This window comes from Peromyscus leucopus, chromosome 1, assembly GCF_004664715.2.
Source record: "Peromyscus leucopus breed LL Stock chromosome 1, UCI_PerLeu_2.1, whole genome shotgun sequence".
Classification (NCBI taxonomy): Eukaryota; Metazoa; Chordata; class Mammalia; order Rodentia; family Cricetidae; genus Peromyscus; species Peromyscus leucopus.
In genome coordinates this window covers 122,745,816-122,987,796 of record NC_051063.1, presented here as the reverse complement: position 1 = coordinate 122,987,796, position 241,981 = coordinate 122,745,816, and the positions used below count along the sequence as shown (strand labels likewise).

General features: G+C 47.1%; 3 protein-coding genes, 1 long non-coding RNA gene and 2 other non-coding genes across 11 annotated transcripts; 4 read left to right on the top strand and 2 right to left on the bottom strand.

The window, feature by feature from the left end:
* Positions 1 to 21,896: 21,896 nt before the first annotated feature.
* LOC119086415 lies at positions 21,897 to 28,394 on the top strand. 4 transcript variants are annotated; one of them, XR_005089695.1, is made up of 5 exons: positions 21,897 to 22,101; positions 22,970 to 23,039; positions 25,219 to 25,370; positions 26,116 to 26,251; positions 28,098 to 28,394. It is a non-coding gene; the product is annotated as an uncharacterized LOC119086415 (long non-coding RNA). The 4 variants fall into 4 exon arrangements; XR_005089692.1 differs by having other exon boundaries at positions 21,898 to 22,101; positions 26,116 to 26,242; XR_005089698.1 differs by lacking the exon at positions 26,116 to 26,251 and having other exon boundaries at positions 21,900 to 22,101.
* On the top strand, positions 26,682 to 26,809 carry LOC114696246. The gene has a single exon (XR_003734972.1).
* A 3,284-nt stretch (positions 28,395 to 31,678) lies between the features above and the next one.
* On the bottom strand, positions 31,679 to 66,511 carry Fsd2 (fibronectin type III and SPRY domain containing 2). 2 transcript variants are annotated; one of them, XM_028873795.2, is made up of 13 exons: positions 66,321 to 66,511; positions 60,188 to 60,859; positions 59,698 to 59,793; positions 54,874 to 55,104; positions 53,753 to 53,775; positions 51,749 to 51,870; positions 50,137 to 50,292; positions 46,004 to 46,138; positions 45,176 to 45,326; positions 40,941 to 41,074; positions 38,925 to 39,057; positions 34,338 to 34,514; positions 31,679 to 32,346 (listed from the first exon to the last, which is right to left on the bottom strand). In XM_028873795.2, the coding sequence occupies exons 2-13, from the start codon at positions 60,815 to 60,817 to the stop codon at positions 32,094 to 32,096; spliced, it is 2,241 nt and encodes a 746-aa protein (XP_028729628.1). In that variant the 5' UTR covers positions 60,818 to 60,859; positions 66,321 to 66,511; the 3' UTR covers positions 31,679 to 32,093. The 2 variants fall into 2 exon arrangements, with proteins under 2 accessions (XP_028729628.1, XP_028729627.1); XM_028873794.2 differs by lacking the exon at positions 66,321 to 66,511 and adding an exon at positions 66,081 to 66,257.
* A 4,610-nt stretch (positions 66,512 to 71,121) lies between these two features.
* Positions 71,122 to 93,710, top strand: Whamm (WASP homolog associated with actin, golgi membranes and microtubules). The gene is made up of 10 exons (XM_028873796.2): positions 71,122 to 71,789; positions 74,567 to 74,740; positions 78,050 to 78,200; positions 81,410 to 81,579; positions 82,613 to 82,778; positions 84,984 to 85,171; positions 88,392 to 88,478; positions 88,631 to 88,726; positions 90,767 to 91,241; positions 93,019 to 93,710. Exons 1-10 carry the CDS (start codon positions 71,178 to 71,180, stop codon positions 93,306 to 93,308), a joined length of 2,409 nt encoding a protein of 802 aa, XP_028729629.1. The 5' UTR covers positions 71,122 to 71,177; the 3' UTR covers positions 93,309 to 93,710.
* Positions 93,711 to 105,885: 12,175 nt separating this feature from the next.
* On the bottom strand, positions 105,886 to 203,854 carry Homer2 (homer scaffold protein 2). 2 transcript variants are annotated; one of them, XM_028873797.2, is made up of 9 exons: positions 203,661 to 203,854; positions 149,724 to 149,880; positions 134,591 to 134,722; positions 124,556 to 124,648; positions 117,931 to 118,070; positions 113,249 to 113,405; positions 111,257 to 111,367; positions 110,343 to 110,423; positions 105,886 to 109,424 (listed from the first exon to the last, which is right to left on the bottom strand). In XM_028873797.2, exons 1-9 carry the CDS (start codon positions 203,663 to 203,665, stop codon positions 109,236 to 109,238), a joined length of 1,065 nt encoding a protein of 354 aa, XP_028729630.1. In that variant the 5' UTR covers positions 203,666 to 203,854; the 3' UTR covers positions 105,886 to 109,235. The 2 variants fall into 2 exon arrangements, with proteins under 2 accessions (XP_028729630.1, XP_028729632.1); XM_028873799.2 differs by having other exon boundaries at positions 117,931 to 118,037.
* On the top strand, positions 166,250 to 166,356 carry LOC114696244. The gene has a single exon (XR_003734970.1). It is a non-coding gene; the product is annotated as a U6 spliceosomal RNA (small nuclear RNA).
* Positions 203,855 to 241,981: the final 38,127 nt, after the last annotated feature.

Here is a 241,981-nt window from a genome sequence, read left to right as displayed (position 1 = left end):
TGGCTCATGGTGCCACTGCCTCCATCATCCTGACAGGAAACGTCTTTCATTATTATTTCCTACTGGCTACCTTATACTGTAAACTCTTATCTTCAGATTTTTAAGTTGGTCAGGTGACAGTTTCCCAGGAAAAGCTTCTTCCATTTTTCTGTTAAAAAGTCTGTTTCAAGCCGGGCGGTGATGGCGCACGCCTTTAATCCCAGCACTCAGGAGGCAGAGGCAGGCAGATCTTTGTGAGTTCGAGGCCAGCCTGGGCTACCAAGTGAGTTCCAGGAAAGGTGCAAAGCTACACAGAGAAACCCTGTCTCGAAAAACCAAAAAAAAAAAAAAAAAAGTCTGTTTCAGATGTGCAGATGGAAAAGTGTGAATGATGTGGCCACATGATCGGGTTTCTGACCAATTTCTGAATGTCTGAGATTATGTGTTCTGTGTGCTTGAAAACAACAACAACAACAACAACAACAACCATGTGACCTCATGGCAGGTGCCAACTTGACAAAGCTCAAAGACAAACAGGTCATATGACTTCATAGTCATCTTTCTTAAGGGTGATCAAAAGGGCAGTCACCATCTTGCCTAAGGTTTACTAAAGGTAAAGACCTCTCTGTTTATTTTATTGGATAGATTCCTGTCCTGTCCTAAAAACTAGGTTTATAAAAGATAGGATTTAAAACAGTACTGGTTTTGATAATTGGTTTTAGAAGTACTAAATTGTTTATAATGTTAAAACTTGGTTTTGCCTTATTATAACTTAGAGACTGAGATATTCCTGTTTTATGTTTCCTAAAAAGTTTTATAAAGGGTCTCTCCTTATCTAAGGTCTATTCAGGGTAACAATGACCAAATTTAAGAATATATGCCTAATTTTCTCACTTTTACTAACAATAGTAAGCTGTAACTAATTTGGAAAACTGTATGTCCAGATTTAACATATATGCTTTCAAAGTTAAGCCTAAATACGATTTGATGTTGTTTCCCGACCTCATTGTGATGCAGACTGCCACGTGACTGGCAGCCATCTTTTACTAAGGTTTATTAAGGTTAAAGTCCTCTCTGTTTATTTTATCTCCTTCTATATTTGATTCAACTCTGGTTTATAATATACTCTATATGACAATAAAAATTAGAAAGATCTGTTCAGATTAACAAAACCTAACAGGTATTTATACCTATGTCTTTGCCAAGTGTTCACCACCAAGCTTCTAGAGAATTTAAATAAATGGTGGTATACTTTTTGTTTGTTTGTTTTGTTTGTTTGGTCTTTTGAGACAGGGTTTCTCTGTGTAGCTTTGGAGCCTGTCCTAGATCTCACTCTGTAGACCAGGCTGACCTCGAACTGACAGATCTACCTGCCTCTACCTCCCAAGTGCTGACATTAAAGGCCTGTGCCACCGCCTGGCTTGACAGATGGCATAAGTTTGATAAATAAGATATTAGATAAACAAGATATACATTCTATAATAAAATTTCTGGTCCCCCGAGAGGGTCCTTTTCTCAGAGTTGGGCCACAACCCAACTCACAAGTCCCCTTTTCTCCTGGTCCCACTTGGCCCTGGGATCCTTCCCCGTCACTGTTCCTTGCCTTCTCAGGGGACAGCCTTACCAGTTTGATACAAACTTGTCCTGTTTTTAACCATGTAATGGTTATTTTGGTTTCTTTATTCAAAATCCTGTTTTTAAGGCTAAACCTGACAGAAATGGAATGCAAGTCCTAGTCTAATGAAAGCTGCTAACATTGAAGACTGTAAGGGAACGTAAGTTGATAGTGACTCATTCATATCTAATAGACAGTCCTCAGATGCTCAGAAATCTGCAGACTATGGCATTTAAAATTTTGAATTAAAAAGCTTTTCATAGCCGGGCGGTGGTGGCACACACCTTTAATCCCAGCACTCGGGAGGCAGAGCCAGGTGGATCTCTGTGAGTTCGAGGCCAGCCTGGGCTACCAAGTGAGTTCCAGGAAAGGCGCAAAGCTACACAGAGAAACCCTGTCTCGAAAAACCAAAAAAAAGCTTTTCAGCTTTTCATGATAGAGAGACATGCCAGATTCTGGCAGCACCCCTATCTCCTCCAAAGAAGATGGATGAGCACCGAAGAGCTTCCATCCGAACTTGCTCCAAGAGTGGCAATGCTAGCCACTGAACAAAACTGCCTTTTGCCTCGACTGCTGCCAGAGCCTTCTTCAAACCATGGACAACAGCACTCTGGGGAATCCATTGCCTCACTTTTACCTACACAAGGTAGGCTGGTCCTCCCCACAAATTCCTACCACACAGCTGTTGGATCTTCTGAGGCCTGGCAGGCCTAGACCTGGCAGCCGAATTCTGATGTTTTTTCCCTGAGACCTCTGAACTCAACAACCATAGAGGACCCTGGGGTGGCTGTCTAGGTAGCCAGCAAGTAAGTCTCTGTCACTTTCAATCTCTAACTCAGGTACAATTTATCCTTCTCAGATCTCTGATGCTGTTTGATGACCAGGCTTTGTCAGTTCAACGGCAGCAACCAAGGCTTCAGCTGCCTTCTCAGTTCTCTGTGTAAAACCCACAGGCCTCACTCTCTTAGAGCTGATACTAAGTCTAGACACAGTGCACCTTGCTACCAGACTCAAAAGAGAGATGAACTCACCTGTATCTCCTCTTAAATTGAATAAAAAGATGGTCCTCTAAGGTTTGTTTATGTAAATATAGGAAAGCTGTCTCTCTCCTGCTCATTTACTTGTCCTTCTCAGATCTGATGATATTTGATGGCCAGGGTATTGGTAGATTTGCCAGTTAGTGGCTCTCCCCCACACATTAGAGAGGGTATGGAAGCCTCCCAGCCCTTTGCGATGACACCAAGATAGAAACCTGTTCCAGCTGTTTTACAGACACCTGCAGGTTCCTGCACAGGTCCACCCCTTGTGCCAGCTTCGTGCCAAGGCTGATCCACAGGGCATCCTCCAGATATGCCAGCCCCTGTACCATCTTTGAGGATGCAAATATTGGCAGGTTAACTCCACCCACATGCCCACTCATAAAAACTCCATTATCTCTTAACTTGTTGACATTGTTACAGGATGGATGGGGCATTTCCCACTTCCAGAGAAACAGTAGATGTGATGGCTCAGGTACTCCTGGAACACACCATCCCTCATTTGGCATGCCATTCCCCCAAGCTCCTGGGATTTCACTGCTAGTACCACCTCTCCAGGTTCAAGTGGGCACCTACCAGCATCTGGAGCCTGGTTTTCCAAGATGTCCTAATGAAGAGAATATCTGCTCTTGTGTCTCACTCACTCACCCTTGCCTCTTCTGTACAACCAGAGCACTTCTCCATCCCATTCTTTCTGACGGTTATCACTCTTCCTGTGGCTATCTCTGCTCATGGGACCCATGATAACAATCTATTTTTTTTTTCTCCTAGCAACCTGCCTTCTCAGCTCCCTCAAGGAACAGATGCCTGAGGTCTCCAAGATGACAGCTAACTGAATGGTCCTTTTGTGCCCAGGTCGCAATATCCCCAAGCAAGACCATCACAGAGCCAATATTCGATGCACACAGAGGTTTGTTAATAACAAAGCAAGCCATCTTCCCATGAGTTCAACTTCGGGTCAGTTCTAAAACTGATGGTCAGCAAATACCTTTGGGGGGAGCATCTCTCAAGATGGCTACTGATTTTTCCCTTCCAGTCCTTCACTCACACCTCTTGCTGTGCACGACCCTGACTTCCAACATCCCCCAAAGATGACCCCAAAGAGGAAAAGTCAGGAGCCATGTCCACGACTACCAGAGTTACAAAGAGCTTTATTAGAAGGAAGGAGGGGATAGGAGGGAGGAGAGCCAGGCCTTGGGGGAGGGAGAGATGGCGGGAGCAGAGTGGAGCAGGGTACAGAGAGAGCAGGGAGGGAACAGAGAGAAAGAGTGGGGTCCACGTCCAGCTTTTTTAAGGCGCAGATTGCATGACCACACGTTGCGTATATAGTCACCAGCGCCTGCTGATGACGTAAGACGCAAGACCCTGAGGAGTGAGGGCAGGATCCTAACACTCATTGCTGCACCATCTCTGCGAATCCCCTCATAAAAAGAGGAGCCTCACCCACCTCTCTTCCTCTTCTCTTTCCATGAGGTCAAGTTCATGTCTGTGCCTCTGCTCCCTCTCTGTCTCTCTTTCTCTCCCTCTATCTCTCCTTCCCTCTTACCTTTTCCCTTCCCCCTAATAAAACTCTCCACATGAGCACTGTCTGCATGGCATCTCAGTCTCTTACCCACCATGGGGCACCTTGGCTCCAACCCACCAAGGTCTCTCGCCCACTGTTTTTAAAATACAACACACTTCCTAGCCTGGCTGTTGTAATTTCTAAAGCTGCCCAGGGATCTTGCATGTCCGCCTCATTCTTTCTTGGAATTTGGTTTTATTTTCTGTCTAAACATAATTGTTTTGAGAGAAACAATTTGAAGCTCCAATATTATTTCTTCACTCGTTTGTTGTTGAGGTTTTCAGCTGATTTTTTAACTTATTTTATTTAATTATTCTTATTTTATATACTATTTATTTAATTTTTTTTCTAAGATTTATTTATTTATTATGTATACAGAAGAGGGCACCAGATCTCATTACAGAAGGTTGTGAGCCACCATGTGGGTGCTGGGAATTGAACTCAGGACCTCTGGAAGAGCAGTGGGTGCTCTTAACCTCTGAGCCATCTCTCCAGCCCCTAATTTTTGTTTTTTGAGACAGCTTTTCTCTTTATAGTCCTGGCACTCTTGGAACTCATACTGTAGACCAGGCTGGCCTCAAACTCAGAGATCCACCTACTTCTGCCTTCCAAGTATGAGGATTCAAGGTGTGCACTACCATCGTCCAGCTTCAGCTGATTTTTAAAAATCTGACTAAGCTGCCGGGCAGTGGTGGCGCACGCCTTTAATCCCAGCACTCGGGAGGCAGAGCCAGGCGGATCTCTGTGAGTTCGAGGCCAGCCTGGGCTACCAAGTGAGTTCCAGGAAAGGCGCAAAGCTACACAGAGAAACCCTGTCTCGAAAAACCAAAAAAAAAAAAAAAAAAAAAAAAAAAAAAAAAATCTGACTAAGCTTTTCATTCCAAGACTTCTGTTTTTTGTTTGTTTGTTTTCAAAAATCTCTCCTTTACTAAATCTCTCATGCATAGTTTGAATTGTTTGCCTTAATCAATTCAACTGTTTATATGTAATTTCATAGGCACTAATTGAGCCTTTTTAAAAATGTATTTGAATTCTTTATCATTCACTTTGGTATCTCTGGAATCTGTTATTATAGGGTTATGAACTTTATGAGGTGTCGTATTACTTATTCTTTCATATTCGTTGTGTTTTTTTTTATTTTGAGGTATACATCTGTTGAAAGGATTGTCTTTTCCAAGCCCACAGGAAGGTCTTCTTAGTAAGTGGCCTCTCAATGATGTGTCTTGTGTCTAATAACTCTGTGACTTCTTTAGTTGTATGTGTATTATATTACAATCCACTGTCTCTGTGTGCCTTGCAAGACTAATGTCTTTCTGGCAGCATAAGTGGGTGTGGGGAGGCAGCAGAGCGTGAGTGCTGTTCCCTTAGTGGTCACAACAGAGTGGAGTTGGGGATTTCCACTGACACTGGATCCTGCCTCTAGGACTCAAAAGCAGTTCCGATACTGGCTGCTCAGAAGGGAGTGAATGGCTCAATGCCTTAAGTCTCTGATACTGGTGCAGTCTGCCAAGTGTCACGGAAACTGGTGAAGACCAGGATCTCAGATCCCCGTCTTGGGACTCACTCCTGTCCAGTCTTCTCATCAATGTGTGATCTGACAAGGCGTGGGTAGACTGCTGCTGAAGACCCTGGTAGCTGTGGTGTCTGTAGCAGGTGTGTTATCTTTCTCTGCTGTTACTCTAGGGGCAATGGATTGTCTAGGAGTAGGATGCCAGATGAGTATCATCCCAACCCCCCAACCCCTCCCTGTGCAGACTTGAAGCTAGACCATGCTGGGGGATTCATCTCAGGCACATGCTGTTTGGCATTCTGGTCAACAGTGGATCACATGTGCAAATGTAGCTGCATAGGCTTACAGGTCACAAAGTGACACCATAGTTACAATAGGTAACTTAAACTCACAGTGACAGAGTACCATGATGTCGCAATTCTCAGAAAATATCAGTCAGTAAGGTATGCATGACTGTAGTTAGTAAGATCAAGGTCATAAAACCCAAGTCTGCTTGATTTCAAAGTGTCTGCTTGTTAATGACTATCCTGCCACAGTTGGTTCAATGCACTGTACACAGGACACAGACTAAGTCTGTGACTCTTCTGTTCTCTCCTGCAGGAATCCTTACCTTGAATGCAAAGGAGGAACCAATTCACAGCCAGGATTTCAGAGAGGTAAGAAAAGTACTAGTCCTGGATGCATGATCTAAGAGGGCCAAACATCCCAGTAATCAAGATAAACATGCAGGCATGGCAGCTCGTATCTATAATCCCATCACTCAGGAAGCAGAAGCAGGATAATCACTACAAGTTTGAGGCCAGCCTCTCTACATCATGAATTTCAGGGTAGCCAGATTTACATTCTTGACTCAGTCTCAAAAATCAAAAAGAGAAACAGTATTTTCATACATTATTTAAAAAATTAAAATGATATAAAACAACCCATTATGTACAAAGTAATATAATTTTAAGTAAATGTCAGTGTTCTTCAGAGCTATACTGAGCAGAGCAAAAAAATATATGCCCCTGTCTTTTTTTTTTTTTTTTGGAGACAGAGTCTCATTATGTAGCTCTGGCCATCCTGGAATTAACTCTGTAGACCAAGCTGGCTTCAAACTCTCAGAGATTTGCCTGCCTCTGCCTCCCAGGTGCTGGGATTAAAGATGTTTTTGTCCCTGTCTTTTATGGAAGTAAACTTATCAGTATTTGCAAGATGTGTGTGTGTGTGTGTGTGTGTGTGTGTGTGTGTGTGTGTGTGTTCCCGTGTTTATGATGTGTGCATGTGCTCATGCCTGGGTGCTCATTTGGGAAGGTCAGAGGTTGTGGTCGGGTGTCTTCCGACATAACACTGTACAAGATCCACTTCTTATTTCATTTTCTGAGGAGATAATTTTGGTGTGTGATCATTTTGTTTCTGATCATGTGATGCCCCTCAACAGTTTCTATTTCAAATTGTAAATAAATGTCTATGTAAATAACACAGGCAAAATAGTGTGATCTGAGAAGAATCCTCGAGTGGTGGTCGTTCTTCCTTAAGACATGCATGTAAAAAACAGCAAAGAAGAACAACAATTGTCATAAGAATGAACACAAGAGCAAACACAAGCGGATTAATCCCAGCAATCAGCATACCTGGAGAACTTACCGACGTCACTGCTCCGTGTGTTGAATTCTGAATCCTCTTCGACCCCTCACCTGGTGTCCGAAGTGTCCTGGGTTTTGGCACCAGCTGCGGCGAGCTCCTCGGCCAGCGAGGAAGAACGACCACCACTCGAGGATTCTTCTCAGATCACACTTTATTGGAGCGCCTCTCGATTAAGGGAGAGCGGGAGGTGAGGGGCCCCGAGGACCAAAATGCAGCTGCTTATATAGGGAATCAGGCAAACGTGCCGTACTGTGATTGGGTCCCGCTGGAATGCAAGCATGGGGAGCCACGGGATAGGCTGAGGACATAAGGTCAATTACCATACTCGCGCATGCGCAGACCTTAGGACACGTAGTCCTAGGAGCATAGCCAAATATGGAGTTGTTTACAGCTGGGCTACCAGGAAGTCAGCGCCATCTTAGAATGGCGGCTCCCTACACTCCTTAGCTTATTCTTTGAGATAGGGTCATTTACTAAATTTGGAACTCACTGTTTTAGCTAGGCTGACTGGCTGGCAAGCCCCCCTCAGGACTCACCTCCTTTGCTGGGGTTACAGATATATGTCACCATGCTTGGCTTTTTACAAGGGTGTTGGGGATCTGGACTCAGGTCCTCATGTGAACACTGTATGTAACAAGCCATTTCCCTAGCCTTCACTTTGATTTTTTTAAAAATTTAACTTACTATGATTTGGGGTAGGGGAGGAGTTGGGGTTTTTGTTGTTGTTGTTGTTGTTGTTGTTGTTGTTGTTGTTTTGAAGGACTCATTTTGGCTTGTGGCTTAAGAAGGGATATGTCCATCATGGTGGTGAAGGCATGCTTGGTCACACTGGTCCATAGTCAGGAATCAGAGAAATGTATGCTAGTACTCAACTGGGCTGATGGCAGTCTTGGTTGTCAACTTGACTACATCTGCAATTAACTAAAATCCAAGTGTCTAGGTAGGACTGTGAGGAATTTTGTTTGTTTGTTTTTCCGAGACAGTTTCTGTGTAGTTTTGGAGCCTGTCCTGGATCTTGTTCTGTAGACCAGGCTGGCCTTGAACTCACAGAGATCTATCTGCCTGGCTCTACCTCCCGAGTGCTGGAATTAAAGGTGTGTGCTACCACTGCCCGGCTCAAAGGAACTTTTTTCTTAATTAAATCATGTGAAGTGGGAAGACCCACCTTTAATTTGGATCTTTTGAGGTGGGAAGATCCATCTTTAATCCGGGCCACACCTTCTGTGGCGGCCTATATAAAGGACAAGAGAGAAGGAAGCTTTGCTCTTTGCCTGACTGCTCTTGCTCTCCCTGGCAAGATTGCACCTTCACTACATTACAGCCTACTTCTTTGGGATTCCAGTGTCAACTGAAGACCAGCTGAGACAATCCCAGTGTAGACTGAAGACCAGCTGAGACAGTCCCAGTGTAGACTGAAGACCAGCTGAGACAATCCCAGTGTAGACTAAAGACCAGCTGAGACAATTCCAGTATAGACTGAAGACCAGCTGAGACAATCCCAGTGTAGACTAAAGACCAGCTGAGACAATCCCAGTGTAGACTGAAGACCAGCTGAGACATCCAACCTCACGGACTGGATTCTTGGACTTTCTATTGGTAGACAGAATGTATATGTTCATTCTATCACTTCTGCTCTGTGGCAGTTTGAATGTTATTGGCCTCCATAAGCTCATAGGGAGTGGTACTATTAGAGGTGTGGCTTCATTGGAGTGGGCGTGGCCTTGATGGAGGAAGTGTGTCACTGTGGGGGTGGGCTTTGAGGTCTCCTATGTTCAAGCCACACTCAGTGACACAGTTCACTTCCTGCTGCCTGTGGATTAAGATGTAGAACTCTCGGCTCCTTCTCCAGCACCATGTCTGCCTGCATGCCACCATGTTCCACCATGATAATGGACTAAACCTCTAAAACTGTGGCCCCCTCAATTACATGTTTTTCTTTATAAGAGTTGCCGTGGACAAGGTGTCTTGTCACAGCAACAGAAACCCTAAGACACGTCCCTCTAATACAGCTGGCTTATCCTTGTTCCCTTTTCCTCAGCCCTACACAAGGAATGATGCCATCCACATGCATGGTTTGTCTTCCCTATTCAGTTGACTATCTCTGGAAACACCCTCACAAACATCTACACATGTATCTTCTTTGCAGAATGTCCCAGTCCTAGCATCTCCAACATCCTGGGGTCTCCATTGCCACTTAGGCCTCACCTTCACAGCTTCATACAGTGGCCTCTTACAACCTCCTTGTAGGGAATCTGACCCTACCATACATTGCCCGGTCTTAGCAGCTTTGGGAACCTTGGCAGAAGCCTGCACCACCCCATGACTCTTGCATGTTGCACATCTTGCTAATCCAGCACCTTGAAGGTGACAAGTTCTGCTCCTAGCTCAAGATGTGTTCTGTCCTTTCTACCACAACTGCCATTGCTTCTGTTCACCTTAGAGGCTTGGCCTGGGAAACTCTCTTCCAAGCAGTATTTTAAATGTTGGTTCTTTGATAATTTCATGCATATATGTAATATGTTCAGCTCACTCTCATCACTCCACTCTCTTTCATGGGTCTTCTACCCTCCAAAACTTCCCCCACCTCCTGCTAACAAGTCCTCTTCCCATGTTTGTAGCCAGAAGTTTTCCTGTGTCCCGCAGCTGCTCGGTCCCAAGTAAACACACAGAGGCTTATATTATTTACATACTGTTTGGTCTATGGCTCAGGCTCCTGGCTAGCTAGCTCCTTCATCTGAAATTAACTCATTTCTATTCATCTATGTATTGTTACCTGGCATGGCATTACCGATCTGTTGGCATTTTGCTCCTTGGGCGGCAGGCTGGCGTCTGCTCTCACTCTGCTTCTTCTCCTTGTCTCTCTGCTTGGATTCCCTGCCTGGCTTTATTCTGCCTTGCCAAAGGCCATAGCAGCTTCTTTATTAACCAATGGTAGCAATGCATATTCACAGAGTACAGAAATACCACCCCACAGCACACGTTCATGTCTTTGTGTTTTGTTTTTGCTTTTGAAGAAGTTGTTTTTAAAGCAGAGAACCCCTTCATTGGCATTTTTTCAAGTTTTTTCCATTGGCATTTTTAATTCAGCCTCCAAACTCTTCCACCTTACTCCAGAGACCTGAAAACCATGAGGCCATATTTATTACAGCAGTGACCTAACTCCTGCATGCCAACTTCCTGTATTAGTTATTTTTCCACTGTTTTGACAATATACTGGCAGGAGCAGCTTAACGTGAGCAAAGATTCAGCTCAGGGTTGGTGGGAAAGCAATGGAGGGTGGCGAGATTGTGGCGACAGTCCAAGAGATGGGCCTGCTTTTTGTTTGATTGGCTTTGTGTTTGTTTGTCTTCATACTGTGCCTCGCTATGTAGACCAGGTTGGCTCCAAACTCATGTCTTACCTGCCTGGACGTACATGCATGGCCATAAACAGCCTTTTGGTTGCTGTTCAATTTTTTTTCCTTTAGCTGGTTCTGAGAAATTTGACTATGCTCTGACTTGACATTGGTATATTTTTCTTCATATTCCTTGTTGTCTATTAATCTTTCTTCTGTGGATTGATAGCCTTTATCCATTTGAGAAACTTTTGGGTCACTGTTTTTTGTCTTTTTTTTTTTCTTTTTCCCTCTGCTCCCTCCTCCTTTTTGAGACAGGGTGTTTCTCTGTAGCTCTGGCAGGCCTAGAGCCTGCCACATAGATGAAGCTAGACTTTAACCTGTGGCAATCCTCCTGCCTCTGCCCTTAAAGTGATGGAATTACAGGAATATGTCATTATACCTGAATACTAAATTTTCAAATGTTTTTTTTCTGTCCTGCCCTATCGTATGTCCTTCAAGGACAATAACGAGTATATAAAGTCCTATTGCATGTCCTTCTAGGACAATAACGAGTATATAAAGTCCTATTGCATGTCCTTCTAGGACAATAACGAGTATATAAAGTCCTATTGCATGTCCTTCTAGGACAATAACGAGTATATAAAGTCCTATTGCATGTCCTTCTAGGACAATAACGAGTATATAAAGTCCTATCGCATGTCCTTCTAGGACAATAACGAGTATATAAAGTCCTATTGCATGTCCTTCTAGGACAATAACGAGTATATAAAGTCCTATTGCATGTCCTTCTAGGACAATAATGAGTATATAAAGCTCTATCACATGTCCTTCTAGGACAATAACGAGTATATAAAGCTCTATCACATGTCCTTCTAGGACAATAATGAGTATATAAAACCCTATCAAATGTCCTTCAAGGACAATAACGAGTATATAAAGTCCTATTGCATGTCCTTCTAGGACAATAACGAGTATATAAGGCCCTGTGGACTTGCCCCACAGTTCACTGGCACTGCTCAGTACTTTCAAACCACATTTCTTCTGTTTCATGGTGGATAGTTTCATTGTAGCGCTTAAAATTCACCAGTCCATTGTGCTGTCTGGCCTGATGTGGATCCAATTAAACTTATTTTCACCTCAATATCAGCTGGCATTTTTCACAAGAATTTTCATTGGGATGGTTTTAGTATTCCATTAATCCAGTTATTTTTGAACGTGTAGTATATAGTTGTAGTAATATCTTTTGTAATATCTTTTTCTAAAAATCATGTCCTGGGTTCGTTTTGACACTGTTGACCGTGCTATGTGCTGCATTTTCCTACCTGGATTTGGCTGCATTATCACCCCACGGTGCATGTGAGAAGGGTCTTCGCCTGCCTAACAGTCCTCACTTGGACATTAGAGGTTGTCCTGTTACTTTGTAGCTGCTGTGTATTGTTGCATTGCTACAAAGCTTGTGGAGCTTTATTGACAGATGTGGTTAAGCTTGGAAACAGTTTCTTCTTTCTAGATCTTGCTTTTACATCTTGCCAGGTAGAGATCTGTTGGTTTTGAGTGGGAGTAATTATTCTCCAGCACAAAGCAAGGGCATTTACAGCACACTTTCCACATTCAAGGAATTAAGAGATTTTCCAGTCTTCATCATGGGAAGGAGTGCCCTCAATAGCCTCAGAACACGGGTAACTTTTGCTCTTAATTCTTCCAGGTCTCAGGTAATTTCTTCCCTCTGTTCCCCCATCCTATGCTCCCTCCCCATCTCCATCCCTTTCTTTTGCTTTTATAACACCAGGCTTCACTCAGTAGTTTGCGTTGGAGCTCACTGTGTGGCCCAGGCTAGCCTTAAACTCATGGTAATCCTCCTGCTTCAGCCTTCCAAGTGCTGAGATTACAGGTGAGAACTAAGTTTCTTTTCCTTTTTCTGTGTCCTTTTTGGAACATCTTATGTATGTTAAGAAGCTACCTGAGCCCCAGGCTTGTGGTGCACATCTGTTATTCTAATAGTGTTTGGGAAGTAGGGGAAGAAGAATCAGGAGTTCAAGGTCATTTTTAGCTACAAAAGAGAATTCAAAGTCAGCCTGAGGTATATGAGACCATCTCTCTCTCAAGAACATGCAAGTGTAGAAATAGTTTTTAAAAAAGGAAGAAACTACCCAAGCATGTATGTGACACCAGCATTCAGGAGGAGCAAGAGTCTAGGCTGGCCTGGGCCACAGAGAAAGACCCGGTCTCAAAAGGCTCAGGTAGTTTCTTGACACAACATAAGCCAATCAATATTCAGTTGAATACTCGTGGCAACCCCTTAGAAGTTCTCCGAGGGTACCCTGTTCTAGAGACTCTATGTGCCTTGGTTTCCCTTGGATTCTCAGATCTCTCTCTTCCCCTCTGTGAGCCTAGGGGCCTCTGCTGGAGTTCTCCCTCCCTCTGCTCTCCCTTGGCAATTCTTTGTAAAAGCTGTAAACTTGAGCAACCACAGGGCCCTCTCAGGTTTTCCTTCCCCTGGAGACAACTACCCTTTTGGCCAGATGTGTGGTGTCCTGCAATCGGTTGTTTCTTCTAGCTCATTCTTTTTATCACTATTTAGTGCGACAGTTCCTGATATTCTATCTCTCCTGGATGCAAAACTGACTGTGGTGATCAAGGTAGTTTTGTTAAAGCGGATATAATGGTGAGAACAAAACGCCCATTAAGGAAGTAATTACAACACTATGTAACAAGCTCAAATAGAGAGTAACAAAGAGAAGTTAGTTTTCCCTACCTCAGAGTCAGAGAGGAGATGTTTTCAGAAGGGCCTGGAAGGTAATCAAGAGTCCTTGAGGGGAGGATCCTGACTAGGATGGCACCTGGTAGCTGCGTAGAAAAACACTTCCGCTTCCTTCAAAGTGATGCAAGTGGAAACCCTAGGGAGAACTTGATAAGGAGAAGGTCAGGCCCGGTGGGGAGGACTTCATAAGGAGAAGGCCAGGCCCGGTGGGGAGGACTTGATAAGGAGAAGGTCAGGCCCGGTGGGGAGGACTTGATAAGGAGAAGGCCAGGCCCCGTGGGGAGGACTTGATAAGGAGAAGGCCAGGCCCCGTGGGGAGGACTTGATAAGGAGAAGGCCAGGCCTGGTGGGGAGGACTTGATAAGGAGAAGGCCAGGCCTGGTGGGGAGGACTTGGATAAGAAGGCCAGGCCTGGTGGGGAGGACTTGATAAGGAGAAGGCCAGGCCTGGTGAGGAGGACTTGGATAAGAAGGCCAGGCCTGGTGAGGAGGACTTGGATAAGAAGGCCAGGCCTGGTGGGGAGGACTTGGATAAGAAGGTCAGGCCTGGTGGGGAGGACTTGGATAAGGAGGCCAGGCCTGGTGGGGAGGACTTGGATAAGAAGGTCAGGCCTGGTGGGGAGGACTTGATAAGGAGAAGGCCAGGCCTGGTGGGGAGGACTTGGATAAGGAGGCCAGGCCTGGTGGGGAGGACTTGGATAAGAAGGCCAGGCCTGGTGGGGAGGACTTGGATAAGAAGGTCAGGCCTGGTGGGGAGGACTTGATAAGGAGAAGGCCAGGCCTGGTGGGGAGGACTTGGATAAGGAGGCCAGGCCTGGTGGGGAGGACTTGGATAAGAAGGCCAGGCCTGGTGGCGCACACCTTTAATGCCAGCACTCTGGAAGCAGAGGCAGGCGGATCTTCATGATTTCAAGGCTAGCCTGGTCTACAGAGTGAGTTCCAGGTCTCAATAAAACAAACAATGCAAAACGAAGATTCAAATCAGCTGGGCTTCGTGGCTGTACTCCCAGGACTTGGGAGGTGAGGAAGGAAGATCATGAGTTCTGGGCTTCCCTCGGCTGTACAATGAGTGCCTGTCACAAACATAAAACAAAACAGAATCAAGTCAGCCTCATCCGACTTCCTGCGTCAACACCCAGAGTTCCTTCTCCAAGCTGCGTTTGCTCCCATGACCCCACCCCGTGTTTAGTAATGGCATGGTTTCTCACTGACAGCAGCTTTAAAGGCTAGAAGGTCTCCGACACACATCACATCACGTGGTACTCCCCCACGTTTGTGGCTCGCTCCAGCTCCTTCTCCGGGTGTGGCTCACCCTTCACCAGCGTCAGTGCCCTCACTCACTGGCTTTCTGGATTTTTGAAATCTTGTTCCTCTCATTGTTTCTGCTTAGTCTGCTTGTCATTCATCCGCCAAAGTTCAGCACAGACCGTGTAGTAATCAGCAGCCTTGCCGCCCCCACGGCTGAGCATGCGCCTCAGTTATAACAGTCCACCAGGTATTGCGACCATCCCCAAGTATACAAGTGCGTGCTGGGGCGGCGGGGGTTACAGCACATTCTCTGCACATACTGGGATCTGCACAGGCCCTTTTGATGAGTGTTTGCTAAATGAATGAATAAAATGAGCAGACTAAAATAATAGGATCCAGCCGGGCGGTGATGGTGCACGCCTTTAATCCCAGCACTCGGGAGGCAGAGCCAGGTGGATCTCTGTGAGTTCGAGGCCATCCTGGGCTACCAAGTGAGTTCCAGGAAAGGCGCAAAGCTACACAGAGAAACCCTGTCTCGAAAAACTAAATAAATAAATAAATTAAATAAATAAATAAATAATAAATAAATAGATAAAATAATAGGATCCATATCTACCTCTAAAATGCACAATTTTTAGGCTTGCAAGATATCTCAGCAGATAAAGGCACTTGCCGCCAAGCCCGATAGCCTGGGTTTAAACCCTGAAACTCTCACGGTGCAAAGAGAAAAAGGAATTCCAAAGGTTTTCTATGACTGCTATACTTGTACCAAGACATGAATGTGCCCTACCTACACACATACATAATACATAAATAAATGAGGGCTGGAGAGATGGCTCAGAGGTTAAGAGCACTGGCTGCTCTTCCAGAGGTCCCGAGTTCAGTTCTCAGCAAGTTCCCACATGGCAGCTCACAACTGTCTGTGACTCCAGTTTCAGGGGACCCAATACCCCTCACACATATTCATGCAGGCAAAACACATTAAAATAAAAATAAATTGTTTCTAAAACAAACAAACAAGTGTATCAGGGTGTGGTGGTATCCACCTTTAATTCTAGCAGTTAGGAGAATGTCTGAGTTCCAAGACAGCCAGGACTACATAGAGAGATCCTACCCCCCCCCCAAAAAAAAGCAAATAAGTAAACAAATATAATTTTAAAAAATTTAAAGTACATTTTTTGTAAAACATTTTCAATGGATGTGAGCCAAATGATCAGGGCTAGGGTGGAGGGTAGGGTGGAAGACAATGTTTATACATAGCCTAGCATTTAGGAAGAGGAATTCTTGAATGTCCCAATGAGTTGTCTTAAAGGAAGTGATGAGACCAAAGACCTTAACAGAGACACTTGGGAAGATGTGCTTATATGGTAAAGACACTCAGGAAGAGACAGCCACATCACAGACTAGAGGAATGCAAACAATAGGAAACTGTGCTGTGGGACGGTCTGTATGTCAAATTGTTCTGATTGGTCAATAAATAAAACACTGATTGGCCAGTGGCCAGGCAGGAAGTAGGTGGGACAAGGAGAGAGGAGAATTCTGGGAAGTGGAAGGCTGAGGCAGAGAGACACTGCCAGTCACCGCCATGACCAGCAGCACGTGCAGATGCCGGTAAGCCACCAGCCACATGGCAAGGTATAGATTTATGGAAATGGATTAATTTAAGCTATAAGAACAGTTAGCAAGAAGCCTGTCACGGCCATACAGTTTGTAACCAATATAAGTCTCTGTGTTTACTTGGTTGGGTCTGAGCGGCTGTGGGACTGGCAGGTGACAAAGATTTGTCCTGACTGTGGGCAAGGCAGGAAAACTCTAGGTACAAAACTGCTGCACACTCCTGGAACGGCCCAAACCTGGAACACAATACTAGATCCTGGTGAACATTTGAATCAATAGGAAGTCTCATTAGGAAGTCTCATTCACTGCTGGTAGGAATGCAAAATAATCCAAAACTGAAAAAAATGTATGTTCCTATCACGTGACCCCAGCAATTGTCTTCCTTAGTATTGACCTAGAGAGGAGTTGAAAACTCTCCACACAAAACCTTGAAAATGGATGTTAGCTTAGTTACTTTTATTACTGCTGTGATAAGACACCATGACCAAGGCATTTCATTTGGGGCTCACGTTTCCAGAGGGTAGTAGAGTTCATAGCCATCATGGCAGAGAGTGAGGCATCAGGCAAGCAGCAAACCGCATGGCACTGAGAACTTACATCTGGTTCACAAGCAAGAGCCACACAGTGCTAACTGGGATGGTGTGGGCTTTTGAAACCTCAAAGCCCATCCTCTATGACACACCTCCTCCTTCAAGGCCACACCTTCTAATCCTTCCTAAACAGTTCTACTAACTGGGACCAAGCATTCAAATACATGAGCTTATGGGGGGCCGTTCTCATCCAAACCACCACAGTTGTTTATAGTAGCTTCATTTATAAGTGAGAAAGCTTAGAAGCAACCAAGATTTCCTTCAGTAAGCCAAGGGATAAATTATAAAACACTTAGACAATGCAATGCATTGCTAAAACCAACCAACCAACCAACCAACCAACCAACCAACCAACCACCCACCCAACCAACCAACATGGTCCTTGTGGGATGCCTTAGTGGTTAAAGACACATACAGCCAAATCTGACAACCTGAATTCCATCTCCAGGACCCACATTATGGAACAAGAAAACTAACTGACTCTTGTAAGTTGTCCTCTGACCTCCACACTTGAGTCCCAACCCAACCCAATCAATCAATCAATCAATCAATCAATCAACATAATAAAAGAAATTTTAAATAAGCAAACAAAAAGACATCAGAAAAAGAGCAAAAAAGGAAGCAAAATCATTACAAAAACTAAAATTGTAAGATGAGTCAGGCATGGTGACACACACTTTTGATCCAGAGGCAGGCAGATCTCTGTGAGTTTAAGGCCATTCTGGTCTACATAGGGAGTTCCAGGACAGCCAGGGCTATACAGAAAGACCCTCTCTCAAAAAGACAAAGAAAGAAATAAAGAAAAAAGAAAAAATTCAAATTATAGCAGAAAGTTTAAATCCCCAAGCTGCTTCTTTCAAGACATCGACAACATAAAATTCAGCTGGGCCAGAGAGATGGTTTAGTTAAGACACTTGCCACCAAACTTGATGACCTGAGTTCCCAGGACCTGTATGATGGAGAGAGAACAGAATAAATGTCTATGAACTTGATTTAGGAAAAAGGAAAGCAAAAGTGTGTAAGATCACATATGAGAGTGTAAACAGTCACGTGCAGAATTTTGCTTGGTTTTTTGTGGCAAAATCTTTGCTGTTTCACATGCTCGTCTGGAACTCGTGGACTCCAGGAGTCCTCCCACTTTACCCTCTGGAGTAGCTGGCTAACAATTTGAAAACCTATTATCAATGGATGATTTCCAAGCAAAATACAATTTATCAGAATCCCAGAAGAGTAGAGGTTGAATAACCCCATTGTCAGATAGGTGGTTTAAAATCTACACTGTAATGTGTCTATCATTCAAGTTTCAAGACAGTTTCACACTCAGTTTTCTGTCCAAATGTAAAAGAAAAGATTATCCTAACGTTTCTGACTTTTGTTTTTTCAGATCATAGAACAATATGAAATGCTCCTTTTTACCACTCTAAAGGCAGTGGGACCTGGGAGTAGAGCCTAAAACGAGGTGGACAAATGTCTCACACAATAGCCAACTTTATTCAGAGTACAGACAATTTATACTCTGAGGGTTAAGAAGAGTCACACAAGTAAGGTGTTCAACACAAGGACAAGTCACATGTGACAAAAGCATGTTTTCCCATAGAGGCACGTGAATTAACAGCAGCTGACGTAAACTCAGCCCTAACTGCTACACACCTGAAGGAGCATGAAAACACATTCCAAGAACAACTGAGAAACTGAGGTCACAAGATTCTTGTCTTATTTTCTTGGAGTTTTCTCACAAGTACTCAGAGTTTTCACAGGACTCCATTCTTGGACTGTGTCCCACACTCCTCAATTTAAGGAATCTAATTTAGCTTTAGATACCAGCACTTAATTAATATAGTAGAGTCATGGGCATGCATCTCAGTCTCACTCACGACAGATTCTAAATGTCAGTACATGGACTCTGATGGTGTCCCAAAAGAATAACATACTTTGACCTAAGAGTTATTTGCAGACTTTCCGAGTATTCTAATCAAAATGTTTTATTAATTTACAATAGAATGTTATCTTTAAAACACTGAAATCTCAGCAGAAAAGATAAAATCTCCTATCTACTCAATTACTGTCTTTCAACAATATTTTATATTTGCCTTGAATCTCTATACCTTTTGTTCAGTATATTCATAGGTATTTTATATTGTCACTTTTAGATGGATTCCTTTTTAATTAAAAGGTTACATTTATGTGTGTGTGTGTGTGTGTGTGTGTGTGTGTGTGTGTGTGCAAACACCCCCCAGCCCATGGGGGGGGGCTGTCAGAGGACAGTTTGCAGGAGTCAGTTCTCTCCTTCCATCACGTGAGTCCGGAGATTGAACTCGGATCATCAGGACTGGCTCAAGTGTCTCTACCAGCTGAGTCATCTCGCTGACCTGGATGGGTTCCATTTTCTCACACTTTGTAACAGGTGTATAACAAGTTTTAACTATTAACCTAAGCAGCCATTCTGAACCTTCTAATGGTTTACCACTGACATCTTTTTAGAAAGAAAATCCTGTCATCTGAAAATGGTATTTTCATTTCTTTGTTTCCTAATGATTTTGCCTTTCTTTTTTGGACTCTGGATAGAAAATCTACTACCATGTTGAATATTAGCAGTGAAAATAGGTATTCACATTTTCCTGTGACAATAATTGTCTTTTAAGTCATGTGTACAATAGGTTTCTGCTAAAAAGCTTTTCATCAAATTGTTATCCTCATTTTGCTAAGTAGATACTGGATTTTAAAATGTTAGCTATTGAGATAATTGTATAGTATTAAACCTCTAAATTATTAACACAATAACTTGCAGTGATAGGTTTTCTAATTATTTCTGGGAAACCAATGCTTTATCTATCTACATCAGTGGTTCTCAGCCTTCCTAATGTTGTGACCCTTTAATGCAGTTCCTCATGTTGTTGTGATCCCCAACCATAAAATTATTTTCATTGCTACTTCATGACTGTAATTTTGCTACTGTTACAAATTGTAATGTAAATATCTGATATAGAGGAATATGTGACCCCTGTGAAAGACACCCCCAAATGGGTCACAACCCATAGGTTGAGAACCACTTATCTAGATAGCCTGCAAGGTAGGTTTGCTGATTGGTCTAGAGCTTTGTCTCTAGGTGAGCTTAGCTCCAAGTTTTCTCTTGTGCTATCTTTGCCAGGTTTAGTAATTAAAACACTAACCGCACTGGCTGGCTTTGTGTGCCAACTTGACACAAGCTAGAGTCATCAGAGAGTAAGGAGCCTCAATTGAGGAAATGCCTCCTGAGATCCAGCTGTAAGGCATTTTCTCAATTAGTGATTGATGGGGGAGGGCCCAGCCCATGGTGGGTGGTGCCATCGCTGGGCTGCTGGTCCTGGGTTCTATAAGAAAGCAGGCTGAGCAAGCTATGAGAAGTAAGCCAGTAGCTAGCACCTCTCTTTGGTCTCTGCATCAGCTCCCGCCTCCAGGCTCCCGCTCCTGTCCTGACTTCCTTCAGTGATGAACAGCCAAATAAACCCTTTCCTCCCCAACTTGCTTTTTGATCCTGGTGTTTCGTTGCAGCAATAGAAACCCTAACTAAGACACTAAGGTTAGTAAATGATATGAGTATTTCTTATGCTAAAATACAGCATCCATGACAGCCAACCAGGCAGGTAAAGGTCTGCAACTTGATGGCAGTGTTCCAGGAGGAGCCAGGGTGCCTACTCCAGGGTGAGAAAAGCACAGGCCATGCCTAGAGTGGGTCTCACTGCATCGCCCTGGCTCCCTGTCCTTCTTACTCCTCCTCCTTCTCACTGTGTAGTTCTGGTCAGCCTGGCACTCTCTACAGAGACGAGTCTAGCCTTCAGTTCATGGAGATCTGCCTCTGCCTCCTGAGGGCTGGTATTAAAGGAGTGTGCTACCATGCCCAGAAAGTTACATCTTCTTAAATGAGTAAGAAAAATTAAATGGGTTTGGCTCAAACTGGTAACAAATTAACATTTTTGCTTCTGATTTTGTATATAAAATCCAGCACCTTGGACTGTATGTAAGATCCTTTCTTTTTTAAACCTGCTTTCATGGACCAATTCTTGTTTCCTTATTTTGTTCCTTTGCTTCAAAATCTGGCCCCAAACTTCAGTGATCCAAAGGAGCTGTTGGAATTCATTCCTACAGCCAGCTTTTGGTTTGCATATTCCTGGAGAACTCTGACAGTGTGGCTAGTGCTGCCCCCGAAGTTTATGTCTTTTCCTGCAACCTCACAATGTGAACTTACTTGAAAATAAGGACACACTGCACATGTGTTATACTAGAACCGATGGGCTTTTTAATCCAATAGCATTGATGTTTTTATAAGACACAGAAACAAGCAGAAACAGGGAGAACGCCGCCGTTTGAGAACAGACGGAGTGAGGCTCCTCCAAGACATAGCACACACGTGATTCTAGCAATCACCGGAAACTAAGAAAAGGCAAAGAAATCTGTTCAAAACGACAGAGGAAGCCTGACTCTACCAAGAGGCAAATGTCAAAAACAAGTCTGTGGTTTAAGGTCTCAGCATTTGAGGCCTTCTTGGGGCTGGGCTGGGCTGCCCAACCCGCCCCCCCCCCCCCCGGAAACGAATCCAAAAGGGATTTTACTTATTTTCTTAGACTCAAAATTACCACGTCCCCGACCAAGGAAGGCCAGGACGCTCTCTGTCCCTTCCTCGGTGAAGATGCATGGGCTCGCAGCCAGGGGGAGAAAAGAAGGCTACCGAGTAAAGACCCCACGGAGGTGCAGAGCTCTATAAGCAGGGTGGCAAGACTGAGCAACACTAAGAAGCTTAACAGCCAGGGCTGGGTGGCGCAAGGCCGCAAGGAGCGTCGCCGGGGCGGGGCGGCAGGCTGCAGTTCCCGGGATGGCTCCTGCGGGGGAAGCTGAAAGCAGCACACTCAAGCCGCGACGCATCCCTCCACACCCACCCAGGAACCAAAACCCTGTCCCTGAGTCTCCGCGGCCCTGTCGCCAAGCAAGCCAGTGATTGGTGCCGCGCTGCTGCGTGAGGCGGGACTTCCTCCCCACGCCCGAGACCGGAAGGGGACTAATTTTCCACCGGAAGGAGCGAGAAGTTGAGACCAGCAGCCAGACACCTGATGCTGGCCCCTCTTGTCGCGTCAAGTTTGGCCATTATCTGGCCTCCTGTGGCGGCGGCGGCGGCGGTAGCGATGCTGTCCCGGTAGGCTGGCTGGCGTGGCAGGCGTCAGAGGAATGGGAGTAGAAGAGATGGGTAAGCTACCCAGGCGTCGATCCTGCTTCTCTGTGCTTTATTTTCTCCATCTTTTTAATAAAGAGGATTGAAAGCCCACGGAGCTGCGGTGGTGGGTAGTTGTGCAAGAAGACACACGCACTCACACAGACTAAAGTTTAATTAAGCACCCACACATGCGTAGTAAGTACATACATGCACACACACTTACGTATTCACAGAGCTGATGAGTATCGGCTCTGCAGATCCAGGCATTCCGAGTCGACGACTCTTGTTTGAGGAATCACCTGTAGCAGTCATTTTAAGCGCGCTTGCACGCACGCGCAACTCACGGAGTTGGTGATTTTTAAGCTTCTTGACTGTGTGAGCAACGTCATTTGGTATTAGAAGTGGAACGAAGACATCTTGATAATACATCTTATTTCAGCTTCAACTGAAGAGCAGCAAGGAGACCGGTGGGAAGTCGCACCGTTTGTTAAGAATGGAGTCATGACTAAAATCTCATTTCCAACTCAGAATTCTTTTACACTGTAGTCTATGCAAATTGCTTTTAAATTGCTTTCAGATGGTAGGAGGTTGGAGACTTGAAGGAAGTGAAGAGGGTGGTGAGGGGCATTTAGATACCCGTTTAATGGCTCAGTAGGTAAGAGCATTTGTGGCTCTTACAGAGGATCGGGATTTGGTTCCTAGCACCCATGTAATATTGCTCACAATGACGTTTTGTTGTATAGGCAAATGGTTATGTTGAATTGTGACATGGGCAGAAGTAGCACCTGAAATGCAGTAATATGCACAGTAGTAGAAGCTGTATAATTCTAGACACAAGGATACAAATGGGCTTACATTTTGTATTTTCTTTAAAAATCCTGTTGCCTGTCATTCCTGCTAGGAATTGATACCAGGGCCTCAAACATGTGTGCAAGCCGAAGCCCCAGCCTTCACTGCTGTTATTGTCTTAGGTAAATGACTCAGACCTATTTCTAGAAACTTACCAGTTCATTTGATTGGGATGTGGACCAGCGACAGGTCGTTTCCATTTCTGCTCCTTCTGTTGGCCAGTTAGCTGCGTCTTACCTTCTGCTGGTGACCAGCTGTGTTCCATTCTGTTTCCACCTCCCGTCTCTCTTTAGCATGCTCATGAATGTTTAATTGGTAAGTAAGTATACAAAAACATGCCTGTTATTGACTGTGATGGTTATGTAAGTAGGGAAGTGTTGTTTAAAATTTCTTACATTGGGCTGGGGAATGTAGCTCTGGCAAGGTGGGTAACTTGTGTGAGCAAGACCCTGGGTTTGATCCCCAGCATATAAGGTGGGAGGAGGGGAGAACCCATAAACTCTTATGTAGAAATCTTTTAATCAGTTAAATGTTATTTTTGAGAAATTGGCTTAGGGTACTTTGAAGAGCTGGGAAAATACATTTCTGGCCTAAAATAATGGACTTCAGGATCCCACAATGAAAATTCTGACCATCCACTGCCTTGTTAGAAAAGAATGAGGAGCTGGAGAGATGGTTCAGTGGTTAAGAGCACTGGCTGTTCTTCCTGAGGACCCGGGTTCAATTCCCAGCACCCACATGGCAGCTCACACCTGTCCGAAACTCCAGGTCCAGGGAATCTGACACCTTCACACCAATGCACATAAAATAATTTAAAAAAAAAAAAAGGATGAGATTTCAGTAATGATGAAATGATGAGTGCTTCTGTTTGATTTCTTCTCTCAGAATATTTAAATCTGAGCAAAGTTGTTTAGAGAAAAGGACTGTTGCTAAGTACTGAGTTTCTTTAATTGTTGCTTTCTGTCACTTTGTGAGGGGGTCTATAAGATGATTTTTAAAGACACTTCATAATGAAGAAGGAATCCAGTAAATAGCTGTGGTCTTTACAAGTTTGCCATTACCTTTACAGGGTATAATTTCCTCTATGAAAACCTTAGGTTATAAACTGTGAGGGTGGCCTCTGCAAACACCACAGCCAGCAGTGTCCATCCATGTGAGGCAAGAAGGAAGTTTGGTTCAGCATGATTCAGTAGCTGGAGTTGGCTCAAACTTCTAGAGTCTGACCCTAAAGTGGTTTATTTTAGGCATATTTAAGATAGTACAATTTTGAAAAAAAAGTTTCCTTGTGTAACACAATCCCGTGTGCACAATAAGGTATAATTACATTGAAACTCTTTTCAAAGTACATGTCACCTCTTCTATAGAGATAAATTCTATAGCTAGACTACATGTGTTAAAGGGCCTTGGGAAGGATCTGGTGTGGTTTCAGTCATATAAATAGTGCAAAGGTCACTAGGCTGTTAGCCACCTCCAGTCCTGTTTGTAAGGGTTGCGGGGCAGGTGTGGCCTGGCCCTGCAGATATCACAGAGGTCACCTAGCCATCTCTGGTCCAGTTAGTAAGAGTTTGTGGAAGCCCTGGCCATACAGATAGCACAGAGGTCACTTAGGCTATTAGCCAACTCTGGTCCAGTTAGTAAGAGTCTGGGGAAGCCCTGGCCATACAAATAGCACAGAGGTCACCAGGCTATTAACCATATTCAGCCTTCTGGGCAGAAAACAGGTTGTATATCTTTTCCTTTGAAGAGACAATCCTTCACATTTAACATTCCTCATTTCCCTAGTGTTTATCTATGAGCACAAGGACTTTGTACTCTCTTCAGTAAACTAGCAGATAGCCATATTGTTGTGCCATGCTCAAAGTGTCAGGTAGATAGTTAAAGTTAGTAGGTCAGGGGCAACTTGGACACACTAGTCTCCAGGATTATGAACCAAATTTATGATTCAGAGTACTTAAAATAGCATATCATAGATCTTTGGGCCATTTAAGAATAGTCAAAACAATACCAAGTATTAAATGTGAGTGTCAGAGTTTTCTTGTAGTAATGGGGGGATCATTCTATATCACACTCAACACCACCCTTGGTTCTTCTGCACTTGTTTGGCACAGATTAGGAGTCACCACAGTTACTAATGGGACTGTCAGGCCCCTAGGTGTATTTGGACAGAAGAGAAGTACTGTCCATGTTTTTAACCTCATCCCACAGCCCCCAAGAGCATACATTTGACAGTGCTTTGATTTTTAATGAAAAAGCTTTTCCTTTGATTTGTAAGCTAATTTGATATCTTGTGTTTCTTTTCAGGTATGAGTTTGCTGAAAGCAGGGAGCAGTTGTTTCCATGCTATGAGTATTCAGAGATTATGCAGCCACAACCTTGCCTTTGATATGCATAATTCAAGGGGAGCAGACACAGGCCAGTGGTTGTAATATCACCACTTGAGTATTATGTCAATGGTGAGTGTGTGGCATGTAACTCAGCTTGAGAGAGGTGGGAATTAGGCAGTGCTTCCCAGAGGTGATTCTGAGCCACACAGGCATTAGGAGAACAGAGAGGAGGAGATCCACTCTAGGTATCTAGGAATCAGTTGATGGTTTATAAAGTATAAATGATAAAAGGACAGTATTGAGTATCTTAACTTTTTCCAGCATGCTGTCTGTACTTCCGGATGTTGCTTCTTGTTTCTTCCTTCTCTCTTGCTACTTCCCCCTTCAGATTAGTGTTTGGGATGTGGAAGGAAATAGAGTAGACGACAGATTGAGGGGCAGGCCTATGGAAAGTAATGTCCACGTCCAGTCAGTCCATTTCTAAGAAGTATGCTCCTGTTTTGTTAAAGGAGACAACTGAGAAACTCAAGTTTTGTTGGCTGGGTGCTTTCCTAGTGGGTGCATTACATCCTGTCTCCAAACCAGTCTGTTTAAATTGCTTAAGTTCCCTTTGGGTAAAAGATTCAAATGTAGGCTCAGGAATCAGGGGAAGGGTAGATTTGGGTCCTAGTTCATACTACGGAAGTATTTGGCTTAGTAACTGCATGTCATTTGAATCAGCTGTAACCTGTTTAATTTAAAAAACTCAAGTAAATGGTGGTTTAATTCTACCAAATTTGAGTGATTGAAAACATCAGAGAAACCGGATTCCGGCAGAGTCTGAGACTAGGAAGAAAAGTCAGTCCACCTGTGAGTTGAGCTCCTTTATTTCCAGGATTGGTGTCAGCAGAAAACAAACAGTGACGTGATGGGACACAGTGAACTTGACAAGAACCATGCAGCCACAGCTCTTTGGAGTGGCAGTGGTGCCAGGTCATCGGTACCCTCCTTGCTAATGACAGGTGCTAAGGGTAAACTGTCGCCTTGCATTTAACTCTGTCAACCATTGGCAGTAAGGGACCCGTGTCTGCAATGTTGAGATCTCTTAAAGCCTAAAGTTCTGAATTCTCTTTTCTTCACTGTCTAGGCATTTTAAGAACGGTGGTTTGAGAACAGGTTTGTAGTCTAGACTAGCCTTAGACTTGGGGCAGTCCCCCTGCTTCAGCTTCCTTAGTGCTGAGATTACAGGGGTGAGCTACCGTGCCTACCTTTTAGTTTAGTTTCTTCAGACAGGGTCTCATGTAGCCCAGGCTGGCTCAGACTTGCTATGTAGTTGATGATGCCCTTGAACTCCTGATCCTCTTGCCTCTACCTTCCAAGTTCTGGGATTACAGGCATGCCTAGCTAAAGAATAATAATGCTTTAAATGGTGGATTTAGTCATGGATTTAGTCATATTCTTCTGGAGACTAAGAAAACAAGAGTCCTTGAAGTCAAGCTGACTCTGCCTTTAGCCTCCTAAATGAAAAGGTAGATAGAACAGGTCTTGTTTGCAAAATAAATTCAAGACCTACTCATCTACCAACAGCCATTACCTACTTTCTGCTGTCTTACCACAGAAGATAGTTGGAGTGAACGGACAGATGAGAACGGTGGGGGAAGCCAGAGTAGGCACAGTCTCACTCTACTAGTGATAGGAAGGAGCCTGGAGGTCAGACAGGGCTTTTAGAAAGCTGAGAAGACGTTTCCCATAGTGCAGGTTTTGAGAATCGTATCGTTTACAGAATGCCACAGCAGAGTAAACTGTGCTGTGTACAGCTTCTGGTGAGCGAGTCATGTAGGGTGGTGATGTTACCAGATTTGAGGCTGGGACGTTGAGAATGCCCAGCGGCTGATAAACTTGTTCTGTTTTGCACTGATAGCCAAGTACATGCTTCAGAAATATTTTACTGCATGCGTCCAAGTGATTATCATCATTTGAACCAGCAGGGAGCCCATTATTTTTACTGTGTGTGTATATGGGGGCTGTGGGGAGTGCAGAGGAGGTTTATGTGCCATGATAAACATATAAAGTTCAAAGGACAACTTGCAGGGTCTTCCCTTCCTTCCATCACATGGGTTCTGGGGATTGAACTCAGGTCATCAGGTTTGGCAACAGGTACCTTACCTGCTGAGCCATCTCTCCAGTCCTGGGAGCCAAACAAACATAACAGTTTTTGCCATTTACGGTGGCTCGTGCTTGTGATCCCAGCATTTGGGAAGCTGAATCAGGAGGATTGCCACACATGTAAGGTCAGCCTGGGCTACTTAGTGAGACACTGTCTCAAACAACCAAAAACAAATCGTCACCACCAACCACAACAAAAACAAAAAAAAAAATTCTGTAAATAAAAACTCTAATTTGACCAGAAGTCAGTACTGTTTTATATCCCAGCTCCCTAACTACTTGTTCATTCTATCTGTAAAGATGTTACATTCTGGATAGTCTGGCTACTAAATGCTCGCTAGTTCCCGCCATGCCCAGTGAAGGCTTTATGGGTTCTTTCTCCTTTGGTAGGGTGGGGGGCCAGCACTTGTGGTGACCCAGTCATCACAGGAGTTACACAGTGAGCCAGGGGCCGCTGGGAGAAGAGCAGATGTTAGTGTAGTTTGGTTTAACTGCCCAGTATCAGGGATCGTGGTTATAGTGGTCAATCTTTTTAAAATACTTTTCTATCCTGGGTGTGGTGGCAGGAGTTCAAAGCCAGCCTGGTCTAAATAGCAAGTTCCAGGATGCCCCCCAGGGTTACATAGTGAGACCCTGTCTCAAACATACACTCATACACACACAAAATTTTTTTTTTTAATGTTATTCTGTTTTTGTTTTTTTTTTAAACAGGTTTATCAGCAGGTTGCAGCTGAGCATGACCGTGAGGTAAACACTGCCCCTGGTTGAAATTTAGTTTCATCAGCTTCTGCATGGGATTGTAAGGACATGGAATATATCACAAAATCCAGCAGGTTTCCCCTTTTAGATTTATCTTTTCTTCTTGAAGAAGATAACATGCTTAAACAAAGGTTCCTTATGGTTAGTAACTGTGATTCTTAAAGTTGGTCAACCCCTAGTTTAGGTAAATTGTAAATGCCAAAGATCTAGATATCTTGTTAAATTAAAAAAAGTATTAAAATCTTAACAGGTGTCATGTTTTTGCCATTTACCCATGTTTGTGTTCTGTGTGTTACATTCCAGGAATTCCTACTAGAACTCTGAAATCAAACTGGCCATGTCTGTGATCCATTTTTCCCATTTGGTGGTTTCTATTTCAGTAGCTGAGAATACCTTTCACTATATACACATGCATATTTCATTAACAGTTTCAGCCAGTTCTGTGCAAGGTTAGAGGCCCAACTTGGCAGGGCAGGTGTGTGTGTGGGAGTGGGGGACAGGGCAGAGAGGAAGAGACAGACAGACAGACAGACAGACAGACACACAGAGAGAAGCTGTTAAACTCTCAGGTGATAATCAGTAGTCTGAACTGCTGCTCACCCAAGTATAGTCTGGAAGGAGATGAGAGTTATTGTGTCAGAATTTGACAGTCTAGAAAATAAAGTTCCAAAGAGAAGGGTGTTTCCGTCAACAAAGCTTGGGTAGTCAGAGTAGGACTTTGCTGTGTTGGGTGGTATCGTGGGACATGGGACTCAACAGTCTCCTGCTGTTTTACAAGTGGATTTCTTGCTCTGCAGCTGGAGTCCTGAGCTTTGACAATGACATGCACAGGATATTGGAAATGTGAACAGGGGAGCCAGGAATGCAGCTGATGGAGCCAGGTACCGTGGTCACTAAATGGCACCTGAGAGCTGCTGGCTAGAGTGTGTTCTTCTCACTAGGACCCAGCTTTGACTTTGGTGGGCTGATGATTACTTTGAAACATCATAAATATACCACATGTCATTTGTTTCTTGGTACTTAGGTTTGTTATGATGCCTCACATCCCTGAGACAAATACTTTTCCTTGTTTGAAGGGAAACAGAGGTCTATACGGTTTTAGGTAAAGTAGGTACAAAGTAGCAATCAGACCCAGTTCTTGGTTTCAAATCTGGCTGCTTACATTTTGTGACAATATCTAGAATGAATCATCACTAATGTTCTTTCTCATATCTCTATCTATCTCTGGCCCTTTCCTTATCACATAAGGAAAGCGCCCCATTCACAAGTAGATCGTGTGTGTGTGTGTGTGTGTGTGTGTGTGTGTGTGTGTGTGTGTAAGAGTAAGTAAGTAATGCTCCCCTGAGCCACAGGTGCCTTCTGTTCCTTCACGCTGCCTTCAGGTTTCCTTCCTCCCACTATAGGTGCTTTGCTATAGTTTTGAAAGAGCCCTGCCATCATTCCCACCAAGAGCAGCATAAAGCTGAGGAGCAGTGGTTGGAGGAAGACGGCCCTTGTTTACACAGCATGTATGGGTGTGCACCTGTCGCCGTGTTAGCCCCCAGGGTCGACTTGTAAACAAGGCACACACAGTCCTGCCCTTCGGCATCATAGAGGACCACCGTGAAGGAGAAGACCGGGTGTTAGAGAACAGTACACGGGGAGGGACTTGCCACGCTGCTGCCAGCTTGTTAGGAAACATGGGCTGGGTGGCTGCCTTAGCCACTCCTCTACTGCTGGCCCAACACTGTTTACAAGTTCAGAGTTCTTCTGAGACCCAAGACAATCTCCTAACTGTAACCCCTGTAAAATCAAAATCAAAATGCAGATCACATACTTCCTTCCAACATACAGTGGCACAGAATATACATTACCTTTTCAAAGGAAGGAAGGGGAGTGTAGTGAGGAAATACTGGACCAAAGTGAGACCTAAGCCCAGCAGAGCTAACTAAATTCTGTATCTCCATGTCTATATCAAAGCACGCTTCAGAATCATTTCAGTCATGTTGACTGCAGCACACTTCTCTCTCTCTCTCTCTCTCAGGCTGGTTCCACTCCCTGTTAGCAGCTTTCCTTGGCAGGTATCCCACAACTCTGGCATCCCCAACATGTTTTGGTTTCCAAGGTAATCAACCTTTGCAGCTTCACACTCTCTGGGCCTCCATGCAGGGGGACACATCTGCCTTCAGTGGATATCCTTAGCTGTGGAGGAAGATTCCACAAGCCCTTGTATTCTTGACTCAAAAGCCAAATCACAGCCGGATGGTGGTGGCGCACGCCTTTAATCCCAGCACTTGGGAGGCAGAGGCAGGCAGATCTCTGTGAATTCGAGGCCAGCCTGGTCTACAGAGTGAGTACCAGGAAGGCACCAAAGCTACACAGAGAAACCCTGTCTCGAAAAACAACAACAAAAACCATAAAAGCTAAACTACATGGCCGAAGCTGCCAAGTTCTACTGCTTGATGGGGCTGGAACATGGCCCCCTCACTCAGTTACATTTGCATCAGCTTCCTGTTGTGGATGACTTCCTTCACTGTTGAAGCTTTCCTTTAATCCTTTCACAAGTTGGAAGCTTAGCTAGGTGTACTCTTGCCCTGAGGTCCCACTCTATTCAACTAGCATCAGGCTCTTCTCTAAACCGTTTGTCTCCTTGAAGACAGGGCGTGGCTCTATAACAAACCTTTCCCAGTGCTCCTTTTCTCCTCAAACTGCATTTTTTATTTTGCCTTGCTCTTACTCCTTTTCATTATAAATCTGCATGAGAGCAATCATTAATAGCCACATGACAGGCTCAATGCCAGGCTGTCTTGAAATCTCTGCTAAATCCTAATCCAGAACTTCAATTTAGCTTCAGGTAGAATTCTAGGGCAAAGACAAAAAGCAGCCACAGTCTTTGCCAAAACGGTGTAAGAGTGGTCTGCAGGCCACTTACTAATACTCATCCCCCCTCAAACTTCTTGATCTGGGCCCCCACAGTTCAAATCACCCTCAGCACTGTCTTCCATGCTCCCATTAAGCCCCACTTAAATGTCAGACCGTTTTTTTAGTTCAAAGTCCCAAATTCTTCCATATTCCTCCAACAAACAGCATCGTCAGGCCTGTCATGGTAGGACTCCAGTCGCTGGTACCAACTTCTATCTCAGTCGCTATTCTGTTGCTGTGAAGAGACGCCATGACCAAGGCGTCTTAGAAAAGGTAATGGGGGCTCGCTTACAGTTTCAGAGGCTTAGTCCATTATCATCACGGCAGGAAGCATGGTAGCACTCACGGCACTGGAGCAGTAGCTGAGAGGTACATCCTCATCCACAGGCAGGCAGACTGGGCCTGGCGTGGCTTGTGAAACCTCAAGGCCTACCCCCCAGTGACACACGTTACCAACAAGGCCACACTTCCTAATCATCCTAATCCTTCTCAAATAGTGCCACTTCTGATGAGTAAGCATTCAGATAGATGAGCCTGTGGGGGCCGTTCTTACTCAGTCTACCACAATGGTCTTGAGACGAGTACCTGACTTCCTGGTACAAGGAAAAATACAAAATGGTATTTCTGCAGAGTTTTTTGCCTTCTTGGGTCTGTTCTTAGTAAATAGTGTAATGTCACAATGTGCAGGGGCTGCTGAAGCCATCGTGACCTCCTGACCCTATCCCTAGATCTATAGGCTAGGAGACTCAAAACACTTTCCATATCCACAAACAGACAAGTGTGGTTTGACCCCACAAGAGCTCTTTGAGTTCAGAGTCTGACCCCTCATCCGACAGCCTGGTCTGGTAATGGCTCCCCGGCACCACACAGGGAGCCGTACACTGGATGAGTTCACATCAGAGGAAATGGGCTCAGTACACCATCTACCAGACACTACCGTGAACTTGAGCTTGTGCTGGCCTCAGGAAACATGAATACCGAGGTCAGCCAGCAAGGTCAGGGTGACCCAGGGAGAGGACAGGAAGACCTGAAACACCATCAGAAGGCCTAAAAAAAAGCGACATGCTTTGGCATTGAGATGCCATTGCAGATCTTTAGGCGTCCAGCCTTCTCCAAAGAAAAACAGGGATGCACGAATTGGTGCAGCTGACAGCTGAATGTGTATAGGTGCTGAGCAATGTCCACGTTGAAAAAGGACAGCTTGGAGTTTTCATAGTCTAGCAGGATGCCGATCTTCTTCGGAGCAACTGTGATTCTTATGTCGGGAGTTGTCCTGTTGTGCAGAAATTCATACCGGTGCCTGAAAGTGCAATGTCGATACAGCAGAGCTTTGGAAACTGCAGTGAGCTGTTTGCAGAGTGTTTAGTACTGACTTGAGTTATACTCCTGCTGTGATTTCGCCCCTTTCTTGTAATCCCCGACTACCAAGTAACATGACATTTCCAAACTGCTTTCTCTAACGTTCGCCCCAAAGCTGTTTCAGATTTTCTTGAACGAATTCTGCACCTAAAAAAAGCTTTTCTACAGAACCATGGACTTCCACTGCATCAGAATTGTACAGAAAGAAGAACTTTGAAGCCAGTGTGTGACTCATTTGGAGTAAAGACATTTGAAACGGGGAGCTCTGTGGGCCCTCATGAGAAACAGGCTCTCTCTATGAACTGAGCCAGGACTCCATGACACCCACTTCTTAAACTTGCAACTGAGCAGGATGCTGTGGGCACCTGGCGGTCACAGGTGAGGGCTGAGCACTACCTGTACCCTTTTATTATATAACCTGTGTGCTTTGGAAAGTGGCCCAAATCAAAACGAGCCGCAGGACATAGACATCTGAAGAACCGTGTTGTCCAGAACGTCGGTTCGGACTCCCTAGATCCACACTCGTGGCAGCGAGCCAGCTGGTCTCCATCTCTGTTCCCTTCACACTCCTTTAAACTAAGCAGCTACTAGAGAGCAAATGAGTCCCTTCCTTCTCTCTACCAAGGGACTCAAGAGCATGAACCAAAACTATGGGTCTAGTGGAGGCCTTGTTCCCATCCTCCACTTGGCCCCCTTCTCCCTGCCCGCCCCCCAACTCCCATGCTTCCTTTATCTTCTCTCTCTGGCTCTAACCCTTGTTCTTTCCAAACTAAAGAAGCCTTTGAGCTTTATTCTTGGTTCAGGTTAAGTGTATGCAGAGCGATTCTTTCATCCCCAAAGTGGTTCTGAGGGTTAGCAGAGTCCAGTCTAAGCCAAATCTCTCCAGGGAAAGCTCTGTTCTCTCTATGCTTGGACATGACCAATGACATTCCAAGACCATGATACACTGGTCATGGCCAGACTTCATCAAGCCAAAAAGTGTCAGAGGCTGCATCTCCCGCCTCTTTGGGTTCCTGGCTGTCCAGGAACTCACTCTGTAGACCAGGCTGGCCTCGAACTCAGAGATCCACCTACCTCTGCCTCCTGAGTGCTAGGATTAAAGGCATAGCACCACCACTGTCTGGCCAGAGGCTGCATCTTATAAGAGGCGCTTAGAAAGTAGTTGGGACTTGGGGGGCATGCATGTGTGCTTTGTTTTGGAAGTTTTCAAGTAAAGGAAGGTGGTTGCCATGGCCTTATAAGTCCAAACATTTGGTGCATTGGCCAGGACTCTGGGATTTTTTTCCTCCATCCACATGGAACCATTCCATGCAGAGCTATTCTACACAGTGGATCTATTAGCCACACTGACCTAAGATGGAATTAGGCTTCTACAGCAGCTGTACACTAGGAATACAGGAGCTGAGCATAAATGAAGAAACAGCCAGTGGTTAAGAACTGCACTTGTGGAGCCAAACTGCCTGGGTTGGAAGCAAAGCTCTGATCATCCGTACTGGATGGAATATCCAGCCGCTGTAAGGGTGGCCTTTGATCACACTGTAGAAATACAGCATAGTACAGGCCAGGCATGGTGGAGCATGCCTTTAATTCCACCCTTGGGAGGCAGAAACAAGTGGATCTCTGAGTTCAAGGCCAGCCTGGTCTACAGAGTAGGTTCCAGGCTAGTTAGGACTACACAGTGAGACTTTGACTCAACAGGAAAAACAAAACAAAATAAAAAAACAAAACAAAAAAACAACTGTATAGGACACTGTTGGTACCTGAAGAGCACAGCATGAGCTTTAGCTGCTCTTTCTCTTTCAGAAGTGGGTGGTAACAACTCTTGGAACACCTGTGACTTTTCTAAGCAAACACGTGCACCTTGATTACTGTCAGGAAACCTCTTACTTGCGTCTTTTAAACCTTCACTTTGGGTGTGCAGACTGGCTTTACCTTGTGGAGGCAAATGTGTGCCTCATGCACCAGGACAAGCAGTTTGCTCCCAGGTCTTCCTGTTTCGGGACGTCTTCACAGGCCACACCGACGGTGTAGTCCAAACGCTCCTCTACCTCCACCTCCCAGTAATGGCGTCCTCGGACTGGAATCAGGTTTCCAATGACAGCAACACACCTGGTTTTAGAAAACAAAAGCATGGGGTGGGAGTGGAGGGGGGCGGGGGCGGGGGCGCGGGGTGTTAGGGTGCTTGTGTAGTATGCACAAGGCCCTGGGTTCCATCAAAAGGTGGGAACATGTTGCCGGGCGGTGGTGGCGCACGCCTTTAATCCCAGCACTCGGGAGGCAGAGCCAGGCGGATCTCTGTGAGTTCGAGGCCTGCCTGGGCTACCAAGTGAGTTCCAGGAAAGGCGCAAAGCTACACAGAGAAACCCTGTCTCGGAAAAAACAAACAAACAAACAAACAAACAAACAAACAAACAAAAAAGGTGGGAATATGTTTCATTTAGGGTGCCACACTAATGCTGAAGGTTGGAATATTACACCACCTGGCAATGGATGAGGTTAACACCGAAACCCACAGAACAGTTTCTGTTGCCTCTTAGAAATGGCTACGGCATTTCTAGTCATGAAGGTAGATTCACTGTAAGGTGGGAGGCGCTGAAGTATCGCCATATGCTTGAAGTTCATGACTGGCGTACAGAATAAAGGATCTCTGAGGTAACCTTTATGCTCGGGGTGACAGACTCCAGAGGTTGGGCTGGTGTAGACGGGGCCTGTGCAAGCCTGACAACCTGAGATCCACCCCCAGATCCCACAGGAGGTGGAAGGAAAGAGTCAATCCCACAGTGATGTCCTCCAACCCCCTCCCATGGCGTGTGTCTGTCTGCACTCACACATGTACACCACACACACTAAGGATGAGAACGATAAAACTTTCTTTTTTTTTTTTTCTTTTTTCGAGACAGGGTTTCTCTGTGTAGCTTTGGAGCCTTTGCTGGAACTCAGTCTGTAGCCCAGGCTGGCCTTGAACTCAGAGATCCACCTGCCTCTGCCTCCTGAGTGCTGGGATTAAAGGTGTGCACCACCACCTCCTGGCTGAGAATGATAAAGCTTTTGAAAGAGATTCAGAGAGTGACCTTAAAGCAAGATAGCACATTCCTCACCAGTCATCAAAGCTGACCCCCTGCCTCCACTGGGAACCATCACCGACAGCTCAGAGGGACATTTTGGTGTACGAAGTACTCAACAGAGGGAAGGTTTCCATTGCAAGTGGGGTCACATCAGAACCTCCAAAGTATCTATGTTTCATCTGTGTCAAGATTCCTGTTCTAGCCAAACCTAGTGCAGCCTCCAGCTGGGAAGATTTGTCCAACTGACATCAAACATCTTCTTCCACTCTTTAAGCCCTGTTTGATTGCCCGAGCAAAGCTTTGGGAAGGCAGCCCACATCTCTCCCTGTTGCAAATTCAGTGACTCAAATGGAAACCATCATGTTCCTGCCCCTTTTACCTGCCAGAGCCCCTGTTTAAAGTGTAACGGAGAGGGGTATGCACCTCTCAGATCTTCCTTTTGGCTAACAGTTCAGGGGCTGGGGAGCTAGCTCAGTCCTCGCCTTGTATCTATGAAGACCTGAGTTCAAGGCCCAGACCCAACTGAAAAACCTGGGGGCTTCAGAGATGACTCCATGTTTGTGTACTTAACCGCTGGGTTTGATTCCCAGCACCCCTATGGCAGCCCAGAAGTCTGTAACTCAGTTCCAGGGATCTGACACCCTGTTTCAGACTCTGTGTATCAGGAACGTGTGCTCAGACATACATGCAGGCAAACATTTGTACACACAAAATAATACAATTAAAAAATGCATAAGGTAGCTGGGCAGTGACAGTGCCTGCCTTAAGTCACAGCAGTTGGGAGGCAGAGGCAGGTGGGTCTCTATGAGTTCGAGGCCAGTCTCGTCTACAAAGTGAGTTCCAGGACAGCCAGGGCTACACAGAGAAACCCTGTCTTAGAAACACACACACACACACACACACACACACACACACACACACACACACACAGCTGGTATGGTGGTGTGACATATTCCTGGACCAGCTTGTCTAGCCTACTAGCTGAGCCCCAGCCCCGTAAGAGACCATATCTCAAAAACAAGGTGAATGGCTCCTGAGAACACCTGAGGTGGGTATAAGATTAGAATTAGCCTTTTCTTCCTTTGGCCATGGGGACAGCTTTTGGCCATGGTGGCAGCAATAGAAAGCACACCGGACAGGCTCCAGTGATGCCTTGTCTTTTGTAGGCATGTCTGACTCTGCTTGAAGAGACCTAGCAGACAGCATAGACAGTATCTTCCTCTCCATCCTTACACACAGCACAGCCATTCACAGGGCAACAGATACACTGGAATTGTGAATTAAAATAGGGCTCTCTAACTCAGCTGGACCCCTAAAGAGCCAAGACAATGGGTCTTCAACTCTCGCATATCTCAAGATAAAGTGCTAGGTGGCCAAAGCAGCCCCTCTAAAGAGGGATGGTCAGAAAGCATCTTCCAGAGCCAGGTATGTTGGCTCACCACCTGTCCTCCCAGAGTTTGGGAAGCAGGGACAAAGATAAGGCATCTGAGGCATTCCACAGCCACAGGAGATTCTTTCTCAAAAGAAGTTGAAAACCCATTTAAGTGAGACTTGACTGGGAGCACCTGCACCTCCCTGAGTACAGACAACTGTTCTTTTTTTTTTTTTTTTTTTTTTTTGGTTTTTCGAGACAGGGTTTCTCTGGGTAGCTTTGCGCCTTTCCTGGAACTCACTTGGTAGCCCAGGCTGGCCTCGAACTCACAGAGATCCGCCTGGCTCTGCCTCCCGAGTGCTGGGATTAAAGGCGTGTGCCACCACCGCCCGGCCAGACAACTGTTCTTAAACCGTCTCCATCTGCCCCTCCACCCATGCTTGCTCTACAGAAAGGCTTCTCTTAGTAAACTCCACCTTTACTTAATACCGCCGCATCCTGAAACTGTCTGTGGTCTGGGCTTCTCCTTGGACTGGTATAGCTGGGCAGCCAGGAGCTGTGTCTCCAGCTGCTGCTGACAGTGGTCGGGCCCCTGTCTTCCTCAGCAGGTCCTCTGAGCTCTAACTTCTGACTACCTGGAAGGAGAGGCCATGTTTCCTGGCTAAAGCCTGGCTGTTGATTCAGCCTTGAGAGTTAATCTGCCCATCTCCTTCTGTTGCTTTTTATTTTCCTCCCTATTGTATAGCAGCCCCTATTTTCAGCCTTTTATATCTCCTTGGAGAAAGAAGAACGGCATAGGCAAAATAGTTCAGCATAATGTGCCAAGCTCTAGAAGGAAAGAGCGAGCTGGACAGACAGACAGACAGCCCCCAGGTGACATCTGCCCTCAGGTCTTGTGTAAGGGCAAAGACAGTTTTCTGCACCCACTTTCGGACTGGTCCACTCCACCATGTTGGTCTAAAGCACCACTGGGTGAGGGTGATGGGGCAGGTAAGTAGGGGTGAGGACCAGGGCTTCTCTCCTGTCTCCTAGGGGCCAGAATGGTAAACATCTTTGTCTGCAGTTCTTCAGGCTAAGCCAGAAACTAAGGATCCAGGATGCTTCTCCAACTGCCACTCACACGCACTCATTTCATCCTTAGAAACCCTGACATCATGTATCACTTGCATCATGGTTTTGACTCCTCTTGGCTTTCCTAGAGGTTCAGAAGAAATACTCTAAAAAGGAGATCTGGTCTACCTTGATTTAGGAGGGAAGAGGGACACCTGCCGCCTGCCTTATAAATATTCACAAAACTAGCCAGGCGATGGTGGTGCATGCCTTTAATCCCAGCACTTGGGAGGCAGAGGCAGGCGGATCTCAGTGAGTTCAAGGCCAGCCTGGTCTACAAAATGAATTCCAGGACAGCCAGGGCTGTTGCACAGAGAAACCCTGTCTCAAAAAAAAACAAGGAAAAAATCCATAAAACTCATTAAGACAATCTAGTATGTTTTGAAAAAACAAAACAGAAAACTCATGAAGAAGCTGCAGAGGATCCCACCATGCTGCGGTCCCTTCCCTTCGGCTCTGCGGTGTGTGCACTGCTTTGTCAAATGAACTGCCAGGACTGTGAGGACAAGAGCTAAGGCAGTGCTTCTCAGCCTTCCCAATGCTTTGACTCTTTAAGACTGGTCCTCACGTTGTGGGGACCCCAACCATAAAATTATTTTCATTGCTACTTCATAACTAATTTTGCTGCTGTTATGAATCATAATGTTCTGATATTCAGGAGAGTCTTAGGAGCCCCCCGTGAAAGGGTTGTTAGACTCCCCTAAAGGAGTTGGGAACCACAGACCTAAGGGGAACCCTTCACAGCAAAGGGAAGTACTCAGAGCCTGGGTTCTACCATGTGCTATGTGACCTGATATCCTGGCCGTATCCCATAGTCCCCACAGCCTGGGACCTCCCTCTGCAGAGGCCACCACAGTCTTTCCCTCTTCTGGGTTCCTCCCCAACAGCTGCATCTTTTTGTCACAATCAGACTTCCTCTAAATAACAAAGGTAAGGTCCCCCGAGTGCTCCATCCAGTGGCCAGTCGGATACCTGGTAAACTGGGTCTTGCTGGGTGGCAGCTCCCTTCTGAAAGTTTGCTTCTCACTTCGAACCACTGTGAACCCATCTTCAGAAATGGTCAGCCAGGGATGGCAGGTGTCCTTGTTCAGCTGGAAGTAGCTTCCTGTGGAGGGAGGGAACATCTAGAAGCCCCAGCCAGTCATTGCCGGACTTTCCCAACGTGGCCTGGTGGCTTTACCCAAGCACACAGTCCGGTCCAGAGGGATGCACAGAAGCCCGCCCCTGGCAGTCATGAGCAACCTGTGGATAGGGATGGCCACTATTGTAGGGCGGGACTTGAACACTCAGTGCCATGCAGCAGTCTACACATCTTCTCCCCCTTAGTCCTTAGTCTAGGCTGTACCTAGACACAGGTGTTACTGTCTTCATTGTGTAGATGAGGAAACTTATACACAGGGGGTTAAGAAATAGGCTGGCAAGTGATAGCACTCAGATTGAACTCTCGCCTCTGATTCTAGAGACCAGGTCTGTACTTAGCAGGCTGGGAGTGTTTGTACCTGAGTAAGAATTTCTAACCTTACCAAAGAAGATCAAGAGAATCTGGGTTTTTGTTGTTGTTTTTTAGACAGGGTCTTATACTGCAGCCCAGGCTCATCTGAAACCGTTCTGTTGCACAGACTGGCTTTGAACTTGTAGCAATCCTCCTGCCTCAGCCTTTTGTATGCTGGGTGTGAGCCAAGGTTCAATCCTTTGCTGTTTAAAGAAGAGAGGACATAAAGCTGGCTGTCCTTCGCCCTCTGTGTCATTGTTTGTCTGTTTAGAGCCAGCCTCTGTTATTTCAAAACACCCAACTTGCTTTTCCCATCTCTGTGTCGAGAATATGAATGTGGGTTCTCCTGCCAATGGGAAGTGGGTTCTCCTGGCAGCCCTCTCCTGCCAATGGAAATGGGGACAAAGAGGCACAGTGTGTCTCTGTGAAAGGTCTCAGCCAAGGGAAATGTGTCCCCAAACATTGGCTAGGCCCTCTGCTTCTGCTGCTCACCTGGAGGCCACCCACTCAGCCGGTTTGAACTGGATTGCTCTGTGAAGCTTCTGGAGACCTGGCAAAGCTCAAGGTGCAGAGCTGTAGTAATGCCCCGAGAGGGGGTCATGGGAGTGTGGATGTTTCTAATGAGGCCTCTGCTCACTCAGGACTTGGACATGGGACATGCCAGTTCTCTGACATGATGAAGGCAGATGAGAAGGGATGTCAGCACCTAGTATGGTCAGACAGAACATGGAGGCAGGGAGGAGGCTGAATGGTGGAGACTCAGTTGACTTCTAACTCTGTGTGTGTGTGTGTGTGTGTGTGTGTGTGTGTGTGTGTGTGTGTGTGTCTGACAGCAGGAGTCAGGAGGTGGCCGTGGCTACTTGGAGTTCTTGAGGATGTCATAAAAACCCTCTTGCAAACCAGGGGTGCCTCACACCTATAATGCCCAGCCCTGGAGAGGCTGAGGCAGGAGGATTACCTTGAGTTCCAGGTCGGCTTGACTACATATTGCATTCCAGACCAGCCTGAGCTACAGAGTAAGATCCTATCTCAGCTGGGCAGTGGTGGCGCACACCTTTAATCCCAGCACTTGGGAGGCAGAGGCAGGCGGATCTTTGTGAGTACGAGGCCAGCCTGGTCTACAAAGCTACACAGAGAAACCCTGTCTCAGGGGAAAAAAAAGACCCTATCTCAAAACACAAAACCAACCAACCAAACAAACAAAAAACAAACAAAAGAACAAAAAAAAAGTAGGTAAGTATGTAAGCCATCCAGACCCAGTGGGTCTGCCTCTGGTACCTGAGGGGTATGGAGATAAACCTTGAGTTCTAGCACTTTCTCAGCCAACCCAAGTTCTCTGGGGTTTGAACCTTCATCTATAAACGGAGAGCAGGGGCTTTGAGGACCCAGGAGCCCCTTTGGGTCCATAATAGTTTTCTGGAGCGCTCTTAGCAGGACTGAGTCTACAACGAAGCGGCTGATCTTGCACGCCAAGAGTGTGGAGCCGGGGCACAGACCTGTGGTGTGCACTGTGGCAGGCTCACTCCTGGCACTGGTGCCTCCGACATTGAGGGCGCGGATGTAGATCGTGTAGCTGTGTCCGGGCTGCAGCTGTATCAGGGACTCACAGGTTGGGATGCCGACAACAGACCTGTGCACAGAAGCAGAGCAACCATCGGCATGAGCCCCAGCAGCAGCCATCCCCCTCACACCCACCGTGCTCTGACCCACAGCAGCACAGCCAGGAGGGTCACCAGAGCAGGCCGCCCACGGTTTGCCGCTTGCTTGCTTGCTAGTCTGTGTCTGGCCATCTCCCTCCCAAGCCCCTAGCACTGGGCTCCGAGTGTCTGCTGAAGGGTTGTGGAATATGCACCCTGTATCTGTTTCTGGCTGTTAGAGCCATGACCTCCCTGAGGGAGGGACTGAGTACACTCACTGTAGAATAATCCTGGACCCAGAGAAGCCTTTCGGTGTGTGTTTGTGAACAGACAACCTTGTTAAAAACAGCTGCCGCAGAGTAATCCCATTCATTTCAGTTGGACTGTTGTTGGAGCCCATTAGGTTTCCTAGTGCCTGTACCCAGCAGGACTGCATAAGAGGTTGATTGATTGGACCACAGGCCTGGGTACCAGGTGACTGTAACTAGCAAGGGGGAGGTCTTTTGCTCCACCCCTTGGCATTGTTATAAATAGACCTTGGGAATAAAGTTCTGGGCCAGTGGATGAGGATCCAGGCTCACCCGAGTCTATCCTGTGTTTTCTGTTTCTCTCGCCTCTCTTTCTAACTAAGTCTCTATCCCTCAATCCTCAAGAGTTCCTGGGGTAAATAAGTGCGGAGGCTGGTCTCCTACAGTTTGTATGAGAATACAAGCTTATAATGGTGCCATCTGGATTTCTGTGGCTGTCAAACTCATATCAGTTTAGTGGACAAGAGAAGTCTTCAGGATGGTGCTCATGAACAGACATGACACTTGACCCAGCCAAGGACTAATGTCATGTTGGAGGCTGCAGCTCAGGGCCAGAGGAGCAGGTCTGCTTGTTCATTCAGTAGATATTAATAAAGCATCTTCCATTCCAGGTGCTATATATATGCCCTGGGGAAACCTGCAGTCTGTATGGGAAGAGAGGCATTTCTCAAGAGACCACCATGGTATTCATGACAAGAAGAAAGTCAAGAAGGAGCCGGAGAAGGAAGGGTTGTTAGTATGGGATGAGGGATGGAGGGAGGAAGAGCCATAGCCTGTGAAGAAGCTACCACCTTCCCTTTGGTGATGGGACATGTGATTCAGTTCTGGGAGAGTGAGTACCACCTCAGAACACCCAGCCTGCTGACCTTTCCTCTGAGGGCTCCATCATTATGGGTTGATCCAAGGCCCCAGGTTATTATAAACAGCGAAGGAAACCTGGATCACTGTGGTGGACCCCTCCCCGACTTCTGTCTTTAGAAGTAGAAAGTAAAGGTCAGCTTTTGATGTGGCTATAGGCACATAGATGCTGTCAAGGACAGATAAATACATGGATATAAATACAGGATACACGGTAAGTGCCATGGCTGTCAACCAGCCCGGCCAGTGATGCTGAGTCTCCCCAGATCGAAGGAAAATGCCAAAGATCTGTGTGGGGTAACCAGGGGACTCCAAATGTTTGAGCTCGAGAGTAGTGTAAACAACTCTCATTTTATTATTAGAGCAAGCGAAGCACGAGGTGATGTTTACAGTTAGCTTAGGCAAATACAAGCACATCGAGGGAATATACCAGATGTTGTGTCTTATCATCTTTGGTCATGAGAGAAGAACCAAGGCTAGTCCTCCCAGGCCTTTGCCTTTCCCACAGAGACAATGTGGACATGCTTCATAGCCTTGCTTCAAGTGTGTTTGCTTATCATAGTTTATACAAGTCTTTATGGATTGTCCCCTGTGGGAAGGACATTCTGCATTCTGCCCCCATCCATAGTCTACAGTAAGTTCACACTTTCTTACACAGCCTCCCATACAAGGCAAGCATTAGAATTTGCCTCCCTTTCTGAGTGATTATGGAGGACGGGTAGATTGGGGGTGAGGGGCAAAGAGGAGGGGGGAGGGAATGGGAGGAGAGAAGGGAGGGGAGGCTGAGGTTGGGATGTAAAATAAATAAATTACTACTACTAATAAAAGAATTTGCCTCCCTAGCAGCTGGCCTCAAAGGCCGTCTCCATTCTCTCCCTGCAGCTCAGTGCGGTCCGGCACTCCACAGCAGAGCTCCTCTGGACTCCGTGCCAGGGGCCGGGCTGCCCAGCTGGATGAGTCCTTGATCTGTAAGCTTTAGAACGGCCTGGCTATGAGCCAGGAGCAGCCACACACTTCCTCTGTGGTGCCTCGCCATGGCCTCTTGGGACCCGTAGACCCTGGCGGCCACCATGTCCTGTCCTCATGGACTTGGGAAGGCCTCCCCCTCTCCAGACAGCTTCTGTGTCCTTTGCACATGGTACATTGAGTCTCGTTTGTCGATCCTGTGTCCTAACTTCAGTCACCTTAGCTCAGTTCCTGCAGTGTATCCAGCCCACTCCTGTCCCCGAGGTCATGTCCACCAAGTCCTTCTCCTCGCCCAAAACATCTGGCTCGCTCCTGCCCGTCTTGGGCTCAGTCCTCCCATCCTGGACTCAGTGTGAATGTCTATCAAAAAGCAGACCCCGCCTCCACTAGCGTTCCCTCCATCCTGTTTCTCTCTCTCTCTGAACTGGGTATTTCACACGTGGTTTATAAGTGTGCATGTACTTATTTTTCTTCCTGAACTATGAGCTCCAAGGGCAAGAAGTGTGTCTTTCTAGTTCTCTAAGGTCCTCAGTGCTTGATACTTGGTACATGAATGAAAAGGAAATCTTTTTTTTTTTTTTTTTTTTTTTTTTTTTTTTTTTTTAAGGCAGGATCTCAAACCAATGCTGGGCTTGAATTTGCTATATAGATGATGAGGATGATCTTGAACTCCAGATCCTCCTGCCTCCGCCTTCCAAGTGCTGGAATTATAGATTGTAACACCATGCCTAGATTGTGTGCTTTTGTTTTGTTTTGGGGCAGGGGTTGTTTGTTTGGTTTGGTTTTTTTGAGACAGGGTATCCCTGACTGCCCTGGAACTCACTCTATAGACCAGGCTGACCTCGAACTCAGAGATTCACCTGCCTCTGCCTCCTGAGTGCTGGGATTATTTTGTTTTTATTGTTGTTTCTTGAGACAAGGTCTCACTCTTTGACCCTGGCCGTTTCTTTTTTTTTTTTTTTTTTTTTTTTTTTTTTTTTTGGTTTTTGGTTTTTCGAGACAGGGTTTCTCTGTGTAGCTTTGCGCCTTTTCCTGGAACTCACTTGGTAGCCCAGGCTGGCCTCGAACTCACAGAGATCCACCTGGCTCTGCCTCCCAAGTGCTGGGATTAAAGGCGTGCGCCACCACCGCCCGGCCCCTGGCCGTTTCTTGGCAATGCTTCTGCCTTAGTCTCACAAGCTCTTGGTTTACGGGCATGTGCCACTATGGTTGGCCTAAAGGTACATCTTGATTACACGCCATGTGTGTCTGTGTGTGTGCACAGGTGTGCTTGAGTGTGCAGTCTGTGCACATGTAGGTGTGTGTAGGTGTATGTACCCATGTGTACACACATAGGGCAGAGGAGGACGGCGATGGTTCTCTGCCATTTTCTGCCTCAGTCCTTTGAGGCAGGGTCTCTCATTGATCCTGGAGCGAGGCTAGCAGCCAGCAAGCCTCAGTGGTCCTCCTGTCCCCTCCCCCCAGCACAGCACTGGGGTTCCAGGTGAGTAGCCACACCCAGCTCTTTACATGGGTGCTGGGGATCCTAACTCAGACATTCACACTTGCTCGGCAGCACTCTTACCCACAGTGCCCTTCATTACCCACCCAGAGCCAGGCGGTGGTGGCGCATGCCTTTAATTCCAGCACTTGGGAGTCAGAGGCAGGGGGATCTCTGAGTTCAAGGCCTGGTTGGTCTGTAAGAGTGAGTTCCAGGGCAGTCAGAGATACACAGAGAAAGCCTGTCTCAAACAACAACAAAACAAAACAAAAATTACCCTCCCATCCCTTAATTGGATTAAAAAAAGAAAAGCTAGCACAGGGTTTTGCCACTTGTACTCATCATTCCTGATCATTAGCATTCTAGCTACTTCTTGGGAACCTTAAGTATCCTAATTAAGGTGCTATGTGTCACAAATTCTGACCTTGTCCCCACACTGCATATGCTAAATTTAGCAACCAGTGAAGGCCGTCCAGACTCACTCAGTTACCCCCGAGGCTTCCGGCGTTTCTGCCTGGACCAGCTCCACTGTATAGGAGTCCACAGGATTCAGGTTCCCAGACTCCCAGCAAATGAGGGCAGCCTCTTCACAGCTTCTGATTGCCTCACTTTTTATAGTGGGGGGAGAGGGAGCTAAGCGCGGGAGAAAGGAGACAGGAACAACTGTTAGGTTCAGTCCCAGCCATTTTGTTTAGAGCCATGGACAAACTCCACAGCAGTGTAAGCACCTGGAGCCCTTTCAGACATTCCTGGGGTTGAGGATGCTCACTAAACCTGTGGTGGGTTGAGTAGTAAGTGTCCCACATGGTCTAGGGCATTTGAATGTTTGGTCCCCGGTTGGTAGCCCGGTTTGGAGAGTTTTAGGTGTAGCCTTGAAGGAAGTGTGTCACTGTAGGTGGGCTTTGAGAATGTAAAGACTCACACCATTGCAAGTTCACTCTCTCGGCTCGCACTTGCAGTTCACGATAGGAGCCCTCAGTTTCCTGCTTCGGCTACTGTACCTGCTGCCATGTCTCTGCCATGACTCTTATCCCTCTGGAACTGTTGCCTGGGACATGGTGTTTAATAGAATTAACTTAATACAAGTCCCAAGTGTCAGTATAACTGTGGGTAGCAGGCCAACCTTGGGGAAAAAAATGTCCTTACACCACCAGGCAGGTAGACCTAATGCATTAAACGAAATACAGGAAGAAAGGAAAAGAAACCTCACACAGCACTTTCTATCTTTTCAAATGAAACTGAAAACCCAGTCCCATCCAGAAACCTGCAGCTCTTGGCTCCGCCTAGAATGAGGACGAACAGCTTGTTACCTGTCATGTACACCGCACGCTCACTGGCGGGGCTGCGGCCGGTCCTGTTCTGAGCCGTCACCCAAAACTCATATTGGGTATTTGGCTCAAGATTTCGCACTGAGCAGTATGTTTCTTTGACTGTCATGGTAACTTCTGGAAGAAAAAAAAGTCAGAATTCAGATCTTAAAAGGCCACGTTGCTTTACGGTGTCCCACGCTGCGGATTCCTCCCTCCCCCTGCAGGGGAAACCTCACCCGGCCCGGACAGGATTGACAGATTGATAGCTCTTTCTCGATTCTAAGAGGCTCTGGCTTCCTAGCCAGAAGTGGGGCTTAAGTTGGTGACAGCAGACAGGACTATGCAAGAGGAGGCTTGGAACAGGAGAGGCTTGCCCACTTACTGCTGGAACGCTTTTGCTACCTAGGAATGAGTCTGAGCACACCTTCTGGAGAGTTCAAGACCATGGGGAGAAGGTCCCCGACCCTTGCACCAGCCGCCCTAGCTTAGGCCAGAGGGGAAGACATTAGTTACTTTACCAGTTAAGAAGCAACTTAAGGAAGGAGGGACTCCTGCGGTCAGGGCAGGAAAGGCCAGGCGGCCGCTGCTCACATTGTATCCATGCTCAGGAAGCAGAGAGCTGAGAGCGGATGCTCAGTGTGTTTTCTCTGTCTCAATCAGTCTGAGACATCAGGTGGGTCTTGCCTGCTCTGTTAAACCTTTCTGGGAACACCTAACCAGAGATGTGTTTCCATGGTGATTTTATTTTTTTTTTTAAGATTTATTTATTACATATATAGTGTTCTGCCTGCATGTATCCCTGCAGGCTGGAAGAGGGCACCAGATCTCATTACAGATGGTTGTGGACCACCATGTGGTTGCTGGTATTTGAACTCAGGACCTCTGGAAGAACAACCAGTGCTTCTAACCTCTGAGCCATCTCTCCAGCCCTCCATGATGATGTTAAATCTCTCAAGTTGACCATGGAGATAAACTATCATAATGAGTAAGGCCACCTTAGACCATCTGATCACACTCAAGGGGTCTCAGTCCTGAACTGTCTAACCAACCCATAAAATTATAAAACAATAAATGTGTGTTATTTTAAGCCACTAAATTTGGAGGCAGAAGTATTGTTACAGAGCAAAAACTAACTGGCACAAGGCTACTACATGGTGGTGCCTATTTGTAATCCTAGTATCCAGGAGGCTGAGCTGTGAGTTCAAGGCCACTCTGGACCACTTAGACCTTCTCTCAGAAATCTAACCAATTAAAAGGTATGAAAAAGTATTAAAGAAATCTGTTACTTGGTAAACTAATAATAATTAAAAAGCAAACAAAACTGAGGAGCCTGCATGCGTGGATAAATCTGCTCTCAGAAGCCAGGGGTTATTAATGAAATCACAGTTTTAGGAATAGGCTAGTGTATTGGCTACAACAAAACAATGCGACAAATGGAAGAAAGAATTTATTGGGGTGTATGGCTTCAGAGGGGTGAGAGCTGCTTGTGATAGGGAGGCCCAGAAGGAGGCAGGTGTGAGGGCTGAGCAGGAAGCCGAGTGCTCACATCCTCAACCCCGAGCTCAAAGGGGAGAGAACTGGAAGTGGGGTGAGGCTGTGAACTCCGAAAACCCGCTCGCAGTGATGTACTTCCTCTAGCAAGGTGACAGCCTAAACCTCCCCAGGCAGCACCACCAGCTGAGACCAAGTGTTCAAATACCTGGCCAATGGGGGACATTGCTCGTTCAAGCCACCACAGCTACTTTCCTGGGAGTCGTTTGTCAGAGGTCTCTGAGACCCCATTCAACAGTACAGGCAGTTGCCACCAGTGCTGGATACCCATCAAAACGAGACGGTCACATCCTGCTGCTGAAAACAACACATGACCTGCTCCCAGATCGTAGACAGATCAAGTTGGAACTAGGATGGAAACTTCCTTCCTGCTGGCTAGCCCGCAAAGTGCCAGTAGGTACTGTGTAGGCTACTGTGGGAAAAAGGCATCAGTGATCTTTCCCAGCACTGGACCGTTCATGCTACAGCACGGACCTACTGGTGGCAGATGTACTCACTGGTGCCCCAGTGGCCTGATAGTTATGAACGTAACCAACCACTTTCTAATTTGTTACGAGGTCAGCTCCACAGGCGTAAACCTGGTCAGAAGTCCATGACTAGGGAGATCATAGGCCCTAGAGGGGAACTTACTGTTGTTTTGATAAATGGTTATGCTGTCAAACTGTACTCTGAACATTATGTTTGCACCCAAAGATTTGTGTTGCTCTCAGCCTTGGTCAGGAAAGTTTCTTTTGCAGTGGGTAGTGGTTAATGCAGAGACTCGAAACTGACCCAAGTGTCAACTATATAAATGACTGAGTGGTTAGCCGTGGATGGGTGGTTGATATCAATGTCCCACTATCCAAGGCTCAGAGAAGTTCAAAGAAGAGGGCAAAGAATTAGGGGGGCAAAGGGGGAGGAGAAGCGTGAAATGCTGACTTCTCGACATGATGTGGTTGTTGCCCACACCAACTGACAGCAGCTGTGTTACCCCCACGACATCAAGCCAGTCAAGTTTCCAGCGTGGGTTGGAGAGGGCCCTGGAGCCTCCACCCGAGTGGAGGAACTACTGGCAGCTGATGGCATCTGAATGAGAGAGAGCCACTCTGCTTTGTGGATGTGGCCACTGGTAGGTTGCTCATGCCCCAGTGGATGATCGTGTACCCTGAAGTTACAGTTACATATACATTGTATAAGTGTATGAAACTATCAAATAATAAAAAATATTTTTAGCTGGGCAGCAGGGGTGGCACTCGACTTTAATCCCAGCACTCGGGAGGCAGAGCCAGGCAGATCTCTGTGAGTTTGAGGCCAGCTGGTCTACAGAGTGAGACCAAAACTACACGGAGAAACCATGTCTCAAAAAACAAAGACAAAAAAAAAAAATTTAAACTCCTACTTGGTCCCTGGGCAGAAATGATGTCTTTACCTCCCTTAACTCAGAGCCCCCACCCACATATCCAGGGAGCCCGAAGACCTGGTTCTCACCCTGGTTCTACCACAACTCACTGGGACTCACTGACAGGTCATTTCTCTCTGAGCCTCCACCATCCTCGTCTGTGAAATGGAGATCACCAAGCCCGGCAAGCTCACTTTGACCTGACTCATACTGGACAGACCTACCAGCAGGACCACATCCTCCTTGCTTCAGGTTTGTGGGACTTGGGGGGTAGTTTTCCTGCGGTCTGATCTCCCCTTCTTGTTACGGTTTAAAGACGTGCCCCCAACAGCTATGTGTTGAAGGCTGTCCCTAACCCAGTACCCCAGGAGGTGGTGAACTCTTTAGGAGGTGGGACCTCGTGGGAGGAGGTTAGGTCATTGGGAACATAAGCTTGAGAGGGATATTGGTACCCCCGCCCCTCCCTGTTTCTCTTGGCCCTATGGATGCTCTCAGATGAGCAGCTTTTCGTCCACATTCTGTCAGAGTGTACTGTGTCATTAAAGACAGAAACCATGGGCTACTAAAGTTTCCTCCTCAAAAGTTGATTTATCTCTGATATTTGTTATGGTAACAGCAAGCTATGAAGATTAATCTTCATTTTCAACTTGATGGGATTTCAAATCACCAAGGAGACAGGCCTCTGGGTGTCTCTGAAGGCATTTCCAAAGAGGTTTAGCTGAGGAGGGATGACCCACCTTGGATGTGGGTGCCACCATCCTGTGGGCGGAGGTCCCGGGTTGAATATAAAGGAGAAGGTGAGTAGAACATCAGCATTCATCGCTCTCTGTTTCTTGACTGTGGTTCAGTGTGACCAGCTGCCTCATGTACCTGCTACCATACCCCCACCCCCACCCCACCCCCAGGTGCTGAACTGTACTCTCAACCCGTGAGCCAAAATAAACCCTCGCCTCCCAAAGTTGTTTCTGGTCGGGTATTTGTTCACAGCAACAAGAAAACTAACCAACCAATGGCTAATACAGCTACTCTGCTCCCAGGAGAGGGACTGATGGATGGATTATTGGTGGAAGGGTGGCCCCAGCCTAGTACCACGCAAGCCATTCCCCTGGGGGTGAAGATAGACCCAGAGCTGCCCAAAGGGAGCAAGGGGCTATTCCCTGAAGCATTCTGGTCAGCAGCGGCTCTGTCAGGCTCTAGACCTTACCTGCTTGGTCTGTGCCAGGTGAGCTGTCCCGCACTGGCCTGTAGGACAGCTGATAGCTCTCCACGGTGTCGTCAGAGTATAAGCTCCAACACACGCGGACGGAGGACCCGGTGGCCGAGTTGGGGGCCTGTGGATTGATCACTGGAGCAGAGGGAGCTAAAAAACAAAGAGAGGGAAGTCAACAATGACGAGACAGGTGTGCAGGTGTGGGGAGCAGGCGCTCTTTATTTTATTGTATGGGTGTTTTGTCTGCATACATGTCTGTGCACCATGTGGGTGCCTGGTGCCCATGGAGGACAGACAAGAGGTTCTTATAACTGATATTCAAAACACCGAAGAATCTCCAAAACTCAACGCCAAACAAAACAGACAATCCCTTAAATCACATCACTTAAAAATGAGCAAAGGGCTCAAACAGATGTTTGTCTAAAGAAGACATACAAATTGCCACCAAGAGTATGAACAGGTGCTCGACGTCACTAATCATGAGGGAAATGCAGATCAAAACCATGACCTGAGGGCCATGCATGGTGGTGCATGCCTGTAATCCCAGCACCTGGAAGGCTGAGGATACAAGTGTGAGGTGAGCCTGGGCTACATTGTGAGTTCTACAGCTAGCCCGTCTCAGCAAAACTAAAAACAACAAAGCACCCCCTGACATAATGAGCTATCCCCTCACACCTGCTGGAACAGCCATGCTCAGAAAGCAAGATGACAGCATTGGCAAGGGTGTAAAGAACAGGAAGCCATGTGTACCGCCAGTGAAGTGTACCTTCCTACAGCCACTGTGGAAAACAGTATGGCAAGTCACCAAAAAGTTAATAAGGAACTGCTAGCGTAATGTCACACCCAAGAGGCCACGATACCACAGAGGATCACTTGAGTCCAGGGGTACAAGACCATCTGGGCGATACAGTGAGATCTCAGCTTTTAAAAAAAGGGGGGTTGGTGGGGGCGGGGGTTGGAAATGTAGCTCAGAGATGCAGTACTTGAGTAGCATGCGTGAGGTGCTGGGTTCAGTCCCCAGCGCTGCAAACAGAGTGAGGGAGAGAAGAGAACTGACAGATGGGTCAGCAGTCCCACTTTTAGGTATACAGCCAAAAGAATTGAAGTTGGGATCCTAGATACTTTGCACACTCATTTCATGGTGCTGTATTCACAATGGCCAAGATGAGAGAACAACCTAGTGTCCACCGACAGATTAATGGAGAAGGAAATGTGGTGTGTTGACTCAACGGAGTACTACTGAGCCTTAGAGGAGAAAAGAACCTGAGCTGGGGAGGTGGCTCAGGCAGCCAAGTGCTTGCCAAATAAGCCTGAGGACCCGAGTTCGGAGCCCCAGCATCCACATAAGAAGCCAGGCACAGCTATGTCCACCTTGGAAACAGGAATCCTTCGGCATCCTGGCCAGACAGCCTAGACAACCTGGGAGCTCCAGGTTCAGTGAGAGGCCCTGTTTCAAAAAATGAAGTGCAGAGCAATAGAGGGAGATGCTTGATGTCAATCTCTGGCCTCCACGTGCACACGAATGCATGTGAGTGTGCGCTCCACCCCCAGCACACACACACACACACACACACACACACACACACACACACACACGCACACACACCTGGGATGGTGTTGATAGAGTCCATCAGCTGCTCCACATCAGAGAAATCCAAGGTCTGGTCTTCAAACTCAGGCTGTGCAGAGAGCTCCACGTCTGTTTTGGTTTTCAGGAATTTCCCCAGTCTGTGGGTATAAAAAGACATGGCCAGGGGCTGGGGAGTGGGATCAGCAGTTAAGAGCACAGGCTGCTCTTCCAGAGGATCTAGGTTCAATTGCCAGCAACCACATGGCAGCTCACAACCCTCTGTAACCCCAGTTCCAAGGTATGTGACAACCTCTTCTGGCCTCTGTGGACACCAGGTACACACATGGTCCGCAGACATTCATGCAGGCAAAACACTCATGCATGTTTTTAAAAAACAACACAAATTCATACAAGGGCTTTCTTGTTAGGGTATGTCTTTAGTGCTAGGTCACTAGGAGGAAATGGAGGGCCTCTTTGCCAAACTTGCATTTCTTCACATGCTTCTGGATTCTGCTATCTGATTTGATGATGGGCCAGGAGGTTACCTCACTAGAACGTTGTAGCTTTGACAAATCACTGAGATAAGCAACTAAAAGGGAGGGAATCTCTACTTCGGCCCACGGTTTCAGTCCACGGTCAGCTGGCTCCATTGCTCTTTAGGCCTTCGGTGGAAGCACGGTGGTGGTGGAGGAGGGTGGGGGCAAAAAGGAGGAAAGCTGCTTATCTTGGGCAGCCAGGAAGTGGAGAGAGGCGAGAAGGGGGACTAGATCTACCTTTCAAACCTCTAGTAATCCACTTCCTTCAACTAGGCTCCAACTCCTCAACTCCACCACCTCCCAACTGTACCATAGAATTACGAACCCATCCGAGGACCCTCATTCATGAGATCAGAGCTCTACTGATCCAATCATCTCCCCAGGACCCCACTTCTTGAACATAATTTCTTTGAGAACAAAGCCTTCAACCCATGAGCCTTTTAGAGAACACTTCCTATCCAAGCCATCCATTAATGTCTAACCTAGAGGTTCTCAACCTTCCTAATGCTGTGATCCTTTAGTACAGTTCCTCATGTTGTGGTGACCCCCAACCATAAAATCATTTTTGGTTGCTACTTCATAACTGTAGTTTTGCTACTGTTTTGAACTGTGATGGAAATAATCTGTGTTTTCCGATGGTCTTATGTGACCCCTGTGAAAGGGTCATTTGACCCTGCCAAAGGGATTGATTGCAACCTACAGGTTGAGAAATGTTGGTCTGATCCCTCCCAGGGGCAAGAGGAAGGGTTGGGCCTAAGAATGGGTGGAAATCCACGTATCGGCAGGATGTAGACCCACATTTCCTCCGCTCCCACATCATCCCACATCCCCACATGCACTTGGGGGTTCTACTCTGGAGCCTCACACTCAGTCAGGAGCCCTCACGTTGCTGCACCAGAGGCTCCTGATGGTCCTGCATCAGCTCCCTGGAAGTCACGAGGCTTCTAAGTGGCAAACATGGAATTTGAAGTCCAGGTCCATTTTTGTCAAAACGCGTGTATTTAGGCCCTTCCATGATTAAGTTCCCATGTTGTTTTACGGACACTATCTTACTAAGGTCTCACAGAACTGCCCCTGTGTGTAAATAGGGAAGGTGGGATTTTTGGACTTGGATCTGTCCAAGGTCACTGTGGAAGCAGGGGTCACGCTCTGCTGTGTCTGACTTTAAAATGTACATGCTTTATGCCACAACATGACCAAGGACTGAAGAGAGATGGGTACATGTTCTGGTCCTCAGTTTCTCCCAGTGAGACAAAGTTCTCGTGTGTGAGGGGGACCTGAGCGCAGGCTTGCTGGGTGGGCCTCACCATACATGTTCCCTTCCAGCCCAGAGATTCTAAGATTCAACACCAAAAGCCCTACCGCCCCCACACTGCCATTCCGAAGTCGGGACTATTTTATTTATGGGGTCACCGGAGCTGAGAAGGGAAGCAGATGACCCAGGGGAGTCAGTCTAGAAGTGAAAGGAATGGAAACAGAAGCCAGGTCAGGACAAAACTATTACCTGTCAGTCATAGCCACTGCATCCTGAAAAGGAAAGAAAATATTAAACCGACTTAGGAAATAATTTTTCTCAACAATATAAAGTGTAAAATTTTTAAAGTTGGAAATTACGAAAGTGGGGAGGGTCATCCCAACAAAACCACCATGCTTGTGCCTTTCCCTCCACAGTCCTGCCCCTCCCGGGTCACACAGGGTCCTTTGGACCACTGACTATGAAGACTGCAAGGGATCGTTGCCTAGAAACACCATTGCTTACTTTGTGGTTCCTCGGGTGTAAGACACGGTGGCTGTCTACAAGTTTTCATCATCATCAGTAATGCGTTGTTTTCTACATTCTGTATTTGAGGTACAGGGGCACCAGGGGACCACTGGCTCGAGAGGGTGAGCATTGGTTCCTCTCACAGCTCTTGCCAGCTTGCTCTCTACCTTTACTCATGGGTCTCTTACCGTGATGGAGGTGAGAAAGAGGTATGATTGGGCTTTGAGGAGTAGCTATGAGCTTGGACAATGAGGGGGGTCATACTTAGCATCTAAGAGATCCTGAAGACTTCTCTGTGAAACCATGTCTGCCCCATAGCCTCATGGGACCTTGCAAGATCTCTAAATGAGGTTGAAATTCCCATAACTCTGCTACATGGGATTTGGGCCAGATTTAACATGATTTGAATATAATTAAGAAGTGGATATTTTTGGCGTATGTATGAAGTTACACTTACCTTGGCACAGGGCAATTAATTTAAGGTACCTTCTTAACCTGAACCAACTCTCTCTCAGAGATCCTAGAGAAGCCACCAGAGGCAGCCAAGAAAGTCTCAGGACACTGTCATTGCTTGCCTCCATGATCAAGGGACAGTCAATCAATGACCAGGGGACAGAGGGACAAAGCTTGGAGGTACCTGGGGAGTGGTGGAGGAAAAGGGTCGGGTGTCCCCGCCTGCTTGGCCACAAATGAAGTGATGTGGAGAGGTAGGGACAGCCTCCCACCGTGGGCATCAGATAGATGCTGGCCATCACAGTCAGCTCAGACCTCTGAGAGCAGAGAGGGTAGGCTAGCCCACTTTGGACGGGACCTGGGATTTCACCTCATGGTTTTTTTCCTTTCCTTTCTGTTTCGTCACAGACCTTTAAGAACTCCACCTTCTCTTCATGACACATCTCCTCTATGGTTTCCATCAGCTCTCTACAGGCGTCAAGATTTTCTCCACAGCTGACCAGTTGCCCATATAAAGCTTCCAGCTTCTCTTTCTTTTTCTCTCCTAGAGCTTGAATTTTTTCTTCGTACTTTTGAGCGAGGGTTTCCAAGATCTCATTGTAATGTGACTCAAAGGTTTGTTCTTGTTTTCCGAAATTCTCCTGCAAGACAGTTGACCTTAACCATCATTTTAGTGCATGTGAGACATTAGCTAGAGTCACTGGGGACATGAAACTCTGTCTGCCCCGAGCTTTGCTCATCCCTTCACTCAATCCCATCTTTTAACAGAATGCCGGAGTGAATGCTGGGGGAGTGAAAACAGAGGAGACTCCTTCTCAGATCCCCAGGAATTATTTAATTAGTTAATGCATATGAACATGAATGCATACATACATGTTTGTGCATATGGAAGCTGGAGGACAACCTCAAGTGTCATCCACAGAGTCTCTCACTGGCAGGGAGTGTGCTCACTAGGTTAGGCTGGCTGGCCACCAAGCTCCAGAGATCCTCCTCTCTCTGCCTCCCAGCACTGGGATGACAAGCATGTGTCGCCACACCCAAATTTTCTTTGTGGGTTCTCAGGGTCAAACTCAGGTCCTTGAACTTCACCAACTGAGATGTGTGCTCCCCAGCCCCGAACACCCTCACCAGAAAGTGTTGCTATCTTTCCTGGCAGTATGTTGCAATCCTCTCCCTGTTTCAGCGACCTCCTATTACCATAGCAACCAGCCTGGGAGCTCATCAGTGGTTAATCAGGTTGCTGCTGGAGGCTTTGATTTCAAGGCAGAAATGTTTGCCCTGGGCGATGTCCACCTGCCGTTCCCTCCCATGTTCTCACATCTCACGATATCTGTCCCCACAACTGATTCATGGCTTATATACACACCAGGAGTATACCAACTCAGTTCATGCCAATGAGGAGAGATATGGAAGCAAAGAAAGGGTTGTGGTGAACGGCACTGCCTGATGAATAAGGAAATGCAGGCGGAAGAATGTAGACATTGGTATGTGTGGTGTTTACATATCTGTAGGTTTTCTTGACATAGCATCTTATTATTAGGTGACCCTATATGGCTTGGTACCCATTATGCAGGCCAGGCTGGCCTGGAATTCACAGCAATGTTTTTGCCTCAGCTTTGCAAGTGCTGGGATTACAGGCATGCACCACCACATCTGGCTGATACCTATAGTATTTAAACCGAGAGCAGAGAGGCTGGGAAATGTTGAGGAGAGCAGGTAGATTTCTGGTATTCACTTCTCACACTGGAAGCACGTGAAACTCGGCGGCTTTTTATTGTTGCCACCTTCATCCAATGACAAGGACATTTCCAAAGAAGAGGCTTCTAGAAGTCACGCAGAGAGTTATTACTAAGCACCTACTGTGTGCGTAAGACTCACTCAGAATGGTGAGAGGGTAAAGCAAATAGATGAATCTCAAGTGGCGATAACAGAAGGTCCCTGGTGTCCTCACTGGGATGAAGATACTTGGATCTGAGAGTATGACAGATGACAGACAACAGAATAGAGCACAGGGAACTCAAAAGGGAAAAGTTTGGTATTTTGCCTGCATATGTGTCTGTGTACCACATGTGTGCAGTGCCCACAGAGGCCAGAAGGGGGCATTAGACGCACAGAACTAGAATTACAGGCCATTGTGAGCCACCTGGGAATCAAACCTAGATCCTCCAGAAGAGCAACAGTGCTCTTAACCTCTGAGCTATCCTTCTAGTCCTAGCACAACACGTTTGCCCTGGCTATCTCACGCTTATCCCTCCTCCTACCACCTTGTGCTTGGAAGTAGAAGGCCTTCCATCCTTCCCACTCCATCCACAGGATAGTGGGGCAGCTCTCTCTCTCCCTTTAAGGCTGAGGGCCAAGGATGTGTGTCTTGCAGTGTTTAACTAAAGCTGGCCAGGAGAGAGGATTTGCTCTTGCTCTATGGAGCTCTAGGGGACGGTATGGCCAATGGGCAACTAAGATCAGCTTCCAGTTCAGTAATCTTGGTGCATGGATGAAGAACCTACGTTCTTCCCATGTCAGAACAGGAAGAGAGGGGGCCTTAAAGGATGAGAAGTCCCTTTTGAGGCAATGCAGACACAGGGAATAGCTTAGCAACCTTGGACTCCATTTGTCTTGGGCTCTGCACATGCCTAGACTCCGAACAATGCACCTAGCAACCTGTTAGCCATCTAGGACCCCTGTTTGCATACAGCTGCATATATACATGCTTTGAAAATAGAAATAGTTACTCTTTGCAACCCTTGATAATACCCATTTCCATTCTAACACGTCCTAGAACACAATCCAGGACTATGGGCAATGGACTGATCTGGCCTTGACTGGATTTGGTTGCAAATTAAGACAAACTGTGTCCTCAAAGTGAACTTTCAGAGAGAAGAGAGAATGTTGTGTTTACCTTCTTATGCTTATGCATAAATGGGCATGTGTACTGATTAAAATCAGATGTATCATGGGAAGGGATATGGGCAGTGAGTAAGGTTCATGTAATCTAAGCCTGTCATTCAAAACAGCAAATTGCTCAAATTATACCACTAATGACAAAACTCCTCTTCTTGAACCCCATAAAGGGACCCCCCAAATACACTTTTCTTGAACCCCATAAGGGAACCCCCAAATACTTCTTCTTGAACCTCATAAAGGGAACCCCGCAACAATAATGAGTGAGTACTCTCACTCATGTGTCCTGTTGTCAACCTTTTATTTTTTTGAGGCAGGGTCTCTCTATATAGATAGCCCTGACTCTCCTGGAACTCACTATGTAAACCAGGCTATCTTGAACTCACAGAGATCCACCTGCCTCTGCCTCCTGAGTGCTGGGATCAAGGCGTGTGCCACCATGCCTAGTCCTGCTGTTGATCTTAACAGTGTATTTCTAATCTGTTCTATCATTTTGCTTTAAGTAAAATTTTCTTGCTACTTGGCAATTTGTGTGGGTTTTCATTTCATTTTTTTAATAACAGACCGAGAATCTGGACACACTTGGCCCAGAATGAGGCCACGAGTCTTGGAGGTCTGAGTTCTTACCAACCTTGCAAAGCCTGCAAAATGGCTAAGTTAAAAGGGGGCAGCACAGATACTTATGTGTCTAACCCATGCACAGCTGGAAGTGTGTCTGTGTTTGAGCAATGGGAACCAGCAGGAGTGGGGTGTTGCTGCATGAAAAGTCGAAACCTGTTTGACAAATAAATACCAGTGAATGTATGGACAAAATCCACATACATCCCTGTTGGGGATGTAAACTAGTCCAGATGCCTTGGGAATCAGTATGGAGATTCCTCAAAAACTGAAAATACATCTCCCATTTGGTCCAAGTCAGCCTGCCACAGACACTTGCATATCTATGTTTATTGAGGCTCTTCAGAAAAGCTAAGTTATGGAACTAACCTAGGTGTCCATCAACAAAGGGATGGGCAAAGAAAATGTATATATGCACAATGGGATTGTTTGCAGGAAAATGAAAGCTGGTGAAGATAATCCAATTACATGAATTCAGCTAGTCTCGGAAGACAAATATACATTCTCTCTCATTTGTGGTTCCTAAATCTTACATAGATTCACAAAATCATGTACGTACATGTGGCATGAAAGATTCTGGGGAACAGAGGATATTAAGGGGGAGCCCCAGGGGAGTGGAGCTGGGGAACACGCTCAACACACATTATATACATGTGTGAAAACCTCCTGATGTAACATAAAATGTGCAATGAATATGGTGCACAATAAACATCTTCAAAGGGGAGGAAACTTGGCAGTTCACACCTGATTGAGTTCAGTGACATGATGGTACTCCGAAGACCTAAAACTAAAACCTCCAGAGAGCAAGGCAACAACATGAAGCCTGCCATGTCTGGTTATATGCAGGATCAGATGGTACCCAAGGGAATCTCGGACTGGGGCCAAGTGCAGGAAAAGAAAAAAGAGGACAAAATCAACCAAACAAACAAAAAGCCCACCAAGGACAGGGGCTTGTGGAAGTGGCTCAGTCGGTCGAGTGCTTGCCATGCAAGCATGAAGGCCTAAGTTTGGGTCTCCGGCACCTACATAAAAAGCCAGGTATAGCAGTGAGCCTATGTAATCCCAACACTGAGGGCAGCCGAGACGGCGATCTCCAGGTCTTGCTGGCCAACCAGGCTAGCCAAATTAGAGAGCTCCAATGTCAGTGAGAGACCCAGTCTCTAAAAATAAGGTACAGAGTGGCTGAGGAAGACACCCAGACTTGACCTCTGACCTTCACATGCATGAACATACATGTGCGTGTATACCTGTATACACAGATGCACATGAACCCCACTCCACACCAACTCCAAGGACAGAAGAAAACTGTTCATTTCACCATCTGTCTTGTGCTACTATGGAGTCATCGTTGTTAGAATTAAAAAAAAAATCTAAACCCCATGCAATTGGCACTCTGATTTTAAAATTTCTGCTTTATTTATCCGTGCAATAAACATGTATAATACACTTGCTTTGAAACATCCCATGTAGTAGGCCTGGAGATACATACACACCAGCCTCTCCCACCTAGTGGACATAGAGGACAGAGTAGAGGATGCAGACAAGTGACCATCACCTCTGTGGCTGCCCAGGGGTGGCGGAAGGGCTATGGATATCTGAGGGGAGGGGGCAGGTGACACCTCACATTCAAGGAAAAAGCTTCCGTAGCTCACTAGGACCATCTGCTTGGCCACAGACGGAAGCTACATGTGTGACGAACTCACCAAGCATGTTCTTACCTCCACTGTAATGAACACCTCCTCCAGGTGGCTGGCAAAATTTTCCATCTCAATAATCTGCTGTTCCAGTTTGCACATGTTTTTGTGAATTTCATCCTAGGGAACAGGACGAACAAGGCATCAATGCTGTGTTTGTTCTAACTTCTTTAAATTAAAAAAAAATATGTGTATGGATGTTTGTCTGCATGTATGTCTGTACACCGAGTATGTGTGTGTGTGTGTGTGTGTGTGTGTGTGTGTGTGTTGACCACAGAGTCCAGAAGAGGGCATCAGATCCCCTGTGCCTACAGTTAAGGATGGTTGTGAGTTGCCATGTGGATGCTGGGAATTGAACCCAAGTCCTCTACAAGGGGAGCCAGTGCTCTTAACTGCTGAGGCATCTCTCCAGCCCCCCATTCCATCTTTGCAGAGGTATTTAGCATGCATTTCCTGCCCCCTTCCCTGAGACACACATACACTCTCCAGACAAAGATGGAAGGAGACCTGTTACCTTGGCGCTTTCCAGCGCTTTGCTGAGCGGCGTTACTTCATGTTCCTTGTGTATTTCAAAATCCTTCTCAACAGTTCTTACTGGAGTTTTGCAAGTGACACAGAAGATGTCAGCAGGCTCTTCTTCATCCTCCTCCTCTGGGATGACATAGCATTCATACTCTTCACTGGCACGGCCATGTGTGTACCTGTAAGCTTCCCGAAGGTCTTGGCACTGGCCGGGAAGGACTTGCCCTCCGTAGCCCAGGTCCTCGGCCTCATCTGTCTCACCGCTGAGCCCCCAGTCTCTCTGTTCCCTGGCTGGGTCTCTCCTCTTCATCCCATAAGAAGGATATCCCAGAGTCCCCAGTCTGTGTTCATCAACAAACTCATTCCCTAACTCGTGATCATCTTCAAGTCCGTATAAATGGACAAGCTCGTCCACTTCGTTCTGAAGACTCTTACTGTCCCCTGGCCCTCTTGGCTCATTGGTCAGTTCAGCCTGGGTGACTTCCCTCCTGACTCTGCTGCTTTCTCCTGGGAAGAGCTGCAGTCTATCTTCAGAGTCATACAGGTCCATGTGATAAAAGTGGAAGTCTTTGGAGGCCGTTGACCTGCCCAGCCCTGGCTCCTCCCCTGCTTCCTCCTCCATTGATACAGAACAATCCTTCTCAGTCAGTGAATATTCAGAGTCCTAGGACACAGAAGAGATGAGCATCATTCCCCAAGAAAGCATGGGTTCAGATTTCATTGAAGAAGTTATGGTCACAGCCCACATCATGGCAAACAAATTCACCAAATTGTCCGGGCTGGAGCTGACTCACAGTTACTCAACAATCATGAAAAACACACGGAGACACAGGTGACCCAAGGCTGGCTAGTGAGCAGAGGGAGCTGGAGACCCTGTTGCAGAAAGGTGCATGGGGAGGGCCACCCCAAACCAGAGTCACACTGAAAATCTTGTCTCAGTCCTCGGCTCTCACAAACCTCGTAAGATGATAAGTATCAGTTATTTTAAGCAATCAAGCTGTAGAATAATTTGTTATGAATAATAGTATGCATGATACCAGCCTGAATATAACCTTCTTTCCCTCCTGTTACTACTTCCCTCTCTCTCTTTTGTTCACATTCAGGCTCCTTCCAAAGATGGCATTGATAGTACTGATCTTTACACCATGGCACAGGTTTATGAGGCTTTCCGTGGGGAACGCACGTACCAGTGCTATGAGGAGTTAACAGCTTCAGATCCTCGGGCTTGAATTTAGTCTTTCTTGGAGCTGCTTCGCCTGGGAATGATCCAGCATCTGAGGTTCTTTTTTTCTCAAGAGCCCTTCTCCTCTTTATTATAAAAGCAAAAATATCCTTCCTGTGCATTCTGACTGTGACATTGCACAGTAAGACTTCATTGCTTGGGAATTTAATAAAACCTCCAGGAGACAAGATGAAAGGACTCTAAAGGATCGGTATCGATGCTGAGAGTGAGTGACATTAATGAATGGGTAAGAAAAAGAATTTTTTTCAAGGTAAGTGCTTTTCAGCTCTTTACTTCCAACAAAATTGCAAGAGGATCTAATCAAGTTGTCAGCTGATACATTATTTAAAATAAATGTTCATGATAGGTCATTATATAATTTTAGCGTACATTTCAGAAAGAGCTGACAGAATGGAATGGCATTGTTATAAATTGCTTCCCTTCCCATCTATTTATGTAGGTGAGCATGGTCACTCTGTGTTTGTATGAACAAGATAAAAAAAAAAATACAGACTCATTCCTGTTGCATTCTAGAATGTGAAATTTTCGAACTTGGGCATGAGTTTTTTTTTTAAAACAAACAAACGAAAAGTCCCATTCACTTTATTAAAAGATGCATTTTGGGGCTGGAGAGATGACCCAGTCAGTCAAGTGCCTGTCACAAAGGCATGGAGGGGAGGGGGTCGGGGTTGGGGTGGGGGTGGGGGACTGGAGTTCAGATCATATAAAAGCCAGGAGCAGCTATGTGTCTCTGTAACCCAGCCCTGGGAGGTGGGGACGGACAGAGACAGGTGAATGAATCCCTGGAGTTCATCGATCAGCTAGCCTGACCCAATCGATGAGCTCCAGGTTCAGTGACAGTCTCTGTCTCAAAAAATAATGGGGAAAGCAATCAGTGAAGGAACCCGATGTCAACATCTGGCCTTACACACACATGTGCATATGTGCACTTGCTCCTATAAACACACACATATACCCACCCCACACACATGATTTCCATTTTATTTTAAAATTATTTACCAGAATTTGTGATGTCTGCATGCTGTTCTGCTTACACCCAACTAAAAATTATGTTGGTAACTTGATTCAATAGAAAAATGGGCTTACTTTTAGAGATTTGTGATTATTAAAAAATAAGGAAAAATTAGGTCCCAAGTCCTATATGCATATTTTATTTTGAAGAAAACATCAGAGATGATCAACAAATGACACTTGTAACATAGAACATGCTTTTACATAACGAATCTTTGGAGGATCAGCAGCTCCTCCAGGATGCCATGCACAGTGCCTGCACGCAAGTCCCTTTCTCCCTTGATGGTTTCCAAGGCCAAAACTGCCTCCCAGCTGTGAGAACTTCACCTCGGTCCCTCTCATCTTGATCCATCTTAGATCCATTTACTCCTTATTGGATGATTCTCAGCCACACAATTCAGTCTTTTCTAAGAGGCCGTGAGTTCTGCTTTCTCAGTCCTGAATGTCTATCTGCTCAGCTAATCGGGCATGCCTACTGCATGAAAATAAGGTCTCCCTGCTAATACTTGCTGTGAGCTCTGACTCATGGGGAGGAGAGGTGATGAAGAAGAGGGCCAGTAATCTGGAAATGGAACCCGAGAGGATGAGCACACAGCCTTCCCCAGGGGTCACATCTCGGACAATAGCAGCAGCTAGTCTGGGCTTCAGAGTTACCCTGGCTTCACCCACCTGGGCCCCTGGCTGCTGCCTCAGCTCTCTCAAGCCCCTAGGTCACTCCAGAGGTTCTGGTCGCCCTGGCTTTCAGGGCAATGTAGGATGACCAGGAAGTCTTCACTCTCAGAGTTACGGTCTAGGGGGATCCTAGGATCCTTTGCCAGCCCTGCTGATCTCACCGTGGGCTTGACCACAGTACTGGGTCTCATTCATTGCTCCAGCACTGACTGGTCCTGGGGCTGGCAAAGTGTGGATTCCAGAGGACAGGACGCCACCAGGTGCTAGACACAAGGAGTAAGACAGGGTCCTGCTCCTGAGGATATCCCAGACAATCAAGTGATTATCAGCCCGTCTGGGGCTGGGATACGACTGCCCGGAGATGCTGCCTTCCTTCTCTCCTGGTACCCCAGGTCTCTTCTCCCTCCTTAAGCCCAGCCCCTGGGCTCGTAGACTAAAGTCACAGTTTCTCCCCAAGGCTCTAATGTCACACCTGAGTGCCACTCTCTAGGCAGACATTTTCCTTACGCCATCTTCTCTCCAGCCTTCTGACTGTGGGCCCCATGGCTCTTGCAGTGGGTGTCTGCTGGGCACAGACTCGGAGATGCGTAGTCAGCCATCTTGAATTCTGGAGGCTCCATCACTGGCCCGTCTCAGCTCCTTGGGATCCCTGTGCAACCCCCATTCCTAGTGTTTCACTCTCAAAATGATGACGTACACACCTTCGCTAGTGGACTTCTGTGCTCCTTCCACCCCTTCAGTATTGTCCAGTTACATCTCGCCGAGGGTCTTCCTATTGAGAGCTCCATGCTTCCTTCTGTGTGGTTCCTTAGCCACCAATCTCCCCTATCCAGTCAGTGCCTGCCACATCCTCCATGAAGACCAACCATTCTACCCATTCACTAATAGTGTGGCACTTGCCTCCTCCAGCTCCCAAACCAGAGTGAACTCATGGGTATCACCCAGTGTTGTGAGTGGCCAGTTAATATGAACACTGGCTCTGGGTACAGAATCTGTAGCTAACACACACACACACACACACACACACACACACACACACACACACACACCCCTTCTCCCTTCGCCAAATCCACTGACCTCTAGATTCAGATAACCTTGGGTTTACATTCTGTCTGTTAGAGATGCCCTAACAGTGTGAAAAACCACCTCTCTAGACCTCACTTTCATGGATTAATTAGCAATCGGCTTCATGAGGTTGGCATTTAAGTGCAATGATGTAAGTATGTGAACTGTTCTATATATCACTTGGCTCAAATTAAGCTGTCCATAAACACCCAATGCTTTTGTTCCTGTTCTTGTTATTAATATTATTTGGAGCAGCGTCTCCCACCTGGGCCAGTTTAGAAGCCTCCTCCCTGGACGCCTGGAGTGTGGGGACCGGGGATGGGAGTGAAAGGCCACGGCAGTGTGGAGTCAGCTGCTGCAGGAACATTTGACCCATGAGAGCAACTGATGATGGAGAAGGCCGAGTACCCTCATATTCAGCTGGAAACATTGCCTGATGAGATCCCCGTTCCCCACACAAAAGCACCCAAGTGGCCTAGGCAGAGACATCGTATTCCAGGGTCGGAGGACCCCTAATTCAATATCTAGATTTCAGTATGTCAAAACTGAGTTTCGGGGAAGACAAGGGTTTTCTTTATGATCAGTTTAATAAGGATTTGTCTGGGCTCCTCTGCATCTAGTCTTGTGCTGACAGCTAGCCACCAGTCCAGTCCAGTGAGAGCTGAGATCCTTAGGCTTCCCGTGCATGGAGGAGAAGCTCTCTAAAAATAAAACTTGCACCTCTGTGTGTATGTTCAAAGATGGAGCTCAAAGCACCAAACTGAGCCACGGGGAGACTCCAACAAGAAGACCAACCGACCGTCCTTTAACGCACATGCTAATGAGCACAGCCTTTTACATCAGCATCTGCTCTCTGGGTGTGAATGTCATCTGGTCTGCGTGCTCAGAAGGGAAGCATGAATCCTGCAGGACAACCCCAGCACGCAGTTCCCCTCAGCTCCCGTACTTCTCAGGTTTCCTTCAGTTTCTTACTGGAATCAGAATGTGGGGAGGGGAAACACTAACTACAAACTGTCATTTTATCAAGTATGAAATGAAGGCTTAGGGGAGAAGAGCAATAAACTAGTCTGTCCTGCACATATTAGGAGACTCTTCATCTCTCTGCTATAAGAGAGCAGCTTTAAAAAGGTGCATGTGGGCTGGAGCCCTGGCTCAGCTGTTTATCATGCTTGCTACTCTTGCAAAGGATCCAAGTCTGATTCTTAGGACACACACTAGGCTGCTCACAACTGCCTGTAACTCCAGCTCAACCGGGCTCTGACACCTTTGGCCTCTATGGGGACCTGTACTCATGGACACATACCCACGTGCACACACACATATACATATATTTGAAAAGAAATCTTTTTAAAAAGAAGACATTTGTTTAAGTCTTATGTGTGAGATTTGTCATAGATGATTTAAATGGAAAAGTCTCCCCCCTCCTTTTTTTTAACCTTCTTGGGGCCCTGGGCATATTAGAGAATCTATTGAAAATAATTCCCTAGAGGTGAGGCCATCATGGGAGGGACATCACTCCGTATATAATTATAAATGTTCATCTGCATAGCTCCTAGAATTCCTGAAGGGCAGCTAGTGGTTCTGACCAGTTTCCCGGGCCCAGCACAGACCCCAGAGCTTTCCTCAAGAGCAGGCTGCCTGCCGCTCACTCAGGAAACAGCAGCAAAAGCACAATGTTTGAATCAAAGCATGGAAATAAAAAGCTTTCAGAATGTATTGGCACATTCAAATCTAAAAGTATTTATCAAGACAATACCACAGCCAAATGATAGGTGTGTCTAGAACCCCAAAGTGTTCTAGCAAATGGCCCTGCACTTAAAACACCTGAAAGACACAGGTCAATTATCAAAAAAGGAAAGAAAAAAAAAAGAAAAAAGAAAAAGAGAATTGTCACCTTCATTGTCACCTTCTCCCAAGTTTTAAGAGACTTTTCATGTTTGGTACCTTCAGGCAATATGAATTCTGTTCAAGAAAGCATGGAAAACATGGCCTCTGTCTGGTGTAGTTTACATTTGTAGCGTCCTGTGATATCCCTTCCCAGCTAAAGGAAAGATGGTCCATTAACATAGTGGCTGTGTTATTACAGTGAGATAATACAGTTTGCATTACAAAATATAATAATCCCCAAACTTGCCTGATCATTTAAAGGCCCATAAATTCGTCCTTTAACTCCGAGGTCCTAGGTTTCTGCTGGAAATTGGATCTCTGTTCAGCCAGCTCCCCTTCCTGGTGACCTCTGCTTGCTCTGCAGGCTGGCTTTGCCTAGTCGACCCTGGGAAACAGGGTGCCAAAGCTGGATGGTAATATGAGCTAGCTCCCACCACAAATAGCAACAGGCCTGCCATGAGTGACAGTCCAAATATAGACCTGCCACAGCAGCCTTGCCACTTCCTACCACTCAAGCGTCACCAGGAGAGGTCACATGCTGGGCTCTGAAGTACCTCATTTATTGTGGGGGTGGAGACCCAGGACTCAGATGCCTGGCCACAGGTAGAGGGCTAGAACTGCCATGGCCAGCACAGAATGGAAATGCCTCACAGTCCTGGGGTTTTCTCAAAGTGTTTTGTGTAAACAGCTCCGTAGGCAATCAAAGGAAACTTGCCTTCTCCCCCATCATCCTTTGCAGTGTGAGAACTGCTCCCCTATCTCCGAATGAAGACCCAGTAAAGCCCGTGACTTCTGTTCCTTCTTAGGTGACACAGTCTTAGGTATCTTCAAAGTCAGCAATTGAGCGTCCTGTTCTATAGCTTTATCCAAAGGCCAAACCTAGTCACTGAAGCGTCAACACCTCTCTTCTGTAGCTGGTCCTTTAGCAGGACGCCTGTCTCAGGAGAGAGGGTGCGACGCGCCTCTCCTCCCCACAGTCTGAGAGCAGAGGGATGGATGTAAGGGTGGTGGCGAAGGTAACTGATGTGTGAGTGACTGTCACAAGAGATGCTGACACCGAGCTGTGGGGCCTGTCTCATTCTCAGCTGTGACTCTCCCACGTCTAGAGAGACTCGTTGTGAAGATCCCTCTCCTGAAGTTCCCACAACCAGGCAGACAGTCCTTCTCTTCCCAAAAGTCTTTTTTCTTCCTCCCCAAAGCTGTCTGGTGTCCCACCACCAGTGAGCGCTCCTCCTTCGTGTAGGTGGCCTTTGGGGACAGGAACTAGGTCACTCCTTGCTGTCTCTCTCTTCTGGTGGCCCCGTCTTGGCTCCTGGCAAACCCTGAGACCCGAGTGACTCCAGTGAGTTTCCCACCCCACCAAAACAGCTCTTCTCCTCATCTTGAGCTATCACTCCAACAGTAACAAGCACAGTTAGCTCTCGGAAGGGGCCTTTTGAGGACCCATCTCTGGGCACCAGGTGGAGGGGGCACAGGATGGAAGGGTGTGGGCTGGAAGGGCATGGGGTGGAGGGGCTGTGGGGTAGGAGGGACACAGGGTGAAGGAGGCATGGCCTACCCTCTCCAGCCTGACAACTCCGTGCAGAGAGTCTGTCTCAGTAGCCTCTATCCTAGATAGAATTTTTTTTTTCGACTCAGGTCTTTTTAATTTAATTTATTTATTTTTTTATTTTCCATTCATTTGAGAGGCCCAAGACACGTGACTCAGGTTCTAAACCATTTCCTTTGAGTAATATTAGGTGATGAGGAAGGACAGGATGCAGGCAACAGAATACTTAAGTGGTAAAAGAAGATATAAAGCTAATTGTTTTCTTTTTCTTTTTTTGTGTATGTTTTGCTTTTTGTTTTTCCAGTCAGGGTTTCTCTGTGTAGGTGCCTGTCCTCGATCTTGTTCTATAGACCAGGCTGGCCTGGAACTCAACAGAGATCCACCTGGCTCTGCCTCCCCCGAGTGCTGGGATTAAAGGCATGCGCTACCACCGCCTGGCTAATTGTTTTTCTAGTTCCAAATTTGTCACACTTATTTGTGGTGGACACGCATAAGCATATAATTGATAGTGAAAGGGTAAGATGCTGAGCAAGCTCCAGGCCTCCAGAATGCTGCTCTGACTCTATAGAAGTTGTTGAGATGTGTGCAGCTTGAGACTAGGGGGAAATGATTTCTTTTCAAAGTCTGCATGTGGTTATTTTTTTTTTTTTTTTTTTTTTTTTGGTTTTTCGAGACAGGGTTTCTCTGTGTAGCTTTGCGCCTTTTCCTGGAACTCACTTGGTAGCCCAGGCTGGCCTCGAACTCACAGGGATCCGCCTGGCTCTGCCTCCCGAGTGCTGGGATTAAAGGCATGCGCCACCACCGCCCGGCTGCATGTGGTTATTTGATATGGAGATTTTGTATTTATTGTTTGGGCTGTTTTAAATGCCATTACTTCAATATATCCAAAAGTATTAGAAACAAAATGAAAAAAAGTTATCTGGACTTGGTGTCTCATGCCACATGTAATCTGGGCACTTGAGAGACTGAGGCAGGAGGATTAGTGGAGTTTAAGGCCAGTCAGCACTATATAGAAGGACTCTGCCTCAAACAGATCAAACAAAACAAGAAGTTAAAAAAAGAGCCCCCATAAAGAAGGATGTACAAGAATTTCATCACTTCATACTGTTATGTTTTTGGGATTTGGTGTGGGGCTGGGGATTGACCTAAGGCCTGAAGTATACTTAGTATATGTCATACCACTGAGCTACATCCAGCCCCATCGAGTTTTGTTTAGACGGGCAGAAACCAGAAATTAATCTAGTTTTTATCAATATGTGATTCCTTAGGTAATTGTAATACAGTCAACTCAACATTTGCAAATATTAAAAACAGTGATGTAGGTGCCTATTGTTTTGGGAGACTGAACCCAGGGTCCATGCTAAACATGTCTTTACCATCAGGTCATGCCCTTAGCCTCATGCCTACATTTCTTTAATGTGGATAGGTCCATGGTATATTTTCCAATGCCAGCGCGCGCGCACGCGCGCGCACACACACACACACACACACACACACACACACACTCTATATTAATGTCCAGCTTCTTTAAAGGAAATAAATCAGCAGGGCATTTATATAATGGAGAAATTTATTTTGAGGAATTGGCTCATATGATTATGGGGACTTCTGAAGTTAGCAAGCTGAAGACCAAGGAGGTCTGATGGTGTGGTGAAGGGCAACAGATCAGAAACCAGGAGGACGAAGATTCTAGCTTGAATCTGAAGGAAGCTCAAAACCTGGCATCCAGCATCAAGGCTCTATACAGAGCCCAAATGGACAAAGACCCTCCCCGCATGAAAAAAAAATGGCATTTTTAAAAAAGAGAAGGTGTGGCTTGGTTGATGCTTATCCCCAGGTCCTTCCCAACAGTTTGTGCTATGAAAAGGAGTAAATGACTCGTGCTGGAGGGTGCAGCTTCTTCATCAAAGATAATTAACTCTTTTGTGGGGATGTGACCTACTGTTTTTTTTTCAGGATAGAGTTTCTCTGTGTAGCTTTGGAGCCTGTCCTAGACCTCGCTCTGTAGACCAGGCTGGCCTCGAACTCACAGAGATCCACCTGCCTCTGCCTCCCGAGTGCTGGGATTAAAGGTGTGCGCCGCCGCCGCCGCCGCCGCCGCCGCCGCCGCCGCCGCCGCCACCACCACCTAGCCATGTGATCTACTCTTTAAGGATTATTGTTGCTTGTATAATATAGGTGTTTATGGGTCTGTTCTTGGAATCTAAGGTGACTGTAGGTTTAGGATCAGGCATCTTTAGGGGTCTTGGATGGCCCATGTTAGGAAACGCTTTTTAGCAAAAGCACATTTTTCAGGCTTGTTATAAATATCAAGGTATTTCCCCCTTGCCCACCTCCTCAATATACCAACAACACAGTGGAGGCTCAGTAAAAGCTTTGCAAACTTGGCAAAAAAAAAAAAAAATATGTCTGCGACTCAGTTCTTAACACCTGGAAGCTCTCAATAACTGCTGAGTTCAAACAAAAATGTGATCTTACCAGTATGTTTGTGGCAGAAGCCACATACTTAATAGGGTCCTGATAAGGGAAATTGTCGTTTTAATGTAGAGAAATAAGATGGGGCCTGGAGAGATGGCTCAGAGACTAAGAGCACTTAACTGCTTTTAGAGAAGACCTGAAGTTCCTACATTAGGCGGGCAGTGCACAGTTCACAGCTGCATAAACTTATCCGGCTTGCAGGAGGCAGAGCCAGGCGGATCTCTGTGAGTTCGAGGCCAGCTTGGTCTACAGAGCGAGATCTAGGACAGGCACCAAAACTACACAGAGAAACCCTGTCTCGAAAAACAAACAAACAAATAAACAAAATCTTATCTGGTTCTAGGGGATTTGACGCCCTCTTCTGGGACCTGTACTCAGTAACAATTTTGTCCTATCCCCCCCTCCGCCCCCCATGATTAAAGATAAAATCTTTGCCGAGCATGGTGGTGTACTGTGGGGGCCCACAGAAGCTCCCTAGTAAGGCCTTACTCAAGGTCCGAGAATCTGAGCTTGCTTTACCCAGCAGGGCTACATAATAGGATGGTTTGGCCAGGGGCGTGTTTGCCAGGTATTTTGAAGAGTTTACACTTAGCTGTACGTTGTAAGATACTTTGATCTTGAAAGGGGGAGGTCTTTTGATTCTCTCCCCTTGGTAGCGTATAAAAAGCCCATTAGAATAAAACTCTGGGCGATTGGGTATTAACCCAGGGCTCTCCGGAAGCTATGCTGTTGTGTCCGTCTGTATTTCTAATACTTCCTCATTCCTCTCTCCTCTCCTCAAGAACCCTTCGACAGGTCGGAGCTGCTCTCCTGCAGCGTGCCCCTTTAATTCCAGCACTCACGAGATAGAGGCAGGTGGATCTCTAATCGCTCAGGGCTAGCATGGTTTACCTAGTGAGTTAAAACGGTCAGCTAGGGCTGTAAAAAGGGAGACCCCCCCCCCGTCCCGCCTCCTCCAAAAGACTTTTCATTGGCTCTCATTTAATCAACTCTGGACCGCCTCCCCCAGACAGCCAATCAGAAGGAAGGGGGGCGGGAACTGCTGCGCAGCTGACCGGCAGTAGCCGCTCGCGAAAAATGTCCCGGCCCGGCGGGGTCTGGGGGTGTGCGGCGGCCATGGACTGCGAGCAGCCGGACAGCTTGGAAGGCTGGGTGCCGCTGCGCGAGGACCTCTTCCGGGAGCCCGAGCGACACCAGCTGCGCTTCCTGGTGGCCTGGAACGCCGAGGAGGGCCAGTTCGCCGTCACCTGTCACGACCGCACGGCGCAGCGGAGGCGCGGGCCGCCCGACGGCGGCGGCGGGGGGTGCAGCTGGGCCGGGCTGCTGTCGGCCGCCGGGTTCCGGGGCGCGCACCGGCAGCTGGCGGCGCTGTGGCCGGCCCTGGAGCGCTGCTTCCCGCCGCTGCCGCCCGAGGTGGAGGCGGCCGGCGGCCGCGGCTGGGGCCTGAGGCGCGGGCTGTGGGCGCTCATGTGGCCGGCGCCCGTGGAGCCCGGCGACGCGGCGCTGCAGGAGCTGTGCCGCCAGCTGGAGCGCTACCTGGGCCAGGCGGCCGAGGGCTGCGGCGGCGCCACCGTGCGCGACGTGCTCTTCCCGGTCCCGGGCGACCCGGCGGACTGCGAGGGCCTGCGCGAGTTCCGGGAGAAGACGCTCCGCGCGCGGCTGGACGGGGCGGCCGCACGGCTGCGCCAGGTACGCGGCGTCGGGCCGGGCCGAGGGCGGGTGCCCGGGACACTGCGCGTGCCCGGTGACGCTGGGGCACCGGCGCCCAGGCTGCGAGGGAGCGGAGGCCGGTGCTGGGGCCGCAGAGTAGTTTTCCGGGGTTTGTTTTCTGAGGCAGGGTCTCAGGTACCCCAGGCTGGCCTGAATTCCTCATCCCTCTGCCTCTCCAAGGGCTGGGATTATCAGAGTGCGGCTCTGCGCCACGGCGCGCGCGCTCTCTCTTTCTCTCGAAATAGGGTCTCATTTTGTGGTCTAGGCTGACTTTGAACTCAACGGCAGTCCTCTGCCTCAGCCTCTCAAATCCTGGGGTTACAGGCGGGCGCCACCATTACTGGCTTAGAAGTTTACTTGCAGATTTGAGCCAGGCTCCGCCCTTCACCTTTTCCCTGGTCTTGGTAGAGCAGGATGTTGTAATGGGAAAGGCCAGAAAATATCGAAAGCAAAACTGAAAACAACGCATACCCGTAGGAAATAAAAACAAAAGCTCAATGGCAACAAATCTGGGTCCTCTGGGGACGGTGAGAGATGGCTAAAAAATGTCTTAGAGGATGAGTGGCTTTTTCTTTTTTTTCTGAATTTTTGAGACAGAGTTCCACTGTGTAGCTTTGGAGCCTTTTCCTGGAATTCACTCTTTTAAACGATAGTTTTATTGTTATTCTTTTTTTTTGGTTTTTTCGAGACAGGGTTTCTCTGTGTAGCTTTGGTGCCTGTTCTGGATCTCTCTCTGTAGACCAGGTTGGCCTTGAACTCACAGAGATCCGCCTGGCTCTGCCTCCCGAGTGCTGGGATTAAAGGCATGCACCACCACTGGTTTATTGTTATTCTTTAAGCAATACATATCAAGTGGAAAGCCCTCGGGAAGGGAGGCTTTATTGTCAGTTTGGAATGGCAACAATATAGCTTGAGACACACATTATTTGTGTGGTACACTTACAGACCCTAAAGGGAGGGAGGCATTGAAATCTTCACTGAGAGATTTAGGGAGAGTGTATGTTTTATCCAGCAACCGTTTCCCGGAGAGAGCCCAGTGTCAGAGCTTCATTCTATGCATGGACACTCCCTGGACATTCCCCGTTTCTCATGAGTTTGTTTTCTGTCGCTGTGATAAACACCCGGGTGTAGAAAGGTTTATTTGGCTTACAGGTTACAGTCCATCATCAAGCGAAGGCTGGTTACTGGCTTACTTTCCCTGGTTTGTTCAGCTACCTTTCTTAAGACAGCCCAGGACCACCTGCCCAGGGGTCCAAAGACCCACCATGGGCTAGGTCCACTTCTATCACTTTAGCAATTTAAAGAGAAAAAAAAATTCTCCACAGACATATATCTGATGGAACTGTTGCTGGGTTGAGGTTCCTCTCTCCCTGGTGTCAAGTTGACAGCTGAAGCCGATTATGACAGCCATTACTAAGCAGTGGCTTTGCTGTGTTGTGAGGAAGGAGAGGTGTAAGAAGAATTCAGCCACATAGCAAAATCTTGGTGGGTGTCTATTATCTGAAGCTAAATATAGACTGAGTCTTTATAAGCTAAAATGCCTTTATAAAAGGTTTCTGTGAGTGGAGTCTTTATTTTGAGACAGGGTCTCTCTCACATAGTAGCCCAAGCTGTTCTGGAACTCACCATGTAGCCCAGGCTGCCCTCAGACTGTGGTGACCCTCTGCCTCAGGCCCTGAAGTGCTGGGATTATAGGTTTTGCCACCACACCCTAGCTCGGTTGGAATCACTTTACTCTGCATAGCTCACACACCTTCTTCCCGTGCTGATTTCACCTTATAATACAGGAAACTACAGGAGGTTTTCAGGCCGGCCAGCGTTGGATCCTTAAGCTGACCATTTTATATCAGACTGGCTATTTATTTAGTCAGTGCTGGAGATGGGCCTCGTGGGTGCCAGGCCAGCACTCTACCGCTGAACTACCTCCTCAGCCTTTACTTTTTATTTTTGGGCAGCATCTTACTCAGTTGCCCAGGCTGGCCTTGAACTCTCTGTAGCCCAGGCAGGCCCCACCTCATGCTCACCATGCCTGCCATCCTACAGTCCAACCTCGGAGGCCTTATTCTACTTTTCTGATAGTCCATGCTTTTTAGAAGCTTTCTGCTCCAGGATTGAACCGGTTTCAGCTTCCCAAAGTAGTTGTAATTAAGGCCTGAGCCACTTGCTGCTTTACATTCCCAGCGTAGCCGAATTACAGGTCCATTCCACCAGACTTAGCTCAGAATTGGTCCTTTTAACACTTCACTTCTTACCCCCCACCGCATCTTAATCTCTTCACATCTGTATACCGGGAAGTTACATTTCCTCCAAGTTCAAGTTCATTCTCAGCTACTACAGTTCTAATCTAGCTGTGTCCAAGTGTCTTCACTTGTTTGTATTCTTTGAGACTGGGCCTTGCTTTATAGACCAGCCATCTGGAAATAGCTATTTAGCCCAGGCTGGCCGCAAACTCAGAGTAAAATTCTTGCTTTAGCCTCCCAAGTGTTGGGATTATAGGCTTGAGCCATCGTGCTAAGTCCTCATGGGATCTACAGTCTTAGAGCAGTGCTGAATGACTGTGAAAACAGTAATAGTAGTATTGCCCCATGGACAAGCCTTCTTATTTAACCACTTTTGTGTTACTCATCTTTTTAGTTGGAGAGCATTTTCATGTTTACTTAGTGTTTAAAAATCAAGAGTATTGGGTTTCTTTTATTTATTTTTGATATTATTTTAAATGTCCAGACTTAAGCTTTATTTACATTTTTGCCTTTTAGGTTCTTCAAGATCACGGAAAAGCCAACACCATGGTAGCATTAATGAAAGTTTATCAAGAGGAAGATGAAGCGTATCAAGAATTAGTTACCACGGCAACCATGTTCTTCCAGTATTTACTGCAGCCATTTAGAGATATGCGAGAAGTTGCGACCTCATGTAAGCTTGATATTTTGGTATGTTTCCTGATATTTTTTATCTTACTACCTTCTGTATTTTTATTCTGAGATCTTTATATTTAGATGATGTTATTTATTTATTTAAAGACAAGGTCTCATGTAGCCCAGGCTGGCCTCAAATTTACAATGTAGCTAAGGCTGGCCTTGACGCTTGATCCTCCTGCCTCCACTTCCCAAGGCTGTGATGGCAGGCAGTGTTCTTCAGTGGTAGAGCTCTGTGCCCAGCATGTCCTAGGCCCTGGACATAAAACCACAAACAACAAGAACAGCCAGGCCTGGTGGCACAGGTCTGTGAGTCTAGCCATTCAGGAGGTAGGCCTAAGGCCTGCCTGGGCAACAGAGATTCAAAGCCAGCCTGGGAAATTTAGTGAGACCTAGTTTCAAAATAAAGAGTGAGAAAGGACGGGTGGGGGGCTGGGGGCTGTGGCTGTGCAGTGGACTGCCTGCTGAGCATGTGCAAACCCTCCCCCCAAAGAGGGGAGATCAAGGATTGAAAGTGAAGATACTGTGCTGCTCATTTTACCAATCCCTGCATGGACACTGTCCTTGCTGATGAATGGTTTTGATATGACATGTATTCCCTTCGTCTTATTTTGCACCTGTAAGGACACATGCAGATTTCTTAGAAATGAGATGCAAATTTAAATAGCAGGGCCCTGGATTGTAATCAGTAATTAAGCTTTAGTAATTGCTGTCATTCTGACTCCATTAGGGTGACCCCATTTAGAAAAGGCATCATTAATATTGCCTTTTGTCCAGCCAGCTAGAACCAGGAGACGACAGCCAGATTCCCGCTCTCCTTCTGCACTGCACCATCTTTCCCTAGGCACCTTTGTGACCTTGGCAGGAAGTTGTTCTGTGCATGCTGCTCTAACCCTCAGATGGGGTTGTTTTCATCACTGTTGGGAAAGTCTGTTGATTGGAGTGTGTGTGTGTGTGAGGTTATCATTGAAGTATGACTCATAGATCATGCATGGGAAGTGTACAATTCAGGACTTTTTAATACATTCAGGTTGTGTGACCATTACCAACTTTCTAATATTAGAACACTTTTTTCTTGTGTGTGTGTGTGTGTGTGTGTGTGTGTGTGTGTTTTGTGTAGCACACGTGGAGGTCAGAGGACAATTTATGGAAAATAGGTTTGCTCTTCCCACCACATGTCCAGGGGTTGAACTCAGATCATCAGGCTTAGCAGCAAGTGCCTTTACCCACTGAGCCGTCTTTTTTTAAGATTATTTATTATGTATACAGTGTTCTGTCTGCATGTAGACCTGCAGGCCAGAAGAGGGCACCAGATCTCATTATAGATGGTTGTGAGCCACCATGTGGGTGCTGGGAATTGAACTCAGGACCTTTGGAAGAGCAGCCAGTGCTCTTAACCGCTGAGCCATCTCTCCAGCCAACAATATTAGAATACTTTTACCCTCAAAAGAAACCTCATACCCACTAGCAGTCATTTCTCATTTTCTCCAGCCTTATGCAATCCCTAATCTACTTTGTCTCTATATTTGGCTGCTGTGGAAATTTTATTATTTTTATTTTTTTATCTTTGTGTATATGATGGGTGTGTATGTGCTTGTTTATGTGTGAGTGCAGGCTAGCTGACCCCGAGCTGCTGGAGATCTTGTCTCCACTGTCCATTTTGGCACAACACTTGTATTGTGAGCACATTATTGTGTCTGGCTTTAGATGGATTATGGAATCTACTTTAGGTGGGTTCTAGAATCTGAACTCAGGCAAGGAAGGCAAGGACTTTCCCCTCTGAGCTCTTTCTCCAGCCCACAGAAATTTCAGATAAATGGAACTCCACAATGTGTGTGGGTTTGTTTAAGAATTGGCCATGCAGAGCCGTCAGGACTTCATTTCTTTTTATTGACAGATAACTGCCATTATAAGAATATACTGCTCTTGCTTACCCATTAACCCTTGTTGGACACCTGGATCATTTACACTTTTTATATATGAATAGTGCTGCCATCAACATATGTGTGTGCACACCTGTACTGTCCCACTCCCCCCATTCTTTTCAGTCGGGATCTCAACCATAGCTCAGACTGACCTGGTCACTAGGTTAGGATGACCTTGAATTCACAGCAGTCTTCCTCCCTCAGCCTCTGAGTGTGGGATTATAGGCACAAGCCACACTTGCCTTACATTCTTTTGTTTCTCTTGTGTATGCACAGGGAAGTGGAACTGCTGGTCACATGGTAATGTTTATCTAGTTTTTTTAAAAAAAGTTTAACCTTTTGAAGGCTGCCAGACTGTTTCCAGAATCAAGTGCACTGTTTTAGTACACCTAAGTGTAAGCTCAGATTTGTGTCAACACTAACACTTGATATGTTTTGTTGGTCTTTTTTTTTTTTTTTTGAGATCAGATATTGCTATATAGCCCATATTAGCCTTGATTCTTAGCAGTTCTCCTGCCTCAAGCCTTCCAAGTGCTGGGATTACAATGTGTCACCATGCCTGCCTTCAACACTAGTTCTGTTTGTCTTTTTATCCTAGTGGGTGGGAAGTGGTATCTTGTAGCTTTGGCTTGCATTTGTGTAACACTAACCCACTCTGCCAGTGTCACTGAATCAAGCTTTGTAGAAGGACCCTGGATGCTTGGTGCACAGGAGCCCTTAGTTCAGGCTGTTGGAAGAGTGCACCGCAAACCAGGCAGCTTGTAAACAAGAGAACTTGGCCTTGTAGTTCTGGTGGCTGGGAAGTCTAAGGACAGGCGCTGCAGACCTGGTGAGAGGAAATCGTTTGCTGGCGTTTGACTGGCTGTCTTGATGTGTCCTTACATAGTAAAGAGCAGAGAGACCTATGCCTTTCCCTTTGTATAAGGGCATCGATCCTAATCATGAGAGCAGGATCCCCATGACCTAATACCATCAAATTGGGGGTGTAGGCTTCAATATATGAATTTCAGGGCCCACAAACATTCAGTCCATAGGTTTGGATGGTCATCACTCTGAATACATAGATGTGAATATCTTTTAGGTGACCATATTGCATTAATTTAAGCACTAAGTATTTAAGGTTCCTAAAGAAACTATAGCAGAAGCAACACTTGAGTTCAGAGTGCTGAACCACAGACATCTCATTTGCACAACCGTGTACCCTGGAAAAGTTCTAGTAATGCGAAGTCAGTGGTTTCCCTCTGTACCCAGTGGAGTGCACTTCTGTCTTCCAGTGGTGCCAGCACCGACCCACTGGTACTCAGTCAGAAACTGACTAATCAGTAGTGACGTGAGTGGTTACAACAGTAACACAGCCGCTTCAGAATTTCCTAACAGCACTACATCTCTTTTTTTGTAGAAGTCCCTGAATGAGGATGACCTGGGTCCTAAAAGGGTAGTTTCTCTACAGAAGGAAGTCAGTGAATGGACCAGACGGGCTGAAGAAGCAGCGGTCTCTATTCAGGATATCACTGTGAATTATTTTAGGGAAACAGTCACAGCATTAACAGGTAATACTAAAACCACTGTTCTAAGATATATGTAACTTTTATTTTACTCGGGAAACATTTGCATGCATCCTCAGTATCAGGAACCACATTTGCTGGGTACTGGGAATTCAGTGGAAGGATAAGCATGACCACCTTCTAGCCTGATGAGCAGAGAGAAGTGATATGTTCGTTCAGCACATGATAAATGGCAGAGGCAGTGAGCAACACTGAAGAAGAAAAACAGGGCTCTGAGATCCTGTGAAAGCAATGGGGTCTGATTGGGGTGCTCAGGAAAGGCCTCTGAGAGGTATGCTTGCCCCACACCTGAATAGTACACGGACTGGAGAGGAGTCGGGCATTTACAAAGGCTCTGTGGCTCAAGAGAACTTGGCAAATAGAACTTAAAGCCAGACCATTGAAGTTTATTTTGTCAGATATTAAAATGGCTACACCAGCTAGCTTCGTAGGTCCATTTGATTGGAATATCTTTTTCTGTCCTTTTATCTTGAGGTGATGCCTATCCTTGATGTGAAGATGTGTTTCTGGGTGCAGCAGAAGGATAGATCCTGTGTTCAATCCGTTCTGTTAACCTGTGTCTTTTTATTGGGGAGTTGAGACCATTAATGTTGAGATATCAATGAGCAGTGTTTGTTGTTTCCTGTTATTTTGTTGTTGTGGTGGAGGTGTGTGTGTGTGTGTGTGTGTGTGTGTGTGTGTGTGTGTGTGTGTGTGTTCCCCCTTTGATTCGCAGTCTGGGATTATTTATTCCTTGTGTTTTCTTGGGTGTTGTTAAGCTCTATGGACTGGTGTTTTCCTTCTAGTGCCTTCTGTACAGCTGAATTTGTAGACAGACATTGCTTAAATTTGGTTTTTATCATGGAATCTCTTATTTTCCCCATCTATTGTGATTGAAAGTTTCACTGGGTACAGTAGCTTGGGCTGGCATCTGTGCTGTTTTGGAATCTGTAGAACATCTGTTCAGGCCCTCCTGGTTTTTTTTTTTGGGGGGGGGGTCTCATTGAGAAGTCAGGTGTTATTCTAATAGTTCTGCCTTTATATGTTATTTGGTCTTTTTCCCTAGCAGCTTTTAATATTCTCTCTTTTTCTGTACTTTTTTTTGATTGTTATGTGCTAGCTCCGTGGACTTTCTTTCCTAGTCCAGTCTAAGTGGTGTTCTTGTATGCTTCTTGGACCTTGATACGTAGGCATCTCCTTCTTTAGGTTAGGGAAATTTTCTTCTATAATTTTGTTGAGAATATTTTTTGTGCCTTTCTTTGACTGTGGTTTCTTCCCCTTTTCTATTCTGTTATTCTTAAAATGGGTCTTTTCATAGTGTTCCAGATTTCCTGGATTTTTTTTTGATTTAACATTTTCTTTGACCAAGGTGCTCATTTCTTCTGTCTTGTCTTCAGTACCTGAGATTCTCTCTTCCATCTGTTGTGTTGTGTGTGGAGGCTTGCCTCTGAGGCTCCTATCAGAGTTTCTAAATTTTTCCTCTCCAGATTTCCTTCAGTTTGGGTATTCTTTATTGATTCTGTTTCTACTTTCACATTTTGAACTGTTTAATTCATTTTCTTCCACTGTTTGTGTTTTCATAGATTTCTTCAAGGATTTTATTAATTTCTTCTTTTTTTTTCTTTGAGACAGAGTTTCTCTGTGTAGCTTTGGAGCCTGTCCTGGAACTCACGCTATAGACCAGGCCAGCCTCGAACTCACAGAGATCTGCCTGCCTCTGCCTCCCAAGTGCTGGGATTAAAGGTGTGTGCTGCCGCCTTCCCCACCACCCGGCCTATTCATTTCCTCTTTAAGGACCTCTATCATATTCATAAAGATTATTTTGAGGTCTTTTTCTTGTGCTTCAGCTAAGTTGCAATACTCACAGCCTGCTGAGATACGGTTGCTGGTCTCTAGAGGAGACATTGTCCTGGCTGTCTTAATTGTGTTTTTGTGCTGGCATCTAGGCATCTGGGTTTGGGAAGATTGCGATTCTAGGAGCTGCTATCTGGTCTTTGTGACGTGTTTTGTTTCTTGGTTTCTGATGCCCTCTCTGGTTCTTTGGAGAGTGTGGTGGCTGTGTGTTGTCTGGTAGGAAATGCTTCTGGGATCCTGACCGCTGTGGTCCCTGGGGCTGGCAGGTGTTCTAGACAGTGGGAGCTGACACTTCGTAACAGGAATGGGCTAGGAGGGGGATGTGAGGGGGTCCACTGGAGGGAGGAAAGCCTAGTGTTCCACCAGGATCTGCTTAGTCCCCTGGGAAATGGGGGCAGAGTGAGGAGAGGCCACAGTAGCTGGTCTGCTACAGAGCTGGGAATGAGGCTGGGGAATTGGACTTGAGGAGCTGAGGGAGAGGTGAAGATGGGCTGTTGGCTTCCCTGCTTCCCTGGCTGGAAGGGCCTGTGGGTTCCTAGGGAGTGCCTGCTGGAGTTGGGGACTGGGATAAGCAGTGAGTCATGAGGGGAGTTCGAAAGGGAAGATCTGTGTGGTCCACTGGAGATGGGCTGGGGGTGCAGAGGTCGGCCTCAGCAGGTGGTCTGCTGCAGAGCTGGGGATGAGACTGGGAACTGGATTTGGGGGAGCTGAGGGAGAGGTGAAGATCTGCAGTTAGCCACCTGCTTCCCTGGCCACAGTGGCCTGTGGGTTCCCAGAGAGTGCCTGCTGGAGCTGGGGGCTGCTTCCCTGGCTGAAGTCAACAGTTTCCTTTCTTATACAACTGGGGACCACTTGCCAGGGGTGACATCACCCACAATGGGCTAGGCCCTCCTACATCAGTCAGTAGTCAAGAAAATGCCGTACAGACCTGTCCACAGGACAGTCTGATGGAGGCAACTGCTCAATTGACGTTCTTCTGCCCAGGTGACTCTAGTTTGCGTCAAGTTGAAAGAAACTAACCAGCACACCAGTATAGTAGGATCTGAAAGTCGATTGAAAGCAGAGTAATGAGTTTAATGCTGGCCAGACTGTTCACATGAGCCTGTCTAGCCGTAGAAATAGTCTGGGACCAAGCTGTAAAAGCAGGTGGCTCAGGGAGGTGGATCATGAGCTGTTATTGTCCTGCTTTTAAATTGAATACCTAAAATCTTCCTTCTATCAATGACCAAGTGTTACTTGTGTGACAATAAAATTATAAAGAGGTTTTAAAAGGATTTTATAAAAAGAAGAGCACTGAAGAAGGAACTCAGGACTCATTAATGTGTTGCATTTCTGTTTCCTTTTATTAATTATAAACTCAGGAATGCAGAAACAGATGGAGCAGGATCGGAAGAGATTTGGCCAGGCTGCCTGGGCCACAGCCATGCCCAGGCTAGAGAATCTCCAGCTCATGTTAGCTCGGGAGACTCTGCAGCTTATGCGAGCCAAAGAGCTGTGTCTGAAGCACAGGTGCGCCGAAATCCAGAGGAAGGTGAGATGAGAGCAGACACACTTCCCTCCAAAGCACGCTGCCCTTTCCTCCTCGGCACTGGGGACCAGCTCCCTTTGTTTGTGTGTCCCAACACAGGCTTCCAGTAGATACGCTGCTAATGAAGGTGGGCCATGATGCTTCCCTTCCTGCTTCTCAAGGTGTTTCTGAAATAGAGCCCAGGGTTTGTTTTGTGACACTGAGTTTAGGATTGGAGTGGGGGGGATTCTCTAAAAAAATCAATCCAGCAATATGTTCAGTATGTAGTCATGTGTACACACACACACACACACACACACACACACACACACACACACACACACACACACACCCTGTGACAGTGTTCTGGAGCCAAAGCACCACTCTCCTAGCCCAGTATAGCTAAGCGTGTGCTCCACCGTATCTTAATCTAAGTGGCTCTTCATTGGCTCATAGTCAGGTAAGTAGTTTCTATAATCTTGGAGCTTCAAAACAGAATCTTATCATTAGCTGCCTTAGATCAGGCTGCTTGTAAGAAGATGCCATATGGGGGCTGACTACAAAGATATTTAATTATTTCTCACAGCTCTGGAAACTAGACATCCAAAGATTGAGGTGCCTTCTTCAGATTCAGCATCTGGTGAGGGCTGTCTTGCTGGCTCTGGCCACACCTTGCTGTGTGCTCACAGGCCTCTCCTGTCTCTGGAGAAGAGACTACTAAGAGCCTTCCCACCACAGGGTCTTACCTCAACCTCATCAAAACTGATCACCTCCAAAGGCTCCCTCAGTACTGTCCCATTGGGGCTTAGAGTGCCAACATTTAAATTTGGGGTGACACCTTCCATCCCTGACATGGTCTCATTACCATTATGTTTCTAGACCATGGATGTGTTGACTTGCTTTAAGGTGGAGTGTATGAATGCTGGAGGAGGTCAACTTGTCTTGAGATGAGGTGGAAGTGTCTCGGCATGGCTTCTCTCTTATGTCGCCCCATGAAGATGCGTGGCAGTGTGCTCTTACTATGCTAATCATCCTTTCCTTTCTCCATACAAACCAGATGGAAGATCTTCCAGACCAAGGAAAGAACACAGATGTTGTAGATGAGCTGGAGATACAGTATTATGAGATTCAGTTGGAGCTGTATGAGGTTAAACTTGAGATCCTGAGGAGTGAAGAGATGATCCTTGTCACACAGTTGGACTCTGTGAAGAGACTTATAAAAGGTAACATTCAAGTTTATGTTAGAATGAAATTTTGAGTCACATGTTTCGAGGAAATATAGACCGATTATCAATTTCTTCTTATAAATGGCCCGTTAAATCTATTGAATGTTTTTAATTTCCCTTCAGAATTTTTATTATTCAACAGTATATTCAAACACACAAGAAACAAAGAAAACCTTGTGACCATTGTATAGAGGTGTTAAGTGAAAGCAAATTCCTGGTAACTTTGGAGGGTCTTTAAAAGTGCTACATACATAGAAATTAGTATCGGTTTTTAAAACCAAAACTGTATACTCTACCAAGTCACCTCATTTTTTAACCTAATACACAATAAACTCATTTAAGTATTAATAATTTTTTAAAACCCTCAGAATTTTAATGGCTGCATAGTATTCCATTGTTTTACAGGCATACTGTGATTTCTGGTTTCTCCCTGTCTTGAACATCAGTGCAACAGAAAACTTTCCTGATAATTTATGAGATAAATTTCTAAAGAGAGAATGGTTGGGTTAAGGGCAATGCTTATTAACATTTTAATATCTATTTACCATAATGGCATTAGAACAGGAATTTGAAATATATCTTCCTCTTCCCTCTATTGTTTCTAGCTCCTGAATTTCCTAATAGCCCTAGAGAGGCCACATAAAAGGATACCCTATCAGCAGGTGGGGGTGGACCTTCCACATTTATGCCGTTCTCTTTGAATTTCCAGATACTCGGTAGAGAGAATGGCATCTAACAGTTGTTTATTTAATTACAATTGATACTGAAAATAACTTAATGGACATTTTTCTTTGAGAAGTTTACCTTTTCTTCCCCGCCCCATTTTTCTGTTCTTTCTGGTGTTTTGAACAGGGTCTTACTATGTAGTTGTAGCTGGCCTCAAACCCACTTCAACCCTCCTGCCTCAGCCCCGCTGAGGGTGATCACAGATGTGCACCACCACACCTCACATCTGTTTTCCTTATTTTTAAAGATTTATTTATTTATTATGTATACAGAAGAGGGCGCCAGATCTCATTACAGATGGTTGTGAGCCACCATGTGGTTGCTGGGAATTGAACTCAGGACCTCTGGAAGAGCAATCAGTGCTCTTAACCACTGAGCCATCTCTCTGGCCCTCTGTTTTCCTTATTTTTTATACAAGCTTTGCTCACAGCCGTCCTTGTCCTCACCACCCCGTGTCCCCTCTGTCTCCCAGCAGTCCCTCCGCTGTCATGCCTTCACACACAATGTTACTGACTGCTGCTGGGTTTGGAAATGAGGTCCCCGCACTCATGTGTGCCTGCGGTACCTGCGGAGCTCACGCTGACACCCCTTGTTGCTGCTCATGCCCTCTGACTCTCTCACCTCTTTATTCTTCCAGATGAACTTAGAATCAAACAAAAACTCCCTGGAATTTTGATTGGGATTGTGCTTAAAATTAGAGATTACTTGGGGAGAATTGTCGTCTTGCAGTTTTGATTCCTCCCACCCAAGATCATGGTAGGTCTCTCCACATCTTCAGTCTCTTTCTCCAGGCCCTTCCAGTCCAATGGTCCTCACCAGGGCCTCGGCATTTGGTTAATCCTGGTACCCCAAACCTTTGCAGCTCTTTTCAGTTGTGAACATTTTATACATTTATGGGGAAGTTTTATTTTTAAATAGTTAATCTGGAAGGATGTTTTCCTTTGGGATGGGACTCAGGTTTGGGGATGAGTTAGAAAACTTTTTATTCTGTGTGCTCCTGTAGAGTTTGGAATTGTTACAAGCATGGTTTAAAAAAAAATCAATATCTAATCAAAAGTGAAGACCGGCGATACAGCCTGTGCTGTGCTGGGGAGTTTGGCATAGATATAAAGAACCCTGAACATTCATTTCGTTTGCTAAGGAAGAAGTAAACTCTCTCTCTCTCTCTCACTCTCTCTCTCTCTCTCTCTCTCTCTGATATGAAGACAAGTTTATCATCTTGAAATCGGAAATAACAGAATACTGGGACATTCTGAGAATGCTTGAGCTGGTGAATACTATGTGGCCATTAAAATGCTATTTCCAGCACACAGAACATGTTACTGTGTGCTGCTATGTAAGAAGTGTGTGTATGTAATGTTAATGCTGTTTTCCTCTACAAGATGTACTTACAGCTAGTCTTTCTTTACATTTAGAGACATTTTTGAATTATTTCTTACAGTAAAGCATGTCTAAGACAATCACTAATCTCTTTAGAGAAACAGGATGAAGTGGTCTACTATGACCCGTGTGAAAGCCCAGAGGAGCTGAAGGGCCTGGCTCACGACCCAGAGCTGCACCGCGGTGAGACTGGAGAGCTGAGAGCGCTCAGCCAGCAGCGCCAGCAGCTGGAGGCTCAGCGGGGCCGCATCTGCGCCAGGAGGGCCCAGCTCAGGAGCAGAAGGGTACGGTCCTTCCAGCTAGGGTTTCACTTGAATTGAAGGTTTTATCTACTCTGTATATATGTATGTGTGTATGTATAGTGAGTAATGTTCTGTGTGTTTTTATCTCTGTGGGTAGAGCCAAATAGATTTTAAAATTATTTATTGAATTTCCACTCTGTCTATGGTACTTTTTTTTTTTTCCTGGTTTTTGAGACAAGGTTTCTCTGTGTAATTTTGGTGCCTGTCCTGGAACTCACTCTGTAGATCAGGCTGACCTCGAACTCACAGAGATCTACTTGCCTCTGCCTCCTGAGTGCTGGGATTAAAGGTGTGTGCCACCATCGACTGGCGTGTGTTTTGTTTTTTGAGCAGGGTTTCTCTGTGTAGCCCTGACCATCCTGGAACTTACTATGAAGACACCAGGCTGGCCTGGAACTCAGAGATCCACTTGCCTCTGCCTCCCAAGTGCTGGGGTTAAAGGCGTGTGCTACCACCACCTGGCTTGTTTTCTTTTTTTTTTTTTTATTGAAAAAAACTTGATACAATATATTTTGATCATGTTTTCCCCTCCTAGCTCCTCCTAGATGCTCCCCACCTTCCTACCCACTCAACTTTATGTTCTTTTTTTCTCTCTCTTAAAAAACAAAACAGAAAAATTAAAATAAACAAGCAAAAGATCCATAAGGCAAAAAAAAATTAAAAAAACAAGGCAAAATGAAACTCATTTGCTTTTTTCTAGAACAATATAATTACATTACATAAAACATTGAGAAATAATTTTTCCAGTAGAAGAGAAAGTTCCTATATTTTATGTAATTGCTCATATTTATTGTGCTTTACTACTGGAATTTTAATTTTTTCCTTTTCTTTTGCATTTGGGATTGTTTATTAGGCAAGTGCTCTGCCAGTCAGCTAGAGCCCTCATGCCCAGCTTGGTTTTCCTTTGAGGCCAGGCCTTACTGAGCTGCCTGCCGACCTCAGCATGCTCAGTGGCTTGGATGTCGGGCAGGTGCCCAGCTGTGCCCTCCTTTCTAGCCTTTGAGGTCTTACTCCTCACACACGTCATTTCCTGGACTACTCTTTGCAGGTCTGTGCGCTAGAGCTGTAGGCTCTGGGCTAGGGGCTGTTCTACCAGTGTTCTCAACCTTTCCTTTAACGTGCGACCCTTTAATACAGCTCCTCATGGTGTGCTGACCTCCAACCATACATTTTTTTTCCTTGCTACTTCATAACTGTAATTTTGCTACTGTAATGTAATGTAAATATCTGTTTTCGGATGACCTGTGAAGGGGTCATTCGACCCCCGAAGGTCACAACCCACAGGTTGAGAAGCACTGTCTTATACTGGACTGGAGCATTGGCCATTGCCCCGCAGATGGTGGCCTCCTCTCTGCAGCCTAGCAGCTCTTCTACCGGGCTGACAGGATGGAAGCTGAGGTCCCCTTCAGATGCCACTGTTGGTTGAAATCACAGCTTGGCCACTCAGGACCTTTCAAGGGCAAATGGACAGCTTTTGTTGTTGTTGTTGTTGTTTGTTTGTTTTTCGAGACAGGGTTTCTCTGTGTAGCTTTTGAAGCCTATCTTGGAACTCGCTTTGGAGACCAGGCTGGCCTCGAACTCACGGAGATCCACCTGGCTCTGCCTCCCGAGTGCTGGGATTAAAGGTGTGGGCCACCATTGCCTGGCAGCTTTTTTTTTTTAAGATTTATTTCTATATGTTTGTGTATGTGTGTTTGCATGTGTATATGTGCACATGGATGCAGATGCCTGTGGAGGCCAGGAAAGGGCATCAGGTCCCTATGGGTCATTGTGAGCTGCCCAGTGTGGGTGCTGGGAACTGAACTCCGTTCTTCTGCAAGAGCTTGAGTGCTTTTGACTGCTAAGCCACCTTCCGGCCCCTCCCTACAGTTTCTCTTCAGCTAAGACTTTCCTCTGTTGGAAGATAGTCACTCTAGTGACACAGATTTCACAGTGCACGTGAGAGTAAATCAGCCCTGCAGCTCAGGTTGAACACACCCAGGGCAGGGAGTGTCGCTGCATTTCCCTCTATATGAAGGGCTAGGGTAGTGGATAAGTGGGAGAAGTACAGTTTTTAACATCATTTTCCAAGTATTTCTAGGTGGGCTATGTTTTTGTAGATGAGTTTTGGAATATACTCAGTATCTATACCATGGGGAAGTGGGTCTAAACAATCGTGTTAGAGCACACTTGTGAGATGGCTGCACTATAAAGGCCTATTCTGCTGAGCACGATGACCAGAACCCACCCAACATGACAGAAGGAGAAAACTGACTCCAGCAAGCTGTCCTTGACCTTTGTTGGTGTGCTATGGCATGTGTGTGTCCAGATAGCTGTCCTTGACCTCTGTCTGTGTGCTATGGCATGTGTGTGTCCAGATAGTTGTCCTTGACCTCTGTCTGTGTTCTATGGCATGTGTGTGTCCAGATAGCTGCCCTTGACCTCTGTCTGTGTGCTATGGTGTGTGTGTGTTCAGATAGCTGCCCTTGACCTCTGTCTGTGTTCTATGGCATGTGTGTGTCCAGATAGCTGCCCTTGACCTCTGTCTGTGTGCTATGGCATGTGTGTGTCCAGATAGCTGTCCTTAACCTCTGTCTGTGTTCTATGGCATGTGTGTGTCCAGATAGCTGTCCTTGACCTCTGTCTGTGTGCTATGGTGTGTGTGTGTGTCCAGATAGCTGTCCTTGACCTCTGTCTGTGTTCTATGGCATGTGTGTGTCCAGATAGCTGCCCTTGACCTCTGTCTGTGTGCTATGGTGTGTGTGTGTCCAGATAGCTGCCCTTGACCTCTGTCTGTGTTCTATGGCATGTGTGTGTCCAGATAGCTGCCCTTGACCTCTGTCTGTGTGCTATGGCATGTGTGTGTCCAGATAGCTGTCCTTGACCTCTGTCTGTGTTCTATGGCATGTGTGTGTCCAGATAGCTGTCCTTGACTTCTGTCTGTGTGCTATGGTGTGTGTGCATTCTCCTCCCCCACCAAAAATCAATCAATCAATAAATGTAATGAAGCAGATGGTTGAGACACTTCAAATCTCAAAGCACTCTGCTGGGAAGAGATGCCACCTGTGGCAGTCCTTGTCACATGACTGTAGAGGAGGACCTATCCTTGACCCTCAGTGGAAACTGAACACCTTACATGTTAGTCAAAAATGCAATGCTTCCAACGTTACTGTATCTCATGTTTTTCTAAAAACCATGTGTGTGACTTGTATTATCCCACCAGGACCACTGCCGAGAAAATCATCAGCTCAGACTGCAGCAGGCTAAAGAGAGCGTGAGACATTTTCACCAGCACCACAGTATTCAGATGGTGAGTACCTGAAATCGATGGGCTAGCCTGTGGAAACTACACAGCTGGGCCAGATGAGGGTGGGCCTCCTTTCTCCATGAATACATACATGACGAATTATACATACATGATGAATTCTGAGCCTTTACAAGGATGTGTTTGTTTATGTATAGAAAAGAGACAAAATAAAAGAAGAAGAACAAAAGAAAAAAGAATGGATAAACCATGAACGTCAAAAAACACTTGAACGACTAAGAGCATATAGGGAGGTAAGTTCCAGAAAGACTCACCTCCTTTGTCTGGGGAGATAAATGAGCCTTATCCACCCTAGAAAAGAGTGTAATGTATTATGAACAGATAACATAGAATTTTTAAAGATTTATTTATTATGTATACAATATTCTGTCTACATGTATGCCTGCATTCCAGAAAAGAGCATCAAACCTCATTATAGAGTTGTGAGCCACCATGTGGGTGCTAGGAATTGGACTCAGGACCTCTGGAAGAGCATCCAGTGCTCTTAACCTCTGAGCCATCTCTCCATCCCAATAACAAAGAAATTTTAAAATGCTATTAACAATCGGGAACAAAAATTTGGAAAGCCACAGTATGAACCACTGCTGGCTTTTCTTTTCTTTTGATTGAGGCAGGTCTTAAGATGTTCCCTAGTTGTTCCTGTGAAGAGACACCACTACCAAGGCTCCCTAGACAAGAAGCATTTGACTGGGGGCTTGCTTACAGTTTCAGGGGGAGTCCACTGTCGTCATGGCGGGAAGCATGGCAGCAGGCTGACAGGCATCAGCGGCAGCTGAGAGCTTACATTTGATCCATGAGCAGCAGACAGAGAGCTAGAGGCTGGGCCTGGCGTGGGCTTTTGAGACCTCAAAGCCTGTCCCAGTGATCCACCTCCTCCAATAAGACTGCACCTACTCCTGTCTCCACAGTCCATGCTTTTCAAACCATGACTCGCAGCGTAGCCTAGAACTCAGTCCTGCATCAGCCCCCAGCTGCTGTATTAGTGTGTGCTACCTACCATGCCTGGTTACAGCGCTGTTGTTGACATCACAGCAAATTCGGGTTCCTGCTCGCCTTTCTGAGTGAATGGCTCTCAATAGCACTGCCTCTAGTGTTAGCTGACTTCTCTTCATTTCTATTTTTAGTGTGTACATGTAAGCCCGCACATGCCTGTGGAGGTCAGAGGACAACCTCTGGAGTCCTTCAGGAGCTGTCCACCTTTTTTTTTTTTTTTTTTTTTTTTTGTTGTTGTTGTTGTTTTGGTTTGGTTTTTTCGAGACAGGATTTCTCTGTGTAGCTTTGGAACCTTTCCTGGAACTCGCTTTGTAGACCAGGCTGGCCTCGAACTCACAGAGATCGGCCTGCCTCTGCCTCCCGAGTGCTGGGATTAAAGGTGTGCGCCACCACTGCCGCCACCACCACCACCCTGGCCCACCTTGGTTTTTGACACTCTCCAAGCTGGCCGTGCTGGCTGGCCAGCAAGCTCCAGGGAGCTGCACGGGTCCCCTCAGCTCCGCGATTACAGGCACCTGCCCCCCAACACCAGCTTTTAGTGTGGGCTCGGGGTTGGACCCAGGTTCTCTTGTTTGCACAAGTACTTTACCTGAGTGGTCTCCCAGCTTCCTTTTCCTTTGCAATGCATCTCTAACATATCACTGTCGAGGAAGCACTGGCATGTAACTGCAACCCAAGTGCTCTGCTGAAAGGAAGGTTTTTATTCCCCCCCAAAAGATTATTATGAATATTTTCATCTATATTCATTATTTTCATCTATATGCATCTTTTTCATCTTCATTTTATTTATTTATTTGTTTGTTTGTTTTCGAGACAGGGTTTCTCTGTCTAGTTTTGGTGCCTGTCCTGGATCTCGCTCTGTAGACCAGGCTGGCCCTGAACTCACAGAGATCCATCTGGCTCTGCCTCCCAGGTGCTGGGATTAAAGGCGTGCATCACCGCCACCTGGCCATCTTCATTTTATTATAGAGAAATTATTATATGGTCTCTTGCTCAAACAATATAATTGTGGGTTTTTTGGGTTTTTGTTTGTTTTTGTTTTTTCTTTGTTTTTTGTTTTGAAAAAGCTAGGGCTTCCCTCTGGCCCAGGGTGCGGCCATGCCTGCGACGCTCCTTGAACTTGTGAAAACAGCTCGGTGGCATGGCTGTGTCGGTGGCCGCAGTTCTCATGGGTTGGGACGCCCGTGCACAGGCGGTGTTGGTTTATGGGTCTGTTTGCGAAGCTGCACCGTTTTGATGGCTCCACTGTGGCCAACCTCTCACTAGTTTCTCACCCTCAGAAGCGTCTAGCTCCTCCGTCTGCACTGAGAACAGCTTGCTCAGAAACCACGGTGCCAAACCTCTCAGGTGGACGCTCTCCGAGGAGGTCCTCAGCAGCTCGTCACAAGATAGCTCACCCTGCCTCCAGCAAAACCGGAAGTGTTACTCCTTTACCTGAAGCTAATATGAAAACCCCTGAGCCTCAAGACTCCTCTGGTGGTATTCCTGTCCAGATTTTTGTTCCAGTTGGTGACCAGACACCCTCCCGATTCAGTGAGGATCTGTCACTACCACCACAGCCACCACCCCCTCCTCCCCCACCACCCCCTCCTCCGCCCCCACCACTTCCTCTCCCAACTCTGTCCTCTTCTCAAGCTACTACTCGTCAGAATTTAGGACTCAGGGCTTCAGCACCAGAGGACCAGCCACTCTCTCTAGTGTGCGAGGCATCTGCTGAAAGACCATGTGTTCGTCTGGGAGACTTCCAGTGTCCAGGTAAGCCCTGCGGTTCTGCTCTCCCTCCCTGTGCGTTCTTAAGCTGTTGAAGAAGTCTCGGTAGTTTAATTTAGAATCATCTTCAAAATTCTCCAGTCTCCAAATAGCCCACCCTTTGTTGCTTTGTTAGTTAGTACTCTTATTGTGGTTAGTCTAGGCGAGATTGAATTTGACATGCTACATCAGCCTGCAGACACATCTCTGCATTTGCTGATCACAGTGCCACACTCCTAAGGCTGTTAAAGAGTCCTCTTCAGGCTGTCCCGGACTTCAGCATGGATTTGAGTTCGGCTAGTGTTTCTCAATACAGCTTTAAATGGTGTTACATCTCTGAAGTGTTGAATTTAATGGAGAATACTGGAAAATTGGGCCACCTTTTGTCTTCATACTGAATACACTCAAGTATTTGTTTAGTGAGGGCCACAGTTCTCATGCATAATTCTAATTATGGCTTTAGACATCGGCTTTTGGGGACACTGGGCTAAACCTGCCAAGACTCAGAGCCTACTGCCTTGGGGAGGGTTCCCTTAGATAAAGCCTGGTAATATTGTGCTCTGGCTGAGTGTGTTGCTCCACCTAAAACATACAGTTACCAGGATGGGAGTGAGCATGAGGCCCATGGAACACACCTGCTGGGTACGGTTAACTGAGCACTCTGCTTGTGGTGAGTTTGGTGCTCCACTACCCAGAACAGGGTGTGAAGGAGAGTGTCCGCAGGGTCAGGTGGCAGGCGGCCGTCTGTAGGGTTTGTAATTCAGTGTGAAGGCAGAGTGACTGCTGTCTGCCTAGATTAGTGTTTGGGGGTGGGTGTTCTCAGCTTAGGCTGAATGCGGGGAGGGGGGGGCAGGGGCTCTGCTCAACCCACGAATGCTGTGCAGCACTGGAGGGTAAGGTGTGAACCCTTGATTGTCAAACTTGCCCAATCCGTTCTCAAAGGGGGTGTAATCCAGAATTACAAGGTGAGGGCTTGAGTCCAGAATGGAACAGGCTAGTTAGCCATAGCCCAGCTCTTCAGTCCCCAACTAGAAATGACTGTTAACCCTGAAGGCTTACCTGGCTGATGTCTAAGTTAGTGCCTGTACTCATGCCCTGTGTCTGGCAAGCAAGGAAAGAAAGGTTTTACCTCTCAGAGTGCCAGAGTTTTAGAAAATAGCTTCTCACCAGTGTCTTGGAACTCTGAGCTAATTTGTGTTTTGACAGCATTTCATACTCTCAAAAATCAAGCCCTTAGCCCCCTCAGGTAAGGTGGGTGGAATTAAACACCGCTCGCTGTACAGGAAATGCGCCAGTGCCTCCCCGTGGACTCACTGAGCGGCTGATAAGTTTATCCCTTTGAGCCTCTGTGTGTGGGAACCACTGAGTGCCTGTTGTCAGGGTGAGTGTCTGACTCATCGCCCAGACTGAAGTAGAAGAATGCAGAGCGCATGTTCAAGATGTTTTTAATGGGAAAGGAGATGGAGGTGATACAACTCAGAGGAAGCTAAGTCTCACCTGGTGATCACATTGTCCTACTGCTGGCATCCTTAACTCTAGGGTGTCTCAGGTGTTTCAACAAAAGATGGGTATGGCTGTGGCCTGAAGTTCAGTGGAGTTGAAGGAGCGGGTGGTAAGCAGTCAGGAGAAAACATCAGCTGCCAGGTTGTCCTGATTGTAACAAGCATCTTGGTTCTGCTCTGACAGCCGATCACTGCACCGTGGGTGTTTAAGTCATGGCATGAACTGGTATGTGTTCTGGAAACATGCTTCTTCCTCATACGTGCTGTCTGTTCAATCTCAGGCTCTATGGATGAAGTGCTGGCCTCTCTCCGGCAGGGCAGGGCCTCTCTCCGGAAAGTCGAAGCACCTACCCTGCCCCCTCCCCGCACCTCAGTCAATGAACAGGTTCTGGCTGCCATCAGGCAGGGGGTGCAGCTGAAGAAAGTCCACCCAGATGCAACTGTGGAGCCCAGCAAGAAGCGAACCAGTGACCTGGAGAGGAGCATCAGGGCAGCCCTGGAAAGAATTAAGAGAGTGTCTGCTGACTCAGAGGACAGTGATGAGCAGAGTCCTGGCGAGTGGGACCGCTAGGGTCTCCAGGTGACAAAGGCAGACAGGTCCATAAACCCTAGACCAGCAAGGCTTTCCCGGGACTACTGCTTTGATGTGGCCTTAACACGTGGAGAACGGTGGAGAACAGTGGAGGCGTGGTGACTGCCACAAGCCCAGGTGGGTAGGCTGGCCATGGGAACAGTACTGTGTCTGCTCTCGAGGCACCGTCTGACCTGGAGGTGCAACCCTGTGGGGTACATTAAACAGTGTGCTGCCATGTGTGTGAACACTGCTTCCACGACTAAAGGCTCAAATGTGAACATGATTTTAGCAATAATCAGAATAAATTGCCTATATCCCAGAATTACTTTAAATATTTAAATAAAATTTATTTTGTGTACCAGCACTACAGAAACTCATAATAAACACTATTATAATACATCTGTGTCACGAGGAAATGTTCTCTGGCCCACTATGAAAGCAAAGTTCTTTCTGCTTGGGTGGGCTGAAAATTTTCCAAGATTTCAGCTCAGCATTTAGTTGAGCAAGTGCTAAGGGCACAGGAACAGCATTGCTCACCCCAGGAACTGGTCAGGAGTTGGGAAGGGACCAATAAAAAGCAGCCTAGTCACTGTTCAGACTGCCTGGGTGTCCCCTAACCTCATTATCCCAATGTCAGTCCTGAATTTCTACCAAACAAAATGAACCCACATGTCTTGTTCCCGCCTTCAGTTTTTCTGCACTCCATCTGGCCTGTACCGACCTAGCGTGGCTGGGAGGCGTCCAAGCCTTTCAGCAGCTATACCTGGACCTGCCTCTGTCGCCTGCTGGAGATCTCTGTGTGGCCACTGCCAGGCTACCCATGACTCTGCCACCTGTCACGTCCTCAGGGCTAACACTGCTGAAGGCGCTTCTTTGCCAGTCTGGCTTTGACATCTGGTGTGTCCCAGCTCACACTGGCTCTTACCTGCTCCCTCACAGGTTCAGGGGTGTCTGTGGTGGGGCATGTGGCTTTGCCTCAGGCTTCCTCTCTCAACGCAGGCAGAAAACTGGGCCTCTGGAATGAATTTGGAATTTGAGAAGCTGGCAGCATCACAACTTTGTGGGACTTTCAGTTGGTTCTGTGTTTTCATTCTGTACCACAATCTCAGTGTTGTAAGGGCCTGGGAAGCTTCATCAGGTTTGGATAACAAGAGTTTGTCAAAAGTTTGCTTTTGTCAATGGTTTTGAGATGCCTTCAAAAAAGTGACTCTTTTCAAAGGTGAGTTCTTCCGAAGTTCCTGATCCAATTGTGTCTTTAGTATTGTAAAACTTCTCTAGAACTTTCTCTTGCTCATTTCTCTGTCTTGTTTCTCCCTTACCTTTCCTCCTTTTGGCTCAACCCTGAGGTAAACGTGTACTCTGACTTCCGGGACTCAGGACCATGGAGGGGAACAGTGTGCCCTCTGTAGTCTTGACTCCAACCCCCACAGTGTGCCCTCCTGAGCACTGCCCATCGATTTGTGCCTCTGGAGCTATCTCCCTGGCTTTCCAACCCACATGGGTGAAGGCCAGCCCTGCACCTGATAGACAAATTCTCAGAGGATTGGCTGCGGTCCCCCGAGCAGCTCCCTTTCCTACTGCGGGTTTTGATCTTATGTCCTCATAGTGCTTGTCTCTGCCCCATAGTGTGGCTCTGAAGCTTAAATGACTGGAATTGCATACACACACACACACACACACACACACACACACACACACACACAGGCAAACTCAGACATGTTCTGTCCCAATTCCATGGCTGTCTCCTTTCTGGGGTCTTCTCTGCCCCCTTTGCTCACATGGCCACTAAGCCACCTTCTGGACATCAGTGTTGTGTGACCGCCCTCACCCACAGCACTACTACAGTTTACTACAGGGTAAACTGTTGTGGCCCACTAGGTTTCCTAGGGTCTGTACCCCGCAGATCTGCATGGAGAGGCTGATTGGACCACAGGCCTGAGTACCAGGTGTTTGGAAGGGTCTACACTTGACTGTAACTAGCAAGGGAGAGGTCTTTTGCTCCACCCCTGGGCATTGTTATAAAGAGACCTTTGGAATAAAGTTCTGGGCCAGTGGATGAGGATCCAGGCTCACCCGAGTCCATCCTGTGTTTTCTGTTTCTCTCTCCCGTCTATTTCTAACTAAGTCTCTATCCCTCCTTCCTCAAGAGTTCCTGGGGGTAAATAAGTGTGGGGGGCTGGTCCTCCACAGTAAACCCATGGGCTGGGGAGGTAGCTTAGTTGGTAGAGCACCTGCCTAGTGTGCATGAAGCTCTGACTTAAATTCCTAGCATGGCACACAGCTAGGCTTAGTGGTGCACACCTGTGATCCTAGCAGGTGGGAAGTATCAGCAGGAGGGTCTGGAGTTAACCTCATCCCTGGCTACTCCTAAGCTCAGGCAAGCCTTGGCTACTGAAGACCCAGCCTTAGAGATAAATCAATGGGTAGTCAATGGGCAGTGTGTATACCCAGCTGGTTGGACTGCGGATGGAGCTGGTCCTGGGGTGACCATACACACTGGCAGCATTCTCTGAACTCTACTAGAGCAGACTGAGTGTACCAGTCAAATAGATTGGTTCATTTGAATATTCATTTGCATCTGAAATGAAATAACCCATGGCAGAGCGAGAATGATTAATTACCACACATTCTGTGGAACCGTGTAAGTTCACGTGACTGGCCAGTTTGCTGCTGCTGCCCTAGCAAACCACTACCAACACAGTGGCTTAAAACTACACACTAGGTAGAGTTGGGAATCTTAGAGCCCAGGCAGGCCTTGAACTCACTATGTAGCTGAGAACGACGTTGAACTGATTGTCTGCCTCTGCCTCCCAAGTGCTGGGATTACAGACAGGCACATGCCATCATGCCTCACCAGACACAACCCTCATTGGGTTCTGTTGGGCAGCAGTCTGACGTGGCTCTAACGGGCTAAAATCAAGGTTTCAGTAGAGCTGTGCTTTCTGAAGTCTCCAGGGGAAAGCCATTCCCTTCCTGACCTAGTTCCTTAGCTTGTGGCCCCTTCCTGTCTCCAAAGCAGCAGTGTGTGGCTTCCCGGCCCTTCTACTGCTGTACATCTATTTCTGACAGTGGCTTGGAAGGCGATTCCATCTATAAGAACTGATGTGATTATGCAAGACCCACCCAGACGATGCAGGGAAACCCACCTGCTGGTCCTTTGCCTCAAACAGTCACAGGTTCCTCTCTGAGGCCATTGTTCTGCCTAAGGCAGATTGCCAGGCAGTCCACAGAGGACTTAGGCTAGGAAGTTTTTCTAAAGTAGGCTGAGACCCGAAGAACAGCTGCTCAGAGACCATTCTTAGGAATACTAACATCTGGGGGCTCAGGACGGCTCAGTGAGGAAGAGCACTTGCTCGTGCAGACAGCATGGGTTTGGTTTTCACTTGAGTTGGGTGGCTCACAACCAGCTCAGCTCTGGCCCCAGGGGATCTGACACCCTCTTCTGCTTTCCATGGTCACCTGTATGCACACGACACAGAAATTCACACAGGCATGCACATAAACATACCCACTGAGTATGAGCATCAGGTGAGATGGCTCAAAGACATTCCACCAAGCTTGGCAACCTGAGTTCAATCCCCGGGACCACATGTAGGAGATCGAAACAGGAACAACATGCCTTGCAGGCTAAGGTTTCTGTCTGCAGTTAAGACAGTTAAGAATACGTTCCTGCTCATCCCGTGTGAAATCCTTGCAAGCTAAGATTTCTATTTGTAATTAAGAAGTTCCTGGCTGGGTGATGGTGGCACATGCCTTTAATCCCAGCACTTGAGAGGCAGAGGCAGGCAGATCTCTCTGAGTTTGAGACCAGCCTGGTCTACAGAGCGAGTTCCAGGACAGCCAGAGCTGTTACACAGAGAAACCCTGTCTTGATAAACCACAAAGAAAAAAAAAAGAGTTCTTGTTTGTTAGATATGATGTAAATTGCAAAACATGCTTTTTAACCTATACTGAATTGCAGCCCAATTCACATGGTGTAGATCCTCATGCCTTGTTCCTTCCCTTTCTTTGTATTTCTCCAACAAGGTGTAACAGTCGACCCTCACCCAGTGAACAGTTTCTCTCTCCCTCCTATAAAAGGGACTTCAAGAGGCCTGCAGGGGCTGCTCTCTCCCAATTTAGCGTGAGACAGCCGGCTGGCCAGTCCCAGCTGCACCCCCAAATACAGCTTGCTTTACTTGGACTATCATGGGTTTGTTTTTTTCTTCTCAAGATTCTCAAGTGCTACAAGTTGTCCTCTGTGAGATCCACGAAAATAGTTAAAAAACAGAGCATTAATAATAAAATGCTAACACCACCCACAGAGTGGTGTTAGCATTTTTGCCGGAGGGTCTCACATCACAACCCACATTTGTTGCCGGAGGGGTTCTCTCTAGGTTCCCCAAGCCCTGCAGTCCCACAATCCACTTATGAAATAATCACTCAGATGCTTATATCACTTATAAACTGCATGGCTGTGGCAGGCTTCTTGCTAACTGTTCTTATATCTTAAATTAACCCATTTTTATAAATCTATACCTTGCCACATGGCTGGTGGCTTACCAGCATCTTCACATGCTGCTTGTCCTGGCGGTGGCTGCAGTGTCAAGACCAGCCTGGGATACACAAAACTGTCCAAAGAGAACAAACCCGTTATGCATGGTAAGTCACTCAGAGCATGAGAAGCCCCCAGGAGTGGTTGGATTTCATGGGACCTTTAGCTTGGGCCTAAGAAGAGGAGTGGAATTGGAACAAGAGAACATTCCAGGTTTCAGGAACAACATGAATAAAGGACATAAAGAAAATGCAGCAGCCAGACCTCTTCAGTATGACCTTTTCAGGTAGACAAGCCAATAAGAGATGGATCTGGAAACCGATCTACTCCAGGGTTTTGCAAAAAAAAAAAAAAAAAAAAAAAAATCTCTGGCAACTTTGTGTAAGAGTAAGCAGGAAATGGAGGAGATCCTGGAGCGAGGGGACCAGCAAGAGAGCAGGGATGGTGTGATCACAGCAGCAGTGAGCACAGGTGTGAGCAAGGAAAGGCATGACGCTGCCAGCAGGGCCAGCCTTGGAGCGCAGGTGGCCTGTACACACGGGAGAGGTGTGGCAGAGGGAACACACTCAAGGCAGTGTGCTAGGTGCAAACAGCCATTGAAAATTGCCGAGGGACACCTCCAGGCTGTCTGAGGAGGAAGGACCAAAGGGCAACATCCTGGGATAAAGCACTGGCGACCCAATGAAAGCAGACCAGGAGAGAGTCAGAGGGACCGTAGAGGCCCGCTGCTGTGGCCATCGGCAAAGGCAGCCTGTGCTGGGAGTGGGCAGGGAATCCTTTTGCTACTCGGTGATTTGATGTCCCATGCAAATGCTCATCTGGTTTATGGCACAGCCCCATTGTTTACCATTAACTCACCACAACCTGAAGCCTGCTGGCCTCCGGCAGAAGATGGCTCAGACAGGGCCCAGGGAGCCAGAGCACAGAGGCACTGTGATTGCAGCGGAAGGCATCTGAGCAGGTCCCATGTTCCCATGGACCAGAGAGAGAGAGAGAGAGAGAGAGAGAGAGAGAGAGAGAGAGAGAGAGAGAGAGAGAGAGTAACTGGGAGAGCTGGGCAGAGGACATCTCAGCAGACATGGGCTGGGCTGCTTCCACACACCCCTCCCCCCCAAAAAAAAACCCACCCGGGGAAGATGTAAGCCCTCCCCAAACCATCAAAGACTCACCTTGAGAGAAAGACAGAACCCAGAATTACATGAGCCCGGTACAACAGGGCTTAAAATAGAAATTAAATGAAGACACAACAGGTCATATTTCTTCCATTCCTGAGCCAGGGCTGGGATTCACACTTCCTACACGTTTGGGAAAAGGTGGTTCTGTGCCAGGCACAGACTTGGCTGTGTGCAGAGCCTGTTGAAATTCTTCTGGAAAGGTCTGCTCTGGTAGGATGAGTCTCTGAGATTGGCTCCCCCCCCCCCCCCCCGTATCCAGGCAACTGGCATCCATGCTTACTGCCTCTATCAGACAGCTAGTCCTTGCACAAGAAGAGTGCATCATGGGGGGGGGGGGGGGGGGGGGAGCAGCCACGTCGCAGCAGCCAACCCCTATGTGTCCCTATGCACAGGGCTGCCCCCAAACAGGAAGTGAAAACGTTTGCATGCTCAAAAGAAGCCCCATTCTGTTCCAAAAGCTGGGGAGCCTCCACCCAGACTGGCACCCTTGGTCTGCTCTGGAAGGACATAGGCCTGCTGGAGGACATCACACATTTCCAAAACACCTCAAGGCACAAAGGGCTTCCAAGAGGTTTTTGTCAGCTTAAAAACACACACAAAGATTTTGCTGAGCTGTGTATTGCTACATAAACAATTCCATAGCAACAGCTGGGTAAAACCAAGGGAATAAGCTTTAAGAAAACGGTTCTCCCTTAAATATAAAAGGGCCATTTTTTCTATGGCAAACAGAAGCACACAAGCAGGAATGACAGACAGTGATAACGGGAACGAGCCTTTCTTAGTCTTTAATTAATCAAGTAAATAAAAATTAAAGTCCATAATAGTACATTTAGTAAGGTGAAATTAATACACATAGATCAAATATTGTTGCTTTCAAAGAATATACTTTCTCCAACTTCCTGGGGATCTTATTAAAACTAAAAATTTATTAGGTCTCAACAAAATGTTAATAAACTCCAAAACACACAAATTGTACTGACCATATCCTTTTTGACAACAAGGTAATAAAGCAGAGGTTTGTAATAAATGTTATGAGCAACAGCAACAAATACAAAGTGACTGAAAACCTAAATATAATTTAAAATAACTCCTCAGTGAAAGACTCAACTCTGAAATGATAAATTATTTATAACAATCATATCATACATAAACATTTATGGGATACAGATATATTCAGAGGAAAGGTCACAGTCCTGCAACATGAATTACTGTGCCTTCCACCGACAGGAAGTTAAGATGGCCTTTAACTCGAAAAGGTGGAAAAATACCAAGGGGAAAAAAATAGAAAAAACAACAATCATAAAACGATAAAACTGGGAATTTACATATAAATTCCAAAGCTGTTTTTTTGAAAAGATGAATAAAAATTGACTACTGAAAAATAATCAGAATAAAAATGGAAAGCATAGACACACAACACTAAAGGAAAAATAATACAACCTCATGTCAACAGGTCCCAAAAAAATCTCAAAGATAATTATCATTTTGGAAAATTTAACTTGTCAAAAATCTTACAGAATGAGAAGAAACTCTGAGGAGCCAATGAACACAGAAAGAAAATTTGTAAATATCAAAAGATTATTTCTTTAAAAGGCACTAGACTTGGACAGTTTATAGTTGTTATAAAAACTTCAAAGAGCAGGGAGTTCTGAATATTACTGAACTATCCCAGGGCATAGAAAAAGATATAGAAAGTGTCCCAAGATATATTGTAAAGGAATTTCACATAAAACACCCGACAGAGACAGCAGAGAAATCACACTCATCTTATTAATAAGATATGATGAAATTCTAACATAAAAGGAACCCACCAAATCAAGAAGAGTATTTTCTCATTGTAAAGCTCATAATTTTATTACACAAGTAACAGGTAACTTTTATAGAAAATTCTGAAAGCACAGATAAGACAAAGGAAGAACGTACCACAGACCAACCGATCATGAGGAACCACTGTTAACTCTGAAAGGAGATGTATATTAAAAGATTAACATACTGTGACTGTATCAGGCTTTTGTGGAAACAGGAAGAGGGCTTTACTAATATTAGCAAACCTACTATGATGACTCATTGTAAGTCATGAGAGAGAAAAAACCATTTGATCAGCTTGACAGAAGTTAAAATTTGTTTCCTAAAACCCAAGACCCAACTTTGCCAGCAAACTAGAGACGTAAGAGCAAGGCTTGAAAACACAACACACAGTCACATGGGTACTTCTGCAAAGACACACACAAAAAAATCCTCACCAAGGGGAAGAGCTATGGAGAAGCGTGTTCAAGACCAGCACACTCATAGACAAATTTAAACGTAAAATTATCATCACTAATCAAAGCTATCACCTACGAAGAAGGCAAAGGAAATTAAGAATAAAAGTATTAGAATGAAAAGAAACATGAAGACAGTGAGATGACTCGTTTGCCAACACACACTCTTCTGTGCAAGATAAGAATGAGGTAGATCGATGCTTCCTGGTGGCCAAGATCGTCTGCCAAGGAAAGAATGCAAGGGGCGGAAAGGCTGGATCAAACTGCCAAAATGATAAAACCCCTGTGTGTGTGTGTGTGTGTGTGTGTGTGTGTGTGTGTGTGTGTGTGTTTTACGTCATTGTTGAGTATCTTGGATCAGAGAGAATTTTTGATTATAGGAGACACTGATTTTCTACAGTATTTTTTATTTTGTTTAAGTTTATGTAACCTGTATGCAGTGTCCTCAGTTAGAAAACCAAGGGAAGACTTTCCATTAACAAAGCGGTGCTACACCTATGTAATGCAAACTGCTGGAAAAGATTTACAACAGTAACCACAAGGAAAAATTCACCTTTATTGGAAAAAATACACCAAGGACATAAAACTGAGCATTATAAATCTAATGAATTGAGAAGTTATCAAGATGTTACTTCTTTTGCAATACAGAAATATTATATAATCCAATTTTCACTGATTCCAAAATTTATAAAATGGTCCCTGAATTTCTTTTGGAAATATTAGTATATAAAATAGACTAGGAAATTCAGAAAATGTCATTACTGGGGATTTTAAACCTAAAGTTAGGATTACCAAAACTCTAGTACCAGCACTAACATACACAGAGGAGCAACTTGGGCATGTTCACACCCACTAGAAGGGTGGGGTGCATAACAAAAATGCAATTTAATATCAGTAGAGAAAGGATCATCCCCTCCCCCCCAAAAAAAATAGTGTTGATGCAACTTAGAACCAAGTTGTGAGTAGAATAGAAAGGTAGTTTTTATTTTGTTGTTTTATTTTGTTTTGGAGACAGTCTCACTGCGCAACTCTGGCTGGCCTCAGACTTCCTATGTAGACCAGGCTAGCTTCGAGCTCACAGAGTCCCACCTGCCTCTGCCTCCTGAGTGCTGGGGTTAAAGGCGTGCACCACACACCTGGCTGTTATTTTGAGACAGGGTCTCTGTAGCCAGCTGGTTCTTAAACTTGCTGTGGGGCTGTCCTCCTGCCTCCACCTCCCAAGTGCTGGGATTACAGGAATATGCCACCGTGCCTGGCCTAGATCAGAGATGCAACAGTTGAAAAAGGAACAATGACTATGCAAGGATAATATTAATGAGTAAAGCATACTGGAATCAGAGTTGGAAGAGTTTCACCGTCGTGACAGCAAAGGACTAACTATAAAGGCAAAGACAGATTTGACTAAAAAGGCTTTGTTGTAATTTTTAAGCATTTTTATAAGAGCCATAATACAACTGTAATTTTCATAATATTTATGAAAAACATTGAAATCAATGAGACTGTATGTAGTAGGGCAAGCCTGTAATCCCAGCACTTGGAAGGCTGCGTCAGAAGGACACACGAATTTAAGGCTAGTGTGGTCTATATAGTGAGTGCCCGGCTAGCCACAGTTACATAGTTGAGACCTTGTTTAAAAATAAATAAATAAATAAATAAAATAAAATGAATAGGTGGCTCAGTGGTTAAGCCCACTAGCTGCTCTTTCAGAGGACCTGGGTTTGACTCCCAGCACCCACATGGCTGCTCACAACCTTCTGTTAGTTCAGTTCCAGGGGATCTGATGCCCTCTTCTGGCCTCCTTGGGCATCAGGCACACAAGTGATGCACAGACAGACATGCGGGCAAAACCCCTATAATATATATATTATATAATATATACATTATAGGGTATATATATATATATATATATATATATATATATATATATATATATATATATATATATCAATGAGACTACCAAAGACCTCATTTGGCCAGAGATGAGCAGAAGATACAAAACATACGGTCTAATAAATAGTTTGCTAACGAGGATCATACTCTACTAAAAAGTGTCACTCTGTTAGCTCCTGCTTTCATGCCGATGACAGTGTCACAGAGGGAGCAGGGCACTCACACACATTGCTCATGGGGGTACAGGTGGGGGGCATGTTTCTGAAAGGCAGTTTGAAATATGTGTAAAACCCATGCATGCCTTTTTTCTTATTAGTTAAAAAAAGGGCCATGTTATGCTGTAGTAAAAACACCACCTCTGAAACCTCAGTGGTAAAACCCATAAGGTTTATCTCTACTGGTGCCACACATCCGTTCTGGGTTGGGGGCGGGGTGGGGTGGGGAGGAAGGAGCTGTCCCACACAGTCACTCAAGGACCCTGGCTGGGAGACGTTCTACCCTGGGGTGTCACCACTTGCTAAGGCAAAGGATCAGAGACACTGGAGTCATGCACGGGACACTCTCCAGTCCTGGTTAGAGTTTCACGTGTTACTTCTGCTCATGTCTCATTGACTGGAATCACTCACAGGGTCCCAAATCACTGACCACAGCGGAGGTGGTGAGTGGAGTCTCTCGTGTCTAGGAAGGAAAGGAGCCAGGATCTGAAGATCAGGGAAGACTAATTTTAGTAATTTATTCTAAGTCAAGATTCTGAACAGTTTAGAAAGATGTCAGAACAATCTTATCATGTCCTGGCTACAAGAGTAGAAAATTGGAAGCAGCTTAAATATCCAAGGTCTGACCTAGGCAGCTGTTAAAAAAGTAGTAGTTACACATTTCCTGATGGAGAAGTACATTCATGATAGAGTACCAAAGAGGAAAGGTGAGTGGCGAGAAGAGTGTGCATGAGATGGTACGGCATGGGAAAGGAACAGAAGCGGCTGTGAGGAGAAGCTGAAGAGTCACGCGTGTTAACAGTGGTTACGATCAGACGGTGGAGCAACAGGTGATTTTTTTGTTCCTTTTATCTTTAGTTTCTTTTTCTTTTTTAAAAAAAGTATCTATTACTTATATTCCAAAAAAGCATTTAGATAGAAAAAAATGGTACTCAAGAAATAATTTGCTTAGCCGATCCATACATGGCATTAAGGTCTTACAGAGATGTAAGAGACGTCTTCCTGTTGTCCTATCATGAGATACCGCCGCACAAGGAGTGAAAGCCAGGCCTTCCAATCAAGAGTGGTATGGGGCAGGGGAGTGGGGGGTAGAGACAGCAATGTACCCCAACAGCTGTGAAGCATCAGTCTCCCGCCAATCTGACAAAGTGCACAAGCATGGCCTCCACTGTGTAGAGGTCCCTGTGGCCTGGAGGTCACTCTGCAACAAGGGCCACACTGTCAGCATAGGGCACCGGACAGTCTCACACAAAAAACAGAAGACCCACAAAGTCTAGAACATTCAGCATCACCACCAGGAATACTCAAAGACTCCTCCTGGTTATGGAGTTGTAGCTGAACTCTCCTAATGGTTTCCCTGGCTTTCCCCCATGCTTCCTTCCCCAGAGAGTGTGTGCACACGCATGGGCGCACACACACACACACACACACACACACACACACACACACACACACACATTTCGTACAACTCAGAATTCCTACCCAAGTCACCTTCCTGCCAGGTTTGCTTTTAAAGAGGGATTTATCATCTTTAGAAAGGTGTAAGGAAAAGACATGTAAGTCATTCACACTTCTATTTAGGACTCGGTCTCCATGCCGTCACACCCACTGTCCCCAGAATATAGTCGATTTCTTTGGGGAAGCCATGTACTCAGAAGTCATGGTCTATTTAAATCATAATCTATATGGATGTTGATTTGAAAGCTTCTGGTTCATGTTGCAAGGGCTTCAACAAATCCAGTGATGGTCCCCTGAATCAAAGGATTGCCATTTCCAGTGACTCACTTCCAGTTGTTAGCAAACAGCCGTGGCTGGCGCGCCCTCAAGGGCAGCCTCCCTTGAGCTCATACCAGGCTGCCTTATTTCCAAGCATGCACCTGGCTACACGTGAGGTTCAGGTTGGGTCTCATTCAAAGTTGGCCCTGGTGTCTGCAGGAGAGGAGACCTGTCTGTAGAAAAAGAGGCCCTGAAAAAACGGGCGGATCATGATGCTTTATGGCAGCACGTGACCGGCATCATATGCCCCCCTTTACTTGATGTCTTACATCACATGCAGAGCATGCACTTGCCCATCACACCCTGAAGGCTGTGGCTGTGGAGCCTGCAGCTGGAGGGCAGCCACCCCTGGGGACAGCCTTCCGAGCATGCAAACTGCTCTGGGCAAGTCAGCACCTCTCCAGCTGTGGCTCATCTGGACTGGCCACCTCTAGGCCAGAACACTGTTTATGTCTCTGAGGACAGAGGCCTTCTGCCTCTTGAAAAGGATGCGTGTGCTTCCATTAAAACCATCAGTAAAGAACTTAAAGCCGCTCTGTGCTCTGCCGGACTGGCCTCTCAGAGCAGAGAGGTTACTGAAGAGTTCCCTACAAACCAGAATCATTCAAGAACGACCCTCACTACGTATGGTGAACAGGAGCACAATTCTGCCTCACTCCTCTGTCAGCTGTCCTTTGCGGTGGACACACACTGAAATAAAGTAGCTACGGTGTGTTTTTAATGGGGCAGATGGGTATTTATTTCTTCTTGGCATCTAAGGAACATCAAAGGTGAACAATGGTGCATAGGAAAACAGTGGATCAAAGTCAGGAGACCCGAGAGCCCTTGCTGCTGGTCACAGCTGGGTTCTCCTGGGCATGCCACTCTGCCTCCACTTCCTGTTGATGATCTCTGCCAAGTTCTCTCACCCAGTGAAGGTCTAAAGTGACAGCTCCTGGGGAGACATAACTGAGGATGATCGGAGGTCTAGCCTGGGCTCTGTTTCGCTCTCCCACTCTGTCCCTCTAGTGGTTTCACATTCCTTAGGCACCAGAAACAGGTCCTCTCCCTGCCCAGCCCTAAGTTAGAGACACAGAAGGATCATGGTGAAAGGGTTATGAGTTTTCCCTGGCCTCTTTTAGGCCCCGTGCGGATGGCTGCAGAAAGTAAGCTAATCAAGGCCCAGACTGCCAGTCGTGGAGCTGCCCGGGCCAGGAGAGCTCACGTGAAACCTGGTTCTCCAGGTGGCTCACTGCAGCGGTAACCGCTGGGAGGAGAGAGCTCACACCCACCTGCACAGGGTTTGAGGTCACGACAACAGTCCCAGACAATCACTGAAGGCATGTCACACCGGTGTGGGTAGATACTGACCAGTTTCAGTGGGTCATCTGCTCTGAGCAGAGCCAGAGGCTATAGACGGGGCCAGCCTCCTGTTGACCATTCAGGCTATCCCTGGGTCATGATGTTCTTAAAAAGACATCAAATGAAGAAACGTGAGCTCTTTAGAGAAAGCAGATGGAAGGGAAGGTCAGCGGTTACTTAGCTTTGTGGGTTCGCTGTGGAGCCTAAATCACCCTTAGGGGAGCCCCTAGGCTCGCTCTTAGGCTCCTGGGTTGTGGCGGTCTGGGGGATGCCTGAGTCTAACAGCACAAAGACTCTGTTTTCCCCCACCTACTGGCTACAAGAAGCTTGCCAAACTCCTCAGCAGCTAACAGTAGGGATCATGGTCTCAACCTTACAGCCAGCCCACTGCAGTAATGACTTCCAGAACTTTCTACATTCCCATTCTCGTCACTTTTGGAAGTCACTGCCATGAGGACGAAGAAGGGGCTTTGGCAACTATCGTCATACGTCACCATGTCACCAGCTCCCACCCCAGCCGCCAAGACAGCTCCTTCTAGATGAGTACGTCACCGTAGACAGAGGCTCACCTGAAGCCTAAGCTCAGGATCCTAGTGTCCAGCGCTCTTGGGCAGCCATGTGCCTAGGCTGCTGATAGACAGGGAGGCCAAGATGGACTAGGAAGAGTCCTCCTCACCCCAAGTTGGGTCATAGCCAATCCAGTCTTTGCTCTCCTAGTGTTCCAGTAGAGCTACAACCGGCTTGAGGCCTATTGGGAGTTGTGGGGAAGGGCAGGGCCAGCAGCAGCCCGGGGTTAAATTGCCCCACAGGTGACCACTCTGGTTGCACAAGACACCTTCACTTGACGGGTTCCCCTTAACCTACCTCAGCATTCCATATCGCCAGCCTGCCTTCCTTTCCTATCCCAATTGAGTCCCTTGCTCAGCGTGACTGCTCAGCTACTGCAAGGAAAGATGTGGACTTGGAAATCACCACAGGGCCTGGTCACGGACATACCGGCCCCAGCCCCTTCCTCAGGCTGTTTTCTCATTCATGCAAAGTCAAGAGGAAGAATTTCTACTCTGTGTGAAGTCCTGTCTAGAGGGTTCTTAGAGAGGCAGGGAATACCAAAGTTCCCCTTGCCCAAGGCATTCAGAAGTGTTGGGGGTCTGGACATAAAACCCCTTGTCTCCCATGGACAATCTCTCCTAAGGAAGGACACCTCAGACCTGAGTGCCCAATGGTACACTAAGAAGTCTCTGAGAGGACAGCTGCATGGCTCCAGGTCCTTCCTTAGCAGGAACTAAGAAAGGAAAGGCAGACCTGGGTAGAACAGAGATGCTCTGTCACTAAGGTCAAGGGCAGCCTCTTGGGCAGCTCTCTTACCCTCATGGCCTGTAGGGATATCTTCTCAATTGTTCAAACCCATTATAGGAACCCAGGCGAGCTTCTAAGCCTAGGTTAGCTCCTATACCAGGCTCTCCCACTAACCTAGAAGCCTCACATGATAGGCCCTCTGCCTAGAAGAGAAGGTGGTCCCAAAGGCGATGACCTCTAGGGCTGGGCTCCCTGCAGGAGGGTCTCAGAGTAGTCCGTGATGCCTCCATTGCCACTGTCCCTGCCTCAGAGCCAAGTCTGGGGTTTGCTGCAGTAAACTGCACTCATTCCTGATCACTTCAGCACAACAAAGATGATGTCGGATTCAACCGGGGTCTCAACTCTGCTGTGGGCTTTGATGAAAACACTAAATTCTGTTTATATGTTTAATTGAACAAATGTTTATTAAGCACCTATTGTGTGCCCGGCACTGTGTGAAGGACCCTCCTGCATCTGTTCCCACAGCGTAAGCATATGCTCTGAAATAAAAACAAAACAAAAACCAACCAACCAACCAACAAAAAAAAACCCCAAAAAACAAAAAAAAAAACAAGGAAAGGAACATTGTCGCAACCATACAAATCAGGGGAGGATGGGGCACAGTGGGTACAAGTGGTCCCCTATCTGTAGGTGTACCCCACAACTTCTGTGTTTTCTTCCCTCTGGATAAGTCTCCACTAAATGGTTCCTTTCAACTAGGTAGGCTTGGCCTACAGCCCAAGGGCCACATGCAGCCAAGGATAACTGTGAATGTGCTCCAACACAAAATAGTAAATTTACTTAAAACATTGTAAGTTTTTTTTTGACAATTATTTCTTTTTGGGTAAGCCAATTTTTCAGTCCTTGAGTGTGAACTTTGGGGATGATGATGCTGTATCACAACATCAAAAGGTTAGATACATCTGCTAAAGCATCCAAATGCATACTGAGAAAAGACACTCCCTCCATGTGCTCATGGACTGGAATCTGCGGAGAGTCACACATGCTGAATGCTACGCAACAGAAGGCGCCCAGTGGCCTGTTATAAAGGATATTGATACTTGGATTAGAAAATACTTTCCCCCCTCAGTTCACAGGGTTGCAACAGCCCTTAAAAAAAAAAAAAAGATATAAACATCCCTGCCCTGACTGCGTAAACGGCTAAGGTAGACCAAGTTCTGGATTCCTGAGTCAGAAGCTTCCAGTTGTCCACAACCTCCCAAGGCCAGAGACGCGAGAGATTTACTGTTCTGGAGGAGTGGGTGGACGGCACAACTGGTCTGGAGACAGACAGACTGCACCTGCATTTACAGAAGCAACAGAAATGGAGAACATCCTATGCCTACTTCATCTCACACACACACTGGAGACTCAGGACCCAGGCTCCTCCGCCTGGCCTAGTTGTCTGTGCCTAACTTGGAGAGTCCTCGGCGGAAGTCATGGAGGTCGTCGATCTTTCCGTCCAGAACCTCGAGGAAGTTCTTCAGCTCCCCCTTCAGGTGGCGCTGTCGGTATTTACTCTCCTCGATGTCTGTCTTTAGAGAACGCACTTTGTCTTCCAAGTTTTGATTGTCTCGTTCCGCTGCCTGATAAGACACAAGAGAGAGGAAGGGTCTGGAAGACAGGGATGGATGGAGCCGTCACTCAAAACATCTGGGCCCTGACGTCAGAGAGGAGGCCATCTTGTGGTGCCATTCCTTTCCTGAGGGTTCTTCAGAAGGAGGACTAAAAGGGGGAGACGGCCAACAGCTGGCCTGAACACCCTCAGCAGCACCCAGAAACGCAGACTGCAGAGTCCCCTTCCAGGGGTTCCCAAAGATTCCAACAGAGAAGCTCTGGAATCTGGGAGCCAGTCCCGGAGCGGTCGGCAGAGACCGCTGTCGTTTATATCCTACCAAAGCCAGAACTTGGCTCCACAAGGCCCTCCCCGGCCCCTGGCTAACACCAGTCCTTTGTGAGGGAGGACTTCCAGTGCCATAGAAGAGCTTTATTCTGTGGGCTTAGACTAGGATTTTCTTGAACATGTGCCCAGACACTGGTTACCAATACAGTTGTAACTGGGGTTGTGCAATTCAAGAAAGTGCCCCTTGTGTATCTCCAGGGGACTGAAGTGAGGAGACACCAGGGGTGAAGAAAACCCTCATTTTGCAGACAGGAAGGTGATGCCGGTGAAGAAGTCACGAGCTGGGAAGCGGCCAAGGTGAACTTGTACCTGACCCAGCACATCCAAGCTACCCATCTGCCCCTTCCTAATCAGCTGTGGTTCTGCAGGGATTTTCTGTGGGTGACAGTCACCCACTCTCTGTTTGTGCTCAAGACCCTTGGTTATGTGGGGAAACCAAAACCCCAACACTGTTGAGGCAGCCCCCAGGGTGCGTGTGATACCCAATCATAGCATTTTGTGAGTGAAAACCCACCCTTGACCCCCCTAGATGTAAAACTGAGGGAGAGTGGAGAAATTAGGGACATGCCGATCACCTCAGGACCAACTCACATCCCCTTACCTCTAATTTCTCAGAGACATATTCACACTCGGACATGAGCTGAGGTATGATTTCACTTTGTTTCCGGAGATCTTTCAACTCCTGGGGGAGACAGAAAATTTTAAACACACACACACACACACACACACACACACACACACACACACCAGATTAAAAACATACTGGTGAGTTGTGTGTGTACTAGGGGGTCCTGATCTCGGAACCTGTCTTGCTCACATGAATAACAATGGAGGAGTGTTATTCTGAAGCATCGGATGACTCTAACGGTGTGGTGTATTAGATGCATCATCGCATGAAATCTGACAAACTGTAAATTGCTGTTTTGTAGCGGGGAAAACTGAGGCCTAGGGAGGATTCGTTAACTTGCCCATGTCCCAGTGTTGTGCCTCCCGGAACAGAAATGCCTGTGAGAATGGAAACACTAGCTGTATGAGCCTGACTGCAGACACCTCTTCTGCTGGTGGGTGATCTTTAGGACTGTCCAGGGCTTTTGGGAAGTCTCCTTTTTTTTTTTTTCTTTTCCCAGGTAGCATCTTATGCATCCCAGGCTGGCCTCAGTGAAGATAGCCTTTGAACTCCTGATCCTCCTGCCTCTACACCTGAGCTCTGGGAGTACAGGCGCATGCCACCACGGTGGGTTTACATGGTACTGGGGATCAAATCCCAAGGCTTCCTGAATGCTAGGCAAGCACCCGACCTTCTGAGCTACGTCCGCCACCCCCAGTTCACTCTAGAGTGCCATAGATACAATGCTGCAGGGGCCAGTGTGAGGTTTTGGTTCTGGAGAAGCCAAGCCACGGTGCAAGTCCTGATTCCCTGTCCTGGAGTCCAGGCAGTGGCCAGGGTCGCAGGTCACAGAGGTGACCGTGCAAGGCCAGGGTCACCGCGGGCCCCACCCGGCGCTCTTTACTCACCGTCTCCTTTTCTCGGAGCTCCGACTCCAGCTCCTCAATCCTGCTCTTCAGCTGGGTGTTCTTCTCCTTCTCCCTGTTTATCTCACTGCACTGTTCTTCCAGCTGCTCAATCTTAAAGGACAATCGGGGCGAGGGTGAGGCTTAGTCATTGAACACCAGCTTGCCCTGACTCCTTTTACGTCAAACGAGCCACGGACGACCCCACTTCTCTGCTCTCCCCAAGCAGGTACCACGCAGCTCCCCTGTGCCGTCTACCCCTGCTTGCCAGCAGGGCCAGGAAGGCATGAAACCCAGCCTGTGTGCTGGGCTTCTGGGTTTCTTAATGGCCACGTGGGAGTAGGTTCAGGATCGCTTTACGTATCTGTCCCAGGCCAGCCGTCCCCCGAATTGACCTGTTTTCCCCAAGAATGGCTTTGACATCATTTCAATCATGTTCTGAATTACTCAGTTTCATCTCAAGGGTTTAAGGTGGCTGAGTAGAATTTAACAAAGCTGCTGGACAGGAAATCAAAGACATCTCAATCACTGCAGCTCAAGATGACCCCCACCCACTGATACCCACAGAAGGGTCCTGGCTGGGGAGCAGTGTATGGGGGTATTGTCTTCGAGATTGACTGGCCAACTCTAGCACTGCCTCTTTTCATGGGACTGGCCCTGGAAAAGGCTAATCAGGCAGAGTACAGAGCCCTCACAGACTGACGCTCTCATCAATTGCTCAGCATTTCTTGGAAACCAAAATGTGCGTGCAGAGCAGGTAGCGGGAGTGGAGCCAATACACAGTCCAAAGCAGCCACACTGATTGCTGCACTCAGACAAAGCCAGTCTTAGACACAAGGCCTCTTCTTAGTGGTGGCCGCACCAAGCCTCAAGACCTAAACCCTCAGCCCCACCGACACTGATGATCCCAACTTCTACCTCCAGCCTGGACATCAAGGACTCAAAGAGCTCCTCCTAGGGAGGCCCACGCCCTCCCGGGCTCCGGGTGACATGACCCCACACCTCAGCGCTGCATTTGGCTATCACGCTCAGACCGGAGGGAGAAAATCAGCTCTTGGCTTGAAAAGGCAGAGCCATCGATCCCTCCAGCCGGCAGATCAGCCAGGGCTCAGATAGGAACACGCCAAGTCAGCAACTGGCCGGGTGCCCTGACTGTCAGCCTGCTCATCACAGGGATGGAAAATAAAAATGACACAAGGCAGCTCTGTGGTAATCAGCACTCAAGGAAGGAGATGGAGTCGGGCTCCGCCACGGTGGCTATGTCCAGGCCAGCTAAGACAAAGGATGCATGTGGGTCAAGGGGCAGGTCCCCCCAAAACTGCACTCATAGAGCATTCTCTGAAGCCCTGTGGGCTCACATACTACAGTCTAAACAGAAACCTGAGAACCTCTCTCTCTGAGCATCCCAGACTTCCATATTAGCGCTGCAGAACAGCTGAAGGTGACTGGAGGGTGGGTTACAGGGAAATTGTGGGGACAATTTAAACCCTCAGTCATCAAAACAGGCCAACAGAAAGAAAGCTCTGCACAGTTGACACCCACCGTTCTCCTATCTAAACGTACATTCTTCCTTTTGCTTCCAAATTTACATTTTTAGAAAAACTGATTTGGATGGGAGCAGGGTGTCTGTGGAAATACACGCCTCAGCATCCTGGATCAATTTTCTAATTTATCCTTGGGTTCCCTTTCCTCCATTGGAAAGCCCAAGCCGCAGAGATGCTAAGGGAATCTCACCTACAGCAAAAGGCCAGCCTGGAGGACTATGGGGGGGGGGGACTCTTGGGAGGGGGTTTTGCTTCCCTTTTCTCTTTCTTAGGAATGCAAAGTCAATCACTGATACCATTGATCCCACTAAGAAAGACAGATAGGTGTTCCAGGAGGAGACAAAAATGTCTTCCTCCTGCCTGCGGGGTGGAGGCTAATGAGGACAGAGGAAAAGGCCTTCAGCGGCTCATCTCCTGGGCCCACTCCGGCTGGCCGGGCCCTCTGTCCCACCTTGCTGCGGAGCCGGTCATTCTCATCTCGGCAGATGGAGAACTGTCTCTTCCATTGCTCCACGCTGGCCGCCGACTCCTGCAGGGCTGTGGTCAGCCGAGCATTGCTCTCCCGTAGGGTCTGCAGCTCAATCTCCCACTTCTTCACATTGGCAGCACTGCAGGGGGACGAGGGAGGGCAGGGATCAGGAGTGGTGTCCATCACACGGCACCTCCACCTGCCGGGGAATGGGAACTCTGTCCTGCCTCAGCTCACCCCAAGGGAAGCTCAAACCCTTGTCTACCAGTCAGCTCATCCACGTTGGATTTGTTCGCACCAACTGCCCAGGGGGCCTGGAGTCTCTTTCTAGTGGGAACATGTCACCTTACCCATTCATTTTCTTAAAGAGTTGCCTTAGAAGAGGGGCAAGGGCCAGATGGTGGTGGCGCACGCCTTTAATCCCAGCACTCGGGGAGGCAGAGGCAGGCGGATCTCTGTGAGTTCAAGGCCAGCCTGGTCTACAAGTGAGTTCCAGGACAGGCTCCAAAACTACACGGAGAAACCCTGTCTCAACAAAACAAAACAATGAAGACAGCCGGGCGGTGGTGGCGCACGCCTTTAATCCCAGCACTCGGGAGGCAGAGCCAGGTGGATCGCTGTGAGTTCGAGGCCAGCCTGGGCTACCAAGTGAGCTCCAGGAAAGGCGCAAAACTACGCAGAGAAACCCTGTCTCGAAAAAACCAAAAAAAAAAAAAAATGAAGAAGAAGAAGAAGAAGAAGAAGAAGAAGAAGAAGAAGAAGAAGAAGAAGAAGAAGAAGAAAGAGAAGAAGAGGGGCAAGGATAGCTCCGCTCTTAAGAGCACACACGGCCTCCTGTTTCACCTTTAACCTCTGTGCCCAGAGAAGACCCTTCCAACAAACGGAGCCAGGTCTCCCTGGGTCACTGCTCCGCTTTGTCCCCTTTCATTTCTGTGTCTTAGAGTCCAGAGAGTTGCAATGCTGAATGTGACCTGAGGTGATGGAGCGGAGCTGGAAAGGACAAACCCACAGGACGTTCTGCTGACAGCTGGAGTGACCGCTCAGTCTCTGGAGGGCTCGTCACACAGCTGGAGTGACTGCTCAGTCTCTGAAGGGCTCGTCACACAGCTGGAGTGACCGCTCAGTCTCTGAAGGGCTCGTCACACAGCTGGAGTGACCGCTCAGTCTCTGGAGGGCTTGTCACACAGCTGGAGTGACCGCTCAGTCTCTGAAGGGCTTGTCACACAGCTGGAGTGACCGCTCAGTCTCTGGAGGGCTTGTCACACAGCTGGAGTGACCGCTCAGTCTCTGGAGGGCTTGTCACATGGGCGTGAGGACCCGAGTTTGATTTATAGCACACATGTAAAAGCCAGGAGCGGTAGTGCATGATGTAATCCCCGTGGTGGGAGGCAGAGGCAGGAGGATCTCTGGGACTCGTTGGCTGTACAGTCTAGATGATTGGTGAGCTCTAAGTTCAGTAAAAACCCCATCTCAAAATTAAAAAAAGAAAACAAAACCATAACAAAAACAGGAGCTAGGCATAGTGACACATGCCTTTAATCCCAGTACTGGAGAGGCAGAGGCAGGTGGATCTCTCTAAGTTTCTGGCCAGCCTGGTCTACAGAGCAAGTTCCAGGACAGCCAGAGCTACAGAGAGACCCTGTCTAAAATAAAAGAGAACAGCAAAAATAGGGCTGAAAAGTGGCTCACGGGATAAGAGTGACTGCTGCAAAAGCAGGAGGACCCGAGTTCCAATCCCCAGCCTCCATGTAAAAGCTGGGCGTAGACAGCCACACGAGCCTGTAATCCCAGCTTTGAGGGGCAGAGACAGAACTGGATCACAGACGCCATATCAAAGGGTGGGCCAGCCCAGCCAAATGGGGGGCTGTGGGTTTCAGCAAGAAGCCTTGACTCAGAAAATAAGGTAGAAAGTGATAGAGGAAAACGCCAGCATCTCCTCTGGTTTCTGTATGTCCGCATAGGTGCATGCTACCCCACACGCATACACGTACCCCATTCACACACACACACACACACACACACACACACACACACACACACACACACACACACAGTAAGTCAGTCTCGCTCTCTACAGACACATACAGGAATTCGATGTCTGTCTCTGTCTCCGAGGTAGATGATTCCTGAGGAGCAACACACAAAGTTGACTTTTGGCCTTCACATACATGCATACACACAACACCCCCCCACACACACACATATATTCACTCAAGTGCATGCACACTTCCACACACAGGAACCTGCACACACACACACAAAGAGAATTTCTGCTCAGCTGAGGAACGCCCATTTTCTAATGACTGAAAGAAAAAATTGAAATATATACACCATATCTGAACAGTGTTACCTTTCTATCTACTGCCTCATAAATCTATGATTTGATTAGGAAATGCATGCTTTCAGATTTAAATGCCACAGACTGAATAAAAAACCCAGTAACCTGTTTTTATCTAATGAATTTTAGAGGTGATGACTGAGAATTAAGCCAATTTAGGGGAATGGCTTCATGGCTATTCCTTTAACTTGCTTTTCACTGAACTTGGACTTGAAAACATTTATTTTTGGGGTTGGAATATTTTCATCTGGGCATCCCACTGTGACTTAAACAACCAAAGATAGGTAAGAAAAGAGACTGGTCAGTTTTATCTTTGAAGCACCTAAAAAGAACCAGCATCCAGACGCAGAAGGTGGCATCTAAAAGTCTCTTGTGCTTTCTGGAATTTCTAGGTCAGCCCCCAGGAGTTAAGTTGCAAGCGGCAGCCAGGATGCTGAGCGAGGCCAGTGAATGGAGGCGTTTTTGGGGGCTCCAGCTGGGGCAGCGGCTGGCTGCAGATTACCTGCGGGGATAAGTGCAAACAAGGCAGGCCTGGGAGATGGAAAGGCTCGCTTTAACCACGTGACCTAGGCAGGGAGTCACTTTACTAACTGTGCCTAGTGTCCTCAACAGTCCAGAGCGGGAATTTAGACAGGACAGGCCTGAAGGTGAGCCGGCTCTGACATGGGGAAGTCTCGTGAGAGCAGAGAACCTTCTTAGCCACAAGGACGAGACTGAAGGCATCTGGCCAAAGCCCCCAGCCAGGTGAGCAGAGTAATTCTGAAGGTACCAAGGCCAGTCCTGAAGACCCAGAAACACAATAGCTTGTGTTGCCATTTAAAATGTAAGTCTTTGGGGCTGGAGAGATGGCTCAGAGGTTAAGAGCACTGACTGCTCTTCCAAAGGTCCTGAGTTCAATTCCCAGCAACCACATGGTGGTTCACAACCATTTGTAATGAGATCTGGTGCCCTCTTCTGGCCTGCAGTCATACATGCTGTATACATAATAAATAAATCTTAAAAAAAAAAAAAAATGTAAGTCTTGTTGCCATCAGTATGGATGTCCTGTTAACGTACAGAACCACTTAGAAGAAACCCAAACCTTGAGAACCACCCTGCTTCCTAGCTCTTCTCAACTGAAGCCACCTGGGTTTGGAGTGAAGGATGGCTGACTCAGGTTTGATCGGCACACATTATGTTCATTTGATGTCATGCTGTACGCAGTAGGTATGTAGAACTATGAGTTAACTATAAATATTTTTAAAGACTTGTGTTTTTATTTGTGCGTGTGCCACACATGTGCCGGGGCTCTCAGAGGCCAAAGAAAGTGCTGGATCCCCTGCAGCTGGAGTTACAGGCAATTATGGGGCACCCGGAGTGGGTTTTGGCAACGGAACTCAAGTTCTCTGCAAGAGCAGCAAGCACTCTTATCGATGAACCATCCCTCGAGTCTCTATAAAATTTTCCCCTCTCATCTTTCCCCGTAAATATTTTTAAAGACCAGAAATCATATGTTGACGTGTTAAATCATTCATTTGTGACCCTCAAAAATGACTTTAAAGTGATGGTCATGTTTGTGATCCTGGCACTGGTGAGACAGAGGCAGGGAGATTGGAGTTCAAGACTGTCCTCAGCTACAGAGCGAGGCTGGGTCGGGGCTTACTCATGCTAAAGACCCTGCTTCAAAACAGCAGCCGAAACCACGTGCTGACGTCATCCTGGACACTCCTCACCAGCTTTATTCCCGTGGGTTTATGGTTCTAGTTAATTCTGTAAAGGAAACCTCTTTTTCAAATACTATCCTATCCTTTTTATAGATAGGATTATTATTGGCTTTTATATGTGATTTCATATTATTTTTTCATATTTTAGATTTTTTTAAAGCAGAATTGGAATTTATTGAAAGGTATTTTTCATAGATCCTAAGCACAATGGTTAATAGGAAGGCACAGGGCACACCTGAGAGCATGGGTGTTGGCTTTTCAAAGAGAGCTGACATTTCTTAGGGTTTTATATGCTTCTCTTGGATGCTTAACTCTTTCTTGTCCTAGATGAATAAATGGTAAATATTGCTCTTAAAAAACAAAACAGACTCTTTTACACACATTCACACATAATTATATCCTCCACACACACTTCCTCATGCTAACACACTCGTACACACTGAATGATAGGCCTGACAGATAGACAGTGAAGCCAACTGGTCTTCCTCCTCTGAGGAGATAAAATGTGATTCTCCGAGTAAGACAGTCTTTCTTCCAGTTCCCGAAACCCTGCCCAGCTGGAAAGGCTTCCTGGAAAAACAGAGCGTAAAGAACAGAGGGTGTGGATTTGGAAGCAGCCTCACCTCTGTGTCAAAGCGATCTTCAGTTTGTCATTCTCAGACTTGAGGTGGGTGTCAGCCGGACTCACATGCGAGGCCTTCTCATCATCCGTCCCGTTGACGCTGGATGCCTGGATGGAAGATGGGGTTTCACGCCCAGATTCCTGGCCAAAGTGAATTATCTTCACATGTTACTGCTTGTCCTTACATTGGCAGCAAATTAGGCATAATGAGAAAATATGTGTTTATGAGTCTGGACAAACCGACTCATTGAACCAGAATGCAGTGTAGACCAATCAGCAAAAAGGCTGACCAAGACAATCAATCCTAGAGCTTAAAGACCCCAAACATGCCACATGGAGTTCATAAAGTCTGCGATTTACTGACAAGGTAATACCTGGGCCACCACTCAGAGCTTTTTAATTCAAACTTTATGTTCTTATTTTCTGTGTTCAGTTCCTGCCTGCTAAGCTTGAATACCTGGTCCCCTAAATACTCCAGGACAGAAGTTACAATTGACAAAGGGATTACTTTAAAAAACAAAGAGCCCGAGGAATAGCAAATCCTTGAGGATACAGAAAGAGTATCAGAAACAGCTGACGTACAGATCCCGGCTATGGAGAGTTAGACCAACGTATTTATTAAAAACACAGGAACCAGATACAGTGTTTGCTGGCTTCATTACTGCTTAGCATTCTTATGAATATCCTGAAGTGGTTTTTTGTAATAAAACCAAACCACCAGGAGGAAAACCTCATCTAGTCTTGAATAAGATCTGAGATCTTGTTTAGCCTCCAATAGGCATAGAGGCAGTGTGAAGAGAATAATGTATAAATTTGACTAACTTAAATTTCTGCACTACAAAACAGAAGTCATAAATAAAATTAAAATGCAAACAAAACACCAGGGAAAATATATGCAGCAGGTGTTAAAAGTGAAATTTAAAGATCTTTTCCATGTTGAAAATCTCTTGAGTTATTTTCTTACATTAAGATTTTATTTACATGTGTAAAAAAAATTGCATACACGTGCAAACATGTATGTGGAGGTCAGAGGACAACGTTCAGGAATGCATTCTCTTCAACTGCAGGTTCCTTGGATGGAGCAGAAGTCATTCAGCTCATCAGGCTTGTATGGCAGGTACTCTTACCTGCTGGCCCAAGAACCCTCATTTTTAGAGTTACATACTGAAATACTTTTGGATCTATTAAGATACCTTGGGTTGCCTTTAAAGCATGGGCCAGGCAGCAGAAGCAGGGGCCCAAACCAAACACTTGGTCATTGAGGGTCATCATACAGCATCAGTCCAACATTTTCACACACATTAAAACAGATGTAAGGCCAGCAGCTGTGGCTGTCTGGCCAAGCATGTGATCAAGCTAGTCAATAGCCAAGCACGGAGGGCGGGGTTCAAGAGCCCTTATCCCTAACTGGGGAGTTACTGACAGTCGGTGTCTTGTGGAGGAGGGAGAATGGGTTTTCTCTAAGGGTGTGGCCCCAGCTAGGTCAGCCATGGGCCAGTGGACAGTGTCACATCCAAGAGTATAAGGGAGCACAGAGTGGACTTGGTAGGTTATTTAAGAAAAAAAAAAAGAAAGGAAGAAAGAGAGAAAGGACAAAAGTTGGGAGAGGACGTGGGGGTGAATATGGGAGGAGTTGGGGTGAATATGATCAAAATACCTCATATGAAAGTCTCAAAGAATTAATAAAAAATATTGTATTACATATTTAATAGCATATTAGAATATGTAAAGCCCTTAGAAAACGATGTATGAATACTTTAACTCTTTTCAAAAGGACAGAAAGACCATTGATAATTACAAAAAAATAAATGCATGTAACCAATAGCATGAAAACATTCAGTGTCTCTAGAAATGGAAAAGGCCAATGGAGGTACACTTTCCATCTGTCAATCAACAAGTTTCCTTAGTGAGGTGTGGGAAGAAAAAGCCCTACTCACTGCTGGTGGCAGTCAGAACTCAACATTGCTGTAGGCTAAGAGGAGACACCTCAATACTTTAAATGCCCACACCTCAAGCCGTGTTTCCATTTCCAGAATTTATCCCGCAGAGAACGATCAAATGCTCAAAGCTGGGGAGGGATGTTCATCACCATGGTATTTATGTTAGTGAGAAAAAAACCAACAACAACAACAACAAAAAAACCAACCAGCTGTCCCAAATTGTAGGAGGTTAAGGGAGAAAGTCATGATACAAACTGGAATATTACTAGGGCATTAAAGCAGGTTTGAAAGTGAACTGGAAACCAGAAAGAAATGATCACGACTTACAAAGTATTTTCTTAAAAGGTTAAAAAGAGTAATACAAAAAAATGTACTAGCAAGGTATAATAAAAATACATACTTTCAAATACTACCAACCCATCCTCCAACTGCGATACAGCACATGGCCTGGAGCTTGTTTTCCAGTGCTGGGGTTTGAACTCGGGGCCTTGTGCTTGTTAGGTAAGTATTCTACTGCTGAGCTACAACCCCAGCCTAAAGGGGGGGGGGGGCTTTATTTCTTTCTTGAGAGTGTGCTATGTGGTATTGCTTTTATTGTCAAATATGCACAAAACCTATACTAAATGTTTTTGTCATTTGTAATTTGGTCAGAGTGCTCATTCACTGAAAAGACTCAAGGAAATAAGCAGCCTATGGTTCAGAACGAGGAAAACAGACAATGAAGGATCCGCAAAGATGAATAAAAACTGAGGCTCAAGAGACAAAAACTCATTTCTACTTAATATCCTACTAGGTACATTTATCCAACAAGATAACCTTAAAACAAAATATTTTAGACAAATTCAGATATTTAAATTTAAAGATATCACTATGAAATGTGGTATTCAGAAAAAGACAGTGTATTAGAACTCTCTATACCAGGGACCATTTCTGAGGAAGCTTTAAAAATGCCCATGGGGCGTGGGGGTTGGAGAGATGGCTCAGTGGTTAAGAGTGTGTGGTAATTTTCCAGAGGACCCCAGGTCAATTGCCAGCATGTGTATCAGGTGATGCATGACACCCTGCAACCCCAGCTCAAGTGGATCTGATATACTACTGGTCTCCTTGGGCACCCCCAACACATGACCTACAGATACACATACACACATGATTAAATGTAAAATTAAAAACAAAAAACGAAGAGAAAATATCTATAGTTTCTACCCACATTTCCATTTCAAGAACTCACCCTAGGTGATTGATTACTCAATAAATACTCCACGAAATCAAGCTGTCACTTGGATTAAGGACTATTTAGAAAGGACCAGGGAAGTTCCCGTCCACCTGGAGCCTGGCATATATTCAATCCCATAAACCTATCTAGAGTGTCTCTTTTACGGCGAGCCCAAGACAAAGTATGGGCATGCACCTCAAGACAGACCTAGCTCTGCCCGTCGGGGTCATCCTAGCCAGCCAAACCAGGGCCCCGGCGGACTCTCTCATCCTGCCTGGAGCGCTCGCTCCCGACCTCCTCTTTTCCTTACTTCCCAGGCTTCAGCTATTCTGTTTGGCTCGTGGTCAGGTCGGGTGTTGAATGCCACTCTTTCAGGTGCCTGGTCTTCCTGGTTCTGTCCTAGGCACTGTGCCTCCAGCCGACCCTTTCTCACCTGCACCACAGCTACGCAGGCCAAGAAGTTCTCCCCACCTCCAGAACCCTCCTGAGACACATCCCGCAGCACGCTCTTACATCATGCTCACATCAACTCCATATCAGTAGTCATATAACAACTCCGATGTCTGCTGACCACCTAGCTAGTGAAATGGATGGTAATGAGGAATCCCCGGTCTCACAGCATCTCCAGGCTTTATCTCCATACCTGATGCAGAAGTAAGTGTACAAGGCTGTGGTGGTATTGTGTTCCCCAAAATATTGTGTACCCTAATAAACTTATCTGGGGTCAGAGAACAGAAAAGCCACTAAATACTTAGGATAGGCAGTGGTAGCACATGCCTTTAATCCTAGCATTCCAGAGGCAAAGCTAGGCAGATCTCTGTGTGTTCAAGGATACAGCCAAGCATGGTGACTCACGCCTTTAATCCCAGAAATCGAGCCTTTAATCCCAGGGAGTGGTGGTAGAAAGCAGAAAGGTATATAAGGCATGAGGACCAGAAACTAGAAGCTTTTAGCTGGTTAAGCTTCAGGCTTTTGAGCAGCATAGTTCAGCTGAGAGCCATTGGGATGAGGACACAGAAGCTTCCAGTCTGAGGAAACAAGACCAGCTGAGAAGTTGGCCAGGTGAGTTTAGCTGTGGCTTGTCCTGTCTCTCTGATCTTCCAGCGTTCACCTCAATACCTGGCTCAGGTTTGTTTTTATTAATAAGAACTTTTAAGATTCCTGCTACACCTGGCACCCAACGTTCGTGGTATGAATTCATGAAAAAGCTGCTTGCCTGTGGCCTTGCGGGCCCCTGCTCAGACCCAGGCTACCCTCAGCCAGTTGTGGTGAAGCACACTGGTTGGATTTACTAAAGGAGGCAGAGGCAGGAGGATCCCGAGTTTGAGGCCAACTTAGGAGAAGCTTTGGCCGTGACTGAGCCACAAACAGTGGTGGGACCATGGAGGCAGTGGCTACTGCTCCACGTTGCCAGCTCCTTCTCATCATGTTGGTGACTGCGGTGATGCTGCTACCTGGGATGAAGGGTTTACTGCTGCTGGTTCAGAGAAGAATTGCCAGGACCATCATGTTACAAGAAAGCATCGGCAAAGGTCGGTTTGGAAAAGTTTGGCAAGACAAATGGTGGGGAGAAATTGCTGTGAAGATTTTCTCTTCTAGGGAAGAATGTTCATGGTTCCAAGAGACAGACATTTATCAGACTATGATTGCTCCAAACCACAGAGGAGGCACCAAAAAAAAAATAAATAAAAAAATAAAATGTCTGCAGGGAACCATGACCACACCTAACAGTGACTTTGAAATCTTCAAAAAGGTGACAGAACTCCACAGTGATGATTCCACAAGGACTATGGTAAAGCCATTAAGCTGATTAACACCACGGAAAGATCGACTTTGGACTACAAACTACTCAGGACAATTTCGAGAGGACTAGCTGAGATGATCCAGCCTGACAGACTACTCAAGCAAGGACTTGTGACAAGCCCTGAACTTTCCAATTATGCAGAGACTGGACAAATGATACAGGACTTGACAATTAACCCAAAATTTTCTTTTCAGGATCCCCTAAAGATGTCTTTGCCCCTAGAAAGCAGGAAGTAATTTTAAGAAAAAAAGCCCATGTTCCCAAGAGGTGGGGTGGGTGTTTTTTGGTCGTTCAATGGCTTATGGATAATTGACATTGTTTAAGATGGTTGGTTACAAGTTGTTAATTGTTAATGGTCAGGGAAAAAGCTGAACATGGAAATTAGATTCAGAGGTTTTTTTTTTTTTTTTAAAAAAAGGAAAAATAAAGAAGAGAATATAGATATGAGGTAGATCACTGAATCTACCATGAGAAAAAAGATAAAGAAATAATAAGATAAATGAGTAGATAATTGAATCTACTCTAAAAAGAAAAAGGGGAAGATATAAAAATGACAAAAGGTAGATTACTGAATCTATTATGAAAAGAAAAATATTTTAAAAAAGGAACTACTTGTTTTAAATAGGATTAGTAATGAATTTTTTTGAGTTTATCAAATGTTACTGGACTGGACATTGTTAATATATATAATGGAGTTTTTGACTGTATATATTGTATATACTATTCTTGTATTAGTTATAAACTTTTTTTAAATTTTAGACAAAAAGAGAGGAAATGTGGTGGTATTGTGTTCCCCAAAATATTGCGTACCCCAATAAACTTATTACACAAGGCAGATACCCAGGTTGTCTGGCTCGACAATCACTCTTACTCCAAATCCCATGTCTGCTCCTGGAGTCTCCCTTTCCCTGTCTCTAGCTGTAAAATGGTCAAGCCTTCTCTCATCAACAAAGACACCAGGCATCCTAGTATTTTTAAAATCTCAGGTTAAATGGGTCTTTTACAGCCATCATTATCACACTTTTAAGCAGACAGACTACTCAAATCCTGGCAAAGCCAGATCTCTTCAGACTTAGAGCGTGCAGGACTACCACCTGCCACCTGTCTTCTGTTAAGCATTTTCCCTAGTGAGCAGGAGGTGCCTGCAGCCACTGAAGAACATCTCACTATGGACTTCCCAACAGTCATCAAACATTGCCTCACCACTCACACTGCCTCTCCTCAAGGTTGCTAGCGTTCAAGAAAGCACAACATTGCCCTTGACCTAGCGTGAAGGGCCTTAGTGCAGACACTGTGCACTGGCCAAGCCCCGACCCCTTCTGCAGTGCGGACACAAAGCCTGGTCTTGAACAGGCTAAGTAAGCATTCTACCACTAGTTACACCGTGACCTTGAAACAGAGTGACTGCACAAGCTCTTCCTGGCCTGGGAACAGGCAACTCGGAGTGTATCAACAGTTCTCTGTCAAGAATACGGTCCTACACCGGAGAAGTTCCAAAGTCTCATAAAAAAACATGTCACTTCATCTCTTGGAGAGCAGGCTAACAGTTGAAATATGCCTTCAGAATGCCCTGCTGCTAAAATTACCTGTTTCTTGCCAAGAGTGACAAGGAATAAGGAATCTCAATTACTGATCACACTCATATTTATTTCAGGGACAAATGACTTACTTGGGAATGATTACTCGAGGTCTCGATTTTCTCCTGGGACTTGTCTCTGGCGAGTCTGGCAGCTTCCTTTACCTCCTGGAATTTCTCTGCAAACTGAACATGCAGAACAGTCATTAGGACTTACTTTAATCTTATTCCTGGTCATATTCAGTAGCAGCCTTTATTATTTTGTATCCATTTTAAGCCTATAAATTAGGTACAAATGGCGGAAAATCTTTATCTGTCATTAAAAGGAAACAAAGATTAGAAATCCCCTTTTCCGATAAACACTATGGCCACAGTCAGACCAGAAGCAGTTTCAAAGTTACTGATGCCAGCTGGATGCAGTAACTAAGAGAAAGCACAAACTCGCAATCCTCTGGTTAACAGTACCTAATGGCTCCCCCACTGAAGGTACCCGAGGGAAAATCCACAAACTCCATTAAAGGGATTCAAGAACTTGGAAGTTAACGCCACAAAAAAGGGAAAACGAGGCTGGGTTTGGTGGTGCATACCTGGCACCCCAGAACTTGGGAGGCTGAGGTGACTGAATTGAAAGTTCAAAGCCAGCTCATGCCATATAAAGAGGTCTAGGGCAGCCTGATATGAACAGTTAGACCCCAACATGCAACAGCAGCGGCAACCACAAACCAAACACCTAAAATGTTGGGGGGGGGGAGTTAGTTTTAGGTATAAAAATAGAAAAATGCAATAAATGGCCTATGATTAGATCTTTAATTATCACATAATTTGCTTTTAAATGCTTCAGCAAGAATGAGGAAACAGGACAAAGTGCTGACGTGATGGTTAACCGTTACTGTCAGCTTGACTCGATTTGCAACCACCTAGGAGACACACCTCTTTGTTCGTCTGTGAGAGTGTTTCCTAAGAGGTTTACCTGAGGTGGGAAGACAAGCCCTGAATGTAGATACCATCCTATATGCTGGGATCTCTGAATACATGAAGCGGGCAGGTGCTGAGGACCAGCACTCAGCTCTCGGCTTCCTGTCTGCAGATGCAATGGGACCAGCCAGCCACTTCCTGTCCGCCCCATGAAAGCGTGAGCCAAAACAAATCCTTCTCTAGGTCGCTTTTATCACAGCAATGAGGAAAGGAGCCAACACAATGAACACTGAAATCTAGCTGATACGCGCACTCTTTATTGTTCTGTTCTCTATTTTTAAAAAGTGTTTTAATATTTCCATAATTTAAAAGCCCTAAAGTCAGGGCTGGAGAGGTGGCTCAACAGTTAAGAGCATGAACTGCTCTTGTGGAGGACCTGAGTTCGGTTCCCAGCACCTACGTCAGGCGGCTCACACCCAACCGTAACTCCAGCTCCAGGGGACCCCACACCCTCTTCTGGGGTCCCTGTGCACTGTACTCAGTGCACAAATCCACACTCGGATAAGCATATACACGTAATTTAAAGGGAACATTTAAAAACTCTTCTAAAAATCCTAAAGTCACAGGAAAACCCTATCAGTTGCTGGCTCACCGTCACTGACTGGCAGGGGACTGAGTCACTTAGAATGTAACTGTTAGTGCGGAGAAGGGCTTGGACAGAGGATGCTGGCATTATAAATCAGGAGGGCACAAGGGCAACCCTGAGACAAGAAAAGCCAGCAGGCTGCAAGCCCTCTGAGCAGCACTGGGAACCCTGACAGAGTGGGATTGGGTGCTGGCAAGCCCAGAGCCCCCGTGGGAGCAGAGAAGGGCATCCTTCCTGTTGCAGCCCGCGTTCCCCTTGCAGACCCCCGGGTGAGTAGAAAAGGACATCCTTCCTGTTCCAGCCCGCGTTCCCCTTGCAGACCTACTAAGCAAGCTACAGACAGGGGGGCTTCAGACTTGACCACTCCAGAGCTGTCAGAAGAAAATCACTTTATCTGCTGCTTAAAACAGATGAGACTCCCCCGCCCCACCCCGGGCCAGTCCCAGGCACATGTGTTTATTCTTGAATGGATGCACTTCTGCTTACTGAGAAAGGAAACAATAGTGTCAAAGACTTGGCCCCTCCCCACAAAGGAACTCCGAGTTTATGAAGGATTTTGCTTACATTCAAACAGACACAAATGAAAAAGGAAATTTCAGGGGGGAAAAAAGCTTTGAAGTAATGAGAGAGGAGAATGGGACTGGGGAGATGGGTTAGCTGTTGAGAGCACTTGCTGATCTTGCAGAGGGCAAGGGTTTGGTTCCCAGCACTCACAGAGCAGCTCATAACCATTTCTATCAGTTTTGGGGGTTCTGATGCCCTCTTCTGGCCTCTGCTGGTACTGCATGCTCATACACACACTCGGGCAAAACACTCATACACATGAAATAAAAACAAACAGGGGCTGGAGAGATGACTCAGAGGTTAAGAGCACTGGCTGCTCTTCCAGAGGTCCTGAGTTCAATTCCCAGCAACCACATGGTGGCTCACAACCATCTATAATGGGATCTGGTATCCTTTTCTGGCGTGCAGGTGTACATGCAGACAGAACACTATATATATAAGAAGTAAATAAGTCTTAAAAAAATAAATCTTTAAAATGCATATTTATAAACAAGAGAAGCCTATCAGATACATTTTTAAGAACTCCTCATTTAAAATATACTAGAAGCTCAGCATGGCGTTTCACGCCTCTAGTCTCAGCACTTGAGAGGCTGAGGCAGGAGGATTACTGAGAGTTCTAAGCCAGCCAGCCTTGGCTACACAATGAGTTCTAAGCCAGCCTGGAGTGTAATGTAAGACCTTATCTCAAAAACACAAAAACAACCCCCCAAAACAGCAACAACAAAAACCTAAACAAACAAAACAAAACTCCGTGTTATCAGCTGGTACAGAACAGAGCAGAAGGAGCCATGAGAATCAGGCCCTATCGCCTGAGCAGTAAGCCAAAGGCAGCAGGAACAGCAAATGAACAGAGAAGATTATCCAGCTACAGTAAGTGGGAAAGTGTGCTGAGCCCCTGATGAGTTAAAAGGCAGCTACGAGAAAGACCAGACCGGGGTGTAAACAGAATCAAGCCTTCATCAGCCTGCTGCTTGAGGGGTAGGAAAGCAATGCTCTAAACTTGGAGGCCATGAAAGAAAACCACAGACGTGACAGGTTTGACTATATAACCATTCAAAGCTTTGAGTGCAGAAATAAAAAACAACAACAAAACAAAACAGAAAAATACCCAACTCAGAAGGGAAACAAGAGCCAGGGAAAAATGCCCTCAGCCAGGATAGGACAACATAACAAAAGACTGTTATTTTTTTAACAGAGTTTGCACAAGATGAAAATGCCAATAGATAAACTGCAAAATCCATGAGTGAAAATACAGTAAATAAATGATCTGTGAGGAGAATTGTTCAGCCCGGCTGGAAATCTGAAGTATTAGAATGAGGTGCTGTTCTTTGCCTGTAAAATTAGCTCACACTAAATACAATCACAAACCCCGGTGCTGGTGAGATCTTTCTGGTAGCGAGTTTTGGTACAGCCCCACTGAGCAGCAATTTGGAAGCACATATCGTGAGTGACAAAAATATTCATACCTACTGACGCAGTGATATCGCTTCTGGGAAACCGCAGAGAAAATAATTGAGAATACGAAAAAAAGGGGCCTTCAATATAATGATCATAATCCTAGCATTATCTTCAGTAATGAAAAACTGGAAGCAATCCAAGGCCCTGTGAGGCTGGGGGGGAGCGAGCCTTTCACAGCCTCTGACTACCGGAAGAGCAGAGCCAGGTATAGAGTGTTCAAAAATTATCATCTGGTGGGGAGAGACTGCCTCCAGGTCTAAAGCTTTCTAATATTTCTCCTTTATTATACTAAAAACCACATACACTTGTAAGCTTAGAAAAATACTGTTTTAATTTTTTGCTATTATTGTGTCTGTGTGTGCGTGTAGGGGTCAGAGGGTGGCCTACAGAGTCAGTGCCCACCTTCCACTTTTATGTGGGCACCAGGGATCAAACTCAGGACATGGGGCAAGCATCTTACACCTGCTAAGCCATCTCAGTAGCCCCAAAAGATGTTTTTAAAATCGATGCTCTCATCAGAGATGAGCACTAATCACATAAGCTTTCTATATGTATATATGTACTCATCACATTTTTAAAAAATGAAATGATGCTGTATATCTCATTTATAACCACCTCTGAAATTAATAATATGGTGTCAATACTTCCAAGCATTTATAAGCTCTTCTACTAAATTACTTTAATTGCTACACAATCTTATCCTGGCTATTTAATCAATTTCCCTTTTTTTGTATTTTTTTATTAAGAAATAGTTTTTATTCATTTTACATACTGATCACAGATCTCCCTCTCTTCCCTCCTCCCGCTTCCCCAGACTTCCCCCGCAACCACCACCACCCCCCATTCCCTCCTACAAGAAGGTAAGGCCTCTCATGGGGAATCAGCCGAGCCTGGCACACTCAGCTGAGGCAGGTTCAAGCCCCTCCCCGCTGCCTCAAGGCTGTGCAAGGTGTCCCACCATAGGTAGTGGGCTCCAGAAAGCCAGCTCATGCACCAAGGATGGATCCTGATCCTACTGCCAGGGGCCCCTTAAGCAGATCAAGCTACACAACTTTCTCACTTATGCAGATTGACTAGTTCAGTCCCATGAAGGCTCCATAGCTGTTGGTCTAAATTCATGAGTTCCCACTAGTTTGGTTTGGTTGTCTCTGTAGGTTTCCCCATCATGATCTTGATGCCCCTTGCTCATAGAATCCCTCTTCTCTCTCTTCGACTGGACTCCTGGAGCTCGGCCTGGTACTTGGTTGTGGATTTCTGCATCTGTTTCTATCAGTTACTGGATGAAGGCTCTATGATGACAGTTAGGGTATTCATCAATCTGATTACTGGGTTAACCCAGTTCAGGCACCTTCTCCACTATTGCTAGTGGTCTAAGCTGGAGTCATCCTTGTGGATTCCCAGGAACTTCCCTAGCACCAGGTTTCTCCCTATCCCCATGATGTCTCCCTCTATCATGGTATCTCTTTCATTGCTCTCCCACTCCGTCCAGTTCCAGCTCGACCATCCCGTTCCCTTATGTTCTCATCCTCCATCCCCTATCCTCTATTTCTCCCCCGTCACTCCCAGTTTGTTCATGGAGATCTCATCCATTTCTCCTTTCCAGGGCAATCCACGTGTCTTTTTTTTTTTTTTAAATATAGGGTCTCACTATGTAGCTCTGACTAGCCTGGAACTCACAGAGATCTGCCTGCCTCTCCCTCCCAAGTGCTGGGATTAAAGACATACATCAGTGTGTCCAGTTAATCAGTTTCCTTATGTTGAATTTTTTGTTGCTGTTGTTGGATTTTTCGGTTTGTCTGTCTGTTTCTTTCTCTGATCCTGCAAGGAAATCCTCATAGAAGCTGCATCTTGCCACCAATATTTCCTTACAGCTTCCTATAGTGAAACTCATGGATCGAAAGATATTCAAAGCAGAGTTTTCTGCAACATATTGCCAAATACACGTTTTGTTTTGTTTTGTTTTTTTAAATTCTGAGGTCATTTTCTAAAGTTGTAATAATTTTAATAAAAATTATCATCATTTATGAAAAATGAGACCATTACCAATTGATCTTATGTGTCCCTGCTTTGGGGTGGGGTCACTCTGGAAGACCTGAACCCTATTGCTTGCCTATTAAAAACTGAGAATTTTCTTTTCTGTTAGCTTAACAGAATCTCATAGTTGTCTGGATCAGTGAAGAGGAATGAGAGCCGTCTGGGATGATCATGGCAACCTACTTTATTAATTTATTTCATTTTGGTGGGGTGAGCTGAGGACCCAGGGCTGACAGGGGAGCCAAAGATGACCTCTGTCCCAGCGTTTTTCAGGAAAGTGCTGACCCCACCTCTAACATCCCCCCACCCCCATCCTGTCTGCTTTCTCCCCTGAATGCAGATGTGATGAGTACAGCCTGAGAAGACTCACAGGAGGCAGCCAACTCTCAGACCTGACAGTGTGGAACCAGGGTGTCTCAGTCACCGTTCTGTTGATGTGAGGAAACGCCACGGCTAAGGCCACTCTTAGGAAAGGAAGCATTTACTTGGGTCCTCCTTCACAATAGATCCCGAATCTGATCCATGTTGACACTTCACTGTTTTTCTGGTCCAGGCCACTGCCGTGTGCGACCTGGGTTTGTTCTATAGCCTCCTAAAGGGTCACACTTCCATTCCTGCCTCCTCTACAATCTCTTCAATGCAACAGCCATAGGCAGGCAAGATGATATGCACCTGTAATCCTAGCACTCAGAAGGTAGAGGCAGGGGGCTGACAAATTTGAGGCCAGCCTAGGCTACACAGTGAAACCTGTCTCAAAAATACATACATACATACATACATACATACATACATACATACACCTTCATTGTCTTAGTCACTGTTACATTGCTGTGAAGAGACACCAGGACCAAAGTAACTCTTAAAAAGGAAGCATTTAATCGGGGATGGCTTACGGTTTCAGAGGGTTAGTACATTATCATCATGGTGGAAGCATGGTACCGGAGTAGTAGCTGAGAGCCACATCCTGATCCATAGGCAGAGAGAGGCAGAGAGGCAGAGAGAGAGAGAGAGACAGAGAGACAGAGAGACAGAGAGAGAAAGAGACACAGACAGAGAAAGACAGAGGGAGAGACAGAGAGAGAGAGACAGAGAGAGAGGGAGAGATAGACAGAGAGACAAAGAGAGAGGGAGAAAGAGAAAGACAGAGAGACAGAGAAAGAGAGAGGGAGGGGGAGGGAGGGAGGGAGGGAGGGAGAGAGAGAGAGAGAAAGAGAGAGAGAGAGAGAGAGAGAGAGAGAGAGAGAGAGAGAGAGAGAGAGATGCTGGGTGGGCCTGGTATGAGTTTGAAACCTCCAAGCCCACCCCCAGTGACATACTTCTCCCAATAAGGCCACACCTCCTAACCCTTCTAATCCTTCTCAAATAGCGCCACGCTCTGATGAGTAAGTGTTCAAATATATCAGCCTATGGGGGCCATTCTTATTCAAACCAACCACATAGTGCTTATTCAAACCAACCACATGTTTCCTCTGTCTGCAATAAATGAGAAGGAAGTGGGCATGTGAGGTCAGATGCCGAAAGACCAAATGTTAATGACCGTCTCTGCCTCCCTGGTTCTACCTCCTTTGGTCTCTTTCCATGACCTTATCTTAGCAGAGAATGCACGCTCTGTTCCAACATTCCTCAGTGGGCTGAAGTATCGTGTCTTTTCCAGTGGACGCACAGCCCCCAATTCCAAGCCAGGAATATACAACTTTTATTATTTTTGGAAAGCCTGTCTAAAGAGCAGAAAGTGTCTGCGTGATACTTCCTGGGAGGTGGCTGTCGAGCGGTCCTTCTAAATGAAAGCTAAGCACAAGGCATCTATTTTCTTTCTGGGGGCTGGAGAGAGAAAAGTACATTTAAAGCGTTCTTAAGTGAAAATGTCCACACTGTTGTTTCATTGTCCAACCCACAACGTCTGATTACTGATCCCCCCGTAGGTCTGTGGGTGGCTGCGCTGAGAAGTCAGGGATATTCAGTCACAGCTGTCCCCCAGCACACAAGCCTCAGGAACCCCTCAGGCCCGGGCTCCCTCTGGGCCAGCTAACTGCCACTTGTCAAGGCTGCTAGCCTCTGTTCATGGCAATTTATCGGTGTGTGGTTAATCGTTCCCTTCATAGAGAAGGGAAACGCTAATGTGAAATATTTTGGACAAAGGACGTATTTGAGAGCTTGTTTCAGAAATCTCTGTGATGACGGCAGGTCACAGTCACAGAGCAGAGATGCCAGTGTTGCCAGAGGGACTCAGGAAAACTGGACACTCCTCCTTAATAACAGGACAATTTCTTCGTCTGGGAGGAACTGGAAGTAGCAGGGATCAAGGTCTTTTCAGTTCTCCAAGGCAAGAAGAACTGAACTTTCACACTCTGTCCTACTTTTGTTTGGAGTTTTCCTTTTGATTCCTTTTCACGGATGTTTTCCCTTTGTCTGTCTTCACTGCCTGGTTTCCTCTACAGAATGAAAGAGAGTGGACCGGGAAGCTATGAGTGGTTCTTTCAGGCTATTCTGGGCTCCAGGGAACTTCTGGCCCTAGATAGAAGCAGAAGCCTGTGCTAAGATGGCCCAGACACCACCAGATGCTTGTCCAGCAGCCTGAGGCCTGTGGGTATGAAGAAGGTGTGGGGATGAGTGCTGGGTGGTGGTGGGGCCCTGGTATCTCCTCTCCCTACCAGGCAGGGCTGGGAAGCACACAAAGCCATGCTCCACTTCAGACAGAGGTCTCCATTACACTGCACCTGTTCCCGCCCCATTTCAGAAGACAACACTGCAGCATCCATCCATCATCATCCCAGAGTCTTGGCCTCTCTCATCTGTCTGACAAAGACCTGTCAGTTTTTAAAAGTTCTTTAAAATTCTCCATCTCTTCCTCAAACCTTTATCAGCTCTACCCTGAACTGAATCGGACTTGCTTCTAAGAAAGGGGTGAAAAAAAAAAAAAAAAAAAAAAGAATATCTGAGATGCAAATCTGATCACTCCACTTTTGGGTTAGAATCCTCCTAAGGTCACAAGAGAAGATCCGGAAGTCCCAGCACGCCCGACAAGACCACTCGAAGCTGGCTTCTAGCAGTCACATCAGAGAAGACTGGGTGAGGTGTCTGCAGCTCCCCTTGGGGCACACATCAGTGCCAGTGCTGAAGCTGCGGCTGCTGCTTCCTGCCATTGGGATGACAGAGGGACACCCCTGGGGTCTGGACTCAGATCTACACTGGACCCTGGAAAATGGTCACGGTCAGAGGTGTATGGGAAGGGAAGAAACAGAGTTGGACAATTTTGCCCCTAACTAGTGACAAAAAGACTTGGGAACTAGCAATTTCCTGGGCTCAAGTACAACCAGAGAGCTAAAAACAGTCATATGCCACATGACTGCCACTTAGAAATCCCCAACCTTCAGAAGACAATCTTTCAAGCTACACAGCAGCCAGGGCTCTGTGGATGCCCAGGTACAACCTCTTAGGATCAAAAGACCTATGGATAAACTGGCCATGGTGCCAGAAGACACATTCCTGCTCTCCATAGTCACAGACTATGACCTCTGACCCCACGGAGCATCCAGCAGCAGTGAGCATCGTGGAGCACAGTGAACAGTCCTCCGCGGAGAAGCTGGCCACACGGCGCCCTTTTCCAGAGTAGTACTTCACTAGGGATCATACTTCTGAGACGAGATGGCCACGCTTCTGCCAACCCCGCTCCTCACACCTCCGCCTAGTGCCTTATGGACCACATCCTGCTGCTGCAGGCCTGGGGAGTCTGTGGAGACTGCAGCTTCTTAAATGCAGAGAAGCAAGGGTCTGCTGGCCAGAGGACCCTCAGGTCCCTGGAAAGCTTTATCCAGCAGAGCAGCAGGCTGGTACTGTGCCTGTCCCTACTAGAGCATCCGCCCTCCAGAGTCACAGCCCACAGGTCCAGCATAGCGGGGTGGGGCAGAGAAGGAGAGTCCCATCCAGACAGCCAAAGCCCTGGTAACTTAGTTACTCTTTTCGCTGCTGTGGCCAAAGGGATCTTTGGGAGGAAGGGATCACAGCTTAAAAAAGGGTGTGTGCGGATCATTGTGGCTAAGAAGGCATGGCGGTGGGAGGTACAAGCTGGCGACCCCGAAAGTGGACAGGAAGTGAGGCCAACCTATAAAATCTCTTAGTGACGCACTTCCTCCATCGAGGCCCCACATCCTGAAGATTCCACAACCTTCCCAAACAGAATGACCTGGGGGGACATTTCCCATCCTAACTATACCTGACCTCAACTCCTCTGCGTCTCACCCTGTGTGTCTGGACTCTGTGATCTGGAGATTTTTCGGCCCCAGGAAATGGTAGGTGGCCTAGTGGGTGCCCAAAGAGCAACCAGGCCTGTCGAGCTTCTCTGGCTTCCAAGGGAACAGCATTTGCTGGAGATGAACTTCCTTTCCTCCACAGAGTTTTCAAGGAGTCTGCTGTTTGAGAGAGGGCATCTCCTCACCCCCAGCGCCACAGCGGGCAGCTAATGGAGGAGAGGGCATCCAACCACTCCCAGTTCTGCCGGGAGGAGCACTTACCTTCGTGAGCTGCTGCTCTGAGGAGAATCCCAAACCGAACACTGTGTTGGCTCTGCTGTCTGCCCACTGCCCGAACTTCTGGGAGGTTTTGGTGAACGTCATGTTCGGGGTGATGGTGCTGTTTATGATCACCTGCGAGGAGACACCCAGGGGGAGCGAGTGTTAACTCTGAACCAGACCTTTTCTCCCGACAAACCCCGGGGCTACGGGGACTTCCTCTATCATGCTGTATTTGCTCCTGGGCTGTTCTTACCAGGGCAGACACAACCACGCGAAAGGGCAGTTTCAGACACTTGATTTCACATTACCAAAAGGGAAGCATCTCTCCTAAGACAAGAATGGCTTCCCCAACTGATGTTTTATTGCCCCACAGATACCGAATATCAAACTGCCCTTAAAGGCTAGTCATGTGTGCATTCCCAGAAGAACTGCCCTCCCCCCACCACCCCCACCTCCCGACTGAAATCACAGGCATGCTAACATCCAGCCAAAACAGCTGGCACTTCCTCCAGCAGCGTCCTTTGCTTCCCAGGGGGAAAGAGAAGATTCTGATCAGGAGAGTAGGTAGAGGGCTAACTAATAAAGAGACTAGTCATACTGGTGTGAGCAGGGAGATTGTAAGGGATGGCGAGGAGCCTGGTGCTGGCCGTTACCACCCCTTGACCTCAAATGAAAAATGAAGTGGAGGCCTGGGAGGAAGGGTCAGATGGAGCACGTGTTTTCTTTCTTTCTTTTGGTTTTTTGAGACAGGGTTTCTCTGTGTAGCTTTGGAGCCTATCCTAGAACTCGCTCTGTAGACCAGGCTGGCCTCGAACTCACAGAGATCCACCTGCCTCTGCGTCCTGAGTGCTGGGATTAAAGGTGTGCCACCACCACTCCCACCATTACCCCCCCCACCCCCCCACCCCCCACCCCCCCCCACCCCGACAGCGAGCATGTGTTTTCTAATTTTGTATTTCTGGTTAACAGAATTGTTGCCTTGAAGTAAATGTCCAATGTTTTGAATGAATGAAAGAAAGAAAGAAAGAAAGAAAGGAAGGAAGGAAGGAAGGAAGGAAGGAAGGAAGGAAGGAAGGAAGGAAGGAAGAAAGGAAGAAACATGTTCCAGATGGCCCCTGGTCAGTCACATACACATCCTTAGGGGATCCTTGAATGCCAGTAGGAGAAGGCTGATGGAATATAGCATACAGATCTCAGACTTTCCCCTCACAGGCTTTCCCCGAGTTAGCCACACTGCACTATTTCTTTAAAATGAAACAATGTCTAAGTTATTTTTCATAAGGTATTTTATCTAATCTTATCTTTAGAGAAGGGGAAAATGAGACCCAATAAAGTCAAATGGCTTGTTCAAGGTCATAAACCAGCAAGTGGTTAAAAGGGTGTGGATGATGAATGTATGGCTCTCAAAGCAGTGGTTAATTGATTCCGAAAGAAGACCTATTCATCCTGCTTGGGGATCAGTTCCGCTTCTTTGACCTATGAACTCATCAACTTTGGAAACTTCTCAGCCACTCTCTTCACAGATGGCTTCTGTGTGTCTTTTCTCCTCCCTCTCTTTCTGTAACTCCGGTTACACATATGCTCGACCTTATGAGTGTGCTGAGCATGTCTTACATTGACCAGTTACACCCCCTTCTCATCGTGGCCCTCTGTGGTTTAATGTGGGCATTTTCTAAAGATCGACTTTTTATTTTTAACTATGTGTATGTGTTTGGGGAGAGGGTATGTCTATTGAGTGCCTGTGGAAGTCAAAGGTGCTGGATACCCTGAAGCTGGAGAAATACCACCCAACATGCATGCTGGCCATTGAAAACAGGTCCTGAGGAAGAGCATTATGTGTTCTTAACCACTAAGCCATCTCTCCAAGCCCCAGTCTGGGCATTTTTTGATAGATTTGCTTTCTACTTCACTGATCTTGGTGGTTGATATGGTCTATCTGTGGTTAAATCTACCCACTCAATACCTTGTGTGTGGGGGATGCGGGAGTGAACAGAGAAGGAAGGAGTTTTAGTTAGTCAGCTAGTCTTGCTATGTAGCTCAGACTACCCTTGAATTCACCATCTACCAGCTTCAGCCTCCCCAGTTCTGGGATTCGCCACCATTCCTGCCTCCATTGAGTTATTTTTAAAATCTAGCATATTTGATATTTTAAAAATATATTCCAAGACCAGGCATGGTAGAGCATACCTTCAATTCCAGCATTTGGGAGGCAAACACAGGAAGATCTCTGTGAGTTAGAGGCTAGCCTCATCTACAAAGTGAGTTCCAGGCCAGTTAGGGTCTACTTTGTGAGACCAGGTCTCAATCAAAATCAATCAATATTCTAAATCCCTGAGGATATTCTTCCCTTTGCCTATTTTATTCATTTCCTCTCTATTTCCTCAACATATTAATGTATTTGTTTTAAAGTCCTTGATGCATATGCTGATGCCTGGACCATCTCTGAATCTTAACATTATCTGATTTCCCCTCCTGACTCAAGGCATATGGTCCCAACTTTCTGCAGGTCTAGTCATTTTTTTTTTTTTAAACCTCATGCTGAAATATGCAAGGACTCCATAGAATGTGACCATCTGCCAGAGGGAGCTCCCATCTTCTCTGATGGATGAGTTAGGCAGACAGGAAATCCCTTCATCCCAGGGCAGTCCTGGGTCAGACTGGGTTTCAGTTCCCAGGAGATTCAGTCTACCTTTGGTTCCCTCCTGGACTTAGGGCAGGCTCTTTAAGGAGTTCAAAAGAGAGATGGGCATCTTCATCTCCTCTGCCCTCAAGGACTGTGAAGTCAGTACTCTGGGAGACGTTTCCAGCTTGCTTTTGTAGCCTATGAAATCCACATGTCTTCCCAACTTGGCTGGCCTCTTATATTGGCTTCAGACTTGCTCTGTAGCTGAGCATGACCTTAAACTCCTAATGCCCCTGCCTCTATCTACCAAGTGCCCACCCAAACAGCAAATTGTAAGGGGGAAATTGGCCATGTGTTTGGGGTTACTCAAGTCTCCCCTTCTGTCATTTAAGTCACGTGATCATCAAGATCTCCACTGGTTTCTCTACCAGAAGTAGCCTTTCTGCAGGACCCAGCTCTGCATACAGTCTTGAGCTGTCCCTGGTCAGTAAGTGCCCAGGTGACAGGGTGTGTAGGAGCCCAGTGTCCCAATGTCCGTTCCATACTCTCTGGGACTTCCATGTTTTTGTGTATTGTAAACCCTTGGCAGGAACTTGGTTTCTATACACTCTCAATTAAGAAAAATGTCTTGGGTGGGGGAGGGGGAGTCGGCCATTTTGAAGTTCCTCAGTCTTTAGTTTCCTATCTTTGGCCACTGCTAAGTGTTGATTCCCGTCCCCCAGCAGTATCTCTGCCAGAGCCAAGCCCCAGCTTTCAGCCTGTATCCAGAACTGGCAAATGTTGACAGGAGAGAGGCTGCCCAGCTTGCCTCTGAGTGGCCCCATCTCTCTAGAATCTTGATCTCTGGAGTCCTCATCATTCTGTAGCTCTTTGATGCCCTTAAATCACATTTATGGAAATAGGGATGTAGCTCAGTGCTTGCGTCACACATTCAGTTCCCCAATATTGCCCCCCAAAGTCACATTTTCCCACTTGTTATCAGAGAGAACACCGGCCCAGGAGAAGCTATATATATGCCTCACCTAGACACAAAGTGATGAATCAGGACCAACCCAGACACACATTTCACTCTGTGCTTGGACGTTATTCTCCAGTGTTTGTGGGAAGCATGCAATCTCTCGCAAGTTTGCCTTCATGTCCTTTAAGCGAAACTGGGCTCGGGCATGCCAGCCTAGCTTGTTGGTAGGGTTTAAGCTCAGCTACTCTCCAAGCCCAGTAACATCCCTGTATTCATTCAAAGCAGGACCTCCAGACCACTCGCCACCTGCTCATCTCTTCCTCTTCCATCCATAGCATGTGATGGAAAGCAGAGAGAGCAAGAAGCAGTTGGACCATAGCACATAATCCACAGACTCATCTTGTCTCCTTCCCTTCTGTCTCCCAAACAAAGGGTCCATCTACTCAGTCAGAACCAAGCTTTCTCCTGTCTCCAGGGGTCCTGTGTCTTTGTCTGTAACTCCAGAACATTCCTCCTATCCATACAATTCTGCAGTGTACTCCCCTCCACAGGTAACACAAGATTTGTTTGTCCTTGGGACACAAGATGCTGGCCTTGCAGAACTCAGGAGGATTTTGCAGATGGAGCTGCAGCATCTGCTTCATTCCTCATTAAAAGGTCTGCTCAGTAGTTACCGCTCCCTGTCATCAGCTGAGGGTGCCAGGGCCCTTATCTACAAGCTGGAGGCGAGCCAGGAGGGGAAAAAGTGAAAGCCACACTTCCCACACTGCCCTTGTAATTCCTCACACTGGCTCCCTGCAGGCTCCACAGTGCCTTAGCTGGTTCTTAACAGTTTACCCAAGGTTCTAGGATTTCCTAGATCCAGAAGGAAGGAAGAGAGGGGAGGAGAGAAAAGAAACAGGGCAAGGGAGGCCATGGTTGAGGAATATAGCATCGTTTTACTGTGCCTTAACTAGCCGAGGTAGTCAGTCTGAGCAATGTCACAGCCAGCGTAGTAAGTCCAGATGTATGTAAGGGAGACAGCTGGCTGGGTGCCCTCCCAGAAAACCCAGAGCTTTGACCTCAAGAGTAGCAAGAATGACACCCCGGGAAGCATGCTGTCAAAAGATCCCCAGCCTTAGATTCTTCCTTCTCTTGCTGCTGACATGGGAACAGCCCCTGGCTACACCTGCCTTGTCCACCGAGACTGAGTCCTTCAGACGGGCTGGGCAGCAGCTGCTAAGGCCTGCTCTTTCTGGATCTGCCCCTCCCAGGCTCTGTCTGTTCCTTCCAGCTAAATGTGTTTGCACCTGAATGGCTTGGGTTTCTCCGGGAGACTCCAGCTCAGCTCTGGTGCTCGCCCTTCTCAGGCATGGAGGAAGGAAGGAAAGAACATGACTACTTACAAAAAGATCCTTTGAAAAGCAATGTTTCTGTTTTTTGAAAAAAGCACCTTGCTGTAGCCTAGGCTGGCCTTGAACTCGAGAACCTCCTGACTTAGTTTCCCAAGTGCTGGAATGTAGGCATGCACCTCTAAAGCAGCTGAAAAGACCTTTTTTTTTTTTTTTTGGTAAGATTCATTTATGTATGTATATGAGTGTGCTCTGTCTTCAAGCATACCAGAAGAAGGAATTTGATCCCATTAAAGATGGTTGTGAGGGGAACTGAACTCAGGACCTCTGGAAGAGCAATCAAGTGCTCTTAACTACTGAGCCATCTCTCCAGCCCCCTGAAAAGACCTTTTAACCTGCTGCGTGGGTCTACTATGGTGAGTGCCCTGAGCAGCTGGGTAGGCAGGAGGGACAGCCTGAGGTTCAGGACGAAGAGATGGGAACTTAGGGACTGAGGGCAGCTTAGTTCTGGGCACGTGAATGATCTGCTCCTGGGAGACTAGAGACAATGAGCTAAGGTAGGCTGATGGGCAGAACTTATCAGCTCCATTTTTCTAGCAATGTGGAAATATATGACCAACACATTCAAAGTAAGTCAGATACTGTCCAGGGTTGGGCAGGAGTATGGAGCAATGGAGCTGCTGGAGGTAAGCAAAACTATTAAAACAAACAACTCCACTTCTGAGCATGTGCCTATGAGAAGCCTCTGCATAGAGTATGGGAAACGTGCAGGAATGCTCACAGCGGCAGGGCTTGCAGAAGCAGCATCCACCACCAGCAGGGTGTATAGTAAACTGTAGCATATTCATAATGGAATGCTATCTAGTAGGAAAATTAACCAAGGCTGTGGGCATTAGCATAGGTGAGTCACAAAAACACAGTATTAATTTTAAAAAAGGATATCATTGAACACACATGGGATGTCTATTTGTATAGAAGTCAAAACAGATAAAATAAATAACATACTATTTAAGTCAAGGGTAAACACACTATAATCCTCAGGCCAAAGCCAACAGACAGTCTGGTTGTTAAATAGAGTTTTACTGGATTACAGCTGACCATTTACATATATATACTCTAGGAGTCTATGAGCATTTTCTTGCCACAAAGGAAAAACAGAAAAGTGGCAAGGGGTCATAGGAGAAATTACTCTCTGGCTTGTTGAGCTTACCAACTTCTGGTTTATGGACACACACACACACACACACACACACACACACACACACACACACGAATGGCAAAACTACCAAGGGAATGCTTGCTACAGTTTCAGGAGAGGAAAATCTCTTAATGGATGGATGGAGGGCTGTGTAATTAGGGAGAGGCCCACACATACTTCTGGACTGTGGTTAGAAATCATACTTCATTTTTATTTATCTTATTTTTAAAGTGCTGGGTTTGAAACACAGAGCACTGGGCATGCAGTTAAGAGCTACATGACAACCTCTAAATTTTGATCTTTCCCCAGCTAGTGATACCCAGCATGTTCCTCTGCTGGACAGCGACGTAGTCACCACGGTGAGCACCAGCACTGGGCGGCACCTGTTTGGCTCAGCTGGGGCACTCAGTAGTTAGTGTGCTCAATGCAGTGTGAGCTGGGGCACTCAGTAGTTAGCGTGCTCAATGCAGTGTGAGCTGGGGCACTCAGTAGTTAGTGTGTTCAATGCAGTGTGAGCTGGGGCACTCAGTAGTTAGCGTGCTCAATGCAGTGTGAGCTGGGACATTCAGTAGGTAGTGTGTTCAATGCAGTGTGAGCAGGGACATTCAGTAGTTAGTGTGTTCAATGCAGTGTGAGCTGGGGCACTCAGTAGTTAGTGTGTTCAATGCAGTGTGAGCTGGGGCACTCAGTAGTTAGTGTGTTCAATGCAGTGTGAGCTGGGGCACTCAGTAGTTAGTGTGTTCAGTGCAGTGTGAGCTGGGGCACTCAGTAGTTAGTGTGTTCAATGCAGTGTGAGCTGGGGCACTCAGTAGGTAGTGTGTTCAATGCAGTGTGAGCTGGGGCACTCAGTAGTTAGTGTGTTCAATGCAGTGTGAGCTGGGGCACTCAGTAGTTAGCGTGTTCAATGCAGTGTGAGCTGGGGCACTCAGTAGTTAGCGTGTTCAATGCAGTGTGAGCTGGGACATTCAGTAGGTAGTGTGTTCAATGCAGTGTGAGCTGGGGCACTCAGTAGTTAGTGTGTTCAATGCAGTGTGAGCTGGGGCACTCAGTAATTAGTGTGCTCAATGCAGTGTGAGCTGGGGCACTCAGTAGTTAGTGTGTTCAATGCAGTGTGAGCTGGGGCACTCAGTAGTTAGTGTGTTCAGTGCAGTGTGAGCTGGGGCACTCAGTAGTTAGCGTGTTCAATGCAGTGTGAGCTGGGGCACTCAGTAGTTAGCGTGCTCAATGCAGTGTGATCTGGGGCACTCAGTAGTTAGTGTGCTCAATGCAGTGTGAGCTGGGGCACTCAGTAGTTAGCGTGTTCAATGCAGTGTGAGCTGGGGCACTCAGTAGTTAGTGTGTTCAATGCAGTGTGAGCTGGGGCACTCAGTAGTTAGTGTGTTCAATGCAGTGTGAGCTGGGGCACTCAGTAGTTAGCGTGTTAAATGCAGTGTGAGCTGGGGCACTCAGTAGTTAGCGTGCTCAATGCAGTGTGAGCAGGGACACTCAGTAGTTAGTGTGCTCAATGCAGTGTGAGCTGGGGCACTCAGTAGTTAGTGTGTTCAGTGCAGTGTGAGCTGGGGCACTCAGTAGTTAGTGTGCTCAATGCAGTGTGAGCTGGGGCACTCAGCAGTTAGTGTGTTCAGTGCAGTGTGAGCTGGGGCACTCAGTAATTAGTGTGTTCAATGCAGTGTGAGCTGGGGCACTCAGTAGTTAGCGTGCTCAATGCAGTGTGAGCTGGGGCACTCAGTAGTTAGCGTGCTCAATGCAGTGTGAGCTGGGGCACTCAGTAGTTAGTGTGTTCAATGCAGTGTGAGCTGGGGCACTCAGTAGTTAGTGTGCTCAATGCAGTGTGAGCTGGGGCACTCAGTAGTTAGTGTGTTCAGTGCAGTGTGAGCTGGGGCACTCAGTAGTTAGTGTGTTCAATGCAGTGTGAGCTGGGACATTCAGTAGGTAGTGTGTTCAATGCAGTGTGAGCAGGGACATTCAGTAGGTAGTGTGTTCAGTGCAGTGTGAGCAGGGACATTCAGTAGGTAGTGTGTTCAGTGCAGTGTGAGCTGGGGCACTCAGTAGTTAGTGTGTTCAATGCAGTGTGAGCTGGGGCACTCAGTAGTTAGCGTGTTCAATGCAGTGTGAGCTGGGGCACTCAGTAGTTAGCGTGCTCAATGCAGTGTGAGCTGGGGCACTCAGTAGTTAGCGTGCTCAATGCAGTGTGAGCTGGGGCACTCAGTAGGTAGCGTGTTCAATGCAGTGTGAGCTGGGACATTCAGTAGGTAGTGTGTTCAATGCAGTGTGAGCTGGGGCACTCAGTAGTTAGTGTGCTCAATGCAGTGTGAGCTGGGGCACTCAGTAGTTAGTGTGCTCAATGCAGTGTGAGCTGGGGCACTCAGTAGGTAGCGTGTTCAATGCAGTGTGAGCTGGGACATTCAGTAGGTAGTGTGTTCAATGCAGTGTGAGCTGGGGCACTCAGTAGTTAGTGTGCTCAATGCAGTGTGAGCTGGGGCACTCAGTAGTTAGTGTGCTCAATGCAGTGTGAGCTGGGGCACTCAGTAGTTAGTGTGCTCAATGCAGTGTGAGCTGGGGCACTCAGTAGGTAGTGTGTTCAATGCAGTGTGAGCTGAGGCACTCAGTAGTTAGTGTGCTCAATGCAGTGTGAGCTGGGGCACTCAGCAGTTAGCGTGTTCAGTGCAGTGTGAGCTGGGGCACTCAGTAATTAGTGTGCTCAATGCAGTGTGAGCTGGGGCACTCAGTAGTTAGTGTGCTCAATGCAGTGTGAGCTGGGGCACTCAGTAGTTAGTGTGTTCAATGCAGTGTGAGCTGGGGCACTCAGTAGTTAGTGTGCTCAATGCAGTGTGAGCTGGGGCACTCAGTAGTTAGTGTGCTCAATGCAGTGTGAGCTGGGGCACTCAGTAGTTAGTGTGTTCAGTGCAGTGTGAGCTGGGGCACTCAGTAGTTAGTGTGTTCAGTGCAGTGTGAGCTGGGGCACTCAGTAGTTAGTGTGTTCAATGCAGTGTGAGCTGGGGCACTCAGTAGTTAGTGTGTTCAATGCAGTGTGAGCAGGGACATTCAGTAGGTAGTGTGTTCAGTGCAGTGTGAGCAGGGACATTCAGTAGGTTAGTTCAATGCAGTGTTTTGCTGTGTCGTTTTCAATTTGTCTTGAGTTTTCTCAGTTATACACTAGGGCCTCTCTACTAAAGGACATACTTCAACTGAGGAGGAGATGCACAAGGGTTCACTTTAGTATTAATACTTTAAAAATAACTGTTACCCAAGCCTGTAACAGAGTTGTTGGGGAGGCTCATCTTCAGGGTGAGAAGAGGACGTACCCCGAGACACTGGCAAGTCACACTGAGGACAGAGGAGGGGGCTGGACTTATGGAGTCTAATATTAAGAGGAGAGTTGGGGTCCGAGCAGACTGTGGGGCAAGTGAGGAAGGGTCACAGAAGTGGGGGGTGGGTATCATACGGACGAAGGGAACAAGGGGCCTGAGGCAGGAAACTGCCCTCAGGAAGCAACTGAGGAAGAGCAGGTGTCAGACCCAAAGACAGAGGCAGAGACGCACTGGAGGAAGAACGGAGCGGGTGCGGGAGAGTCGACAGAGCAGGGAAGAACCGTGCCTCCTGGGCACACGGGAGAGAAGACTTGGGGAGAGCCAGAGCCCAGTGGGGGTCTACTCTGTAAAGCACCCCAGGCACAGACTTTAAGGTGGGAGGCCAGCTCCTCCATACCCCTCCCCATGGAACAGTGTCCTGATAAAAGCTCCAGTCCCTGCAGGTCACTGGAGCCAAGTTTTCTTCGGATGCCCCAAACCCGGGGACAAGGTCTTGGAAGAAGGCCAGCCGGGAAGAGGATGTTACCAAGCTCGGGAATCGGAGGCTGAAGAGCTTAGTTTTTCCATGAGAAGCCACAAGGTACGACAATCAAAAAGTGGGCTGCCCGCTCCCAGTGTGGATTAGCAAGACGCCCCCCTCCCCATCCCTTGTCTTCTTCATGCCTGAGAGGTGGAAGGAAAGAATCTGACATTCACAGAAAGCCTACTGTGTGGTAGGAACATTCCAGAAACTCAATCCCTTAACAGAGGGGCTTGGCATTTCTTTTCAAGAGGAAACGACAATGGTGGATGGAAGATGGGAACTGTATTATACTTTTAAAAAATTACATCTATTTGTGTGTGTGTGTGTGTGTGAGGGGTGGGGAGAACATGTATGCTACTGTGCATTTATAGAGGTCAGAGGGCAACTTTTGGGAGATGGTTCTTGCCTTCCATCATGTGCGTCTCAGGGACCAAAGCCAAAGCCAGGCTTTGAAGATTGGCAGCAAGCACCCACCCCTGCTGAGCGCCATCCCCCTGGCTCCTGATGGTGTTTTTGAAAGCAACTTTACATTCCTAGAATACCCTAAGCATCCTAGGGTTTCATCTGTTTCTACCCTTTGAACTATCATCATCAGGCATAACGTTTGGCGCAGTGAGCACCGCTAAATATTTGTAGAACAGACGACCTCTCAGGTCTCTGCTAATGTGGATTTTTCTGTAATCCTATAAATAACCAGGAGCCAAGGGCAGGAGAGTCAGCCAGAGCCCCCGGGAGAAGCACCTGCGCCAGGCAAGCCCTGCCCACAGGCACAGGCAGCTTCTCAGAAGGATGGCAGTGATTAACTTGGTCCACAAAGGGTGCCGAAAGCACAATGAAATCGAGGCTGCAATGCTCAGTTAACAAATGCTCTGTAAATGGAGTGTCTTCGTGACGGAGTTGGCCATTCTGTGCAAAGCTCACCACCAGTCACGTGGCTGTTGTGATAGCCAGGGCTCACGGCGGTGGGCTAAGAAGCTGGGAATTAGGCTCTGTACGTCTGTGGCCCCCATCTGCCCATCATCTGTGAGCAGGGTGAACCTTCCCTTGGCAGTGGCTGTGGCCCTGCTCACTCTCCTTCTGTGCGCACAGCACACCTGCTGCACACATGGAGAGGGGTAGCCAGGCCTGACCTCCGCACAGCTTACTCCCCCATCATCTTACTCTCCATCTTGTCTATGGGGCTACCCACTCCGGCTTGGCTCTGAGACAAGAAAGCAAGCCAGGCATACCTCTCCCCAAGCCCATCTGCAAGGAACTCCGTATCCAGGCAGTTCCACATAGACATGGAATCCATATCACCCTCCCAGGGCTTGGGAAATGCTGAGGTACCACACAGCAGGGTTCTCACCACATCTTTAGACTAAGCTGGAAGGAACACATGCCACCCTGTCTTAATGTCTTAATGTTTCAAGGAAAATAAGGAACAGGGTGGAATTAGACCATCCTATAATAAGCAGCCCGTTTGCTCTCAGGGAGGTGAGGCCCTCTGTGCACCTCAGGGAAGAGACACTTGTAATGCCTGGGACGGGATGCTTAGCTGCTGGTTCCATGGTTCCAGCACTTCCCTCCAGGAGATCCTGCGCTCTTCCGGCAGCTGGGTTTATACAGCTATTGCATCCAGTGTGGCCTTAGCTCAAAATGACCTTCGAGTCCCTTTCCATCCCAGCGACTTGTGACTAAAGTACACCTACTCCATCCAAGAGGGACAAGACAAGTGTGCTTTCCTATAAGCAATACCCCACGCTCTGGGAGGCACAGTTGGCCTACACATGCCAAGCAGAAGCTTGAGACCATGAGTTTGATATGTCCAGGCCAACAAAGAGGAGCAGGACCACGGCCTGCCTTGGGTAATCGAGGTATGGCCCACAAGCTGAGACAGGGTTCCCAATTCAGATCAGCATCTACAATCAAAGGCCTTGAACAAAACAGAGTCATTCTCGCGTGGCGGAGAACACAAAGATGAGGAGTGGTAAGGTAGCCACACGTCCCCGGGGCTGGTGTGCATCCATGCTCGAGTGGTCGGCTCACAAGAGGGTAGCTGGACCGTGGATGGATGGCTTGCGGGAGGCAAGGCCTACGTGAACACGGAACCACAGTGGCTGGTCAGAAACAGAAACAAGCCGTTCTGCTTGCACAGAGATGTTGAGGGGAGTCAAGAGGCCAGAGCCAAGAAGTGGAGGCCGGGTGTCAGCACAGGCACCTAGCAATCAGCTCAGCATACTACGTTTATCGCAGCCACAGGAAGGAAGACGAGAAATTTAGAGTATTCAGTCAGAGCAGGAGCTGGGACTTGAGACTTCCAGACTTCAGATTGGGCAGAGAAGGGTGAGCCGGTGGTAATAGCTATTATAGCTACTATGGTCTGAGGTCCTGTCTCCATCCCCCTCACCTAACTACGGAAGCTGGAAGCAGGTTCACTTAGATGTTGCCTGTCCATCTTACTTGCTGCTGGGTCAAGGAAGGGTCCAGCAGGACTGTGGTAGTATTGAAACCACATCTAGTACTACTGAGCCAAGACATGCCCCCGCCCCCAGCTCGTGGCTCCAAGGGGTAGTGACCCAGTGACTAAGTCTAACCCATCCCCACATTCCCTGGCTTTCCGCTCCCTTTGCCACACGAGGCTCTGCCCCAGTTCTCTGCGCTGCAGTGGTCAAGCTGGCACTCTAGGTGGACTTCAAGAACACAAGGTGACCAGTGACATGGCGGGGAGGTAGCCGGAGAAGCTCTGGCTTAGTCTCTGAATTTCAGTGTTGCTCACAGTCTACATTTCCAATTCCCATTCCCTAAGTGCTGCTCTAAGTCAGTGAACAGCCTACACGCGGCCTGAGTTAGCTCCACTACACAATTATCACACAGATCACCTTCCCGTACCCATCTGACTCCTCAGAGCCATTTCAGCTGGCCTGGACTCCACACACTGCCACCGCTTGCAGGGACTGCAGAGGCATAATGATACAGTGGCTGACAGTTTGACAAATTACTGAAAGCCTCGCTAATGACCAACGCACTTGCTCTAAGGATGCTGTTTTATCTACAGCTAAGCCCAATGCATCCTTGGGCAGCTCAGCAGACAAGAGTGCAAACCCATCTAGGGACGGCAGTTGTACTGACAGAATCTACAGATGAAAGGCAGCAGGTCAGCTCAGTTCTCCATGCCCGTCAGAACGCCCTGGAAAGAGCCCAAGCGATTCCAGCTCAGCAGCACAGAGACGTGGCCATTACAACTGCAGCCCCACTGTGCCTCCCAGAAGTAAAAATAAAGTCAAATACAGCACTTTCAAATCAAGGAGCCTTTCAGATGGGCCACCATTACATGTCCAGCATCGGCACACTTCCTTGCTACTGACCACCCCTTACCATGTCCCTCATGGTCTATCTCAGCTGCGTCTCATAAGACACTCATCAGACCAACCGCTGTTCCCTGGAATGAGAGGGGCCACACAGTCCCTGCCTGAAAAAAAAAATCTCAGGAAATGCTTCTCTGGTTGCCAGAGTAAACCTTGTGCCACACCAACAAGCCAGGAGCTGCTGGTGTAGGGACTGGACACCAGCACCAGCTCACCCTACCACCCCAGAGTGTACCTCACTACCTGTACTTAGACCTCAGCTACAAAAAAACGAGGACATTTGGGGTCCTTTGCTGGGGGGGGGGAGCGTTGTGGAAACTGGATGGGAAAGACAGGACCATGAGACCACTCACCTTCATCTCTAGACATCGTGATGCTGAAAGCCCAAAGGAGACACTGACAGGACCCCGGGGCCTGCATCAGATGTGGAGGCCCTGAGGGTCTGGTGTCTTACCTGGGGGAACCTTCTAATGGAGACACTACTGCTCAGCTCTCAACTCTTCACTTCCTGCTGTCTAGGAAAGCTGACCTGGGGGCAGAATCCACAAGGGACCACAGACAGGAGGCGAGGAGCCGCCAGCCAAAGTAGTGTGTGTTTGTCTTACTTTGTGGTTGTTGTTGTTTCTTTGTTTGTTTGTGGGTTTTTGTTTGTTTGTTTGAGACAGGGTTTCTCTGTGCAGCCCTGGCTATCCTGGAACTCACTCTGTAGACCAGGCTGGCCTCGAACTCAAAGATTCTCCTCCCTCTGCCTCCTGAGTGCTGGGATTAAAGGCGTGCGCCACCACTGCCTGGCAGGAGCTACAGTTTAAAAAAACAACCAGAAGACAAGCTCTGGTTTTCACACCAAATACTAGGAAATGAAAACAGAGAGGTGGTCTAGATGGTAAATGGGTTTCACCTCCAAACACACTGGATTTCAGGTGACACAGAAAAATTACCAGCAGGGTGGACAGGACTACAGACAGAGAGACTATAGTGAAGAGGAGTTGTTTAATTTTAAAGACATGGTTGTACTGTTGCTGGCATCCCTTCCTCCTCTTTTCACAAACAATGTGGCAAAAATACAGATAGGAAAGCAAAATAATGAGATACCAGGAATAAAAAGTATTGTATAAAGTACTAAGTCAAATATGATGGTACATGCCTGTAATGCCAGTATGCAGGAGACAGAGACTGGAGGATTGCTTCTAGTTCACATCTAGCCTGGACTATGTAACAACATCCTGCTCTTAAAAAAAAAAGGAATACTCCCAAATTATTTAATAAAAATTGATTCCCATGTCTAATAATACCAGAAACAGATTAAAGGAAACATTCATTGATTACAAGGGTGTAATAAACTAGCATCCTCATACAGGCCAAAGAACCCTTTAGAAAATGCTCTGGCCGTATGCATCCAGGCCCATAAAGTGTTAATAGCATGACCTATAATATTACCTGTGAGAATCTACCCTGAGGAAATATTCAAAAGGAAGCAATAGGTATATAATGAACAACCGAGGATGTTCACTACATGGGAATGCTTAATATCTGTAACAGCAAGAAATTGAAGACACCGTAAAGAAATTAAGATCATTATAGGCCCTTCATGTAATCACTGCATAGGCATTAAAATGTTAATTATGAAGACAGTGAAGTAACAGGGAAATCTGTTTTGCTCTCATTTGTCCTGATTTTAGGTGGGAAAGGAAGAGTACGATATGTGATTATGCAGACATTATGGTAAGCTCTGTGATAAGACAGTAGGGTTGGGGATACAGCTTTTCCCTTCATCTTTCAAATACACCATATTGCTTTGGAATAAAAATAAGGGAGATGTCAGATGGTCTGTCAGGGCAGTACCTTGGCTCCGTCAACACTGATGATTCGATAGCTGTTCCTGGTGACATCGTAGAAATAGGAAACAGTGACGGCCTGCTTGCTTGCGGGCACCCAGTTCTTCTTGGTGCTGGGGTCAATCTGGAAGACGTGCGCTCGGGTGGTGAAGATGGGCTGTTCTCTGCAACAGGACAGATGTGTGTGTGTGAATTAATGGAACCTGACCGAATGTATAATTCATGATTTCTAGGCCACCCACTGTCTCATACGATTTTAAATAGCTTTTCGGCAAAGATACATATGCATGAGAACAATTAAAATGAGGAGGAGGAGGAGGAAGAGAGAGATACCCAGCGAGGAGTTTCCGCAACCCACACTCCAATTGACTGCAGCTACCTCGAGCGAGCGGCTGGGCAACTGGCCTAATGAGCAGTGTGCTTAAAATGAAACTCTTTGTTGAGAGCTTTTACATCCCTGTCAAGGGTCCTATTTTTCGTTTGTTTGTTTCTCTGACATCCTATTGGTATTTCTGAGGCTGAGGGGGCACTTTGGAACTAATTCATTTTAGAAAATTTTTAACAAATTTATTTTGGGAGATTCTGGGTCAGCTTTAGGATTTTGCAACCCATTTGAAGCTTAATATTTCATCTGAGTGTTTCTCAAATCTGAGGGAGTGTTCTGAATGACTGAATTCTTTTACATCCTTGGAAGAAATGCCAGTTTACTTTCGAAACCAGTAAGGACTTTACTGGTTGGGGCCTTCGCGTTCTGTGTGGCTCTCCCTGTAGTTTTATGCTTTATCTGACCCTCTCCTCTCCAGTCTGACACGAAACTATTATCTTTGTCGTCCCACAACCCTGTGATCGTTTCTTGTGACTGCTAAAAAATAACTAACCAAGCTAACATGTTATCTATGTTTTTCCTGTTTAGTAAAGAATTAATCAGGCCCTGAAAACAGACACTCGTAACTAAGACAGATTTTAAAACTGTAACAGAATTCACTACACAGTCATACTTTGAAGTACCTACTTAACCACGTCACAAATAAATGAAACAGATTCATCACAAAATCTGCTTTTTGAAGAAAAGCTTTATAGGCAAACGATCTCCAAAATTATTTAAATGCTCAAAAACAAGACAAAATGAGGTGGGAGGGGGGTTGGGGTCACCAGCATGCAAAAATAATGTAAAAAAAAAAAACTATAGTAAACATTGATCAAAGATGCAAAATTAAATTCGAAGGTTTGATTTGGTTTAGTCAAATGAATCTTTAAAATCCCAACAATTTAGAAGAGATGATGAAGCTTGCGCAGTGGACACAGAAGTTCAAAGTCTGGAGTGCTATGCTTTCAGTGGGGAGGTGCTGGGCAGAGGGCTCTCTGGCCCTGACGCACAGCATCGGCCGAAGATGCATTATTGGAAACACAGCTCTCAAGGGAAAACTTTATTCTAGGAAAGCAATGTACTCTTTGAGCCTCATACAAGGGATGTCAGATAATATCATGGATATCAGCACAGTGTTAGAGGAACGAGGGAACTTCTGGAAGAGAACGGTGTGAATGTAATGCCAATAGGGCGGCTTCTAGAGCTGGTATCACAGAAGAGCGGCCTGAGGCTGGCACCCCTGTGCCTCTCTAGGCCCAGGGAGCAGGCATTTCCTTTAATGATCCTCAAGTTCCCTTGCTTCATCCCAACCCCACAGCCTTCCAGCGGCTAGGAGACAGCTGTAGAAACAAAAGGAAGATTCCCGCAGTAATGTTTCATTCACATCTGTCGTCAAGAGGCCAAGCTGTGTGGAGCACATACTCATGAATACGAGGTGGGGGAGTCTGCCGTCTGGATGTCCCAGCTGGGGCGCTCATCATCCAAATACAACACTATAAAGAAAAACACATTCTCAAGCAACGGTCTGCTTATGTGAGGGAAGGAGGCTGAACAGCTGTCACCACAGAGAATCTGGCGAGTTAAACTATACTGGATCTCTGCTGCCCTTTCCTACAACACTAAACAGCAGCCCAACAGGTCAGAGAGGAGCCCCTTTCAGGGACAGAGCCCAGGCTTTGAAGGAAGAAGGAAGGGCTTGGGGGTAAGCAGGCCACATGTGGACCCTTGTTTGCTAAACCTTCATGACGGCAATTATCCATGATTACTAAAATTACCAGCTCCTGGCATCCGACTCTCTAGTAAAAGGACTTCTACAACAAGAGTTCTAGATAACTGTTACCTTCTGAAAATCTGGGAGAGTGCTTTCCTTAGACACTACCCAAGGATTCAGGAAACAACAGAGGACGTGGTCCCCACAGCCAGCAACCCTCACCTAGAACGACACAGTTGACTGTGAGTGGCTCATCTACTCCTGAAAGGTCTCCTAGAGCCCTGGGGTCAACCGTGGGACCAAGAACGAGTCTGTGGATGCGAGGGATTGGGAGAGGGGGTGGAAGGGAGGCAGAGGTGCTCTGGGCGGAGGACGGGGCTCTGACCAGGGAGGAAGGGGGAGAAGGTAGGAGGCCTGCTGTGTTCCATATCGACTTTCTATGTGTACTCTGTGTCCTCAGAGCCGGCAGCAGTGAGGAAGTCAGACAGTCAATCAAAGTGGAGAGGGATGCAGGGAGAAGACTGGAAGGTAAGGTATAATGGCAGGGTTGGTACAGCCAAAACAGCCTGCTAGACATCTGCTTGGCATGATTTGTGAGCACTCAGACCGAAGGCCACCATCTCCAAACTGGCCTTCTCAGTCCTGGACTCTGAAAGCCTTGAGTTACCATCAGAACCTCAACTAGAAATACACAGAGGTGGGGAGGTCCGGTGGGCTCATCTGGACACCCCTGGTCACCACAGCCGGGCCTTCTACTGGAAGAGGCCGAGGAGGGGTACTGTTGGGACCCTCACCAGACCCATGCTGAGTGTTCACTGTACCCAAAACTGTGGCTCCACTGAGACCACAGAGCTGCATTCCTTGGCCCTGAGTTCCCAGCACACCCAGGTCGAGGTATGTGTAGTGGGGGATGGGGACAGACCTTCACATCCAGTCTAACTGAAGCTCTGTATCCAGAAAGCCACCTACAGGACTGGGATTTCCACATGAATAACCCAATCTGAGAGTACTGGGGAGTTTCAAGCTATTCTTCTGATATTCAAAAAGTCTAATGTTATTTCAAGTGGGGGAAAAAAAAAAGACCAGGATGAAAAGAACAGCCGGGCGCTGACATTTACCAACTGCTTAGCATTCTGCATATGGGATTCCTCATTTAGGATCACAATAATCTTGCAGAGAAAGTGCTGTACAGGTGGGGGAGACGGGCTCAGAATGGCCAAAAGACCTGCCTGGGTCACACAGTAGGTGGCGTATCTGGAAACTTCAACTCCCTCTTAACTACAAGAATAGTTAAGACAGTAGCTGTGGGCAGTATACAGCCTCCAGCATGGTTCCCAATGTACTCTCCTCCCCTTGCATGCAGGGAAGATGTCAATTGTTTTGGTCTTTGTTTGTGTGTTTGGGGCCCAGGGTTTTCTAGGCAGGGTCTCTGTTAGTGCCCACAGCCCTCCAATTGGTGATGCTCTTACCTCGACCTCCTGCACTGGGATTACAGGTTTGCACTTCAGTCTGACTCTCTCAACCAACAGAACGTAGCAAAGGTCATGGGTGGCCATGTGTGTGATTAAGTTATACAGAATTGTAACTTGTAACTCGCCCTCGCTGGCTTTCGGGAATATCAAGAGTCCCACATTGTAAAGCATTGAGAAGACTCAAGCCAGCAACCAGAGAAGAACTGAGGCCCTTGGTCCAATAGCCCCAGAGGATAGACCACTACCAACAACCATGTGAGTTCCAACCAGATCTTTCTATAATCAAGCCTTCATGTGAGACTTCAGCCCGGACCTGACCACGGCACACGACCCACTCAGACTCCTGCCCTACAGGAACACGGTTTGCTTAAGCTGCTGAATTTGTGGTTTATTACAGTGAGATAGATAATGAAGACCGTGTCCTTCACAGAAAGTTTACAAAACACCACACGGAGGGCAATATCCTCATCAGATCCTCCTAACAGCTGTGCGTGGACAGTGTTAGCCGCAGAGAGCTCAGGGTCGCAAGGTGATGCCAAGCAACAAAAAGAGCAGAATTGGAGTACTTTCAATTCAGAGAAAGGGACCCCAACTTCGAAGGCTAATTTAGCCTCACCTGAGAAAGGACAGGTGCTGTATCTAGGACATCACTGTCAGGTCCTATGTGTGTGCAAATCAGAATAAGGAGAGTCAACAGAATCAGAACTTGCCAACCCACGAGGCTGCAGATCCCTCCCAGCAGGGACCAGTGCAGATCAGAGAGCAGAAACCACCTTCAGATCCAGTTTCATCCCCCTTTCTTTGGTGTTCAGTGCTCAGGGAGTCTATTTGAACCGCTCCTATCCCTTCTCCACAGCTTTAAATAGAAAGCAGATGTTTCCGGATGGCAAAATGCTTCTTCAGGCAGACAATATAACCTACAGTTCCCTTGCATAGTCTTTTAAAAGCTGAATAAACACCAATTGCTGCTCATTGAGCACATTTTGGAACCTGACAGTAATTGTCCCTAAGAATAATTAGATGCTCTGTGCAACATATGTACGTTTGGAACACGAAAACCCTCGGCAGAGCCGACGCTTCGGCTTTGAACGATTTCTGGCTCCGCGTGAAGTGCCTCTGCAAAAGGACTGGCAGGACTACTTCCCCCCCCCCCTTTTTTTTTGCAGAAAAGAAAGAAAAATGAGGTTTTAACTTGTCATAATCTTTCACTTGCTCAGTGCCAGGCTGTTTTCTGACAGGAATCTATGAAGCCTCGTGATTTTTATTTTCCTACTTCTATTCGATTTGAATTGCAAAAAGTGATTCAGAAATTATTTCTGCAGCTATTTAAACATTTCCAAGTCTCATAGCGTTCCCGACTTTGTCTTGACTCTTGAGCTCCTTCAAATAAACATCCACACAGTACCTCGATGGTGAGGTCCTCCTGGCCAGCACCACAGGCTTCTCTGCTCTACCCCTCACAGGGCCAGCTCCAAACACTGGGAATATTCACAGGCTCCAGGTCACCTGCCTTGCTCTGCCCTGTCGCCAAACTGACTTCTGCTGTTCTCGTGTGTGTGTGTGTGTGTGTGTGTGTGTATGTGTGTGTGTGTGTGTGTGTACATGTGTGTACATATTGCTTTGAAGGACAACCTCAGGGGTCATTCCTCTGGTACCTCTTACCTTTTATTTGACACAAGGGTCTCTCATTGGCCTGGAACTTCACCCCATAGGCCAGGCTAGCTAGCCAGCCAGCTCTAGCCTCTGCCTGTTCCTGCCCCCCCCCCCACACCATTACTGGACTTACAGGAGCATGCCACCAAGCCTGGCTTTTTACATTGGTTATGGGGCATCTAAATTCAGGTCCTTGCACTTATGAAGCAAGCAAGCCATCCCCCTGGGCCTTCTGCTGTTTTCCTTGAGGACTTCTGTTGTTTGGGAAAACTAGGGATCATACCCAGGGCCTCACACACGCTAGGCAGGCATTCTGCAACTAAAATGCCCTCTTTCCAGGAGTTCTGAAATCTATACTTTCTTATATCCATACCAACAGCCAGGGCCATTTCTGGATGTAAAATCTCCGCTCTCCACTAGCCAGAAGAGTCAAATCCTACCATAGCATCTCACGAGGTCTGACGTGTAATCCATTTTGATTTTGTTTGTTTTGTTTTCATAGTGCCTGAGACCTTGTAAATGCCGGGCAATCCTCCATTACCATGTTACACTCAGAGCCCTCTCTCAGGATACAAGCAAGAACCAGAAGCATTGCTCACCTGGCCCCTGGCCAGCATTCCAGATGGCTAACAGGCCCCTTGCCTGCGAGGCCAAATACCCCGAGACCAGACAGATACGAGAGAGAAAAGTGAGGATGCAGACAGAAAGTCTCACATATTCTCTCAAGCAGAAAATCTAATTCACAAGCACATTGGGGTTCTACTCTCATACAAATCCAAATAGTAGGTTACCACTATTGCAGAAATGACTGCACATATGAATAGTAAAATTTAGTAAGGTGATGAGGTATAAAATCACTAATTAAAAACAAACCAATGTGTACAAATTATGATAAATTATGTACAAATTAGACAGAAATTATGATTTTTTTTTAAAAAAAGTTCTATTCACAATAGCAACCAAAAAAAACAGTGTCTAGGGATCTATTTAAGAAGTATGCAAAATATATTTTAAAAAATTTCCAAGGTACATGGAAGAAAACATTAATAAATATGACATACCCCATTCTTACATAAGACAATCAATATGAAGATGTTAATTGCCTCTAAATTAATATGTAAGTAATATAATGAAAATATCAGCAGAATTATTTTTAGAACTGGACAAGATCATTTATATAGAAAACTCACTATGTGAACAAAGTCCAAAAAAAACAAAAAATCTGAAAATGAAGAGCAATGGGAGATATTTAGCTATATCAGATATTGAAATATATTATTATAAAATTAACAACAAACAAAAAGGGAAGTGTTAGCAAATATGCAGATACATTCATAGAAGAGAACAAAATCTATAAATAGAAGACTCAGGAACTGTGTGCATGGTACAGGCAGTTCTGCCCATTTTCAGGGACAAAGAATTATTCCACACTTGTTCCAAAAATGCACAACTATGCAGGGGACTTGAACCTACCAGGCTTGACTCAGAAATCCATCTCCCTTGCTCCGTCTGAGCCCCTTCAAGTGGACCACAGCTGCCTCACTGTGTTAAATTATTTTTACACATCGCCAGATGCTAATTATCACACCTGATAAAATCAGAGACCTCAGAGTGAAAGCATTTGCCATAAATCCTCCCAGTTCACTGACAGGGAATTTCCCCTTTAAGGTCACATTTACACCAGAGAGCTGAAGAGACAAGTGCCCCCAATGAACGATGACAGGCTTGATTAATGATGCTACTTATTCCTTGGAGTGTCTGGCAGTTTTTAAAGAGCATTCAGCACACATTCTCCTGTTGTGATGTGGGTCTAATTAAGTTCCATAGGCCAAGGCTGCCCCAGGGAGGACATCTGATCCGTTCTCATGTGCTTGGGATCTGGAGAGACAGTAGTAGAGAAATGAACCAGGAAAGCAAATGTATCCATGGGCGGAAGTGAAGCTTCTCTCTGAGGAAGCAAGGTAGTGAAGAGCTTATAGGGGAGGTGAGAAGGTGAGCGTAGGGTGAGGCCACGCATCACAAGGCTGCAATGCCATTCCCTGTTCAAACAGCCCCTCTCCACACCGGCACAGACAACCCTCTCCCACCTCCACATACCCTCCCTCACTCCTGGACAGAGGTGAGCGTCTCATTTGCTAGGACCGCTGGGCATTCACAGGAAGGGCTATCAAGAGATGGGCCCAAGGACAGGACACAGCCAGCTGTGGATCCTGAACACCAAGCTAAGGAAATCAGTCTTCATCTCAAGGCCAGCATCTGTCAACTGTGCTCCACAGAAAATTTATATCAAAGCCATTTTCTATTCCAAATGCATTCCAAAAAATACATATGTAGGAAAAATGTTAAATGCATTTAGATATCTGTTCCCATAATTATGCAATTACACTTTTAAGAAGTGGCATTCTCAACCCAATACTGCTAGGAAATAACATGGATGCTACATGATACATATCTGTCAAGTGAGCTACACACAGTGTATAAGGTGCACTTACAGACTACTCTAGGCATGCACGGACATTCTATTCACTATATGCCATCCATAGAAAGTATCTTAGAATTTCAGTACGACTCATTTTATTCTGTAGAAAGCATATTGAGTATCTAAACTATTGTATTAAAAAAAAAAACCCTCATCCCAGGGCTGAGGCTATGACTGAATTGATGGAGTGCTTGCCTAGCATCTACGAAGTCCTGGATCAATCCCTAGCACTGACTAAGATAGGTATGATTGGCACATGGCCATGACTGCAGTATTCGGGCAGTGGAGGCAGGAGGATCAGAAATTCTAGGTCATCCTTTGGCTACGTAGTGAATCTGAGGCCAATCAGGGCTACATGAGACCCTGTCTGAAAAAAATAAAATCATGGTGAGTAGAACAAGTTTTGAATAAAAAAATCAGAATTTTACACTTCTCAAACTGTGAACCCCACAGCCAAGAATTGGAAAACATCCAAGTAATGATTTCTGGGAAAGCAGGTGGTGAATTGCCAGGCTCACGACGCTTAATGATCTCTGGGACAGCCTAATTCAAGAGAGGGACAAATCCTGCTGAAGGAACAGTGTGTGTGCTTCCTCTTGCTACAACACATCTGTGCACACAGATTTCCATATTAGACCACAACAGAGCACAGTACAGCCGACTTCATGCTACACAAGGCTGTGACTTGGCAACACCATTTCTAATCTTAAGCAGGGAGGATTTTTTTTTTTAAAGACTGGGGAAATAATGTTCTCAGTTTTAAATGTTGAGGGATCTTATATTCACCTATAATAAAAAATACATGAGATGTTTGACTAAGCACTCTGTCTTAATAAACTAGAATTTTCTTTGATGTTTCACCCTGATACTGTTAAGACGTGTTATAAAGAAGTGTGACTAATCAGTAGCAATGAATCTATTGTGAGATCGTATCTTGCTGCCTCCTCCCCACTTTACCGTGGAGGATGTCAAGTTTTATGATCTATTGCTCTCCCGTTAATATACCAAGATGGGTCGGGTACGGTGATGCATGCCTGGAACCCACACTGGCAGCCGAGCAAGATCACCTCAAGTTGGAGACCAGCCTTGTCTACACAGCAAGTTTCAAGCGAGCCAGAGCTATACGGTAGGACTCTGCCTCAAAACAATGCCTAACCAATAAAATTAAATTAAAATTTGAAAATGAAAACTGCTATTTCATGGTAACTAGAAAATGCTGCATTTAGAGCAAAGAAGTAACACAGTCCGGAAATGCAATGCAGAGGGGTGTCTGCAGTGCAGAGGGGTGTCTGCAGTGCAGAGGGGTGTCTGCAGTGCAGAGGGGTGTCTGGCACCTGCATTGAGAACGAACGGAAGGAAGGGACTAAAAGCTGCTTCTGGGGCACCACTGTACAACCCTCTCGGAGCAGAGAGGCGAATGCCTGGTCACGAGCAATGAGGATGGGCCACCAGGAACAGGCCACTGAGACTTCAAAAGTGGCATTAGGAGAATGTCGGGTTTCCAGTCCAACAGGTACACAACTGAGAAGTCACCGTGCATCCTAACTGATCAAGCGATAACCTGAGCTTTAGCTCTGTCACAAGGGTCCGTCACCGCTTCACACTGTCCCTGCGTCACAAAGGCCACAGCAAACCACGGCTCGCTAACTGGACAGAGAGTCACAACTCCCCAGAGCAGAAACCCAGTGCTAACCAGGGCAGGAAAATCTGCACTGCAGCGGATGAACTGCTGAAGTCTCACTATGGACAAGTCTGCGGGTTAAACACTGTGGGGACTAGAACAGAGTTGTATATGGTTGGTAGTGAGTGATGTTTTGGGGTGTTGAGTTGAGAAGGATGGAGTTGTAATGGTTAATCTTCACTGTCAATTTGACTGGATTTGAAGTCCCCATAGGAGAAACGCCCCTTGAGCATACCCGTGAGGGGGTCTCTACAGAGAATATCCACATTGAGTGCTGGCGACACCATCCCAAAGACTAGGGTCTCAGGCTGAATACAAAAGAAAAGGGGGAGCAAGCTGAGCACCCCTCCCTGCTCCTTGCTTCCTGACTGTGGACACAATGTGGCCAGCCACTCCATGTTCTTGCCACTTGCCACGCCACACTGGGGTCCGTATCTTTTTCCAACCGTAGACATAAAGGAAGCCTTCCTTCCTTTAGACACGTTTGTTACCCCATGAGAAAAGTAGTGAACACAGGGTACCTCTACTCGTTTTACTGTTTACTTTCTGGAGCCTCACCACGTTCTGATGGAAGATCAAAGAAAAACCCAAGACTCTTCTGGCAGGTCGAGAGGAAAGTAGCCTTTAAAAACACCAGCAGTGTTCTGTTCCAATAAGGTTTGCCTCGGGAGAAACCAACGTGCTAGGAGCATTATCAGAGCCTAAATGACCCGGGAGACTGGGGATGCCCAACTCCAGACCCCTCAGCTGTTTAGTCGTACCTGCCGCAGTGGGGCTGCTGGACCACCAAGACTACGAATCCATCATGAGACTGTTAGGACCCTCTCCCCAACACAGCATACCAACGCACTGCTGAAGACCGACTCACTGCAGTCCCTATACCTATACGCCATGTCTATCTTTCAATAAAAAATTACATGGAAGGAATATTGGAATAATCAGATCAGGAGTTTTCAAAACTGTGATTAATACATTTAAAAGGTTTGATGGGAAAAGTTGACAACAGGTAAAAACAGATGGTAGTTACTGTGAGCAGGGAGAGGGAGAGTCTAAGCAGGAATATTGAAGATTAAACCACCACAGGGGCCAGCAATGGTTCAGTGGGTGACGACTGTGTTAGTCTAACAACCCAAGTATCATTACCAGAATCTGAGTAAAGGCGGAGGTAGAGAACCAACTCCACAAGATTGTCCTTTGACCTCCATATGTATGTGGCGGCAAGTGGGTGCCCACAGACATGCACCACACGCAAATTGATGATGATGATGATGGTGGTGGTGGTGGTGATGATGATGGTGGTGGTGATGATGATGGTGGTGGTGATTATAATGGTGGTGGTGGTGGTGGTGGTGGTGGTGGTGGTGATGATGGTGGTGGTGGTGGTGGTGGTGGTGGTGATGATGGTGGTGGTGGTGGTGATGATGGTTGGTGGTGGTGATGGTGGTGGTGATGATGGTGGTGGTGATGATGGTGGTGGTGATGATAATAGTGATGGTGGTGGTGGTGGTGATGATGGTGGTGGTGGTGGTGGTGATGATGATGGTGGTGGTGGTGGTGGTGGTGATGATGATGGTTGGTGGTGGTGATGATGATGATGGTGATGGTGGTGATGATGGAAACAAACTGAAGGGCTGAGGATAGTATCTCCAAGCTTAAGGTATGACAATGGAAACTTTCAAAGCTGAAAAGCACAGCGTAAGAGTGGGGACCCCCCAATACAAGAACTGAGGGAAAATATTAAAGGTATAACATGAATAATAGGACTACTAGAAGAAGAAAGAAATGAAGTACCATTTAAAGCAACAATGACAGAAAATTTCACCCAAGTTAATGTTAGACACCAAACCACAGATCCAGGACACCAAAGAACAACAAATTAAGGGCTAAATGAAACCATAAGCTCTAGTTTGGTTTTCTGTTGATGTGATAAAACACTGAGCAAAAATAACTTGGGGGAAGGGAGGGCTTATCTGGCTTACAGGTTACCGTCTATCGCTGAAGGACAGGAACTCAAGGCAGGAACTAGGAGCAGAGACTGAAACAGAGACCATGGGGGGATGCTGCGTGCTGGCTTGTCCTTACGGCTTGCTCAGCTTCCTTCCTTCCTTCCTTCCTTCCTTCCTTCCTTCCTTCCTTCCTTCCTTCCTTTCTTTTTTTTTTTTTTTATTTTGGTTTGGTTTTTGAGATGGGGTTTCTCTGTGTAGCCCTGGCTGTCCTGGAACTCACTTTGTAGACCAGGCTGTCCTCGAACTCGGAGATCCTGTTGGGATTAAAAGCTTGTGCCGCCACCACCTGGCTTTCAGCTTGTTTTCTTATACAACCAAAGACCTGCCTAGGGGTGGCACTTCCCAGTGAGCTGGGCCCTCCCACGTCAACCATCAATCAGTAAAACGTCCCACAGGCATGCCCACAGCTGATCTGATGGAGGCGGTTGGTCAATTGCTGTTCTCTCTTCCCAAGTGAATATACAGTTAGTGCCAGGTTGACAAAAAAAATGAACCAGAGCATCATTCCAATAGTTACCACATTAAAACTTCAGAAAATGAGAAATAAAACCTTAAAAAGAAGCCGGTGGGAGAGGAATGGCCTACCTTACCAATAAGGGACGAAATATGAAAAAACATCTGACCTTGCTTCACATACCATGCAAGCAAGACTAGAGTGGGGTGCAGTGTTTAATGTGTTGAGGGAGAAAAGACACAAGTCTGGAATCCTGTACTCTGCAAAATTATCCTCTGGGGGTGAAGGAGAAATAAAGAATCTCGGCTAAAGATTGATGGAGTTCCTTGACAATCAATGTGCCTTTCAAGAAACATTAAAGGGAGCTGGGAAAAAGAAACAGGATTATGTCAGAAACTGAGATGTACAAAAAGAGACAGGCGTGATAAGTGAAAGGGAAAATCACACTGTCCCTTTGCTCAGCTGCCTTAGACAGATAACAGGGCGTTCAGACGGGAGTATGTGCAACGTGCCTTACTGGGCCTGCATACACTCACTCTTATATGTAAGTGTGACAGGAGACAGTGTACACTGCTGTGCATACAATGCTCACACTCATATGTAAGTGTGACAGCAGACAGTGTATCTTGCTGTGCATGCATGTGCTCACACTCTTATATGTAAGTGTGAAAACAACAGTGTATCTTGCTGTGCATGCATGTGCTCACACTCATATGTAAGTGTGACAGGAGACCGGGATGGTGGGGGTGGGGAGGACACAAGAGCAGCGCAGAGAATCAAGTAAAAATTAACATATCTGATAGACATTCATTCAATTGTATCACCAATCACCTTAAATGTCAATGTTTCAAATTCATCAGTTGAAAGATCAGACTAGATATTTTTAAAAAACCCAAATATATGTTATCAACAAGAACTCCACTTTACATATAAATGCTAAAAATAGATTAAAAGTGAAAACAGGAAGATACGTCATACTCCTAACTCATCAATAGATAGAGAGGCTAGCTAGACTAAGTTCACACAGGGCAGATATAGAAGCACTAAAGGTTATCAAGGTTAAAAGGGGCCTTACTCTTGAGGGTCACTACTCAAAGAAGATGGGGAGTGCCTGATGGGTGTGCACCTCCCACAGTGCACAATCACGTGAGACAAGCCGAGAGAGCTCAGGGCAAGGCAAACAAAGCCACCAGTGCTGGGGACTCTGACAACCCCCAGGACAAACGGACAGATCCAGAAGGCAAAGGCATCAGTAAGGACACGGCTGGACCTAATATCACCATCCATCAGCTGGAAAAGATCGATAGCCATAGCTTGCTTCATGAAAACACAAGATTACACACAGCCCAGCTCGCAGGGAGTATTCACCTAGACAAGACTACATTCTGGGCCACAAAACATATCTTAACAAATTTAAAAGAATAAAAGTCGCATAATGTCTAATGTTCTTAAGAGTGGAACTGAATTAGAAATTAATTGTATACACTGATGACATGACCACCCCACGGTATGGTTAAGGGGAAGATTTTTATTATATATGAGAGAGAGAGAGAGAGAGAGAGAGAGAGAGAGAGAGAGAGAGAGAGAACAGCCAGAGGCAGCTGAAAGAGTTCATAGTAACGAGGGGAAGCAGTAGACTGAACGTGGCCAGCAGACTGGACCTGGCGAGGGCTATCCACAGGAGTGGGGAGAGTAGCAGGGGCAGAGAATAGAGAGAAGGTAGCGAGACAGGAGCGGAGTAAAGGAGGGAGGGAGGGGAGAGAGAATATGAATGAATATAAATAGCAGGGTTATAAGGAGAATGAGTAGCTGGGGGGAGGGAAGCCCGTGAGCTGGAGGAAGCTTAGGGTAGAGGAGGAGGTGAGAAGAGCCAGGATGCTAATGTGAACTTTGAAATGTGTAACAGGTCCTTGTGATACTGAAGGAGCCTGGAGGCCAGCAGGAGCTTTGGTGTGCTAATAGACACAGGTAGACATTTGTCCCTTCTTCCAGGGACAAGTGAAATGACTCCTCTCAGTAGAGGGGAACCAGCTTCACAAGTTCCTGAGGGATTCTGGCTTTTCTCTAACCACCAAAAGTCCTCTTGGTCCAGGTTGAGCCCATTTCTGGATACCTGGACTGCCTTTTGGAGTCCGGGGAATCAGCGTCTCCTTTGGACCTGACATTAATAACAGGGTGGATGTATTAGTTTTTCTGTTGTGGAGTTAAAACACTGATCAAAACCAACCTGGGAGGGAAAGGGTTTATTATACATGATAACCAAGTGAAACGCCCTAGATATATAAGGCAGGTTCACTACTTGAAAATCAATTAATATACTCCACCAAATCAATAAGATAGTGAAGGAAAATCACATTATCATATCAGTAAAGAAAAAGTGTTTGACAAAATCTAATGCTCATTCACGTAGAAGAAGAACTACGGCCAATCAGCGATGACCAGGGAGGACTTTCTCAACTTTGCAAGGAAGGGACAGTTACAGAAAACTTGGCAACCAGCGGAACAGTCAGTGGTGAGAAACTCAGAAGTTTTCTATTTTTTCTTTCTTTTTCAGCACCGTGCTGAAAGCCCTATCAACTGCAGTAAGTCAAGAAAAGGAACGAAGGTATGCAAACTAGGAAGAAATAGATAGAAGTTTCTTTGCTCACAGATAGCATCAAAGTCTTGTAGAAAATTCACAAGAATAGACTTCTGGAATGAGTAGGTAATGACAGTACGTAGGTCTAAACTGAACTAAACAAGTAGATAATCCACAACACTCTGGTAAGAAATAGCAAAGGACTAGGTGAAGAGACCCTGTATTGGTTCTATTGTTGAGATGGCTTAGTCCTGAGGAGAGACCCAGTGCCTGGATCACACAGTGGACAGCATCATGGTAGGAACACACGTGAAAGAAGACCATGAGGAAGGAAGTGGGCAGGGTTGGAGGAGACAGGCTTGCTCTTTTTTTTTTTTTTTTTTTTTTTTTTCCAAGACAGGGTTTCTCTGTGTAGTTTTGCACCTCTCCTGGAACTCGCTTTGTAGACCAGGCTGGCCTCAAACTCACAGAGATCTGCCTGCCTCTACCTCCCGAGTGCTGGGATTAAAGGTGTGCGCCGCTGCTGCTGCTGCTGCTGCTGCTGCTGCTGCTGCTGCTGCTGCTGCTGCCGCCGCCGCCGCCGCCGCCGCCGCCGCCGCCGCCGCCGCCGCCGCCGCCGCCGCCGCCACCACCACCCGGCCAGGCTTGCTCTCTTATAACTAACATCCCCCATGTGGCATCAACCCTTTCTGATGGAGTGCCTCCAATGGCCACATGCCCTCCAATGGCCATGTCCCCACCAATGACCATGTCTACCACTGCCTATATCACAACATGGACCGTGTCCAAACTGTGGCAGAGATATATTCCATATTCATGGACAAGAAGAGTCAATAGTGTCAAGACGTCAGTTCATCACAACTTTACCAATAGATTCAGTGCAACCCTGTCAAGATGCCAGCAAGTTATTTTGTAGATACTGAGAAATTGAACAGGTACTGAAATAAAGAGGCAAAGACTCTTGGCATCTCTAAGAATTACTAGAGGCTGGGGGTGCAGTTCAGTAGTGGAGTGCTTGCCTAGCATTCGGGAGGCTCCTAGTTCAATTCCCACCCCACCCCAAGAGTAAAGTCAGAGGGGAGAAAGGGAGGGAGGGAGGGAGAAAGAGAGGAAGAGAGAGAGTGACTTATTACACAGAATAACCAAGACCATGTGAAATTTGAAAAATAAGTAAATAAAAGAGATCAATCTAACAGGATCCAGAATCCCAGAAATAGTCCCCCATAAATCCCACATAAATATCAACAGGTCCTTGGCAAGGGGCAAAAGGCACTAAGATGGGTCAAAGATAATCTTTTCAACAATGCTGCCACAACAACTGTACATTCAGATGTGGGAAACAATTCAGACCTAGATCTTACACCAGTCTCAAAAATGAACTAAACGTGATCACAGACACGTTTAGTGTAAAACACAAGACCATAAAATCCCCTAGATTAAGATAACATAGAAGAAAATGTAGATAACTATAGGTACGGTGATGACTACAAAATACAACACCAAAACCTCAGTTTATGAAAGAAATAACTAATGAGCTGTGTTTCATTAAAATTTAAACCTTTTAGCCAGACATGGTGGTATATGTCTGTAATTTTAACACATGGAGGCCTGGGCAGGAGGCTGTATTACAGAAAGATCTTAAAAAATTCTAAAACTTTTCCTACATAAAAGACTGCGTTTAGCAAAATGAAAACACTTCCAAGAGGCACGTGTGAGAAAGGATTGTTATAAAAAATATACAGAGGATGCTTACAACTCAACAATAAAAGCATAGACCTAACTGAAACCAAACAGGACAGGTGATGAGACCCTCTTTCTTTCATCCATGTAGAAGGCAGAGGAAGAAGAAAATTGCTTGAGCTCAGGAATTTCAGGACAGACTGGACATCACAGTGTGACCTCCACACACCTAACACAGAATACCTAACATCTGGTGATGTTCAGGATGCATCGGTGAGAAGAATAGACTGGACATCACAGTGTGACCTCCACACACCTAACACAGAATACCTAACATCTGGTGATGTTCAGGATGCATTGGTGAGAAGGACAGATAGTTGATGTCTATCAGGCCATTCTGTTCTGCATAAAAAAAATACCATAGACTGAACAATTTCAAAAAACATAAAATTGTGCTCACTGCAGCAGCACATATACTAAAAATTGGAACAATACAGAGAAGATTAGCCTGGCTCTTGGCAAGGACGGCATGCAAATTTGTGAAGTGTTCCATGTATTTAAATGGGAAAAAAAAATCCAGAAAATTATCTCTCGCAGCTTTAAAGGTCAGGGTAGCCAAGGTCCGAGGCAGGCTTATTGTCTGCTGAGGGTCCAATACCTGACTCCAAGGTGCACCGAATACCAGTGGAAGAAGAGAACAAGGGCAAATTCCCTCCCCACGAGCTCTTTTCCAAGGGTTCTTATCCACTCACGAAAGCACGGCCTTCGTGACCTAATCATGTCCGAAAGCCAAACCTAACCCACAATACTGTTGCATTAGGGTGATATTTCAACAAGACATAAATATTCAAATCACAGCAGCCAGCAAACAGACCTATAAAAGGGCAGTCAACATCCTATGTCATCATTTGCAAATGAAAACAATATACCATGACTTACTTATTAGGGTAACCCAAATCCCAAAGACCAATAACATCAAATTCCGGCGAGGATGTGGACCACCTGAAACCATCATCCACTGCTGGTAAAAATGCAGCTCATTTGAAAAACAGCTTTGCTGAACATTCTTTTAACCTATGTACCAGTAACCGTACAGAGGGAGTAGATGTCTGGAGCAGAACTGTATTTGCTGGACAGGTCAGGCATGCGTTTGTGCACATGAACTCACAGTGGTTACGGATACATGCACGAGATTGTCACATGATCAAACCAGCCAAAATCCCACCATGGATTGTGGGGGGAGGTGGGCTCCTGAAGTCCCATCCTTATGAGATTTTGGTGCTTGGTGGCCACTGGAAGAATGATAGTACGTTTTCTTTGGGGTAACTGATGCTCCAGCAGATGGTCTACCACCCCTGGACATTCAAATAGGACTAAATGGACTCCGTGATTATGGGGGCAGGACTAGATAAAAGAAAATTTAAAAATAAGAAAAGATTAGCCATGACAGCATGTATAAAAATGCCTTTTTGGTATGAAGGGCAAGCTGCTAAGGGAATACTGTAATACGTTAATTACAGCCAGAAGACACACTGCACAGAATCCCTTTTCCCTCAGACAGCTGAACCAGCCCAAAGAACCTGTAATAGCCCCCTCTCCCTATGATCATCACAAGTTAAACAAAGAAATCCTCAAGAGGAATAACAGTGTGCTTTCATAATTTAATTTTTTTTTCTAAGTTTAAAAATGCAGAATTCTGGGGCTTTTTTCTTTGACTGCCAAATTAGTGGGACTAGTCTTGGCTGTTTAATGAGTCCTCTGTACCTGTTAGGGTCCCGGGCAGCAGCTGCAGAGTGCAGTCTAGTCCCACTTCTAGAAGACAGCCCTTGCGGGGAGTGGCGACCACCTTGACTTCCGGCTGGGGCGGGGGGATGTTATTTTTGTTTTCTGAGGAATCACACTTGTTTAAAATTAGAATGTATGGTGTGAAGAGGCTGGCAACTCGCCAAGTCAATTACAAAAAGTGTAAAAAACACAGAGGCAAAGGTGCAGGCGTGCCTCAGGAACGCTTACGATGGTTTTATTTCCGCTAACACTTGGTCTCTCTGGCAAATGCTTATTTTGTGTGTGTGTGTGTGTGTGTGTGTGTGTGTGTGTGTGTGTACGTGTGCGTGCTCCAATAAAGCTTTGTTCACGAAATAAACCACAAGAATAGAGTTGGCACACTTGGTAGATTAAAAATACAGGATTTCTGGCTACATTTACATTGTAGGTAAACAGTGAATATTTTTTAAACTTTTTATTGAGGTATAATAAATTCAGATGCCATCAAATCCACTCCTTTGAAGTCCAGACTTCGGTGGCCTTCACGGGAACTGGCCAGCATCTCTCCAGACTCAGGGCAACTCTGAGCCCATCTTCACCAGCAGCCCTGTGGCAACGCGGCTCTGCCCTCTGACTACGGAACTGCCTGCTGAGGCCGTTTCGTATACACGGTGTGAAGTACATTACGTCGGACACTGTCACGTGCCGTGGGAGCTCACCGAGAGGCCGTCTCGGCACGTGTGGTCCTCTCCCTGCCTGTGCTCTTCAGAACCAAGCAGATCTGTCTCAATGTGTCCTCTAAGGCTCCTTATCTGGGGACAGGCTGCCAAACCCCCAATTTTGTGACCAGGCAGGGGAGGGGGAGAGAAGAGCAAAACAGACCGAGAGTGAAAACACCAGGTCCTTGAGAACAGCTAGAAGGTAGAGCATTTCCAACAGATGGTACTATTGTTTATCCCATGATCTGAAAATGTGTGCAGTGGGAAAGAGTTTGGCTGGGTAAACTCACTCGTGGAGAGAAAGCTCCTCTGGGGATACCAGCTGACCGCCCCGGCCCCCAGTTGGCTTCTGCTGGGTGTCTTAGAGCCCTAGATTTGGGGATGCTGACCATGTCCGCTGCTCTCTGTCCTTTTACTCGGAAGCTCCACGCAAGGAGACGCTTTCACCTGGGACTCCATCAGCAACTCTAGCCTCTTTTGGGCTTTTCTACTGGATGTTTTGAGCACCCGATTGGATAATTTTTATCCCATCATCTATCTACCTCTTGCTATTCATTTTTTTTTTTTACTCTGGATTGCTATATACTTAATGAACTCATTCATTCAAATATCAAAATGTGGCTATCATAGATCATTCTCTGTTTTTCTCCTCCCACTGAGCATGTTCTCAAAGCTCATCAACAATATAGCATGTATTAGTTCTCTTTCTCTCCCCCTCCCGCGGCCCCCCCCCCCGTGTGTGTGTGTGTGTGTGTGTGTGTGTGTGTGTGTGTGTGTAGGTGCCCATAGATGTCAGAGGCATTGGATTCACCTGGAGCTGAAGCTGTGAGCCACTGTACATGGAGCTGGGAACCCAACTCAGGCCCTCTACAGAGAGGTAGGCACTCTTAACTGCTGAGCTCTCTCTCTAACCCAAGCGCTTCCTTCTTTTTATGGTAAAATAATATTCCACTGTACGGGTAGACTATACCTCACTTATGCCTTCTTCGGTTGACAGATACTTGGGCTGTTATAAGTAATGATGCTATGAATATTCATGTACGAGGTTTATGTAGACAAATGCCTTCCTGGCTCTTGGATGCATATCCAGGAGTGGAAGCTGTGGGCGATTTAGTAACTCTGTGTTTAACTTGAGAGGCACCAAAGCAGCCGCACTATTTTGTCTTCCCACCAGAAATATATCGGGAGTCCCATTTGTCCACCTTCTTGTCAACACTTGTTATTGTCTGTCTCTTAGATCCAGCCCTCCGGGATCCAGCCCTGCTGGGTGGGGGTGAGGAGAGGATACTGAGCATAGCTCAGAGGGAAGTCCCGTGCCTATCTGAAGGCACTCTGAGGTCCAACCAGGCGGTTCGTGCGTGTCTATTCTGCGTCCTCACTGCCACCCTCGGGCAGCTCCTGCAGGAGGAGGGAGCTCACCTCATGCTGGCCTGCTCACTGCAGGGTCTCTTATTAATGGAAGAAAAGATTTTAAGACCTTGGACGATATCGAAAACTCAAAGAGAACTGGGGATGGAGAGGACAGGAGGGGGTCAAGAATTAGCGTAATAAATGATTTATATGCAGTGCATCCTCGGGAGACATGCTTGCAGGTACCACCCATCTAGGCTCTGCATTCTCTGCGTGTGAGGCTTGGCCCCTATGGAGGGGGTGACTAGAAAAGCCTGAGTGCCAAGAACAACCTTCACTTTTCTTACTTTGCATCCAAATTACTTTCTAGGAGGCCTAAGCTGTGTGGAAAAGCGATCTTCAGCTCCTCTGGAGCTTCCCCAGGGCAGGTGGGACCCCTCATGTGGCTCCTCACTAGGTGCCCACAGCAACAGGCCTCTCCAGCCCTCCTCTCCACCACACCTCGATTCTGTAATTTCATCCCAACAGCAATGCTGCCCACCCGTGGCTCTTAGAACCACAACAGAAGGCAGTGCCCGGGAAGGACCTGCCACACAGTCGAGCTCTGCTGCCTTGGGAGACGTCCCTGCTGCAGGTCCTCCAAAGGCCCTCCCCTCCCTACAGGGCAGAGTCTGTCTGTCTGTCTGTCTGACAACTCCTTCCTGTGTCAGAGCTTCTCAGACTGTCCAAAACGAGTGCTTAAGACCACGGGAAACAGCTTGATGATACCTGGAAGAAATAGGTACAGAAATGCCACATGGTCCTGCGATTCTACTTCTAATCCAGACCCACAGAATCGAAAGTGGAGATGCAAAAAGGTGATTTATATATCCAAGTTCAAAGCGGCACTATGCGCAATAGCCAAGAGGTAGAAATGACCCAAATAGCCATCAAGAGGTAAAAGGATTTTTTAAAAAAAAAAATGATACATGTTCTTTTTGTTTTGTTTTGGTTTTGGTTTTGGTTTTTTTAAGACAGGGTTTTTCTGTGTAGCTTTGGAACCTTTCCTGGAACTCATTCTGTAGCCCAGGCTGGCCTCGAACTCACAGAGATCCGCCTGCCTCTGCCTCCCAAGTGCTGGGATTAAAGGCATGTGCCACCACGGCCTGGCGGTATACATGTTCTTTAACAATGAACACTTGATATAGTCTACAAACATGGGCAAGCCTTACAAAGACTGAGTTAAGTGCAAACCAGCCTTAAAAGGATAAATATCACGAGTCCACTTATATGAGTCAATTTTCCAAATTCACAGAGACAGAAAGAATAGTGATTACTGGTTTGGGTGGTGGTGGATAACTGCTTAATAGGTACAAAGTTTCTCCTTGTGGTGACATCCATGCTGTGAAGGTATTGAGGTCCGCTGACATGGACTGGAAAATGACCAGACAAGGACTTTACACCGTGCATGTTCACTAGAACAAAGTGCTGGTTGCTCACGGACTCCTGACCAGGTGGGGGATGGAATGAGTCCTCAGGAGGAGGCCAAGGAAGGGGAGGGAGAGGGACCTTGAACAGCTCATTATTGCCAGAGGAAGACCAGATGGTCAGTAGGGAAGACAGGCAAGCAAGGGGAGCAGGGAACAAGGCAAGCACATTCTGGGAGGTGGGGAGGCCCAGTTTTTGAGAGGGAATGGTCTGCAAGGTGAGAGGACTTAGGGGAGCCAGGAGGGGTGAGGGCTGGAGAGTTCCCAAGGAACAAAACTGGCTGCAAGCACTTGACAGGAAGTCACGTATGCTGGGGCTCAGAGGTGGGGCGCTGGCCTGGCACACACAAGGCACTGGGTTCCATTCCCCAAACTGAAAAAAAAAAAAAATTACACCTCAGGATGAGGTCCTTTTTAGCATCAAATTGCAGCAGTGGAAAAGAAACAAAATTATCAGACATTCCGGAGCTGGTGGAGCCGCACAGCCGTGTGAATGGGGCAGTGCTCTGAGCTGTACCCTCCAAACTAAAATGGTTCCATGTTGGGTACATCTTACCGCAATGAAAAAAAAAAAAAAAAAAAAAAAAAAACAGACCGGAAACCCCCGCTGTGTGCTCTCGGCTGTCTCTTCACCACTGTCGATCAAGTGCTAGGTGACAGATCTCTACAGCAGTCTATTCACTGTCACGTGTCAGAAGCCCTAATGCTGCCAGCTCCTGACCCGAGCAGCCCTGTCTCTAGAGCGTGTTGAATGGCAATAAAAAAGGATACTGCAGAGATCTTCTGGAATATCACCGAAGAGCTGCTTATTAAAAACAAAAATGGAGGTTGGAGAGAGAGAAGGCTCAGCAGATATGGGTGCAGAGGGCCAGAGTTCAGTTCCCAGCACACCATCAGCTCACAACTTCCTGCAACTCCAGCTCCGGGGGCATACAACACACAAGTGTACACACCCCCAACCCACGCAGGCACATAATTAAAAATAAATCTTTAAAAACAAGAATAAGTGAAAATAAACCCCAAATAACCAACACACCTTGGGCAATGGCTAAAGTATATGTTCATGAAAAAAAATGTTCACTGGGCAGTGGTGGTGCACACTTTAACCCCAGCACTAGGGAGGCAGAGCCAGGCGGATCTCTGTGAGTTCCAGGCCAGCCTGGTCTACAGAGTGAGATCCAGGAAAGGCACCAAAGCTACACAGAGAAACCCTGTCTCTAAAAAAAAAAAAAAAAAAAATGGCCGCCTTATAAGATGATGACAGATTCTAATGAGTGTCTCCCTGCATGGAAACACACTCTTCTCACCCTTCCCCACTATGGGGCTTGTGTGGTTTCAGCTTTGATTTTAGTTTTTTTTTTTTTTTTCTTTTTAAATACAAAGTCTCATATAGCTCAGGCTGGTCTTGAACTCCATATATAACAGAGGTTGTTCTTGAACTCTGATCCTCGGGCCTCCACCTGCTAAGTGCTGAGGTTACAGGCTTATGCCACCAAGCCCAGCCCATTATGCTTTGTTCTCCACTTCACTGTTACAGAATAAGGAGGCCACCAACTACTGCTGAGTCCAAGACTGGGAGCACCTCCCCTGTCCCTCTTTGTGTGTCTGCTGTGCACATGTGTATGCATATGTGTTTGTCTATGTGGGGCATGTGTGAACACTCATGCCTATGTGTGCCTTCATGGAGAGGCCCAAAGTCGATGTTGGGCATCTTCCTTGACTTCTCTCATTTTGTTTTATTTTCTTGTGGCATGGTCTCTCAATTGAACTCAGAGATCACCAGCTAGTCTAGCTAGCCATTCTGCCCTGGGGATCCCCTTTCCATCTCAAAATATTGGGATTAGAGGCACCTGGCACACCTGCTCAGTTTTTTTTGAAGCTCTGAGGATCTGAACTGTGGTCCTCACACGTGTACGGCAAGCGCTTTATCCACTGGGCCATCATCTCTACCAAACACAACCCACCAGACCTTGAAGGATTTGAATATCACTTGATCACTTGGTATCTGCTGCGTCAAAGAACTAAAACCACACACACACACACACACACACACACACACACACACACACACACACACCCCAAACCGGAACTCAGAGGTTCCAGAATTCCAACAATAACCAGTCAACACTAGGACTCAGATTATGAAGTGAAAAGGCCGGTTACAAGATAGTATTATTCTATGCCAAGGAACTGAGACAGTAATCACCTTTACTTGAGAATCCAGGCTGCTCACAACTGCCCATGTGAGCACCTGTGTGCATGGGAAGGCATGCCAAATGCTGACCACAGAACTGAAAAGACCAAGAATCAGTTTGCTGAACGTATGCCAAGTCCAGATAAGGAGCTTTGATGCAATGTAAAAACCATGTCCAGGTAAGAGAGGGCCATATCTCTTGCTTCCCAAGCTAAGGACCAAGCACAAAACCGTCTGGACCAAAGAGAGCAGGAGTGAGCACAGACAAGAAGAGTCGGAGAGGGAAACACCGCAAAGAACTGCAGACGGCAGGAGCTGACAGGGACTGAGCACCAAGGAGCCGAGTCTCCAGGAGTCCAGGCACTACGTTCAGTAGGCCCAACCACACACCACCCTGGAGAGAGCCAGGGTCCCTGTGTTTAGTTTCTAGCTCACAGTGAATGTACTGGTTTCCGACCTACTGACCAAGAAGTACCCATTTATCACCTGTCCTTCCCCTGGGGGTGATTGAAAGACTTCAGTCTTTCAGGCAATATTTATAAAAGAGACCTGAACATCACAATGTAAAAGAAGAAGAAAGCGACCTTAATATACATATATAATTGAATGAATACTGCAAATGTAATCTATGAATACCACAAATGTGATTAATATCATGAGTGTAATTTAAAAAATAAATTAATTTAAAAAATGGCTTCATGAAGATGCTACAAGTATTTAAAGAAAAAATGAAAAATTCCCTTAAAGAAATTGAGAAAAAGACAAACAAAAATTGGAAGAAATCAATAAATCCCTTAAAGAAAGCCAAGAAAACCATGAAAAGGCAATTAAACAGTTCAAGATCCTCTAGGGCAAAGCCTCCCCCTAGGACTGAGATCGACCTGATAGACTCAGTCCAGGCAGGTCCAGTCCCCTCCTCTCAGATTGAGGTGGGAATGGGGGGTAGGCTGGGGGGAAGGGGAGGGGGGCAGGAAGGGGGAGAACAAGGGAATCTGTGGCTGTTATGTAGAACTGAATGGTATTGTAAAATAAAAGAAAAAGAAAAAGAAACAGCTATAAAGGACAGAATTTGGTTAAATATAGATTTGTATTTAACAGTATGGCACTGAAACATTTAACATTAAAATAATATTTGATATTTAACATTAAAAAAACAGTTCAAGATCTGAAAATTGAAATAGAAACAATGAAGAAGACACAAACAGAGGGAATGTTGTAAATAGAAAATCTGAGTAAATGAACGGGAAACACAGATGCAAGCACAACCAACAGAATACAAGAGATGGAAGAGAGAATCTCTAGTGTAGAGGACACAATAGAGGAAATAGATTCATTAGTCAAAGAAAACACCAACGCCAAAAAAGTTGTAACACAAAATGTCCAGGAAATCTGGGACACCATGAAAAGGCCAAACCTAAGAATAATAGGCATAGAAGGAGGAGAAGAATACCAACTCAAAGGCACAGAAATATATTCAACAAGATCATAGAAGAAAACTTTCCCAACTTAAAGAAGGAAATACCTATGAAGATACAAGAAGCTTATAGAACACCAAATAGACTACCCCCTCCGCCAAAAAAGTCCCCACACCACATAATAACTAAACCACTAAACATACAGAATAAAGAAAGAATATTAAGAGCAACAAAGGAAAAAGGCCAAGTGACCTATAAAGACAGACCCATCAGAATAACACCTGACTTCTCAATGGAGACTTTGAAAGCCAGAAGGTTCTGGCAGATATAATGCAGACACTAAGAGACCATCAATGCCAGCTTAGATTAATATACCCAGCAAAACTTTCCATCACCATAGACAGAGTGAACAAGACATTCCAAGACAAAACCAGATTTAAACAATACCTACCCATAAATCCAATCCTACAGAAAGCACTAGAAGGAAAAATTCCAACCTGAGGAAGTCAGATACACCCACAAAAACACAGGCAATAGATAACCCCACAGCAGTAAATCCCAAAAAAGAGAGAATTTGTTTGCACAGTGACTGGTCCACGTCACATGTGACTGCCAAATAGCTTGCTATTCTGCAGGAATCCACCAACGTGGCCTCAAGAATGCAGGTGTGCTGGTTCCCGGCTCAAGCTGCCTGGAAGCAGAACAGCTGCCTTTTGTCTGCTGGACAGAAGACGGTCCTGTGGGTACCTGTCCTGTGGGCACCTGTCCTGTGGGCACCTGTCCTGTGGGCACCTGTCCTGTGGGCACCAGTCCTGTGGGCACCTGTCCTGTGGGCACCTGTCCTGTGGGCACCTGTCCTGTGGGCACCTGTCCTGTGGGCACCTGTCCTGTGGGCACCTGCCCCCTCTCCCAGGCCCCTGGGTGAGGACTGCTCCACGGCCAGCCTTTTCTTTCACACCCAAGGACACAGGGCGTGGCACTCAGGGCATGTGCAGAAATGTGACGCAAGGCAGATCTGCTCATGGGGACAGCAACAAGTTCTGAGATATACACAAAGAAGTGATGTGCTGAGAACTTAGTATGACAGAAGGTTGACATGTTAAGGGAAGTCTTCCAGGAAGGAGGCCTGGTCAGTAAGAAGAACTGTTCGAAAGCCATGGCAAGTTTACTGTGATATGGAGACAGTATGCTGCCTACCAGCCCTTTATCTGCTGGAGCCCTAAGTACACAGTAGGTCCAAAATGTCCGCTGAGCTAATAATATGGCCAGGCATGGTGGTACATTCCTATAATCCCAGCAATTTGGGAGGCTGAGGCAAGAGGATTGCCATGAGTTCAAGATCCAAACCCTTAACAAACCTATTTATTTGACTTTAACATATTGTGGAGGTTATATCTCATGTATCCAAGAAGGCAAGACTCCATTCTATTACTTCCCATATTGTCAAGGCCAGAAGCATAGACAGCCCCATCTTGCCTACAAGGTCAAGCTATGGTGGCTCCAGACTAGATGTCCTTCCACCTCTCAGGGACTGCTGCAGAGGCGAGAGAGGAGGTGAACAGGTGTAGAAGGATCCCAAGCAGATGCCGCTCTAAGGACAGCGTGACACCAGGGGGTACCACTGTGCTCAGACTGCCCTCCAGCTGGGACCGATTTCCTCTTCTACCCAAATGTCAGAACCTCCCTAAGCAGACAAGGCTTGGTGGCCTGCTGGGAACTTATTTCCCCAATTATTGTCTGCGGACTTTCTTCGCCATGCTCCCTCCCATGCTTTAAGTATCGTCTCTCCCTGATAATGCCTGGATATGTATCTCCAGCTCACAGGTCTCTCCTGAACCCCACATATGTACCTCATCTCCCTGCATGGTGACCCGCCCCATGTGATCTGTCCCCAGGGCAGAATCCTGGGAGTTTCCTACCAAGCACAGGGTAGAAATGCCCCTCTGTGTCTGTCTTCTCCAGCAGCCCCAGCCCTCAGCTTCCTTCCCAGTGCAGTTGCCTCCCATGAGCCACAGGTGTGTTAAAAACTGCACAGTGCACAGCTCGGGGGTACCAAGCAATGTATGGTAGTAAGGGATGTGCACACCTTTTATGCTAGTCAGTTGCCTGGGAAGTAACAGATATCTGGAAGGGGACCAGAGAGAGAAGTTAAACGGCCTTTTCCAATTTGTAGGAAGATGCCATTTGGGCTGGAAGTGGCCTGTTGGGAAGGCAATGTCCTAACCCTGAGGGCTAGGGCAGGGCCAAGGCATCAGGAGCCCACGGCCGCATGCTGTGGATGGTCTTGTCTACTTGCCTAGGTGCTCTACAAATATTTTCCATGTGTCCATGCCACTGGAGGATTGGGAAACACTGGCTAGAGTACAATAGCCTCTCTGTTTCTAGATCGTCTCTGCTGGCAGAGAAACAAGTGTGAGTTTCTCCCTTTCACACCTCTAAGTCAGCAAGTCTGCTCCACCCAACATCCTCCTTGGCCCCGGGGCCCTACTTGGCAAAGTCACTATAGGCCGCTCGTCAATACGGGACCAGGGACAGGCTGGTCCCTCCTGGCCAGATGCCCAGGACACATGGCTCTGCCCACTAAATGGACCAATCATTAGCTATGCCAATCAACCACCTCCTTTCAGACTTCAGCTGGCACCTGTGCTCTTGGGGCCCCTCCCACTACATATAATTATACGTTACTAATACAATAATTCAGTTCTCCCATGGATCCAATAAAGAAAGCTTCACTATCAGAATGAACTCAAAATCCTGCACTATCTGTAAAAGGTCAACCAGATACGGACTGTTAAGTCCAGGAAGAGTTCAGTCGGTCTACAAACACAACTGAGCACTATGTCGCCCTTTTAAAAAGAGAACATCATCGGATTAGATAAATACTGTTCCCTGTAGAGGCAAGAAATGTGCTGGGATTAGAATTCTTTCTGTGTAGTCCCAATGCCAGGGCCCTGAGTGCACTCGGGGGAGACATGTCTAGCATGGAGGTCAGAGGGAAACATCCCCTTTCTGAGTCTCCCCAAGCCGTTCCAAAGCACACAGCACCTTCGTGAGGTGTCTGAGTCACAGTGACAATTTGTTCTATTGCCTCCTGTTAGGAAGAAAAGAAACACGGTCCATGTTCCTATCGTCCCAGCATTTTCTAGCCTGTCTGCTCTGTCCATTGTCTAGAATCAGGCCCAGTTTCTGCCCTGAAGACAGAGATCACGGAACCTATGACTTCCTGTTCTAATTTGGCCTGAGCACTTCATGGCACATCTACAGCCTTCTGTCTGGAGTTCTTTTCATTCTTCTCCCAGAAGCCACCAATCTTTTTACCTGCCAACTGCCTCTTTCATAGCTTTCACCCTGTTCTGTTGGTCTTGATCCTCAGGATGCGTGAGAAGGCAGCCGGAAATCCTGTCTCTCTACTTTCCCCTCACACTTGGTTGCTGTAGCTGGAAGCACTAGTTTTGTAAGCTCCTGTACCAAATTACCACAAGCTTGCCGGCTTAAAATAACAAATTTATTTCCAAACACGTCTAGTGGCCAAAAATGCAAAACAAGTTTCCCTGAGCTGAAACCATGATGCCAGCCGAGTAATGCTCCCCGCTCCCCCAGAAGCTCTACGGGGAGACTGTCCCATCCCTTCTAGCTTCTGGAACCAGCTCACTGGCTCATGGCCTTTTCCTCTGTCTTCAACACCTGCCATAAAGCAGCACCAAATTCTTCTCTGCACAGGCCACTTCTGACTGGAATCAATTCTCCTTTGTCCTCTCTGTTCCCACACTCATGACTGCATTGGTAATTCGGGATAATTTCCCCGAACAGAGTCCTTTGCTTATTCACCTCTGCAAAGACTCTTCTACCATCTGTGGTAAGATTTCTAGGCACCAGAGATCAAAGCTGCTGTCTTCGGGGCATACTTTTCAGCCTACCACAGCAGGTATAAAATTTGGGCTGAGGATGTAGTTCCCTTGGTAGAGGGCTAGCCTAGAAGGCATGAGAAGATGGTCCAGTCCTAGCATCCCGTGAACGAGTGTGGTGTGGTGGCTCATGCCTACAATCTCAACTCTGCAAAGACAACCCAAGGGCAGGACCGGAAGGGCGGCTCAGTGCGTAGACTGTGTGCTCTACAAGTGTGAGAACCTGAGTCCAGATCCCCAGAATCCAAAAGCCAGACATGGTGCCGTACATCTGTCATCCCGGCAACCCTCCAACCAGACAGAAGGCAGGGACAGCAGAATCCTGGGAAGCTCAAGGCCAAGGAGCCTGACACACACAATGGCAAAATGACAAGAGACATCGTCTCAGAAAGTGGAAGGTAAGGCTCCAAACCCAAGGTCAGCCTCTGACCTCCACTTTCAGGCTCTGCCATACACATAGCTGCACTCATCACACACACACACACACACACACACACACACACACACACACACACGGGCGGGGGGAAGATTACTATTATTATTTTAATATCTCTTCCCCCATCCCTCTCTTGGTTTTTCGAGACAGGGTTTCTCTGTGTGGTTGTGGTGCCTGTCCTGGATCTCGCCTGGCTCTGCCTCCCGAGTGCTGGGATGAAAGGCGTGCGCCACCTCCGCCTGGCAATGATAATTTCTTCAGCAGGCTGAGATCTTACTTTCTCTCAGGAACCATTTAGCAGGCCTTGCCTAACTCTTCATGCTCCCATCTCATCTGAGGTGAGGTTTGGGGCACTGGTTCCTCCTCTTCCATCCCCAGTATTGGATATTCTGTGTGGATGGAGGAAGGCTTTACTCCAGAACGCCACCCCACACTTCCAGCCTGGGCTGACTCAATGATGTCTTCATCCCTCTGATAAGCACCGTGTTCCTCAGGCCTCCAAATAAAGGCCCAGCCACAGCCCCACTTCTCACGCCTGCCCTCTCTGATGGGTGGGCTCAGCCGAAAGACGCTCTGGGGACCTGCAGGCTGCACGGCTTCCTCTCGCATTCTCTGATGTTGTCTTTCCTCCCCTCGCTCTCTGCCATCCAGAAATTTGTCGAAATCTTTCAATCGCTGTTAATTCCCTCTTATTCATTTGGGTGCCCTGGGATTATACTTCCCTAATCTCTTTATTATTATTTAATGGGTTCTGGGCAGAGAAGGTATAAATACGTCCAAGATGAATCCTCCATCTTGAACTCTACGTTAATCTTTAATTTTCAGTTATAGCTTGCATATGCTTAAAAGATAACAGACATTCTCGTCTAAATCCGCAGGCTCCTGTCAGTGGGTGAGCATGAAGACCGGCGGCGGCGGCGGCGGCGGCAGCGGCAGCGGCTTCAGATGTACAGCCCAGCTTGCCAACTGGCCCTGCCTCCAGCACAGGGCCCTTCCATGGCTGGGCACTGCCGCCTGCCACAGATCAGTCAGCACACATTAAGAACTGGCCGACCACATGAGGACTTCCTCTTTCCAGGATTTGTTTTCAAGCAAATGAGTTCTTCCTTCTCATGCCAGAGGCAGCCATTTGCTACTGCACGACTCAGGGACACCTTCTGCAGGTTCCATCGGCCTCGGGGAACCTTTTTACTCAAAAGCAAAGACTTCATGATCCATCCCTGCTTTACAAAGGCTCAGGTTTAAAAATAAACATGGGCATTTGAAGGAATACAAAAATAGTCCGTGCCCTCAGCTTGACAGAGCCCAGGGGCACGGGGTGTATGCTGGCTTGGAGGATACCCAGAGAGGCCAAATTCAACACAAAGCCTTCCTGGACCTCAAACAAGTGAGAAACCGGGGTAGAGAGCCTTTGTTGTGTGCTGGGCTCCTTTTGTCATCCAGGGCCATCCGTGCCCAAGTCTCTCCAGCCATAGGCATCCACCCCGCCATGCTCTTCATAAACCAGTTGCCAAGCAGTTCCTGACCTGAAACCCAACACAGTCTCCATCTGCATTTGCGGTCTCCTCCTCCTCCTCCTCCTCCTCCCCTCCTCCTCCTCCTCCTCCTCCTCCTCCTCCTCCTCCTCCTCCATTTTTGTATTCAGCCAACAGGCTTAACACAATGGAAGCTCCTGACAGGCTATACCTGTCTTTCCATGAGCTGTGCCCTCCCCGTGAATGCCTTTCTCACAACCCCCATCCAGCCCACTCCCCCTAGTCAAAACTCTATCTCCCTTCAAGGCCAGTACAAATTAGTCAGGTCTTCCTTCAGAACGCCAGTCTGAGTTCTCCCACTGAGGCTCAGTTTTCTCTGTGCTTCTTCCGTGGCCCTTGTATAGTGCTCTGACTCATCTCAGAGCAGCTCTAGATGTAGCCCTTCAATAATGCTCTGGACCCCCCCAGGCAGGGATCAGATCTGCTCTTCTGTGGACCCTCAAGTACCTCAGAGGAGGAAGTGTGGGACTGGAGAGATGGTTCATCAGGTAAGAGTGTTTGCTGCTCTTGCAGAGGACCCAAGTTCTCAGCGGCCACATAAGGAAGCTCACAGCTACCTGTAGTTGTGATCCCGATCCAGGGGGGACCCGAACACCCTGGCCTCCATTGGCACCAGTACTCGTGTGCACATACCTACACACACACACACACACACACACACACACACACACACACACACACACGCATGCACACAATTTTAACTTGTAAAAGTAAATCTTAGAGAGATTGACTAAACCCAAGACTTATATAGTGCAGAGAAACCAATGCCAGGTCACCAGGACCCAACATAATTCCAAAAGTCAAGCAAGCAGACCCTTGTGGAACTGGAGAATTTCTGTAGCATCATGGCATGATGGCCATGCCAGCATGCAAACACTCACATGCACACACATGGGAATGCCCAAGTGTCCTATACCCTCTCTGCTCCAGGTATCTGGAACCCTAATGTGCGCTTCCCCACTGGGAATCTGTTCCCTATGTCCTGCATAAGTGACCTTTCCCAGTGTGCCCTCCCCGGCCTAAAAGAAGGCGAAAGGCACAGTTTACTGGGTAAGCTCACAGGCTGTCACTGTGTCTTGCATGCTGTTTCACAGCCAGATTCAAGACAGCCAGACACCAAAGCTTGTGTCAACAGAGAGGCCAGAGGGACGGGCACCCAGAGAGAGGGAGACTGGGAGAAGATGGCCACAGACACCTAGTAAGGCTCTGTTCAGACGTCTCTGGGAGATCTAAATGATCCCAAAGCAAACAATCACATGGTTTCCTGTCACCCTGTGGATACACTGGCTGCTGTGTGGATAACGGGTCACGACCAGTCGGGCTGGGCCTCCATACGGGCTCTTCTAGAGCCCTTTTCTGTTTTGGAACAGGTTGGGGACTCTACTACCAGCAGGAGGGTCCAGACAGCTGGGGCTCATATGTCCTGGCTCCAGTCTGGCTCAGAACAGCCCGTGCCTGTTCCCATGAACTAAGGGCTTGTCACCCAGCTACTTCACAGGGCCAGCTGCTCTGTGTGTGCCAACATGTCCCCACTTCATTTTTACCTTCTCAAAGCACACTTCAAACTTCTATTTGCTTATTTCCAAGCACGTTTTATCTTGGGCTCCAGGGCAGCTTATATTCCTTTCATAAGGAATCTGTCTTCTAAATAGAAAAGGCCTTCCTGCGGACCCATCGCAATGCTGAGATGCACCCTACCAAGGTCTCAGCGGTTTTTTTGGAAGAGGGAGCTTCTAGAGCTGCAATGTTTACCAATCATTTCCTATGTGGCGGGCCTCATGCTGGCCACTGACGGGTACCTGCCCTGCCCTCATCTTCCCAACAACCTTGAGATGGTCTGTTTTGCAGAGGAAACCGGCGAAGAGCAAAGACGAAGTAGCTTGCCCGAGTTCAGACGCCATTCATTGAACAATGGTACCTGCGTCACCTAACCCCTGCGATGCTGCAGGCTCCCTTTACATCCGCCCCGCTGTGCGCATCTCGCCTGGGCCACACCTTTGTACTACCTGCCCTCCTTCCAGACTCCCTGAGCCCTTCGTCTCTCTTCCATGTTCAGGATGAAGTGCTCTGGAGATGTTCAGCTGGTTTCTGACTAACCAGGTTCGTCCTTGTGCATCATTCCAGGCCAGAAGGAAATGATGGTCAAGTCCTGAGTCATCGTGAGACTGTCAACCAGGAGCCCTTCTCCTCCATAACTCCCAACATCCTGTCACTCCCCTTGCTTCTTGGGGACTTGGGCTCCTGAATCACCAGCCTTCTCTCCTTCACCACCTTTGTTTTGATTATGGTGATTTCTGTGTAGACATCCAGCCTTTTAGGCTTGGGTTTCTTCCTCTCTCAGCCTCTCTTAACTGTGAGGGTGACAAAGACAGACCAAGTCTGTCCCTGCAACCCTGGAGACGCACAGTAAATTTCAACCGTCTAAACGGGTGGTTGGGGGAGCTGAGCATGGTGTTGCTGGGCCCAGTCTGCTGTCTTTGCAAGGCTAACCTCCACCTGGGGGACCCCAGGACAGCTGTTCTCACTGGCCGCCACTCCAATGCAGGCAACCTAAAGAAAGCTGTTGGTTCTGAGAAGCCCCAGCACAAGCACCAGAGGCCTTCAGAGCATACATCTACCTCAGCCATGCCAACGTTTGATCCCAAGGGTCTAGGGGAAACTAATTCTGCCAAGAAAAGGGTCAGAGACTACCTGACACTCTCCTCCTAAAGAGACTGCTCGGAGGGCCTCCCCGTGAGTTTCTCCCAGGAACAAACACTTAGAGAGACCCTGTGTAGGCTTCACATCACATGAGTCCAGGGTCTGAGTTCCTCGCCAACTGCATTCATGATTCACTGGGTTAATTTACCCTTTGGTGGATTAAAAAGGACTTGATCCAGGAGAAGGAGTCTACAGACAAATCAGATAGCTTTTGTAAGATGTGCAAAGTGAAGTCAGTGTGACTGCCAAGGCTTGAAGCTCCCAACTTCTGACGGGTTGGGGACCAAATCCTGAAACCTACGGGCTACAGGTTCCTTCCAGTTCAACAGCGGAGGAGAGGCCGGCTTTTGGGCATCTCGGACAAGGGAGCTAATCTTTCTTCATCACTTATGTGCAGTATTTCATCCAAGCTTCACCTTTCAGAAATGAAGAAACTGGAGCCAAGAGAAGTTAAGTCATTTGACTCAAGCCTCGCAGCCAAGGCTCGGGATGACAGTGGTGGTTTTATATGTTGTCCTCCTCAAAGACATGCTGCTCTAAAGTTCAAATTGTGTCAGACTTTCACAGTTCCACGAGAAAGAAGAAACAACCTTTATTTCAAGGGTACGTCTAGAGGTCAAAAGAGGAAAGCAGCGATGTGCCTCAAGGGGGCTGTGGCCACAGAGCTTTAAGAGCAGAGGTCGAAAGACCAGATTTACCCTGACGTGAGTCAGTCGCCCAACTCCATCCGCCCAGATTATACGATAACACAGCTATCTGCCCTTCCCCTTCTCTGTCTCCCACCTCTCCCCTGGTCCTTCTCCCAGATCTCAGTGGAGATTCTCAGAAGGACTGGACTTCAGTCCTATTGTATTGCTTCTCACAGTCACACTTATTAAGGTGTTAATTTAGATTATGTAACAAGAATCCAAATGTCAAATAAGTAAACCTGCTGGGCTGGATCTGTGGCTCAACCGAATCGATCTTGGCCTTGACACAGAGCGTGGTTATAAGCCTTCCAGAGCCCACACTGCTGGCTTGCTTTTGGCCGTGACTCAGAATCCTTCCTTTGTTCCTCCTGTCCACACTTGGTGGTGGTTACCTTCGTTATTTGTGTCCGAGATGCCCAAAAGCCGGCCTCTCCTCCGCTGTTGAACTGGAAGGAACCTGTAGCCCGTAGGTTTCAGGATTTGGTCCCCAACCCTTCATAGAAGTTGGGAGCTTCAAGCCTTGGCTTCACTTTGCACATCTTACAAAAGTTATCTGATTTGTCCGTAGACTCCTTCTCCTGGATCAAGTCCTTTCATCCACCAAAGGGCAGAACTCACGAGGTCCCACAACATCCTTGTGGCCAACCCTATGTCTGTATACCATATCACTCTGCGGCCTCAAAGACAACGCCTGTGAAGTCACAGAATGGGCAGGCAGCCAAGAAATGATGGGCCGATCCCAAAATGTCACCATTGACAGTGAAGGAAGACTGTCGGGGGGGGGGGGAAGTAGCCTTCTTCTTCCCTCAAAGATCCTCCAGAAATTTCCACTGAGTATGTGGAGAAGTCAGTGTCCACGTTACCATGGCGGGGAAGACAGAGACCTGGTCTGAGGCCACTGTCATCTCACACGGCCAGCCCTTGGCAGGGGAGAAGCAGATAAGACCAGCCAAGAGGTCACTGGCTGATACAGCTGATGCTGCTCAGAGGATGCTCTTGTAACACATGCTGCTTCCCCCTCTTCTGTGGCAGTTCCACACGTGTGCCAACTTTGCCAAATGCTTAGCAGGCAGCATTTGAAGCTAATCGATTTTTTTGCAACCTGCTTAGGTCCCGCAGCTGGCTTTACCCTTGAGAGAGGGAGTCCTGGGGCCCCCGTGTGACCAGCCTGGCTCACACTGCCGGGCTCAGTGTTCTCCACTTAATTATTTAAGGCCACCAGGCATTGTTTTCTTCATGGGGCAGAGCTCTCCGAGCATTTAAAATTCATGGGAGAAGCCAAGGAGTAGCTTTTTTTAGCTCCCTCCCTTGAAGCAAATGATACGTCTTTCAGTCAGGCCTCAATTCCAGTTTTCCAGAATATTCTACCCTCGAAAAAAAGCACTCCTGCTTAAAGAGAAGAAAATAAAAAGAAAGAAAACGAAAACCAAGCCAGGTATAGGGTAGCAGAGCAGGTCTGTGATCCCAGCACTTGAGGCTGAGGCAGAAAGACTATGGCAAGTTCAGGGCTAGCCTGAGCTACACAGCAAAACCCTGTGTCCAAAGCAATCAAACAAACAACAACAACAACAACAACAAAAACAGAGCAGAACAGAACAAAAACTACCAAATTGAGAGCGGGGAAAGAACGGAAAAGCCTGAGAAGGAAGCATGAAAAAGCCAATGCACTAATCAGCAGCTTGATCCCAGGGGAGCCACCTTTAAATTTAGCAAAACGGATTCTATTGGTGCCAAAGTAAGAGAGAAGAAGCCTTAACCATCACTGGGAATACAGAGTGCCGGGTGTTAGGCTGGGTGGGTGCTTGAGGAGCTAAAACTGTGCTGACTCCAGGCTTTGTGACCCCCAACTCCAGATCACAGGAGAGAACCTGGTAGCTGGGTGACTGAGGTCACAAGATGGGGACGTATAAAACATTTCCCACTGCAGTGGTGGGAGCTGAGCACCCTCAGCACCGAGGGCCACCCACTCACTAAGGCAGCGTTTAACAAACTGTGCCCGGAAAGGAGACGTGGGCAGGCGTACTGTGCTTTAGCTGAGCACCTGGGCGTCTCGGAGCTCTGTGGCCGCTGATGGAGCTCAGCCCTCATCTCCTGAGGACCAGGAAAAACTGGCCGCACTCAGACGTGTTTATTCCTTTCCCACGAGAAGCTGTAGACAAAGTTTTTGCCAGCATCACAGGCCGCCTACTTCTGCCATCTGCCCCATGCAGACCCATGGTAACAGATGCTCTCGGGCTCCTTGGCTGAGGAGAGAGAACCAAACAGGTACTTTTCCCTGCTGACCTACATTCCACTGGCTGGGTAAGCACAGTAGTCCTGGACACCTGCCCACGTCTCTATGAGGAGATAGCCCTCTCCTGCTTCTATCCCCACCTCTGGGTCCAAGATTTCCTTTCTCTAGGTCATATACACCAAGTTCTTTAAGCAGTGTCAACCTTTTGGGTCAAGGACCCTTTGGAAATAGGTAAAAAAACAAACAAACAAAACAACAACAACAACAACAAAAACCTACAGGCACCCTCCTAGAAAAGCACATACCTATCTACAACTCGTTGTTGGAGGAGGAGTCCCAGAGTCCACACTGAGAAGGCCTCTTCTCATCAGCCCCACCCCCACAAAGGCCAGAAACCATGACAGATGAGGGCGTGGGAAGGCAGAAAGAGCCAGAGATAACTGTGTCTTCCTGACACCACGAGACCACTGGACTCGAACCCAGGGCAGCTGTGGCTGCCTGCACATGATCAAGCCAGTCAGTATTCTAGCCTGGAGGGGGGAGGGGTTCTCAAGCTCCCACCCTTAACTGAGGAGCTAATGACAGCTGACAGCTTCTGTGAATGGGAGCATCAGTTGTCTTTAGGGGTGCGGTCCCTGGTAGTTTAACTAAGCTCCCAGCGGACGGCCCCACACCCAAGAGCATATGGGCAGCACAAATTGGCCTTGATGAGTGACTTACTAACAACAACAAAAGCATGAAGCTGGGTGGGTAAGGGGTGGGGATGGATCCGGAAAGAGTGAGAGGGAGGAATGGGGGGGGGATGGACGGACGGACGGACAGACGGGTATTTGACTAAAATATATTGTATAAAGTTTTCAAAGAATAAAAATATTTTAAAACATTGAAAAGGGGCCCTTATCGTATGCAAAATATATATTTAAAGACATGAAAATAGAAGGGAGCCTGGTTGGATAGAGCGGGGAACAAGAGGAGTCGGGGACAAGAAGACAAAGGCGGCTGAAAATGATCAAATTATCTCACACATATATGTGAAAATGTTACAGTGAAACTCATAATTTTGTACAAATAATATATGCTAGCAATTAAAAAAGATATTCGCACATATTTATCTAAGTAGACAAGGGAAAGTCTATAATAGGCAAAATCAGAATTATAAAGGGGGGAAATCCCTGTTAGGGAACTCTGTCCTCCAGACCCAACACAGCGGCTGCCACCTTTCAATCAGAGCTGCCAGGATTACCCACCAGGATCCTGCCAAGATGCGCCCATCATAGTCCCTCCTGGAAGAAGTTAGGGGACACTGGCCTGGCCCTCTCAGAGAACATACAAATGGATCTGTAAGTGCTGAAGTGGGAGGTGCTTCCTTCAGTGATGGAGCTGCCTGCAAGTGACCCACTGTCCTGTAGGAAACCCCCACCATGCTCCAGAAGGTAACCCCCACCATGCTCCAGAAGGTGACCCCCACCATGCTCCAGTAGGTGACCCCACCCATGTTCCCATAGGTCACGCTCACCATGCTTCTATAGGTGACCCCCACCCATGCTCCAGTAGGTAACCCCCACCCATGCTCCTATAGGTGACCCCCCCATGCTCCCGTAGGTAACCCCCACCATGCTCCCGTAGGTAATTCCCCCCCATGCTCCTTTAGGTAACCCCCACCCATGCTCCTGTAAGTAACCCCCCCACGCTCCTGTAGGTAATCCCCCCCCATGCTCCTGTAGGTAATTCCCCCCCCATGCTCCTGTAGGTAATTCCCCCCTCCATGCTCCTGTAGGTAATTCCCCCCCCATGCTCCTGTAGGTAATTCCCCCCCATGCTCCTGTAGGTAATTCCCCCCATGCTCCTGTAGGTAATTCCCCCCCCATGCTCCTGTAGGTAATTCCCCCCTCCATGCTCCTGTAGGTAATTCCCCCCCATGCTCCTGTAGGTAATTCCCCCCCCATGCTCCTGTAGGTAATTCCCCCCCCATGCTCCTGTAGGTAATTCCCCCCCCATGCTCCTGTAGGTAATTCCCCCCCATGCTCCTGTAGGTAATTCCCCCCATGCTCCTGTAGGTAATTCCCCCCCCATGCTCCTGTAGGTAATTCCCCCCCCATGCTCCTGTAGGTAATTCCCCCCCATGCTCCATGCTCCTGTAGGTAATTCCCCCCCCATGCTCCTGTAGGTAATTCCCCCCATGCTCCTTAGGTAATTCCCCCCCCCCCCCCCCCCCCCCCCCATGCTCCTGTATTTCCCCCCCATGCTCCCGTAGTATCCCCCCATGCTCCCGTAGGTAATTCCCCCCCCATGCTCCTGTAGGTAATTCCCCCCATGCTCCCATAGGTAACTCCCCCCCATGCTCCCATAGGTAATTCCCCCCATGCTCCTGTAGGTAATTCCCCCCCCCATGCTCCTATAGGTAACTCCCACCCATGCTCCCGTAGGTAATTCCCACCAAGTTCGTTGGCTCACCAAGCTAGACTTGGGTGTAACTATTTCTCCAGTCCATCACTGATGATCTGGGATGGACATTTATTCATCTCCCCAGGAAAAGACACACAACAGAACCATTCTCTTTAAGTATTTCTGCAGAACATATGCTCAGAGCCTCTCATTCTGCTTCTCAAAAAATCCTTCCACCGTCTGCATTTAAATGACCTTGGGCACCCACCCAGGACCAAAATGTAACATTGCTTGCTGCCTCTTTCCCTATAGTTCCTTCACACGTTAGCTAAAGCCTTCAGGGTTTTACTCAGCCTTTGGGGCAACCACCTCCCTAAGATGATTCAGGGAGAACTCACCATCTCTGGAAATCCCCAGGTCCCTCTCACACTCACAAAAGCCGTGTCTCATGTCCACACACCACCCCACTGAGAACCCACGGTTGCTACTGGTCACCCGTCACCCTGTGTATCCCCCTGCCCTGTGTATTCCAAGTCTGGGTGGGCCTGCCTTCCTTTATTCTCCAAAGTCTGCATGGGCCCTCTGAAAACACTGGAATGCAGCCAGTACCATCTGCCCCTGCTCAGATAGTCCCCTCCACCCCTTAACTAAACCCAGATGACCCTGAGGACAAGCCCCACCAAAATCACAAGCTGTTCTGTCCCTCTCACACCAGCACACTGAACGCAAATGGGGGCAGCTGGTGACCTTGCAGCTCACTCCAAGTCCTGGGAGGCCAGGCCACCCCAGGCACCTGCTTCCTAATGCACCTGCCTCTAAGTTACTTTGTCATTGATGCAAAGCTTCAGCGTCTCCTACCAATCTTGTCAAGGCATCCTCATAGAAGACCCAAACACACCATACCAGCTTCCTTGGCCCCTCCAGGCCAATGCCTTCTTCCTCATGCTCCTTCAGTGACCCTCGCTGGGCACGCTCCTTTAGTGACTCACAGCCACATGCTGGACCCATTCGCCTTGAAATATGAACTGCCCACCCCCCACCTTCTCATGGCCCATCCTTCTGGTCCATTTAAACTTCTCCCGCCTCCCAGAGCCCTCCAATCTGGACATAAGCCCTCTCCATCAGCCACGGCCTAGCTTCACACTGTAAATCGGATAGCCCACCCCCCCCCCCCCGTGGTCCATCACTGCTACAATCCGAGGAACCCTGCCTCCCAGTCAGGCGGCACCCCGGCCTAATATAGGCAGCCCACACCCAAGCCACTGGGCAAACTGGGTGGATGAGTTTCGCTTTGAATCCATGTTCTCTGACCTCAAACTGCCATTCTCCAGTGGCTCACAGGCTCGTGTTTCCTCGGTAGGCTTGCCGTCCACTCCCTGACAACCCCCTCATTATCATCTCCTCTAACTTCCCACTCCATTCTCCACCCCTGCTCCCCTGCTCTCAGCCCATGACCCAGCCTCCCACTCGTCAAAGGCAGGAGGCATGGGACTCCTGGACCTTCCCACCACACCCAAGCCTCACAACGGCCTCCTTTTTAGAGAAAGAGGTCCCCTTTCCTCCTCCGAGGTACAACCAACCCTTCCCTGTTGCTCTGAACCAAGCTTCTCATCATCTCCAGGATGAGGCTCCTCCGCTGCCTGGCTTCTCTTGTAGCAGCCAGCCCGTTCTGAAACTATGCTCACTGTAGTTCCCCCATATCAAAAACCTCCTGGCTCTCCCATACGCCCCTCCTTCCCTGCTTCCCATGTGCCTTCCAACACACTTGGCTCCTAGCGCTGCCTTGAGACTGACTTCCGCCAGGACACCAGCAGCCACCACACCACCTCTCAGGAGCTCTCAACCAATGCCAAAGCCCTGCTTCTAGGGATGTTTCCCCACCAGCTGCTACTCTAGGTTACCCTTTCCCAGCCAGCCACCCCTCCTCCATCCTCTTTGCCAGCTCCTTCTACCTGGCCACTCAGTAAAGGATGGAAGCTCCCAGGCTCATCCCTGTTGTCTCCTTCAGTGACACAGTCTTTTCCCTTCAGCACCCCTGAAGCTAAACCCCGTCTTATGATCAACAACTCCCTTCCCAGCTGTGCTCCCAAAGAGATCAGGTTGGTGTTGAACTGGGCTTCCTTGCCTGCCTCCTAAGGGTTCCTCTTCCAGGATCCTCCACCGCTACTGGCAGCCAGCGTATGCCAAAGTCCTTTACTTCCTCTCTTTTCTTGACCCTGATGTCATGTCATCCTGAGGAACGTCTAACAGACCATGGACGGAAACTATCCCCCATGTGACATTCCAGCCTCAGCCTTCGCTCTGACCTACAGGGTCGTCCTGCTTCAACCTTTCCCTTCCAACTCATTTTCCACAGAACACTGCTACTGTCTTGGAACCTAACGAGGATCTTGTCACAGACCTTCAGTATTACTCAGTATTTCTACAAACACACACACACACACACACACACACACAGAGAGAGAGAGAGAGAGAGAGAGAGAGAGAGAGAGAGAGAGAGAGAGAGAGAGAGAGAGAGAGAGATTAGTTGACTGATTAGAGGATTACAGGAGTCAGTTCTCTCCTTCCGTCAGGTGGGTCTCGGGGATTGAACTCGGGCTGTCAGGCTTGACGGCACGTGTCTTTACCTCCCGAGCCATCTTGCCAGCCTCCTCAGTTTCCTTCAGTCTCATCATACCCGTGTCTCTGCCACTTTCCACAGTCACATCTGATTGGGACCTGGCCTACTTCTTTCTCCAACCCCTGCCCGGGGTCCTACCGTCCCCTGCTGAGATCCTGCCATTAAGGTCTGATGCCAGTTTTTCAAGCATTTGGGACTGCTCTCTCCACTCTTGGTCTGTGCACTGGACACAGTGTCCACCTGGACACTGTGCTCCCTGCTCCCCATGGTGGCTCCCTCAGAGGTGCGTCTCCTAAGCACACATGCTGAAGCCGCTGTCAGCCTTCACGCCCTTCTTCCCCTCTGAGGACAACCTGCAGAGGTTTTTACTGCTGGGTTCATTGGCAGGATTTATTTCTTGGAGGTGGAGGGTTTGCTCACAGGAGCCAGCAGAGCCTGTCTCACTCACTAAAATGCAAATGTCAGGGGTAGGGGCATATCTGTTTGACTCATCAATGATTCCATGTGGAATAGTATTTTGGACATAGTGGATTAAAACACCTTAAAATTTTAGCTTAATCTTCTTTTCTCCTTCTTCTTTTTGATGTGATGTTATTTAATTATCAATGTGGCCAAAATGTTTCTGTTAGAGAGTACTGGCTAGCAGCGGTGGTATCATCCCAGATTATGGCACTGGTGACCTAACTTGCAATGACAATGAAATGTTGTATGTGGTAAACAATATAGAGGGGCACAAGATGCCGCAGGGTGCAGAGAGGACAGATAGGTTGGGCTAGGTGCCAACATATTGGACATGTCCAAGTAATGAGCCTGGAATCATGAGTCATCACTACTTAGCCAAATGCCTCCCAAGTGGCTTCTGTCAAGTATCCACACATGTGCAGATCTGGAGGCCACCACTGGGGTGACAAAGGAGAATGTGTTTCAACATGGCCATACGCGGCCGTGTGGTAGCATGCTGTCTGGACTCGGTACCGCCGTCGCCCATACTCAGAGAACAGGAATTACTGGAAGAAACAAGGGTTTCTCTGGCCGTCTCAATGAGGGGCTTCCGAGTGGGCTGAGGGCCGGCAGCGTGGGGAAATCACCAGTCCATCTTCCATGGCACACGTGCTAAGTCACACCGTGGAGGGAGAGAGCAGAACACCACAGCCAACCCCACACTACTTCTGCTCTCAACCAACCCTTCACATCTGAACATTAACGTTCACTCCCTCCAGGAGATTATCCGCTCCCATGGAGCAAGAAAATCCACTTCTCACAGAGGTTAATAAACTTACAGATCTCATTACTCAAAGAGGTCATGCTGGTGAGAATTTTAATGCATTTTTTAAGAGAAAAGGTCTGGAAGAATATTAACCACGGAACAATGCTACTGTGAGATGCAAGGGCAGAGAGGTCACCCATAGGGTGGAGCATGTGCTCCTTCTTCACATGGGTCCCCCACCCACGGATGACGGCAAAGCACTCCCAATCCGATCAGAGCAGCCACCATCACTGACCATGGGATCCAGGGCTTCCTCTGCCTCTGCTCCCACACCTGGATCTCCCAGCATGCTGGCTACTTGCCTAGCTGTGGCCACCTTTAAAATAATCTTCTTGATTCTTCAAGAGCCCCCCGGAGGCTGGTGATAAATCTGTCTTTGCTCTAGCCAACTCCCTGCCCCGTTCCATGACAGCAGCTCATCAATTCATTCCCTTTCTTCTGGGTCTAGCCCCAGCTCCTGGCTAACCCTCCGTTAGCCCTGAAAGGGCACAGCAGACCCAGGCCCTCCTCCTCCTCCTCCCTGCCAGTGTGATAACGCTCCTGGGGACGGGAGTGCAGCTCCACAGTGGGACCCTCGCCCACGTGCGTGAGGCCCAGACTTCCATCTCCAGCACTGCAAAATAAGCAAGTGGATAAACCAAAGTGCCGCAGTACATACCTGCTCTCAAGTTCTTCCGGGACCTGGAGGGAGAACTTCCGGAGGCTTACCGACTCCTAAGTTCCGTTCCTGCCTGCCTCCCACCTCACCGCCTCTTTCTCTAACATCGCCAGTACCCCCTTTGCTTTGCTCTGACCTCCTAACAGGTTCCACTTACAACACAAAACTCACCCTTCCTCGGACCCCGACTTATCCTCACGTTCACCTTCGTCTGCAATCACTTCCTACTCTCTCTCCGACTGTGAGTGGATTTGGGCTCTCCCGCTTAGCTGAATCCCCTCTCAAATTCCATCAGTGCCCTGACACTCCCACTGCCACGATATTTAGGAGCAGCCACCTTCTGGGTCCCACCATCCTCTGAGCTTTAGGAAGTCCCTGGCCTTGTTGGGGATAGCCCACTTAATAGCCTTATCTTCCATCGCTTCTCCTCCTCCCGTCTCCTCCACTTTTGTCTGCGTCTGAGTCTCCCAGTCTCATTCCCTTCCAGCCCGGTGGTTCTTCCCTGCAAGTGTGGTTCTTGCCCAGGTTTCACCTTTTGTCTTAGCTTACTCTTTCCCTGGCTGGGTGGTCAATCCCTATCAGGTGACGGCTCCCAAGACTGCGTGGCTGTCCCAGTGGCTGGGTTTGTACTTCTAGAGTGGACAGACAGCCACACATGGAAATCCACCACCCGACACTGAACTCCCAGCCTTTCCTCCGGGAAAGTCACCTTTCCTCTCCCTTCCGCTCCGAGTTTGAGCCAGCCAGGGTCACCACCATCAGCCGCAAACCCTGGGAACATCCACACTGCTGACAGCTCAAACCTATGTCTCTCATTCCAGCAGTTCTATCATGAGGACATCAGCCTCCAGCCACCGCGCCCAGAGAACAGTTTTATTCTCTAACAGGATTAAGCTGGATTCCCACCTCAGCCACTTCCTGGCTAAGAGCTTGAACAGGTTGCCGAATCTCCCGAACCCAGTTTCAACTATGAAAGCGAGGATTGTTTCGAGGATGGAATGAGAGCACAGACATCACAGTCTCCCCTGATGTGTTTACCTGTGTCCAGATTAGACAAGCACACAAGAAAGACCCCTCCTAACCCCGCTGAGATCCCCACATGCATGTTTATTGCGCTGTGTGCGCTCCTGGAGTGACCTTGGAACCATGCCAAGGCTTGCACGATACTGTCTGTGCGTGTCTGCTCTCTCCTTGTTGACTTTCCTCACTTACTGCCTGGACTGTGGCTCTTTCCTGTAAGGCAGTGGTTCTCAACCTGTGGCTCTCGACCCCTTTGGGGTTGAACAACCCTTTCAAGAGGAGTCTCCTAAGACCATCGGAAAACACAGATATTTACATTATAATCCATAACAGTAGCGAAATTACAGTTATGAAAATAATCTTATGGCTGGGGGGTCACCACGACATGAGGAACTGTATTAAAGGGTCACAGCGTCAGGAAGACTGAGGATCACTCCTGTAAGGTCTCTTTCTTTCTAATCTAAGTCTCCAAGCTGCCCTTCATCACTGTCTCTAGAAAAATTTCCCTAGAATAATTCTTCTTCCCTTCAGAGTGGAACCTATCCCCTCACTGCCCACAGACTGAAGTCCAATGAGAGCATGTTTCGGCCTTCTACACCTCTTTATCTCCAAGCCAGTGCCCTGACTGCCCAGGTCAGGCCTCACTCTGAGAGCAGGATTAACCGCTCCCTGACCATCTCAATCAGTTAACAGGTGGAGGGAGGACAGTGGATCTGAGGCTCTGGTGTAGCTCGGTGGATGAGATGGGGAGATGGCGGCTTCTTACCGAGATGAAATGACTTATCCATGCTCACACAGCAGCCAGGGGCCTGGGGATTGATCTGTTCATCCGTGCCCTCTCTAGCTCCACCAACAGACAGCCCTGCATGAGGACACAGTCCTCAGTGGGTGAGACAGTCGCACCTATCTTGAGTCTACCTGGAGGAGGCAGAGGCCACATCTTCACATCATCGGAGCTAAAATACGCCTCGATGCCGCCACCACCAACAGCTCCCTGCCCTGCCCCTTGGAACATCCTGAAACAGGCTGCATTCCTTCTCCCAGGAGGTCCTTCTCAGTTACCCTTCTCTCCCGGGACGCAGAAGCCAAAGCAACCCTCTTTTCTCCACTTATCTGAACAACTCCAATTAGACACTTTCCCAATTAAAGACTTCGGAAGGCCTCTAAAGCACAGCCGATGGGTCTGCAGTGTTCCTCACTAATTAGGTCCCTGGGGACAGCTCTACCCCATGACCCAGACAGGATGCCCCAGAGCCCCCAAAGGGCTGGCTGGGCTCAGCTGCTCTCATGAGGGATCCAGACCCAGGGTTCCCCAGGAAGCCTACCTGAGCCCCCTCACTCCGGCACAGTGGGAAGCCAGGATCAATAGTTCTCTTGGCCAGGAGGCACCCATGTACCAAACGGTTTCTTAAGTCAGAGAGTCCATGTTCTCACATTCCTCCGAGGAGTAATAAGAAGACTATCAAGTTTGTGAATAAAAATGGTGTTGAAAAAAAAAATCTCTTTAGTCTTTGACAAATGTCTAAATGTGTTCCCCACAAGTGTATTTTTATTCTAACAAGCTAATTTGAAATATAATTTAAATAATTATATTTCTACCAGAATGATACCATATGACTAACAGCACCTTGGTGGCAGAAGTACTGGAGACTTCACAGAGCTTTCAAAGAGGCTTCCATCCTGCCTCTTCCCACACAGAACACACCCCGCTAGGAGACTGGTGCATGATGCCAGCTCTCACCTCCAAACCTATAAATACACTGGGGGCCGCCCGCAAGCCCAATACCTAGAAGATGCAGGAACACAGCACAGCAGTGCTGAAGAGGCCAGGGAATCAGAAACAACACCCCGAGCCTTCTGCTCCGGCCCCCTGCCACGCATCTCTTTGCTCAATTCATTAAGCAGATGGAACTCTCTCGATGTAGAAGGCCGGGGTTCGTACACTGGGGACTTCCGGTGTTCTGCAAACCCCTTTTCTCCACTGTAAATACACTGTGTGCATGCTGTTTGCTCCACATCCGATGAAGCTGGGCGAGTTCTTGTCTTCTCAAATGAAAAGTCTCTGTGTCTCTCCCACAAGCCAAAGCAAAGTTTTAACGCTTCAGGCTGAGGGGACACTGTTGATGTACATGTGCGTTTACTCTTGCGTGTTGTGTGTGTGTGTGTGTGTATTCTGTGGTGCTGGAAATAGTACCCAGGGCCTTGGGCATGCTAGGCAAGGATTCTGTCACTGAGCTACATCCCCAGCCCTGGTGCTTGTTTGTTTTGTATGGGAAAAAAAAGTCTTAAAACTAAAGCAAAGAATATAATGTCCTTTTTGCATGTACATATCTGCCAATCCTTTCCTTAAGGGAATTTTCTTTGAAGAGATGGACAATGGTCTTTTGAAGCACAAAAAGGATTTCTAAATGGGACGCAGTGCTTTCCCTTGCAAGGAACTGTCTCATGTGAGCTCGAAGCAGAATTACTCTGCCCAGTATTTCTAAACAAGGATGTATGCTTTGAGCAGCTGGGTCTCAGTCCAGCACCCACCCTTAGCAACGACAAGGAGTCCTTAACGTCCTCACCACGATTCACGCAGGAGCAGTGACTCACCCCAAATTACCCAGCGCTAATTGTGGTCCTGGTTTTCTCTGCCATTTTTCCCTTCAGTAATTCATTTAAAGCCAACAGCCGCCTTAAGGAATTGTTGAGAAGTCTTTTTAAAAAATCCTGCCTTGTTCTTAGCAGATTGACAAAAATGTATCCAATTTGGCAAAAGGACAGCTTAGAATTAGGTGTAGATTTAAATGATGATGTGTTTTTATAATTATTGGCAGGAGAAGATGGCCGCTCGAGATATTTTTTGATGCTGTTGTAAAAAGTATGCTACAAAACAGACATATAGGATGATTTCATCTTGTTAAAAATATATTTCCCTTGGTAGACATACATCTAGACACAGTCATACACACACGGAAAAGAGGCTGTAAAGACAGATAACCAACTGCTGACGAAGGTTATCCCTAAGACGTGGGATGGAAAGACACTTTCACATCCTTCCTCCCTCTGTTCTTCTTCAGTTCGCCCGAGCATGCAATGTTCTTAGAATTAGGGAAGACAAGCAAAGCTATTCTCATTTCCTTAAAAAACAAAAACAAACAGTAGATGAGACAGGGTCAAGACCACATAGGATGGGGCCATAAAACTGTTGGAGCTCTAGAGGGCTGTGGAGACGCCGGGAGGGTAAAGTGCTTGTCGCCGAAGCACTAAGGACCTGAGTTCAGATTCCAACAGCCACATAAAAGTTGAGGGGGCCACATGTTTACAATGTGGAGGTAGAGACACCACATGTGGATCCCAGGGGTTCACTGGCCAGGCAATCTGACTGAAATGGTGAGCTCTGGATTCTGTGAGAAACCCTGTCTCAAAAACATGTGAGAGAGAGAGAGAGAGAGAGAGAGAGAGAGAGAGAGAGAGAGAGGCAGAGACAGCCAGACACAGGCACACAGAGACACCCAATGTCAACCTTTTGCCTCCCTCCACGTGTGTAGATATTGGTCAGCACACACACACACACACACACACACACACACACACACACACACACACCAGAAAACTGAGAGCTAGGAGAACAGTTAGGAATGAGCTCTGATGAGTGTGCTTGACTCCAGGCTCCCCAAGAGGCATTACAGAAAAGAGACATGGTAATGTCTACAAACCAGAGACCATTAAGAACAGCAAACCACCTGCTCCGCCCCAAGTCCTTCTTCAGGGGACTGTGCAAATAAGATGGGACCATGACCATTCCTAATAACCGTCGAGGGGCTTCCAGCTTGGATGACGACATTCCCCCAAATAGAAGTGACGCAGACGCTTGGCCCAGCCCCTGCTACCCTCTGACCTCTGACCACTCACTCTGGTTTAGCCACTTGGCCCTCTTCACTGTTCACTAACATGCTGGGCATGCTCCTGCCTCAGGGCCTTTGCACTTGCTGTTGACTCTACCAAGAACACTCTCCCCTCAAATATCTGATGAGGTGTGCTTTTCTTCCTCTAGGTCTGTGAACCTCTTTCTCAGTGAGTTCTTCCAACTGGTCATCTAAAACCTACTTTGCCTCAAAACCTTGGAGCCCATTCCTTATTTTTTAAGGTTGCCTAATCAGTTGAATTTTTTAAACAAAACAAAAACAGTCCAAAGAGAATATTTTTTCATTCCTGTTTATTTGTTCAGCTGATGTCTATGCATTTGGTATCTAGTCCCTTCCCTTCTAAACTCTGACTTTCCCAGTGCAGACACTGAGGGAGATTGCTTTTTAATTGAACCAGAGTGATCTTAAATGCCAACAGCCTTTTGGTACCTCTCCAGCAAGACATCTCCCCTAGACTCCCCAAATATATGGACATCCCACCATCAACTCTTATACCTTTCAGATGTTAACATTTTGTTCCCATCACAGCATTTAAACACAAAGCAAGTACCTCAATATGTGGCTTATCTCTCTTTTTAAATACATAAAACCCACAGAGGCAGAAATTAACCAGTGGGCCTGCTCATCTCTGGGTCCCCGACAGCACTGGACATCTGTCTCAAAGATGAAGGATTCCAATGAACCTTAGTGAAGTTTAATAACAACAATAACAACAAAAACTGGACCAAGAGAAGACAAGTTTATTTTCAAATATTTTTAAATTTTATTTTATGTGATGGATGTCTGGTCTGCATATGTGTCTATGTGTCTATGTACCATGTGCAGGCCTGGTGCCCATGCAGGCCAGCAGAGGGTGTTAGAACCCCTGGGACTGATGGTTGTGAGCCATACCTGGGTCCTAGGAATCAAACCTGTGACCTCTGGAAGAGCAGCCAGTGCTCTTACCCACTGAGCCAACTTTCCAGCCCCTGGGAGATTCTATTTTAGTTAACTAAGAGCCCAAAGTAAAGCCCTGTAACTTGTAAAAGAACACAGTGTGGTTCCGAGGTGGGAAAGAACATCAGAAGTTAAGCAGTATAGATCCCTGAAAGGCAGCCAACTGTATCAGATAACCAAGACTGTGGCATTCGTCCACCGCAAGCAATCGTAGCTCAACAAAACACAGGCGAGCCAGTAATACAGCCGATCTTATTTGTAAACACTGGCGAAATCAGCTACGAGTCACAACAGCTGACAAGATGCCTTTTCTGTGGGCCATTTATAGACAGTAAGAAGATAATGTACAGCTCCAATACTTGCCCGACAACGAACCCACATCACAATCAAAGCAGAATGCCTGCTTTGGCATTAAAACAAAACTGTATCCAAATGTGATTCCTTTCTCTCTTGGTCCTGTGACTCCCCACTCAAGAAAATCATATAGAAGGGAATCCAAAAAGCATCATAACTTCAGGCTGGCATCCAAGCAAGGCTTCCACCATGCAGAGAGGAACTCAATCATAAGATCTCTACAGCAGGCCTATGAGGTCAACCACTGAACCGCACGTTAGGATGCAAGGGTGAGGAGGTAAGTCCTATCATTGTGCAGTGATCGGAGGGTGATGGGGTATTGAAAAAAATCAACAAAACCCGGACAATGACAGGTGTGCCGTGGGCAAGAGACTGTAGGGTACACAGGTGGGGCTGTGTGAGAGTTATAGCAACCAGTGTTCCAGATGTCAAAGTGTGAAGGAAGGGGAGAAGATGTCTGCAAAGCCAGAGTAGGAGGATTTCAGGCACCCAAAGGCCCCAGGAACATGGATTATCGCATTCTCAGCACTGCACAGAGTTCTACAGCACAACGCTGAGCTAGAATATATGTACTTACTCCCATACTGAGGCTGAGAGGAAGTGAAGAAAGAAAGAGATCGTCGGGAAAGTTGGGAGGCGATGGATGGAGGGTTCCTCTGGAAAGGAGGCCAGGAATCTTCAGAATGTAGTGAGTGGCACCACAGAGTGACTGTGATAAGGCTGGAGATAAGGCGGAGGCCCGAGCCTTTGTCCCCTGAAGGGTGTTTAGACAGGAGAGAGACAAGATCTGCTTTGCAATCTTAAAAGCCAGTCCCTCGGCTCCTAGGAAAAGAATGGACTGACGGTAACCCAGAGCGAAAGATGGGGGGGGGCGGGGTGTCGAAAAGCGTGTCCACCCAAGGAGGCAATGGTGGCCAGGGCTGGGCCAGGGCTGTGGTTACTGGAGAGTGTGCATGTTCCAGATGAACCTGGAACGTAGAACTCACAGGGCCAACGACAGCCTGGATATGGGACGGGGGGAGAACCAAGGATGATGGGCAAATTATCAGAAAGACAGTGGGGCCACCGATTGGGTGGGAGGAGAGAGGGATGATGGGAACTAGAGGCAAGAGCTCCAGGGATGGACGAATAAGACGCCCAGAGGAAGGTCTGTGGTGGGAATAAAAATGTAGGGTTGGTAGCATATCGGAAGTAATACATAAAGCCATGTGGGCGGTGGGGGTAAGTTGAGGAATCAGATAAGATGACCAGGGAAGAGAGTATTGACAGAGAAGAGGAACCAGGACGAGTTCCTAAGCATCACCACCACCGGGAGTCAGACAAAGGAGCAGGAAGGCGGAACCATCAACAACATGGGAGGAAAGACAGAGGCGCGTGGTGTCAGAGGGGCTGGGAGGGCGCGGAATCAGGGAGGAAGGACCACTGGTGAGGAACACTGAGGAGGGTGGGGAGAGGGCAGACATCGAGCAGCGTCTATGCTGAGGTGAAGGAAGAAGCCAGGCTGGAGTGTGGAAGTCAAACACACGGTAGGAAAAGAAAATGAATAGAGACGATGGGTCTGCCCCGTCTTTGAGATATCCTCAGAAGGACGAGGCAGTGGAACAGAAGCAGGACAGGTACGCAGGATGGGGACGGGGAGTTCTTTTGACGATGGGAAAGGCCAAACTGTGCTGCCCGATATGGCAGCCACTAGCTACATGCGGCTACTTAAAGCCAGGTCCTGAGTCACAATGGGCGCACTTCAAGTGCCCAGTGGCCTCAAGTGGCTGATGGCTGCTGTAACGGACCATATGGATCAGCACACTCCTGGCTCTGCCCAGAGTTCTCTCCGACGGTTCTGAACTAGGGTGAGCTCCTATATTGACGCTGATGGGGCGTTAAGAAAGTGGTCCTCTGAGAAGGTGGAAGGGGATGGGCGGAGTCTACACCAGTAGAGAGCTGACGGGCAGCAGGAAAGACTGGTGTAGACTTTCAGCAAACAGGCAGGAGCAGAGTGGCAGCTTCACTCTTGCTGTAGGACAGGCAGGAAGATGGAGGGGTTGCCTCGGTCTGTGGCTGCTACTTTGTCCACGAAAGGGGAGAGAAGGGGTGTACAAGGAAAGGTGGAGCAATGTCTGAGCGATGCCTGAAAGGATCCCCCACAAAGCAGCTGCCTCGGAACTCTATCACACACACACTGGAGACATCACATACTTAATGCAGGACACTTCACCCAAGTGAAAGGGCAGGAAACACCTCGGGGAATGCAGCCTCAGCGAGGAAGTCAGGTCAGGTGGCTGGCTCTTTATTTCCTTCAATCTTTGTCCGCTCTGATGGGGCTCTGACAAGGACCACAGCCAGGTCTGCTACAGGCTGTCGTTATTGGCTCGTCCTTCCCATCCTACACAACTCTCGGAAAGGATGGCAGTAGTTCTGTTTTATTATTATTATTATTAAAATGGCTCCCTCCATCCACCTCCTTGGTCTGGACTATTTACCCAGCCTCTAGCTCCATCTCATTTTACAGTCATGGCTTGTACATTCACACACACACTACAGAAGGAACTATATTTTAAAATGGCAGGGAGAGCTAAGAGCTACAAATCAGCTATTAGCTACAAGAAGTGAGTAATACACATTTATTGAGTGATGCTAAAATTACATGAAAGACATGTTCTGTGTTTAAAACAAAATGCCCAAGCTACTCCTCCCTGTTTTTCCACAAACAAAAATTGTTTTCTGGTATTTTCTTTAAGCTTTTGTGAGTAAATATTTTCATTTCCACAGATGTATTTTAACCACATTAACCACAGAGTTTCAGTGTTTGTTTTTGATATGCAAGTGGCCTCCACTGGGTTTGTGTCAGCTGAGGGGGAGGGGCAGGAGAAGAGTTAAAATTTCCAGGTCCTTTTATCTCCCATCTTGAGACCTACATTTGCTAACTCCTTCCCAAAGATTTTGTTTTTAAGTATGAAATCTGAGAGCCTCAAAGATTCCCACTGCTCAGAGATCAGCTCTTTCATATCTGCTGAGAGATGGCTGAAAATGTTACAAAAATCTGCCACCCAGCTAGGGTGACTCTGTCTATCACGTCCCCCACCCCCCCACCCCAATTGCCCAACATGTTAAATCTCTTGGATAGGCATCAATATTCCTAAGCAAATTTCCGCTGGGCCCCTCTGTCCCCCATGTTCCCGCTGGCCACAGCCCTCCTCTCTCCTTCTCCAAACTCGCCCTTGCTTGCCTCCACTCCCACCAAAACTCTGCCTGCCCCGGGGTGAAAGCTACTCCAGAGACTTGCCCGGAGCTAGGTACAGCAAAGCCGCTGACCCATAGAGACTGGTCAGGCCACCAGCGTAATCTTGCCTCTTTCCACTGCACCCCTGCCTTCCCACACTAATCTATCCCCAAAGGGAAGCAACTTCTCTAGACCTATACAGCCGAAGGCCCTGGGTCCCACCAAGGGCTGTTCAAAGAACTCTGGGCTCAGCAGCAGGGGACAGAGATTCAAGACCTCTGGTTCACTCCAACCATCCTCGTGGTCCCTGTCAGGCAGTGGCCTTGCCTCTGCTGATGAGCAACCACGCACTAGACTCTCCCGTTTTACAAATGCATCAGCTGTGCAAGCTGGAAGAAGTCACCCAACTACTCCGGACTCGGTTTCCTCAGGTGGAGAGCAAACACAATAAGCATTCCCTGCATGGAAAAGCACCATGAACGTGCGCTCGCTCGCATCGGTGAGCAGAGGTAAGGAGTTACTGTGTTATTAGCACAGTGGCTCCTGACTCACAGCGCCTACTGCTCGGAGAGACGCCGAGGAGAAATCAATCCCGCTTTTAAAATTACTTTATACACTCAGAAACATTAGTCACTTCAACTGAGCATCTGGAGCCTCACCTAGGTTCCTTACAGATTTCCACCATCCTCAGCCATCCTCAACGCTGCCTGCAAGTCCACTATTCCTACGCCGAAGGGTTATGATTGGGTGTGTTTCCTTTCCAGGAAAACTTCGATTTCCATGTCGCTGGCAATAAATGCAGCGGTGAAGAATGGCAAACTGCTCTTCACACTCACAGACCCAGGCCCTGGAGTTGGTCGCGCCAGGGGCAAGGAGACCGCGGAATGGCTGAAGCGCCGAGACTAGCCCGGGTGCGGGTCCCCGCCAGGTGTCACCGCGCCGGGCTAGCCGAGAAAGGAAGGGCCGTGGGCTCCCGGCGCAAAGTCCGCGCCCAGGCCGGGGGGGACCCCCCACCCCACCCCGAGCTCCCGCCGCAGCACGCGATCGGCGGCCCGGAGCCCCTCGCGGGCGCCCGGCGAGCTCACTCACCCCATCTCCGGCGCTGCTCCTGCGGCCGCTCCGACGGGGCCCCTGGCGTTCGCTGTCCGCCCGCTCGGCAGCTGCTCCCCGCGCGGCACATGCGGCGGCCCGAGTGCGCCCGGCTCAGCCCCGGCGCCGCTCCATTCCGCCGGCTGCGCGGCTTCTCTGCTGGTGTCGGGGCCGCCGCCAGGCGCAGGCGGCCGGGAGGGCGGGGGCTGGGCGGCCGGGGGCTGGGCGGCCGCGCTCGGGCGGAGCCGCCGGTGCCTCCCGCCCGCTCCTTACGTAACCTCGTGGCCCCCGGGCCGCCGCCGCCGCCGCCCGCCTGGAGCCGGGGGCGCGGCAGCGTGTGCAGAGCTCCCCCACACCCCGCCGCACGCCGCCGCGCAGTCGCCGCTTCTTCCCGCAGCCCCCTCCTCTCCTGGGTCGACCCCGCACCCGCGCGCGCCCTGCCAGGCTTGGCACTGCGCCTCGGGCGGGATGTCCCGCCTGCTGCTGGACTTGAAGTCGCAGCTGGCAGGGACTTTTTTGGCCACCCTTAGTTTGCAGATGAGGGAACCCAAGCCCCCTCAGGGAGGAGAAATGATGTGAGCAAGGTCATAGACTCAGAGCTCAGGTCCGCAGAGATCAGTAGGACCACGACTTGCTCCCCCTCCCTCCTTAAAGCCCACCTTCGTCTTCCTGCCCACTGTCTGGCTGGGTAGCCTTAGAGTAACAACCCCATTAAAATCCTGGAGGCTAATGTAGCAGGGAGGCTCCTATAGTCCAAAGCTGGTGCCCTGACTCTTTGCTGGGTAAAGACAGAATCGAACACCTTCAACATAGCGGGTTGGCAAAATTTAAGAGACTTCCTTAACCTTGGCTAAAGGCAGTCCCTTCAGCCCCTTCCACACACCAAGTCCTGATTCCCTACCGAAGGCCAGCACTGGCACCAGCCTAACCATCACCTCCCTGGGCCTTCCAACCATCACCTCCCTGGGCCTTCCACAGGATTACTGCGGAGCCCAGACTACCCACATGGACTGGCATCTCTGGACAGGGACGGGGGGAAGGCAAGGACAAGCAACTGGAAGAGGACCACCACCCTGGCCCTGCCTCATTTCCCTCTGGGCAACTGTTGCCTGCTAGCTAGCTTCTTCTCCTCAGGAGAGCACCAGCCCCCTGTCTAAACTGTGGTCAGAAACTTCTCAAGTATGATTTGATCAGTGGCTTCCCTTCCACTGTCCTTGGGATGAGCCTGGTCAGTCCACTACCTCTCCAGCCTTTTCTCCTCTCACTTTGCCCTTGTTCTCTGAGCTCCAGCCAGCTGGCCATCCTTTCAACCTTCCTATGTGCAATTCTCTCTGACTGATTTTCTCCTCGTATTTCCTACTCAGACTTCAGATCTCAGTTAAGCTGTCACTTCCTTTGGAGGCCTTACCTGAGGCCATGGATGGCATTGTACCTGTGCATTTTTTTTCTTCCTTGCACGCATTGTTAGTAGTATCCACTGTAAAATTATTGGTTTAATATTCCGGACACACCTGCAAACTCTTAGAAGGCGTGGTGTTTTGTCCATCATTGTAGCCCCACTCCCTACAATGGATATTCAAAGTCTTCCACAAATATTTGTTGAATGCATAAGCAAATAAACCAAGCCCCTTCTACACAAAATTGATCAGGGTCTGTACACACAGGTGAGCCTGTTGAGACCCAAGACCAATAACCACTCAGTCCTGGAGAAGGCACATCTAACACAAGCTAAACTCCAAAGACCAGGCCTGTGCCAAGGTGCCTATGGGGATGGTGTCACTAGTAGGGGCCAAGAAAGAAGCTAGCAGATGGGGAATTACGAGCAGGAGCCAGCTCCTGTGTATTAGGGGTACGGAAGGCAAGAGTCTCCGAGGGAAGGAGCCCAGCAGTGCCCCCAGCTCTGGCTGGGAGTTCCCTTCGGCTCCACTGATGGAGAAGACACACCCACATCAGCTTGGCAAGATGCAATGAGGCTGAGCAGGTGGGGTGGTGAATCACACTGCCTGCTTCACAGTCGGGGAGGGGGGGGGAGGATGGCGGGGTGGTGGTGGTGTGTGTGTGCTCAGAACCGTGGAGGTCAAGTGCTCTGTGACTGGCTGTCCTCTGGGTAGAAGGCTCTGGGGGAGGGGAGAGGAGAGGTGACCAGACTCAGGGGAGGGATGCACTTTCTTTCCTCCACTTTCTCCGAGCTCCTCCAAGAGGTGAGGCATGGGGAATGTGGCTCCTGCTTCTCCTCTCCTTCCCACCAAGGCTGGTGGCTTCTCTGGAGACTTCTCTGATGGCTCTGTCATCCTCTGGAAGAGTCTGTACTGGCCTTCTTTCGTCATCTTGGACTCTTCCCAAGAGATGGGCATTTCATTTCCCTGTTAGAGGCCCTCCATGGAGGCCAGTGCAGGCGAACTTCACTGTGGACCATCTCTCCTCCTGTGATCTCAGTGGCCCTAGCTGACAATGGAGATGATGGGTGAAACCTACTATTTCAAGAAGGCCAAAATGATGAGAGAGAGAGAGAGAGAGAGAGAGAGAGAGAGAGAGAGAGAGAGAGAGAGAGAGAGAGAGATTCTGTGCTGGCTGGTGGTTGAGGCCCGGCCACAGAGAGCCTGTGTAGGACAATAAACTGGGTAGAAGAGGAGCCAGAGATGGGGACAGCTGAAGATGTGGGAAAGAGGCGTGGCCTTGGAGAAAGCAGGGGAAGATGGGATCTGGGCCTAGTAGGAGCTAGTCCTGGAGTGAGGAAGAGGTATTGCCTCAGTAGGCAGGAAGGGCCAAGGGGATGTTTACCTGGAGGGCATCTGAGGAAGCAAGGATACCTAGTGAGCAAGTGTGAGGAAACAGATGGGGAAACGGCCAATGAGAAGCAGAGGAGCTGGGAAAATACAAGCGAGTGTCAGGATACAGCCATGTTTGAGAATCAGCAGGGCAAGGGTGCTTTAGAAGGCTGGAGACCAGGCGTTGACCACCACGAGCTCGGGGACGTGTTTGTCATTCTGTGCAGGCGTCAGAGGCTTCCAGAACAGACCACTAGGCACAAACGTTGGCCTGAGGAGTTTGCGTTCTAACTGGACCACATCACATAACCTTGGGTAGCTCATCAGCAAGCTATAGCCAAGCCAGTAATACTAAGGAAGCGAAGGGATGGGGCCGTAACTCAGTGGTAGAGTGCTCGGCCGGCGTTCTAAAGTCCACCGCCAGTGTCACAACAAAAGGAAAGAGAGCAGCTCCCTTGTGCCCACCAACTCAACCAAAGCCCCCTGGGCCAAGAAGCACTGTGCACACTCCCTAACAAGCCAGAGTTCCACAGCTCTGGCTTCCTGCTCTCAAGAGCTAGCTCTTGGAGAAACGGCTGACGTGAGGCGGGAAAGTGACAAGCTGATCCCTGAAACATCTTCATAGTTGTCGTTATTATTACTATTCATGCACTCTTTGTGTGAGTGCAAGTATATACATGCTATGGTGCACAAGCAGAGATCAGAGGACAACGTTAGGGAGTCCTGCCTTCCACCGTGAGTCCCGGGTGTCGAACCTTACCTGCTGAGCCACCTTGCTGGCTTCCCCAAAGCACCTCGTCATGCCCACACATGAGAACATGCCCCCAGACTACAGCTATAACTGAGCACTCACACCTGTAACCCCAGCATGTAGGAGGAGCAGTGCAAGTTCAAGGGCAGCCTGGGCTGTGCTGGGAGATGCCCTCTCTAAACAAACAAACAAACCTCCACCATGCCACAGAGTACAGGGGTCCACTGAAGGGGTTCTCAATGGCCAGAGTGACAATCAGAGAGATAGAGAGACTTGTATACAATTATAGCAGCAAAGCCAGGGGGTGGTGGCGCACGCCTTTAATCCCAGCACTCGGGAGGCAGAGGCAGGCGGATCTCTGTGAGTTCGAGGCCAGCTTGGGCTACCAAGTGAGTCCCAGGAAAGGCGCAAAGCTACACAGAGAAACCCTGTCTCGAAAAACCAAAAAAAAAAAAAAAAAAAAAAAACAACAACAATTATAGCAGCAAATATAGATACATAGCCAGGCATGATGGCGTGCATTTGCAATCCCAGCAGTTCAGAGACAGAGGCAGGAAGATCCAGGCCAATCAGGGCTAAATAAGTAATGGGGCTTTGACTCCCCCCCACCACCACCACAAAGGATACACAAGTTAACAGTGAGGTGTATAAAATAAGTATATGCGGGATGGTTTAAAAACCACTGTTCGCCATCACCTCAGCCCTGCTCCACGTAAGCATAGGCAGGGCTTGGTGACTTGACTCCAGAATAGACTATAGAAAACGGAAGAGTTCCCTTGGAGTGAAAGCCCCTCGAAGCTGCTGTCTTAACCACAAGGCTGACTAAGGTCAGCATTACCAATGATGTTTCGTGCACGTTACATACTTCTGAGAGGGTGTGAAGGAGAGCCTCCACCTACGTGATATTCCCTTGGAATCCATGACACCCGTCTACTAGTGAGAAAAACTACAGCAAAGTGAGTGTGAGAACTGTCCTCAAAACACCGGACCAGTCCTCAAAGGCATCACAGCCATCACACACGAGAAAAGACGGACGGATTTCCAAGACCAGAGGAGACTAAGGAACATGGCGTACTAAGATCAATGTGGTGCCTAAATTAGATCCTGAAACAGGAGAAAAACTGGTTAAATCTTGGGCTGACCAGAGGGCTCATTGGGTAAAGGTGCTTGCCAAACAGGCCTGGCCACTAACCTTCAATCCCCAGAAACATGTCAACAGGAAAGAACCCACTCCACAAATGTGCTCTGACTTCCACGTGTACACCATGGCACGAAAGCCCTCCCTGCCCCCACAAATAGTAAATAAAAAAAATAAAGATTAAGAAAAACTAAGCCCTACAAAGTCTAGAGTTTGGTAATAATGTACCCATGTTGGTCCCTTAGTTATAACAAATACTCCATGGTAATATAAGATGTTAAAAGGGAAGCTAGGCCAGTCATAGTACGTTACCCCTTTAATCCCAGCACTCGGGAGTCAGAGGCAAGTAGATCTCTGAGTTCGAGGCCAGCCTGGTCTACAGAGTGGGTTCCAGGACAGCCAGAGATACACACTAAGACCTTGCCTTAAAAACACAAAACCAAAGAGGGTGGCTGGCAGAAGGGACCACGGGAAAGCTCTCTACTACTTTTTGTTTTTGTTTGTTTGTTTGTTTTAGAGATGGAGTCTCATTATGCAGCCCTGGCTGAACAGAAACTTGATGTGTAGATCAGGCTGGCCTCTAACTCACAGAGATCTACCTGCCTCTGCTTTGTAAGTGCTGAGATTAATTAAAGGTGTGTGCCACCACATCTGGCTTTCTATACTGTTTTTGAAACTTTCCCCAATGTCTAATATTATCTAAAATAGTATAAAATAATATAAAAATAAATAGTCAGACTGAGGAGGTAGCTCAGCAAGTAAGGGCACTTCCTGCCCCTCCTGAGGACATGAGTTCAATCCTGGGGCATAGTGGAAGACGAGAACTGACCCTGGTAAATTGTCCTCTCTCTCTCTCTCTCTCTCTCTCTCTCTCTCTCTCTCTCTCTCTCTCTCTCTCTCTCTCTCTCACACACACACACACACACACACACACACATACACACACACACACACACACACACACACACACACAAAACCATCAATACCTGTGAAAAGAAAAGGAACATTCTTGAGACCCTCCTGTGCGCTCAGTCCTGCAGATGTTAGCCAGCTGCGGTACCAGAAAGGTGGACACGCAGAACAAGTGACTTGAAACATGTTCAGTCTCTGTGTCAGCAAGGCAAGACCTGAAGATTTAGTGATGTTTGCATGACTCCTCCATCAAGCCATTGAAATCAGCACATTTCAGTGCTTTAAACTGACACCAAGTAAGAAATATATTTTATACTACACTAAATACTTCCACTCTCCAGTTTTGGTCTACATCAAATGCAAACAAGTTACACAGATAATTCTTCTCCTCTTGCCTGCAGAGCGTTCTGACACTTCATTCTGGGTCGTCTCTAAAGTCAGCCTACTCACAGCCTACTAAACTGATACTAGTGAGCCGGGTTTCTGCTGTTACTGATAGAGACTGGACATTGTTTCCAACCATGAGACAGTCCAATTCTCAATTACATATGAAACAAATATCTTATTAAAGTCATGAATTGATGGATAACTATTAAATATTATAAAGCTATTAGGCCATATTTGTGAAGATAGGAAAACAATTCTTCCTTCAACAAATATTGATCACCTACTATGTACCCAGCTCCATGATGGGTGTTAGGGATAAAGTGCTCAGAAGGAAAGCCACAGTCCTTCTATCACCTAACTGGAAGACTGCATGGAATATACTAACCCTGACTACACAGATACAAAGTTGTGACCTGTGTGACTGAAGGGCTCTAATTTAGGCTAGGGTGGAATGGTCTCTTTAGGAAGCCCAAGGCCAAGATGCATTAGTCAGGAAGGGTATGCAGAAGAGGTTCCAGGCAGAGAAAACTTCACAGGCTTCGGAATGACAGAGAATAAGGCATGTGGAAAACTTGAAGTCGGTCACCCAGTGTGGTTCCAGCGAGGAAAGTCCAGCAAACACAAGACAGGTGAGGACCCGAGACTAGCCTGAGAACCTGCGGTTTATCCAAACACAATGGGAAGCCACTAATGGTTGAAAATGCCACGATCTGTTTCCGTTTGTAAAAGGTCACTCTGTCTTCTGGGAGAAAGGACAAGAAAGGAACAAGCTTTGGGAGGAGGAAGTGTCAGATTTCTCCAGAGGTAGAGTCCCTGGTTGGTCGTCCATGCTCTAGTCTCTAGAGTCTGGTGGGCTGACACCACTGGTGGACACCCTTTACCCGAGTGAACACTGGCAGCCCTGATTGGACGCAGTGAGTTTCTAAAAAGAAAAAATAAAAGGACATGAAGTTTGGAGGGAGATTGGCATTGGGAACGGGGAGTCTCAGCAGGAGTCGGATGGAAGGTAGATGTACCCAGAACACATTGTATATATGTATGAAATTCTCAAAGAATAAATAAAATACACTAAAAAAATGAATCTCAGCTGAAGCTTGGCTTGGGAAATAAGAGTGAAATCACAGAGACCAGTTAAAGAGGCTCGAGAACAGGTCCCAATCCAGCCACAGCCATCTCAGGACAAAAGACGGATCCAAGAGGGACCCAACTGGAGTGAGTGATGTGTACGATGTGTGTAAAGATGAGTTCATAAAATAAGCTGGGTTACAGCTGCTCTCTAACTAAGGTGCATGTGGACAGGGCTTCGGGATCCCAGCCGAGAGACTGCAGCAGGAGGGGACCTGGCTCAGCCATTGGCCATCTCTGTGGCCTTGGACAAGGTCATCTCTCTCTCAGCCTCTCATCTCTGAAGTGGGCCACTTCATTGGACGTTAGGACGAGTAGATGAGGTAATGACTGTTTGGGCCCTGGTCAGTCCCTGTTGCATTGCGTCACGGATAGAGCATAGTCACTGTGAGTGTACTGACTGGTGGCAGAAGTAGGGTGACATTTCTGTTTTCCTAGTGTGACTGAATTGATGTGGTCACAATAATCAACATTTTAACCGGAAGCTGGGTGTGGCGGTACTTGTGTGTGATCTCAACGTCTGGGAAGCAGAGGCAGGGGGATCAGGAATTCAAGGCCATCCTAAAGGGCATGGTGAGTTTGAGACCCTCTCTCGAGTCAGAGGATGCTGGAGGCTGCTCCCTCAATGCAAGCAGCACAAACATTCCCTGCCACATACTTTTGCTCACCTATGTGGAGAGCCTTCCGCGGTGGTCAGAGAAGAGTGATAACCTGTCTCTTTTGAGACACTAGATAAAATTGGACCACCAACCTCCAACCTTTCAGTTTTCAAACTAGCCAAGTACCTTCCCTTAGAAAAGTGAGCTATAAATAGTCTTCAGTGTTCCCACTGGCCTGCATCTTTCTCAAATCCATCCACCCCAAAAGTCCCCAAGGTTGTTGATAAGATTTATCCACTTATTGAACCTTTACTGAACACCTACCTCAGACAACTTAGCCAGGAAAGAAAACTAAAATTTCATGAGGTCCTCCTCTACCGGAATAAGGCTGCAGAAAAGGCGCATATGGCTTTAAAGGGATTTGGGAGAGAAAGCCAAGACATAGAGATACAAGGGCGTTCCTGGGAATGACACAAACATACATTGGTGACAGAAATGCCCAGGTGGCTAGCTCAGTGATGGATGGTGGGAAGAGGCCAGAGAGTCACGTGAGAAGTTTGAACTTGATTCTGTATGCTGCAGGGGATACCTAGTGAAAGTCCTGATGTAGGGAGACAACATACTCAGATGTGTGTCTTAGATCCTCTTGGCATCAGTGGACAGAATGATCTAGAAGGGCAGAGACCAGAGGCAAGAGAAACTTGTTAGAAAGACCTACAAGACACAGGCTTCAGTCAAGATGAGGCAAGGAGAGAGGGGGTCTGCATCAGCTTGAAGGTCAGATATGAATGGAGTAAGGGGGGGGTGCTGCTGCTGGGGGGAGGGGCTGGCCCTCTAACAATCCCACAACCTTGAGAGGCTAGACCTCACTGGCTGACTCCCAACAGACTCCAACACGCCGAGGCAAAAATAGAAATGGCCATAGCTGCCCAGCCAGCTCAAAGTGCCTACAGGGGCACAGGGGCATCCAGGTCGTGCTGCCCAGATACCTGAGCTGTCCTGTACCGTCACCTGTTCCTTTCGACATCTGAATCTCCTCCACTGGACTGTGGTCTTCAAGGACAGGGTCCCTCCCCTGGACTACGTTTGTTTTTCTTTGGGCCCCATGTTCACACAGGCTCTCTTCTGTCTCCTGTTCAAGTCTAGCAAGAACTACAGGCCAAACCAAAATGTTAGAATTGGTTCTCACTGTGACTGACAGACCTGACTTGGGGACAGGCATTCTGAGCCCATCACTGTGGTTGGGGGGAAATGGATTGTTTAACGTGCAAGCTGGGGTGAGATACAGAGGCAGCTTCTCAAGACAGCCATTGTCTGAGACCGAGATGAAAGCAAAAACCTAGAAGAAAATCAAGACTAGTAGATTTGGGGTGGTGGCAAGAACACATCCAATGCCCACGTGAGTGTCTAATTAATTTTGTTTCCCAGTCCTAGCTACAGAGTACACAGATGAATTCCTGGATGAAAGACAGAGGACAGAGTCAAGCTATTCCTGGAGAACTTGCAGTGAGCAATCTGGAGACTGGACACAGTGCTGAGCCTGTCAGGCGGATGGAGTAGAAATAGATGCTTCAAACACGTTATTCTCAACCTTGACTAAACATTAAAATCACTCCGGGAGCCTTGAGAAACTCCTCACACCAGGAACCCCCCTCCAGAGAGCATAACTGGTCCAAGAAGTGTCCAAACATGAGTTATCCTTTAAACTTCCCAGAGGACTTCAAAGTGCAGCTTTCTCTAAGCCTACTGATGTCCAAAGAGAAGCAGACAGTAGCCCTGGAGCTCCGGGCATTTGGAAAAGGATGGTGATGAGAAGGAACACACCCTTGCTGGTTGTCTGGGCTATCCTGAGAGTTAGGGCTCTGTAGAAGAAAAAAAAAATCCAAGGACTCTGGGAAGCCAGACAGATGTGATACTTCCTATGGACACGGCAGAAAAAAAGTGAATTCTGAATTCTATTTGCTCCCTCCAGGAGACACCAGTGCCGTGTGGATGGCTAGATACAAACCAGACAGGCACATGTTTGTAAATCAGGACTAGCTGGGATGGGTCGGGCTCAAACAGGCCGGGCCTACGCTGTGGAACCAGCCTTGGTGTCCATCAACAGGTGAATGAGTAGACAAAATGAGATAGACAGACACAGTGGGGTTTTCGTCAGCCACAGAGACAAATGACACCACAACATTCGCAGGGAAATGGATGGAGCTGAAGATCATTATGTCGAGCAGAATAAATCAGACGGAGACAAATACTCCGTGTTTCCTCGTGTGTGGAGTTTATATTTCACCTCTATAGGTGTGCGTATATCTGCACACACATAAGTAGATGTGAAGAGGTCTGAAGGGAGAAAAGAGAGGGAGAGAGTCACGTAACAGGTGACGCGAAAGCAGAAGCAGGGACATCTTGGGGTGAAGAAGGGGACCAGCCACGGAGAAGGGGAAAGAAGTACAACACTCTATGAACCTGTTATTTTGTATGCTGACTGCAGGTTACTTTTTCTCAACTTGACACAAACTAGAATCACCCGAAAAGAGGGAACCTCAACTGAGGAGTTGCCTCCATCAGACTGGCCTGTGGCCCTGTCTGCAGAACACTTTTTAGATGAATGATGATGGCGGGAGGAGCCAGCCCACGGTGGGCGGTTCCACCCCCTAGGCAGGCGCTCCTGGGTTGTGTAAGAAAGCAAGCGGAGCAAGCCGCGGAGAGCACGCCAGTAAGCAGTGTTCCTCTGCAGTCTCGGCTCCAGTTCCTGCCTCCGGCATCCAGCTTGGAGGTCCTGCCCCGACTTCCCTCAACGAAGCGCTGTAATGTGTAAGATGAAAATTGGTTTGGGTCAGCGTTTTATCAGAGCATTGACAGCAAATACCAGGTCGCTAACTAAACAAGAAAATTAATGAAGAAACAAACACATGAGGCTGAACCCCAGAGCCGTGTCTGAGGCAGAATCCGCAAGATGAGAGACCCTGGAAGTCATGTGTGGCACCGGGATATTTGCCTGGAGATGCTAGGGTGGTACATGTATGTGGACATGTATGTGGAATCCAGGAGGGAAAGAGGCACTAGATGTGCTGGGATATGGGAATCTAAGGAACAATCAAGAGTCGCCATCCTTGGACTAGGGATCTAGCTCCACGATAGGGCACTTTCCCAGCATGCACCAGGCCCTGAGAAAAAAGAAAAAGGACATGCCAGCAGGCAGTTAGCTATCATGTTTCAACTGTTCAGAAGGGAGACGTGAGAGCCATCAACAGCTTGTGTTTGAGTGCAGGAAAGTGTGTTAAGTGAACACAAGTGGGCACAGGAAAGACAAGGGTGGTCTTACCAGAGAGGGAAGTGTGGGGATGAAATCACGGTCTTAGTACCCAGGGGACCACCGGGTTCTAGATGTACATCAATCCCCCGTCGCCCCAATTTATCTTCATCAAATACCAGCTGTTAAAATATGAAAAGATCCTTTGTCAGTAAGGTAAAAGCAAACAAATAACACAAAACAAACCCCAAACAATGCAGAACAAGACACATGTAGGCTTACCACCCATTTCAACCTAGCAAATATTTACTGGACGCCTACTAAGTGCCATATTGACCACAGATGGTTTGGCTGGCATGGTTAGTTTATCAGGCACACAGTCCCACTCCCACACACTTCCCAGCCCCATCTGGGAGACCTCAGTGGTTCCGGTTCCTAGAACCCGCCTCTAATTCACCCGTTCCAAAGAGTCTTCTTGCAAATCTAGGTCCTCACAGTGGGTAACGTCTTTTCTGGAAACCGCCGATTTCACATTGCGGCTCACAGGTGAGCTCTCTTGGCGGTCACACAAAGCCCTGGCCTATGCTGCACCACCGCCACCATCCCAACCCCTGGCTACTGTCTTAAGGCCCACCTGTGGCTCTTTCCTACTTCCTGTGCAAGGCAGAGAAAGATGATCTGGCCGCTGGCTGGGGAAGAAGGGCAGCAACGAGATGGCCGTTCTACACACCTCCCCCACAGCTGAGTCTGTGGCTGTCCTCAGTCAGTCACGGCAAGGATGACACAACAGAATAGTCTACAGAGCACCTCCTGGAATCAAGACAGGATCGCTCTAGTCACATTGAGTGAAAGACTAGCGGGTCCCTCAGTCATGTCCCGCCCACAGAGACTAGCAGGTCCCTCAGTCATGTCCCATCCACGGAGACTAGCGGGTCCCTCAGTCATGTCCCATCCACAGAGACTAGCGGGTCCCTCAATCATGTCCCTCCCACAGAGACTAGCGGGTCCCTCAGTCATGTCCCTCCCACAGAGACTAGTGGGTCCCTCAGTCATGTCCCTCCCACAGAGACTAGTGGGTCCCTCAGTCATGTCCCACCCCCAGAGACTAGTGGGTCCCTCAGTCATGTCCCATCCACAGAGACTAGCGGGTCCCTCAGTCATGTCCCGCCCACAGAGACTAGCAGGTCCCTCAGTCATGTCCCGCCCACAGAGACTTACCCTGTGGTGCGCCTGCCGGATCCCTTCCCCTTCTACGCTAGCCCATACTATGAGGGTTGCCTCTTGAACAGACTCTCCCTTTTTACACATTTTTGTTCAGTTCTGTATGATTTCTTGTTCTCTTTGCACATGCTGTCTCTTCTTTTTGTGAAGTTCTTCAGTCCGCTGACTCTTTCCTCCTTCAAACCATCACAAAGCTGGGTGTCTGGTCTACTTTACTCAGAGATCCCCTTAAATTACATGTTAACGGGTTTATTACTTTGTCTTCTGAACAAGTTGTTTTGGTTTTTTTTTTTTTTTGTTTTTTTTTTTTTTTGCAACTGGGGCAAAATGTATAAGATTTCCCAGTTCAATCAGTTAAGCGACACTGAGTATATTCACAGTATTGGGTAACCCTCATCTTCTGGACTTTTTCATTATTTCCAAATCAAATTAAGTGGGGTCTGGGGGGTTGTGTTTTGTTTTTTCAAGACAGGGTTTCTCAGTGTAGCTCTGGTTGTCCTGGAATTCCCTTTGCAGACCAAGTTGGCCTTGAACTCACAAAGAGCCACCTGCCTTGCCTCTGCCTCCCCAGTGTTGGGATTAAAGGTATGAGCCACCACCGCCAGCCAAATTAAGTTTTTTAATACTCAGAAAGTAGGGACATATTAACCTAATTTTTATCATTAGTTCTGCATGTCGCATGTGCTTTTTAAAGGCCATTTTCTGTTACTATAACAAAGTACCCCAAACTTAGAAATATATATATATATATATATCTTTTTAGCTTAAAGAATTGAAGGTTGGCTGGGTATGCTGGCTCATGCCTTTAATTCCAATACTTGAGAGTCAGAGTACTGACTGAATTCAGAGTACTCTGAATTCAAGGACAGCCTGGCCTACATAGTGAGACCCAGTTTTAAAAACAAAACAAAACAAAAAAATCAATAACAACAACAACAACAACAAAGCAAACAAACAGGAAAGGTGTAGAGCATGGCGAGCGTCTCCACGGCTGCTCTGACCCCTGTGCTGCAGCTGCTAACCTCTGTCTGGACTGTAGCTCTGTGGAGAAGTGGAAAAGAAGATGAAGGTCTTGGGAGGTCAAGAGAATGGCTCGATCTCTCTTTCTTCCTCCCTCCCTCTCTCTCCTATTTCCTCCTCCTTTCTTTGCCTCCCTCTCTTTCTCCTCTTATTTTTGCACATGTTACATGATGGTCATGTGGCTTCTATTGATAACAACGTGCCTCAGAGAACTAACTCAGAGGTAATGCCCCATGGCCTAAAGACCCCCCACTAGGCTCCCTTCTCCCCGACAGGTTCCACCCCATCTCAACACTGCCAGACTGCCCAGGCACCTAGCACGTGACCTTTGGGGTATGAAGTCCAGCTTTATCTAAACCACAGCAATGTCCCATGAATAACCTTGACTAAAGCTGACATCATGGGCCACACCTGTAATCCCAGCTGCTCAGAAGGCTGAAGGAGAAACATTGCTGATACCACGGGTTGGAGAGCAGCCTGGGAAATACAGCAAAAGTCTATCTCAAAATAAACAAGTAACTCCTGGCTAGTCAGAGTAGATGAGAAGTTTAATATAAAAGATATTGAAATAGCACTAATATCAGCTCTTCAAGCTACCGCTTCTAGAATTTCCTACCAACACAACAAGAAAGTCTGGTCTACAGAGAATGGAAAAAATATTTATGAACTTATTCTAGCTGGATCTAAATCACACTAAGTCTTGACCTTGGCCGCAGGGTCTGAGTCCCTCCCAAACCCTAAGAAGATGAAGATGAGACCTATGATCTCTTCTGCTTTGCCACCAGACTTTCGTGGCATCCCAATCCGGGTTACAAAATTAATTTGAAGGAGGGATGGGCTGAGGCCCTAGCTGCTGAGTAAGATTCCTGAACAACTACAGTAGTGTTTCCCCAACTTGCCTCATCGCCTGACTCATTTAGGCATTTATTAAACTTGCAATTCAGTACTGCTGGGGTAGACTATGAGAAAGTGCGTGTTTCATAATGGCCTGGAGTGATTCTTAGGAAAGGATAAAGGGAAGTGCTCCATTAGCAAGGAGCGGCTGAGTAAGCTGCCTAGGGCTGCACAGTAAAGTCCTAGTCAGACTCACTACAGGTTCCCGGGCAGCCGATCCAATCAGTGCTGTAGCCACAAACCCGTGCAGGTCCTTGGGGCCCGAGACATCTCTGTGTCTTCTGGTTCTCCTTCTTCCACATCTTCCACTAATACCTGAATACCATTGCCTCTTACGTCCATCTCCACTGCCGTGGCCTTGGATGATCCCATGTCCTGGCAGCCCATCCCTGTCTGGGTTCCCTGCCGTGGAGGAATGGCTATGAGATGTAGTCCTGATTTAGAACAAAAGAGCCATGTATCCTTTGGCCAGGTATTAATTAGAGAATGGCTATAGCCAGCCGGTGACATCATATTCTACCTCCGGATCCAGTTGGAGCGTTTCGTGGAAATAAGTTGGGAAGCGTATCTCTATGGAATCTGATGTAGTGTTTACAGAGGGAGACATCGGATACCGGCAATAATAGCCGGAGCTTAAATTTCACCTTGTTCCCTTCTGATACAAGTCAGCGGTGTGGAGCTGGGAGGCTCACTAGTCAGATCGCTCCAGTGTTCCCTATAACTACACACAGCACAACACAAGACAACCACAGGATCCCCACCACCGCCTCGCTGTGCAGTGGCCAGAAGGAAAATCCGACTGATGAATGCCCTTTGTACAGAGCCTGTTACCTCCTCTAGACGAGGAAGGCTTTGTCTTAACAAAACCTGTGGAACAGTGTGGGGTCTTCACGGAACCAGTGACTGACTGCTCCGTGCTAAGGAAAGGTCCCCAGCGTCTTCGGTGTGGGAACACTGGGCTAGAAGTGTCACATGGACTTCTTCAACGCTTGTTTTGCAGCAAACCTTTAACCCATCCATGTGATTTCAGAAACGCCTCGAAATGAACACAATGCACAACATTTCCTAAATTAAGTGAATTTATTAGCAATGAAGCCTTAAGTGATTTCCCAGAGAAGACACGTCAGGAAATGCTGAAATAAAGGATACTGGCTTTGAAGAAGCAGGCAGCTGCCACTTCTCAGAACCACGTACTTGGGGGTTAAGTGGTAGAAGGGAATGGCTAAGTGTGTGAGATGTCTGGATTTTTTATCTGGGATCTCCTACTTATTAACTCCAGACATGTTATCTATCTGTTCTGGGCCTCAAGATGCCCATCTGCTAACAGCTGTGGGGAGGATTAGACAAAGACACACACTGAGTGATTGTGAAGCCACAGCAGCAGTCTCCAGATGGGAGCTGAGTCTTTGCTGGTTCCAGACTTGATCTCCTGGTGGATAAGTCAATGGTGGCTTTGGGGGGCACAGTGAACAGGTACAGCGTAGTAAATAAAATAGCAAGAATACACTGAAGAGGGACATTATCTTCAGAGCATCTGGGGACACAGCATCTGGTGCAGGCCAGGACAACAGGCCCACAATCAAGAGGAAAGTTTGCTAAAATATAATGAAGAAAATAAAAGAATCAGGTCAACCTTAGAAGACATTATATAGAATGCATACTTATGGGGCTCAGGAGTAGAGTGCCTGGCTAGCGTGCACCAGGCTATGGGCTCCATATCCAACACTGGGCAGAAAATGGAAATAGATGCTTATGTGGGTCAGTAAATGCTTTCTAAACACACACACACACACACACAAACACACACATTCACACACATGGGGTGGGGTGGGGGAAGAAGAGGAAGAAGAAGACTCGAATTCCACAATTTCTCTTAGAAAGCATTGTCACCTGTGGTGTCCACATGAAGTCCATTGCTCCTTGACCACCTTAGGAAGGTGACATCCAAGGGTACAGTTCTGGACAACATGCAAAGTGAGTTTCACTATAGTCTCCAGGAGAGACGGGAGTTGCCGTGGGATGTCTTTCTGTATGCTGTGAATATGTGTGGCTCCCATTGGATAATAAATGAAGCTGTTTTGGCCTATGTAAGAAAGCTTACAGTCGGGAGGGGGAAATCCAAGCAGAGATACAGAGAGAAGAAGGGCAGAGTAAGGAGAGACACCAGCCTGCCACCCAAGGAACAATAAGATGCCAGCAGACCGGTAACGCCACGGCCACGTGGCAACATATAGATTAATAGGAATGGGTTAATTTAAGATGAAAGAGCTAGATAAGAAGAAGCTGAAGCCATAGGCCATACAGTTTGTAATTAATATAAGCCTCTGAGTGATTATTTTATAAGCGGCTGTGAGACCGTGGGTGAGAGAGATTCGTCTAGACTGCTGGGCAAGGCAGGACCAGAGAAAATCCCATCTGCAGGAGGTATGTAGCAGGAACAAGGTCTTCCTGCAGAGCCCCAGCAATGAACTGGGACTTTCCTTTTGAATCTCAATGGTCTCCCTGACATTTCACATCCACTATTGTGCAGCACTGAGGGCCGAGGCACACAAAGGAGCTCCTCGGGAACACTTTGGAAAAGGTTTGGGCAGGAATGAAATGTGACGGCATTTCCCTACCTGCAGCCGTTTCCAGACTAGAGACTTGACTTACTCACGCTCCCACCATGGCTGACAGTGAATGCAGTGGCCTGCTCTGGGGAAAGTGGTTTGGCGTCTTTGCGAGTCACAGAGCGGTAGGTCTAAAAAGGATGTCTGTGAAATGGTCTGGGAGATCTACTGCCATGCTTTGATGATTTTTTAAGGAGTAACTCAACTTTTAGGAATGACAAGGTATTACAGACACGTGCAAAGTGAGTCTGTTTTCCTGTCCTGAGTCTGCCGTTTGCTTCAAGGCCACCCACCAGGTGTGGGAGAGAAGGGGGTTAGGGTAAAAATGAAGCTAGAGGGACTATGAGTGGCTGATTGTTGACATGTTGGGTTGGCCTGGTCCAGTTTATTGTTCTAGTTCTGTGTGGAATTTTCCATTGAGAACAGAGAACTTCCTCTGAGTGGACGAGTCATCCAATACACATCTGTAACTCTAATATGGATCCTAGTCCTCCATCCACTCATCTATATCATGGTCACATATGCAAAATCACTGTAGAATTCACATAACCTGTATTTAAGAAATACTTATTTCTACATTTATTGGGGGCGGGGGCTGGGGGATTGGTACGTACCATGATGTGTATGTAGAGGCCAGAGGTCACCATGAGGAAATTTGTTCTGGGGATCAATTCAGATCATCAACTTTGGCAACAAGTGCTTTTATGTCCTACACCTTCTTGTCAGCCCAAATTCTGCATTTGAAAGCATGCAGTCTAGTGGTCAGGATTGTACACACTGTTCTGCCGTTGCTCATTTTTCACTCATATCTTGGAGATGGTTCTATAACAACAAAAGAACTCTTTTTAAAAAAAAAAAAAAAAAAAAGGTGAAGCCGGGCGGTGGTGGCGCTCGCCTTTAATCCCAGCACTCGGGAGGCAAAGGCAGGCGGATCTTTGTGAGTTCGAGGCCAGCCTGGTCTCCAAAGCCAGTTCCAGGAAAGGCGCAAAGCTACACAGAGAAACCCTGTCTCGAAAAATCAGAAAAAAAAAGGTGTATTTTTGTGTGTGTGTGTGTCTGGTAATTTTATGGCACATGGGTACAGGTAGCCTCAGAAGCCAGAAGAGGATGTTGAATCCCCAGGATCTGGGATTAAAGGCCATTATGGGTCACCCAACATGGGTGCTGGCAACAAAACTCCAATTCTTTGCAAGAGCAGCAAGTGCTTTTAACCACTGAGCCATCTCTCCAGCCTCTGGGCTTTTCCTTCACACAGAGGCATGGTATTTTATTATTTTACCCTCTGCTCTACAGTGAGTTCAGTACTCTGGGCTTACAGAAATGAATACCATACGGTTCTTCTTCCAGGTTGGAAAAGACGTTCCTGTGAGAGGAGGAAAACAGATGAGAAGCTTCAAAGTTGACCATAATCTCTGTTACCTCCGTAGCCAGACCACGGGAAAGGGAAAGCAGTATCTAAAGTGAAGGGCTTGAGCTGAGTGTAACTCTGTTGGCAAGGATGTGCTTGGCACATGTGAGCTCAGTCTCGAGCACCTGAGCTGAGAACTATCAGATGCTAAGCACCGCTGGCGAGGGAGACCATACCTTGTTGCGTCACTTGCCCTCTACCTGGGGAATGGCTGGTCCCACTGGCTTCTCTTACCCTTTTCCAGATTATAGAAGACTTCCTTACTGCAGAAACTGAGAAAGTGCATTAGAGAAGCAGAACAAAAAAATCCATATTAGTTGTAAGCATTTTAAAGAGCTGCTTAACTTGTCCTTCATAGACAGTGTAACATATGGCAGGATCTCCTCCGTTCCGCCTCAAAGTAGGGATCGGATGCTGAAGCTATGGTAAATGGCTATTTTAAGGAAACAAAAAAACATCCTAGTGCATAGGTAAAGAAGGCAGGTAGGGCATGGGACCTGACATGCTTATTGGAAATTATCTTCGTGAGATTGAAGCCACAGTAATGATAAAGCTTAGAGAGGGAACAGGAAGAGAAAGACCAGTGGCCAACAGCTAAGGCTTCTGGGTTCCAGCAAGTACTCGACAGCAAAAAAAAAAAAAAAAAAAAAAAAAAAAAAAAAAAAAAAAAAAAAAAAAAAATCTAGACAAAAATCTCTGCAGATTAACTAAGGGAAGATACACTAGAACTTAGTTGTTAACGGATTTTGTTTTGTTTTAAGACAGGGTCTCACTCTGTAGCCCAGGTTAGCCTGGAACTCACTATGTAGTTTGGATTGACCTCAAACTCATGACAATCTTCCTGCTTCAGACTCCCAGATGTCAGGGGCCATCACACCTGGCTAGAATTGAATCTCTGCATCCTCCAAACCCAAGGAGATCCTGCCAGAGATGCTTCGTGACCTGAGCATGGAGCTTGATGAAGAGGGACCTAAGGTGTCTGTGAAGAGTGGAAGAGATTGTCAGTGGGGTGTACATGCTGAATGTCCACAGCCTCTACAGTGCAGGTGTGGGCTGGAGCTATAGGTATAGGTATGGTTTCACAGGTGAACGCTGGACTAAGGAGAGGCCCAGGATAGCATCCTAGGCACCCCGATCTTGGAAAGAGCAGCACCACAGAGGCGAAGAGAACCCAGCAATGCCTCTTCAATCTCAGACCAGGAATTCCTCCTGCCTGAAGGATAGGAGGACAGAGATTTAAGGAGGTTTGGGGAAAATTTAGGGTATCCAGTTCAGCAGATGACTTGAGAGGGTCCAAGGAGAAGCCTGTGTTCTGGATCCTGAGAAGAGGTTCCTTATCAGCCAAGGACCTCATCACCATGGCTCTGACAAACAGACAGGACACTTCCGTTACAAACAGTGTAATTTTCACAAAAATGGACCTAATTGCATGCCTCATACTACCCTCAAGGCTAAATTGGATGCTACTGACTCATACTTCTTTTTTAGTCTTCAGTTCCGATCCTTGTTTCCCATACAACTCGGTGAATGACAGCTCCGTTGTTCTTTCTCCTGGAGAATCTATTTCAGGGACAGGCAGTGGACAGTCTGTAGTTGTGTGCGCTATTATTACCCAAGGTCTGGTGCAACCCTTTGTAGTGTTCGTTTCTAAAGTAAAGAGAACAAACGAACCAGAGTGACATCTTGCCAGGTGATTTCTCCCAGCTGAATAATACCCTTTCTAAAGAAGGTCGTGTAAGAAAAGAAACCCAAACCTCAGTCTGGCCAAGCAGCCTTGCACGCAGTGGTGGATTAAAATGCCCCCAGCTCCTGTTCAGTCAAAAATGATTTAGATAAAAAGTCTTGACCCTGGCAGTATTAAATTCCACTTGGCAAATGTTTATTGAGCACCGACTGTTTTCCAGAGCCTGTTGGAAATCTAGTCTGTGGCTCCATTAGCACAAGGCTGCCCAGATGGAAGAAGAGGTGTACCCTGGATCCCTGGCGAGAAGTAGTTCGCTCAACAGGAAGGTACGTCTCTCTCGTTTTCAGTTAATAAACTGGCATCTGGTTTACTAAGAGTATGGGGAGTCTGGTTAACAAAAGTCAGTTCTTGATGCTGAGCAACACTGGGTTTCTAGACATTCTTAGCTCACACCTCGATGCCAGGTCATGCCCTGCTGTGGGTGGGGGTGGAGCATACGAAAAGCCCATGTCTCCCTCCTGGAGCCCTAAGCTCCCACAGGGTCTTGGGATGATTTTGTTTCACACACAACACTAACTCTTGCCTCTTCTCTCTCAAGAATTCTGAAGCAGGAAAGAGAGGGGAAGAGAGAAAGAGAGACAGAAAAGGACATCTGTTCAGGAAGGGCAGGCAGGAGGGTACCACTTTCTGACACTGTTTTCTTCCAGCTTGGCTTTACATATTTATTCATATATATATATATATATATATATAATAATTAAAGAATAATAGGTCATAAACTTGAAAAGGGAAACTTGGGGGATACATAGGAGAGGTTGCAGGGAAGACAGGGAGGTGAGGAAATGATGTAATTATATTTTATTTAAATAAAAAGGAAATTAAAACCAGCAACAAAAGAAATGTTTAGAAAAGAAACTGAATGTGTCTACTGTCTCCTATTCCTTGTAGTATACAGAAGATTTATGACAAAATAGGTTTTCCTTGGTTTAAAAAAGCCCAGACAGTGTCTGTAATTACACCATTGTTGCCTCCTACTCTGTCCTTTCCCATTTCCACATGTGATCTGTGTTGTCCAAAAAGAGAAGATATAATTAAAGACGGTAACATTTCTGATTGCATGGGTGTGCCATTCCTCTCACCAGAGGTTGTGTGTGTGTCTGGGACAGTGAGTGAGGAGCAGTTATAGAACAGAGTGATTAACATAGGCTCAATTTCTCTCATTCATTCAGCCTTATCCTTCTACAACAAAAAAACAAAATACAGAACTGACATCATTTTTAAATACAGTTTGGTGGCCATAGCACTGAGGTAGGAGCATAGAAGTCTGTAGCCCGATTGGCCAACTGGCTTCAGTCTGCCCTTGTTCTGTAGGTGTAACTTTGACTGTGAACTCATTTTAAAATTCAGATAGATTTAGAGGATTCCTGGAAGCAAGAAACAACAGCTCTGCTACCAATCTCTGCCTGTAAATTCAGCCCAGTGCCGCAAACCTTTCTCATGGAAGAAGAAAACAGATTTGAGAACTACCCACTTCTGCCACGGCCATTGTTGATTTTACAACTCTCATCTCTCCAAAGTATACACTGGGAATTGAGTGGCCTTCGAGTTAGATGTCTGCCTCCTGGTTTTCACTGTGAACTCCTGACTTCCCTCTGTGTCCTGAGGCCATCATCCTGGGGCTTCACTCCCTGGGTTCAAGCTCGTGGTCTGGCTCTTAGCCCAGAGCTCCTTTCCTTTCCGGTCTTTTCTCTTCCTTCTGCTTCTTTCCTCTCTCTCCAAAGTGTTTATTTGCAGACCAGAAAATTCACTGTACGTGGGCTAATGAGTTGTAGTGAACTCAAGGACTGGTGTGATATGTTTTAGAACATTTCCATCACTCCTTTTTAGTAAACCCCCTTCCTGCGTCTTACCCCTGTCCATCATGGGTCTGCTTCCTGTCTCTCTGGGTTTCTTCTGTGAACAAAATCTGGGTCTCAGCTAGCTTCTTCTCTGTCGCTGTGACAAACAGAACAACCAGAAGCAACTTAAGAGAGGAAGGGGTTTATTTCATCTTACAGGTCATCCTCCATCACTGAGGGGAGTCAGGGCAGGAACATAAGGTAGGAACCTGGACCAGAAACTTTGGGGGGGGATGCTGCCCTCTGGATCATGCTTAGCTAGCTTTTTCATACATCCCAGACCACTTGTCCAAAAATGGTGCCACCCACAGTTGTCTGGGCCCTCATGAACTGATTAGTCATAATCAAGAGAATCCTTCACATCCATTCCCACATCATTCCTCAGCTGTGCTTTCTCCTTGTAGACTCTAGACCATGTCAAATTGAGGGCTAAAGCTCACCAGGAAGCTGTCCAAGCACTCCTATACTTCTACCTCAGGGTGCAGTGGTCCCTAGCTATGAGTGTTAGAAGGTGCATTCCTCGGTTCTTCAGTTTCATGCCGGCAGACCTTAGGAAGGTGTGGGCAGGCTGCTCACAGAAAGCACTCAGGTGAATACAGGGTGGGAAGTCCTCAGACCATCAGGCAGGGTGCAGAGAAATGAAGGCCTTCCCCATGCTGTGCAGCAGAATTCAGGGCCTTGGGGGTAGGTGTTAACCCAGGTGAGGTGGGTCCCAAGGCTGGTTTGGATGATGGTATAAATTGTTCTGGGGCACAAAGAAATGAAGACACTTCTATGTGCGTTGGACCTAGTAGACATCTCAGTCTGTGCGAGTGGTAAAGACACATCCATCTTTGCGTTCACAGCCAGGAGGTAGGGAAGAGGCAGACAACAGGAGTCTCCTGCCTTCTTGTCTCACCTGCTTTTCTCTGGCTTCAGGGATGAAACAAAAGGAACTATAAACATGTCACTTGGACTCCAGAGAGATGTCAAGTTCTGGCTCAAGTAGTCTAAAATGAAAGCCAACATTCCATTTCTTTCCCCACGGCCGCAAACATCTGCATTCTAATCTCTTACCACAGAACAATCTGAGCCAGCCTGCTCTACAGCTCCTAGTTCCCAGAACTACAGCTCCAGCGTGTTCTGCAGACCCCTCGGCAGCTTCCTACGTAGGACACAAGCTTGAGAGAGACAGACAAGCTTAAATCCCATTTTTTCCAGTTAGCTTGTGTGGCCTTAGGCAAACTGCCCATCAACGTTTGTTAATTTTTATAAGTTAGACCACAGAAAGTAATAATCTCCTTTCAGAACTTGGGAAAACAAGCATCAGAAAAACATGTTTGTCAAAGTCACTCAGGTTGTCTGCTTGGAGTCCAGTCCCTTCCCGTCTAAAAACACCAAAGATCTCCACAGAGCATGAGCTCTGCATCAGCCTGACGGGGTGGGGGTGGGGGGTGGAGTTAATGCTCAACAGTGTCAAATGGAACTGTGATATCTGAGAAGTGCGTTTCTCCAAGTGAGCCTGGATCACAGCTCATGTTCCAAATATGACAGGGACAGGACCGCACAGGGGCTCCTGGTGGGACGAGGGAGAAAGGACTAGTCAGGAGTTCTGTGAAGGGGCTCATGGGGCGACAGAGTAACAGCTGGAGTCACTCTCTAAATCATACTCAGCAGAACGGCCAGTCTTCACCTGCAGCAATCCATGTCCAGCCTTGTGTGTGTGCGCGTGTGTGTTGTGTGTGTATGTGTGTGTATGTGTGTGTTGTGTGTGTGTGTTGTGTGTGTGCGTGTGCATTGTGTGTGTGTGCGTGTGTATTGTGTGTGTGTTGTGTGTGTGCGTGTGTATTGTGTGTGTGTGTGCGCGCGCGTGTGTTGTGTGTGTATGTGTGTGTTGTGTGTGTGCGTGTGTTGTGTGTGTATGTGTATGTTGTGTGTGTGTTGTGTGTGTGCGTGTGCATTGTGTGTGTGTGCGCGTGTGTATTGTGTGTGTGTTGTGTGTGTGCGTGTGTATTGTGTGTGTGTGCGCCCGTGTGTTGTGTGTGTATGTGTGTGTTGTGTGTGTGTGTTGTGTGTGTATGTGTATGTTGTATGTGTGTTGTGTGTGTATGTTGTGTGTGTGTGTGTTGTGTGTGTATGTGTGTGTTGTGTGTGTGTTGTGTGTGTATGTTGTGTGTGTGTGTGTGTGTGTTGTGTGTTAAGTCTGTAAGCTTGTTCAGCTCACTAACTCCTTTGTTCTGCTCATCAGTCTAAATGAAGACCCTCTATATTCACGGATCTGGTAGGAAATGGCTTTTTTCTGAGCCCTCCTAAGTTGTCATGAGCTATTTTATAATAATGTAGACATACAGTTGTTACATCATATCTATCTTATGGATGATTCTTCAATTAATCTGAAGGTTTGTGTTACACGTTTTTGCTTTCTCTCCACACCCCAAGATGCTAGGCCTAAAAATAAAATGGATGTCAACAAATGTTTGTAGACCTAAAACCTTTTGGTTTTTTTTTTGTTGTTGTTGTTTTTTTTTTTTTTTTTTTTTTTTTTTTGGTTTTTCGAGACAGGGTTTCTCTGTGTAGCTTTGCGCCTTTCCTGGAACTCACTTGGTAGCCCAGGCTGGCCTCGAACTCACAAAGATCCGCCTGGCTCTGCCTCCCAAGTGCTGGGATTAAAGGCGTGCGCCACCACCGCCCGGCTAACCTTTTGGTTTTTTGAGACAGGGTTTCTCTGTGTAGTTTTGGTGCCTGTCCTGGATCTCACTCTGTAGACCAGGCTGGCCTCAAACTCTTAGAGATCCGCCTGGCTCTGCCTCCTGAGTGCTGGGGTTAAAGGCGTGTGCCACCACTTCCTGGCGAGTTCATAATCTTAAGAATATTTAGATTGCCAGGTGGTGGCGCACACCTTTAATCCTAGCACTCAGGTGACAGAGGCAGGTAGATCTTTGAGTTCGAGGCCAGCATGGTCTATAAGACAGCCAGGGCTACACAGAGAACCCCTGGAGGGGGGGGGAGAAGAATATTTATATTGGCGGCTTTTTCCTAGAGTTCCATCAAAATAGAAACAAAATTTTAAATGAATGACATAATTTTGTGTTTAGTTTGCAAAAGTGAGCAAATTAGAGTGAAACATGGAAAGCCTTTTTTCCTGCAGAGAAACGTGCTTACAGCTCATTTCTTGCCAGTGGAGTTTAGTCACAGGACGGTTGTTAAACAACCACCTAAGAAGCTCTCACAGCACATGCATTTCCAGAGGGAACATATGGGAGCCACCATCAGGTGCAAAGGGGCACCTGTGACGCCGAGACCCGGCTTTGCTCGTGTTCCTGAGCCTTTTGGGTGCCTCCCCTTCATTCCGACCCACTGGCTTCCATGTTTACTTTGATATCTGCCAACCATTTGAATTGGTGCTTCAACTGTTCAGACCATCTGCTGAGGGGGAACTTTCAGATGATGTCACAGTTTTTGGAATCCTAAATAATACAGTTTGGGATTTGGAAGAGACCTTGGAAATCAGCAAGTCTGAGTCTTTCATTCATATGCTCACAAATGTCGCCTGCTCCTCGGGGTGGCAGTCCCAGCACTAGGCGCTGGAGATACAGGACATCTGTCACACGTGGTCCCTGAACTCCTGGCACGTATGTTCTAGCAGGTCAGATGGGTAGAAAAATGTCATTGGCAACTGGAAATGCAACTGGATGTTGCTGGCAGTGTAGCCTGAGACCCCTCAAATCCCCAGAGATCTCCAACTCCGTGCAGCAGAATCTTGGCTCCCAACACAGGAAAGAATTTCAGGTCACAGGGAACAAAACCATTGAGTGTATTGATTAAATAGAAGAGCGGGACAGAAGAGACTCCAGCGTGAGTGCGAGGAGAGGACCCCTCCGTGCCTCAGCAATAGTCATGTCTATGACCGGCAACTCTGAACTTGTCCCACCAAGTTCAGATATGAAGGGAAGCATGTGCTGGCACTCTTATTTTTGAATTCACAGAATTCTGTCCTTAAAGAGGAGCCTCCCACATTGTGAAGCCCTTCCTGTAGAGAAGGGGGTATACTAGTAAACGCATCAGTGAAAGGAAGTCCTACACAGGTCACTGGAGGGCTGGACGTAAGACATGGCTCTTTGGCCCTCTTAACCTCATTGGTGAGATTTCTCAGAAAGGAGAGTGTGGCACTTTAACGGGTAGTCTGGTTAGCCATGTTGAAGTTCCAGGGTGTCAGTCAGTGGGAGCTGGAGATCAGAACCAGGAGGGTGGAGGAGCCCCCTTTTTTTCATGACCCCTCTAATTCTACCTACTTCCTAATTCCTACCTACTCAAATAAATCCAAATGGGATGGACTGGTAAGAGATAAGTTTTAGATTCATGGCTGGGTGATTACCGTGGGAGGAGGAAGTAAGTAGGAAAAGATTTATCAAATGCAAAACCGGAGAAGTAATCAGGGGCCAGATTGACAAGCAGTAACCGAGTGCCGACTGTGCCTCAGGTTGCCAGGCCCTATGCTAATTTCTAAAGATGTGAAAGATACAGGCTCCGCTCCAAGAGGCCATAGTGTGGGTGGCTGTAAATGAATCACAAGTGATTGTGACAAAGTTGTAACTCTATGTGTGAAAGACACAAAAGAGGAAATGGTCGCCTCTACTTGGAGGTAGCTATTACAGAAGCCCTCCTAAAGATGAGGAGTCTCAAGTTCACAGGAGAGTCAGGGGAGCACTGTACGCAGAAGGCACGGCACCGGGAAGCACAGGCCGAGGTCTGCCAGGACCTTGCAGTCTCGTGGGGTGTGCACCGAGGTCTTTTAGGGAGGGTGGTAGGAGACCAGAGCGCAAGGACTTGTGCACGATAGGCTAGTGTCCTACCACGGATCTGTACCCCAGTACTAGCCAAATCTTAACAGTTGTGCATTCTACCTTGAAGAGTTTGAACTGTTTCCTAGAAGCAATTGTCTGTCAATAAAAGGGGCGAGAGATGCAGCTTTGTTGGTAGATTACTCTTCTAGCACATGTGAAACCTTGGGTTTGATTTCTGGCCCTGGGGTGAGGGAAGAAGTCACTAAAAGGGCAGATCATGGGGTAGATAGAATCAATTTTTATGTTCTAGAAAAACCTACTCTGAGCGGGCTGGTAGATATCCATGAAAGAGTTGTATTATTATCAAGTCTGTATATTTCACACAAGTAAGACTATTTGTATAGTGTAGAGGAGGGTCTGGTGGGGAGCAGGGCTGAGTACAAGGATCAGGCAGATGCTATCATGTTCTGTGCGAGAAATGATGAGGACCAGAATTAACAGTGACACAGAGAAGAGGAACGGATGCCCAGGGGCTGAAGTCCACAGCAATCGGGGAGGAACTGGGTGTGTGTGTGTGGTGAGAAAAAAGAGAAGGATCGGGAAGCATACTGGGCTTCTGGCATTGGGGACTGGAGGGAAGAATTCTTTAGAAAGTGGACCAGAAGCAGATAAACAGGTTCCAGAAGAAAGATGAATGCTCTTTTAGACATATCGTGCAGATGCCTGCTGGAGCTCCAGATGGAAATTTCTAGTACGCAGGAGTATTTACGAGTCTGGAGCTCAGATGTGATGGATGACTGAAGATATCCATCACTGAGTCATCAGCACAGAGACGGAAGCTGAAGCGACTCGGGGACAGACGGCACAGAGAGTGTCCAGGGTCACGGAGACACCAGCGCTTAAGGCTGCTGTGTGGCTCTTCCCTTGAGGCTGGATGTGACGACAGGCATGTACTACCGTGCCTGGTTTCATGCGGCACCGAGTATTGAGCCCAAGACCTCATAGACCCCCCTCACCTGCAAGCACTTATACCAACTGAGTGACACCCTCAGCTCAAGCATCACATCTTTTTTTTAAAGAAGAAGCAAACTTTTCCGACTTGGGTGAGACCCAGGATCTTTCCCACCCAGGGGTAGTCAATTTTTAAGATGGAAGGGTTCAGCCAGAAGCCCATCTTTGGTACGCACAATAACCCTATCTGTCTTCTGCCTCTCCATCTCCCGGTCCTGAGTGGGGTCACCAGCACCTGTGAGTACCCATGCACTTTGTTTCCTCAAGCTGTGCTGTGCTTCCCGCGACCACATCAGATGTCGCAGGAAAGAACACTAGGCCACATCACAACACGGAACAGTAAGAAACAGCGACCAGCGCAGAGGAGAACCACAGGATACTTGGGATAAGATGAGTGGTTAGAGGAGGAAGGGGATGAAAGTATCGGTGCTGACCAGGTATGGAGGAAGCCGGAGAGTCTCAGACTCAGCCCTCGTGAACTTTGCCAAAGGGGTGTCAGCGGAGTGCCTAAGGACGTGGGCCTGGCTAGTGACTCAGAGCATGGGGAGGTGTGACCTGCAGGGGTGAAATTCTCTTTGTAAACGTCAGGGAGCCAGTTAAGAGTGCACAGGATCGAGAGCAGGGCCTCGGTTTTGATACTGAAGAAACCTGAGCAAGTCGAGGTGGGAGCAGACGGGGGTGGGGGGGTGGGGGGAGATAGGCTGGAATGAGGAAGAGGGGAAGAAGACCAGCAGGAGCAGCGTGCAGAGGAAGAGAGAGGGGGCTGACCAGAAACCAGAGCTGCACCAGGAGCCCAGGAGACGAGGAATGAAGTCCAACTGAAGGCAGGCGTGGGCCTGAGGGTCAGCGGGGAACTAAAGCTGCAAAACAAGTGAATGAGAAGACCGAGGCCCAGGGGTTCGCTCCGTGATCCTCCGGGAGGGAGACGGAACTCAAGCCTCCCGACTCTTGACCCTATGCACACATGCTTCCGCCCGCAGTCCCTGCATTAAATGCCTCTGTTAAGACGGGCCTTTTTGTGCTTTCTTTTTGAAAGGTTACTAGGAAAGACTGGCTTTTCCCAGTAACCAAAACAGCAAGTTTGCCAAGACTCCTGAGTTAACAGCTGAGGAGGGGCTGGAGAGACAGCTCAATGGTTAAGAGCACTGGCCAAGCCTATGGAGAATTTTCTCAATGAAGTTGCCTTCTTCCCAGATGACCCTAATTTGTGTCAAGTCGACATAAAAACGAGACCTAAACATACATAAACAAAATTAAAAATTAAAAAAGGCCCAGGGGACTTGACTCTTAGAAGTGAAGACAGCAAGTCATGCCCAGACAAGCACCCTGATTTGCATAGATCATTTGTAAGTTCTCAGAAAATGTTTGTAAAATTCAAACTATGCTTATGACTTCGCTGAAAAGATTATGGAAAATTGCCCCGAGGACAGAATATGGTGTAGAGGAAGGAGTGGTTGAGAGAAAGTTCTGGATAAGTCTCACGGGCTGCGCATATGCTTTAGGTGCCCTCTGAGTACCGCGTGCAGTATGAGGTGGTAGATAGGACCAAGGCAACTTAAGCACTAGCCAACAGCGCATGTAAGAGAAGTCAGACAGGCACACACACACACACACACACACACACACACACACACGCACACACACACAAGAATATAAAGAATAATAAAGAAAAAGTGAAGAAGGATTCTAGAGATCAGAGCCATGGCTATCTGGACAGCTCATGTAAGAGAAGTCAGACAGGCACAAAAAAAGAATATAAAGAATAATAAAGAAAAAGTGAAGAAGGATTCTAGAGATCAGAGTCATGGCTATCCGGGCAGCAGCTGCAAATGCGGAAGGATCAGCCAAGAAGGCCTCGACTTTTTCAGCAAGTGGGAAGGTGTACTTGTTCTCCACAAAGCCAGGGCTCCCGATGATAGCAGACAGCACTGATAAAACATGTGCACTCATAGACAAACGCTGGCAAGATTGTGAGCATCCTCCCGGAGACAGACATGCAGCTTCTCTGTGATGTGAAACGTGGCAGGCTGCTGTTACCATCCTCAAACACTTGGGATGATCAGCCCAAAGAAAGGGGGAATTTCTGCCTGCTCATCAGCCCGGCTTCCCGGCTTCCACGGTCTCCAGTCTTTATCTGTGTCCACACTCAGTACTCCAATGATGCCCGCTGGAGATTTGAATAGTGGTGATGTCTACAGGCCACGCTAGCAGTGACTTCACATGGGATGATAGTACCAGAACAGCCGATGACTGGTATTTTACTAGACAGGAATATATCTGACTTTAAAGATGTTCTCCATGGCTTACACAAAGCCTACATTTCACTGTGTAAGAGACAGCCATTTCTCCAGAGTGGAGCTGTTTCCAGATGACCTGGAATGGTCTTATACATCATGGTCTTCTTGCATACCTCAACCATGGCCTTCTCTGAGGGACACAAGCATCTGTGCATCTGCTTAGAGCCCACAATGAAGTATTTTGGATAATAATCTAGAAGTTGGAAGCCGAGATAGTAAAGAAACATGTAGGATCCCTCCCCGTGGTGGAAGGGGAATTCAGTTCCTGTTAGTTGTCCTCTGACCTGCATGTATGACAATCCAGGACACAGGTATGTGTACACATACAAAAAAAAAGTTGTTGTTGTTGCTGTTGTTGTTGTTATTTTTAAGAAAAGAAAGTTCCTGGACTTCCAGGCCTCCTTGCCTTCCACAGCAGTGTGTTGGAAAGGACCACCCAAGGTTTAAAGACTTTTTTTTTTTTTTTTTTTTTTTTTGAGACAGAGTCTCTCTACAGAGCCTGGTCTGTCCTGGAACTCTATGTAGACCAGGCTTGGCCTTCAACTCAAAGAGATCTGTCTCTGCCTCTGGAGTGCTGGAATTAAAGGCGTGCGCCACCATCCCCCTTCTGACAATGTCACCCTTACAAGGATACCTGGTGAGAGAAAGACACCCTGTACCTACTGAATGGTTAGAGAAATTGATGCCTTGAATCCGCCCGTCCAATAAGGGAACAAGTCCACTCGGTTTTTCATTTCATTAGGGACTATCAATATGACTCGAGTTCTGCCTATGAGATGTCCCTTCAGGAGATTTGATTCTCAAAGCAATTGGTGTGGAGACAGAAGGATTTGTGGGCTTGCTTTTGGGCAGGGAGTCTGCAGGAGCAGAGGTCCTGCCTCCCGGGGCTCTGTTCCAAGTGGACTATGTGGCCATGGAGGCAAGGCGCTGCTGGCCTAGTCTTGAGCTGTGATTTGGGTTTGGGTGATATTTTGAAGGCACATAGAAGACAGAATGGTTGACTCTAGAGAAAATCAGAAGCTCTATGGATTGAGGGCTGACACTGTAAGAGGTCAACACATGAAGATAAGATGATTACAAGAGCACAGATAATATTAAGATATATAATCACTAGGTATGGGTGTTACAGGCAATGAGGGGTCAAAGTTCAACATTGCTGCTGAGGGATCCTCAGGTCGCTTCTCAAGTGCAGCCAGGCTCCTTCACTGAATGCTGCTGCTACAGAAAAGAAGTTCAGGTGGGCTTGGAATGCACATGGAGAATTTATTGATGAGGAGAAGGGAGATACACCTGAAGAGAGTCAAGTACGAGTGTTAGGAAAGAAAGGAGCACATCTAAATGCTTCGGCAGCAGCTGTATCAGTAACTTTGGGGCTCTGGGAGTCATATTGTTTAAAGGATTAATATATAACTAAGTTTGAGGAAAGAGAGAAGAATGTGTTGACCTACTTATCCTTATCACATGAATTTTTTTATAAATGAAATTATAGGGTGATTTATGATAGCACTGAGCAGGCTTGCATATGAGGAAGAAATGTAACAAAGGTAAAAACATGAGTAAAATTGTAAAAATAAACAAAGTAATTTTGTTATACATAGGTCATTCAGAGAAGTTAAGACGTATGCTTTTATCTTGAGCATGGTTTATTAGTGATCTTATGGTCTTGTTTGTGGTCTCTTAGGAAAGGGATACAGTGTCTATATTCAGCTTCTGGGTAGGGCAGTCTCTAGTCAACGAGAGAAGTCAGACTGGAGGGGGTGAAGGTGAGCTCTTCTTCTCTCCTACTTCCTGTTAACCTTTTCCTCTTTCCAGCCTGTCTCATAGGGAACAACAAGTGGTTTAATGTGGCTTAAGAGTTTTGAGCTAGGGAATCAAAGTGAACACAAGGCTTTTGAAGTTCTGTAGACCCGATCCATGCCGCCTTTCCTGGCTGTCTCCTTGAATGCATTCTACAACCCCTTCCTTAGCCTTCAGTATTATCTTTAAAGCGGTGTTGTAGGCTTTTGCCTTGTTCCACCTGCAAAGGAGGTCACCAGCAGCTCTCCTGGAGCTCTGTGTGAAATCTGACCAGGGCTCTCATTCTGGAAGTGCCTACTCAAACTAGTAGCTGATCCAGAAAGGTGACCTCAATATCTGCCACTGTCCCCATCGGTATGTGGAGGATATAGGTTTCGTAGAGCTGAGTTGAGTGGTCTTCCTTGAATGAATTATTCAAGACATTCATTCAATGAAGGAAACCATGGATACATAATAAAAGTAATCAAGACACTCAAGCAATAAGTCTCATTGTCCAAGATCACTTACGGCCTCTGGAAACAGAGCTTTTTCAGGTTGCTATTTTACCCAGGACCTGAGTTAGTCCGTTTTGCATCCAGATCATCAAGTCAAGGTAAGGCTTAAAGTTATAGTAACTGTGTTGTCTTATTTTCCTATTGCTGTGCTAAAACCACGACCAAAAGCAACTGGGGAGGAAAGGATTTATTTTATCTCACAACCTTACAACAAGGTGGCACTCCATCACTGAGGGGAGTCACACCAGGAACTCAAGGCCATAACCTGAGGGCAGTGATTGAAGCAGAGGAGGTGAAGGAATGCTGCTTACTGGCTTGCTTTCTTGTACAACTTAGGACTACCTCCCTGGGTGGTACCACCTACACTGGGATGGGAGCTGTGACAGGCCATTTTGGGTAAAATGAATGAAAGCGAACCTTGTTCCTTCCCCACACAAAAATGATGGCAGTTGTGATGAATACAGAGAAAAGGAAGCTCACGAACCCTTGCTGCATATACAATCGCTTGTTAATGTCAGGTGGACTTGGCAGAGAGGCGGGGGAATTTTTGGTTTTCTAGTAGAGAACCCCAGGGAGGAGTAGATAGAGCTTCTAAATTGAAACATTGGGTTTGCAAGAAAATCAGTGCTTTGGCTGGATGAGCTATACACCTCAAGGTAATGAAGTTGCCATTTTCCATGTGGGCTTCAGAGAGAATCTGTTTTCAAGTTAACTGGTAATTTTGTACCACTTTGTTGGAATCATCAGCCTGCTTGGCTAATTACACCTGATGAATAGAGAAATGCCTTACCATGCACCCTTTGCTTGGAATTTATTGATCCACTTAATATGTTAGAAAGTCCTTGTTATAAGAATGTTTGCTTTTAGAGGTGGATTACAAATTCAAGCAGTCTTTAAAACAATGCATATGAAGAATTTTTAATTCTTTATACATTCTACAATAAGGACATCTTTCAGAAAGCTGTACTGAGAATGGGAATTTATAGTCCCCCAAAAAGATGCATTTATTTTCAATTAGAGGGAAAACTACCAAGAGCCTCTGCAGCTCTGAGTGTTGTGATGTCCAAAGATGTACTTACAGAGCAGGACGAGGCTATAATGTACCCGGCAGCAGTGGGGAATGAAGAGCTGCCAGTGCAGAACTCTAGCAAACACATTTAGTCTGCATCTCTATGTGATCATCAGAACACAAATAAATGGCAGTGTAGAGATGTTAACCACAAGTCCAAGGTCCACGGAGCTAAAAGCCATGCATTACCCAACCCTAATGTGTTACGCACACAACACACTTTTAAAAGGGCTCCTACAATCCTTCCTCCCCCTTTTCCACTGGGTTCTCAGAGCTCAGCCTAATGTTTGGCTGTGGGTCTCTGCATCTGCTTCCATCAGCTGCTGGAGGAAACCTTTCTGATGACTATTGGGCTAGGCACTGATCTATGAGTATAGGAGACTATAATTAGGAAACATTTCATTGACTTTTTCTTTTGTTTTGTCAGTCATGTTTGGTTCTACTCTAGGTCTCTGGGCCATCCAGCTTCTGGCTCCTGGCCATCCAGGCACGGGCTCCCTCTCGTGGTTTGGGCCTCAAATTAGACCAGCCATTGGTTGGCCACTCCCACAAACTGCACCACCATTGCCCCAGCACATCTTGCAGGCAGGGCAGGTTGGGTCAAAGGTTTAGTGGCTGGTTTAAAGCCCTAGTCCCACCACTGGAAGCCTTGCCTGGTTACAGGAGCTAGCCGGGACAGGCTCTGTGGTGGCTATTCTTGACTGTCAACTTGACTATATCTGGAATGAACTACAATCCAGAAATGGAGGGCACACCTGTGATCCAGATCTTGAGGCAGGTAGACACAGGCTTTTGATCTGAATCTTGAGGTGGGATGACACAGGCCTTTAATCCAGTCTTGAGGCTGGAAGACTCACTCTTTTGATCCAGATCTTGAGGCACACCTTTAATCTGGGCCATACCTTCTGCTGGAAGCCTATACCGGTACATCAGAAGAAGGAAGGGTGTATTTGTCCTTCACCTGCTTGCTCTTGCCTTGTCAGCACATCCATTCCTTCCCTGGCACTGGAGCATGCTTCTTTGGGATTACAACATACACAGACTAGCTGAGACACCCAGCCTCGTGGGACTGAGCAGCTACTAGATTCTTGGACTTTCCATTCACAGCTAGCCATTGTTGGACTGCAGCCTGTAAGTCATTCCAATAAATCCCCCACATACGTGTGTGTGTGTATGTGTGTGTGTGTGTGTGTGTGTGTGTGTGTGTGTGTGTGTGTGTGTAGAGAGAGAGAGAGGGGGAGAGAGAGAGAGAGAGAGAAAGAGAGAGATTCATCCTATAAGTTCGTGACTGTAGAGAACCATGACTAATACAGGCTCCATATCCTCCATCACTAGGAGTTCTTGCTAGGGTCACCCTCATAGGTTCCAAGAAGTTTCCACTGTACTGGGTTCCCACATTGCCTCCTAAATAGCCCCTATTCCAGTCGTCCCCCCTCCTATACTCTCTCTCTCTCTGTCCCCAGATTCCCCACTTGATCTCCCTTGTTCCCATCCCCACCCACAAAATCTATTCTCTTTTCCCTTTCCCAGAGAGATCCATGAGACCCTCCTATAGCCCTCCTTGTTACTTAGCCTCTCTGGGTCTGTAGATTGCAGCGTGATTATCCTTTACTTAACAGCTAATATTTATTTAAATGAGTACATGTAATGTTTGAGTCTGGGCTGCCTCACCCAGGATATTTTTTTTCTAGTTTCATCCATTTGCCTGCAAATTTCATGATGTCATTTTTTTTCCTAACAGCTGAGTAATACTCCATTGTGTCAATGTACCACATTTTCTTTATCTATTCTTTGACTGAGGAAAATCTAGGTCGTTTCCAGTTTCTGGCTATTATGAATAAAGCTGCTATGAACATAGTTGAGCAAGTGTCCTTGTGGTATGATTGAGCATCCATTGGGTATATGCCCAAGAGTGGTATAGGTGGGTGTTGAGGTAGATGGATTCCCAATTATCCGACGAACCACCATATTGATTTCCACAGCAGCTGTACAAGTTTGCACTCCCACCAGCAGTGGAGGAGTGTTCTCCTTGCTCCACATCCTCACCAGCATGAGCTGTCACTTGTGTTATTGATCTTAGTCATTCTGGCAGGTGTAAGGTGGAATCTCAAATTTGACAGTTTGATTGATCCAATAAAATTTATCATATAATATAAAAGGAATTTTTTAGTCATTTGAAAAAAGTTACATTGTCACTGTGTTCTAATCAAAACTGGTGGGTTTTTTTTAAGTCTTCTTAATATGTATGTTTCATAAATCTCAATATTGATTTTTTGGAACAAATGTATGAGTTCATTCACTTATAGCAGCAGCATGATATTTATATGTAATAAAACTGTATAACTTAATTTTTTTATAAATTAGGATTTCCTATATGCTACTATACTGGTGGGTTTTGTCAGCTGCCACACAAACTTGACATATCTCGGACGTGGGAGTCCTAATTGAGAAAAAAAGCCTCCATAAGATTAGCCTGTGGGCAAGTCCGTAGGGCATTTTCGTGATTCATGATTGTGGTGGTGCCATTCCTGGGCAGATAGTACTGATGGTATAAGAAAGCAAGCCATGAAGAGCGAGCCAGTAAGCGGTACTCCTCCACGGCCTCAGCCTCAGTTCCTGCCTCCAGGTTTCAGCACTAACCTCCTTAGATGCTGGATTGTAACTGTAAGCTGAAGGAAACCCTTCCCACCCCAAGTTGCTTTTGGTCATGGTGTTTATCACAGCAACAGAAACCCAAACTAAGACAGAAATCATAATTTTCCTAGTTTGTATAACTTTCAAATTATTTATTATTTTAGAAAATTAAATAGAAAAGCTAACTGGTTAGACCCCGTTAGAAAAATTTGAGGTATCTATTCTGTGATATGTATTTATTGTATAATGTTTTAGGGTGAAATTGGTTTTAAAAATGTTTAAGGCTGTTGATTTATGTTATTATATTAAAATGACCAGGACTGCAATTAGATTGTGTCTAATGGGAAGTATTATGTAGAAAGCAAAACTATAAAATATTCTAGAATTTCTAGATATCTCAGAGCCTTGACAACACTTCTGAAGTAGATAAAATGTAGTTGAAATATCTTGGAAAGTCTATCGGCTTTAAAACTTTGGCTTTAGTTGTAAGATTTTGTTTCTGTGCACTGTATGGAGTATTTGGAATGTCTTCTCCATAAGCATTAGGTATCTGAATACCTTCTGTGGATGCCATCTGGTAGGTTTGGCTATTTGACATTTATGACGAGGCTGACACATAACACCACACACTTACCTTCTTTGATCCTAAAAGATGTTATTATTTAAGCAACATATGAAGTAAAAAGGAAATACAGAGTTTAAAAACCCACTCCAGCCTTGCCTTGCAGAGATAAATACTGTGTGCCCATGTCATCTACAAACTCTCAAGTTTTCTTTTTCTCTTTCTTCCTTCTTCTTTATTATTTTATTTATTTATTTATTTATTTATTTATTTATTTATTTATTTATTTATTTTCGAGACAGCGTTTCTCGGGGTAACAGTCCTGGCTATCCTGGAACTCACTTCGTAGACCAGGCTGGCCTCGAACTCACAGAGATTTCCCTGTCTCTGTCTTCCAAGTGGAGGGATTAAATGTGTGCACCATCACTGCCTGGCAGGTTTTATTTTTAAGCTTCATTAATAATAAAAAATATCAAGAAACAATGTGATAACAACTTGAAGATATATCTATATTCCTATATTTGTATTCCTGCAAAAGAAAAAAACCTAAAAATATCTAACATCCATTTATCAAATATAAGTAAGACAAAACCAATTTTACAATAAAAATAAGTAAATCATCACATCAGATTTAAAAAACTGTTTTGTTTTGTTTGAAACAGGGTCTTGTGTAGCACAAATCCTAATTGGTCTTATTAGTAAAAAAACAAAAACAAAAACAAAAAACAAAACAAAACAAAAAAACAGAATTAGATATCAGGGTGAAAGCTTAAAGATCGGAGAAGCAGAGCAGCCAGCCATTAGTTCTTTTTTTTCCGAGACAGGGTTTCTCTGCGTAGTTTTGGGCCTTTCTTGGAGCTCATTTGGTAGCCCAGGCTGGCCTCGAACTCACAGAGATCCTCCTGGCTCTGCCTCCCAAGTGCTGGAATTAAAGGCGTGGGCCACCACCGCCCCGGCTCAGCCATTAGTTCTTACCTCTATGAAATCCTCAGCCAAAAGGGAACTGAGTTCTGTCTCCTCCTGCCTTACATCCCTCTCTCTGCCCAGCCATATCACTTCCTATCTCCATCTCCCTAGTGCTTGGATTAAAGACACGAGATCCCAAGGGCTGGGATCAATGGTGTGTGCCACCACTGCCTGGCTCTGTTTCTCTTTTAGACTGGATCAATCTTGTGTAGCCCAGGATGGCCTTGAACTCACACAGATCTGTCTGCCTCTGCCTCTCAAGTGCTGGGATTAAAGGCGTGTGCTACCACTGCCTGGCCTCTATGGCTAACTAGTGGTTTAGCTCAGCACTCTGATCTTCAGGCAAGCTTTATTTGTTAGATTACAAACAAAATATCACCAAACAAAATCTTGTTCTGTAGCCAAGGTTGGCCTTTAACTTACCTTATAGCCCAAGTTATCCTAGAACCCATGGCAATCCTCCTGCCTCAGTCCTCCTAGTGCTGGGATTACAAGCATATGCCACCACACCCAGATTTGTTGAATGTCTTAACCACATTTGTCCTGACACAAACCAGTTGTTATTGTCACATTCTCATCCTCCCTGGGAAATATTCTTATTGCTGCTCTTTTTAAAAAATGACAAGACTAACTTGACATTACCTCTCTTAACACGAAAGGAAAGCCAGTTGTAGTATAATTTCCTTGTTACTTCGTGTCTTTTCCAAGTCTCCTCACCAACAAACACAGCAAATTCAAGTTTTACTTTACATCTTTAATGATAAGGCTGGAGAGAGAACTCAACTTCCGCTCTCACAGGAGACTTAAGCTTGGGTCCCAGTCCCCGTCAGGTGGCTCACCACCACCTTTCTCTCCAGCTGCAGGGGAATCTAGTGTTCTCTTCTGGTCTTCATGGGCATCCACATATGTGCGCGCGCGCACACACACACACACACACACACACACACACACACACACACATAAACACACACACATATATGTAAATAAAAATAAAGATATTTAATGCCATTAAATAAGTCACTTGTGTTAAATCTGTGGGATTATGAAAAGTATTATTTAAATTA

Excerpts from the sequence above, each read along its gene's own strand:
- Fsd2 (XM_028873794.2), bottom strand. Across the intron at positions 51,871-53,752 it reads GCAGTGGCTATGACTGACAG|ACTGGGGAAATTCCTGAAAA; the intron begins GTAATAGTTTTG and ends TTATACCCACAG. Across the intron at positions 34,515-38,924 it reads AGCAAGACCCAGTTTACCAG|GTGTGTTGCTGTCATTGGAA; the intron begins GTATCCGACTGG and ends TTCTAAAACCAG.
- Homer2 (XM_028873797.2), bottom strand. Across the intron at positions 118,071-124,555 it reads CCTCGAGTAATCATTCCCAA|GAATCTGGGCGTGAAACCCC; the intron begins GTAAGTCATTTG and ends CACTTTGGCCAG. Across the intron at positions 109,425-110,342 it reads ATGTCTCTGAGAAATTAGAG|GCAGCGGAACGAGACAATCA; the intron begins GTAAGGGGATGT and ends GTGTCTTATCAG.
- Whamm (XM_028873796.2), top strand. The coding sequence starts at position 71,178 with ATGTCCCGGCCCGGCGGGGTCTGGGGGTGTGCGGCGGCCATGGACTGC. Across the intron at positions 81,580-82,612 it reads GCGCCGAAATCCAGAGGAAG|ATGGAAGATCTTCCAGACCA; the intron begins GTGAGATGAGAG and ends CATACAAACCAG. Across the intron at positions 82,779-84,983 it reads TGTGAAGAGACTTATAAAAG|AGAAACAGGATGAAGTGGTC; the intron begins GTAACATTCAAG and ends TAATCTCTTTAG.